Below are 260,296 nucleotides of genomic sequence, written 5' to 3' on the forward strand. Positions count from 1 at the left end.
CCACAAGGATATTGAGGGGCTGGAGCATGTCCAGGTAAGGGAATGAAACTGCGGAACGGTCTGGAGCCCCAGGAGCAGCTGAGGGAGCTGGGAAGGGGCTCAGACTGGAGAAAAGGAGGCTCAGGGGCGCCCTTGTGGCTCTGCACAACTCCTGCCAGGAGGGGACAGCCAGGGGGGTCGGGCTCTGCTCCCAGGGAACAAGAAGTAGGAGGAAAAGACTTCAAAGTTATGCCAGGGGAGGTTTAGGTTGGGTATTAGAGAAAATTTCTTCATGAAAGGGCGGTCAGGCCCTGGCACAGCTGCCCAGAGCAGTGGGGCAGTCCTAGTCCCTGGAGCGATTTAACAGCCCTGTGTGTGGCACCTGGGGACTTGTCATAGTGGTGGCCTTGGCAGTGCTGTGGAATAGATGGATTTAATGATCCTAAAGGGCATTTCCTACCTCAGTGATTCTGTGATTCCATGAATGGCTTCTACCTGATTCTCAGCTCCACCATCTTGTGCCACCCTAACCCTGCTGTGCAGCCCTACAGCACAGCAGGACACGGGGCTGCTGTCCCTTTGTCTTCAACAACACTAGGGCACAGCAAGGATCTTCTCTGGTCCTGACCTCCCTGTAAGGACAAGGTGTCCCTTTGGAAGGTGCATGTCTTGGATGCTCCCGTGTGCCTTGGCAGCCTTGGCTTTGCGGATTTTTGTATCTGGGCCCCTTATCTCTCTGCCCCATCTCTCTCAGTGCTGGCTCTGGTGTCCCTGGTGCCAAGGGTGCTCCGTGCCCAGCCCTGTGGCTTGGGAACAATTGGAGGAAGCCACGTCCCACAGCAAAACCTGAGATTTCTGCTGGAAGTGACAACTGCTGGGAGGGCTGGCAGGGGATGAGGCCACAAATGGGGACTGGCAGGGTCTCAGGCAGCACAGCAGGTCTGTGCCCTCTGCACCAAACCCAGCCGCTGCTGGAGGGTTCTGGTGTGGTGGGGTGCTGGCTGGGCAGACTGCAGGTACAGGTGACCCTGGTCAGCACCCCACAGGAGGGTGACCAGCTTCCTGTGCCCATGGCAAAGCCCCACAAGGGAGAGGAGCAGCATGTCCCTGCTGCTCTCACACCTGCCCAGCATCAGCAGCCACACAGCACACAGAGACCCAGAGGCACGAGGTTAGGGCAGGTATGAGTGCTGCCCTGCTTGAGCACACAGACACACCCCAGGGCTGGGCGTGGCAGCACTCAGACATGCACCAGAGGGGCCATGTCCACCCATGTATGCAGAGAAGGTGGTCGCACCCACGCACAGGTGCCCTCCTACTCTGAGCCCCAACTCTGCAGCCCTGAGACTCCACAGTGCTCTGTCACCTCGCTGCACCTCAACTCCTGCACCATGTGCTCAGGACTGGAAGCCTGAAAAGTAGGAAATCCCTGCCCAAACTCTTCTCCTCTGCTCCTTCTGATGCCCAGGTGCTGAAGGCTCACCCTGCCTGTGCCAGCATGCCGGCAGTGCCAGCAGAGCAGGCAGCCTTTGCCTGAGCTGTGCGGGAACACTGCTGGATGTGCCCTCACCATCGAGGGTGCTTGGGGAGGGCAGAGGGAGTTCAGCTGGGGAGGACAAACTCCTTAAAAGGCTGGACACAGGCAGCCAGGAGTTCCTGGAAGTTGGCTCCTGGTGCCAGAGAACAAGTCTTGGAGAGCTGCACGGGTGAACCTTCCTGAAAGGAGCCACCCCGTGCCAGCTCTTGCCCTGCCATGGGCTGTCCTGGGGTGGCTGCTGTCCCTGCATGTCCCCTGCTTGCTCCCACGACCCCTGCCAAGAGCTCAGCTCCCAAAGGAGACCCAGCTCTTGCCCAGGCATTGCTGTTGCAGATGTGTGGCCCAGAACCTCTGTTATCACTGTCCCAGTGCCTCTCTGGCCCCGTTCCCTGCCTGGGAGCCCGTCCCAGGCGCAGGCTCGGGTCCCTGCCAGCAAGGACATCCCGTGGCTGATAATGTCACATAGTTTGGAGCCCTGTAGCTCCTTTTCATGCCCTGTGCCCTCTTGGCCTTGCAGCAGCAAGGTGGGGTCTCACATCCCTCCCACCTAAAAGTAGGTGTCTCCTGTTTCAGCCTCCCCATGACCTGGGAGCAGTCCAGCTTGTCTCAGTCATGCCACATGCTTGGGATGCCCAGTGTGAATCCTCCAGGAACCCATCCCATGGGTGAGAGACATCCCCAGTTCCACAGGGGCACTTAAAATGCACCTACTCCCCACCTGAGACTCCCATGGCAGGGGAGGCCTTGTACCTTTCCAAAGTCTTGTTCCTTTGGAAACTCTGATGAATCCCCAACCATTGAGTCCCTCCTGTGATCTGAGGCCATGTAGAACTTCTGTTCCATCCTCTGAGTGCTCCAGATCCTCTCACCCAACATCAGCAGCCACTCCAGCTCATAGCTGGACAGAATATGAGACAGTGGGCAGCCTCCAGGACCTTGAGGGATTTCATGGAGCCCTCTGGACAGCTCCACCCTGTGCCTCCCAGGAGAGAGAGAGGATGAAGGCACATGGTGGACAAGCAGCAGCACAGAGATGGCAAATCCCATCCCCCAGGATCTAGGAGCCCGGCCTTGGTGTTGACCCTTTGACAGAGCCATGTCGCATTGCTAGTTTTGGGGTGACACTTGCCTCAGAAGCTTCTAACAGACAAAGTCCCCCCTTCCTGCACAGTCCTATGGACCTCTTTAAGTGCAAAACCTTCTTGCAGCATCACACTGTGGCTGTTTCCTGACTCCAGTTCTCTGTGTCACCCATGCCTGGCTCTTCTGGAGCCTCTTGACCCGCCGCATTCCTTGTTGTGCCTCTTGTTCTTCAGGGATGCTGATGACCTGGCTTCAAAAACATCTATCAGGGAGCCCTGCTATGCTGGCCCTCCAGCACCCCCTGTCCTGTCCCTTACAGACCAAACGGTCCCGTGTCACCTCCTACTCCTTCAGCCTTCCTCACAGTTGCCTTGTCCAAAAAACCCCCACCTACCCCCAAAATGAGCTTTGTTTTTTTTTTTAGAGATGTCAAGCCCATCTGGTACAGTCTATCCCTGATAAACAGCCCTCCTCGGGGCCTCTTGGGACCAGAAATAGCTCCGGGGCTGGACCTGCCCGAGCAAACATTCCTCCCCGCACACGCACGTCTGTTCCCGCTGGCAGCCCGGCCACTCCGGGGAGCCGCGGGGACAGTGCCACCATGGCTCCCGCACGTCCCCGAGGGACATCCCTCCGGACCCTGCCCCGGTGGGCGCTCTCCGGGCACGGCTCGGCCCGGCTCTCTGCTCCTGCCGGGGGAATCCTGATTTCTGCCAAGCGTGTCCCAGAGCCCGGTAATCCCCGAGGGGCAGCCGGCAAAGCCTCGCTGATCCGCGCCGGGCTGACCCGGCCGTCGCTCCGGGCTGGAATGTGCTGCTAATCCCACGGCCACCTCCCGGGAGCGGTCACCGCTGCCCGGGGCGACCCGTCTTGGTCCCGGTTGCTCTCCGGGGAGGCGACGCCGGCACTCGGGTGTCACCCTGCCCCGCGAGACGGGATGGTGGGTGGCCGCTGCTCCGCAGGGGTCTGTGCTCCGAGGACAGCCGCAGGGGCCGTCCTGGAGCTCAGTGCCAGCCCAGCTGCCCTGGCATGGGACCTCTGGGGATCTGCCAGGGCTCCAAGGAGGAGCTGTTTATATCCCTGTTTATAGCCCTTGCACCACTGCTGGGAGAAAAGCACTTGCATTTCACACGACAGATGTTGCTCTCTGAATCCTTGCTCTGCTGGTCCTCCAAAGGATTTTCCATGACCTCTTAACCCCTTTATCTCATGGTGGGTACCAGCACTAACATCTGAGCACAGTGGGCTGTCTCTTCCCATATTCTTGCTGGGGCAGAGGTTCCTGCCCACCTTGCTGTACCTATGACCTTCCCTCCCTGTCACTTTCCAGGGACTGAGTTTTTCCTCTGCTTCAAGAGGGGCTGTCCAGTGCAATCAGTCCCTTAAAGGATTGCAAACACCCCTCTGCAAACAAAGGCATGGAACCCTCCTATGCTCCCTATCAAAACACATTTGTGGACACCACAAAGTGTCCACATAGCTCTGTGGCTCCTTATTCTCTCTGCTTCCCTCTGCAATCAGTTCTGTGGCTCTTCCCAGACCTTCCATCCAGCTGTCCCCTGTGATGTTTGGGAGCTGAGCCCAGCCCCCTGTGGGGGCACACCAGGACACTCACAGCCTTCCTGCTTTTGCCTCAGCTCCTCTGTGTGGCTGTTTTGGGGGCTCTGATTACCTACCAGACTCTCAAGCTGCCTCCTGGCATGGAAGCCCAGCCTGTGAAAAGAAGAATCTTGACCCTCAGTCTGTAAATATGGGGCCAGACCCTCTGGTCCATACCCTGCTCCTGCCAAAGTGGCTTCACACATAGCTAGAAAAGTGCTGCTGCTCCCAGGGCACAGTGGCTGCTCTCTCCCACTGCAGCCTGTGCCATCTGCAGCCAAAATTAATCATGTTTTTCACCCATTAATAATTTCTAACATTAATCATGTTGTCTTCATGTTGAACAGCAGAGGACTGGGATTGCAGGAACTCTCTCACAAGTGATGGGCCTCAGCTCAGCTGCTTCTGAGAATTGTCAGCTGGCCAGAGCTCCATTCCTCTCCATGTGTGCCATGTGGCTTTTGTATTGTTTAGTCTCTGATCGAAATCTGGGGCCGGCTTGAATTACCTGTCTCACAACAGCCCAGTGCATTGACACAAGCACAGTCTCTGCAATGACATCACGGAGCCCTTGTATTGGCTGGACACCATCCCGTGCTGTCATTGCACCTGGCTCTCAGACATCCATCCCTGTCCTATGGAACACCGTCCCTTTTCCTGGTCTGGGGCTGCCCATGACTGAAATCAAGCTGGCAGGACTGTGCCTGTGGAGAAGCAGATGGGTGAGATATGTTCGGCATCCTGCGTGCAGAGCACCTGCACCTCCGGCAGGAAAGGTCCAGCTTTGAAGGCATCCCTTGGGTAAGTTCTCCAGAACTTTCCAAGATAGGTGGAAGGGAGCCCCTGGAGAGCTCCAGACCAGTCTGATTCACAGCAGGGCTGTTGCCAGCACTCAGTCACGGTGGCTGTGGCTTTGTCTACCTGAGGTTTGAAAGCCTCCAGAACCAGAGCTCCCCCACCTCTTGTGCTTGTCCCCACACTGGGGCCCTTCCAGAATCAACACTTCCTCTTGGAACAAACACCCCAGACCTTGGCCACAAACTGCAGTCTCTGTTTTCCTACCAAGGGCAGGGAAAGCTTTCTCCTGTGCTGAGAAGCACTTTCAGGGGGAGATCCAGTCCCTGTTCCACTGCCACAGCCACATATGGACCTCTCCTTTCATGTCAGAAGGAAGGATTTCTGCACATAGTGATGCTTAGCACAGCTTTTCCACACCTTTTACCCAGACCTTGTCGGGGGAAGACTGTAATTCCTTCAGGGGAGGGACAGGGGCACAGCTTTCTCCTGTCAGTTCCCTCCACTTCTCTGGGGGATGGAGCTCCTGGAGCTGCTGGAGTTGCTGGAGTTGCTGGAGTGTGGTACCAATAGAGCAAGAGAGTCAAGGGAGACTCTTTTGGGGTCTGGTGCACAAACCAACTCTCTTTTCCCCCACAAATCTGACATTTGGATTCTTGGTTTTGTTGGGACAGAGAATGACCCCAACACACAGTTTGTCCTGCTCACAGTTTTTTTGGGAGGGTGGGGGCACCTGGATCTGAGGCCGGCTGCCCTGACACCCAGGTTGCAGGGAATTCCTGGGAACACTGACTTCACGCTACTCCTCTTGCTGCTCTGTCCTCCAGCCAAAACCCGGGCCAGCCATGGGAGCTGAGCTTCTCCTGGAGCGGTGAGTGAAGACCTGGGGCTCTCAGACTCTGCAGGCTCTTGGGTGGCTGCCCGTGCCCTAGGCAGCTGCTCCAGAGGTGTAGCACTGCCAGGCAGCAGGTCTGGCAGTTTCTTGGCCGTGTTGAACTGCAATCAAACTGTCTCCACAAAACATCACCATGAGCCAGCACATTCCAATGGAGAAATGTCTTGTCTAAATGTTTCTGACCAACTCTCGTGCGGCGGCTTTCTCACTTTTCCTCCTGGCTGTGTGTCTAAAGGAAAAAACACTTCAAAGGCACAGCCCTGGCTTGGGATGCTGTAGGTGTGACTGTGCTGTCTCAGCCCAGGTCCAGACTCTTCCCTTGGGGTCTGATGAGACAGAAGAACCCTTACCAGTGCTGGATGGCCTGAGGAGCCTTAACTGGACATGAGAGGAGCATGGGGTGCATGTCTCAGGAGTTCAAACAGCCCCACAGACCTTCCTGCGGTGGGGTGAAGCCTGAGGAGCCCTGAGGTTGAGCTCAGTGTGTGCACATGGCCCAAGAGCTGAGGTAATGCTCAACTACAGGTGAGAGCCAGCCCTGAGGTGTGCTTGACGTGTGGAGGACAAGATGCCCTGTCCACAGCAAGACAAGTCCCAGCTCTTGGTGCCAGGGTCTTCTCTGGTGGGGGGTGTTTGTTCTCAGCCTCCCACTGCAGTGACAGCTCCTCTGCATCCACATCAGAGGGACTTGGTGTTTCTTCCTCTGCTGAGAGCTCCTAATGGTCTTCAAACTCTTGCTGCTTCTTCAGAGATGTCCCTCAGCCCTGTTGTCACTCCTGGCATGGGCAGCAAAGCAGGACAGGCTGTCTGGGTGCCTGGAGGCTGTTGGAACAGGTGTCCCTCACCTCTGGGAGGGGTGATCCTGCCCACACCAACCACACCAGGGAGCAGGAGACAGCCAGGAGCCTCCAAGGGCATGTCCCAGCCCTTTGGCACTGCCAGTGTGGGATACCTAGACAGGAGGGGAGATGTCCCCACATGGAGGGCAGTTCCACATCACCATGGGGCTGATTAGAGAGGCATGTGGTCCTGTGTGGTGGCAAGGTTCACTGGGAACAGGAGGCTCATCAGGAACACAAGGCTCACCAGGGACATGGCAAGGCTCACCAGGAACACTGGGAACACAGGGCTCACCACGAACACAGCCTGGCTCCCCGGGCACACTGTGTTCCCCAGGCCCATGGTGCTCCCCCTGAACACAGTGAGGCTCCCCGGGCACACAGTGTTCCCCAGGCCCATGGTGCTCCCCCTGAACACAGTGAGGCTCCCCGGGCACACAGTGTTCCCCAGGCCCATGGTGCTCCCCCTGAACACAGTGAGGCTCCCCGGGCACACAGTGTTCCCCAGGCCCATGGTGCTCCCCCTGAACACAGTGAGGCTCCCCGGGCACACAGTGTTCCCCAGGCCCATGGTGCTCCCCATGAACACAGTGAGGCTCCCCGGGCACACGGTGTGTGCTCTCGGCGTGTGGGGCCGCACGTGGCTGCGGGCGCAGGCGCGGGCTGCGGCCTGCACAGAGCAGAGTGGAGCAGAGCGGGTGTGCGCTGGCCAACATGTGGTTTGTGTTTAGAGTGTGTCTGCTGGTGCTTTGTAAATGAGGTGCACTCGGTGCTGTGTGTGCTCACTCTGGCACATTAGGGCTGCTGCTGGTTTTGTGTGATGGGGCCTGAGTGTGGCACCTGGGAGGCTCCTGATCCTGTGCTCACCTGCATGTGCGCTCTGTCACACAGCCAGCCTGGAGCCCTGCTCCTTCTGGAGACTCACCTGAGGCTGAAAGCCATCTTCCCCATGTGACTGCCACTCCTAGGACAGTGGTGTGTGCTCCCTCGCTCCATCAGCTGACCCCGACTGGGATTTGTGAGGAGGGAGGCACTCCCCTGGTGCTCTCTACCATGTGGCACCCCCCAAGGAGCTGATGAAGGGTGAGGGTTTGGGTGCTGGTGAGCAGCTGAGCCCAGCAGATAGATAGTCCAGCCCTCCCCAGCACCCTTCCTGTGTGAGACCTGAGCAAAAACACTTGTAGCCATTTTCCAGCCCAGCAGAGCCGTGGAAAAACAAGGCATCCGAGGCCTTGTGTGGTGACTGAGATGGTCACTTTCCCTAGGAAGGAAGGGTGGTCCCATGGGAGGGCTGTCTGGTCCAGGGATTCTTGGAGCTGGGTGAAGTGCAGGGAGGCTGCACTAGGGCATCTTGGCACCACACCTGCATCTTGGACAGAAAGGGCCAGGCTGGGAATTGAGCATCCAGCTCATGGCTTTATAGCGCTCTGGAGAGGCAGAAATGCCATGCCTGTGGTGGTGACGCCAATTTCCAGCACTGGCGAAAGTTCAGCCATGCTGAGCCCAGGCTGAGGGAAGGCGAGGGGAGACAGTGGGAGAGGAGGCAGAGATGCACCGGACTAACCCTGGAAAAAAGCCCCAACTCTCCTGCAGCTGCACAGAGAGGGCAGCTATGCCAAACCCTCCCAGCTCCCTGGGCTTGGGCCATGGTAAGGCAGCCCTGTAGTATCAGTGAGTGACATGGCACAAGGAGCACCTGCTTTTCCTGGGCCAGGACGGGGACAGTGTGAGAACACAGCAGGTGCTGGCTCCTGGTGTACATAAGCAGGGTGACCTGTCAGGAGGAGCAAACCCTGCTCTGGCAGGAGCAATCAGGGCATCCACCAGCTCCTTGTGCCTGGCTCAGGAGGGGAAATAGGGCTTTTTCACAGTGTGACATCTTCTGGGCTTTCCAGCTGGGTGCAGGTGGCATGGAGGTGTTCTCCCCCTGACTCAGACAGCAGGCAGGCTGCCAGGGAGCAAGCCTGGCACAGCATGGACAAACCATCCCCACACAGCTCAGTGAGACCAGGGACAGGCTCTGGAGGAGCACAGAGAGTGCCTGAGGAGCCGACTGCTGCACTTGTATAAAAACATGAGCAATGGTGAAAGCAGCAGGATGTGGGAGGGATGGTGGTGCAGAGCACTTCAGAAAGAGAAGGATGGAGAGAGTCTGGCAGTCAACATCCGACTTTTATGCCTAGTTAAATAACAGAGCACATCAGATGAGAGAAAGCCATTAAGTGTCAAGAGTCAGATTTCAAGGAGCTCAGTGCCAGGTTTCCCAGCACTCAGCACCACAGCCAAGGCCAGGCTTTGCAAAAAGCCAGATCCCATTTGGAGCTTGCAGTAGGGCTGGCTGAAGCTCCCCAAGGACGTGTCTGGATGGATTTGTGAAGGATATGAGTGCCTGACCTTTGTGGCTCTTCTCTGAAGTGCCTGATGGTGCTGGTCCCTGCAGGGGTGCTCCCCAGCACTGACCCTGCAAGGTGCATCCTGTGGTCCTGCTGGGTGACAGCAGTCCCGTCACCTGGAGGGCTGCAGTGGTTTCAGCCCCTCATCTGACAAGCTTTTCAAGCAGGAAAGTGACAGATGGTGGGTTTTCAGCTTCCTGTGGGAATTTCTAAGTGCATAATCATTGTGAACATAATGAAAAGCATTTTAATAGTCAGAGAATACCATCTGGATGTTCACAAACAAAAGCAATAGAAATCCACGACTGACAGCACTGAACTCAGTGTTTTTATAAGTATTTCCAAATTGTTTCCCAAATTATTTAAGCAAGTCTTTCCTCTAATGAAACTCAGAAAAGATCCTAACATAGGCAAACAGTACAGACTGAGCACAACAGAGACTTTATACAGAGGGATTAGAGCTTGGGTCAGATGTAATCAAATTACATCCCCTGCATACGAATGCAGTCTATGTTTGGAGATAGGAAGAATCCCAAACACTTCTGTAATGGGAAGAATAAATCTGGAAATGCCAAAAGGGAACAGGGGGGAGAGGAAGGGAATAACTCAAACCAGTTTTTGTGGGTGTGAAGGCCTTTCATGATGGCGCTGAGCAGGCGGGGATTATTTGAGAGTTTACAAGAGCAATGTTCTGGATCTGTTGGCAGCTGTCTCTGATGTCCTCGAAGTGGGTGACACTGGGAGGGGCATGGGAGGGGCTGAAAGGGAAGATAGGAAGAGCAGAAGCCAACCAGGCACAGGGCTGCTTTGCAGGGAGGAGAGAGGTGCTAAGAGCCTGGCTGAATGCTTGCTCTGAGGTGATGTGCCAAGAGAAGCTGGCAGGGCTGGGCATGGGGTTCTCTCCAAAAGCAGAGCTGAAGCTCTCTTTCCACAGGCTTTGGGTCAGAGTGGCATAGACCAGCATGAGTTGGGTTTAATGGTGACTCCCAGGCTTTCCTGATGGTGACATTCACAGGGCTGCTGCTTTCCTGGACAGAACCCCTGGAAATCAGGCAGCAGTACACATCCTGACCTCGGAGGCCTGACGTCCAGGAGTACACCTCTTGACAGCCCAAGGCAGTCACAGAGCCAAGGGCTTTGTTCAGCACGGGCCTCTGTGGAGAGGAACTTGGAATGGAAGCAGTGATCCAGAGCCAGTGGAGGCCACACTGAAAGCAGAGCAACCCCAGACGTGTTGGGGACAGTCCAAAGCAGATTGTGAGGTGGTCTCCAGTGGGCAAGAATGGCCACCATAGAGGAGATTTCACCAGCAGCACCTGGACAACTGCAGCTGGCACATGGCTTTACCCTGAGGACAGCAGTACCTCTGCCACTTTGAGGCCTCTGGCCAGACTTTGGGTCCTGGCAGATGATCTAGAAACATCTGCTTTTGCTGGCTTTTCCTGATCCAGCTCTTGCAGTAATGGTTGAGGGCCCTCCAGCCAACAGAAATCTTGGGCTGTGGAGGAGGGGTCTGAAGACAGACCACGGCATGTGCCTGAAGATGAGCTCTTGTAAACATGGCAAAAATTTGTCTTTCCCTCCATGCAGGAAGATCACCTCTCTGCTTGCTGGAGAAGCCTTGGCTGGAAAGTGGGCAGACCCCAAATCCTCCTCCTCCGCATGACCTCAGAGCAGAGGACACCCTGCTGTCCAAGTTCCTGGATTTCATCTGAATTCACTTTGCCCTGTGGTGCTGGGCAATCTTCTGAGTGAAAAAATGTCATGTTTATCTGTCACTCTGTCAGGCCAAGTTCTCAGTGGAAATGGGTTTGGAAGCAAAGGAGTTGCTCTCAGAAGGATACAGGAAACAAAATCTGATCTCTCCTCCATGACGGGATGCCTGATTGTGACAGGACACCTGCTGACAGCTGGATGCCTCTTCCACCAGGCACTCTCTGCTGGGATGAGCCTTTCCTCCTTGCCCCTGCTGCTCTGCCAGTAGAGCAGGGCTGAGGACAGGAGCCCAGGAGGAGGACATGGCATGGGGTCCCTTGGTTGTGCTGCCTCTTGGCTCCTGTTCCTCCCCACCTCCCCACCTTGTGCCAGGGTTTGCTGCCTCCATGGGGCTTGGAGGCAGCTCCAAGAGCTTTGCAGTTTTCCAGTGCTGTGCCTCAGGTTTCTCCTGGGAATCATGAATAGGACATGCCTTGTGCTCAGCCCATGGCTCCGGCACCATCTCAGCATTGGACTGAGACCACATTTGGTCTCCTTGGATGATGTATCAGAGAGATCCCAGACATAGAATAATGTGTTTGCCCAGACGTGCTGCTGAGGACAGGCTGCCCCACACAGAATAGGCTGCCAGCTTGGGGGGTGCCATGTCCTTGTGTGGCCCCTAAAGTATCACTTCTGTGGGTCCCAGGGACGAGCCTGACAACCCGAGCTCTCCTGCCTGGGTAAACGGGACAAGTGGTGGTGCTGCCAGCAATGGGGTATGGGAGAAGCTGCCTGTTTCCTTTCAGTCACTTTGTTAACATGCCCCTAAACCCTCTCGCAGCCAGAAAAAGCATTAGTCACACTTACAAAGTCAGGATGAGCCGACAGGAATAACAAGAACCTTCGTCTAGAGCATGTCCATGCCAGGCAAAATATTGTGGCCGGGACTGCTCTGTGCTTGTTCTGGGGAAGGGACAGAGGAACCTGCTCAGCCCGTGCAGAGGGCAGTGGTTGTGTGTAACACCCCAAAACCTGGCCAGCTGTGGAAGGTGCTGGTGGTCACTGGAGCTGGCTTTGTCCAGGGCCTTCATGGGGCTGTAGACAGGGACTGACCTGGCAGAGAGGCTAGTGAAGGATTCAGCTCCTGGGGTGCAGTGCGATGAAGAAGGACTTGGGGAGGCAATGGTGTGACCTCCCTGCTCATCAGGGGCTCTCTGGGCTAGTTTATGGCCAACCATGAGCTGGTGGACATTTCAGAGGGGACCACAGCTTGGCACCTCCTCCATCTCACCTCAGTCCTGTCCCATGATGCCAGTAGGCTCTCCCAGGAGACAGAAGAGGCACCAGGCTGACTGCAAGGAACCAGGTAGCCCATCCCTTGGAGACTCCTGCCCCATAACGCAGCCTGTCCGCCTGCTTCAGCATCACCTCCAAGAACCAGAGAAGCAGGGCAAGCCAGGACCTGGACGCTGGCCGACGAGGGGAGAGATGAAGGGAGATATAAAGCTGATGAGTGGAAGAGAGCTGTGAGGATGTGGCTGGGCGCGGCTGACGGGAGTGGCTGCAGGCGGTATCGCAGCAACGTGCTGGCACGGAGCGGGGGCCAGGCCAGAGTCAAACATTGGGAACATTTCTACCAGACGGGACAATTACACACTGGAGCTGCTTGCCAGTGAGGCCCCATCACGAGTGGAACAGATGCCATAAGATACTTCTAAGTTTAGAGTAAAGGAGCCCTCTCCAACAGGGGAGGATGCGAGACTGCCGAGCTCGGTCCCGCCCGTCGCTGCCAAACCACACTCCCTGGAGGAGCACTCACGAACTGCTCTTGCAACACTCGAGCTACGGCTGAGACACACATTCCAGCTGAAACCCCTGTTTGCAGTTGTTTATACATCGCTCAAAAAATATCCTTTTGGATTGAATTTGTTCATGCTTGATCTCAGCCCAAAAAAACGAAGAATTATTTGGGGATGGCTTGAGCAAAATCTGTTTGACTGTTTCTGTGTTATGTAAGCATCAGAATAAATATGTTTTCCTATTTTCAAATATTTTCCTCATCCTTCCTAGCTGTCAGATAGCTCAAAATCAGCTTCATTATTTGGAGGAGTTGTACTTAGCCCATGCTTGGCTCTCAGTGAGGGACCAGCCTGTTCCTCAGCCAGACAAGTTCTCCTCAGGAGTGAGAAACCAGGACAGACTATAGCTCTTACATGCGGTGCTTGACATCCTTAAAGGTGATGTCCAGGGGCATTGGATCAAGGCTGGGCATTTTCAAAGAGTGTTTGACAAGAAGGGATTGGCCAGTGCCAAATGAGAGTTAAATAAACAGGTATTGAACGAGGTTGTGGAAAAGAGCCATAAGTCTTTGTCAGAAGGGGAGGTGAGTGCTGTACACAGACCAAGCAGCAAGAGCAGGGCTCAGCTCTTCCCACTACCCACCTCCCAGCTCCAGGGGAGCTCACACTCCACAGGTTGTGCTGGAACTGCTCCCTGTGTGTTTTTGTGCTGTGCTCATGCTCATTGGTTTTGGTGGATTGTGGTTTTGGGAGAGGAGAAGTGAAGGAAAAGATCTTGCAGCTTTGGAGACAGTCTTTGACTCCAAGATTGCACCCAGATGTAGGGAGGTGATGGGTGATGGGCACTGCAGGAGCAGGGCCAGGCCTTGGTGAGGTTGATGAGTCAGATGTTGGGAAGACTTAGCGCCAGCATCATTGGGGTGGGGCAGAGCTGTTGGAGGTGAATACAGAATTATATTTGAAATCCAGCTCCAAGGCTGAAGAAGATCATCATACAAGTTTCAGGAGTTCACACAAAGCCAGTGGAGAGGTGACCTTGACCCAGGCTCTTCAGACTTCTTCTCTGGAGGAAAGGATGAACATTTTCACCCCATGATGTGCCCCAAGGAATGAGGACCTTCAAGACGTTTGGGTCTCGCTGCTTCCCAGTGTGAAGAGGGGTTAAATACCTGAATTCCTGGCAGAAGCTGGGACATCATTCCTCATCCAGCACCTACAGAAACCCAGGGAAGTCTGTTCAAGTTCTGATTCTTAACTCAGGGCAGTTGTACAAGGAATGACATTCAGGCGACTACAGACACACAACGAGCCCTGAGTGCCAGGAACAGGCACTCCAGTGTTCTGTCAGTGCTCTGTGGAGAAACCATGGGAAAAATGAGAGGGATCATGGTGAGCTAGGAAATTTTCAAGGGAATCGGGAAGCTGATAAAAATGCCTGAAGCACAAAAGGAAATAAATTAAAGTCCTCCAGCTGAATGTAGAGGCTGCTTCAACATCTGTACAAGTCACAAAGGGCTCACAAAATTTAAGTGAAGAAAGACAGCAGGAATGGGCCTGTCAGCAGGGAAAAGGTTTTGAAACCATGAACAGGGAAAAAAATTATATCAGGAGAATTCCAGAAAGATCTTGATTTTGACTGAATTCTCCAACCTGGGTTCTGGAGAAGCAGGGAAAGGCATCCATAGGTAAGGGGAGACCTCAGGGCCTCCAAGGGAAGACCACAAGCATCCTGGAGCTACTGTGAGCCAAAACGGGATCCTAGGAGCAGTGCCATCACTTGGATCCAGAAGATCCCCTGACACCTTCCAGCACCTCTAGTTTGGCTACCCTGGTGAGAAACCAGGATCTCCAGGGCTCTGGGGCAGGAGAAATTATTTAACTGGAGAGGGAGTGTTGAACACTGGCCTGGACTGAAATGGAATCATAACCTCTGCCTCCTTCCTCATTCCACTAGAAGATCCTTTCAACGGCTTTAGGGATAGAAAAGGATGTGTAAGCACGCCCAGATTTGCTTTAGGGCAGCACCTGTAAACCCAACTGTGTCCTTTTGACAGTTCAGCTTAACCAGGGTGACTTTGTGCTGAAGCAGAGAAGCAGTTCCTCCATGATCCATCCCACGAGCAGGGAGAAATCCGTCCTTAAGCCATCCCAGATGTTTGCAAAGCAGATGTGGGTCTCAGTCCTGAGGAAGCAGAAGGAAAAGCGCTGGAACAAAATGAGACGTAAAAAAGAAACTGCCAGATCCATGTGGTGGAGCTGAGACAGCTTGGGGAGACCAGGAATGCAGCAGCTGCTCTGTCTGCTGGAGCAGACAATTTAACATGGAAGCTACTGCTTTCCAGAAGTCTGGAGTGAAACAAATCTTGTACTGGTCTGCAAAAACAGCGGCAGCAATGATGCTGGGAACAGTCCGGCAGCTTTTGTGCAGGAAAAGGCCCTGGAAGGAGCAGTTGTCCAGGTTCAGATTGAGCCACTCAAATGGACCTTGAGCCCCACTGTTTTTAACAAGCTCCATGGGTGGGATAGTGGGAAAGTCGTGAGGGTCAACAGAGAGAGAAAGATAGCAAGTCCTGCGTCTGGGATGGAGCAATCCATGTGCCAGGGGAGCCTGGAGAGCAACCAGCATAGGTACATGAGCTCTGCAGCACAGAACATGGAGACAGGGAAGGGAAGCTGACCATGAATCAGCAGTGAGCTTTTCCAGTGAGAAAAGCCAACTGGTGTGCTGTGGTAGCCAAAGCAAGGCCAACATCTGCAGGGAAGATCTGTGAGAAGGGACAGAAAGGTAAGGCTATCCTGCCTGGAGGAGAGATGTGGAAATGGGGATCTGATTGTGTTTTCCTCTGCCTAAAGAGAAGCTATAGAGGAGACAGAGCCAGACGTTCCTCAGGAGTGAAGAATAAGGGGAAAATGGGCAATAAGCAGGAGTTGCAAGTAAGGATGGACACAAAAAGTGTGTGCAGCCCTGGCACAGAGCCCAGTTCAGGTTGCTTAATGCCAAGGTCTTGAGCCAATGGATTCAGCTTTAGAATTAGACTTGCTCTGACCACAGCTGACTGGAGACTTTGGATGCTACTCCGAATATCAGTTACACCAAGAAAATCAAGGAAAATCACTTTTCTCAGCCTGTAACACAGCCTTGAGCAGGTTGGCACAGCCACATTATGGGGAAACACTGTGGTGTGTTCCCTCTGCTTTAGGGTGGGAATGTGCCACCACTGGAGACCACTCAAAATTTCTCTCCAACTCTGGAGAAATGTGTCTGTGTTTGATGAAGGTGGGACAGCAGATGATGTGCTTCCTCTACAGCATGGTGGGCTTCTCACTGTGAGGAACATCAGAGCTCCAGGCTCTCAGATGCCCACAGTGGTGCTGCCATCCCATTGTAAATTCCTCAAAGCTTGTGGTCACAGACAGAGTTTTAAGAGATGCTCCAACATGGGAAGAAGAAGGAAGTTTACGGTCCCCAGGTCTGCTCTGCTTGGTGTGTGCTCAGTGTGCAGATAGAGGCTATGGGAGAGCTCTGGCAGAGCTTGAGGAGGACATGGCACCTCTGGGCAGCACAGAACAATCTCTCCAGACTTTTTTCCCCATGTTCAAATTTCTCACTTCTTGGACAAGGTTTCCACCCCATCACCATTCCCTTGCAACCCTGGACAGGAGCAGATGTGTCCCTGGGCACGCAGCACAGCACCCAGCTGACCTGCACAGGTTGTGCTGAGGACATTCTCACTCCCCTTCAGACACCAGGATAGCCCCAAATCCTCACAGACATCTCACATGTTAACTGTTGCTGGCCTTATCTCCAGGATCAAGACCATATTTTTCTTCTCATTCCAGGAAGGACAAGTTTTAATAGGCCTGGAATTGGAAACAGCTCCTTTTGCTTTCCATGCTTCCTACCCGTTTTTCATGTGGGGAGCTGTTTATCACAGTTATGCAAGTGGAGGAAGATGGCTGGGGATGACAGTCCTGGCCTGGGGGCACAGCAGGGCTCCTGCTGCCTTGCACCCATCCCACACATCCTGATGCTGCTGGGAATGCACAAGTGAGCAGAGGGAGAAGGCAATGTTCTGCTTCCCTGGCCAGAGGGGACAGCCCTTGGGACTGGAAAGGACTAAATCTCAAAGAAAAAGTGGAACATGTTCTGGTCTCTGTGGAGGGGACACCCAGTGGTGTCCCCAGCTCCTTTCCTTGGATCTGGTGGCAAGCCAGGGGCAGTCACCATGACAGGTCAGCACAATGGCCCTGTTCCCTGCCAGAGTCCCACAGGGGCAGTGGTGATGGGCCAGGGAATGTGGAGGGGAAATGACACCTGTCCTGGGTGTGTGACCAGGTGAAGGACTGGCTGTAGACCTGGGCATGGTGGAAATGGGTCAGGGATGTGCTGAGTGATGGCATTCTGGGGGTGTCCCCCCTTTTTACAGAGTCACTTGCCTATGCTGTGGTGATGATGGGTCAGCAAAAGGCACAGAGAGGACCCTCAATTCCCACTGTGGGAACAGCCCAAGGATGCCCAGAGCTGATGGGGTTGGGAGAGGCTGCTAGTGCGAGTCATGGAAAAGAGGCAATGGAGACAAACTGTGACATGCTGTGACAAAACCCAGCTCCTCCTGCACTGAAGATGATGGTTTCCACCCTGAGAGTGATGCAGAAGGACAGGGGCCCTGTGGCATGGCAGCAGGCGGAGGGGACAGTGAAGTTCATGACAACCATGGAAAACTGTACTGGCTTTAGAGGGAGAGAAGTATCTGTGGGTGAAAGCTGCCTGAGTACATGGCTGGGCTTGGCACAGGAAGAAATAAATGTTAACAGCTCATGGATAATGACATGGAAAAGCAAGGCCATAATTCCTTGGTGTCATAGAGCTTTTCTTTAAGGAAATGTCCAGACAAGATGAGGTAGCACTTGTGGAAACTACTAAGTGATGGAGGGGGGCTCGGGACCACTCTGGTCTCACATTCCCATGAGCACAGGGCAGAACTGGATGTGATCAAGGGACGCTGATCCCTACCCCTACCGTGGAGTGGGCTCTGAAGCACCCACAGGTGACAGGTCCCACTGGTGACAAGTACAACCTCTGCTGGTGTGCTGGCCAGCCCCTGCTTGTGCAGCCCAGCCTGTGCTGTCTCACCCGCCAGAGGAGCCCAGTCCTGACCCCTGTTCATAGCACCAGCCTGGCCTGTCCAGTGACATCTGTATGGATGTCTCTGCCCAGCCCTGCCCAGAGGGTGGCACAGTGTTACAGCTATGCAGGGACATCATCCTTTCAGACACATTTTCCATCTGTCTCTCACCTTGAGGGGCTCCATGGGCAGAGCTCCCCGGAGTTCTCCCCTAATTGCTTCCCTTCGCACCCACACTCCTGGTGTGCTTTGTGCAGGAGGGTTCAGCACTCCCACCAGCATCGTCCCCCTCCTGCATCCTGTCCACCCAGACTTGCTGCTGTGGCTGCAGGCTGCAGTCAGCCTTTCTGCAGTGGTGGGTCTTCACTTGCGGATGTGTTCCAAGTCCTGCTCCTGGAGGATCTCTCAGTCCCTCCGGCCTTGGTCCAGGTTTCTCCCAAGAACAGTGGTCCATGTGCTGTTCTAGGAAAGGTCTTGTGATGCTATCCCAAGCTCCTGGGCTCGATGCTGCTTGCCTACATCCACCTGGAGATGGCAGATGAGCTGGAGAGGACAAGGAGGGGCAGGATGAGCCAAGCCCCCCAGGGGCTCTTTGCCTGTGATTTTGGCTTTCTGGGTTGCATCCACAGAGCTCATAGCAGACTGGGCCAGGTTGACCTGGTGCTGTGAGTGGGCTGCTGGTCCTCTGGGTGTGACAGCCAGCCCCTGTGTGACAGGGGGCTGTGACAGGACTTCTCCCTTGCTCCAGGGCACAGAGAGGGGCTGTGTCTGCAGCAGGAACTGACCCCAGTGAGCACAGCCTGTGAGATCTATGAGTCTGTATGGATGAATCAGGATTTTGGAGCAGCCCCCCCATTTCACACACACACACACACACACACACACGCTCATTCTCCTTCCACCTGCAGTACACCCTGGGGTGTGTACTGTTATCCTGAATTTGTCCCAGTGACTCCCTGCCAGCCCCTCTGGTAAGCTCTGCTCTGGTGAGGACTCCTGCACAGCCCCTGTGTCTTTGCAGGGGTGGGGAGACAAGAAAGCAGCCTGTGCCAGGGCACGACTTAGTGCACAGCCTCGTGGGGACCATCTTGGACCTGCCAAGCTTCCCCCTCACTCCTGCCCCAGGCAGTGTTCCCAGCTCGTGCTCAGGACCACAAGCCTGGGAGCTTTTGGAGGCTCCAGGCTTGCTGAGGGTCTGAAGAAGGCTGATGGAGATGGTGCTGGTGAGAAGTTCCTGCCACAGTGGGGTAGAGCTCGTGGATCAGGTGAAGGAAAGGGCAGTGGGATGGTGATCCTGATTGATGCTGGTACATCCTGGACCTGCAGGGACCAGCAGACAGGGTGACCCCAACCAATGGCCTCGTGTCCTCAGTCCTGGCCTGGGGAGGTGAGCACAGTTTGGAGGACACTGAGGAACAGCCAGAGCTCTTGGCAGCCCTTGCGCAGCCAGAACAATGGCTGACGTCATTCTTATTTAAGAGGGAGAAAGGAAAAAAATTGTGAGCAGAAGACTGTAGCCCTGGGAGAAACGGAGTTTATTTTTCCTGCCCGCTGCTTTCTCTCGCGCTCCCCCAGCCCTGGCCGTGGCACAGCACATTCCTTTACTGTGATCTCCTCCCTCCCATGCAATAGCACATTCCTCCTGCACTGGATGCTCCCTTCTGCTCTGGCCACCCTAGCCTGGCTGCTGTCGAGGGGACAGTGGCCACCCCTCCCCTGTGCCTGTGCTCTGCTCTCTCCTTTGCTAGAGCTCAGGCTCAGGCTGTGTCCCTGTGTTTGTTGCCTGCTCGTGTCCAGCTCCACCCTGGGCACAGGTGACTGTCCAGGCACTGGCCTCTCCATCCCAGGACAGTGGCCAGGAGGGATGGTGGAGCCTCAGCCTCTGCTGCCTCCATGGCAGGTGCACTGAACCTGTGGCATGGAACCTTCTGGGGGGCTTCCCACACACCCATGGTGGGAAGCATGGGGTGCCAAGCAGGGCTTGTCCTCCCTGACTGGGTGGAGCAAGACCAGCCTGGGCTTGGGGTCATCCCTTTGGATCCCAAACAGGCAGGAAGGAAGGTGTCTGCCAAGCCCTGTGAGCAGATGGTAGATGAGCTAACGCCTCGCACGGCTGAGTTCATGGGGCTGGCACAGGCAGGGCAGGTCACCCCAGAGGGTTGGGCAGACGTGGGTGCTGCAGCCCTTCACCCCGGGGTCATTGTCCCCTCTGGCCAGCACTGGTGTGGAGTGAGAGGGTCAGGCTGTGGGTGCTGGTGACCAGTGCATCAAGCACATCTGCACACCCAGCCCTTGTGCTCCTGGTGCCCTCACTGGGTTTTTCTGGAGCAGCCGGGAGCGCAGGCATGGGCCTGGCTGCCTGTTTTGTAGTATTTTCCCAGTGCAATCAGAGCAAATGAGATGTTACCTTCCCTCAGGACATCCCCCTTTGCTCACCCCAACACCCCTCCCATGACCGTGTACCATCCCAACCACAGAGGAGACCAGCAGCCCCCCTGTGCCCCCCCCACCCCCCCCAGGATGTACAAGAGCTGGGAAAGCTCCTTCCTTCTGGTTTTTGTGCCAGAACCTCCTTGCTCCTTCTCAGCCTGGGAGCGGCAGAGGAGAGATCTGGGGCCCCCGGTGAGGGCTCTGGGGGGCATTGCAGGGCTCTGGGTCTGTGCAGGGCTCTGGACTAGACCAAAGGGCTGAATGGGGCCACGTGTGCCGCTTCTCCTGCCAGACTGGGCTAAGCCAGGGTTAACCAGAGGGGCGGCTGGGAGCTGCCACATGCCAAGAATGTTTCCAGACTGGGGAAGGGCTGGACATGAATCACCCGGTGCCTCTGCCAGATGCTGTGTGCAGGCTGGGCTCTGCACTGTGCTGTCCTGCAGAGAGTTTGAGGACCCTGTGCCGACCAGGGCTCCATCAGTCCCACCAGCATCACCTGCTCAGGTGGCTCCAGCCTGATTTTGTGGCTCCTGGGGAGTCCCAGCTGGATGTGACAGCCCTGTGTGTGTGTCAGGCACTGCTTCTTTGGGGACCCCACGTGCAGATGTTGTTGCAGCCATGGACTCGCTCCTCCCATGCTGCTCCAGCCCCTTGTCTCTGTCACTTGTGGGAGCCTGAATTTTCACAAGTTGTAACTCAGCCTCTGGAGATCTCCAGGTCTGTAGCAAGGTACCATGGCTGGCACCAGGACCCTGCTCAGCCCAGTGGTGGCTCTCTCACTAGGCAGCTTGTCTCGCTGCCCACCCCAGCACAGTGCCTGTCAGTGGGGGGATGTTCTTCCTCCTCCTCTGATGGACATCAGTGTGGTGATCCTGCTGTGATCCCAGAAAAACCCAGCAGCTCAGGAGATGGGGACCTGCAGCCTTCCCTCAGCCAACAGGAGAGCCAGTGCTGAGGAAGGGTTTGGCAGCCTGGGGAGCTCCTGTCCATGCCCAGCCCATGTTCCTGGGCTTCTGCACTGGCTGCACTGGAATGTGGGTGGGTGGTTTCACATCCAAAGACACCCACACCCCTTAATGCATCCCATATCCAAACCAGGGCTGCAGCTTCAGGAAGATAGGCAGTCCATGCTGCTGGAATTGAATGACTGCAGTGGGGCAACCACAGTCTCCCCACTCCCCACAACTTCTGTCCCTTGCAGATCCTTCGGAGCAATGGCAGGAGGGGATTAGGGCTAAGAATAAGGTAACCTTGCACTTCTCAGCAGCCAGAAGTCCCCTAGCACGGTCCCTGCAGCAGCTCCTGGTGCACAGAGGTCTCTAATTCACCTGCTCACCATGCGTAGGGAAAGGGTCTGAGCACCAGACCGGCCACAGGGACATCTGTGAGGCAGCGGCTGAATAGAGAGAGCAGGAAAAACACAGAGAAAAAGGGCAGCACCCCAAATTGCTTAGGGCTGAAATCCTGATAACTCTTCTTGTTTAGAACATCTCCATTTCCATCTGGAAATAAAGAGGTTCCCACATTCACTTTCTCCTTGCTGGAGCTGGAAATGCTGTCCCCATGGATGGTGCTGGGGTGGGGGACTCTGACCACAGGGGGGTCCCTGCCCGGGCTGCAGAGATGTTCCTATGGAAGCATAGTTGTTCCCTAGCAGCATGAGGAGTGAGCAGCGCTGCGCTGCTGGACCAGGACACGTGTTCCAAGCCTTGTGCAAACGCATCAGGCCTGACCTTGCTCCAAGCTTTCTGGTCAAGGATGCAATCTCAAGGGCAGTAATTTTCCCTTGCTTTCCCAACACTTTCCAAACGAGCACATCTGAAAGCCTTGACTCAAGGGTTTCAAGGAGCTGGGCTGAGCATGACATGCGGCCAGGGACCGGCTCAGAGGCTCAAGAAATAAACAATAAAAGGAGCAGAACCAGAACATCTGGTGGAAAGTAGGAGCATGTTCCACAGTCTGAGTGTCTGAAGGATAAATGGGGCTGGACCGAGTCACAGCTCCTTTCTTGTCCATGTTGGAGCAGGGCAAGCATGATATTTATGGGCTTCAGTGATGCTGTGACTGCAACATCTTGGCACTTTTCCTTCACCGGCTTCGAGGAGAATAGGAACACATATGTGAAAAACATGTGCTGGGACACAACAACCCAGGCCCAAATGGCAGCAGATGCAGGGAGGGAGAAGCTCTGGGGACAAGCTCAGCTCTTACCCACAAATGTGATGGGGTAGGGCCCCCTGTGCTGGGGCATAATGAGAAGCTGTGAGCCTTGGAGAGCTGCAGCCACCTGGAGAACACAGAAACCAGGCAACAAGGAGCTGGGCAAGGAAGGCTTCCCTTCCCTACAGGTGGGTATGGAATACGTGGGCCTGACCAGGGAAGCTGTACTGAGCATCTCAGTGCTGCACCCCATGGCTGGGTCCTGTATCTTCCTTGTTTTCATGGGTCTGGACGAAGCAAAAATTAAATAAAACCAAAACGAGTCCTCAAGGATCTGTATCCAAGAAACAGGACATGGGCTTTGGCATGGAAATCTGTAAGCCAGTGGTTCTGATGATCCCTGCCTTGGAATTAAACACGTGAGCGGCCCCACTGGTTTCACTTAGGGAGGAGTGAGCACTTAAGTGCTTTGCTGGATGAAGGCCTAGGAGAGGGGAGGGCTGGGCTCCAAGTGGAGCTGGGCAGGAAGGAGCCTATGCACTCTGCTGCAATGGTTGGGATTTCCAGCCTGGACACAGGCAAGCAGAGCAGGGAGAGTGTGGAAATCCAGCCCTGGAGTTCCAGGCAGGGCAGGGGCTGGAGCAGCATCTCGGACAGCCCAGCTGGTGTTCCCAGGGTGCCTGGGATGGGCTGGGGAGCTCTGGCCCTGCAGAACAATGGTCTTGTCATGGGGCCATGGCAATGTCCCCACCTCTGTGAGTGTTTGCAATGTGCAGAGGGGAAGCTGCGGGTGCCCTTGGCCTTGGCGGTGGCACTGACCTGTGGCCAGCTGTGGCACTGACCCGTGGCCAGCAGTGCCCATCTCCTGGTGACCCTGGAGAAGTCATCCAGGGCTAAGAGGAAAGGAGAAGGAGGAGGCAGCAGCACTGCCCTGGGGAAGGGGCAATGTCATTTGGGTGAGGTCGAAAGAAGATGATCCAGTGTTTGCTGAGGTGGGGCCTGGCCATGATCAGGTGCTTTGGAAGTCACCCCATCCCTGCACCCAGAGTGCTTCTTGGAGCTTCAGGAGATGCACTTGGAGCAACACCTCTGTCTTACAAGCCCAGATCTGGGGCAGGGGTCTCACATCTCTCCCACAGCCTGAAGGATGCTCTCTGCTGAGCCTATTATGGCAGGAGCACCAGCCTCTTCCCAATGCCCCCTACCCTGACCCCAGCACACCTCCAGCTGCCCCACACTCCATGCCAGGCAGGAGATGCCATGGCTGTCTCAGCCCTGTGCCTGCACTCCCTGGGAGCCTGGCACCGTGGAACCCTGCTCCTGAACCACAGCTCTGCTCTTGTGGTCCAGGAGAGGCCAAGGCACTGCCACGGCAAGGCTGGGGATGGACAGGACACTGCTTGGTGCTCAAGGTGTGTGTCACAAGGATTGTCCCTGTGGAAGTGCAGCAAGTGCACAAAACCATGGAGAACTCCTCCACAAGAGGTCCATGAGCTCCTGAGTCCTCTTGAAGAGAGGGATATTGCCTGTGTCTGAACACTGCCCGTGGAGAGCTGGACAACAGCTCCACTGACACATCCACCTTGGCAGGCATCAGGACAGCCATTCCCTGGACATCCACACAGCCAAGGGATGTGTACAGGGAGGAGGGAATGGCTTCCTTGCAGCTGGGACTTGGCAGAGGTGAGGTCTCATGCCTGGTGCTGATACTCAGATATCATCTCTGGTGATTTATGACCGGAGCACGCAAGCACCACTTTGGGAAGATCCTCATAAATAGCTTCAGCGTGACAGAAGGATGCTGGATAATGGAAAATCGTGGGATCATCCCCTGTCACAGCTCTGTGCAATGTCTGGTGTTAACTCTGTCGTGACAGCAGGGAGGGACACACAGTGCCAATTTTTCCCTGTGGAGTCAGGGCCTTCGACACCCCCATGCCAGGGCTCACACACCATCCTGCTGAAATCTGCTGAGACACAGGTGCTGCCTTTCTTATCCAGCACTGCCATGACCTCCTCTTTCCAGCCCCCTCTTGCCTCCCATATGGATTTTGCAGCACCGAAATGGAACAATTTTTGTCTGGAGGCTCTGCCACCTGTCACCAAAACTCATTGAAGCCCAGCTTCAGAGGAACTGGCTTTCCCTCGAATGCCAGGCAGAAATCATGGAATAGGTTGGCTTGGAAGAGGCCACAAAACCCATCCAGTCCTACCTCCTGCCATGGGGAGAGACACTTTCCATTACCCCAGGTTGCTCCAAGCCCTGTCCAACCTGGCCTTGGACACTTCCAGTCACTGTGTTTGCCCTGTTATGTCCTCCTTGAAAGCTTCCTGCTCCGAAGGTCACCTCCTGCTCCCTTCTGCCAGAGAGGAGGGGTCATCCTTTGCAGGACTTGCACAGGACCTGTGTCTCCCTGCCCGGGGTCCCCACTGACCTCCCTGTGCCACCTCCGCAGGCTGATCCTATCCCTGCACATGCTGGCCAGGACTATCCAGGTGTTCCCAGCCTTGACATGGGCATGGACCTTCATCTGAGTTCCTGCTCATGCTGGGGAGTCCCAGGGAGATCCCACCACAGCTGAGCCAGAGAAAAAAAGGGAAACTGAGATCTGAGCAGTGGAGAAACCATCAGCCTTCCCTGCACTCCTCAGAGCAGGCCTGCTCAGCCCTTGCAGACATCCCCCTCCCAGCACGGCCCAATGGCTGGTGCCAATGTCTGGGGCTGTGCTGGGAGGGAGAGGAAGCCCGGGGAGAGGTACATGGCACATCTCCTTGGCAAGGGGTACCCAGTGCCCGCTGGGCAGGTGCCCAGGCAGCCGGACTGGGCTGTCAGTGCTGGCTCTGGTGCTCGAGGACCAACAGATGGGATCCATTAGCAGAGATTATTTAGATATCTCCAAAGGGCTCCGTCACAACCCATTAAACTTAGACAAGCAGACATAATGAGGGCTTAACACGCCGTCGGTGACACGCCTGAGTACTCGGGGACAGTGGCACAGGCTGATCCCAGCCAATCCCGGGGTCCGGGTGCGTCTGGATGGCCCCAGCCCCGGGGCGCAGGTCCCGCCTGGTCCCCCCATGCTCCTGCACGGCTCAAGTGCCTCGGGATGGGGGCACGAGTTCTCTGGATGTGCTTGCCTGCTCCAGCCCCACCCCCGCTCCCTCTGGCATCGCCCAGGGAAAGGGGAGGCCAGCGCTGTCCCCGAGCTCTGGCACTGGGCTGACAATGCGGGGTGTGTCTGTTCCCAGGGCTGGTCCTGGCAGTTCTCCGTGGCCCAGGCTGGCTCGGACCCCGGGATCCCTCCAGCCCTGGAGGTCCTGGCCTCCATCACCCCCCGACAGGCCCCGACGGCTCCGACTGCCGAAGCCAAGAAGAGGCGGCTGCTGCCGGCACCGGCCGCACGGTGCCATTCCCAGCGCCTCCATCTTGGCACGATGGCTGGAGTCCGCCCGCCGGCATTCCCAGTGGAGCCAGGAATGTGCCCTGGCATGCCAGGAAGCCCTTGTAGCCCCTGCTGCTCAGCTGTGTCCCCTCCAGGTCCCCACTCCCACTGTCCCTGCTTAAGGGACTCATTTCTGCTCCTTTGCCTTCTCGCGGCACGGCCGGTGCTCTGGGGACATGACGGAGGTCTCCCGTGGGACGGAGGGCTCCCTGACCTCTTCCGTGCAGGGTTTGGAGAGTGGGCTGTCCCAGGTGATAGAAGGAGGGCAGGACATTCCCTGGGGATTCCAGCAGAGGAGTGGATTTGTCTTCATTAACTCTGTAACTTAGAGCAGCCTTTAATCTAACAGCAATTTGCAAACATCAAAGGAAAAAGGCTGGAAGGGATTGACTGGAGATCCATCACAGATCCGGGACAATTTCCAATGGGGGACATATCCCTCGAACCAGCACGCTGCAGGAGCTGGTGCATCCCGGCACGTGTTTAGCTGGAGCAACCTGGTCTGGTGAAGATGTCCCTGTCCATGGCAGGAGCTGGATGGACTTTAAGGTCCTTCCAACACAAACCACTCCATGATTGTGATTCCTACTTCCAGCACAGAGTCCTGGGCTACCCCAACCCATGAGGGCACAACTCCTGCCCCCAGGTGACAGAGAGGGACCCACCCCAGCATCCTACCTGATGCTTCCCATTCCCAGTGTCTGAAAACCCTGGAGAGCTGCTTCCCACCAGCATGTGCCTTTTGCGCCCCACCTCACCCCGCCGTGGGGTTTGTGGGGCTCCCCAGATTTCGAAGAGAAGGTTTTGGAACCAGCTCAGGTCTCTCAGTCTCTCTAGGTGAGGGCTGCAGTTTCAGGGCAGCTCTCCAGGAATTCAGCAGTGCTGAATGGGAACGGGATGGGAAGGCTCAGGTATCTGAAGGTATGTCAAGCCTCCACTCAAGCATTTGACAGTGTTTTCCATGACCTCATTAGGCTGAGGCTCATTAGCCTGCTCTCCACAGAAACTGGAGCTCCTCCCAGGGAATTCTGGGCCATTCTTTGTGGCCAGCACAGTAGGTGGGTCATGGCTTGGAGTGCAGCTCTTCATGTGTGATTACATGGCTGGGCGCTGAAGTCTCTAATAACACTATTTTTGGATTGCAGTGATGCTAATTGAGAACCAGTGTGTCATTAATTATACAAATGACTTGATGCCAGCGCTGGATTATGTCTCTAATTTCTGGAACTACTGTCCTCCTTTTTTTTGCTTGACAGCTCCTAGTACTTGCATTATTTGACATTTCATTCCACAGACACGGTTATTCCAGGGCAGGGGGTGCCTGGACGTACATGTCCCTTTTCCTGCTCCCAAGCAGAGCCGGCCTGGGATGCCTGGAGGGACTCCTGTCCGTGAGCACTCTCCTGCCAGGCCTGGCAGCGTTACCAGGCTGGGGTTCCACCTGTGCAGGGGCTCTGCTGCCACAGGGTGCTGTGCCCATGCCAGGGAACATATCCTCCTGCAGCTGCCTTCTCCCTCGAGGCTCCTGATGGTCCTCAAGTGAGGATCAGCCAGCACAGAGGCTTTCCTAGGTTTCTTTCTTAGCCTGTGCCCTCTAGCTTGTCCAAGTAGCCCAACTCCTGAGGCTCCCCGTGTGGCTCCAGGGGGAGGAGGTGGCAGGGGCTGAGCAGAGCCTTGACTTCCTGCAGGGAAGCAGCCCCTGCTGGGGGTTGCTTCCCTGCAGGGGGTCACCCTAGGGAGTGACCCAATCAATTTATGTACATTTCCAAAGGGAAAGAACTGGATCTGGTCTGGGATGAGCCAGCAGGTTCAGGGAGCATTGCTGGCTTGTACTGGTGTGTGGGTGGGAGACCAAGGGATTCCACCAGGGCAGCAGGTCTGGGTGGGCAGCTCAGGCAGCTCCCAGGGGGTTGAGTCTCAACCTTCCCTCAAGTCTTTATTTTATTTATTTAATCTGGAGGATTTGTCTGTTTTAAGTCCCTCCCAGAGCTTTTCAGGACTTCGGTTCCATTCTTTTGGCTTTTTTCCCTGTAGTACAATATGATCTCTGTGAACTCCACTGCCTTCAGTGTCCCAAATATTTGCAGTATCTTTTTGTGAAATATTTTGGATGCACAGCCCAGCCCCAGGGAGTCCCAGGAAGCACCTCCTAGATAGGGCATTAGGAGCATGCATGCAGGAAGGTTGGGCTTTCTCCAGAGGAACCGGTGAGGATCCAGATGAAAACACGGGAACATCTGACCTCTGCCACTTGCTCCAAACTCTTTCCCTGGCAGGCAGAGCAGAACAAGCCATTTTCACACCAAACTCAATCCCAGGCTGGAGAGTTCCCTTCTCCTTTGCGCAGAGCAGCTCTGCAGGGCTTTGCTATCTCCGTGTCCCTGCTGCCAGCTGGTTCTTCTGTCAGAACTGCTGCAGTGCCAGAGGGACATTTTTAGCTGCTCATATGAAAGGACAACATGATTTTCTAAAATTACATTACCCATTATTTCCTAAGCTTCCCCAGCCCTGTCCCTCTCCTCCCAAGGAGGGCACTGGAGCCAGGTCCAGGCGTGGAGAGGGCAGCCAGGGTGGGTTCCCCCTGTGGGCTCCCCCCAGATCTCTGTACCCATCTGAAGGTCAGTGCGGTCCCACGCTGCCATCTGGCATATTCTCCCCCCGAAATGTTTCCCAAAACAGCCTCCAGCAGGATCTTTTCCATGCTGTCTCTCTGTCCCATGCTGCAGGATAACCCCACATCCAGCTCTGACGTGGTTGTGCTCAATATGAGCAGTTTTTCCCAAAAGCTCCTTTCAGCAGCTTTTCCAAGCCTGCATCAGTTGTCACCAAGGGGATTTTCCAGTTCCTATGTGTACCATTGCTTGGGTGCCCACAGGGAATCCTGCACTAAGAGATTTTCCTCTCTCCAATGAGTCCTTCCCTTCCCTTCCCTTCCCTTCCCTTCCCTTCCCTTCCCTTCCCTTCCCTTCCCTTCCCTTCCCTTCCCTTCCCTTCCCTTCCCTTCCCTTCCCTTCCCTTCCCTTCCCTTCCCTTCCCTTCCCTTCCCTTCCCTTCCCTTCCCTTCCCTTCCCTTCCCTTCCCTTCCCTTCCCTTCCCTTCCCTTCCCTTCCCTTCCCTTCCCTTCCCTTCCCTTCCCTTCCCTTCCCTTCCCTTCCCTTCCCTTCCCTTCCCTTCCCTTCCCTTCCCTTCCCTTCCCTTCCCTTCCCCCTTCCCTTCCCCCTTCCCTTCCCCCTCCCCCTCCCCCTCCCCCTCCCCCTCCCCCAAACCTCCCTAAACCTCCCCTCCCCGAACCTTCCCTTCCCAGAACCTTCCCTTCCCTTGGCAGTGTTTCCCCCCAGGTGTGATCTCCAGGCTCACAGAACCAGACTGGCTTTGTGGGTGTTCAATGAGGATTCCCCAGCCAGCTCCCTCAACTTTGATTTTGCGACCCTCATTATTTCCTGGGCCAAATTAGAGCCCTGAATACCCCTCAGTGCTGCCTTTGATCACTCAACAGCCTCCAGTTTGCTGCACATCTCCAAAGTTTCCTTCTCTCCAGGCTGATCCTCCCTTTCCCCCAGCACCTTGTCGCTGTTTGGATTCCCCCAGTTCTTCCTCAGTGTCTTCCCTCTTTTCCATCCAGAGCAGCTGTCAGGCTGTCTCTGAATCCCTCGCAGTGTCCAAGGCCAGGCTGGATGGGCTTGGAGCACCCTGGGATAGCAGGAGGTGTCCCTGTCCATGGCAGGGTGTGGCACTGGATGAGTTTTGAGGTCCCTTCCAACCCAATCCATTATATGATTCCTTAATTCCATGATTCCCCTCCAGACCTGTGCCTCCACCTCCACACACTGATCCTGGCAAAGAGACCAGTGAGGGATCCCAGGAGAATCCTCTGCCCAGAGCTGATCCCAAGGCTCAAATCTCATGCACAGACTGTCCCTGGAGGTCTGTAGCACCAGGGACACCTCTCTGGAAAGGGACAGTCCCTCTGCTGGGAAGGGAAGCAACTGCAGTGCCCAGAGGGAAGATGATGAACTACTGCTCCTCCTGGAAAGAACATCAGGATTTTTGCACGACCTGGAGGGAAATTTCTCCGTTCTCACTTGCAGGTGATCAAGTTCTTAAAAAGCCCATTTTAAAGATCAGCATGATGCCAGGATGTCCAGTGAAAAAAGGTTGGAGAAACAAATGGTTTCCAGTGTGTTTTTTTTGGGGCATGGACTATGAACGTGTATTACTGAGAGAGGAGTGTTTGGTGGCTGATGATGTCCTCAGAGGGTGCTACAGTGTTCCCATTCCAAATGGATGATCCCAGAGCTCTCATCCACCTCTCCAACCCCTCCACCTTTCTGTAGGCTCTATATCATCCAGCCAGGGCTCCCATTTTGCCTGTGAGGTGCTTTCTCTTGCTGTATCGACACAAGTACACGGACTTATCAGCACTGCCTTCATGGATTTGGTGCAGTAGAAGTCAAAATCCTCAGTCTGCTGTCCCAGTAGGATCCCAGAATCCAACAGTATTAAACTCTGGGCGGTCATGGTCAGGACCACCACTATTTTGAAACCAGTTTGCAACATCTGTCCAGAATAGTTTGAGATTGCTTTGAAATACTCTCAAGAGCCCTTCAGCTGAGGCTTAAGCAGGAATAAAAAGTGCACACCCTGATGTCAGATGAAAGAGAAAGCCCTTTGCCTATGGAAGGGAGGTGTGTAATTGCAGAGACACGAACTGGATCTGGTTTTAATCCCACTGGACAGATTGAGCACTGTCAAGTGCAATTTCTAATCTCAGTCCTGCTCAGCTGTGTTGGAGTATGGCTGAAGGTGTTTTTCAAGTGTTTAGGAGGCTTTCCAAAGACAACAGTGTCATCTGGAGAACATCAGCCTGCAGGCTGGTTGCTGTGAACGGGACGCTCTTTGAAAAGCCCTCTGTGCTGATGCAAGTCCAGATGGCTCGTGTTAACCTGGGGCTTGGCCATGTGCAGAACATGCCATGAGGTTCCTGTGGCTCCACCATGCTCAGCCTGTGAGCACAGCACAGGACTGCTGGCCCTTTTCCCTGGTCCCACAGGACTTCCCCAACCCACAGATGTGCCAAGATGTGACTCTAGGTGCAGCCTGCACCCTTCCAGGTGTCCCAAGTCTGTGTGCAGTGCACCTGCCCTGTGTGCAGCGCTGAGTTTATCCCTGTCCTGCAGCACAGCACCAGCAGTCCAGGAGAGCAGGAGCACCATGGGCGTGGCTCAGCATGGGAGTGAGATCCTCCAGGGACACCCTTGGGCTTGAGGAGTGTGGGTTCAGGGGATGCAGAGGTGGTGCTCAGTGTCAGCTCAGATCCAAGGAACAAGGGCAGTGTTCCCTGGCCACTTCTCTTTTCCAGTGTCCACTTCCAGGCACATGGAGCTCTCCCTGCCTTTCCTTCCACTTTCATCCCCACAACATCCCAGTGCCAGCCTGGGGGATCTCATCCACCCACACCTCCTTCTCCATGGGCAGCGCTGCTCCTGCCCACACCAGTCCTGCTGGACACACAGCAGTCACCCCTACATCCTCTAAACCCCAGGGGCTGAGACCCCTGGGGGGATTCCACAGCTGCCACTGACCCAAGGAAAGGCTCAGGGGATCAGCATCCTCAGGCTGTGGGGCCAAGGGCTCAGTCTGGCTGCACGTCAGTATCACACTGACGTGCATCCTTGTGGGGAAGAGGATCTGTTTCTCTCCAAACAACTCTGAAGAGGCTTTTTCCTCTGTCCCGCTGATCCTCTCAAAGTCCTTACACTTGGCACAGCCCTGCTGTGGTGCGTTCCTGGGTTTCAGTTTTCCTTTTGCTGCTTCTGTAGCTCTTCCAGAGGTGAAGAGGTTTGGAAAAGCTGCGGGTGGAATTGGAAAAGTGCAATGAATACATATCCTAGACACACTGGATTTTTATGGCCCTGAAAAGTGGAGGGGAAGAAAAGAAAATTGGGTGGATATCCCTGTCTGGAAACTTCGAAACTGCAAATAACAGGGAGGTGTTTGCAGAGATCAGGAAAACCGCCACGGTGGTGGGAAGTTGTTTCTGACTGCAGTGCACAACCTATCACTTCAGAGAGCTCAGACTAGGACCTACATCCAGAGCGAGGCACAAAAGGGCTCAGGTCAGACCTGCTGACCTCCCTGGGCTGGGCTGGATGTTGGCCCCAGAGCACGGATCTGCTGGGACACAGCACGGGCTGGGATTAACCCCATGTCAGCAGAATGCTGACCTGCACTTGGGTACCTGAAATAAATCACTCACTGGGGAGCAGCTGAGTGAGGGACAGATCTTTGCAGCTTCCCTTCCTGTTTACATCTGTTCTAGTGTCTCTCCCTACGAGTATCTGGACCACATTTGCAGAGGATGAGGCTCAGAGGAGCACACATGGGCACCAAATGCTGCAGCTGCACAACTCGTGGTCAAGTTCCTGGGGAAGGAGTTCTAGGTGCAGGTGCCAGCACTGCTGTCCCCATGGAAAGGTAGACAGTGGATTGTCTGGAGCCTCTGAACCCTCTGCTGTAGCCAGGCTGAGTGCACAGGGCTACCCACAGCTTCTCTACCTGGATCCCCCCAGCCTTTGGGCTGTTTGAGTTTCCCTGAAGCCTCCTGGGAGCAGCACTGGAAAGTGATGATGAATGGTCAGGAAGCACCCCCTGCCTCAGAGTTGCTCCTGTACCCAGATAAGGGACAAGTGACAATGTTGAGTGCTGGCAGCCACCATCCACTTCCCTGGAACAGCACCTGAAGCTCCCTGTGCCCATCTTGGTGCCACAGCACTGTCCCTGGGAGGGAAATGTTTGGCCATCACCACTGCACCTGGAGCTCCTCCAGCTCCCTCTCCCCATGGAGGGACCCGGCTGTATCCAAATCCAGCAGCAATGATGGGTGGAAGAGATGGATGTAAGGATGTGGCTGCTGCCATGTAGAACAGCAGAAGCAGGGTTTCCTAACAGAAATTAATTCAATTTTATGACCAAAACTCTTATATTGCATTAGGGAGGTTAAGACATTCTGTCTCTTTCTTAACAAAATAAACATTTTTGGCAAAGCAAAAGAGTGTTTCCTGTCTAAGCTCTGCCTGGCACAGCCCCTGTCCCCAGGAACTACAGCTGGATGCCCACTGGCATTGTGCTGCCCCTGCTGCCCCCAGGCAGGGGTTAACCCAGACACAGCTTAGCAGGGGTAGAAATGAAGGGCAGAGAGCTTTCCTCTTTCCCAGAGCCCACCATGGCCTCTCCATGGTGCCACTCCCATGGTCCAGCTGGGTCTGACTGAGCTGACTTCTCACCATCCTCAGGGAGGTCTCTCCTTGTCTTCCTTCCAACATAAGGTGCTGACAGCTAAAAATGTCTCTTTTCCCATCTGTCACAGGACCTGTGTTTGCTGCATTTGTGTCTTCAGCTCAGAGAGGGGCCTGTTCCCATTGCTGGGGTGATGTCCATGCCAGAGTATCCAGAGGGGCCCTGCAGCAGTGCAGTGCAGGGCTGTCTGCTCACAAAGGTGACACCAAGTGGCTGCCAAGTGTCCCCGGGGACTGATCAGCTCTGCTGGAAGCCCTGAGCCAGGTGGGACACCCTGGGCAGCCCTGGTTTGTGGTCCTGCTGTCCCAGACCCAAGCTGTGTCTCAGGACTTGGAGGAGGTGCAGTGCTCTGGGACCGGATCGGGAATACAGACAAGCCCCGGGGCTGAGAAGAAGGAGGGCAAAACATAGGAGAAAACAAATCCCCTGCTGTGGCTGCTTCTCCTAATGCGGAGCAGGACTTTGCCCAAGCCTGAGGGCACAGAGGGAAGGCTGAGCAGAGCACCACTTTCTCCCTTCAGAGCTGGTGGGGACTCAGGCAGACAATTGAGCGAGCCCCGGGGCAAAGCCCTGCTGGCTGCTGCTCCTCGGAGGCACTTTTCCTAGAAAGCAGCGATGCAGATGGGCACGGTGTGAGCAGCGCTGCCGAGGTCTCTGGCGGGGGGACAGGGATGAGCTGCCAGTCCAGGGAGGTCTGATGGGTCTTGCAGTTGTCCAGGCTCCACTGCCTCTGGCCAACACTTGGGCTCATTGGAAAGTATTTCTGAATGGTTCCCAGCCATGGTTCCCATTCTATTCTGTTTAAATTCTTTCTCCAAGAAAATCTTGGTCGTAATTGTTCTCAGATTTAGGAAACTGGCTCTTCGTGAGACCAGAAAGCACCGTTACTGGTTGGGATAGTGTCCCTTATCCCTCGCTCTCAGTGAACTCCCTCGAACCACATTTGTGCCTCAGGCTGCTGCAGCCCCCCACGCCAAGCTGGGACCTCGTTTGTGCTGTCCCTGTGAAGCTCACACAGCCGTCACCTCGTGCTGGGCAGAAACCTTTTGGCTTCAGAAACAAACTGGCTTTTGGTGAGCCACAGGGGCAGGGAGAGCCTCTGGTGTCCCTCTGGGGAGGAGGCATGGAGCTTCTCCTTTGCGCTTTGGGGACACCTGTCCCTCTCCCCAGGAGAGACAAAGCCTCTGCAATGGGACCCCTCTGGCAGGAGGGGGAAGGAGCAGAGATCATCGTGTGCAGGTCTGCAGGGGGGGGCAGAGCAGGGCCCAGGCTCTGTCCCTGGGCAGGGACTGAGCCCAGAGCTGCCCCTGCCCAGGAGGCAGAACTCCTGCCCTGGGCAGTGCCCAGCCCTGAACAGGCTGCCCAGGGAGGGGCTGGAGTCTCCCTCAGCGGGGATACTGCAGAGCCCTGTGCACACAATGCTGTGCCCTGGGCTCTGGGATGGCCCTGCCTGAGCAGGGGGGATTCGACTGGTGGCCTCCAGTGATTCCTTACAAGCTCAGCCATTCTGGGATTGTGTGCAATATCCTGAGCCTTCAGCAACCCCAACCTGATTTTCCCAGGCTTTGATTACACCAGGAGCAACTTTCCTTTAAAAATGCATCCTGCCAGGATCTGGCTGCAGGATCTGGGCTAAACCAGCTGATAAATGGTCTGAGGGGTATTTTACTGCTGCCCTTAGTCTCCTCGCCACCACACCAAAACAGCCCAACTTTGGTGGCTGCCAAGGTCCAGACAGGGACCTTGAGGATGGTGGGACCAGAGGCAGCAGCATCTTTCCAGCTGACACATGCCAATGGATATCAGGAATCAGTCCCCACTGTTTGGAGCCCTGTGTCTGTATTGGTGACTGGGAGCAAGACCTCCCCTGTCAGTCCATGGACACAGAGGTGCCTGTGTCCCTTGGAGCCTCAGGAACAGCGGCCCCAGGAGGCTGCCCACGCTCCCCTGCAGCACCACAGATGGGCATGGTACACTGCTGGGGCTGCTGCCAGGATTTGTCCATCTGCCCTTCATTTGGCAAAGGGGATGGAAAAGAGCTGCATGGAAATAGAGCAGAAAGGTGGGGAAACAGGGACAGACGCTAGATGGGGAGGAGCTGGGAAGGAGAGCAGTAAGAGAATGTGCTGCAGGATGAGCTGGGGCTTGAAGGCAGGTGCTGGAGCTGGTCCAGAGGCTGTGGCCTCGCTAATAGAATTTGCTGGAGTGCCACATGGGAGAGAGAACAGGCACAGAGAATCACAGACTCAAGGAATCATTGAGCTTGAAAAACCTCTCCAGGATCATTGCGTGTAACCTGTGCCTGATCCCCATCTTTTCAGCAGCCCAGAGTGCTGAGTGCCGTGTCCAGCCCTTCCTTGGGCACGTCCCTCAGCTGCTCCTGGGGCTCCAGCTCCTTCCCAGCTCTCTTCCCTTCCCTGGACACGCTCCAGCCCCTCAGGGTCTGTCTTGTCCTGAGGGGCCCTAGACTGGAGGGGCCTCAGCAATGCCAGCACAGGGGACAGGTCCTGGTCCTGCTGCCACTCTTCCTTTTACACAGGCCAACATCACAGGCACAGAGAATGAGCAAAATAGTCTGGAAAAGGGTTGGGCTGGGAGAAATATTAGGGCAAATTCAGGTATCCGCACAGCCCCCCCAAGAGGTGTCCATGAAAGGTGAAACAGGAATGAAAGAGCAGTGTGGGAACACTGGAGTCACCACCGTGGCCTTGCAAAGGACAATCCCTGTTGGCAGGGTCACAGTGGGGACTGGCTCGTCCCCATGCCATCAAGGGGGCACTGCCCAGAGCTGGCCTTGCTCCAACCCTGCTCACCCACAGGCACCGTGAGGGTCTCTGTGGGCAGAGGAGGGACAGGCGGGTGGAAGGAGACCTGGTTTTAGGAGAGAAGCCTGAAAATGCTGGGCTTGTTTAGTCTAGGAAAATGAAGGCTGGGAAAGAGCTGGTCTATAAATACATCTGGGAGTAAACAGCAGGAGGGATCAGAGCTATTTAGGCTGGAGTAGTGTGCTGGCAGAGGAGCAGATGGCTGTCAGCTGGCTGTGAACGTGGTTATGCTACAGAGAGAGATCCTTTAGCATTCCCTTCTTGCTAAAGGCAACCCTGGGACAGCCTCTCCTGGGGTCAGCGAGGACCAAAACCTGCACTGAGCTGAAAACTGCGGCCCAGCAGCCCTGTCCAAAATCATCTCCAGAGGCTTCAGCTCTGTGGCACTATGGAAAGGGACCCCTTTGGTGGACCCTTGGGCTCCTGGGAGAGTCACCTGGGGCAGCCCTGGGTGCTGTCAGAGCTGAGATCACATCACACTGGGGTGAGCCGGGAGGGAGCTGAAGGCTAAAATTCGCAGAGCAGCTGTGGGGCTGGGGAGGCTCGGTGCACCGGAAACTTCAAAAAACCCTGGTGTGCATCCAGCTTGGCCCCAGTCCAGATTAAAAAAACAAACAAACACGACATTTCTGGTGAACTACAAACCCTGGCACGTGGCCAGCACTGCAAATAGCCTGACTGGATTCAAGATGGAGCTTGAAAAATTTATGGGAAGGATTTACCCGGGCGGGTGCCTGTGGTAGCAGGAATGGGAATGGGCCCCTCAGGAGCACTTCCCAGGCCAGCATTCGTCCTGTGACTGCAGCCTGGAGCACCAGGCCATGGACACCCTGCCACATCTGGGGGTGGTGTCCTGGCTACCCTCTCTGCTCCCTCTTGTGCTGCCCAGTCCTGGTCCCCAGCCACAGAGACCACCCTGGGGATCATCCTTTGGGAAGCTGGGAGGGAATGAATCACTGTGTGTATCCCAGCTGTGCTGCCTGGGAAGGTGATGCTGCAGGAGGATCTCATAAGCCCCAGAGGGGCTCAGGGTCTCTGCACAGCTGTGTGAGGGTGGTACCCAAGAGCACCGTTCGTATCATTCCCACTCTCCTTGGTGCCATTTAATCCTCCACCTCCCTCCTCCCATCACTGCTTTGCAGAGCCCAGAGCCTCTTTTATCCCATTATCCCTCCGTGCACAGTCTGGGATCAAACCTTTCCTCCCTGTCCCTCAGTGCCCCTGCCTGCATGCAGGGGGTTCCTGGTGCTACCCAGTCACTTTCCACCCTCCCTGCCCCTGCAAGCCCTTTTCCTAGGACTGGTTTCCCTATTCCACATTCTCCTTTCTTCTTCTCCCACCACAGCCACATTTACAGCCACAGGCACATGGATAAAAGCCTTGGTGAGGGTAACCACAGGTGCTGTTCCCTCTCACGCCCGGATGCCCCAGAGCCACTCCCTGCCCACAGCAAGGGGCAGAGGTGAGCTTGTTACACTGCATCCATGGCTCCCAGCATGTTTTGGGCAGGAATGCCACAGTCCCAGGTACTGATTAGTCCCCAGGGCATCAGTACCCAAAGCATGAGTGATGCAGAGGTGTGGAGAGAGCCACACACTGGTAAAGAGGCCCTGCCCCAAACCCTCCCCCTGCCTGTCTTGGGTCAGGCTCATGGAACTGCCACTCACTTTCCTGGGCCATCATCACCCTTCAGCATTTTGGTGTTGCTCAGGTTCCTCATTTTTCCCCATTTTCCCATCACATGGGATGACGTCCTGCTCTGTTCCTACTGCCAGCCTCTGTGGATGGGCAGTGGGAGTAGAGAGCAGGGCACAGCCCCTGACAAGGATGCAGAATCTGTGACACAACATGCACACCCAGCACAGGTGTTTGCACCCACAGGCCCCGAGGAAGGAGCTTCCCACACCATTCCTGCTTGTACCCTCACGATGTACTCCCAAGGGAATTCCCACCCAGCCTCCTGTGCAGGGCCAGGAGCTGGACTTGATCCTTGTGGTCCCCTTCCAACTCAGGACATTCTGTGATTAGGTTGCCCAGAGCAGCCGTGGCTGCCCCTGGATCCCTGGCAGTGCCCAAGGCCAGGCTGGACACTGGGGTTTGGAGCAGTCTGGGACAGTGGAAGATGTCTCTGCCATGGCAGGGGTGGGTTGAGATGGGACTTAAGTTCCCCCAACACAAACGACTCTGTGATTCTATGATTTGCTACCTGCAGATTTTTCTGTGTGACCCTTTTGCTTCACACTCCTTATCAATTTCTTTTTTCCTCCTGGCCCATTTAGAGGCTTTGTTCAGGCTCTCCCCTTCCCTGTCCCAGGAAGCTCTGGGAGGCAGGAAGGAGCTGTGCTGAGACTGGGCAGTGGGGATGGCTGCTCTGAAGGGTTTGAGGAGAGATGAGAAGCATCGCTCATGCCTGGGGGACTCAGGGCTTCCTTCCAGCTACTTGGGCTTAGAGCAGGTTACAGTTCTGGGAAATGGGGCCCTTTTCCAGTGTCAAATACATGGTGCTTTGGCATTCCCAGAGCACAGGAGATGTAAAGCAGCTCCCCACAGCATGGCACCACTCCTCTGCCCACCTCACAGCTCAGTCCCCTGGGACCCCTCCTCAGCCTGCCTGTGCTGTATTCACAGCTCTGCAGAGTTCCCAGCCCAGGATTTACCCTGATACACTGAATGCCTCTCTCCCCTATGTGGAAATAAGGATTTTATCTCCTGTCAGCTCTCAAACTGCCTGTAACCTGTGGCCACGTCCTTCCATTCCTCGGGGACATTCAGGTGTCCCTGTCCTCTCCCTGATGTACTCAGCTAATATCCAGTGGAGAGTGGGGTGGGAAGGGGTCATAGCTGGGTTTTTGGGTCACCAGGCTACCACTGGGCTCTGCAAGCCCTGGCAGGGTGCAGGAGTCCTGACCCTCCCTGCAGGGGACACGGTCACCCTTGGGGACACCCTGACACCTTGCCCCAGGCTGCTCAGGCATCATGACCTGGCTTCAAACCCCTCTGGCTCTGTGCAGCACCAGGGGTTTGAGAGTGCCAGCAGCACTGGTGGGTGTCCTGTGCTGCAGCACCCACTGCCCAAGCGTCCCAAACACCCCCAGCTCCTCTGGGCTCCTGGACATGCAACAGGACCCTGGACATCCTGGGCTCAGGGCTTGTCCTCTCTCTTCCATGTCCTGGGGCCTGCGGAGTGCCATCAGCCTGGGCTGTGCTGGCACTCAGGGGCTCTGGCCCGGTTGTGTCTGCTCACGGCCAGGCTGGGTCACTGCTGTGTTTGTGTGTCCAGGGTGGCTCTGCTGGATCCAGTTAGGGCTGTGGTGGCCTTACCTGCTTGGGACAGCAACCACTTAAAGCAGTCACTTGGTGTGGGCTGCTTCACCTCAGGGCTTTGCTGATGAGGGTTCTGCACTGGGGCTGGGCAGGATGGTTTCGACCATCCATGTTGGGACCAGGATGCTCTGGGTATTTCTCACACCGCAATATCTGGGTACACTGGCCAAGGTGGCTTGGACCGCCCTGGGAGCTGTAGGAATACTGTCCATGGGACTGCCAGGAGACAGTCCCAGCACTGGGGGCCAGTGTGCTCTGGGCACAGTCCTGACCATAACCCTACCTGTCACTTCAGTCCCTGTTCCAGCAGCACTTCCCTCTCCTACAGAGCTTCAGCGTCTCTTCTGGGCTCCCATCCCACCCCAGGCACCTGGACCAGCTTCTCCTGCTGCCCCAAACCCTAGCAGGGCGTGTGATGGGTGCAGGGGAGGCGCCAGCGCTCGATGCTCATCTCTGTGTGTGCCTGAGGACAGTGCCACCCCTGCTGTGGCTCTCTCTCGGGACAGGGCAGCTCCTGTCCCCACACCGCCGTGCTGACATAGGTGCCATGAGGTGCTGGCAGTGCCAGCACCCAAACCTGCCTGGGGTGTCCGTGTAACACCTCTCAGCTCGAGGAAGTCATCTGCTGCTCGATGCCAGCCCCCCTTTGTTATGTGCTAAGATGCAAAATATTTTAATCTACATTTCTCTTTTGCGTTTCTTTTCTTTCCCATGCTGGATTCCTAGAAGACAGGGAATTTATGGTGTGAGTCTGCTCCAGCCGCAAAGAAAACCCAGCCAAGGTCAACACCACGAGACAGGCAGCTCCTGCCAAGGGGGGAAGAACGATTGCTTAGTGCTTGGCGGAGGAGGAAATCAAACCAAAACCCTTCCAAAAAAATCGAGATATAAAACACCCCCCACCCCAGAACCCTTTGGTGGAAAAAGACCAAAAGCTGTAAGGACGGTGCCTGCATTTCCCCTGCCTGGCCCCAGCCTGGCCCTGCTTTGCCTCACCCCAGGCCTGTCCCCTGGCACTGTGCAGGAGGCCAGCGAGCAGGGCTGCAGCTGGTGGCATGGGGAGATCCCTGTGGTGGCACAGGGACGCCCCTGGCCGTGCCAGGCTCCAGCCTTCACCCAGAGCTCCCACACCAAAGCCAGCTTTTGTCACCATGTTCCAGGAGAGCTGTTGTGTTCAGGGGCTGCTTCTGGCTGGCTGTTTGCTGTAGCATCAGTGCCCAACATCTCTCCCCATATCCTGCAGGTGCTGGATGCTGCTCTGCACCCGCAGGGCTGGAGATTTTGGCTGTTCGGGCACGCGTGCTCCCAGCCTGGCCTGGCAGCCATGGGGAAATGGAGCCATCCTGTCCCATTAAAGCCATGCTTGGGGGTGTTCTCCAGCCAACGCTGTCTGTGCCCTCCCTGGGGGGTGTGTGGGACCCCGAGCACCCAGGCCAGGCCCAGCAGGAGTGACCCACATGTGTGTCAGTGAGGTTGCACCATGGGATGGGTGCCAGGACCCTGCCCCTGATGCCCCTGCTGCCCCTGCTCACGGCAGGACAGGGAAAACAGAGAAAAGGGCATTGTCCATGGGAAAAGGGCACTGTCCATGGGATGGACCGTGCAGAGTGCTCTGGAGATTGGGATGGGTCTTGCAGAGCCTTGGCAAGGGCAGCCGTGCTGGTCCTTTCAAAGACGTAAAACAGCTCCAGAGGGGAAGGAACAAACTGTTCTCCTCTCGTGGCAGACAGGATATCAAATGGGCTTTAGTGGGGGAAGGTCAGGTTAAACACATGGAAAAGCAGTCGGAGAAAAGCAGCCAGAGCAGTTCTGCCAGTGTGGAAGTGGCCGGGCCCAGGGCTGGGGCAGGGTGGGATGGCAGAGCACCACTGGTGTGAGCACCAGCTCTGCTCCAGTTCCAGCCTGGGCTATCTGCTTCTTCCCCCTGATCTCCTCTGCTGTGCTCACATTTTTTTCCATCACCTCTTACCCGGGAGCTGGGACAGGGTTTCTGTCCTGGCCAGGGAGCTGCAGGAGGTGCTTTTGTCTCAAAGTGACAGGGTGTGGGATGGGGCCGTGGAGAGGTCCCACAGCCAGACCAACAGTGGTGATCTCACACTCCAAGGGTCACTGTGCTGGCATTCCCAGCTTTCCTCCCTGCCTGCCTTCCCCCCTGCTCACATCAAAGCCTGGATTTCCATCCCAGTGCCAGGCATGTCCTGTGCAGTTCCCAAAGACACCCTCCAGCTTTGGGGAGCTTGTTGGGAAGGTTCAGCCTTGCCGAGGCCAGGCCAACCCCAGCTCAGTCCTGTGAGGTGTCTGGGACATTTCTGTGGCTGCCACATTTCTCACTCTGGACCCTTGTCACCATCCAGGGACTCAACCAGAGGCTGTCCACTGCTTGTGGGCCCTGTGTGGCCCAGCCTTGAAGAAGGTGTCTGTCCAGGACAGAGAGGCTGCAGAGCCCTGCAGAGCATGATCTGCCCTCCTTCCACATTGGAACTGCCTTGTGCTGGTCTCCAGGGCTTGTTCGGGGACAAGCCTGAGGGGACCCACTGGGCAGGATTTCCACAACATGCTCTGAAACACCAGCTCCATCATTTTACAGGAGGTGTTTTGAGGAAGTCAGGGAACACTGTCCTTCCTGTCTGCTGGGAGGGACAGCGGGAAGGACACGGATCTGTTGGAGCAAGTCCAGGGGAGGCACAAGTGGATCAGAGGGATGGAGCAGCTCTGCTGTGAGGACTGGCTGAGAGAACTGGGATTGTTCAGCCTGGAGAAGAGGATGATTCAGGGTCATCTGATTGAGGCCTTCCAGTTCCTGAAGGGAATTTACAGAAAAGGAGAGAGGCTATTTACAAGGGCCTGGAGTGATAAGACAAGGGGGTAATAGGTTCAAATTGACAGAGAGCAGGATTCCAATTGGATATTAGGAAAAAAGTCCTCCCTGTGAGGATGGTGAGGCCCTGGCACAGGGTGCTCAGAGCAACTGTGGCTGCCCCTTGACTCCTGGCAGTGCCTAAGGCCAGGCTGGATGGGGCTTGGAGCAGCCTGGGATAGGGGAAGGTGTCCCTGGCAGGGGTGGGATGAAATGAGCTTTAAGTTCCCTTCCAACCTAAACCATTCCATGATTCTCCAGCTCTGTTGGGACATCACCATCATCCTTCTCACTGCCCAAACTAGGGAACACACAGGAAGAACCCCGGCTTTCCCAGACTCTTCATGTACAAGCTGCACAGCAGGACTGAGGTGTCCTCTGGCCATGGGGCTGCTGGGGACACGGGGAACACTGCAGGGAACCCTCCAGCCCTGGGGCAGAACATCAGGAGCTGAGTGAACAGCTGAGTAAAGCCTCTGCCAACTTCTGTCTGGCTCTGCATGTATGCCCTGCACCCAGCTGGGGACAACCTGTGCCCAGGGGCTGGTGCCAGCTTGTCCCCTACACCTTATCCAGGGGAAAAGGCGTTTCCTGTGGGTATCCTGCCCATCAGCTGCAATGACTCATACTGCTGGTTTCCTCTCCCAGCCCCTTCTGCAACTCCTGGCCTCTCCCTCCCACTTCCACCCTTCCTTGGCAGGGAAGGGTGTGAAATACCCAGCTTATCGCAGCCCTGCTCCCCAGGGATTGCAGGGCTTGTCCAGGGCAGGCGCCTCCCTGCCCCACAGCACCCACCCCACAGGGATGGGGGATTGGACAGCCCATGGGGCTCATCTGGCCACAGCCCTCCTGCTGCTCTCTGAGCACTCCGGGCATCCTGGGCACCCTGAGCCCCTGGAACACCTTGGGCATCCTAGGCATCCTGGCCATCCTGGAAACCCTGTGCATCCTTGGCATCCTGGGCATCTTGAGCACCTTGGGAACACTGAGCATCCTGGGCATCATAGACACCCTGAGCCCGAGAACCTGTTTTCAAAAATTGGCCTTTTGGGAAATCCTCAAACCTAGAGTCTTCCTTGGCCATCTCCTTAGGGAAACCCCTCTGGCCCAGCCATACACATGTAGATGCTCCACAGCTGTGGGCTGGGGTGAAAACTGATTCCCCCAGCCGATATTTTGGGCACAAATCGGGCAGGTTTGGTGGCAAACACACAACATTCATCAGGCCAAGTGTGCTCACTTATCCTGGGAGTTGCTTGTCCCGGAGTGTCTCCTGGTGACACCTCATTCCATGCCCATTCCCGGCCTCAAGGAGGGGAAGGCAGAAAATTCCAGCAGTGAGATTCATGGGGTCTTGACACAATTAATTTAGGGAAGAAAGAAGGGGGTTGTGGTTAAAGGTTTGGTGGCTGAGACTTGCCTTCTGTCCCTGCCTCTGCCACGCTTCAGTCCCAGGGAGTGCCAGGGAACCCGCAGAAATGCCGTGGAGCAAACTGCTCCCCACCGCCTCGGGGAGGTGACACCAGCACTGTCCCAGCTGCTGGGCCACTTGGGGTGACAGTCCTGTCCCAGCTGCTGGGCCACTTGGGGTGACAGTCCTCGTGCCTGCCCTGGGCTGAGGAAGGGGCCATTCCCTGCACTTACTCCGTGTGACTTCAGGAGCTGACTGATGTCTCCCTGTTTGAGGCCCCCTCAGCTCGGCTCCATTTAAGGGGCTTAGGAAGAATTTGAACATTGCTGGAATTCTTCTCTCGCTAACTTTAAACATTCATTACTTTAAATGCTAATCCGCTGGGATTATTCCATTGGAGAGAGAGATGTAAAGCAGGGGAAGAGAGCAGAGTGTCTTCTTGCCCACTGCACACCACTCAACAGCTCTTTTGGGGAGGGAAGTGTGAAAATGCCTATGTGAGCTTCTCCAAACCTGGCATGATTTTTACACCTCAGTGTGGACTCTCAAACAAGCCAAGTCTGAAGTGTCTTGCTCCAGCTGGTTTTGAGTCTTACATGCCCAAAGTGTCTCTGTGGAGCACGAGGGGGAAATGTGTATTTTTCCATGTGTGTGACTCAGAAATGACTGAACCCAGTCGGTTTCCAATTTCTTGAAAAATCCACTTTTGGCTTGAACCCAAGAGTGGAAACTTTCAACCAAAAAAGAGTTGATTTGAGCTCTAAATAACATGAAAAAAGGCCTAAAAGGGAAACTGGATTTCAACCATCATTATGGCAATCACTCCTCATGGCCCTCTGACAGCAACAGCGGAGCAAGTAGTGAAAGTAATTCCCAAGGAAAATTCACTTGGATTCCTTGGGCAGATCGGGATTGGGCTGCAGATGCATTGTAAAGGCCGTTCATGAGCGGGAGAGGGACCAGCCCTTGGAAGGGCCAAGGAACAGCAGAGCTCAGCTCCAAAGGATGGAGGTCAGCCCTGGACCTTGGCACAGGGCAAGGCTGTGGGACAGAGGCACAGCCCTGCCCACGGAGACATCCCTCACTCCCCTCCAACTTGTGCCTTCCCTGCAAAACACCCTGTTTGCTCAGGGAAGATTTATTTATTCCCTGAGAAGTACCGGCATAATTTGAAGCCACAAGTAATTAAAGACTTCTGCAGTCTGCTTGCAAAGAGGAAGTAAGGCAGAGAAAAAGTCACAATCTCCCGAAAACAGACATGTTGTGAATTAGCTCTAATCAGCCTAACAATGATGGATGCACTCTCCCAGTGGCTTTCATCTGTGAGCTGATTATGCTGATGGTTGTGAAGGCCCATGCTGGATTAGGATGAGATGGACAAGCTGATAGCCTGGGTTTCTCCTGCCTTTCGAGGATGCTGGATCTCGGCACAGTAGTGCTGTCCAACTTGGCCGTGGTCACACCAATAAATCAATGGCCGGGCTATAACCGGTGATGTGGCTCCCTGGCTCTGAAGAGAGGCCAGCAGATTTCCCTGAAAGGAGCAGTCTGTTTATACTTGGGGAAAAAAAATTCCTTTAATTGGAATGAAAGCCAGGACCATGTGTTGCAGGACATTGTAGTATGGCACGGAGCTGCAGGAGGGGAGGGATCACTGTCTCCAAGCAGAGCCAGCTCCAAGGAGAGACCAGGTGGCTTTGGGCTTTGTCCAGGCCAGTTGTGAACATCTCCAAAGAGGATTTTCACCCTTGCTGTGCAAATCTTTCTTTTTCTTCACCTCATGCTGGATTTTCTCTCATCACAACTTGTGCCGGCAGCCTCTGGATCCTTCTCACACCCCTGAGAAGAGTCTGGCCCTGTCTTGTAACTCATCAAGCAGCAATTAGAGAGTCCCTTACTGATTAATCCCTCATTGTCGCCTCAGGCACCATGTGCTCCAGTCCCTTCCCATCCTGGCAAGGACAGGGCTCACCCCAGCACATCACTTTTTATGGCCATCCCAACGTCCCATCAAGAGTAGATCTGGGCCTTGGACAAATTCTTGAGGGTAAAAATGGCTGTGACTGGAGCCACCCCCGGTTCCTGCCCACAGCATGGTCAACCAAGGACCCAGCTCAAGGGGAGGAGGGGCTGGGCAGGACTGGGGTTAGGGTGGGACAGGGCTCATGAAGAAACATGACTGAGGCCAAACCATGAAGAGAGGTGTGTGTTGTAGCAAGAGCCCATGGAGCTCCTTCCAGGACACCTGGTAATGTGAGAGGACACAAGGGATGAGTGAGGGCATGGGATTACTTGTGGGATAGAGAATGCCATGTAGAAAACCAGTCTATCAGTGGGGATATTCCAGAATCCTTTCACAGAGGAAAGGGCTTTGAGGGTTGGTATGCTGAGGTTTGACTGACTTTGGCTGCAGGCTCTGCTTTGGGAGGAGAAATGTCTGCAGGACTAGAGACACTAGGTGGAGAGAAATGGGCACCTCCAGAGCACTGTGGCTGCCTCCAGACAGGGATCTGCAGCTTGGAAAAAGGAGGCTGCGGACATAAATTCCTGGTGATGCCTAAGTCTGCTTGGAGGCTGCTGGAGTCACTGAAGACATCACAGAAAAAAAGTGGTGGGTGGGATGAGGTCTGTCCCCAACCCCTGGGGAGCTGGGACAGAGAGACCCTGTGGAGGGATATCCTGGCTGAGCTGGGCTCAAGGAGCTGTGGAGCAGGAGTCCAGCACAGCCCCAGGGGGCTTTTCCCTTTGCTTGTGCCCAAGTCCTTTTTAGGTCTTGCAGTGAGCAATTTGCACATGTCCCTTGATCACAACTACTCATAAATCTTGCTGTCACTGAGGGAGCCTTTCACTTCCAGATATAGATTGGAGAGCAAATGCTACTGGCTATTCTAGGACGTGGCAGCTGATAGATGGCTCCAGAATTTTCTATTTTAGACTTGGACTTTGCTGTTGGGAAACACGATGGAGAAGCCAGTTGTGGAATGTGCACGTTGGCCACGTAGGATTCATCTAAAACAGACTGAAGAATAACCCCTGCCAGATCAACAGTGCAGGTAGAGGATTCCTCTTTCCCGTATTGGGAGATTTTTAGGGATTCACGTCAACTGAGCTGAAGAGCCCAGAGGCTGAAGGTGATGGAGGATGACAGGATTTTCAAGGCAAAGGTACAAAACTTCGTGGTACCTCTCACAACAATGATTTGCCCATTAAAATCACAGTGAGAATGAGCAGAGTTTAAAGAGATCAGGCAAAGCTTCAGGGAAAAGTCTGTCTGAGGAGCTGGAAGTGCCCAGTGGAAGTGAGAACTGCCAGAAGTCAAGCTGAGCTGGACCTTGGGAAGGTGCAAATAGTGACAGACTCTGTGGCTGGGTCAATAAATGGAAGGGGTTGATGTGGGGAGCAGAGAAGAGTGGAAATTAAAGGTGATCTTGGGATGGGCTCACCCTAAATACATCACATTTCTTGTGACATCAACTCAGTCATCACAGGGTGGCTCACGGTGATGTCCCCAGGAAACCAAACCCAGTGGTGGTCTCAGCCCACCCACCCCAATCCTACAGGAAATGGCTCCAGTTTGGCATGGCTCCCATGGGAATAAGTCAGTGTGGGCTGGGGAGGGCCAGCAGGGGTGCGGCTCCTCAGCCAGCACCAGCACTGGGACAGGTCTCTGTCCCTGAATCAGGGGACTGGAGGAGGTCCTTGTAGAGCTGGGGGATCCCACTTGCGGGGCTGTGATTAGGCAGGCAGCTGGAAGAGGCACAGAAGGATTCAGGCTGGTGGAGAGTACCTCTGGTGCCTCAGGACCAGGAGAAGGACCAAACTTTCCAGGAATGAAATGTGGGAATAGGCAGGACCATAACGTGGACTGTGCTTGGTCTGTGGTACTGATGCTGCTGGGAGGTGGTGAGGTCTGGCCCACGACATTGTGTGGATGCTGAATCCATAGATTTTATTTGTGTGGATTTTCCCTCTGGGGCTCATGAAGGACATGGAAACACTAACCTTGAAAAGGCCATCCTGAAGGAGCCAGCTGAGTAATGAATTTTAGCTGTTAAGGCAATAAATGGGAACACTTGGACATACTTGGAAAATCCAGGCCTCACCAGAGTGAGCATTTTGAAAATGTTGGGAGGAGAAGATCTGTTCTCAGTGGGCAGAAGGGAGGTGAATCCTTGCTCTGGTTGTAAATGAGGTGCAACCTCCTCCCTCCTCCCTCCTTGGACCAGCTGAGCTCTGTGCGTTGCCCTCAGTTCTGGCCCTTCCAGCACCCCAGAAGGGATTTCCAGCTCACCAAGACTTTCACTGCTGTCCCACCACGGACCCCGCCCAGCTTGCCCCAGGGCCCAGGCCCGGTCCCATGTGGCGCCATGCACAGGCACATTGCCTCCAAGGAATGTGCTTTCTTGGGTGGAAACTGTGTCATCGGAGAAATATTTCATATTTTCATTCGTTTGCGTTCCCCAAATGAAAAATGAATCGTGAAGTCTCATAAATAAGGGGCTGAGTTTCTCATTTACATATTTCTGTGGTTCTTGGAGCAGGGGTGGCAGGGGCCCTGCCAACCATGTCCTAAGCCTTCCCCTCAAGCACCTTGGCTCCCGCTGGCAGCTGCCTGCGCTCCCTGGAACGGGAGAGCTCGGACCAGCTCCGCGTCGCTGAGGTCACTCTGCCTCCTGCCAACATCCCGTGCAGCTGCTGGCATGAGCAGGGCAGGGGAAGCTTGGAGTCTTGGAGAAATCCCTCCCCCAGGCAGGTTTTTGGGATGCAAAGAGGGGTTTGCATAGAGCCAGAGGGGGAAAACCCCATGGCATGGTCCCAGCTTGGCTCTGGTGACAGGGCCAGGGTGATGGTACCTGGTGAGTGGAGAAAGGGTGGCTGGAGAAACATGAGGGATGGACCTGGGACAGCAGAGGGCAGGAACTGCAGGGGAGGAGGAGATCACAGAACGGGAACAGATAGCAGGTGGATGAGCACAGGCTGGTGTGGCCCTGCCTTAACCCTGCAAGCACAGGGTTGTCCTGTGGTCCCTCCTTGGGCACAGGCCAGTGCTCTGCATTCGCTTGCCATAGCCCAGCTGCACTGCAGGTCCATCTCCTCTCCTCTCTTTGGCCCTCTCCCCTTGCTCCATGGCCACTTGGCGGTTTGCCTTGTCCATCTTCTCCCTGTCCCTGTGGGAACTCTGCACCCCCACAGTCAAATGTGGCCCCACACCCAAGCGCCTCCTCTGAGCTGCAGCACCTGGCACAGGCAGGTTGGAGAGAGAAGCAGCAACTCTGGGCATCCCCTGCAGATTCCCCCAAAATGTTTGCAGCAAGGTGTGCTAGGATTTCTGTCTGGGACAGGTGTTTTCCTCACAGTTCCTCCAAAGAGGCCTCCAAAGGGCTTCAGTGGGTGCAGGCCAGCAAGGAGCCCTTCTGGGTGCACCAGGAGACCATCCCAGGGTGCTCTCCTGGACTGGGAGGGGCATCTCCCCTTTGGGATGCTGCTGACCTCCAGCTGTGGACGCCAGCAGCCTGACCTTCTCCTGGTGCACTCCTGGGTTTGGATATGGGGCTTGGCCATGCACTACAAGCACCAGATGTGGCCACAGCTGTCCATGCCCAAACTCCAGGCCAGGGTTGGAGTTCCAGGTGGGCCATTTCCTCCTGGCACTGCACGGGAAGTCCAGTTGGTGTCACACAAGGGTTAATGGCAGTAAACCATGCTGCTAAAGGGATCTTCTGGTTTCAATTTAATTTAGCATTTGCGTGTGGATTACACTCAAGGATGTTCATACTCACTTAAATAACCTCCCCACTCAGGCACCACAGAGATGAGCGGTTCCAGAGCCTGAGGAGGAAGGGCAATGTTTAACAATTGTCCCCCTGAAAGGTGACCCCACTTTCCCAGGCCTCAGGAGCAAAGAGAGCTCGACACCTGGCTGTGAAGCCATAGTGATGTCCAAGGAGGTGACAGGAGCTCAGCAGGCCCCCCCATGCTTGGGAGAGATGCATTCATGAGCTCTCCATCAAGCTCTTCCAAGAGTGGATCAAGAGCAAGGGACATGGGGTGGCCAGAGTCTCTCTGTCCTCCTGAACACCATCCTCCTGAACACTCCATCCATGATAGGATGCCTCAAGCCCTGGCAATGCCATTTGTGAGACATGGATCATGCACCCCAATCACTGGGAGCAGAACAAGTGCGTCCTGCTAAATCCAGAGAAGCCCAACACCAGCATTGCTTTTGCCATCCACCTGGCCCAGGCATACACAGAGCCCGTGGCCATGCCTTGGTTTCCACCTGCTCCTCTCTCTTGTGGGGACTCAGTCATGCAGAAAAATGGGTTTGGAGTAGAAGCGTGTCCTGCAAAGTTGTCTAAACATAGCCCAAGGGAAGAGGAATGCAGGGCAAGGCCTGGGCACAGCAAAAATAGCTCAGGGCCTGCTGCTCACAGCTCAGCATCCTTTGGGACAGCCAGGTCCCAGGCATCTGGGCAGGCACAAGCAGCTAGGGCTGCCCTGGAGCCAGGGACCATGCCAGGCTGGCAGGGACAGAGCATACAGTTCTCACCAAGCCTTCTCGGCTGTGCTAGGCCTTGGGTCACCAGTGGCCCTGGAGATCCTGAAACCCATGTCAGAAGGGGCTGTAAGAACACCATGAATGTGCTGGGGCTCTGCTTGTTCCCTGACCCTGTTCCTGGAGGAGAGCAGGGCTGAGGTCCCCCTGTCCACAGCCTCCCCAGCAGACTGGGGAACGTACTGGGGATGTTCTTCCAGATGCTGGTGGTGATCCTGGTGCTACAGGAAAGGGAATTCACAGTGCCATGGGTGTGCAGGAGAGAGACCTGCTGGGACCCCCACACAGGACAAGGAGGATTGGCTCCACCAGAGGAGAGTGTCCTGGCCTTCCTGAAGTGTCTCAGGGTACAGCTCCTCCCCTCTATCCATCTACCAATGGGCCGTGGACCTGAGCCATGGACACAGTCCAATGGACACAATCCAGGGGTGACTGGCTCCAGGTGTCCCTGCTCAAGCAGGGGGCTGGAGAAGACCTGGCCAACCTCAGCCAGTCTGTGATTCAGTGCCTTTCCCTCTCTCCAGCCACTGAACATCATCTTTTCAGCACCATCTCCCTTCTCCAATCCCAGGTTCCTGGAGCACTGACCAGCAGGATGCTCCTATCTCCCCATCCTTCTGTGCTTGGTCAGAGGACACAGAGGCTACTTGGCCAGTGGTGGACCCTCCCCAAGGTCTGTTCAGTGGGGCTGGCACACACTTTTCCTTGGGGAGCATCTGGAGGGATTTTCCCCTCAGTTTAGACCCCTGTGCAGATGGTCATCAGGTCCCCATTCCCAGTGATCTCCTCAGGCTGCATGGTCCCACAACACTGGTGACCCTCCACAACCCTGAACTCCTGGAAACAGCCCAGTGGGTTTGCAGGATGCTGCTCTGGATCTGCAATTCCACAGCTCTCTGCTCACCCGATTTGCTCTGTGGCTCCATGCCCAGGGCTGCACTCCATCTCAATATTCAAATGTGGGGCTGATGGCATTCTGGATGTGCCTCTTGCCAGAAGGGGCCTGATCAGATTAGGTGGTCCTCAGCAGAGCAGACAGGGTCCTCACCTCCCCATCTGAGACTCTTTAAAGAAAGCAGAAAGGAGGAAAAGGGAGTTTTTAACATGAACCATCTGGCAAGTTGTTCTGCTCTGCACACCAGGATGGGAGGGAAACATGTCCTCCAGGCAGAAGTGAGGAAGAGGAGCTCTCTGGATATTTACAGTGATGGGCACGAGTGCAGCTGGACCAGCTGTCCCTGTGTGCTCACATGTACCCACGTCCCCAGGGATGTGCCCAAAGTCCTGCACCCTGTGTGCGCAGGGAGGGAACAGGGGCTGTGCTGTCCACAGCCACCTGGAAAAGCCTGAAGCCATCTGAACACCAAACCAGGGACAGACCTGCTGGCCACTATCACCAGCTGGCACCAGGCAAGGTCCCAAGTTTCCTCTGGGAGATGGAAACTCAGCACCCAGAGTGAGAGGGAGACAGGAGAGTTAAGCAGGAACAGGCTGTAGGAGACTGTTCGAGAACAAAGCGTGCCTGAGAGAGAGCTGTGAAATACTTGGGAGTCTCTCAAGGAAGCTGGCAGCAGAGCAAGTTCAGATGGACTCAAACATCGTTCCCACCTGGGCTGAGAGCAGGCCAGGGAGTGCGGCAGGCGGGGCCGCGCCGGGCTCGGAGCCTGCAGTGACCCAGACTAACGCTCCCTTTTATCGCCCGGCTTTAAACACGCTTTTATGATGCGCGAGAAGGGGGCAGATGGTTCTCTAATTAACTCGAAAGTGCTGAGTTGTGAAGTGCTGCGAGGAAAAGCAGCTCCAGCAGGGATGGCAGGGCGAGTCAGCAGAGCAGCCCGTGCCTCTGCCCGGCAGCGCGGTGCTGCCCGGGAGCAGCTGCCTGATGCCACGGGCACTGCCTGTCCCATGGGCACTGCCTGCTCCCATGGGCACTGCCTGTCCCATGGGCACTGCCTGCTCCCATGGGCACTGCCTGTCCCATGGGCACTGCTTCCTGCCACGGGCACTGCCTCCTGCCACGGGCACTGCCTGTCCCACGGGCACTGCCTGTCCCACGGGCACTGCCTGCTCCCATGGGCACTGCCTCCTGCCACAGGCACTGCCTGTCCCACGGGCACTGCCTGCTCCCATGGGCACTGCCTGTCCCACGGGCACTGCCTGTCCCACGGGCACTGCCTGCTCCCATGGGCACTGCCTGCTGCCACGGGCACTGCCTGCTGCCACGGGCACTGCCTGTCTCATGGGCACTGCCTGTCCCACGGGCACTGCCTGCTGCCACGGGCACTGCCTGTCCCACGGGCACTGCCTCCTGCCACGGGCACTGCCTGCTGCCACGGGCACTGCCTCCTGCCACGGGCACTGCCTGTCCCACGGGCACTGCCTGCTGCCATGGGCACTGCCTGCTGCCACAGGCACTGCCTGCTCCCACGGGCATTGCCTGTCCCATGGGCACTGCCTGCTGCTATGGGCACTGCCTCCTGCCCCCAGCACCCCAGCTCCAGAGGGGCTCGACCAGCCATTCCCTGCAAGAATACTTATCCTCACAAATGCCACCTGGAAACCTCTGTCTCATGAAAGTGATGCTGATCCAGAGGATGTCATCATGCAGCACCCCCAGGAGAGCTCATATTGTCACTGCTTCTTCTTCAGTCTCATCTAGCTCTTTGTGTGCTTGGCTGCTTTTTGCATCCTCCCGGATTAAGACATGACAGCGGTGGGCCAGCATCTAGTGGGTGTCCCATCCATCTGCACCTGTGGAGACCTTCCTGCAGCCACCACGCAACTCCAGCTCTCCAGATCCAACACTGGAGCACCTCTGGGACTGGGAAACACCTTTCCTAAGCAATTCCAATGGACCAAAAGCCTGATGCTTATCAGTGTTACCTAAACCCAGTAGGTCTATGATTTCTATCCCTGAAACCAAAACTAAATTCCTAATAATTTTGATTCAAAGTGAAAAAATCCTGTTTCAGCCTGAAATGCAATGGTTGGGTTTGCTTTCTGTTCACCCCTGAAATACAATCCAGTTCCGTGCTGGAACAAAGAAAAACACCCAATTTTTCCTTGGAAATGGTGAAATATTTCATCAATGCTCTATTTTTCTGCAGCCTCTTCAGCAAGCAGTTCACCTGGCCCAAGGCAACAATCTACAGTCAAAGATTAATGGAATTAATTAAATTGAAACGTTATCCATGTGCTAGTTACAAATGACGTCTTAACTAGCCGAGTTGAGCCAAAGCATTACCGTGGGCAATAGGATCTGGGTGGCAGCACGGAGATGAACCTGAAAGCTTTCAAACCTTCCATCCTTGCCCATGCCCGAGGCAGTTTTTGACACCTGGCTGATGCCGGGGCACTCACGTCATGGGGAGCAGCAGCTTCAAACACCGGCAGGCAAGAGCATGAGGCAGGAGGAATCGCCCCTGTTCAGCCTCTGCACCCGGAAATAAGAGACGGGGACAGTGACGTTGCTGTTATCTCAGCGGCAATTAGGGACTGAGGGATGGAAATGGCATCGCTTGAGACAACAGGTGAAACTCGGCAGCTGGGAGGAGAATTTAGCCATGGTTGTGCAAGAGGGACAACTTGGAGGGAACGGGTTTTTTGTGTCTGACAGTGCAGGAGTTCTGACATTAGGGAAAAGCCCCAAATGCCAGGGGCTGCTGACGCACGCTGGCAAAGAACGGAACCAGAAACACCCCAGAACCTGGCGGAAGAGACGAGCGGCGCATCCGGCAGCAGGACCCAGGGCAGGAATTCCCGAATTCCCGCCGCCCTTCCGTGAGGCTTCTCCCTGGCACTGCCCAGCACCGACCCCAGCCCTCCGCCACCCCCTTCCCCACGCTGCCTGCGCTGCCGGCTCGGCTCCTGTCCTCAGCTGACTCCTCCTGGCCGGCCCGCCGGAGGAAGCGGCGTGCGCTGGGGCCGGGCCAGCGCTGCGCTTGTGCCGGGGCTGCTGCCAGACTGCGCAGCGAGCGCCTGAGCCCGGGGCCGAGCCCCGCGGCTGCTCCCAGCCCAGACACGCCGCCGGAAACCGGCACGCTGAGACCTGCCAGCCCCGGGCAGCGGCTCCCAGGGCTGCTCGGGAGCGGGGCCAGGCCCCAGCAGACGGACAAAGTCACGGCTTCCCCTGGGAAGCTGAGACCCGGAGTGAGGCTTGGTAGAGAGAGAGAAGGAGTTCGGTGAAACAGCCCCAAAAGGGCTGCCCATCACCTCAAACCAAGGGGTTTTTCTCCTCCAGAGGTGTTTCTCTCCTCAAGCTCCAGGAGGATGTAGCAACAAGAGGCTCTCCATCATCCCTTACACACCCCTGGGAGAGAGACAAGGGCAGCTCCTCGTGATCCCTGCCGGCTGTGCCAGGCATGCGTGGCGTCTGGAGATGTGGGGTGCTGCAGGCCGGTGGTGACCTGGCTCCCCTTCCAACCTCGTCCCTCAGAGGGTAGTACAGGCTGGGACTTGTCGGGGAGGATGTTCCCAGCACAAGCTAAGAGCGGGACCGTGCTGGCCAGCGCCCCACAGCGAGGGGACAGGGAGCCAGGGCTGGGCAGAGCGCGTCCAAGGGAGGATCTGCTGCTGCTGCTGCTGCTGCCCAGAGAGAAAGCTTGAAGAATAGCATTGACTCGAGAATAATGGCCCTGAGATAGCCAGGAATGCACTGGCAGAGTCCTGCAGGGATGCAGCTCTGGAGGAGCACCAGGAGCTGTGAGGGAATCCTGGCTGGTGCTGGGATGAATGCAGGAACCTCCCTACCTCCTCTGCTCTGTCTCAGCTGGCATTCCTGATGTCAGCCCGTGCAGGGATTTTCGTGCCACCATCACCCCTGCTTGGTGTCACCAGCCCTTGCTCAGCCTCTGACCTCTCTGCTGTCTCTGGCACAAAGTCTCAGCTCTTCTCGTTCCCTCTTTTGCCAGCTCTGAGAACTGATCCCTCCCATCCCACAGGGTGTTTGATCTCTGCTCCTCACTATCCCATCTTGGACCAGATCCATATCCCTTTCTTGGTGACCACCCATACCTTTCTGATCCCTCCTTTTCCATCTTTCCCTCAATTTTGACACCTGGTCCCCCTCCTTGGCTACTAAATCTCTCCTGTATCCATGACCCCATTGCTGCCCCATGTGGCTCCAAATCATGTTCCAGCTCCCTGCCTTGGTCCAGCCACCTTCCCACCCCACTCCCTGCTCCCCTCTGCCCTCTCCTCCTGTCCCCACTGGCTTGCTGTGGAGACCTCTGGGTTGCTGTGGAGACCCCTGACCTGGTAGTGCCCCAGACGCATGACCTCCTGCACCACTTCCCCATGTTCCTCTCCGTGTTATTTCATTACAGCCATTAAATCCACAGTCCCATTTCCAGTTGCCAGGACAGAGCTTGACCAGCTGTGTTCAGTGACCCTCCCTAGCAGCAGGTGCATTCCCAAGGGGGAAAATAATGGGAAAGATGTAGGTCCCTGGGCAGCCCTGGGAGGGTGGCAGAGGGACCTGGCACCAGCCTGCACCGATGTACCCAGCTACAGCCCTGGGCAAAGCACATTCTTAGCTTTTTGCAGGGTTTCTGCCATTTCCCAGCAAAGAGACAACCACATTCCAGATCTCAGGATTGCAGGGCTTTTAATCACACACGTGGTGCCTCTTTGGGAGTCAGACAAGGAGGCTGGAGGTGGCTGCTCAGCCAGATCCCCACCTTGACAATTGTTTTGGCACAGGGAACTCATCTCAAGGTCTGCCCATGGCTGAGCTGGTCCCTTCCAGCCTCCAAGTCAGCTCAGATAAGGACAGGACATTGTCCTCCAACCTGGGTGGGGAGTTACAGTTCCCCACAAGGGACTTTTGGGGAAAGAACATTCTCTGTGGATCCACAGCGTTTTTGCCATCAGCAAATGCATCACTCTCCTCTCAGGTTCTCTAATCCCCATCTCCCAGAGCCCTGTGCCTGAGGGAGGTTCATATTTCACATTGCTGAAAGGCAGCCTCTGAGCCCTTCTGGATGCACAGAAAAGCCAGAGGCATAAACCTTATGGCTTAAAAAGCAGAACACAACCATACCCAGTATGTGCTTTTTTTTTTTTTTTTTTTAATAATTCTTAATTTGAAGCTCTGCCCTTGATTTTTGGTCTCTGAGTCATGGTCGGAATTATCAGGGCTCTGGGAGCCATCGACTGGCATTTGCAGGGTGCACTGGGAGGGGAGGGAGGCAGCCCAGCCCTGCCTGCTCTGTGTTTCCGCTCAGCACCACAAGGATCTGGCTGTGAGATAATAGAGCTCCACTGCCTTTTCCTCAGGGCCTTTCTGTGCTGCAGACACAAACTGGAGCACAGGCAGTGTCTAAAGTTCATGTTCTGGCTGAGTGTAACCAGTTACATCTCTGTGCTCGGTTGCCCACGATTTGCTTCAGTTTTCCCCTTCTGGGCTGAGATTTTCCAGTCCTGCTCCCCACACAAAGGAGGTTTGAGAGTCTCTTTGAGCACACTTTGGCCATGGCAGAGCGCGCAGGCAGTGGAAAGCAATATCTCCGTGATAAACATACCCTGCTTTTTTCCCTTTCTTTTGAGAATACAAAACAATCTTCCAATTTTTAAATGGATCTGCTGCTGAAACTGCTGGGGGTCAGAGCTAACATCTGGCAGGGAATTGGCGCTGACCATTCCAGCAAACACTGAGTCCCCCTTGCTGAAAGCTACAGCCACTCAGGCACAGCATGTTTTGCAGTGATGGTACCTTTTAATCAACACTTGGAAAGCCCCAGACAGTGGGAGCAGGATGAAAACAATCACTTGCAAGCTCCGAGAGCAGGTCAGAGCTGGGGATGAAGGCAGGCAGAGGTTTCACACCCAGGCGGGGAGCGGCGGCCTGGAGTTACCTATGGGCAGCAGATGTTCAGCTGTCCTTGGGAAGAACAATGTGAATGAGATGGAAGGAGCCAGGACCACTAAATCCCTCCTTGGCCAGCGTCAGATCAGAGCCTTTCAACGATCCATCACTGAAGGCTTCCCAGAACTGCAGAAATACCAGAGAGAATTCGATATAAACCATAGAAGGATTTAGGTTGGAAGGGATGCCTGGAGGTCCCCAGCCCAGCCCTGGAGCAAGTGAGCACTCCAAAGCTGGGTCAGGCTGCTCAGGGTCATGTCCAGGCACATTTTGAATGCATCCAAAGATGGAGATCCCATGGATGGGGATCTGCTGTCCCACGGCTGCACCACTTCCAACACAATCCCATCCTCAGGGGCCACATCCACAGCTCTTCCCAGCACGTGCAGAACTGGTTATCCACAAGGGAAGGGCAGAGGCAAAGCCTGCACAGAAGGCACCACCACAAATATTGCTGGCACCAAGGCAAGGAGTGCTGGAACATGACTTTCAGCCAAGTGTGGCCTGCAGTGAAGTGGGCCTGGATACAGGAGAGAGAGGGGCCAAAGGGGGCAGAACCAGGCACCAAAACTGGTGGAAAGGTGGAAAAGGAGAGCATCTTGGGGCAACAGGAGCAGGATGGGCTACCAAGGAGGAGATATGGATCTGGTCCTGGTAGGTCATGCCCAGCAGAAAACAGAAGCCTGGGATGGGGTCTATGCCAGGAGCTGGGGACAGTGTCTCCCCTTCTCCTCATGAGGAGACTCCAATGATAAACATTCCCAAGGGATCTCAAGTGGCTCTCTGGTGCTGGAAGAGCAATGCTGTTTCTGTTGGTCATGTCAAAGAACAGCATTCCCCCCATGGCCCTGGGCTGCTGCTCCAGCCCTGCTCCCTCCAAGCGGCATCCTTGTGTTGGCAAAACCTCTTCCCATGATAACCATAGGAAGGGACTGCCAGGGCAAGAGGAGCTCTTGGAAAGTGAAGGATAGGTGAGGTACGGATGGGATCACAAGAACCTTCAAACCCAACAGACAATGGGACCTGGCAGGGAGGGGCTTCCTGAACCTCCCCTGGTCCCCAACAGCCCCTGCAGAGCTGAAAATGTTCCTCCTGCCTTGACAAACACCCCAGCATCAAGTGTACAGGTACAACTGGGAAAATCCAGTCCTGCAAGTGTCCAAGGTTAGGCTGGAGAGAGCTTGGAGCAACCTGGGATAGTGGGGGCAAGGGGATTGGAACCAGGTGATATTTAAGGTTCCTTCCATGCAAGCCATTCCATGTTTCTATGTTTCTATCCTAGGACCCTGTCCATGACACTGGAATATGTCCATGGTGGCTTCCAGCCTTACACTGAGGACAGGATGGCTCCCTGGCTGCCCCACATGGGTGTCCTGTGGGGCTGTGGCATGGGCTGTGCATGGGGCCGAATGCTCCCCTAGGGAAGGTGCTGGGCAATGCAGTGAGATGCAGAGGGGAGAGAGAGATGGGGATCCATGCTCAGAGCACCCAGAGATCCCCAGTGATTTTATATCAGGAGAGCCATGGGGACAGCAGTGGGCTGGTGAAAACACCTCTGAGTGGGGGACTAGGCAAAACAAAAAGGTTTTGCTTGCTGAAAATAAGCCTGAGCAGATGCCCTGATTGCCAGGTACCACAGAGCCCTGTCTGTGCCTCACAATCCTCCTGCCCTGTGTCCTGAGAGGATTTTCTCTGGAATGTCTGACAGAGGTGTGATTTTCAGACTGTCTCTCTAGTTTGGAGCTTCATTTCTACAGCATATCCAGGGGTGATGATCTGTTGGTCAACAGTTAAGAGTGGTGAACCAAGGCAGGAAAACCTAAGGATGCTCAGCATCGGAGGAGGCAGCTCCCCTCCTGGCACACACCCCAAACATGGAGCATTTGCTCACCAGAGACACAGGAGGAATGAGAACTTCAGGCCCTCACGATCGCGGTGAGTTTGGCTGTTCCAAAGCCACGTACCATCCTCAGCTTCCCTGGGACGGTGACGAGGCCACTCGATGCGTGTGACCTGCCCCTCGTACATACCTTTCCTTTGAGCTCATCCGGCAGCGCGGAGCCCCGGCACAGCCCGGCAGTGCCGTTTCCTATGACAACGCCGTCAACAGCGCCAGGAGCAGGCTCGGGGTCCGGGGGGCCGGGCAGGTGTGGGGCTCCTTGTAGCTATGGCAAAGGGGTGTTTACTTCTGTGTTTTGCATGTCGGTGTTACCCCCGGGAGAGCTCCCCGAGCGTGTCACAGCAGTGTAAGGCTCTTTGGCATTTCCCCCAGCAACTATGTCAGCTTTTGGGGGAACTGTGCGTAACCTGCACCTGCCACCGACCAGCTGCAGGAAGCATCCATCCTTCCCGGAGCTGCCCCGGCTCCCAGGAGCCTCCCATGCCAGTACAGGCTGTAGCCGCAGGTGCTCTTGCTGCAGCCCTCGTTGTGTGTTTTCTCACCCCGATATTGCGCCATGCAGCAAATCCCACTTCCCCGCTGTGGGCAGCGCTTTCTGCCTTGCCCCTCTCCCGTCACACCGTGCCCGTCTCTGTGCCCTCCCCGGAGCTTCCCCTGACACTTTGCAAGCTCTGGGGAACGCTCCCAGCCCATCCCCGCGGGCGGCTCACGGAGCGCTCCGGCCAAATCACAAAGGGTTTGGATCCCGTTCCCCGGCACGAGTGCCAGGGGTGGGGAGATCCTGCCTCACATCTATTCTTTCTAGGTACAAAACAAGCGTTCAAAAGTCAGAGCCGTTTCACTGGCAAGGGCTGGGAGCTGCTTGGAGCCGGCCAACTGCCCCAGTTCTGGTTCCCAGCGAGGCCGCTTTCCCAACCCTGCTCTCTGCATGTTTTGCAGACGCTCGCAACGAGGATGCATTACCCGGCCAGCCCCGCCCGGGGAGCTGCATCCCAAGGGCCATATCACGGCCCCGAGGCTGCTGGAGCCGCTGCAAAGCTGCCGATCCCGCATCCATCCGCTCCCGCGTCGCTCCTCCGGAGCGGGGAGCTCGTGTTTAACGACCGCGTGTGTTTTCGCTCAAGCATTACATCACCTGGCAACGCCAGCGGGACGGACGGACTGACGGACAGACGGACGGATGGGGCCAGCCCGGTTGCGCTGTCCCTGCCGAAGCTCGTCCCCTGTCTCGTGCCCCGTTTCCCCATCCCGCAGCCCTTTGCCCTGTGCAGGTGAATAGAAAATTCACCTCCATGTGGAGCCCACCGAGGGGCTCATGCACAGCTCCCCCTCCCCACCTCCTCGGCATGTCCCAGCGCCGGGCGTGGAGGGCAAAACCCTCCGTGATTTCCACCTCCCGGAATTCCTGTGGCCGTAGCTATCAGCACTTTCTCGAAAATAAAGTGGGAGCTGAGATAAGCCAGACAGGCAGGCTCCGGAGGGCCGGTCCCGAGCGTGGATTGTGCTCACACTTCTTTAAGTGGGTGGCCAGGTCGGGCCTTCGTGCCTCGCGCAGTCGGAGTGGAACCGGGTGGATTTGCTGATAATTGGCTGCCAATTTCCGCAGCGGTGGAAGGATCGTGGGGAATGGAGAGAATGATGCCAGGGAGCCCTGCGGGAAAGGGGTGCACACAGGGCATTTTCAAGCACGTGCTTTCACTCCCAGCACATTGGGGTCACGAGAAGTCAGGTACTGGGATAAGCAGCATCTCAAACCCTTGGCACTCAGGGAAGGAGCAGTGCTGGACCTGCAGTGGAGAGGGTGATTTTGCATTTCTTGTGCTTCGTCCACACTGCAGATTCTCATTCACATCCACACAGATTCTCCCCTTCTACTCTGGCCCACCTGCAGTGCCCTATCCACCTCTGGGATCTCCAGCATAAGAAGAATGTGAAGCTGGAGTAAGTCCAGAGGAGTCCACAGAGATCCTCCAGGGGCTGGAGCCCTCTGCTCTGGAGCTAGGCTGGGTGAGCTGCAGGTGTTCACCAGGAGAGGAGAAGGCTCCAGGGAGACTTCAGAGCCTGTTCCAGGGCCTAAAGGGGCTTCAGGAGATCTGGAGAGGGATTGGGGACAAGGGATGGAGGGACAGGATAAGGGGAATGCCTTCATATTGACAGAGAGGAGTGAGAGATTAGATGCTGGGAAGAAATTCTTCTCTGTGGGAGTGCTGAGGCCCTAGCACAGGTGCCCAGAGCAGCTGTGGCTGCCTCTGGAACCCTGGCAGTGCCCAAGGCCAGTTTGGACAGGGCTTGGAGCAACCTGGGATAGTAGAAGGTGTCCTAGCCCATGGCAGGGGTGTGGAAGAGGGTGGTCTTGAAGGTCCCTTCCAACTCCAACCATTCCATGATGCTGTGACTGATCCCACCATTTAACTCACTGCTGCCCCAGCTGGTCCCCAAGCCCTGTGCAGAGACACCCCCCGAGAAGGGGAATGAGGAGTTCAGTGGGGACACGCAGGGCCTGGGCTTGGGCTCGAAGCTGAAGGAACCCGGAGCCCCTGAAGGGGCTGGGGCTGGAAGTGGCTCAGCTGCCAGACACCCCTCATGCCCGGCTCTGGGGGTCGCGGGAGCCGCGTGTCCATCACCAGCCCCGGCCGGGCCGGGCGCTGCGTGTCCCCAGGACACCCCTGGCCGGGAGGGCACCCCCGGGGCCCGGCTGCACGTTTTCCTGCAAAATTCCCCGTTTTCCCGTCCTGCCGGCGGCCGCACACCCCTCGACCGCCACCTAATGGCCACGGCCGGCGGACCGGGATCGGCACCGGGATCCGGCACCGGCGCTGGGATCGGGGCACTGGCACCAGGACCCGGGTATCAGCCACCGGTACCAGGATCCGGACACCGGGCAACGGTACTGGCACCGGCACCGAGATCCGGTCTCCGTGCACAGGGCACTGGCACCGGGTCATTGGCGAGGGATGGCCGATCCCATCCCTCGCGCCCCGCAGTTGGAGCGGCAACCCCCGAATTCCCGCCTGCACCCCTGGACACCCCCATCCCTTCACCCCGCCGGTCCCCACCTGTCCCCCAGTCCCCTTTCGGGCCGATGCCACCTGGGATGCGAAACGCCCCGGTGCCACCCGGGATGCGAGACCACTCAGATGCCAGTCGCGATACGACACACATCCATCACCCTAAACCCCCGTGGTCCCCATGCCGGTGGGCGCAGCCCTCCCGTCCTTCCCCACCGCCTGCCTTGGCAGCTGCCCGCCTTTCCAGTGTGGTTCTTTTTGGTGGTTTGGTGGTTTTTGTTTTTTTTTTTTTTTTTTTTTTTTGGCAGAGACGCGCCGGCTTGGAGACAGCAGCGAGGAATAAAAAAAAAAAAAAAAAAAAGGGGGAAAGGGAAAAAAAACCCTCCCCGAGCAGCCAGCCCAATCGGCAGGAGAGGCTCGTGAGTGTTTGGCCTTTCCTCATGACGTAGTGTCCTGTGCCTCTTCCCCCCGCTCCCTCTCCTTTTCCCCTCCCTCCTCGCCCCCCTCCCCTTCCCCACGCATCCTTGGAAGCAACAATTAAGCAGCTCTGGGATAAAACACACAGCCCGCGGGAGCACGGGGGCATTGCTTCAAGAGATGGCAAGGCAGGCAGCTGCACCCCTCCTCCCCGGAGTCCTCCTCCTCCTCTCCATCCTCCCGGCTACTCAGCAAGGAGGTAAGGAACGGAAGGCTCCTTCCGTAGCCCGGCCAGCTTCGCTCCGGTCCTGCGGGGAACCTCCGCGGGCACCGGGCTGCGACAATCCCACCCTCCGGGCAACTCCTCTCCTGCCCCTCGCCTGCCCCGGCTGCCCAGCCCCGAGCAGGGACAGTCACCCACCTTGCCTGCCTCCCCGAGGGTGGGTGGGCAGGCCCCGGTGCCACCTCCGCCGAGGGCTCTTTGCTCCCCAAACAGACTGGGGGTTTGTTCCATGCCCGAGTGGGAAGGGATGTCACCGAGGGTAGTGACACGGGACAGTCGGTAACGGCACCGCTGCACCAAGCACTTGTCAGGGGGAGGCTGCGAGGGCGTCCTGGTGAGAGGCTCGGGGACATGAGAGGTTTGGGGACATGAGAGGTTAGGGGGCATGAGAGATTCGGAGGCATGAGAGGCTGGGGAATATGAGAGGCTTGGAGGCACGAAAGGCTCAGGAACACTCAGGCAGGACACCAGGGGTGGCCACTAAACTCCCATGGGACTCAGAAGTGCGAGGGGCCGGGGAGGTGTTAGCCATCACCCCGCGGTGCGATGGCAGCGGGAGCTCAGGGCGGTAGGTGGGTGGCAGCCTTCCGCAGCCGCTGTGTGCGAGCGGCCGCTCAGTGTGTGGCCGTGACAGCCCCGGGGCTGCTGCAGCTGCAGAGCGGCTCGACCCACCCCAGCCGCAGGCTGGGGGTGCCAGGGGGCCCGCGCACCGCTCTCATCGCCCTTGTGCCACCAGCCTCGGGTCCCTGTCCCAGCGCGGTCCCAGCGCTGTGTGACAACTCAGCCCAGGCACGCGCAGGTGGGGCACACGCGGCCGGGGCGGGGAGGTGACAGCCAGCGCAGGGCTGTTTCCCAGCCGTGTGACACAGCCCGGCCACCGCTGCCGATGCCTGCCCTGTGACCAGCCCCTGTCTCGGCGTCAGACTTGGGGCTGAGCTCCCACCCAGGCGGGGAGAACAGCTGAGCACAGATTACGAGCCCCCGCTGAAGTGGCCAAACTGGGCAGAAGGCTTTGAGGAAGTGACAGCACCACCAGGGAGGGGAAGTCACTTCCAGAGAGCCGGGTGGTTGTGCCAAGGAGAGTGTGTGGTGGGCAGAGCCACCATCGGCCACGGGGTCGGTGCCGGGGCTGTCATGCCGGGCTTGTTGGACAGAGAGGACTAGAGGAGTAGAGGGGGCAGGATACTGTGGGCAGTGCCAGGGCTGGAGGGGCACCAGGGCAGCCACAGCCACCTGTCACCAAGGGCATAGCCCTCAGCAGCTCCATCTGCCCGTGCCCTGCAGCTCACGGACCCCAGCCTCGGGGTGGCCCCGGCTGTGCAGGCAGTGGGACCCAGAGCCTGGAGCTGCCTGGGAAGTCGAGCTGCTGTTGGTACCTAATCCTGCTCAGGGTGCTGGATGGGATGTGTTCAGTCGCAGGCACTCTCCACCTCTGGCAGTGAGAGAGATGTGACTTGCTGGTCCAGGTTGGCTTTTACTGACCCTTCAAGCCGTGGCCAGCTGGGACCGTCTCTGGAGGAATTTGGACCCTGGTGAGACCCTGTAGCAGCTCCCGAGCAGCTTGGGACTGTTGGCCCTACTCCAGGCCCCGGCTCAGTCCCCAGTGGTGTTTGCTGGCTTGGGAAGCCGCTCACAGGAGACGTGAGCTGACCTGGAGATGGTCCCAGTGCTGGTGGGACACAGGAGGCTCTCCCGTGGAGGACTGAGCAGCGCCTCTGCAGCCTGGTGCCTCACCCCTGCTCCTGGCAAGTCAGTCCTTGGGGAAAGAGCTGGCACAGAGGCATGGTGGCATGGTGAGGGGGGATCCCAGGCTGCTGGGGACAGTCAGGGCTGTGTCCTCCAGCACTGGCTGCCAGTGCAGCTCCAAATCAGCCTGGCAGGAGAGAGAACCCTGAGACATCCCAGGGCTGAGGGATTCATACCCAGGCTGTCACCTCAGAGAAATGCCAAGGGGCTGAGCTGGCAGCACTCAGGAAATCCCCAGCACCAGGTCAGGATCAGTCCCTGGGGATCTGCCCCTGGAGAGCAGAGCTGTGCTGGTGCTGTGGGGATCTGCACACAGGTCACTGCGGGGGGAAGGTGCTGTGATTCCCTAAAGGTGCCAAGTGCAGCCCATGCCAACATCTGGAGCAGGGCATCCATCCCTCAGTGCTTCCATCCATCCCTCAGTGCTTCCTGTGTGGAGCACAGGGGATCTCCCAGCAGTGACACCCCCTGGAGTGGGGTGGGAGGGACAAGATGGGCCCTGGGGAAGTTCCAGCCCTGCAAGCTCTGGGCCCACAGGGAGCAGCGTGGGTGGGTGCAGAGGGGCAGGCACTGGGTGTGGTAGCACCCAGCCTGGGGCTGTGGGGACCCTCTGAGGACACCCAGGGTCCCCAGAGTGGGGTTGGGATGGCATGTCCCCTTCCCAACCGGATCCTGGCCTGCATGGCTGCTCCCTCCCCTCCCAGCTGGCAGGGTGCAGCTCACCCGCCAGCGCTCGGAGATGAAAGCTGGAGCTTTAGGGGGGCTGGAGAGGAGCCAGGCCCCGGCAGCAGCCCCCCCGCTCCCCCCGAGCTGCTACCAGCGAGCTCAGCCTGGGATGCAGCACAGCTTCAAAGTCGTTTGGAGACTGAATGTTTCCATAACTTTCTCCCAAGAAAAAGAAAACAGCGGAATGAGGGAAGAGGGGAAATGTTGGTGGTTTTGCACTAAGGCTCCTCTGGGTGCCCGTGGGCAGAGAGGGGTGAGGTATGAGGGTGTCCTGTGCTGGATTCTCCATCCTGGCCTTGGTCTCAAAACCTATGGAATAGAGAAATCCTCTGCATTTCTGGCTTGTGAAGGGAGCTACAAGCATTGGTGCAGATAGAAATGGTGAAGCCGATCCAAACAGGATCGGAAGCAGCTCTGGCAGTGGAACAGCATGGATATCCACACCTGTCAGTGGAGCTGGGGGGGAAAACGTCCCATTCTCATAAACAAGGAGACTCCACACCAGATCCTGAGCACCTCCATGGCTCACACCCTGACACAGCTGGGGCTGCACAAGTGGCTGCGAATTCTCTGGCCCCTGGATTGAGAAGCTGTCCCTGGGGTGGGATGCAGGCTCACAGCCAGCCCAGCCCTGGAGACAGGCTGGGAGTCCAGGAAAATCCCCTTCCCAGAGTCCTGGCAGGCTCAGAGCAGAGGCAGCACAGAGCTCCTTCAGCGCTGGGAAGCTGCTGACTCAGTCTCCCCTTCCCTGATGTGCCAAGGGAATGAGTGGAGAGGAAAAATGAAAGCACACAGACCCCAGACTGGGCTGGGGGCTGCTGGCCCTGAGGCTGGGCAAAGACAGAGATGGCAAGAGAGTAATGGCTAGAGCCCAATGTGGTCATGGTGTCACCAGTGTGTGGGCTGTCACCGACAACTGTGCTCAGTGGTGCTGCCAGGGGAAGGGACTGGAGATGCTAGGGGGATCTGGAGAGACCCCCCAGCAGTGCCTACACCAGGGAACAGCCCCAAACTGGGCTCTGGGGGAGCAGCTCGTGAAGGAGAGTCTAGGGCAGTGCAGGTCCGGCTGTGCCTGGCAGCAGAGCTGGTCAGGAAGAGCTCCTGAGGAAAAGGTTTGTCCTCCCCAAAGCCACATGGCACCACTACCCAGCCACCCATCCCACTGCCTCTGGGCCATCCCATCTCCTGCCAGGCCTTGCTGACCTCCTGATCTGGGCAGGAGCAACAGACAGACCACCACAGCCTCTGCAACCCTCCCAAATGTGTCCAGGCACAGAGCCCTCTCTGTGATGGTCCCTGGGGAGGGGGCAGTGACAGCATCACTAGAGTAGGGCCCTCCTGACAGGACCCTCGGTGTCCCAGGAGGGTGGTGATGATGATAAAGGGATGAGTTTGGCAGCTGTGGCTGTAGGCAGGTGACACCTGGACATTTCTGTGGTCCCCACACTGCAGGGATGCTGGGAGAAATCCTGGTCCCAGCTTCCTTGGGAGACTACAGCGCTGGCACAGGGGTGGGGAAGGTTAGTCCAGGTCCCCCATTTTCACCCCAGCACCAGGGACCTTGCCTGGTTTTGAGGGGCTGAGGCTGGGGAGTATGATGGGGGCTGAGCAGCGCCTCCCGGGGGGAACAGTCCCTGGCTGTGCCACGGGGTCCCTGGCCATGCCCGGCCCCGGCTCCCAGCGGCAGCAGGGCTGGGAGGGAGAGCTGGCGCTGAGCGGACGCTTGGAGTTTGTTGGGAAACAAGGCAGGAGCTGGAGTTGTGTTTTTCCAGGATGGGGGTGTGGTGTGGGCGGGGAATGTGCCGGGAAAAGGAGCCGTTCTGTCCCCCCTGGCCGGGAAAAGGAGCTGCTCCGGAACCCCCTGGCCGGGGGCCAGGACGTGCCAGAGGGCTGAGTGCGCGTCCCCTCCTGTCCTAGGGACGCTGGCGGAACCTCGGGAGGGGATATAGGGGGGCACAGGCCTGGGGCTGTGTGATGGGTCCTGCGCGGCTCCTCCCCCTGCTTGCTGCATCCCCAGGGATGTCCTCCTGAGCACGCACAGCACGACAGCCCTGTCACACACGGGGGTGTCCTGACACCCCGGAGCATCCCTGGGGGGAAGTGGGGGGGGGGGGGGTGCTGGGCATCTCTGCCAGGTGCTCAGGGTGGAAAGGACAGGTGAGCAGGGCCCGGGGGACACGCTCATCCCTGCCACTGGTGGGGCACAGTGTGGGGGATGCCCCCAGAGTTTGCCCCACATCTGCCATGGAGATGTGCAGCACAATGTGCTGTGGTGTGCCGGCACTGCCGGCTGCCTGTCCCCCCTGGGCGCTGGCACTGCCCTGCCCAGCCCCTGGGCATTGCCCAGCCCGTGGTGGTGTTGCCAGGGCTGCACCCACCTCCCAGGCATGGGGAGGCCACTGCAGGTCCTCAGGTCCCAGCCAGGCCCCCACAGGGTCTCCAGTGCCTGTGCCCCCTGAAGTCCATTCCCTGTGGCAGCGCAGGCACCGGGGCTGGCTGCAGCTCCCCACGGAGACTGTGGCCACAGCAGCCCCCCCACACCTTCCTGGCATCCCCCCTACCCTGCTCTGTCCTGCAAACCCCACCACAATCCCTCTCCCGCTGTCAGAAGAGGAGCTTCCCTCTGCACTGCAGCCCCCTTGTGTCCCCAACCTGCCTGCAAGTCCCCAGCCCACCCACGGCCCTGGTGGAGCTGGGGGCCAGGGATCAGCCTGGTGGCCTGCAGCAGACATGTGGCACTGCCAGTGTAAAAAACAGCCAAAAAAACCTTCTTGTGGCCTCTGAGCATGAGCTGAGATGCCCTGGGAAGTGCTGGGTGGTGACCTTAGTGTCTCACAGACAGGCAGAGGGACACAGGGGGGTTCCATGGGTCTCAGCAGTGTCCCCCGAGTCTGTCACCCCAGTGCCACTGCCCTGAGCTGGCTCTTCCCATTGGCACCTCGGCAGACAGGACACACCCAAGGATCCTTGGGGCAGCCCCAGAGGATGCTCAGATGTGGCTGGGCCCATCAGGGACTGTGGGGATGGACTGGGACAGCCCCAGGTCCCTGGCCATGCCCAGAGCCACACCCCAGGGCCACGTGAGGCTGCAGGGGATGGAGACAGCCCTGGCTGTGGGATGGGGCAGGAACTGGGAAGCAGAGCTGGACAGCAGCCAGCCCTGTGTCCCTCCCTCTCTCCTTCCCCTTCAGGCCAGCTCCTGCTGACACTTAGGTCCCAGCTGGGGCACCTCCGAGCCCTGCCACCACTGTCACCCGGGCAAACAGGGATGCAGGGAGAGGCAGGGACCTGCCCTCGAGCTCCACGTCCCAACTCCTCCGCAGGGAGCAGCAGGGAAACCAGGAGGAGCCCCCTGCCTGGACCTCTGGGGGGATTTTAACAAGGGTCTCTTCTCGTGCAGGGGTTCCTGGTGCTATCCCGGGAGGGGGAGTCCCAGGAGGAGGCTTTTTCCCAGGTAAGGGGGCCCAGGCACCACTGGAAGGGGTCATCTCCAAGGATGGTCAGGTGCCTGGGGGGTCCTTGAATGCCTTTGAGACACCATGGAAGGCTAGGGACCTGCCAGCCAGGATCAGGTGACATAGGGACATCTTGTCTGGCTGCTCAGCATGGACTCAGCATCAGCCCCACGGTGTGGGGACATAACTGGGTGGCAGTGCCAGGTTTACCCTGGGGACCCCTTGCCCAGGGCTGGCACCTACACCTTGCCCAGCCCTGGGCACAGGAGGTGCTCAGAGGTCACAGCCTGTCCCCAGATCTTCAGCCAAAATCCTGGGGACGTACCAGGGGGGATGGCCCATCCTGTGACATCTGTGCGACCCTCCCCACCTCCCCAGGGACCCTTGGGAGCCTGGCTGGGTGCTGGGTGCTCCCAGGGCAGTGCTCAGACTGTGCCCTTGCTCACAGGTGCTGGAGTTGGAGGTTTGGGAGCAGGTGAGTACTGGCACCCCCTGACAGGCTGTGCTGGGGAGAGGGGCAGGATGCCCAGTAGACGGGCAAGGGGTCTGCCAGGAGGCTGGCCCTGTCTCAGGTGTGCCCTGTCTGGGCACGCTCAGAGGGAGGATGGCTCTGACCACTCTCCCTCCGCTCGCTCTCCCTAGGACTCGGGGCTGCAGGAAAACCTCCCAAACCAGGTAAGAAGCCTTTCCCTGGCTCTCACCACCTCCAGGCCAGTGGCTGGGACATTTCCCAACCACTGCTGCCCTCATGCTGCTTCCCCATGGCCAAGGCATACCCTGCCACACTAATCCTGCCACAGCCTCTGGGAGCCTCCCTCCCACACGCTGCTTCGGCGCCGCCCTCTGCCCCCAGCCCCCAGCCCACCCTTTGGGGTTGCTTGCTGCCTGTAAAGCTGTGCCAGAGCTGTGGGAGGAGATGCAAAATGGGAGCCAGTGTCCTGGTGGGAAGCTGGCAGTGCCTCCACCTGCCTGCCATCGGGGCTTAGCAGCTTTTGCAGATGCTCCTGCAGCCCACGATGGGCTTTGCCTGGCTTAGGAATGCTGGGGAGAGGAGACATCACCAGGAGAGAGGGGAGATACTGGCAGGAAGATGTGCAGCTGAAGGGCACTGAGCCTGGGGCAGCAGGGTCTGAACATGCCGCATCTGGGGCCAAGGGAAATCATGAAATCATAGAATGGCCTGAGTTGAAAGGGATCTTCAAGACCATCTCAACCCACCCCCTGCCATGGCAGGGACACCATCCACTGTCCCAGGCTGCTCCAAGCCCCATCCATCCTGGCCTTCAGCACTGCCAGGGATCCAGGGGCAGCCACAGCTGCTCTGGGCACCTGTGCCAGGTCCTGCCCACCTCCAGAGCAGAGAATTTCCTCCTAACTTTGAATCTAAATCTCTCCTCTTTTGGTTCAAACCACTCCCCCTTGTCCTGGCACTCTCTGCCCATGCCTTTATCCCCATGGAGAGATGGTGCTTCAGGCAGACCCTGGGGTCCCCCGTGCCCACCGCAGTGTTCCTGTTGTTCCCAGGGCAGGGGCACCCCACTCCCCCAGCCCCCCGAGTGGGCCCGGCTGCGCAGTGGGAGCTGCAGCCCGAGGCGGGGGCTGACAGCCTCCTTTTGCTCAGATTTCAGCTCGTGGAAAGAAAAACAAGGCCCTTTATTTTGGCGTAATTAAAACCAAACGCGGGGCGGCTGCGAGGCCCAGCCGAGTGGTGTCCGCGCCGGAGCCAGCGGCTCCGGAATTTGCGCCTGGAGGGAGCGAGGGCTGATGAGCCCCAGATGTTGGAAGGCAGGGCTGGCCGGAGACCCAGGGACTCATTCCTCAGCCATAAACATTTTGGTTCTGTCCCCTTGTGGCCTGACAGGATGGGGGGTGGGTGAGGCAGATGGATGGGATGGAGGACCCAAGTGCTGGTGAGGACATTTGTCACCCATCCCTGTGCCCGTCCCTGGGCTGTTCTCCCATCCCCACGGTGCTACAGGGACTCCTCTGTCCCTCTGGGCCCGGCCAACCCCCCACCTCAGCCCGCTTCTCTTCCCAGGGATCGGAGGACTTGGGGGGGTCGGAGGACTTGGGGGACTTGGCCCCCTTGGCCTGCAGCCAGGTGAGCACTGACTACTGTCCCCTCCTGCTCCAGACCATCCCCAGGGTGATGTCCCCAGAGACCCACCTTGGGGACAGCACATCCCTTGTCCCCATCTCCACAGCTCTCCTGAGTGTGCTGGGCGGGTCCCATCTGGGCTGGGTGCCCTTCCCTGGACCTGAGGGACCATAGGCACCCAACAGGCAGCCCTGAGGGCCCCCAGCATGATGACGTCAACCACAGTTGGGTGACCCTGCTGGAGAGGAGGCACCTGGGGTCCCTGCAGGGCCAGCAGCAGAGGGACAGTGCCTGCAGGGGGTCAGTCAGGGCCTCCAGGGGTGTCAGCACCCACTGCAGGGGTGTCAGGTGTGCGTGCCATGTGGGATGTGGATGGGAGCGCGAATTTGGGGGATGCAGGACGGGGCAGTGCCTGCTAAAGCCACCTTGCCCAGCCTAATGCCAGCCCTGGCACTGCCACACAGCCCCCACGGCTCACCGGCCCCCGTGCCCCCACCGCGAGGGCAGGACACCCTCTCGGCAGCTGGTTTTTAGGGGTGCTGATGCTGGCTGTTCTCCCCACAGGTGCTGCAGGTCTGTTCCCCGGAGCTGCCTTCCCCGGGGGGGTGTTCCCAGGAGCTGCCTCGGCCGCGGCGCTTAAGGCTGCTGCAAAAGCTGGTGAGTGCTGGGGGGGGTCTGGGCAAGGTGGCCCCGGGTCTTGGGCAGCCCCCAGGGGGTGTCCCCTGGGCATCTGGGCCAGGACAGGTTTCCCCTGGAGCCGGGGCTGCAGGCAGGAGCTGGTGCTCTCGCTGGGCTCCCCAGTGACTCAGAGGGTCCCAGGCGCAGGGAATTGGACAAACCTGAGCCCCTGGGGGCACAGGCCACAGAACTGCCTGGTCCCTGTGCCCAGTATGGGGGACCCAGCCCTGGGACTGCCTCAGGGTGTCCCCTTCACCCCCCAAGGGCCATCCTGAGCTTGTCCCTTCTCTGGCACCGTTCCAGCCAGCCGCAGGTACACTCCTCTTCCCAATGCCCCCAGGTGCTGGCATTGGAGGCGTGGGTGGAATTGGTGGTCCTGGTGGCCTCGGGGTCTCCACAGGTAGGAAATACCCCCCACTCCCAGCAGAGCCGAGCCTGGGGCAGAGCTGTCCCCGGGGTGGGCAGGAGCCGGGCCGGGGCTTAGGGGTCTCTGCTGCCTGCAGGTGCCGTGGTACCGGGCGCAGTGCAGCCTGGCCTTGGCGCGGCAGGGAAACCCCCTAAAATACCAGGTAGGTGACGGCCCCGGCGTCGGGGCCGGGGCGGGGAGCGATTCTATCTGGCCTCTCATCCCTGAATTTCTTTTGCTTGCAGGTGCTGGGATTCCTGGAGCTTTTCCGGGTGGCGTGCTCCCCGGTGCAGGTGAGCTGGGGGTGCCCACCCCACCATCAGCACCCCAACTCCAAGGGGTTCCCCACCCTGCCAGCAACACTCCAACTCCAAGGGGATCCCCGCTCAGTGCCAGCACCCCCGTGGGGAGAGCACCCTGCCCTGCCGCCCACCTGCGTCCTGCTGCTCCCCACAGCTTCCAAACCCCTTGGCTGAGGCTACAGTGACATTTCCACCGTGCCAAAGGCTTGAGGGGACCTGGCACCTCCATCCCATGCCAAGCTTGTCGGGAGCAGGCAGCACCAGCTCTGGGAGAGGAGCTGGCACAGCCACCAGGGCTGGCGCAAGGGAAGGAGGGGGAGGTGGCAGGAGAGAGGAATTCCTCAGTGCAAAGTAATTTGGGGGAGGAAAACTTGTGAAAACAAGATGTTTCAACACTGTCCGAAGTGTGTTGCTGGTCAGGAATGTCTTTTCCATGTCTGAAAATGCTCAAGTTTTAATGAAAGACATTTGTAAGAGGGGAAAAAGAACCCAAAACCAAAAGGAAACTCAAAACCCAAAAATCCAACCCAAACGATTCCAAGGCCACAAGACTGTCTGCTGCCCTGGAGGGCTCGAGAGCCCTGTCTGGCCCCAGGCCACCGAGCATCAGCAGGGCAGAGAGCACTGCCCAGGCCTGGCTGGGGCTTTGCTCTCACCAGTGGGACCCCTCTTGAGTGCCGTGTTCCCTGCAGGCTCCCAGTTGGTTCCACAAGCAGCTCCAGGCCTGGAGAAAACCCTTCCTGGCAGCTGGAGGTGCAGGCAGCTGGCTCAGGGTGGTGCCAGCAAGACCCCAAGGATGAGGGTGCCATGGGTGACAGGGATTTGGAAGATGGCTGTGGGGGTCTTGGGTGCCAGTGACATCCCCAGTGAGGCCCCAGCTCACCCCTCCGGTCTCTGCTCCAGGTGTTCGCTTCCCTGGCGTGGGAGTGCTGCCCGGAGTGCCCACTGGAGCTGGAGTCAAGCCCAAAGCCCCAGGTAGGTCCCTTCATCCCCTTTGAACACTGGGGTTGGTTCAGGGCTGGCTCCAGCTTGGCATCCCAGCCCAACCTTTGGGATCACAGCCCTACATGGCACTTGGCAGTGAAGCTAACCTACAGCTGAATCTGCTTAGGTTAATTTGGGCCTCCAGGAGCAGCCCAGGGCTCACACAGGTGTCTTTGTGTTTTCTTTTAGGAGCTGGAGCCTTTGGAGGAATTCCTGGTGAGTGTCCCATCTCTCTTGCCTGTCCTTCTCTTCCTTCCCAAGCCTCTTCCTCACAGCCATGGTCTCCTCATACCAGAAGATGCCTCAGGGCTTCCCAAGTCACCCACTCTCCTCTGCCAGGTGCCCTGGGGCACCCCCTCCCTCCGGGACTGGTGGCAGCTGTGGCGCAGGCTCCAGGTAAGCGTCTGCTGTTGGTTTGCAGGACTGGGAGGTTTTGGAGGTCAGCAGCCCGGTGTCCCTCTGGGTTATCCCATCAAAGCTCCTAAGCTCCCAGGTAAGCTCCACAGCCAGCAGAGTGGCTTCACTGTGGGTGAAGGATGCCCAGAAGTCAGGAGAAGGACCCACTGTTCCCCAGGGCTGAGGCATGGTGCCCGTGGGTCCCCCGGAGCTGGCAATGCCTGTGCTGGGACAGCAGGACAGAGCCCAGGGCTCTGCTGTGCCCTGCCTGTGGCAGCCCACGGGCAGCTCCTGGGGTGATGCCTGAGCATTGCCCCCTGCTCGTGTGGACAGTGCTGTGCCTCCCTGTGGCTGCTGTAAGGTAGGAAGGGTCACGTTCTGGGGACACGCCCTGGGCCAGGCCACCCTGGGATGTCCCTGCCAGCTCCTGCTGGCACAAGGCACGGCCCTTGCAGGGACAGTTTGGTTTCTGTGGCTCCTGGGGCTGGGCTTGGCATTCACCTGGGCTAGGTGCCCTGACTCAAGGAGCTGTAGCTGAGGCCACCTCAGGGCTCCAGGCAGATCTCTGTCACCACTGCCCATCTGGATAGGGCTCACCCCAGCCCAGGTCTGCCTGGGGGAGCTCAGCACCCCTTTCCCAGCCCAGGCTGCTCTGGGCACCTTCCCCTCCCAGCCCTGGGCCAGCTGCCAGCTCTGCCTGTCCCTGGGGCAGCCATGCCCATAGAGGGACAGTGGCAGGTCCTGTGCCCTCCAGGGGCTATGCTGCCACCTGACTGCTCCCCAGTGCATCCCGAGGAGGAGGGCAGACCCATCCAGGCAGGACCCCCATCCCTGTGCATCCAAAGAAGTTGCTGGAGGCAGGAGAGCCTCGGTGAGAGTAGCCCACCCCAGGCAGCACATCCCAGCCCAGCTCCAGCTCCAGCTGCTCTGCTGGCTTCTCCCCAGCAGGGCCCATGGCCACAAGCAACAGCAGGGGTCCTGGCCCACTCCTGTTTCCTGCACTGGAGCAGAGTTATGATCCTTAAGGAGACTTGGCCCTGCTGCCCACAGACCCTGTCTAGGTCCCAGCCTCAGGATAGAGACCAGGACCATGGGGGATGTCTCCAGACCTTCCTGGGGTGCTGGGGAATGCCAGTTTGTCACCTCTGAGGGCTTGGGGTTGGCAGTGCAAGGACAGACTGTGCTGCTGGCTGTGGAGGCTCTTGCCTTGGTACTGTGGGTGGGTCTGGGGCTGCCACATATGGGCTGTCCCCTGCACTGTCCCCACTGCAGTAGGCCCAGGTTGAGAGGGGAAGAGGGACAGTGGGACAAACAAGATTTTCAGTGGAAAATCATGTCTTTAGATGACTTGCTCCTGGGCTGTCCCACTCGGGAGTCACTCACCTCACTGGAGGCTAAGTCTGAAGCTATGGCTGAGGTCAGGGTCTCATTGATGCCATAGGCATGGGGACCACTCCCCAGTGTCCAGCTGTGCTTGGGTCACCTTGGTTTGTGCAGAGCCCCAGTGTGTGCAGGGCCTGAGCCTGCTGGCAGTGCTGGTGACATTCCCATGGACATAGCCCCAGGTCAGGGGCTGCCTTCCCATCCAGCTGGGGGTGGTGGGGAGCTGGACTTGGACCTGGCAAAACCCTTGGAGACACAAGGCTTGGACTTCTGGCCCTTGGAGTCACCTCTATGTGTGTCACCCCTTTCCCAGCTTTAGGGTGAGGAAGGTGCTGATAAGGTGCCCCTGGATGGGCAAGGGTGACCCTCAAGGTGGGGGACACCTGGCACAGCTCACTGTGAGCCTCTGCCAACCAGCACCACTGTGCTGATGTGGGATACCATGGGACTACCTGGCAGGATGGAGGGAAATCTGGTCCCCACATACTGGCTGCTGAGGAGGGGATGGAGTCCAGTGCTCAAGGAGAAGCTGTGCCATGAGTAATTCCATCCTGGCTGCAGGCAGCCACATCCCTGCCCATGGCCCCTTGCTGGAGGCATCCCCCACCCTGGGCAGCTCGAGGTGTCCCTCCCAGGAATGTGGCAGCCCTTGGCCTTGGGCTGCTGCCAGCTGTGATGGGAGCTGGGAACTGCTGGCTGCCAAGCCCACGGTCCCTGCTGAGTCAGGGGCATCCCCGCCACTCTGAGTGCTGGGATCTGGCTCTTTCGCAAGGAGACATTTCCCTGGCCACGATGTCCCAGCTCATAATCCCTCCCCATCCCTTCACACCAACCTCCTAACAAGGTCACGTTTCAGCCAAGGCTCCCAAGCCCTGATTCTAATTAAAGCCTTTCCTTTGGAGCTGGCCGGGGTGCAGCCAGCTGGGTACAGCTCTTGCCGCGGGGCTCCTGCGGGACCCCTCGCTGGAGCGGGGTCATAGGAGGCTCCTGCACAACAGCTTCAGGCGCCACAGCCCTCAGCCTGGGCTCCAAGGGTGCAGCTCTTTCATTCACTGCTTCCAAGGTGAGGGAGAACAGCATCTCCCAGCCCAGCTCCAGCACGAGGGTTTGTATCCTGGAGGATTCATTGTCACAAATGGATGGAGACCCTGGGCCGGTGCTGCAGGGCCCTGGCAGAGCAGGGCCACGCCATGGGGCAGAGTGGACAGGGCCAGCAGCAGCCAGGTGCTAACCCCCCTTTCTTTCCTCTCCTCTCCTCTCATCCCCAGGTGGCTATGGACTGCCCTACACCAATGGTAAGCTGCCCCATGGTGAGTGCTTGTGTCCTTGTGGCTCCACCGACCTCGTGGTTGCCACCGTGACCTCGTGGCCACCAACCCTCAGGGTTGTGTGAGGGATATCCTGCTCCCAGGGTGAGGGGGTCCACTAATGCCTTGCCCATGGTGGCTGTGGACCAGCCTGGGAACTCAACTCTCCTGGCATTCCTGGGAGCTGTTAATCCATAGGATACGTCCTGAACCACTCCAGCTTCAGGCAGGGATGTTTGAACTGGGATCTCAAGTGGGGAGGAGCTGGCTTTGGCACCCCCTTGCATGCTCTGGCGCCAGGGGCAGGAGATCCACAGGGGCTGCTCCATCTGTCTTGTTGTCCTTCCCCTGGCTGGTGCCTGACGTGGCTCTGCCGCTGTGTTGTGATTGCAGGCCTCAGGCCTGGTGGGATTGGAGCCGGCCTCGTGGCAGGAAAGGCAGGATACCCCACCGGGACAGGTACACTCGACCCCACAGCCCCAGGGTGGGGAGTGGCATGGGCATGGCAGGGGAGCGCACACCCTGTCCCTTTGCTGGTCCTGGACAGGTATTGGGCACTGCCCAGCTCTCTGCAGACCGCAGGGACAGCCTGGAGAGGAGCGGCACCTCCCACAGGATAGGGGGACGGATGCTGGCAGGGGTGCCCGGTCCCCAGGGTCCCTTTGGGTGGGGGAGCTGAGGTGGGAATGGTCCCAGGACCTCGGTGGCTCAGTGCCCATGTCCCTCCACAGGGGTCGGAGCACAGGCGGCAGCAGCGAAGGCAGCAGCGAAACTTGGTGAGTCTCCCTCTGTGGCACAAACACCACTCATCTCCCCAGCAGGGAGCTGCTCCCTGTCCCCACTCCCTCCCTCCCAGCCCTGGGGATGCTGGCTGTGTCCCCACTGACCATGCTGTCCCCCGTGACAGGAGCCGGTGTCTTGCCTGGCATTGGTGGCATCCCAGGAGTTGCACCCGGTGTCGGCATTGGCGGTGTCCCAGGAGTTGGAGGTGAGACGATGAGAGGGCTCTGCCCTGGGGCTCTGGGAGGGTCTCCTTCCCTTCACCCACATCCCTGACTCTCCCGCTGTCCTGGCAGTTGGAGGACCGGCAGCGGCGGCGGCAGCGGCGAAGGCAGCGGCAAAGGCAGGAGCTTTTGGTGAGTTCCTGCTGCCTCAGACAGATCTCAGGACAGGGAAGAGCCGTGTATCGATGCCAGGGCCTGTGCAGCTCCGCAGCTGCCCCGGCAGCCCCTATCCCATCCTATGGGGTGCTCTCCCTGCCCCCGTCCTGGCTCCAGCAGCTTTTCCAGCAGTGATAAAGGCCTGAGGGCCCCTCGGGATGCAGCAGCCTGGCAGGGAGCAGAGCATGCCCATCACACGTGGTCTCTCCGTGAGATGTGGGTTTGTTCTGCCAGGTGCCAGCAGGGTGGCCGGGACTCTGTGTCTGTGCCAAGCTGTCCTTCCCTAGTGAGGGATGCTCTTGGTGATGCAGATGTCCACTGCTCCTTGTTTGGCTGCTCCGTGGGAGAAAAGTGAGGAGCGAATCACACATTGGAGCATTTAGGGAAAACCTGCTAAATAGCCACAGCCTTGGGAGACCCTGGGAGTCCCCAATATCCTGGGTGGCCAGGCCCCCGATGGGTATAGGGAGCTGGGAATAAAATCCCAAGAAGATCCCAGGTACCCTGAGGAGCTCCTTTAGGGTGAGTGAGGAGCCCACCAGAAAGCTGGTGCCCAAGAGACTCCTCTGACCCTGGGGCAGACCATGTCCCCACTGTGGCAGAGTGGGTTGTTTGTGGGGGGGGGTCTGACTATTCTGCTTCCTCTCCAGGTCCAGGGGCAGTGCCCGGAGTCGGAGGTGTCCCTGGCCTGGTGCCCGGTGTCGGAGGTGTCCCCGGGGCGGTGCCCGGAGTCGGAGGTGTCCCTGGGGTGGCAGGTGACTGTTCCAGGAGCTCTGTCCCCGTGGCCCAGCTCTGCAGGGCCATGGTGGCTGAGGGTCCGTGTCTCCCTTGTCCCCAGGGGTGCCGTCGGCAGCAGCAGCAGCAAAGGCAGCTAAGTACGGTATGTGCTGCGAGGGGCCCCAGCCCCCGGGACCCTCCCCACCCTGCCCACCCTGACACTCGGGGGGTGCCCAGACTCGGGCTGTCCCCTGGGATCACTCCTGAGGGGGAATGGGGAATGCTCAGCCCAGCTCCCGGCTGCTCTTCCTTGGACCTGGTTCCATCTTCAGGGCTGAATCTTCTCCCTCTCCAGGTTTTCTCCAGGTAGCCATGTGGAAGTGAAAAATGAGCCCCAATTCATGGCCTTAGATTTACTTGAATTCTTGGTTTTGTACCAATCCATTTCCAGCTGCTGATCTGTTGCAGGATCTGCTGCTCAAGGGCCCAGTGTTGCTGCCATTCAGGCAGAGATTCCTGGCAGAGGGGCCCTTACCCAGGGTCAACATCCACCAAAAAGTTGTCTGGGTTCAGAAGCACATCCAAATGGGGCTAGCAATCCCTGCCCTGCCCAACTGGGGGCTCTTCTGGAGGAGGCCGTCAATGCTCCGTTCTCTGGGGCACCATGGTGACACTGAGCCATGGCAGGTGCCACCACTGAGCTCTTGCTGCAGCCAGCTCTGATTTGTCCCCTCTTGTTCCCGCAGGTGCCGGCGTTCCCGGTGTCGGTGTGGGTGGCGTCCCCGGCCTCGTGCCCGGAGTCGGAGGTGTCCCTGGCCTGGTGCCCGGTGTCGGAGGTGTCCCCGGGGCGGTGCCCGGAGTCGGAGGTGTCCCTGGGGTGGCAGGTGACTGTTCCAGGAGCTCTGTCCCCATGGCCCAGCTCTGCAGGGCCATGGTGGCTGAGGGTCCGTGTCTCCCTTGTCCCCAGGGGTGCCGTCGGCAGCAGCAGCAGCAAAGGCAGCTAAGTACGGTATGTGCTGCGAGGGGCCCCAGCCCCCGGGACCCTCCCCACCCTGCCCACCCTGACACACGGGGGATGCCCGGGCTCGGGCTGTCCTCTGGGATCACTCCTGAGGAGAAATGTGGAATGCACAGCCCAGCTCCAGGCTGCTCTTCCTTGGACCTGGTTCCATCTTCAGGGCTGAATCTTCTCCCTCTCCAGGTTTTCTCCAGGTTGCTCTGTGGAAGTCAATAATGAGCCAAAATTAATGGCCTTAGATTTACTTGAATTCTTGGATTTTGTACCAATCCATTTCCAGCTGCTGATCTGTTGCAGGATCTGCTGCCAAATGGCCCAATGTTGCGGCAATTTGGGCAGAGATTCCTGGCAGAGGGGCCCTTACCCAGGGTCAACATCCACCAAAAAGTTGTCTGGGTTCAGAAGCATATCCAAATGGGGCTAGCAATCCCTGCCCTGCCCAACTGGGGGCTCTTCTGGAGGAGGCCGTTGATGCTCCGCTCTCCGAGGCACCATGGTGACACCGAGCCATGGCAGGTGCCACCACTGAGCTCTTGCTGCAGCCAGCTCTGATTTGTCCCCTCTTGTTCCCGCAGGTGCCGGCGTTCCCGGTGTCGGTGTGGGTGGCGTCCCCGGCCTCGTGCCCGGAGTCGGAGGTGTCCCTGGCCTGGTGCCCAGTGTCGGAGGTGTCCCCGGGGCGGTGCCCGGAGTCGGAGGTGTCCCTGGGGTGGCAGGTGACTGTTCCAGGAGCTCTGTCCCCGTGGCCCAGCTCTGCAGGGCCATGGTGGCTGAGGGTCCGTGTCTCCCTTGTCCCCAGGGGTGCCGTCGGCAGCAGCAGCAGCAAAGGCAGCTAAGTACGGTATGTGCTGCGAGGGGCCCCAGCCCCCGGGACCCTCCCCACCCTGCCCACCCTGACACTCGGGGGGTGACCAGACTCGGGCTGTCCCCTGGGATCACTCCTGAGGGGGAATGGGGAATGCTCAGCCCAGCTCCCGGCTGCTCTTCCTTGGACCTGGTTCCATCTTCAGGGCTGAATCTTCTCCCTCTCCAGGTTTTCTCCAGGTAGCCATGTGGAAGTGAAAAATGAGCCCCAATTCATGGCCTTAGATTTACTTGAATTCTTGGTTTTGTACCAATCCATTTCCAGCTGCTGATCTGTTGCAGGATCTGCTGCTCAAGGGCCCAGTGTTGCTGCCATTCAGGCAGAGATTCCTGGCAGAGGGGCCCTTACCCAGGGTTACTGTCCTCCTAAATGTAGTGGGATGGTGGGATCTATCAGGTATAAGCACCCCCACAGAGCTACAGTGGGGCCAAGGGTCATGGCCAAGCAGCAAGGTAGTATGGAGCTTGGGCCAAGGGAGGAGGCAGAACTGGCCCTGAGGTTTCACACTCCATTGGGGGTCAGTGTTCTTCTCCAAAAGGCAGACCCAGAATTTACCTCGACAGGTCCCAGGACCTTCTCTTTCATTGTTATTGTGAAGCCCTGGGAATCTCCACAAGGAGCCATGTCCAATGGCAGCTCTCCTTTTAGGGTTAAACCACTGATGCCCATCTCTTCTATAATTTGTAGAAAAAATGCTTCCACATTCCCAAGGAAGGATGGGATTCAGGAATTCAGGAAGGAAGTCAGCAGTCCTTGCTCTGTGCTGTGGTGACCCCGCTGTCCATGAGGGCAAAGCCCTCTGACACTCGGTCCTTGCAAAAGTGACCTGGTGCTTGTCTGTGTGGCACTAACACGTGCCAGCAGTTCCAGGCTGTCAGCTCCCCAGTCTGACCAGTGCCCAACTGGACACCTGCTGGGACAGCCAGCCACTTCTCCTCCATGGCCTGTCTGGCTGCAAGGCTTGATGTCCCTGTGACAAGGAGCACGTTGGGCCCTGTGAGGATGAGGGTCATTGTGGTCCCTGAGCTAGTGATTTCCAGCTGGCAGAGTCACGGGGCCGATCCCTGCCCTGCCCTGCCCAACTGGGGGCTCTTCTGGAGGAGGCTGTTGATGCTCCGCTCTCCGAGGCACCATGGTGACACCGAGCCATGGCAGGTGCCACCACTGAGCTCTTGCTGCAGCCAGCTCTGATTTGTCCCCTCTTGTTCCCGCAGGTGCCGGCGTTCCCGGTGTCGGTGTGGGTGGCGTCCCCGGCCTCGTGCCCGGTGTCGGAGGTGTCCCTGGCCTGGTGCCCGGTGTCGGAGGTGTCCCCGGGGCGGTGCCCGGAGTCGGAGGTGTCCCTGGGGTGGCAGGTGACTGTTCCAGGAGCTCTGTCCCCATGGCCCAGCTCTGCAGGGCCATGGTGGCTGAGGGTCCGTGTCTCCCTTGTCCCCAGGGGTGCCGTCGGCAGCAGCAGCAGCAAAGGCAGCTAAGTACGGTATGTGCTGCGAGGGGCCCCAGCCCCCGGGACCCTCCCCACCCTGCCCACCCTGACACTCAGGGGATGCCCAGACTCGGGCTCTCCTCTGGGATCACTCCTGAGGGGAAATGGGGAATGCACAGCCCAGTTCCTGGCTGCTCTTCCTTGGTCCTGGCTCCTTCTGCAGGGCAGGAGCTTCTCCCTCTCCAGGGTTTCTCCAGGCTGCTCTGTGGAAGTGAACAATGAGCCCTAAATCATGGCTTTGGACTCATCTGAGTTCTTGGATTTTGTGCAAAATCTGTTTTCCAGTGGCAAACCTGACAGAAGTTCTGCTGCCCAAGCGTTCAGTGCCTCTGCCATTAGGGCAGGGATTCCTGGCAGACAGGCTCTTGCCCAGGGTCACTGTCCTCCAAACTGGGGTGGAATTGGTGAGATGGTGGGATCCATTAGCTATAACCAGCCCCAAGGAGCTCACTGGAGATGAGGGACATGGCCAAAGAGCAGGGACACCTTGAGCTTGGGCCAAGGAAGGAGGCAGAACTGGCCCTGATGTTCCATACAGGACTGGCTTCCAGGTGCTGCTCCAAAAGGCAGAGCCAGCAGCTGGTACCTGGCTGGGTCCCAGGACCTTCTCCTCCATCTTCACTGCAGAACCCTGGGAGTCCCCAGGAGGAGCCATGGTCAATGGCAATTCTTCTCTGAGGGTTAAATCACTGATACCCCCTCTCTTCCATTTCTCTTCCACACTTTGTAGAAAAGATTCCTCTGCATCCCCAGGGAAGGATGGGATTCAGGAATTCAGGAAGGAAGTCAGCAGTCCTTGCTCTGTGCTGTGGTGACCCCGCTGTCCATGAGGGCAAAGCCCTCTGACACTCGGTCCTTGCAAAAGTGACCTGGTGCTTGTCTGTGTGGCACTAACACGTGCCAGCAGTTCCAGGCTGTCAGCTCCCCAGTCTGACCAGTGCCCAACCAGACACCTGCTGGGACAGCCAGCCACTTCTCCTCCATGGCCTGTCTGGCTGCAAGGCTTGATGTCCCTGTGGCAGGGAGCACGTTGGGCCCTGTGAGGATGAGGGTCATTGTGGTCCCTGAGCTGGTGATTTCCAGCCAATTGCTGGCAGAGTCACGGGGCCGATCCCTGCCCTGCCCTGCCCAACTGGGGGCTCTTCTGGAGGAGGCCGTTGATGCTCCGCTCTCCGAGGCACCATGGTGACACCGAGCCATGGCAGGTGCCACCACTGAGCTCTTGCTGCAGCCAGCTCTGATTTGTCCCCTCTTGTTCCCGCAGGTGCCGGCGTTCCCGGTGTCGGTGTGGGTGGCGTCCCCGGCCTCGTGCCCGGAGTCGGAGGTGTCCCTGGCCTGGTGCCCGGTGTCGGAGGTGTCCCCGGGGCGGTGCCCGGAGTCGGAGGTGTCCCTGGGGTGGCAGGTGACTGTTCCAGGAGCTCTGTCCCCATGGCCCAGCTCTGCAGGGCCATGGTGGCTGAGGGTCCGTGTCTCCCTTGTCCCCAGGGGTGCCGTCGGCAGCAGCAGCAGCAAAGGCAGCTAAGTACGGTATGTGCTGCGAGGGGCCCCAGCCCCCGGGACCCTCCCCACCCTGCCCACCCTGACACACGGGGGGGTGCCCGGGCTCGGGCTGTCCCCTGGGATCACTCCTGAGGGGAAATGGGGAATGCACAGCCCAGTTCCTGGCTGCTCTTCCTTGGTCCTGGCTCCTTCTGCAGGGCAGGAGCTTCTCCCTCTCCAGGGTTTCTCCAGGCTGCTCTGTGGAAGTGAACAATGAGCCCTAAATCATGGCTTTGGACTCATCTGAGTTCTTGGATTTTGTGCAAAATCTGTTTTCCAGTGGCAAACCTGACAGAAGTTCTGCTGCCCAAGCGTTCAGTGCCTCTGCCATTAGGGCAGGGATTTCTGGCAGAGGAACTCCTGCCTAAGGTCACTGTCTTACAAACCGTGGTGGATTGTTGGGATCCATCAAGTTCATCCAACTGGGTCTAGCAAGACCCATGTGTCCAGCAGCCATAACCACCCCAAGCTGGAGCTTGTGCACATGGAAAACTGGCTGTGAGGTTCCATGCAGGACTGACTTTCAAGTGCTGCTCCAAAAGGGAGAGCCAGCAGTTGGTACCTGGCCACGTCCCAGGACTTTCTCCTTCATCTTCACTGCAGAACCCTGGGAGTCACTAGGAGAAACCATGGTCAATGGCAGTTCTCATTTAAGGGTTAAATCACTGATGCCCCCTCTTTACATTTCTCTTCTTCACTTTTTAGAAGAAATCCCTCCACATGTCCTGGGTATGATGTGATTCAGGAATTCAGGCAGGATCTCATTAGAGGTTGCTATGTGCTGTGGTGGCCCTGCAGCTCAGGGTCCCAAAGCTCCTCCGTATCGTGTCTGGCTGCAAGGCTTGATGTCCCTGTGGCAAGGAGCACGTTGGGCCCTGTGAGGATGAGGGTCATTGTGGTCCCTGAGCTAGTGATTTCCAGCCAATCGCTGGCAGAGTCACGGGGCCGATCCCTGCCCTGCCCTGCCCAACTGGGGGCTCTTCTGGAGGAGGCCGTTGATGCTCTGCTCTCCGAGGCACCATGGTGACACCGAGCCATGGCAGGTGCCACCACTGAGCTCTTGCTGCAGCCAGCTCTGATTTGTCCCCGCTTGTTCCCGCAGGTGCCGGCGTTCCCGGTGTCGGTGTGGGTGGCGTCCCCGGCCTCGTGCCCGGAGTCGGAGGTGTCCCTGGCCTGGTGCCCGGTGTCGGAGGTGTCCCCGGGGCGGTGCCCGGAGTCGGAGGTGTCCCTGGGGTGGCAGGTGACTGTTCCAGGAGCTCTGTCCCCATGGCCCAGCTCTGCAGGGCCATGGTGGCTGAGGGTCCGTGTCTCCCTTGTCCCCAGGGGTGCCGTCGGCAGCAGCAGCAGCAAAGGCAGCTAAGTACGGTATGTGCTGCGAGGGGCCCCAGCCCCCGGGACCCTCCCCACCCTGCCCACCCTGACACTCAGGGGATGCCCAGACTCGGGCTCTCCTCTGGGATCACTCCTGAGGGGAAATGGGGAATGCACAGCCCAGTTCCTGGCTGCTCTTCCTTGGTCCTGGCTCCTTCTGCAGGGCAGGAGCTTCTCCCTCTCCAGGGTTTCTCCAGGCTGCTCTGTGGAAGTGAACAATGAGCCCTAAATCATGGCTTTGGACTCATCTGAGTTCTTGGATTTTGTGCAAAATCTGTTTTCCAGTGGCAAACCTGACAGAAGTTCTGCTGCCCAAGCGTTCAGTGCCTCTGCCATTAGGGCAGGGATTCCTGGCAGACAGGCTCTTGCCCAGGGTCACTGTCCTCCAAACTGGGGTGGAATTGGTGAGATGGTGGGATCCATTAGCTATAACCAGCCCCAAGGAGCTCACTGGAGATGAGGGACATGGCCAAAGAGCAGGGACACCTTGAGCTTGGGCCAAGGAAGGAGGCAGAACTGGCCCTGATGTTCCATACAGGACTGGCTTCCAGGTGCTGCTCCAAAAGGCAGAGCCAGCAGCTGGTACCTGGCTGGGTCCCAGGACCTTCTCCTCCATCTTCACTGCAGAACCCTGGGAGTCCCCAGGAGGAGCCATGGTCAATGGCAATTCTTCTCTGAGGGTTAAATCACTGATACCCCCTCTCTTCCATTTCTCTTCCACACTTTGTAGAAAAGATTCCTCTGCATCCCCAGGGAAGGATGGGATTCAGGAATTCAGGAAGGAAGTCAGCAGTCCTTGCTCTGTGCTGTGGTGACCCCGCTGTCCATGAGGGCAAAGCCCTCTGACACTCGGTCCTTGCAAAAGTGACCTGGTGCTTGTCTGTGTGGCACTAACATGTGCCAGCAGTTCCAGGCTGTCAGCTCCCCAGTCTGACCAGTGCCCAACCAGACACCTGCTGGGACAGCCAGCCACTTCTCCTCCATGGCCTGTCTGGCTGCAAGGCTTGATGTCCCTGTGGCAGGGAGCACGTTGGGCCCTGTGAGGATGAGGGTCATTGTGGTCCCTGAGCTGGTGATTTCCAGCCAATTGCTGGCAGAGTCACGGGGCCGATCCCTGCCCTGCCCTGCCCAACTGGGGGCTCTTCTGGAGGAGGCCGTTGATGCTCCGCTCTCCGAGGCACCATGGTGACACCGAGCCATGGCAGGTGCCACCACTGAGCTCTTGCTGCAGCCAGCTCTGATTTGTCCCCTCTTGTTCCCGCAGGTGCCGGCGTTCCCGGTGTCGGTGTGGGTGGCGTCCCCGGCCTCGTGCCCGGAGTCGGAGGTGTCCCTGGCCTGGTGCCCGGTGTCGGAGGTGTCCCTGGGGCGGTGCCCGGAGTTGGAGGTGTCCCTGGGGTGGCAGGTGACTGTTCCAGGAGCCCTGTCCCCATGGCCCAGCTCTGCAGGGCCATGGTGGCTGAGGGTCCGTGTCTCCCTTGTCCCCAGGGGTGCCGTCGGCAGCAGCAGCAGCAAAGGCAGCTAAGTACGGTATGTGCTGCGAGGGGCCCAGGGTCACTGCTCTGCAAAACCTGGTAGGATCGTTGAATGCATCCCACTGGGTCTAGCAAGACACAGAACTGATCTCTCTCCTGCCCTGCTTGGGTCTATCCTGGAAGAGGCTGTGGATGCTCTGCTCTCCTGACCACAATTATGAGACAGAGCCAGAAGAGGCCCAACCTTTCAACTGTTGCTGCAGCCAGATCTTACTTCCATCTTGTTCCCTGCAGGAGCCGGCGTTCCTGGCATCGCTGGCATTCCTGGTGTTCCTGGAGTTCCCGGTGTCCCTGGCGTTCCTGGCGTGCCTGGGGTTCCTGGTGCTGTTCCTGGTGCTGGAGGTGAGCAGATGGGCTGTCAGCAGCCGCTGATGGGTTGCTGGCTTCAGCAGTGCCCTGACTGTGTCCTTTGTGTCCCTGCAGTGGGTGGCCCTGCAGCAGCAGCCGCAGCCAAGGCTGCAGCCAAAGCAGCGGCGATCGGTGAGTCACCACTGTCACCACCATCACCATCGGCTGTCCCAGGGAGGGAGGAGGTGTGTTGGCACACAGGAGAGGTGGGAACACCCTGGTGCCATGGAGGTCAGTGGGATTTCTGCTGTGGAGTCTGCCCCCTTGGACATATCCCTGAACCCCTCTGCAGGAGCAGGACGTGTGCCTGGTGTTGGCGTTCCTGGAGTGGGTGTGCCAGCTGTTGGCGTGCCCGGTCTGGTGCCTGGGGTCGGCGTTCCAGGTGAGATGGTGCCCAAGGGATGCTCGGATGTCCCCAGTGCTGGCAGGACGCATTCCTGACCCTCTCACTCCCTGTCCCCCAGGAGGTCCGGCAGCCGCTGCCAAAGCAGCCGCCAAAGCAGCCAAGTACGGTAAGCTGGGATCTCTCTGGGGTTATCCCACATGTCCTGTCTTCTGCTCATCCCCACCCCAGGCTGCTCCCCTGTTGGGGCTGAGGCCCAGCAGTGCCTGGGGTCCCTGGGAGTCAGGGTGAGGGACGAGCTCCCCGAAGGGCTGAATGTGGGATAAGGTTCTGGCTGTGTCAGGGCTGCTCTCTAGAGAGCTGAGCCCCGTGGAGTGTTCGATGTTCGAGTTCACCATCTTCTCATACTGGGCTCCATCCATACCCCATTCTGCCCACCCAGCCACAAGACCACCACCTCAGTGTCCATCTGTCCCCTTCTCTGTCCATCCATCTGTACCTCCTCCACTCATCTATTCAGTCACTCCACATGCATCCACATATCCATCCATCTATCCACATATCCATCTCACCATCCCTTCAACCAGTACTGTACCTCATCATCCCTACATTCATCCATCCCACCATTCATTCAACACATCCATCACACACACATTCACACACACATCCATCTCACCACCCCTCCATCCATCTGGCCATCCCACCATCCATGTGTCCATCTCAGCATCCATGCAGTCATCCATCTCACCATCCATCCAACCATTCATCCATCTCACCATCCATCCAACCATTCATCCAGCCACATATGCATCTCTTAATCCATCCACCTACCCACTCCCCCCAGCCTGCCATGCTTTCTCATCCAACTCCTTCTACCACGTTTCCTCTGGAGCTGAAGCCCCAGTCCTTCTCTTTCTCCTTGCAGGAGCAGGTGGCCTGGCTCCCGGCGTGGGTGGCCTGGTTCCTGGAGTAGGTGGCCTGGTTCCTGGTGTTGGAGGTGTCCCAGGTGAGGAGGAGGAAGGTGAGGGTGAGGGCAGCCTGGCTGGTGTGAGGGCAGTTCTAGGGGCGGGACAGGCTTGAGGAGAACCTCAGCAGTGTCCCCTGGGGGGCTGCAGACAAGGCCTGAGGGATGGACTCTGCCCAGGTTTGCTGTGAGGCCTCCCCAGGGTCTGACCCCCCCCTTGCTGTCTCTGCCCAGGTGTTGGAGGTCCAGCAGCAGCGGCCAAAGCAGCAGCCAAGGCAGCCAAATTTGGTGAGTTGGCCTGGGGAACCCCTCAGGCTCCCTGCCAGCCCTGGTGTGGCACTGACCAGTGCAGGGGATGCTGGGCATGGGCACCCAGGCCTGGCACATCATCCCACATGAGCACGGGGATCATGCCTGCTTCCTCACCCCTCTCTCTGCAGGTGCCGGGGTTGGAGGGGTGCCAGGGGTAGTGCCTGGCGTGGGCGGAGTGCCCGGAGTGACACCCGGTGTTGGTGGCGTGCCCGGCTTGGTGCCAGGGGTGGGAGTACCTGGAACTGGCATCCTTCCCGGGGCAGGTATGTGCTTTGTCCCACCCTGCTCGGGGACAGTGGTGGCTGGGAATGCTAAAAGCCACTGAGCCACATGAAGGGGTGGCAGGGAGGGATGCAGGTGGAATGGAGGGTGGTGGCACATGAGAGCAGTGTGGGGGTGACTGTCCTAACCGTGATGTCCTCACTCACTTTGCAGGCATCCCCCAAGTAGGGGTGCAGCCTGGTGCTAAACCTCCCAAATTCGGTACGTACCCCTGCCCCTTGCCCCAGGGCCACCTTGGACTGTCCCTGGGCACCCTTCTCCTGTGGCCATTGGGGTGCTGACCTCTCTTCCTGTCCCCTACATGCCCACTTTGCCCTGATGGCCCAGGTGTGGGAAGTGATGTGCTGTCACCCAGGGGTGCAAAGTGCCACCTGTACCCCCTGCCCTGGACTCTCTGAGGACAGTTTTCTCCTTCATGTGTCACACAGGGGCTGAAGCCCCTCTGAGTACTGTGAGATGGGTGCTGGGGACTCCCAGCATGGGTGCCAGGGCCACCCCAACAGGTTGGGCAGTGGTTGGAGGTGCTCCGAGCTGGGGGTGCCAGGCTGTGGGGGACAGGTGTTAATGCTGTCTCTCTGGCAGGTGTTCCTGGGGTTGGAGTCCCAGGGGTTGGTGGCCTCCCAGGTGAGTGCTGGCAGGAGCTGAGCCCAGGCAGTGGGGACGTGCAGGCAGAGGGATGCTCCCCTCGAGGGGTGCAGCTGCTCTGGGCATGGAGGGAGGGGCTGCCCAAGAAAGGATGAGAACACTTGGGAGTGGCTGAGGAGCGGGTCAGACAGTGGGGACACTGTATGTCCCTGCTGGTGCTCATCCGGGCTACTCCTTGTAGGTGGCCTTGGAGTCGGTGGGCTTGGAGTTGGTGGCCTCGGTGAGTGATGCTGGTCCCGGTGTGGGGCACCCCAGGGCTGGGCTGCAGGGAGCAGCAGCAGCAGCAACAGAGTGCTGGCAGAGCCATGAAAAGGGAGTCTGTGGGTCACTTCTGTCCCCTCCCAGTCTCACAGTACAATCCCACTCTGCACTGTCATTGTCCCCTGTCCTGTTTGTCACCTGCCCTGTTCCCAGGGGGTGATTCAAAGGGATTGCCATTGTTGAGCAGGGACTGAGGGCCATAGCCCCAGCCTTGTTCATGCCATGGGAACAGGCAATGGTACTGTACGTGTCCCCAACGTGTGGAGATGCAGGTCCCTCCTGAAGGATCTGGGTGTGGCCCTGGGGCAGTGAGTCCAGGCAGGGGCTGCACTGGTGCCCCCCTCTGACTTAGGACTCTTGTATCCAGGAGCTGTTGGGAAACCTCCCAAGCCAGGTAAGGGACAGCCAGAGGGGCTGGAAGAATGACTCCAGTCCCTGTCCCTATCCACATTCCCATGGCTGTGCTCACGCTCCCCACCCTCACTGGGGCTCACCCACCTGCAGGTTTTGGTGCTGGGGGGCTGCAGCCAGGTGAGTGCTGCAGTTTCGGGCTGGCGTGGGAGTGTGTCCCCTATCCTGCCACACTCGTTCCCGCTTGCTGTCCCCACGCTGCTGCCATTCCCTGCTGGGCACCTGTCTTACTGGGAGAGCACTGGGAAGCCAGAGGTGCCAGGGTGGGAACAGCAGCTTCTACATTAGCTGCTGTCCCTGCAGTAAGCAAGGAATCCTAGCCAGGCTGTCCCCAGTCCACGCTAGAGTGGCACTGCTGTCACCGGCTGTCACTGGCTGTTGCTTTTTCCCCAGGCGTTGGAGGTCCCGGCTTCGGCGTATCACCGGTATTTCCAGGTACCATCGCCAGCTCGGCACCTGAGCACACACCCGGGGGCCTGTGTCGGTGCCTGGCCAGCTCACGGGGACACGGCCACGGCCCGGGGAGGGACCCCGGGGGCTGGGTTCAGCCGGGGGACTGGCCTGGAGGGTGTGGGGCAGAGAAATGGGGGTGCCCCGTGGTCCTGAGGGCTTCGCTCTCCTTTCAGGTGGGGCCGGCGGCCTGGGATTCGGTGGTGAGTATCCATTTACCCCGCGGGGTGTTTTGGGGTGGGGGCGCGTATCCCCGCGGGGGTCCCGCTCACCCTGCTCTGCCTTCCCGCTGCAGGGAAGCCCCCCAAGCCCTACGGAGGAGCTCTGGGTGCTTTGGGCTTTAGAGGTGAGTGCGGTCCCCCGCTCCAGGGGCCGATCGTGCCCCCCGTGCCTGTCCCATCCCTGCGGGACTGCAGGGAGGGCTCACCCGCATCTCCCGTGGCAGGCGCAGGCTGCGCGGCAGGGAAGTACTGCGGAAGGAAACGGAAGTAACGCTCCGTCACCGATCACCTCATGAACTTTGGTGCTACTGCATGGTCCAGAATGTAAATCCGAAGCAAAGCTGAGACACCCTCTCCTCAAGCCCCGGACCCCCCCGCCCCCGTCCATCCCGGGGCCGTGCCCGGCCCCGCGTTCCCCGGAGGGACCCCGCGTTCCCCGGCAGCGCCCGCCCCCCCCGCCCCTCGGTCCCGGCAGAGAGCGCGGAATAAACTGCGGGGAGCAGCCGTCCCCCTTGGTGCTATCGCTCTCTGCAGGTTTTGGGGGGGCTGGCCTGTCGTTCCCCTCCCCAGCCCCAGAGCTGATCGCCGGGGGGAACACAGGATGAGGGGCACCCCACATTGGAGGAAGGGAGGGAGAAAGGGAAGGGGATGCCGGCGGCGGGGGCTGTGCGGGTAGGGATGGCCCCGTCAGCCTGGCCCCCACCCCAGTCCCCGCGCTCCCCCCGGTTTGGGGGGACCGCGGGCAGGAGGGGCTCAGTCCCTTCACGTTGCTCACTTTGCTATAACTGGGTGGGATGCCCCATACAGAGGGACTCGCTTCTGACAGACTAATAAAGGACAAGTTTTTAAAGGATTCTGGCTCCAACCTGTGTCCTATGTCCATGACCCCTCCCCGTGGCGGTGGCAATGATGCCGGAGCTCACCCCAGCCCGTGGCACTGCACAAGCCTGGAAACATGCTGCGTCCTTGCTACAGGGCTGTTGCTTGTCCCACTCCATGGTGACAGCTCTGGGACACACGGGAGGGGCGGGGGGATACCTTTGCCCCTAGGGGTTGCCCGTGCCTTTTCTCACGGTGACAACCCAGGGTCGCAGGGGGCCGTCTGTGCCCTGGCCTGAGGTGTTGGGGACATCTCTGCCCTGTCCTAGTGTGCCAGCCACAGAATCCATGAAAAGGTCTGTGCTCTGACACACAGTGGGGGCCTGGGGGTGCAGAAAAATATCCGTGCCTTGTGCCCTAGTGACAGCTTGAGGACCAACGGGGCTGTGCCCGCCCTTGGTGACAGCCCAGGGGGTGACATCCGTGTGCCATCCCATGGTAACAGTGCGGAGAATGAAGGTGACAACCATAACCTATCCCACAGTTACAAACCCGGGACCAAGTCCATGCCCCTTGCCATGGTGGTGGCCTGGGGATGCAGGGAGATGTCTGTGCTCTATCCCGTGGTGACAAGGTGGGGAATGATAGAGACACCCATGTGATGCCCCACGGTGACATGCCAGAGCAAATGGGATGTGTCAGCCTGTGCCCTGACCACAGTGACGGCTTGGGGCACGACGGGACACCCGTGATGGCCAGTAGTGGCTGTGGCGACACCCGTGGCTTGCACATGGGGCTGGCCTGGCGTAGCTGCGGAGACCGCGGCGTGTGGGGACACCCGTGCTGGCCAGGGGAGGGAGGGAGGACGGCGCCATCGCCCCGTGAACTGCGCATCCCCCCGCGCCCGATCGCGTAGCCCGAACCTCGCCGCCGGCCCTGACCGCGACCATTCATCTCCATTCCCTGCCGACCACGCCCACCAGGCCACACCCACACTGCCCTCGCCCTAGAGCAGCCCCGCCCAGTCTTGTCCAGGCCCCGCCCCGTGCTCCAGCGGCCCCGCCCCGCCCCCGGGCCGCGCAGGCGCGGTGCAGGCCCCGCGGTGCCGCCCGGAGCCGCAGCGGCAGCGGCAGGGCCGGGGGGGCCCGACCGGGGCTGTGCCCGCGCGGGGACCGCCACCGCCTCCGCCACAGGCCCGGCGCGGCGCGGCGCCGGCAACGCGTCTGCATGAGGTTGATGCTGCTGTGCTGCACCTGGAGGGACGAGCCTATGGGAGAGGACGAAGGTGCGTGACATCCGAGCCCCCCGGCTGACTCAGCGCTTCCGCCGCCGCTCGGGCCCCGGGACCCCCCAGCCCGGCTCCTGCGGACCCTCCAGCCGGCCTGCAGCCCCCCGCAGCCTGCCCGCATCCTCCCCGCAGCCCCCAGCCTCCCCACTGTCCCCGAGCCCCTGCATCCTCCTCGGCATCTCCATCCCGCACCCTTGCACCCCCAGCACGCCCCCTGCACTCCCCACCCAGCCCGCATCACTCCTGCATCCCAAATGTCCCCGTGTGCCCGCATCCCCCGCTGCATACCCCCTGCATCCTCCACTGCATCCCTCTCTCTTCTGCGTCCCCCTTGCGCCCCGACATTCCCTGTCCCCCCATCCAGCCTGCACCTTCCCCACAGCCTCTCTGCATCACCCTCCACGCCGCCCTGAAACCCCCGTCCCGCACCTTACATCCCCTGTGCCCCCCACACGTCCCCTGCGCTCCCCAGCTGCCCTGCATGCCTCTCGCACCCGCAAATCACCCCCTGCACCTCTCACTCATCCAGCTCCCAGCACCCACTGCATCCTCCACTGCACTCCACGCTCCATTGCTCCCCTGGTCTGCATCCCCCTGCACCCCATCCAGCCTGCATCCTCCTCACACCCCCAAATGTCCCCACACAGCCCCTGTTCACCCTGCATCCCCTCTGCACCCCCAGATCTTCCCTGTTCCCCCAGTTCAGTCTCCATCCCCCCATCCTTCCTTGTACTGCCACCCAACTTCATTCCCCCCTGCACCCCCAAATCTCCCCCATCCTCCTTGTCAAGAACTGTGCACCCAACCTGCATCCCTGCCTGCACCCTCCCAGCATTCCACATCTCCTGCTGCACCCCTGTCCAGCCTGCATCCCCTCCTGCACCTCCCTATCTCCCCCTGCACACTCTGTGTGCCCCTCCTGCATCTCCCATCCCCTCCAGCCTGCATCCTTCTGGCACCCTCAGATCCCGGCTGTGTGTTCCTTCTCCTCTGCACTCACTGGGCCCCTCATACCTCCCCACACACCCCAAGAACTAGCACCTCCAGGACCTCTGCAGCCACCCTGCAACACTCTGTGTGTCCCCCATTCATCCCCCACCCTGCAGCCCTCTGTGTGTCCCCCATTCATCCCTCACTCTGCACCCCCTGTGTCCCCCCGTGCACTGTGCATGCCCCAGCACCCTCTGCACCTCTCTGTGCTCTCCTGCATCCCCCAGCACCCCTCCAGCATCCCACTCTGTCCCCCTATTCATCACCCAGCACCCATCCAGCATCCCTATGTGTCTTTCTGCATGCTCAATCACTCACTCTGCACCCCCGTGTTCCCCTGTTGCGCTGTGCATGCCCCAGTGCCCACTCCGCACCCCTCTGTGTGTCCCCCATTCATCCCCCACCCTGCACACCCTGCACCCCCTGTGCCCCCCAGGACCCCAGGCACTCATCCTGCTGTCCGCCCATGCACCCACCACCCATCCCACACCCCACCATCCTCCCTGGATCCCTTGGCACACCCATCCTGCCCCTCTTCACCCTCCCTACACTCTGTGCCCCCATCCCACCCCTGCCCTGTCACCAGCCCTGGAGCCGTGGGTGCCACGACCTTGACCCGCTGGGGGATCAATGGTGGGGGATGGAATTCACCCCCCGGGCAGAGGGATTTCATCCCCGCTGCTGCTGTGGGTGGCCGGGGCCAGCTGGGGGGGTGTCAGCGCTGTCCCCTCGTGTTCCCTCGCCTGCAGGGACCGACCTGCCGGTGTGTGCGAGCTGCGGGCAGGGCATCTACGATGGGCAGTACCTGCAGGCACTGAAGGCTGACTGGCACGCCGACTGCTTCAGGTGGGACCCGCCAGGGACAGCGGGGACGCTGGGGTGGGTGGCGCTCAGGACACCAGCATGGCATCGGGGGCATCGGGATGGATGATGTCATGGACACTGGAATGGATGGCCTTAGGGACACTGGCTGGCATCAGGGACAGTGGGATGCTCTGCAGGGACAGGGACAGTACTCCCTCCCGTTCCAGCCATGGCAGGGACATGCGTGCAGCCGTCGCAGTGTCACTCTCTGGAGCATGGCTGTGGCTCCTGGCACCCATGGGGGTGCTCTGGCCGAGGCCGGGCCTGGCAGAGGGCTCTGCTGCCTGTCCCTCGCTGTCCCCTCCTGTCGGGTGACAGGGCGCGTGTGGCTGATGTCACCCGCCCCCCTCCCTCCCAGTTTCCTCTTTTACTCGAGCCCTCCCGGCAGCTCCAGCTGTTAGAGCCCCGAGAAGGAGAAGGAGAAAGGGCCCGGGTCGGGGGGCACAGGGGTGCCCGGGACCTGATAGGGTTCTCTGCGGGGCTGGGGGTGCCTGGGGTTGTCCCCGGGGTGTGTCCCTGTCGGTGGAGGAGGATGCTGGCGGCGGTGCTGAGGAAGAGTCGCGTCCTGAGCGCTGGAGCCAAGTGAGTGGGATTGAAGCGGGAGCGGGTCAGGACGGGCTCCGCAGGGAGCCCCGGGGGGCTCAGCCTGTGTCCCCCATGCTCCGCTCCCCCTCTGGGCCGTCAGCAAGAGCAAAGCCACTGCGGGGCCGCAGCTTTATCCGGTCCCCCCGGATGAGCGGCTTCCGGCAGCGCTAGGCTTGCTGAAAGCCTTCCTCCTCTTCTTCCTCTTCTTCTCCCTCTCTCCTTCTTCTCCTTCTCCCCCTCCCCTTCCCCTTGTCCTACGTTTCCCCCTCCTTTTCCCTCTCCTTCTTCCCCTGCTGCTCCTCCTCCCCCTCCTCCTCTCCCTCCTCTTCCTCCCCGCCCCCACCCCCAGCCCAGGGGAGGGTTCGTGCTGCGCCATCGGAGGGGGAGTCCTCGTGCGGTGACGTCATGGGGTGGGGAAACTCCGCGCCGTGACGTCACCGCTGGTTGGTATTCCACCTGCGTGGCCGGGGGCGGGGGAGGGGGGGACGACACTGCGACAGTCCCCGGGCACCCCCCGGCATCCCATGCAGAGTGTCCTGCAGCAACCCTGCACCCTACAGCACCCCGGCACTGCAAACCCCTGCAGGAAATCCCCTGCAGCTCCCCCTGCACCCCCTGAACCCCCTCCCCAAGAGGATCTCCCGCCTTCCAGCCCCCTGAACCCCTTCCAAAGCATGCATTCAGCACTCCCCTATAGAAAATCATCTGTGGCTCCCCTTCTGCACCCCCAGGCACTCCCACACCCCCACACAAATCCTCCCTGGTACCCCTCTCCTCTCCTGCACAGTCTGATGTGCACCCCTGCTGCTGTATCCCAAAAATGACAGGCCCCTCTGCAGCCCTGGGCACACCCAGCTGTTGTCACCCCCTGCACTCCCCCAGCAGCTCCCCCACCCCCTGTGCCCTTTGCAGATTGTCCCAAGGCTGGCATGGCTCTGGCCAGGCTGGTGTGTCCCTCTGGCTGTCTGTGCCAGGGTAGGGAGTTTGTGACCAAGGGGGCATGTCCCTCTGTCCCTGATCAGGCTGGCACATCTGTCACGAGGGTGGGACATCTCTCTGTGTATCCGTGACCACGCTGGCATGTCCCTGTGTGTGTCCGTGACCAGGCTGGCATATCCCTGACCAGGCTGGGACATCTCTGTGTGTGTCTGTGCCAGGCTGGCACATCTGTGGCCAGGCTGAGACATCTCTCTGTGTGTCGGTTCCAGAGACACATGCAGACTGGCACGTCTGTCACCATGGTGTCGTGTCCATGGCAAGTCTGGCTCATCCCTCTGTGTATCCGTGACCAGGCTGGCATGTCCCTCACCAGGCTGGCACATCCCTGTGTGTGTCTATGACCAGGGTGGGACATTCCTCTGTCCATAATTAGGGTGACATGTTCCTCTGTGCACCCATGACTGGGCTGTCACATCTGTGAGCAGGGTGACAGACCCATGACCAGGGTGGGACTTCCCTCTGTATGTCTGTGACCAAACCGGCATGTCACCCTAGTCATGGATAGAGAGACATGCCCTTCTGTGTATCTGTCACCAGGGTGGGATGTCCCTCTGTCTATGACCAGGCTGCCACACTTGTGACCAGTCTTCATCCCTCTGTGAGCCTGTGCCAGGCTGGCAAGTCTGTCACCAGGGTGGCATGTCTGTCACCAGTCTGGTACATCTCTCTGTGTGTCTTTGTCCTGGCTGGCACATTCATGCAGGGCTGGCTGGCGCTTCCTTCCTCATGCCTCTCCCTGCCCCACATCCCCTCCCTTGTCCACCCCAGTGTCCCCATGTGTCCCTGCAGCCCCAGCCTGCACTGTCACACCCCCAGAAACACCTGCTGTCACCCTGGGGATGATGACACATTGATGCAGTGGCCCTGCAGCTACATAGGAAGTGAGGGAAGCAGCTTGCCTGGAGAGCTGTGGAGAGGGCAAGCACCGGCTGTGCCCCCGGGTGACAGTGGGGACCAGGTGACAAGGGTGTCCCTGTCCCTGCTGCAGGTGTTGCGAGTGCGGGGCCTCCCTGTCCCACCAGTACTACGAGAAGGATGGGCGCCTGTACTGCAAGAAGGATTACTGGGCACGCTTCGGGGAGCTGTGCCATGGCTGCTCCGAGCAGATCACCAAGGGGCTGGTCATGGTGAGCACCACGGGGTCCCCAGGGGTAGGATATGGAGCCCTGTGCCATGGCTGAGCTCCTGGGGAGCAGGGGAGGTGGGGAAGGGGTGCAGACCCCCAGCACCACTGGGTGTGTCAGGGGTGTTCTCCGTGTTTTAGGGGACCCTGGAGGGCCTTGCTGGGGTTGGGGAATGCAGGGGACAAGCTCAGGGTGGTGGGAGATGTTCCTGCAGCCACCCCCAGCTTGGTGGCACTTCCGTCCCCACCATCCCACAGCTCAGCCTGCCCTACCCATGGCCCCAGTGCACCCGTGGGTGCTCCCAGCCCCCTTGGTGCCTGGACAGGGGGTTGCAGGGCTGATGGCATTGCCCGCAGGTGGCTGGGGAGCAGAAGTATCACCCCGAGTGCTTCAGCTGCCTCAACTGCCGCGCCTTCATTGGGGACGGCGACACCTATGCACTGGTGGAGCGCTCCAAGCTCTACTGGTATGTCTGCTCTGGGGAGACCGGGAGGACACGTCCCCGGCACCCCTACCCACCCTCCTGCTCTGCTTCCTACAGCGGCCACTGCTACTACCAGATGGTGGTGACACCGGTGATCGAGCAGATCCTGCCGGACTCCCCGGCCTCCCGCATCCCTCATACCGTCACCCTCGTGTCCATCCCCGCCTGCTCCGATGGCAAGCGCGGCTTCTCCGTCTCCATTGACCAGGGCTGTGGCACCGAGCATCCGCGCACCGTGCGCGTCCGAGAGTGCGTTCCTGTCCCCTCTGCCACCATCCCCTCCTCAGGGCAGGGGCATCCCATGCTCCTTCTGCCCCTGGGATCCATCCCAGGGACACCTTTTGGGGTGGGAGAGGAGGGGTGGTGCTGTGTTGTCCGCATTGTCCAGGGGTGGCCTGTAGGGACTGTGGTGGTGTGTCCCCAACTGCAGAGGGGTTTGTGGAGGATGTGCTGGTGTGTCCCTGGCCATGCTGGCATTGCCTTATATGCCAGAGTGGGTTCTGGGTACCATGCATGTCCCTGTGTGGTTGGGGTGACTTGTGGAGACTGTGCCAGCATGTCCCTGTCCAGGAGGTTACAGTGGGATCTGACACACCCATTCGGAGTGTCCTAGTACACCACCCTGATGGTGACAGTGTCAGCGGTCTGGCCCCATCATCCCTATAGGGTAGACCCGGACTGCATCAGCCCTGACATGAAGAACTCCATCCACATTGGTGACCGCATCCTGGAGATCAACGGGACCCCCATTGGCCACGTCCCTCTGGACGAGGTACGGTCCCCCTGTCACACCCCAGCCAGCCCCACTTCCACCATGTTCCCAAACCCACCCCATCACCATTTCCCTCTGCAGATCGACCTGCTGATCCAGGAGACAAGCCGCCTGCTGCAGCTAACCATCGAGCATGACCCCCATGAGCCCCTGGGCCAGGAGCCAGGGCTGGCAGGCAGCCCCCTGCCTGCCTTGTGCAGCCCCCTGCGCTTGCCAGCCCCCGTGCCCTGCGGGGACCCCGCTGCCATGCGCCAGCGCACTGTCACGTAAGGCCACCCCCTGCCCCCACCCCTGCTGGGTGTCCCCCACGCTCTTGACTTCTGCCCATCCATCCTTCAGGAGGAGCTGTAGCACAGACAAATCCCCAGGCTCCAGCTCCGTGGGCTCTCCCGCGTCCCAGCGCAAGGACATCGGGCGCTCCGAGTCCCTGCGCGTCGTGTCCCGCGCCCACCGCATCTTCCGCCCCTCGGACCTCATCCACGGAGAGGTGCTGGGCAAGGGCTGCTTTGGCCAGGCCATCAAGGTGGGCAGGGGGCACGAGTGTGGGGGTCTCGGCTCCCCAGGTTGGAGGGGGGTGGCTGAGTCCCTGCACTCCCGGCCAGGTGACACATCGGGAGACGGGCGAGGTGATGGTCATGAAGGAGCTGATTCGCTTTGATGAGGAGACCCAGAGGACCTTCCTCAAAGAGGTGAGGGTCCCCTGTCCTTAATCCCCCAAGCTGTGGGGACAGAAGGGATGGGTCTGTCTGATCCTGGCCCCACCTGGGCACAACCCCTGGACAGGGGTGACCAAGCCCCATGGGTGCAGCCCTGCCCACTGAGCCTGCGAGCAGCGGCTCTGTCAGGGGGTGTGGGAGCCTTGGGGTGTCAAGGACACTGGGCTGGGGGGATCTCCTGCAGGTGAAGGTGATGCGCTGCCTGGAGCACCCCAACGTGCTCAAGTTCATTGGGGTGCTCTACAAGGAGAAGAGGCTCAACTTCATCACAGAGTACATCAAAGGGGGCACCTTAAGGAGCCTCATCAAGAGCATGGTGAGCACTGGGGGAGGCAGGTTGGTCCCCCACCATCCCACAGCCCTAGTGTGGCTGGGGGACCCCTCTTCCTTTTCCATTTCTTGGCAAACTCCCCCTCCTGCCCCCCAGGACAGCCACTACCCCTGGAGCCAGCGGGTCAGCTTTGCCAAGGACATCGCTGCTGGCATGGTGGGTGCCACCATGGGATGGGTGGGTGGGAGGGGCACTGGTGAGTGGGGGGACCATGGCTGGGGGTGCCCCTGCTCTCAGCCCACCCTTCCCACAGGCCTACCTCCACTCCATGAACATCATCCACCGCGACCTGAACTCTCACAACTGCCTCGTGCGGGAGGTGAGTCCCACCTTGGTGCTGCCCTCCCCCAGCCTAGCTGGGGCTCTCAGTCCCTGTGTGGCTCCCCCAGGCCTCACCCCTCCCTGTGCCCCCCAGAACAAGAGTGTGGTGGTGGCTGACTTCGGGCTGGCACGGCTGATGGTGGATGAGAAGAACCAGCCCGAACATCTCAAGAACCTGAAGAAACCAGACCGCAAGAAACGCTACACGGTGGTGGGGAACCCCTACTGGATGGCCCCCGAGATGATCAATGGTGAGGGGAATGTGGCCCGCCAGGTCTCTGTCCCCAGGCAGGGGACACTTGTTGGGGCTGGGACAGGACGTGTGACATGGCCTGACCCTGTGTCTGCAGGGAGGAGCTATGATGAGAAGGTGGACATCTTCTCCTTCGGCATCGTCCTATGCGAGGCAAGTGCGCCTGGGGCTGGGGTCTGCCATGGGCGCTGGGGTCCTCATGGTGTTTGGGGTCACTTCCCCAAGGCTGGGGTATCCCCCTTGGGGTTGGAATGTTTAGTCTCTTAGAGTCTCCACCTTAGGATTGGAGCCTTTTCCCTTGGGCTTGGGGTCCCCTTAGGGCTTGGAGTCCTCATTGTGTTTGGGTTCCCCTCCAGGGTAAGGTTCTCCCCCTTGGAGTTGGGGTCTCCCTTTTGGGGTTGAGGTCCTCATTGTGCTTGAGTACCCTCTCTTAGGCTTGGAGTCCTCCCTTAGAGTTGGGGCCTCTCTCCTTCGGTTAAGGGTCTCCCTCTTGTGGTCTCTCCCTTGAGGCTGGGGTTTCTTCATTGTGTTTGGGCTCCCTCCTGGGGCTTGGACATCTCCCCCTTGGGGCTTAGGGGTCACTGTTTGGGGTTGAGGTCCCCCCTTGGTGCTGAGCCGCCTGTTCCCGCCGCTGCCCCCAGATCATCGGCCGGGTGAGCGCTGACCCCGATTACCTGCCCCGCACCACCGACTTCGGCCTCAACGTCCGGGGCTTCCTGGAGCGCTACTGCCCCCCCGCCTGCCCCCCCAGCTTTTTCCCCATCGCCGTCTGCTGCTGCGACCTGGACCCCGAGAAGAGGTGGGTGGTGGAGACCTCCAGGGGTCCCTGGGGCAGGGGATGGGGTGGGGACAGAGCCAGCGGAGCTGCCACGCGTCCCTCTCGTCGCTCAGGCCGTCCTTCGCCAAGCTGGAGCAGTGGCTGGAGACGCTGCGCATGCACCTGGAGATCCACTTGCCGCTGAGCTCCCAGCTGGAGCAGCTGGACCGAGCCTTTGGGGAGATGCACCGACGGGAAGGGGGGCTGCCCGCGGCCCCGCGGTAGAGCGCCTGCCCGCACCGCTCTGCAGCCACGGGAGAAGGAGCTGCGCCCGCCACCAGCCGCTCCTGGGGCTGCCTCACCCCGGGGCTGGATCCCCGGGCCCCTGGACGCGCCCCCACCCCGCTGCCCACCCCGGGGAGCTGGCTCTCCCCGGGGCCGCATGGCCCTGGGCACCCCGCACGCCGTAGCTCTGACCGCCAGGACCAGCCCGGCCGGCCGCACCGCGGGGACCGTCTCCCGTCCTCGTGTTCCCCACCCTGGCTCACCTCCCCTTTGCACAGCGGGGCTGCCCCGCCCGAGCCCCCGGGCTCCCCCGGACAGAGCCGCGGCCTTGCGGCGGTGCCTTGGCTTTCCGTGAACTTGCACTTCAACACAGGAGGAACCCCGCGGCCCCCCAGGGCACCCTCGTAGCAACGCCCGCGGCCGGCCCCTGAGGCTGCTCCCACTGGCGCCCTGGGCTCAGGGGGCTGCCCGCACCCCCGGCCGAGCGAGGTGTCATGGGGGACACCCCGTGGCGTGGGGACAGGCATGTAGCGGTCCCTGCCACCCCCGCGCCTCTGCTGCCCGTGCTGACCCCTGACCACGCAGCCCCGGGGACGGCACCAGGTGCTCCAGAGGGACGTGGAGCTGCGGCTCATCTCGGTCCCCCTGCCCTGGAGGGCCCAGGGGGTTGCGCCACGCGGTGCTTTTCATGCTCTTTATTCAGGTTCATTTTTCTGTAAGATATTTAAAGAGAAGAGTTTGTATTATTTTTTCATACAATGTAGCGTTTGCCATTTGTCACTGCCTCGGTTCTGCTTTCCCGAAGGAATCAAACTGTGAAGCCTCTCCGTGCACTTTTGCCCGGGAAGTCCAAGGTGACGTCCTCTGCGGAGGCGGGAAGGGAGCTCAAACTGTGATGTACCCCGAGCTGTGAGTCAATAAATCCTTCCCCGCTCGCTGCCCGGCCTGTTGGCAATCGCTCGCCTCCCCCGGGGGGGCTGGGAGCTCCTGCGGAAACTGAGGCAGGAGGGGACGGTCCCTGTGCCCAGCGTGGGGCTGTGGCACTGGCCATGGTGGCACCCACCAGCTTGCTCACCCCCATGGGGGCAGTACTGTTGTCCCCCTTTAGGCTGTCCCCACCCCATTGTGGGTACCCCCAGATCTGGGACTAGTGCCATCCCTGCTTATGTCACCAGGGCCCCCAGGTGCTGTGTCCCCTCGCTGGCCTGGTAGCCATGGCCACTGTCATGCCAGTGTGGTGACAGGCAGGTGACAGAGCTGTGTGACCATCAGTGCCATGCAGCTGATTTGCCTTTGGTGTAAAACCAGCCCCAGGGAAGAGTGAGATGGCTCATGCTGGAGTAGCCTGTGGCCTTCCTGTGTCCTCAACACCTCTCTGAACCAAACTAAGGTGGAGGAGCTCCATCCTTGAAGGAGGGCAAGCTTTGGAAGCTGGAGAAGGCCTGGAACCCAAAGAGCTGAGGGGGGAGTGACAGGGAAGGGATGGGACTGGGGGGATGTCACCAAGGATATCCCCAGTCATGCTGCAGCTGGGGGAGGAGCCCAAAAGGGTCCCAGGATCCAGGCTGGAAGCTCCACCAGGAAACCTCATGGTTTATTGCTCTGGAGGGACATGGGGGAGATGTAGTGACAGTGGCACTGTCCCCCCTCCTGGACTGGCTCCTGACTGCCTGTTCCCCAGTACCGCAGTGAGGGACAGGGACTAATACCCTACCTGGTGTCACAGGCTGTCATGCTGCCCTTGGTGACAGCACACTGCCTCTGGTGACACCCGACTGTGCTGATTCTTTGCTCTGGGAGCAGGACACTGTCACTCCCTGGGAATACTGGGGTGAGGGACCCACTGTGGCCATCACAGCTAGGAAACACCACTGTCCCCTGCTGCCACTGGAGACCCACAGCCCTGAAGTATGAACCTCCAAACCCATGGGACGCCCCCCCAGCCCCTGACCCAGCTGGGTGCAGGGATGCCTGGTGGTATCAGGGACACCACACCCACTGGGACACTTGCTGGTGGCCCTTGGGGCAAGAGCCAGCAGCTGGCCACAACACCAAGTGGCCACTCAGTCACCCCTGTGACCAGCAACTCATCAAGCCACCAGCTGGGACACCCCTCGCCAGGCAGGGAGGTGGCTCTGGCACAGCCGCAGTGGCCCCATGCTGTCACTGTCACCCAAAAGTCCCCTCCAGGGGTGTGCAGCACCGTGTGCCCAAATCCAGCCCCTGTCCAGCCTGACCCAGTGCCCATGGGAGGAGCTCATCCCATCACCAGCTGTCCCCTCCAGCCATCCCTTCCCAGGAGGGTCAAAGCCACCCAGACCATGTCACAGGCCACCAAGAGCTGCCACTGTCTCCACTGTCTCCTCCCAGGTCCTGCTCTGTGCCCCCCCAGGGATGTCTCTGGTAGGGTCCTGCCCATATCTGACCCCAGTTTGGAATGGTGGCATGTGGGGAGCCAGGTGTCCCCACCAAGGGGGTGGCCAAAGGCAGCAGTGGCTCTGGCAAGGACAAAACTGAGAGCTCCAGCCACGAACCATTGGCTGTAGGTTTGTCACCTTCCTCGTGGGGAAGTTTGGGACTCCAGGGAAGAGGAGGAAGGGCAGGTTCTCCAGGAATCCTCGCATGGTGGGCACTGCTGCTGGGAGACCCTCCTGGGGGACATCTTGTGACGGGGGTAATGGGCAGAGGGTCCTCATGAGGCTTGAGATGTGCAAGGAGAAGAGGTGCTGGTGACCAGTCAGGACACCCAGCTGCACAGGGATGTGCGGAGCTGGAAAAGGATTCCTGGGATCCCACCAAGGCACCCAGCTCCATAGGGATGTGTGGAGCTGGAGGAGGGTCACAGGGGTCCGGCTGGGGTGTCCAGCTCCATGGGGACATGGGGTCTCATCCCCATCCCTGGCCATAGCAAGACACCCCCCCATGAGGAATTTCCAGTGGTGAGCAGACAATGGCTCTGGGATCCTCTGGAGCCCTTTTCACCTCAGCCAGAGGCTGGACTAGAGACATCCTGGGATCATTCCTGTCCTCCACCCTTCTGATCTCCCATCCTGCATCTGGCACGTGGCTCTGCAGGGTGTCTGTCATGGTGGACCCTGTCCCCAGAGCCACCTCTGTGCACTGGGTACAGGATCCCTCCCCTGGCTCAGGAACAGGGGCTTTGTGTGGCTCTGGAGCAGCCTGAGCCCTCTCTCCATAATTTGGTGTCACTGTCACACCTCTCCTCTGCAACCTGGGCTGGGATAGGAGCCACCTCCTTGGGTCACACGTGTCACCAGGACCTGGTGGCTCCATGGAGAACATCCAGATGCCCAAAACCCTGGTGGAGCTCTGAGGCCAATGGTGGGGGGTCAGTACCTGTCTGTCTGCCTCAATTTCCCCTGTAGCTGGAGCGGGCTGCAGGGTATGGGGATGGGAAGAAGGGCTGTCACTGCAGCTCCTGTCCCCCATCCAGTGTTCTCTGGTCCCTGACAGGTGAGGCTGGCCAAATCCATGCAAGAAAATCTCATGGGAAACAGTTCCCATCTCATTTGCCAGCAGTTTTTGAAAGGTCTACATAAACGTGGCATTTATAAACACGGCCCTGGGAGTGCGGTTCTGCCATCCTGCCCCTCTCTGCCAGCTGGGGGCACTGGGGCCCATCCCTGGGTCCTGTGGGGACACAGGCATCTGGGAGGGGACAGCTGGGGGTACCTGAAAGCCTCAGCTGCTTCTGGTGGGAAAAATGGCTTCTCCTCAGTCCCACTGCCATCCTCCCCCAGTTCCCGCCCAGCCCCTTTGCACTGGGGGTCCAGAGGGGAGCTAAGTGTTGGGTGCTCCGAGATTCCCCTGTACCACCAGGTCCCCAGGCAGGACCAGGGATGGGCAGTATTGACTGATAAGTCCTTTGGGAGGGATTTAGGAACTGGTGACACGTGATGAGCTGTGGGAAGGTTCAGTCCAAGGAGGGAAGGGGGCCTTGTGTGGGCAGGGCTTGGGTGGGACCATGTGGGCTCGTGGGTTTGGATGGCTGTGACACTGTTCTTTAGAGCACATCCCATGTCCAAATCCCTACAAGGGGCTGGCACTGCCTGGACTTGGGGAATGTGGACCCTTAGAACCCCCAGCCCCCCCTGCTCTGAGCAGGAGCTCCCTGCAGAGACAGCCCAAGGATGGGGAGACCCTGGTATGTGGGATTGGAGAGCAGTGAGACCCTGATGTTTGTGTCTAGGGAACCCCTGTGCATGGGTTTGGGGACCTGTGGGACCCTGGCATGTGGGTTTTGGGTTTGGGGGACCCCAGACTGTGGGTGTGGGGGATATTGGCTGCCCTTTTAGACTCAAGCACAGGGAGCAGCCCAGGCATGGGCAGCCCTTCTGGGCTCAGACCAAGGGAAAGAGGCCAAAAGGCAGGAGCTACACCCCAGGTTTTCAGGGTCCACTCTGAGCAGACCCCTCAACCCACCTCATTCCTGTGCTGGAGCAGATCTTGGGGAACATTGTAGGGTGCCTGATGTGGCTCATCCTTTCCACAGTGGGAAAAATGAGTTTATTCCCAGCTTAGAGTCTGTTTGGCTGCTTTAGAGAGGGGAGAGGAGAACTTCTGCCTGTGCTTGTTGGCTTTGGGGATGGACCCTTAGGGCTTTGTCCCTTGGGATGTGTCACTGCAGTGAGGTGCTCCACTCCCTGCACATGGCATTCCTGGGCCCAGCCACCAGGCTGGGAAGGCCCCCAGACGGGACCCGTTGCAAGAGAAAGAGCTAAAAATAGAGGTTCTCATGGCAGATGCAGGGAAGCATCCGAACGTGGCCTCATTTCATGCCTGGCTGACACGCTGTGGTCTCCGTGACCCCAAGTGTTCCCCCTCCGACCCTCCTTTGAGCCCCCCCGGGCAGCCCAAGCCCCAGGCGCTGTCGCGGTGCCGGTGCGGGCAGGGGGAGCCCCGGGGCAGGCAGCGAGGAGGTTAAACTCCCCACGCCCTCCGGATGCAGCATCCTGGGCTGGGCTCTTTCCATCTTGTTTTGGTTTGGAGGAATAAAAGCTTTGGCAGCAGCAAAGCCGCTTCCCAAAATAACTCAGCCTCCCATGGTAATTATAGAGCTTCGGGCCCCGGTAGCGAGCAGAGACTTCCCAGCCGGGCCGGGACCTAGGATCGCTGCTGCTGCCAGCCCGAGGGACCCCGGGGCGCCTCGGGGACCTTGGGGACCTCTCCAGCTCTGCCACCCTCCCTGGGCGTCACCCTCGCTCCCCTTGGCGCCGTCTCCCAGACAGGAATGTGTAGCCCCTGTGTGTCCCCCCGCTCCGCAGCTGATCCCTTCAGCTTTTAATGCTCCGTGTAAAGCCCAGGTTGCAGCTTCCCGGCCTCGATGGGCACTGGGCTACCGGAGCGAGGCGGTGGCAAGCGAGTGGCTGCTCCGGGCTGTGTCCTCTGGCCAGGTCGAGAACACCGAGCACATCCCGGCACTGCCGGCCTGAGAACGCCCGGCTCACCCCGGCAGTGGCCTCCCGCCTCCGCAGGCTCAGCACTGCTCCCTGAAGGGCAGGGAGAGCCCAGGCTGAGCTCCGGGAGCCCCGGAGCCCCTAATCCCCGGTAATCCTGGAGGAAAGCGCTGGCTGTGGGGATTAGGGATGTAAAACAGCCATCCTCACCTGCCTGCCCCTGCCTGCCCCTACCTGCCCAGACCCCCCCAGCCAGCCAAGATGAGGTGCCAGGAGAGCAGGATCCCTGCCTGGAACCCCCGAATACAGGGTCGAGGTGGCCACCGGTGCTCTCTGGGGCTGTGTTGAGCCTGTGGTGGTTATTTATGGGAATAAAGGTAATGTAGAGCCATCTGGATGCAGCCTGGATCTATAACATCTGAGGGAAAGAGATTCCAGGCAGTGACAAGGTTGGGGACAAGGTGAGATAGTCCCTGTGGAGTTACACAGCTTTGGTCAGAGCCTGACTGGGGCTGGATCCGTCTTCTCCTCCTGGGGAATCACCTCTCACTTTTTTCCATGGGCAGGGAAACTGAGGCAAGTGAGGAGAAGCCCATGAGAGGGATGTGCTGGGAATGAATGTGACCTCCCCAGCTTCCTGGCCTGGAGTGAGTTTGAAGTGGGACAAGGACAGTCCTGAGGAGCAGCAGGGCCGGGAGACTGAAATGTGGGGAGGGCTGAGCTCTGCCAGCTGCTCGCCACGGGAAGCAGCCACCGCGGCCAAGACTCCCCCGGCCCCTTTCATGGCCGGAACACGAGCGCTCCGGGCAACCCCGCCCGCGGTGCCAACATCCTCCCTGCCCTCAGGGACACGGGGACACAGCCGCGTGCCACTGCCACTCACATAGGCTCGGGGGCATCCCGGGAAGGCGCTGCCATCCCTGAGGTGGGATGGGGGTGGGGATGGGGAGAGGGGCGCAGCTGGGTGTCTGGTCCCTTTGCCAGCCCATCAGCCAGGGGCAGGATGGCTCAGCAGCAGCCCCGGGAAGGGCTTCGGGAGGGGGAGGCAGGCTGGGATTTTGCAGAGGGAGCACTGGGAGACTGGGATTTGGTGACCCGTGCCCAGTGCAGTCGCCAGTCCCTGGTACCCCGCAGGTGCTGTGGGATGTGTGGTGCTGGGGTGTTTTCCCAGTACCCAACACCCCCTAACTGGTGCCCAGTGCTCCCAAGAGCCAGTGGTTGGTGTGGAGCCCAGTGCCTCCTGCACAGTACCTGGTACCTGCAGGGCAATACCTGGTGCTGGTGACACTGCCAGGAGGTCACTCACTGTCACAGGGCCATTCCCTCTCACCTGCACCACTGACTGGTGCAGGAGCCTTGTGCCCACTGCCTGCACCGGGCCCTGCCAATGCCCAGCACCCAGTACTGGTGCCCTGCACCCAGTGCTGTGCCCTGTCCCTGGTACTGGCGCCCTGTCCCTGCTGCAGTGTCTTGTTCCTGGTGCTGGTGCCACAGCACTGATGCTGGAGCCCTGTGCTCGATGCTGCTGCCCTGTGCCACCACCCCGTGCACAGTGCAGTTCCCGGTGCCCGGCCCCAGTGCCAAAGAGAGTGCCCGGTCCTGATGCCAGCTATTGATGCCAGAGCCGAATGCCAAGGCTGGATGCTGATGCCTGGTGCTGGTACCCAGCGCATGGTGCCAGTGCCCCGTGTGCGGTGCCCGGTCCTGTTGCCCGGTGCACATCGCTGCGGGGCCGGCGCCGAGCACTGGCGCCGCTGCCTGTACCCGTGTGCAGTGCGCGGTGCCGGGCGCTGTTGCCGATGCCGGTGCCGATGCCGGTGCCGATGCCGATGCCGATGCCGGTGCCGGTGCCGGTGCCGGTGCCGGTGCCGGTGCCGGTGCCCGGTGCCGCTGCCCGGTGCCGCTGCCGGTGATGCCGAGCCGCCGCTCCTCCCGCCCCCCCGCCCGCCCCGCCCCGGGGCCGCCCCCGCCCCCGCCGCTGCTATTTCTGCTAATCCGCGGCGGGGCCCGGCCGTGCCCATCGGCAGCCGCCGCTCCCGGACGGCGCCCGGCGCCGCAGCCATGGTAAGGCCGGCGCGGACGTGGGACCGGCCCGGCCCGGCCCGGCCCGGGCTGCCCCGCACCGCCCCGCACCGTGGCACCGGCCCGCTCCCGCTCCCGCAGCCCAGGCCGGTTCCCACAGCCCGCTGCCCTCCGTGAAGGTGACGGTGCGCGGGGGCGGAGCGGACTGGGGCCGCCGGTGCCGCAGCGGAGCGCGGGGGGGACACGGGCGGCGGGGCAGCACCTGCCCGGCCCTGGAGGGCGCAGCCCCGGGGGAGGCGGGGTGCCACAGGCCCCTCACCGGGGCATCCGGGAGGGTAGCGCTCGGGAGCGTCACCTGCGTATGCCCCCGTCCCGCGCTCCTCCCACGGGTGTCCGTGCGTGGGCAGCGAGAGCCGCTCTGCTGCGGCTCCGTGCCGAGCATCGGTTCCCAGCTCTTGGCAGGTCCTCGGGCTGCGGCGCCGGTGGCACTGCCAGCCCGGCCGGGCCCTCGGCCGGGACCGTCACACGCGTAGAGCCGGCTCTGTACTCACCGGCAAGGTCCGGAGCCGCCGCTGGCGTTCCCAGTCCCCTGGAGCTTGTTCTGCATCTCCCGTTCTGCCTCACTCCTCTGCTGCGGTGGTCCCCAGAAGCCGCCCGGCCGGGCCACGTCTCCTCGGGGACCTCGGGCTGTGTCCAGGGTGGGGGTGAGGACGGAGGGCTGCGGCTGTGGCTCGCGTGGCACCGACTTGTGGCCGCCGGGACAAGTGGCCTTGGTGGGGAGCGCCGCGACCGCGCTGTCCCGGCAGCCGCCGTGGGAACCAGCCTGGAGCATTCCTCTGGAGCTGGATAGCTGGATGCAGCGAAACCAGAGAGGAGGGCGGCTGGCGGAGCGTGTCGCAACGGAGCGCCTTCCCCACAGGCTCCAGACTGTGGCTGTGGGATGCACACATCCAGCCTCCGAAACATCGCGAGGGGGGGGGACAGCAGTCACAGCTGGGGACCGAGGGCAGCTGGGCTCCCTCAACCGTGCACGTGGGGTGAGCTGGGGCTGGAGGTGCTCCAGAAGGACCCACAGAGACAGAGCCGCTGCCCCTGCCACCAGTGCCACATCCCTCTGTCCCCAAAGCAATTCCCAACTGGCCCGGAGGACCAGCATAAGCACTGGTCCCCCCTGGCCTCTGCTCCCAGCTCTGAGCGGGTCAGATTTCTGAGTGCCCAGCCCCACGTACTGAGATGTCACCGGGTTTCCAGCCTGGACAGGCCTCGCTGTCATGTCCTGGCTCACTGGGAGCCATGGTCCCATCCTGGGGTCCCCACTCAGATGCTCACAGGCCCTTCAAAATGGAGGATTCCCTGCGGGAGAGGGACTGGGCTGTGGCTCTCAACCCCTGTGCTCACCTGCCTGGTGCTGACCCCCTGCCCAGAGCAGGGAACCACACCACAGCCTGCCCCAGATCCTTGGGCTGCCCGGCACCCTGCTCCTCTTGGAGCTGCCGGGATACTCAGTTTCCCATCTGGAATGCTGCTGAGGGGTGGGATGGCAGAGCTGGGGGAACCCTGGTTCTGCGGCGGGAGCATCCCGTGCACCCAGAGGCGGGGCCGGGCAGGCACAGCCCAGGTCCTGTCTCCCTGTTAGCGAGCCGGCCTGGTCCGGGCAGCGCTGGCCTTTCGCTGGGGGCTTCTCCTGCGCGGCGTTCGTGCCTTTGGGACAGCGTTTATGCCTGGGATACTCAGCCACAGTGACACAGTGGCCGTGCCGCGGGTGGCATTCTGGGTGTCACCTTTAGAGGGCTTGGGAACGCCTCTGTCAGCTTGGCGGTAGGGACAGCATCTCGCCGGGATGTTCCCTTCCTTTGCCGGGGAAAACACTTCCCGTGGGAATGTGGTACCCGTGGAACAATGCTCAGGGGCAGCCGGTGGCTTTCCTAGGTGAGGCTTTGCCCGCTGCCCCCATGTCCCCCCGCGCCGCATCTCTCGGGCTGTCACCGCGCGGGGACGGTGCGATGCAGAGTGACAGGCGGGGACGAGGCTGCACGTGCGGGCCCTCGCTGGGGCTGCGGGGCCGCTGACAGCCCGGGTGTGAGGCCGGCTTGCACTCAGCCGCGTGTGTAATCTGCTTATGGGGGCACCGACACAGCCCCGGGCTCTCGCTGCCGTAAATCCCTGCTCCTGCCGGGAGTGCGGGCTGGGACGCTGGGAAAGCGGCCAAGCGACCCTGGATAGTGCCTGAGCTGCTCTGATGCATCTCGACACGCATCAAGGTGAATCACCATCCCTGGTGACCCTGAAGTGACAGCTGGGGAACCCTGACTGCCACCCACGGCTCCTCCTGGGGCACTGCTAACGTTTTACCTCCCAGGGATGAACCGGGAAAGCCGAGGCAGGAATGCTGGAGCTTCTGCCTGAGATCCCTGTGGTGGGCAGCATCCCTGCTTCTTCCAGGCCAGGCCTGGGTCCTTCCCAGCCAGGCCCAGCTCAAGCAAGAGCTTAAAGCCACATGGGAAAGCTTAAAGTGTCAGGTGCAAAAGTGTGGGAAAACTGGGTTCCTGACCTCAAAGAGGCTGTGGAGCCCTGTTGGGGAATGCTCCAGGGGGCAGTGGGAGTGGACGTGGCGTGCACTGGGATGGAGAGGAATTTTATCCCGGAATGGAGGATAGAGCAGATTTTTGTCCTGGGACAGAGGTGTTTCCGAGGACAGTGTCCTCCTTGGCTGTAGCCAATTTCTGCGTTCAGCCCAGGGTGCTGGCGATGCTGGTGGTGGTCCTGCAGCCCCCCCAGAACCTCTCTTGGCCAATGACGGCTGGTCCTTGAAACCTCCCCAGCCAGGCAGGAGCTGGGTTTGGCTCTGCCCGGGGTCCCTCTCCCCTGCCGTGCCCCTCGCAGGGGCCGTGCCTGGCTCCTGGGTGCCTGCCCAGGGAGGAGTTATGCTAATGCTGCTCCCCAGCCCTCGGCGCAGCCGGTGCCACTCGGCGTCTTTTGCTGGCCACGGGCGACGCTGGCTGTGCCATGGCCACCTGCCCCGAGCTGCAGCCTGGGCAAGAGGTACGGGGGCAGAGCCCGTCCCCGGTGGGGCGAGAGAGGGGGCAGAAGGGGTGGGGGGCATGGACTACCCCGGTTCTGCGGGATGGTGCCACAGCTGGTCCTCTGTCCCCGGGACAGCCCTGCCGGAAGCCGCACTTGCTGCAGGACCCCCAAGGATGGGGCGCGGACCTCGGTGCCGCGGCACTGCCAAAGTTATTGGCTTCACTGGGGGTGGGAGACGAGGGCGAGCCCCAAAGGGGTCCCGGGGGATGGAGCGGCAGCAGGGCTGGAAGCGCTTGCCGCTGGTGGTGGCATCACCTCCCATCCCCGAGTGTCCCGGCCGGGCTGTGCTGGGGGCTGGCGCTGAGGCCCCCCAGGTCAAGGGCGGGGAGGAAGAGGATGCTGCGGTCACACAGACCCACCGAGCCCTCGGGACCCCCTGGGGCAGAGGGGAGCACGGGGGTCCCGCAGCCCCCGCTATGGGGCCACCTGCTGTCCCCCAGCCTGGCCCCGTGGTCCCGTGCTGTGGCCGCGGGGGCAGCGGGAGCGGGGCCAGGCGTGCGAGCGCTCAGCCCGAGCAGCGTCGTGACCTTGTTTCCAGCCCGCTAATTCCGCGCATCTCGCCTTGCCGCCGGCACCGCTACGCGCCCCGCCAGCGAGCGGGGACAAGGCGCAGGGGAGGACACGTGTCCCCATGGAGGGATCTCGCCTCGAGGCCCCGGTCTGGGGGGACACTCCCCCAGCTGGGAACCCGCAGGGTCACGGGCTCCCCCGGCCCCTGCGTGCCTCTCGTTTGGGGGTGCGGTCGCCTGGCTGTTGCCTTGGGACCTTGGGGACCTTGGTGCCTGCTGGCAGCGGGGCTTGCTCCCACGGGAGCCGCTGCCGGACGTGCCCTTGGGAACGCGTCTCCTCCTGCCAGCGCTTGTAAACAGGATATGGAGCCATCCCAATCCCGGCGTTCCCGTCCCTCGTCCCAGCCCCGCCAGCCCACGGGCAGCAGCTCGGGGGCAGCTGTGCCTGTCTCCCCCAGCCTCCGCCCGCTGCTCGCGCTCCGCTCCACAGGAAGAGCCAGGGGAAGGAGGTTCGGGGTCCTGGTCATGTCTCTGGGCCGGGTCCCCTGCCCTGGCTTTCTCCCGGGACTGCGGGGACGGGGGCCCCTGTGCTGACACCCCGTGAACGGGCAGTGGGCGGGGGAAATGGGCACCAGGGGACCCCTGCCCGCTATCTGCCTTCCCCCGGCTGCAGCCCCACTCAGGCCACCCCCCAGTCTCTCTCTTCATCTCTTCTTGGTGTCTCTGCCTCCTCCCGGCCCCCTCCCTGTCCTCCTGGCAGGCCATGGGGCGCGGGGGGGTCCTGGCTGCCCCAGAAGACCCCGAGGAGCGGCGGGGTGCCCAGGGGGAAGGTGCCTACCCCTGTCCCCCGGAGTGCCAGGAGCTGGCTGCCGTCCCCACGCCGCAAGTCGTAAGCGCCCGAGGTGCACGGGACCATGCTGTCCCCGCTGCCATCCCCATGGCTGTACCCGTGGCTGTCCCCAGGGTGGTGGCAGGTCCCCTGGGGTGACCATGTCCCGTCTCTCCTCCCATCCCTGCCACCTTTAGGCTGCATGTGTCTGGCTGCTGCAGTTTGGGGGCTTGTGAGGCTGAGCTGGGTGGTGCCGCGTCGGGCTGGCGCTGTCACCGCCAGTGTCACCTCCTCCCTTGGTTCCCAGATAAAACGTTTTCTGAAAGAGGACTCCGACGAGGGTGAGCTGACCCAGTTCCTGCGGGATTGCCCAGCAGCTGACAGCTCCAGGAAGGTGGAGGCACCGGAGAGCCGGCGGGAGCCCGGCCACCCCCTGGGCAGCGTGGCCAGGGTCCCCCCAGATGAAGGCAGTGACGAGAGGGACGCCAGGATTTTCTCCCGCTCTCGGCCCTCGGATTTCCAGCAGCATATTGCCGCCCCCCCGCCCCCCAGCCCCAACCGCCCGCGGAGCCCCTGGGGACAGCTGGACCCCTACGACTCCTCCGAGGTGCAGGATGTGTCCGTGGGGAGGGAGGGACACACACCTGGGCGAGGGTCTGCGGGATGGAGGATGTTCCCATCTTGTCTTTGGGCAGGCATGGCCTTATCCCCTGGAACTCCAACCCTAGGAATCCCTTTGTGGGCCAGGGGAAAGGGGGCTTCCCAGGGTAGGAGGTGGGCTGATGGTGTCCCTGTCCAAGGTCCCCTCTGCCCTCTGCAGGATGACAAGGAGTACGTGGGCTTCGCCACGCTGCCCAACCAGGTGCATCGCAAGTCGGTGAAGAAGGGCTTTGACTTCACCCTCATGGTGGCAGGTACAGGGGTCCAGCCAGCCTGGGGTGCTGACCCCACTCTACATCCCAAACACCCTGCACTGGGGAGGGGGTACTCTGGCTGCCCCTCTCATCTTTGTCCTTCTTTCTCAGGGGAATCCGGGCTGGGCAAGTCCACCCTGGTCAACAGCCTCTTCCTGACGGACATGTACAGGGACCGCAAGCTGCTCAACGCCGAAGGTCAGGGGACAGTCACGGCCCACAGGGGTGTCCTGGGTGACCTAGGCAGTGGCAGAGCCCAGGGATGCTCCTGGGGGATGCAGCCCCTCTCCCTACCCAGTCAGGCTCCCCTGAAACGACATGTGCTGTGCTGCCAGCTGCCCACTGGCACTGGGGACCGCTCTGAGGCAGCGAGAACCCCCCTCCACAGGATGGGGTCCCCCCACGGGGACTTTATTTCCATGGGGAAAACAAGCCCTGGCTTGTTGGGGATTGGCTGGAGCCGCAGCATTTCTGGGAGGCTGGGGACAGTCAGGGCCTGGGGCACAGTGCCAGTTCAGCTGCAGCCAGTTTTTGAATTAAAATGGCCCAAACTAGCCCAAATCCCCAGGGGTTTGAGGGGTTTGTTTGATTTGTTTCCGTTGCTTGGAGTGAAAGCCAAAACACACAATGCAGCAGGAGCAGCCCTGGGGATGCAGGGACATGGAGGGTCCTGGGGTGAAGGGGCACGTGCAGTCTGGAGTTGTGGGGTCACCTGAAATGCTCCTGCAGCAAGGCCCAGCCCCAGCAGACCCATGTGCTGCCTGAGCTGGGCTCCTGGGGTGGCAGTGGCACAGCCACCAAGGGATGGGTTCCCATCTGTGGGGATGCAGGGACCACAGCATGGAGCATCCTCTCCCGGGCTGGAGCATGACGTGTGTCAGAGCTGATCCAGCTGGGTCACCCAGCCTCCAGGGTGAGGGAATGACAGTTGAGGGTTGCAACATGCCCCCATGTAACCTCCACCCTCCCTGTTGTCCCCCGTGGTGACACGTGTCCCTCCCCACAGAGCGCATCATGCAGACGGTGGAGATCACCAAGCACGTGGTGGACATCGAGGAGAAGGGGGTCAAGCTGCGCCTGACCATCGTGGACACACCGGGCTTCGGGGATGCCGTCAATAACACCGAGTGGTGAGTGCCACAGCGTGGGGACTGTCCCCAGGGTGGGTGGGACAGTGAATGCCATGGGGTGCTGGGGTCCCACCAGGGTGGGTGGGATGCTGAATGCCATGGGGTGGGGGTCTCCCCTGGTTGGACACCTTGTGGTGGGTGGGTTGCCCATGGTTCATTTGGCTTAGGTGCTGAGCCATGAAGGTATTGAGGGGTCCACAGAGAGCAGGGGGGTCTCACAGAGTACTCGGTGTCACCTCGCTGTCCCTGCAGCTGGAAGCCAGTGGCCGACTACATCGACCAGCAGTTCGAGCAGTATTTCCGTGACGAAAGTGGCCTCAACCGAAAAAACATCCAGGACAACCGAGTGCATTGCTGCATCTACTTCATCTCTCCCTTTGGCCACGGGTACGGGCAGCCCTGCCTGCACTGCCGGGGTGCGGGGCAGGGGCTCGCTGGGACGGGGCTCACCAGGCTCCCCCCGCAGGCTCCGGCCCCTGGACGTGGAGTTCATGAGAGCTCTGCACCAGCGCGTGAACATTGTGCCCGTGCTGGCCAAGGCTGACACCCTGACCCCCACTGAGGTGGAGCGCATGAAGAACAAGGTGAGGGGAGATGTGCCAGCTGGGAACTGTCCCAGCAGGTCCCTGGGCATGGGGGGTGTCCTGAGGTCTCCATCCGTCTCCTGCCTGGAATTTGCCCTGGAGCATTTTCCAGGCTTGCAGCACTGTAGAGGACCATGCTGCCCCCATGGCCACCAAGGACACATCTGCCCAGGGCTCAGCTGTGGGTTGGAAGGACTGGGGGTGTCCATGATATCTGGTCTGGTGGGACCAGGCCTTTGGGGGCCATTGGCCCTGTGTGGTGCCTCCCACACCCTTCCCAAGGCCAGAGCCCTGCCCTCAGGGAGCTATTTGCCTCCAGATCCGGGAGGAGATCGAACACTACGGCATCCGCATCTACCAATTCCCTGAGTGCGACTCAGATGAGGATGAGGAGTTCAAGCTGCAGGACCAAGCACTGAAGGTGGGTCTGGCTCCTCCAGCTCCACCACTGGAGGGGCACAGCCCTGTGGCCAGGAGGACACGTCACCCTGGGGTACCTGCAGGACTCTTTGGGGCCACACAAGCTCTCCAGCATGGAGGGGCTGACACATATCTCACTACCCAGACGTGTCACCAAGATTCATGGGTGACACCTGCAGCTTGGTGGGTCGGGGCTTGGGTGGAGAAACCCATGCCATGACCTCTGCTGTCCCACTGGGGCTCTTCACAGCCAGGCCTTGGGAATATCCTGGCAAATGGGTGCTGGACACAGCCGAGGAGGGCTCATGAAGGGATGCGGGTCCTGGCAGGTGGGGGTCACGGCAGGGCACTGCTGATCCCCCCGGCCCTTGCAGGAGAGCATCCCCTTCGCCGTCATCGGCAGCAACACGGTGGTGGAGGCCAAGGGCCGGCGCGTCCGCGGGCGCCTCTACCCCTGGGGCATCGTGGAAGGTAACGCCGGGCCACCCCTGGTGGCCTCGGGCCTTTGGGGACAGGGACACGGTGCGCCCATAGCAGCTCTGGGGCGGGACGGGCTGTGGCCCCTCACCCTGCGTCCTCCACAGTGGAGAACCCATCCCACTGCGACTTCGTGAAGCTGCGGACGATGCTGGTGAGGACGCACATGCAGGACCTGAAGGACGTGACACGGGAGACGCACTACGAGAACTACCGCACGCAGTGCATCCAGAGCATGACCCGCATGGTGGTCAAGGAGCGCAACCGCAAGTACGGGCCGGGCTGGGGTCGGGCTGGGGCTGGGCTGTGCTGGGCCGGGCTGGGGCGGGGGGCTCCTCTTTTTGGGGTGACCCCACCATCTGCGAGTGGCTGTGTGTGGTCAGCGCTCTGCGTGGGGTAGTGCCGGGGAGACCCGGTGCTGTACTGGGGAGCCCCGGTGCTGTACTGGGGAGCCCCGGTGTGGTGAAGGCCCCCCTGTGCCCTTGGGCTGGGAGTGCCTGGGGATGCTCTGGCAGTGAGGGGCCCTGCAAACCCCGAGGCTGGGTGTGTCTTAGCTGGGATATTCCAGCAGTGAGGGGGCACCCTGTGACCCCAGGGTGCCTGGGGGGATGCTCTGGTAGCAAGAGGGACCCTGCTAGTTTGAGGGGCATGTTCCAGCAGTGAGGGTGACCCCATGTGCCCCCAGGGCTGCGGCTGGGGCTGGGATGATGGATGGGCTGTGTGCTCTGGCAGCAAGCGGGACCACGTGTTCCCTCTGGGCTGGATGTGTCTCAGAGATGTTTCAGCACTGAGGAGGATCCTGCATCCCCCTGGGGCTGGCTGTGGGGGGATGCTCCAACAGGGAGGGAGCTCCTGCATCCTCGCAGGCTCCGGCACCAGAGCAGGAGCCCAACCAAAGCCAGTGCTGAGGCTCTGCTTGCGGATCAGCCGAATTCACGGCACCCACATCCACTTTAGCCACCCCGAGGTGCTGAGGGAGCCCCCGGCAGCAGGGTCCCCAGTGGGTCAGAGCAGTGTGGGAGAGAGTGGAGGCTCTGTGGGTCCCGGGGGACTCGAGCCGTGCTGTGGGGGGCTGGCAGTGGCTGTAGGCACCTCTCTAGGCACCTCTAAGCGTCTCTCCCTGTGTGCCCCGGGGCAGGAGCCATCCCTCCGTACTGAGGCTGTGCTGCGGGGACTGCTCCGCCGACTGAGCCAGGACCGGCCGGGGCCGCCCCGGGCCTCGCCCTGCTTGCCCTGCCACCCCGTGGCTCTTCTATAAAAGTGCTTGTCGGTACCCAACGCTGTCTTGGTCCTTCTGTGCCTGAGCAAGGCCCAGGCAGCTGCCCTCGGGGAGAGCCAGCTCTGTGGCCACCCACTCGTGTCCCACACAAGCTGCCCTTGGGGTGCCAAAGGACACTGTGTGCTGATGGTGTCACCCCAGCTCATCCACGTTTGGGGGATGTGTCACTGTTTGGTGGCACTGAGCCTCCAAGGCTGCCCAAGTGACGGGTGCCCCTGCCATGCTGCCCCCCTAGGGATGCGATTTTAGGGTGCTGAGAGCCTTTGCTGCTCACCCTATTGCTGGTGCCCGGCTCCAGCTTCGTGTCACTGCCAGGGCTGGCAGGAGCTCCACGTGTTCCCCACATCCCCCAGGGCCAAAGCCGAGACAATGGCAGCGCCTTCCAAAGCAGCTCCTGAGGCGGTCAAACCCCGGTCCTGGCGCTGGCCCAGCCCCTGGCACAGCGGGACCCCGCGGGCAGGGATGGCCCGTCCTGCCCGGGACAGGGTCGGCCCGTCCCGCCTGTGCCCCACCCGTGTCCATCACCCCTTTGCCCAGAGGGGCCGCGCTGGCCATGGCATGTGGCGATGGCACGTGGCAGCACGTGTGACCCTGCCAGCCGCTGTTGGTGCCTTGGTTGTCACCCAGAGATGGGTGGGAGGGCTGCTCCCTCCCGTTGCCCGGGCCATGGGAGAAGCCAAGCTGGGCTGGCCCAGCTCCTGAGCGGCCTCAGGGAGATGCTCGCGGCTCTCTCTGGCAGGAATGGGCGTGAATGGGAGCAGAGGCTCGGGAAAAGGGTGTGGGACGTCCCTGGGGCTGGCAGGGCAGTGGAGTGCCTGGAGAGCCCATCCTGAGGCCAATGGGCCAGAGGGGAGATGCCGAGGTTTTGATGTTTTAAAGCAGCAGGGAAAATACTGCCCCAGGAGAGCCCAACCCCAGTGGGATTCTACCCAGAATGGGAGGGTGTGGAGGAAGTCCCTGGGTCCCCCCCGGTTGGTGCATGGCAGGTTGGGGGTGCTGAGGTTTGGGGGTTGCCTGGGGCCACTCACATCTCCCTTGCCTGGAAAAAGCCACTCTGATGGTAGCCATGGGGCCCAGGGGCTGTGCAGGGGCTGCTGGGGACCTGCAGGGGTTGGGGCATCCGCGGGGGACTCTCCCTGGGGGGCTGGGGCAGCAACCCCACCTTCTCTCTCTGCCCACAGCAAGCTGACCCGGGAGAGCGGGACAGACTTCCCCATCCCCGTCATCCCTCCAGTGCCGGACGTGGAGACAGAGAAGCTCATCCGGGAGAAGGACGAGGAGGTGAGTGTGAGGCGGGCTGAGCCCCTACACCCCCGTCCCCATTCCCTCCTGCCCGGCGATGGCACAGCCATCAGGAGCCACCCTTCCTACAGCATCCCCGCGGCTGCTGCTCCAGCGGGCAGGGTCTGGAGGTGCATCCAAGGGTTGCCCCCGTCCCCGCGGCTGGCAATCCCAGGTTGTCTGGGCTGCCCAGCCCGAGCCCCATTTTCATGGGAGCTTCGTGCCTGGGGCTTGGCACCATCCACAATCCCGGCTCTGCTCCCTTCCAGCTGCGGCGGATGCAGGAGATGCTCCAGAAGATCCAGAAGCAGATGAAGGACACGCACTAGCCCGTCCCTCCTCCTCCTCCTCCCCCTCCTGCTCCTGGCCCCATCAGAAATGTTTACATCACGCTCCTCCCGCCCGGCCCCGCTGCCAGACTCGGTACCAACACCCACCCACCACCTTAAGCTGCGGCATCGCCTTATCCAACCCTCCAGCGCCCGCGGGGACGCCCGGGGACAGCGAGGGACAGGGCACCCAACCCGGGGTCCCCTGCCTCGCTCCCCCCCACTCACTGGGGACAGCTTGGTCCCCCAGGCTTTGGTTTCCTGTTTCTCCACAGCTCTGGGGAGGCCCCTGGCCAGCCTCGCCCCCACAGCATGTCCCTTGTCCCCGTGTCACCCTGGGCTCCCTGCTTACTGCCTTTATGCTCAGTTTGGCCCTGGCTTAAGGGAAGAGGAAAGGGGGGCACTGGTGCCAGCCCCCCAAAGGCCCCAGCTGTTGTGGGCCAGCTGTTGTGGGGGACGGGGCTGTTCCCCTGGCCTTGGCTGGCGTGAAGGGACAGCAGCTCCTGGGGACCACAGGGGACAGAGAAGGTGGAGGGACAGCCAAGGGACAGCCACCATCCTGCTCCATGCTAGCACCAGTGCAGGGGGACTGTGTCAAGCCCTATGTCCTCACCCTGTCCCCACTGAGTGACAGCAGGGCTGTGGCACAATGAGCATCAGGGAATCAGTGTCCCCAGGGAAAATCCCTTGAACCCCAAATCAGAGGCTGGGCACCCCCAGCCTGCTGTGATGTTGGCCCTGTAAAGCAATAATGAATGTCCTGTGCCCCTGGCACCTCTCACCCCATGGCAACAGCACCGGCCCTGGCTGGAATTTCAGCCCCTGCTGCCACTTGCTTGTCTGTGGTGTCCTGTGTGCCCAGGATATCCCTGTCCCTGCTGCTTCTTGGCACAGCAGCTCTGTGTATTCTCCAAGGATATCCTCATCTGTGCTGCTTCCCAGCGAAGCGCTGCTGCGTGTCCCCATGTCCCCCATGGTGTCCCCATGTTCCCCACCACGTCCCGGTTGGTGTGGCTGCCCTGCAGAGCACTGCAGCTTGTCCCCCCTCCCCAGACTGTCCCCATCCGTGTTGCTCTCCCATAGAGCTGTGTTGCATCTGTGTCCCCCTGGGATGTCCCCAGCCATGGCACCACTCTGCAGGGCTCTGTGTAGAGTCCCTGTCTCCCCAAGGATGTCCCCAGCTGTGTTGCTTCCTGCAAAGTCCCACTGTGTGTCCCCAGGGTGAGTCCTGGCCACCTCTCCAGCATCCCCGGGGAGATGGATCCAAACCCCTCCTGGGTCCGGGAGAGCCCGCAGGGGATGGTGAGGATGCAGCAGGACTGGGAGCTTGGGAGCAGTGGGGATGTGTCCTGTCCCCATCCGGCCCCCGAGCCGGGGTCCCCCGGGTGGGGCGTGGCTGGCGGAGGCCGTGCCCGGCCGGGGCTCGGCGGGTGGGGCCACAGGGTGCCAGGGCAGCACCCGGCCTGTGCCTCCCGTGTCCCCATGCCAGCGGGGGTCCCGTGGCCCCCGTGGGCAGGGCCACCCCGGGCAGGGCCCCGCAGGGAATATTTAGCGCTTTCCTTTTTTTAATCTCGCTATTTTCTTACAGAAGCCCCACCCCTGGCATGATGGTCCTAGAGGCGTTTATTAACGGATCAGAGAGTATAGGTTTATAAATTCTTATAGAGTAGTGGAAATATTTTTATCCCTCCACAACCGTTCTCAATAAATATGGCTGACCTGGCTTGTCTGCAACCCCTTGTGGCTTCCACCAAATGGGGGTACCCTGTGGCCTTGAGCATCCCCCATCCCTGGACACCCCATGGCCTTGGGCATCCCCCATCCCTGGGCATCCCCAGCCCTGGGCATCCCACATTCTGAGGCTGGTGGTAGGCCACCATGTGGCCTCTTGGTCCCAAATCCTGTTCCCTTGGAAAAGGCTTAAAATGGATATTGAGGGGGGTTGTGCTGCACTCACAGAGACACCCAGCTTGGGGTTGTGGGAGAGCCCCTTGGGATCCAGCTCTGGGATGAGGGGGCACAAGGAGGGGTCTCCCCCTCTCATGTGCCTTGGGGTGCTGCATGCTGCTGCTATGGGGCTGGGATGGGAGTGGGGAGGGCAGAGCCTGAGCAGGGATGGAATTGCCCTCCACGTGCTGCCCCCCTGGGCACCCTTGTGTCCCCCCACCAGTTGTGGAGCCCTGCCAGGAGACACCACCAGTACCTGTGCCCAGTCACCCCAGTTTGGGTCCCCTAGGACCTGCTGGGGTGGAGAAGCAGGAGGAGTGGGCAGAGCAACACAGGGATGGATGAGCTGCATCTCCAGCTGCCACCCAGAGGGCATCATCCACCTGCATCCCATTATCCCACCATGCACCCCAATATCCCATCCCTGCCCCTGCATCCCCTCCTTCTCCCCACAGAGCCCTTGGGCTAATCCTGCCAAGCTGAGTGCAGGGTCAGGGAGCTGGGACAGGGCCATCCCCAGGGCCAGCACAGGCTCGGGAGGGGTGGATGGATGGATAGATGGATGGATGGATGGATGGATGGATGGATGGATGGATGGATGGATGGATGGATGGATGGATGGATGAGAACTGGGGATTCTGGTGGGTGACAAACGGGACATGACCTGACCATGGGCACTGGAAGCCAAGTGTGTCCTGGGCTCCTCCCATTGTGGTGGGCAGCAGGGGAGGGAGGGGTGCTCTGTTTTCCTGAGACCCCTCTGGAGCTGCCTCCAACTCATCCCAGAACCGACATGGACCTGGTAGAGCAGGCCCAGAGGAGGCACCAAAATGGTCTGAGGCGGTCCATGGTCTCTGCTGTGGAGGAAAGCTGCCTCATGGGACCTGCCAGCCCCACCCCCTGCTCTGCTGCCAGCCACTTCTCCCCTTGCTGAGGGTCAGAGCACAGACTCCACCTCCTTGGGGTCCTTCCCTCTTTCACCAGCACTGCCTTGTTTGGCCCAACGTGCTGAGCCCCGCTGTGGCTGTGATGCCAGCCCAAACCCCCCCACCCCCCCGTGAACCCTCTTATCAACATGGGAATGGAAAATGTTTGTGCTTCCTTGGCTGGAAGCAGTTCTCACCCAAAAGGCTGGGATACACAAGCCTCCTACATCCCACCATTGCAGCTCCAAGAAGGAACCCCTGGCTGCCTCTTCCTCCCCAGAACAGCCAACAGAGCCTCTACTTTTGGTCCCAGACAGGCTGATTTACCCAGTTCCTGTTTTCCCAGGGGATAAAATTCAGCACTGATGCTCCAATGACATCTCCAGCTGTACCCACTCTTCCCTGCACTCCATTCCATGTGATTTTCATCACACCTTTAAAAATAAAAAGCCCCAAACCCACTCAAACCCAGCCTTCCCAAGGCAAAGATTGTTATTTCCACGTGGCAAATGCTTCCATGCAATTCCCCAATGTCCTATTTTTGGTTCCTCACCAGCCCTGGCACTGGTTGCAGCATCTGCGCCGGAGCTCCAGCCAAGGTTGGAAGAAGGGAATAGAGGTTTCTTAGGGCAGAAAAGGAAATCTCCCATCTCCTTCCCTGGGCTGTACCACCCATGCTAATACCTAATGAGACCTCAGTCCTGTTGTTTCCCTTTCCCCTTCCTTTCCATTTCCTTTTCTTTCCATTTCCCTTCCTTTCCATTTCCCTTTCCATTTCCCTTTCCCTTTCCATTTCCATTTCCCTTTCCATTTCCCTTTCCATTTCCCTTTCCATTTCCCTTTCCCCTTCCCTTCCCTTCCCTTCCCTTCCCTTCCCTTCCCTTCCCTTCCCTTCCCTTCCCTTCCCTTCCCTTCCCTTCCCTTCCCTTCCCTTCCCTTCCCTTCCCTTCCCTTCCCTTCCCTTCCCTTCCCTTCCCTTCCCTTCCCTTCCCTTCCCTTCCCTTCCCTTCCCTTCCCTTCCCTTCCCTTCCCTTCCCTTCCCTTCCCTTCCCTTCCCTTCCCTTCCCTTCCCTTCCCTTCCCTTCTTATCCATTTGTGCCTTATATAATTAATTATATTTTCCCCTATGGGAGAGCCCCTGCAGCCCCACCTTTTCCCATCTTTTCAAATCCAGAAACAAGGTACTGCCTCTGGCTCTTTCCCCCCTCCCTAGTACTTCTTCTCCACTTGTCACATCCATTCCTGGTGCCATCTCTCCTGGATCCAGGGGAGCCAGGAGCAGTCAATTCCTATTGCTCCCATTTCCATCTCTCCCGGATCCAGGGGAGCCAGGAGCAGAGCCAGGAGCAGTCATTCTAATTGCACTGGGCTCTGTCTCTCCCCAGATCCAGGGGAGCCACGAGCAGTCACCCTGATTGCTCCCAGCTCCATCTGCATGCCTGGGAGCTGCTGGCTGGGGGTGACAGCCCTTCCCTCTTCTGGCAGCTGTGACAAGGGGTTGGGATGCAGTGTCTGAGCACATCCAGTGGATGCTCTTGATGGAGCAGGTAGTCCTTGGATCCCCTGTCCAGGGCAGGAGGAGTTCAGAGAAGTGAAACCCCATTGCTGCTGCTCTGCCCCTCCTGTAAAGGCAGCTAAACCACTCCTGAATTACCTTCCAGCCAGAAAATGGGACACAGGCTGGAGTCTCCAGCCAGCTCCAGCTCTTCCATACCTTTTCCTACTTCCCTGTTCCCCACAGCCAGTGTGGAAAGACCAGACCTAGAGCCTGACACATTTCTCAGGCTGGAGAGCTGGGGGTGCTCACCTGGAGAGGAGAAGGCTCCAGGGAGAGCTCAGAGCCCCTTGCAGGGCCTAAAGGGGCTCCAGGAGAGCTGGAGAGGGACTGGGGACAAGGGATGGAGGAACAGGACACAGGGAATGGCTCCCACTGCCAGAGAGCAGGGATAGATGGGATGTTGGGAAGAAACTCTTCCCTCTGTGAGGCTATGGTGGGCACACGAGAACATGACATGAACAGATGGATGTGCAATTACAGCCTGGTCTCTACTTGCAGAAGAGCCCACCTGTGGCTGTGGATTCTGGGAAGCTCCATGAGATGCCTTTACTGACACGTGATGTTATTTCTGGAGCTTCTCGGAAAAACCTCAGGTTGTGTTGTATTTTGTGAAGATAGTGCCCACTCCACGAGACCCACCAGGAGCAGTGCTGACACGCTTGGGAGCAGCAGCCATTCCTCCCCTCACTGGTGATGTCATTGATGATGTCAGCACGAAGCACAGAGCAGAAGAGGCAGGGAGTCTGCTCTGACACTGACATTCCCATGTGGAAGGGGACAAGGTGCCCCTGTCCTGGCTCTCTGTCCAGAAGCACAGGCAGAGCCCCTCGGTTCTGGCTGTTCTTGGAGAAATAGCACGATCTATTTGCAGCACGAGAGGAGAGGGGACACGGCAGGTGTCCCTCAGCAGGACTGGGGATCCCACCCTGGAGCAGCAGCCTCTGCTGTCCTGGGTCACACACTAGGACATTCCTGATCCCCCAGACCCTCCTGCAGTCCTGGTGACGTCTGGGGCTTGCTCCAGGGTCAGGGCAGGAGTTGCAGGACATGAGTGCAGGAGCAGGGATGGGAGAGGCTCCAGGCTGGGGGCTCAGCTCAGCTTTGGGTCACTCCTTCCCGGGCAGGCTCTGCCCTTCCGCTCCCACGCGCGGACACGAGGACCCCCACCCTGGGACCCCAAAGGACTCAGCCATTCCCCACATTTCCCCATCACTGGCTCAGACAGGCTCCAGCCCCTGAGGCATCAGAGGTCCCAGGAAGGTGATGGTTCCACAGCACCAAGAGTGAGAAAGCCAGCCCAGCCCCAGCTTTGCTCCAGGGGCTGAACCTGTTCCTAACCCAGCCCATCCCCACCTCCAAACCCAGCTCAGAACCCCTCAGGATGGACCCCAACATGTTGTGAGTGACAGAAGTGACCTAGGAACACCTGTTCCAGCCTTACCATGGAAGTGAGAGGAATGAAGAAAATCTGATTTATTAAACCTGCTGGGAAAAGCAGACTGAGAAAACTCAGCCCAAGGTGCTCCTGCTGGGAAAAGGGTACAAGGGGTGGCCTGAGGCCTTCAAAGCTCACATGGAGAAACCACTACTTCTTCTTGCGGCGTCTGGTGTTCATGCGGATCAGCTGCTGCCCCTGCTTCTTGATGTCCTCCCGGCTGGGGATGTAGTCATGGTCTTCGTCCTCAAAATCCAAGGTGTCTGGAGGGGAGAGTGGAGGGGAAGTTCTGGAGGCCACCTTGGCTGTGGCCATGTTCCTGGGAGAGCTGCAACATTTTGTTGGGCTTGTGGGATCCAGGAGAGTCCTCGTGGACCTTTCCAGCCCAGCATCCCAGGGTGACCTGTGGGACCTGGTGATACCACCACTGTGGCCCATCTCCATTACACTGCTGGGGCTTCCCATAAAGGTCTGGAGCTGCAGTGTGGTGGCACAGCTCCTGCTTTGCTAAAGAAAGGTGGTGAGCTGCCAAAAGCTCTTTGCCTCTTCCAGGAGCATCCACAGGCCAAACCAAGCACTGATTATTCTTCGCAATCGGATGATTTTGGAGATGAGGGTGGTGTTCCCTCTTGCCCCACACCACAACATCTCTCCTTCTTCCTGCAGTAGCTTGGTGCTCATCATGACACCACCTGCCTTCATTCTCCCCCACCCCTGCCTAAAAACACCACCCACGTCTGAAGCCTTGGAAACAGCCAAGGTCAGCCTCAAACCCTGGAGGCAATATGTGGGTTGGTGTCTGCTGGGGCAGTGGGAGACAGACAAGGACTCCCCCCCTCCCAGGGGGCAGGGCTGGAACAGTCACTGCAGGACATGTTCCCACTGTGCTCTCCTACCATCTTCCATAGCATCTTCATCCTCAAAGGAAATCCTCAGGTTCTGTGTTTCTCCTGCAGTTCTTTCCTCCAGAATGTTCCTGACCTTGGTAAAAGTCTGTGAAAGACAGCCTGGGTTAAGTGCTGGAGGGCAGGTGGGTGTTACAACCCAAGGGTGCCACACCTGAGGTACCCCATGGGGCCCGGTGCCATCCGGGGCTGAGCTGCTCCATGGCTCTTCCCTGTGGCCTTGCTGAGGAAGAAAGGCTAGGGTGGCCATCTGTGAGGGCCCTGAGTGTGTCCCCAGGGCCGCTGAGGGCCAGAGCCCCCGTACCTCACTGCGTTCATCGGTGCTGTCCTCGGGCCGGGCTGCCACCTTCTCCTTCAGGAACTGCAGCTTCTGCTCACAGTGCTGCAGCTTCTCCTCCAGCCCCAGCACTGCACCAGAGTCCTCCTGGGGGAGACACAGCCACCTTGGTGGGGACAGCCAGGCCCTGGTGGCAGCGGCGGCCGTGCCAGGTGTCCCTGTGCTGACCTACCTGCATGGCCCTGCTCCCCTGGAGCCCCGTGGTACCTTGCCAGGGATGGAGATGCCCTGCAGGTGGAGGAACATGTTGTCAATGATGTTCTCAAACTCGATCAGGCGCTTCTGGTTGTTGAGCATCTGGGCTCGCATCTGCTCCAGACGGGCCTCTTCCTGCTTCAGGTTGTCCCTCAGCTCCTCCTCCTGTTTCCTGGAGCCAGCCACACTCACATCATACAGCTGCAGAGGGGTGCAGAGACACCCCAAAGCTGCTCCAAAAGCTGTTCAGGTTGCCCCACCCCAACTGCAGGCCAGCTCCATGCTGCTGGCAGCACTTCCCATGCCAAGCAAGGAGAAAGGGAGATCCTGGACCCCAGTGGGAGCTTTGGGGGCTCTGCTCTGCCATCAGCAGAGCTGGGAGCTCAGAAGCCTTCCCAGTGTGGGAGGAGTGCGTGGCTGCAGTGGGCTGGTGGTCAGGGTGCCTGTTGGGACATGTCTTCCCCAAGGATGGTGGCCTGGCTGGCACAACTGTGCGAGGCCAGCAGCACCTGTTGGTGCTGACAGGCTGGTTAAACTTCAGTTTAGCCTGCTTCGACTCCAGCTTCTGCAGCGTCTTCTTCAGCATGTTCTTCCTCTCGTTGCACTCATCGATGTGCTGCTGCAGGTTCCCCAGGGATTTCCTCTGTGCCTGGATGCTGCTGGGGATGTCCTGGCCAAGGGGGACACAAGGACTTAGCCCAAGGTGCTCCTGCTGGAAGCAGGGCCTTGGGGGGTTTACAGCACCATGGAGCTCTGTAGTTTCTGCTCATGGAGAAGGGCAGTGCCTGCCTGCAAAGAGGGGCTTTGTGGGGCTCCAGGGAGAGAAGAGCAGATAACTGCACAGTGAAACGGGGGGAGCAGAGAGGCCACAGCTCCCCAGCACTCCAGCAGCCCCAGGTTCTAGCAGGGATGGGTTTTCCATTACCCAGAGGCAGGAGCACTGCAGGGCAGTCTTTGCCTTCTCCATCTTGTCGGTCACAAAGGCCTCGCGCTGCATCTTGGCCATGGCGACCTCCACATCAGCACCTGGGGTGGCAGGGAAGGAGCAGGGCAGGGTGTCCGTGGCTGTGCCCACATGCCCCTGCCCTGCCCCCTGCCAGGCACTCACCCATCACCGTTTCTGAGGAGCTCTGGTCCTGCTCTGCAGAGAGCATGTACACAGCTTGCTGCAAGGACAGTCACTGTCACCCCTGGGGGCTCAGCACCACAGGCTGCCCCCGCCCCTGCCTGCCCCACACCCAGCTCACCTGCCCCATACCTAGCTCACCCACACCCAGAGCTCATCTGGTGTGCCCATCCCACACCCAGAGCTCACCTGCCCCACACCCAGCTCACCTGCCCCACAGCCCAGCCCCTGCCTGCCCCACACCCAGCTCACCTGCCCCACAGCCCAGCCCCTGCCTGCCCCACACCCAGCTCACCTGCCCCACACCCAGCTCACCTGCCTCTGCTGCCTCTCGCTCTCCTCCTGGCGCCGGAGGCTCTCGATGTGCTTCCTCTGCTCAGCCAGGGACTGGTCCCTGAGCTGCTTCTCCACACGGACCCGGGGTCCTGCCTCGGTCATGAGTTTCTGGAGCATAACAGAAAAGGGAAAAGGGAAGAGTTGCTGCCAAAGATAGTTGGAGCTTTCTACAGATTGGTTATTAGGTTCAAGTATTGGTTTAGATTGAGATGTGGGAAGAAATTCTTCCCTGTGAGGGTGGTGACACCCTGGCACAGGGTGCCCAGAGCAGCTGTGGCTGCCTCTGGATCCCTGGATTGTCCAAGGTCAGACTGGAGAGGGTTGGAGCAAGCTGGGAGAGTGGAAGGTGTCCCTGCCCATGGCAGGGGACTGGAATGAGATGAGCTTTAAGGCCCCTGCTAACCCAAACCTTTTCATGAATCTGTGATATGAGCTACTGGATGAGCTCCTGGGATGCCCAGAGTCAAAAGTGACCCCAGTCCATGCAAACAGGATGTGAAGGAAGCTTGGCAAGGAGGGCTTGGGTGTGGGACACACTGCCTTTGCCATGGCTGGTATTTCAGACAGGTTGACCCCAGCCCCAGGGGACAAGAGGGAGACCTGGGAGGACCTGTGAAGGCCTCTGGGTGCTGTGGGCAACCTTAACTCCATCTCTTTTGCACCTCGCTGAAGGAAGGCTGTCAGGCCCAGGGACGTGGTGCTGTCTGTGGGCGCTGGAGGGTGGGAAAGGGCCTGAGTTATCTCACCTTGATGACATCGTTGGCTTTGAGGGTAGTCCGGGCTGTGAGCTCCTCATGGTACATCACAGTCATCCCAGATAGGAGGTCTAGGGATCGAGGCAGGTATACCAGCTCCTGGCACACAGGGAGCCACAGCACGTCACCCGCCAGGGTCCCCTGTGCTGTGACAGGGCATGGAGGGGACCAGCAGGGTGTCCCCTGGGACACAGTCCCCTGGGCACCCTGTGCCTTTGCAGGGAGAGCAGGTGAAACACTGGCACAGTGAGGAGGAGCTCACCCTCCTCAGGACCTCCTGCAGCCTCAGGTACAGGTTGGTCACCATCTCTCCACTGTGAATTTTCAAGAGCATCTTCTCGATGTCATTGCCCAGCTGGCGAATGGTCTGGGGCAGACACCGGGGGAAGCACAGAGTGACTATGTGTGCCCAGCCCAGTGCCCAGCTGGGGGTGCAGGGGCTGCATTAATGCCCTAATGGGTGTTGGCACACCGGGCTCCTGGGTACCTGCAACTGAGGCTCTTGCCACTTAGGGTCTGTCTCAGCATCCTGCAGATCCTGCAGGTGCCTCTGGCGCTCGTCCCTGGCTTGGCTCCATTGCTTCAGCTGGTGCACCAGCATGTCACACACCTTCACCTGGTCATGGATTTTGGCCTCGATCTTCTTTATGACCACCTGGATGGGCATGAGACCATTTTCCAGGCTAGATGCTGCAGAATGGGATGCTGCCCAGAAAACTGCCCCCAAGGTAGAGCTGGGGACACTGAGACGCTGCTCCAGGATGTTGTCACTGGTTTGACAGGATGGGGTCTGGGAGAGCTTTGCTCTGGGGGCTGTCTGGGGTAAGGCAGAAGAGGGCAACTGCTGGTGGCAGGGCTGGGCTTAGGGACTCTACATAACACGGAGCAGGGCTGGGGATCAATAAAATTGACCAGGGCCCAGAGGGGGATGCTGTCAGAGAGCAGCAGCACCACTCTGCTGCTGCATGAGGCCTCTGGGCAAAGGCAGCTCTGTAGGCACAGCCTCGATCTCCATGGGTTTGTAACCAGGGCACAACCTTGGGACAGGCAGTGAAGGGCAGGGACAGCATCTCTGCCAGGGATGCAACTGCACCCTGTAGGAACACAGGCAGTGCCAGGGACACATGGGGTGGGACAGCAAGGTCTGCTGGGACAAAGGGGCTGCATGGATGTGTCCCATGGGACCAGACATGAACACCCCATGCCTCCACAGCAGCACCGTGGGGTTGTCCTGGTGCTGGCAGCATGTCCCTCTGCCATGCACTGCTCTTCTCAGTGTCCCCAAAGCCCCAGCCCCTGCTCCCAGCCCTGCCGTTACCTCCAGGCTCTGAGTGGCTGAAACGAGCTCCTGGCCCTCTCCAAAAGCATCCTTAATGGGGAGTTTGTTGTACTGTGGGCAGGGGAGGGACAGAGATGGTCACTGTCAGCCTGGGAATGACACATCTTTTGCTGGCCTGTGCCACCAGCTCCTGGAGGAACTGGGGATGCAGGGCCAGCACCAGGCAGGGGTGCAGCAGGAGAGATCTGCTGGTACCTTCAGGACAAATTTCAGGATATTGGAGTCCTCCTGCAAGGCTGCCTGCAGGCTGGGGAGCAGCTCCCTGTTCTGCCGGAGCTTTTCCTCGCAGGACTGAGCGAAAATCTTCCCGCCTTGCTCTGGGGGACATCAGGCAGCCAATGGTAGTGCGTGGGACAAGGGGGCTGTGACCCCCCTGTCCCCGAGCAGCCCAAGGCAGCACCTTGCAGGCCCACGAGGACACGCATCTCCTGGCTGCGCTGGCTCAGGTCAGCCTTGGGGCCCCGCACGCTGCTCGGGGCCTCCATCTTGTGGCCCACCATTCCCAGATCCCTGTAGGACAGATGCCGAGGCCTAATTGCCCCGGGAGCTGTCGCAGCGTTGTGACCGCAGGGTTCCACCGTGGAACTGTTACCGTGGCACTGGCAACTGCCACTGGCCACATGCCTCCTGCTCAGCCATGGCGCAGCCCCCTCCCCAACACTTCTGCAGGGATCAGGTTAATTAACAACTGATTAATGAGCTCTTGGAAGGGGGCAGAGAAGCATTCTGGCTTTGTCTCCCATTGTTGTGGCAGTGGCAGCTGTCAGGGATCATTCTGAGTCAAACTAGGAACAGGGAATTTCAGGGCAAACACACGTGCCGGTGTATCTAAACACACCAGCAGTGCTGTCCTGGAAGCTGCCAGCTTATTTAAATGCCTGCGTATCTGAAAATTCCAGTTAATTAGCCAGGAAATGGTTGGGAAGGAAATGGTTGTGTCTTGTTGGAATGGGCAAAGACAAACTAGTTACCAATCCTGAGCTTTATTCTGATGCTCACCATATGCTCTTGCTGAACTACAAACATAACAAGAAATGCCAGCATGTATCTTTATTTGTCCATAAATAGACTCAAGCTCCCTCTAGAAGAGAAAATCCTTAATGTTTGGATTTGCAGAAAAAGACTTTATAAAGAAATTGCCTTCTGAGCACCAAGCTCATGAATCAGCTTAGATTCAGTTCTGGAACTCCAGATCTTTAACCTGCTGCCATCCTGTTGTGCTCAAGGTGTTAAACACAGCAAACCAAGAAATAAAAGAATTGTGAAATAAGGTATTGACACAATATCCTCTGAGGCTCTTGCTCAGCATCTTATCTGCATATTTATGAATTGCATGTTAGTGCTAATTTCCAGTGACGAGCTAAATATCAACATGATCATCTTCAGTGCTTCCCAAAGTGTGTCTGGAGAGAGGGGCACATGAAGGTAGCAGCCCAGGGTGGTACCCATGGGAGCTGCCTGTGCACACAGAGCTCTCCGCACCGAGCCCTGTCCACATGGCATATCCAGTCACTACACCCCTGAATTTCCTAGGCAGCATTTAAACCCCTGGGAGCAAACAAAAGCATTTTAAAATGGATAAAGTGGTTCAAGAATCTCTGTTTCACCTGCCCTCAGCAAAACTCAGGCTCTAGAGAGGCAGATCCTTCCAAAATGCTGCTGAAGAAATTGATCCTGGCCTTGCATGAGTGCACACAAATTGGCTGCTGCAGAAATCCACTCCCAAGGGGCAGCCTTGGACTGAGGTTCCAGCCCTGCAGCCACCTCACATGCCAAACCTCCCCTCCTCCAGCTGATTTCCACTCTCCCTGACGAAATTCCAGGAAATTCACAATGAGTTAAAGGTGCAGAAGAAAGGTCAGCAGCACAAACCCAGCTCTGTTTAACTGTCACAGAAGGGGGAAGTCTCTGGAAGGCAATAGCAACCAAAGAGCACCATGCTCACCTGGGAGAGATCTTCCCGGCTGGCCCACAGCTCCTCACCTGCTGCCAGCTATCTGCATGGAAACAGGAATGTCATATTAAAGGCTCCTCAAACTCCTGCTGATTTAGCTTTTAGTCACTAAACCATATCTGCTTTGCCTGGTGTTTTGTATTTTTAGTATCTCCTTCCCCCATTGTTGTCCTCTCTTCCCCTTTTCTTTGCAATACCCCAGTTCAACTTTAAATTGTTTGTTTAACACAGCAGCAGCAAGATTTAACAGAATTAGCAAGAACTATATCCCATGCCTCAGGAGCAGGCTGGTAATTCCGTGCATGGATTAGAGAGCAGCAAAAAAAAAAAAAAAGACAAAGGATAAAGGACAGCTGCCAGAATTGTTCTGTTGCACTTAAAAGCAAAGGGGCACACACAAACAATTCCTGCTGGGAATTACTGTCCAACAAAAGCCTGTCTGGCTCCATGGCCAGAGGCCACCACTGCCTGTTTGAGATTCATTTTATCATGTGAAAGCAGCAGCTCTCAAGCACAGGCTACTCCCTCAGCCTACAAAAGCACTGCCCCAGCCAGGGATATCTCCTCTACTATTAAGAAAAATAAGTGTCTCATTTCTTTCTGTATCTATAATATATAAATAGATGATCATTTGTTTTTATTAATGTAGCTAAATATATTCTACAAATAAGTTATTTGGAGAACATCATCTCTACGTCAGCAAGTGCTGCTATAGCCAGTGAAGGAATTCTTTATGAATGGTCCTTTGAAGTACTTTAATTACCAAGTAGCCAATTATGGAAGTCTAAGTCAGTTTTCACGCTGCCAAGAGACTGATTTTTAGACATGATCCACCCTGCACCTGTTTAGAAGTGAAAATGCAGCTCTCTTTTCTTAAGGTCCCTCTCCTCACACACAAAGCCACTCCTCAGTGACCAGTGCAATCTCCCACACAACACTGACAACCTGAAGGTACAAACAATTCGCACCAAATCGCTCAAGCACACTTCAACAGCAACCCTGAAACTAAAGCAAAGCCAGAGTAACCACCCTACCACACCCTAACTCAGTCCTTATTAGTGCAACTCTGACACAAAATCTTCTTATAGGCAAAGACATCTGTAAACCAAGCAAGTGTAAATGATAAAAAAAACCCCAACCCACACTGCATGGAAAAAATCCCAAAGGATTAGTGTCAGAAAATATTTGGCAGCAAGAGATTGGAAAAAACCATGAAGGCCTAACAGAAGAGTGGCTACACCAGTCACTGCGGGGAGGGTGTTGAAGCAGATCTGCTGCAGGAAGATTTTGTTATTCAAGCTTTTCATCTCCTTCCTCCACATCCTTCAGACTGAGCACTTCCAGGGATCCTTTCCCTTTTGTCTCACTGCGGATCAGCTCGTCAACCTCCCTGAAGCAGCCTGGGTCAATAAGGCACACCTGGAATGTTCCACATTTCATCAGTCAGCCAAGAACGTTTGGATTTATTTCATCAGCCCCTACCCAAGGCCTAACATTCACTTTCATTAAAACAATCCTAGTTAGTTACTGAGCAGGACTCTGAAGAGTTGACAAACTCTGTCTGGCAGCAAACTTTCCACAGAGCTCTACAGTTACAGTTCCCCATGCTGGACATGGCTTTTGCCAGTTGGGATTGCTGGATTCGAATCTGTTTGTATGAAGATTTTAATACCAAATTTTGCTTTACCACACACCAACTTGAATAAAAAATAATTAGCCACCCTTAAAATCTAGACAGAAGCCACCAAATAAATAACAATAACATTCCACATATGGGAGAGACTTATTAGTGTTTCAGGATCATCACTGCTAAGAGGAATTGCACTGTGCACTCCTCAGCTTGGAGCAGCAACCTCTGGATGCCAAAGGCTGCTTCCATGCCCACATCACTAGGATTGTGTGAAATTAAAAATTCCCAACTGCAGCTCTCATTCATGATCTCTGGCAAGCCTTCAGTTTATCTAAACAGCTTTCATATATGAATTCAGCCCAGGGACTGCTTTTTGCTCACCATTTCCAGCTGCTCCTGGAAGTCTTCACTCTCAGTAACTTTAATCAGTGGCTTGAGCTTCTCTTTCAGTTTCTTGCCCTCCTTTGCTGGCAGGATAAACCTCAGCCTCATGTGAGCACGTTCAATCTGCATGGTCTCCTTCAGCTGCCTGATCACTTCCAGGGCCTGTTGGACAAGAAAAAGACCACTTGTACACCTGCTTAAAACCCAGCACCCAGATCCAAATCTCAAACCTTTTCCCCAGCTTCAGAGCCATCTCTCAGTGCTGGGCACTGCTGCTCTGCTGCAGGGAGATTGCTATCACGCTTTTTTGACAGATGAACAAGAAAAGGCTGACTTGTCACTTGTGATCACTTTGAACACTTAAAAGCTGTCTGAAATAAAATTATATAGCTATACTGCAAAACACCACAAACCGACATTGCTCAGATGCAAACCTGATATACCACCTCAATTAGCATAAATCATAAACCTTTTATTTCTGCATCACTGTTGGTTTTTTTCCTTTCTTTCTCCCCTCCCTGAATTCTTAGCAAACAAATTGCCAGAGTTTCAGGAGCTGCTTCTCTGCAGCACTCAGCTGCCAGATGGCTGAGTAATCCCTGTGCAGGCCTCAGATCCCAGTGCTCTGCTGATCCCTCTGTGGCTGAGACCCAAGGAATTACACTGGATGGCAGCACCTTGCAGCAGGATACTGCAGGAAACTCACCTGCTGCTTTGTGCTCTTGTTGGGTTTGACAGAGTAATGGATGTCCTTCATGGCCCTTTCGATGAGGATCACTGTGTAGGGCCTCTTGGTCTCGGGGTTCACGCACTTGTCAGCCACGATGGTGGCGATGTCCCGGAACATCTGCTCCAGCTGTGTGTGCCGCTCCTTGTCCGACACCTGCAGCTCCCCTTTGGACAAAATCTGTTTTATCCACAGAAATCCGTTAATAAACATCCTGGATTTAAGACTGACAAGCTAAATTTGACAACTTTGAGTAACTTTCTTAAATTTGACAGCTGCTTGAAAGGTTGGGTGAGATTTGAAGCGCAGCAAACAATAATCAAATTAATAATGTGAATCATTACAACAGACAGCATTGGAAAGGCTTCAGACAAAAAACTCACCCCAGAAATACTAAACAGCAGGAAGAGAAGCACAGATTTCAAAGAATCACAGAATATCATAAGCTGGAAGGGACCCCCCAAGGATCATCCAGTCCAGTTCCTGGTCCTGCCCAGACACCCCAACAATCCCAGCCTGGGCATCCCTGGGAGCTCCTGGAGCTCTGGCAGCCTCGGGCCTGGGACCATTCCCTGGGCAGCCTGGGCAGTGCCCAGCACCCTCTGGGGGAAGAACCTTTCCCTAAAATACAACATAAACCTGCCCTGGCACAGTTCCAGCCCTTCCCTGGGTGCTGTCCTTGTCACACAGAGCACAGATCAGAGCTGTTCCTTGGGAGGAGCTGCAGGCCCCCATGAGGTCTGACCTCAGTCTCCTCAGGCTGAACAGACCAAGTGCCCTCAGCTGCTCCTTGTGTGGCCCCTCCAGGCCCTTCACTTTCTTTGTAGCTTTCTTTGGACTCTGACAGCTTCAGATCTCTCTTATATTGTGGCACCCAAAACTGTCCCAGAGCAGAGTAGGGCAATTCCTTCCCTGGCCCAGCTGTTGATACTGGGCCTGGTGACCCCAGGAGAGGGATGTCCATCCTGGCTGCCAGGGCAATGCTGACTCAAGAGATTTACTGAAATCTTATCAACCACAGCAAGTCCATGGTTCATATCCCACCAGTTAGGACTAAGAAATTAGATCTGTTACTAACATCTAAGTGAGCTCTCCAAAGTAAGCCACTGTCCTCTTCTTTTTTTTTTTGCATTCTTAATAACTTATCTTATGTGAGGAACTCTTCAGTGCTGGCGGTGCCCAGACACATTGGTGCATGCAAGTTGTGTGTTAGAATTCTTCCCAGCCACATGCATATGCCAAATTTAAAAACTATAAAACAGAGCTACAACTCCTTTTTACCCATTTCTTAACAAGCAACCCTTTCACCTATAGCAGCATTCTAGAAACACCCTTCAGTACAAACCAACCTAACTGCATGACTAAATCTTCTCACATCTTTTATAAAGCAAAGTGTGTGAAACCTACCATCTTACAGATTTCTGTCTGGTCATCTGTTCCAAATGCTTTAACTAGATCTTCCTTCTTTGCCACCTGGCCTTTGGAGACATTGACAAACACTGTGTGTGTCTGCAGGACCTCATCGAGATCTTTCTCCCTAGAGATTAAGATAAATGTAGAAAACTCAGAATAATCCCAGAATGGTGCCAGTCCCTCCCCTGCCATGGCCACGGACACCTTCCAGTGTCCCAGGCTACTCCAAACCCCATCCAGCCTGGCCTTGGGCACTGCCAGGGATCCAGGGGCAGCCACAGCTGCTCTGGGCACCCTGTGCCAGGGCCTGCCCACCCTCCCAGGGAATAATTCCTTCCCAATATTTCATCTATGCATCCCTGCCCTCTATCAGAGTGAAACATTGTCCCTTGTCATGGCACTCCATGCCTTGCCCAAAGCCCCTCTCCAGCAAAGAAGCAATGCCAGCAGCACAGCTGTGTTCAGCGAGGAGAAAGAGCTCCCGTTGCCCCGGGCTGACTCAGCACAGCTGGAACCTTCCAGCACAGAGGCGTCGCTGCCCAAGCACGGGCACGGCGTTCCCGTTACCGGCCCCGCGCCTCCTCCCGGGGTCAGATCGGGGGGCCGGGGCCGCGCACGATCCCCAGCCCCGCAGCCAGGTCCTGCACAGTCACTGCCGACCCCCCTCCCACGCCCCAGACCCTTCCCGGTCCTCACACGGGCTCCCCTCCCGCGCCGCTACCAAGCGCCCACGCAGGGTGCCCGGTACGACCCCCTCACAGCCGGGTCCCCACACGGGCCCTTCCCCGGGCCCCACGCCGAGCCCGAGCCGCCTCCCCGCCGGCTCCCGGGCACTCACGCTCCGCTGCGCCAGCCCATGACCTTGTTGCGGTAACAGGCGATCTCGAAGCGCTTCCCGGCGCGCCGTGCTCGCACCACGGCCACATTGGTGAGGCGGATCTGGTTGGTGGGGGTGAAGATGGACATGGCGGCGGCCGCCTGCTCCGCCCCCGGCCCGGCCCGGCAGTGAACGGCGGCACGGGCGGAAGGGGCGGGAGCCGCGCATGACGGCCTGAGGGGAGCCGGGCGGGGAGCGGGGTCAGTGCTGGGGGGGGGAGAACCGGGCCGTGATGGGGCGAACAGAATAACCGTGTCCGTGGTAACCGTGAGGAGGGGGATATAATAACCGTGCTTGTGGGTTAATAACTGTGTGTATGGGCTGATAACCGAGTGTGTGGGATAATAGTGTGTGTATGGGCTGATAACCGTGAGGGGGGTATATAACGACCGTGTGTGTGAGCGGTTGTAAGTGTGAGAGGGTGCTTTGGAGGGGGGTGGGGGTAATGACCGTGGAGGTATTTATTAACTGTACGTGGTATACGGGGTTGGTAACTCTGAGGTGGGGGGTGTTTAATAATGGTGAGGGTGGTGGGATGATAACCGTGAGAAGCAGGAGAAGGTGGGGTAAAACCGTGGGGTATTTGGAGGAGAGAGGGGCATTAACCATGAGAGGAGGAATAACCACGAGGGTGAGGGGTGTGTGTGTTTGTGGGGTGATAACCATTGGGGGTGTGTAGTTGTGTAGGGGATAATAGTGAGCACGTGTGTGCGTGCCTGTTTTGGAGCTAAAATTCTCTTCAATATATGTAGCATCTCTTGCATTTGAGGAAGTTGTATAGAGGTTAAGGGAATCCCTATAGCTGATTTAGGTAAAACTGGGAGCACTGGGCAAGTGCTCTTGGCTCTTCTCTATTGTGAGTCTCAGTGTTGCTGCTGGAGGGCTGTAGGGCATCCCCTTAAGCCTTTGCTCTGGTAACTTGAGTACCAGCCTGTATAAGTTTCCAGCCTCTTGGAAATACTTGCATTCTGTGCTCTCGACTGATATCTGCAAAAACAAGATCTGAGCTGCAGATGACAGTAGAAGGGCTCTGTTCCTCAGTCAATAAATATCACAAACCAGCCCTTTTGGATTTCTGAATATTCCATATGAAATAGATATTCCCAGACACCCTGCAGGTGCATTCCTGGCTGTGCCCTGGCTTACTGTGCCCTGAATGTTCTGAACCAACCTGACACATCTCAGTGGTTCCAAATCGAGCTTCACTTGCATCAAAGAATTCTGTCAAAGTGTTTCTAATTCAATCCATGTGTCAATCTGCCCTTGAAACTCTGTAATCAATGTGACATCAAATGTGTGTAAGCAAGTGTTGCGTTCAGCATAAAGTTCTGTGCAGGTGATTTCCCCCTTGGACTGGACCTTTCTCATTCCAGAGAACTTTCATTTGTTGTGTTTGTGTAAAACTATAGCCAGTATGATCCACTGGATGTTTCACGAGGACATTTTCCCTTTCAGGCACTTGGACAGCACAGGTATTTTCTGCTTTTCCTTGTAACAGAACTGCCCTAGCAAGGAAAAACCCAGAGTTTCCCTCTGACAGTATGCAATGCTAGCTTGGAGCTCATCTGACGCAGCTGAGGAGGTGAAGGCTTCTTGATTCAATTTTAGTGCTTTGTCTTTAGCCAGAAGCTGTTTTCTGCAAAGCCTGGGCAATAGCTGAAAATGTGAGGCTGTGGGTACTGTGCGATTATTTTGTGTGTGCTCATTCCGTATTCACTCTGTAGGCACCTGTGACATTCCAGATTTAGATGTCTCAATGGATATGTGGAGCTACTTCCATACTTGCCTGGTGTCCATATGGCTGCACAGATTTTACATCTATTCTGCTGTTGCTTTTGGGATCAGCCTTTGGATTGTCATTCAGTTCATCACCACCAGAGCCAAAAGGAAGGTAACTGAGCCTGTCAGCACTTCTCTCTGAGAGACCCCAAAAACCTGGGTGGAAGTGAGTAGTTACTGGATAAAGGCACCTGCCATGGGCCCGCTGAGAATGTTGCAAATCCCAGATGTAGTTTGGTTATCTGGTTATGATCCTCAGCCTGGCTTGTTTGTGTCTGTGGGTCACTAAATGCTCTTGTTGGTCTGATGTCAGGGCAGAGCTCAGCAGGGCACACCTCACACTGTTCCTGGGAGAATGTGTCCCCCTGGATTGCTCTGTCACTCCAGGTAAAGCCCTCTGCTTGTGCCCAGTGTTTGCACCTTCATGTTTTCATGATGCTAATGACAAGGTTGGGCTGGTTTTGGGATGGGAGGGAATTTGGCCATTCAGGAGTTGAAAACCTCCTCCTGCAGGTGGGTAGAGATCTCCTGCAGGACTTGGGAGGTTCAGCTGGATCCTGTTACCTCCTGGACAAGTGGGTGTTATAGCGTGGCTTAGTCAGGAAAACAGGTCCTGCTTTGTTTGTCTGGGTGTGAGAGGAACCAGAATGCTTTGACTTGCTGAGAGTGCCCCCAGGATTTGAGTTTTAGGTGCTCTTGGTTTGACAGCCCTTGGAGAAGGAATATGACACAGCTCTTGTTTCATAGGGTGAGCAATCCCATGGAAGTCCCTCTTCCCCTGAGGGAACATCAGACAAACTGGGAAATGGATGTGCCCCCTGTCAGGCACAGGGGATCCATGTTGCTGGAGTGAAGATCTTCTACGGCTCTCAGACTGGCACAGCAAAGGTATCTGTACTTTCATTGTACATTCGTGAAATTGCTTTGAAATATTGTTGGGATCTGGGAATCTTGCTTGCCTTAAAACTCTGCTATGGGTACAGATCTGGGAGTTCATCAGCACATTCATTAGCTTCTTACAATCATTGCCCAACATGCAAGATAAGTTAAAAATTAAATAAAAATAGCAATTTTTCTACTCCCTTTAAGCAAGACATGCAGTAGAGATTGATTATAAAACTAGAAGTTCACTCTTGCACTATAATTTTAATTTTCTCTCTTTGTAGAGAGAAAACTTTGCTGGGTTTGGTGATTTCTCATGAAGAAATGTAATTTGTGTGTGTAACTGTGACATTATAATGTTGTAACTCTCAGCCAGTGTACTCCATTTTTGTTTTAATGTGAGGAATTGCAGTGCCAGTGTCCAGGCCTCCTGTGTCATTATTCTTCCTGTGCACGGAGAGGTCTTGTGGCTGAGCACAGCAGGGCTTATGGGGCTTGAAGTAATTGATAACTTCCAATGTTTCTTTGTTCAGAGATTTGCCAAAGCTCTGGCTGAAGCTGTTACTTCCCTTAATTTGCCTGTGGATGTCATTAACATGGAAGACTATGATCCAGAAGATGGTTTAGTAGAGGAGGTGGGTATGGCATAAACACCAGTAACAAATACATTTTTTTTCCTGGGGTTATCAAGGCTGTTTTCCTCTTGTGTTTCTCTTCTTTGTTCTGGAAATCCCCAAAGCTTTGTGATGAATTGCTTCCCTATGCAAATGTAGCCCATCCGTCCTCAGCAGAAAATACCTACATTTTGAGAATTTCAAAGCACCAGTTGGACATTTTGCTATGACAGTGACTCTGTATGAGCCAGTTCTGTAACTCAGGGGTGAGCTGGGTGAGAGTGGCTGCCCCAGGTGCTCTGTACACCTGGGCAAGGTTCAGAACCAGAACAGGAAGGTGATCACGCTCTGCAGCTTTTAGAGGCTTTTAAGATAGAAACTCCTTGTGAGGTGTATTTATGTGTAGTAATCCTTGATGGGTTTTTCTTCTGTGAATATTGATAGTTGCTTCTTGAGAGTTTTAATTAATCCTAACAAAAAATTTTGGTGGAAACTGCATGCTGGGAATTCCTTCAGGTGTCAGTATGAATTGCCATCATTTGATACTTCCCCTAACACACCTGTAAATGTGAGGTTGAGGAGTTTGAACTGTTTATCCATGAGGCACTTCCCTGATGAAGGAGTTGGGTCAGGAAGCTGCTGATGGGGCTCCATGTCCAGTTTTGCTCTGTCACTGTGTCCCTGTTCAGCTTGACCTCTCTCTGCTAATTTAAGGTGCTGTGCAGATTGTTCAACACCCTTGGGATTGTCGCCTGCACCATCCCACCCCAGCAGGAGACAGCCTTGTCTTTTGATTTCTCCCAGCTGCCTGGGTGCTGTAAATCTTTGCTTTAGAAGAAGGTGCTGGAAAATGCAGTGATTTCTTTTTTTTCCCTCCTGTCCTGTTTGTGTGACCAGACAAGCAGCAGGAACATCTGTGTGTTCCTGGTGGCCACCTACACCGAGGGGCAGCCCCCAGAGAGTGCAGTCTGGTTCTGCAGGTGGCTGGAAGAGGCAGCCAATGATTTCCGTGTTGGGAAGAGCTTCCTGCAGGGCCTGAGATATGCCGTGTTCGGGCTGGGGAACTCGGCCTATGTGGACCACTACAACACAGTGAGTGTCCCTCGAGCCTCTTCTTGGCTTCTGCTCCTCAGACCCCCAGCTGCATGAAGTGCATCCAACCTGTGTGAGGCTGGTGCTCTGTGCGAGATTGCAGCTGTTTTGCTGACTGGGTGAGGCGCTGGGTTTAGGGCATGGGCAGAATCTCAGAGCCATTGAGCTTGGGAAAAAACCTCCAAGATCATTGTGTCCCTGATCCCCACCTTGTCCCCAGCCCAGACCTCTGAGTGCCACATCCAGGCCTTCCTTGGGCACTTCCAGGAATGGGGACTCCAAACCTCCCTGGGCAACCCCTGCCAGTGCCTGAGCACCCTTTCCATGGGGAAATTCCTCCTGATGTCCAACCTGAGCCCAGCCAGAGAGACCGTTCCCTCTCCTCCTGTTCCCTGGAGCAGAGCCTGACCCCCCCGGCTGTCCCCTCCTGGCAGGAGTTGTGCAGAGCCACAAGGGCCCCCCTGAGCCTCCTTTTCTCCAGTCTGAGCCCCTTCCCAGCTCTCTCAGCTGCTCCTGGGGCTCCAGACCCTTCCCAGCTCCGCTCCCTTCCCTGGACATGCTCCAGCCCCTTGCTGTCTTTCTTGGGGTGAGGGGCCCAAAACTGCCCCCAGGACTGGAGGTGCCTCAGCAGTGCCAGCACAGGGGACAGTCACTGTCCTGGTCCTGCTGTCACACCAGTGCTGGTACAAGCCAGTGCCGTTGGCCGTCTTGGCCACCTGGGCAGTTCAGCTTTGAAGCAATTGGATTTCAAACGGAAAATGAGTCCCACAGGCACTGGGAGGTGTGGTAACACATTTGGTAAATCTTTACTGAGTTAATTTCCCAGCTTTGAAAACTTTCTGCAGTCACCGGAGGGCAGAGCACTGTAAACTCTTGCTCTTGCTGCCTTCTAAACGTGGCTCCTTTTTATGATGTGGGTTTTAGCTTTATTCCCTGATGTGTACTATGGCAGAATCTCTGCCTGGTCATTGGTCTCATCTCACACAGAAAAATGGCATCACTTGTCACAGGTTGTGTTCAGAGCTGGGGCTGTGTGTCACATACATGACTGTTCTGACCAACAAGCACCACATAGAGCAATCTGTTCCTAGAGCCTGCACCCCAGGGGTGGCAGAGGGATTTTCCAATGGAGTCTGAGGGGGTGTGGTGCTGTTCAGGCTGCCCTGTGTCTGTGCTGAGCCAGCACCTGAGAGGGACTCCCCAGGTCTCTGCCCTGCAGTGTCATGCAGCTCACTGGCTCTTCCCAGGGCTGATCCTTCCTTTTATGGTTGGCTGCTTGCACTTGGCCCTGGTTTAATTTCCTTTCCAACCCTTCCTCCTGTCCTAGGTTGGAAGGAGGATGGACAGGTGGCTGTGGATGCTCAGTGCCAGCAGGATCATGGCTCGGGCTGAGGGGGACTGCAATGTGGCCCAGAGCAAGCATGGCAGCATTGAAGCTGACTTTGAGGCCTGGAAAGACAAATTCCTCACTCGGCTCCAGGCACTCTGCAGAGGGGAAAAGAAGCCCTGCAGGGGGAAGTGCAAGAAGGGGAAGTGCAAATCTTCAGGGAAGCAGAGCAAGGAAAGCTTGGACCGTGAACATGGGACATCAGAACAGGACAATACTGAGGTACAGCCAAAATCCTTGAGGCCTTATTTTATTTGGAGCACTGTTTGACTTCTCCCCTTCTTCCTGCAGTCCAGAGGGCTGCTGTGGGAGCCTGCTACTTGTTCTGGAGCAGGGGGAGAGGAGAGGTGAGATCCCATGGCAATAACAAGTAGAATGAGCCATCCGAAAGAAGGACCAAAGAATTAGTCATGGAGCCAGGCTCGATGGCATTTGTGTGATGAGGGAGTCTTGCTCCTGGCTGGGGTCAGATGCTCCAGTGAACCAGGGTGGGTTCTCAGCAGAGCCTTTGCCTCGTCCCATGGCCAGGGGGACTCTTCAGTTCAATGTGAGTCATCAAGCTGCAGCCTGGTGAAGCTCAGCTGCTCTGCCTGCATCCCAGGGTTTTCCAAAGGCAGCGGGGGTGTGTTACCTGAGCAAATCCTGTATGTTCTTTGTGTGTATCTGCCTGTAATCATTTCTCTTCTGGAGTGTTTATTGATTGTAGATTTTGACTAAGAAATCCTCTCTATTGCTCTCCAGTGCAAGACCCGGAGCTGCTATGGCACTTTAATCCTCCCTCGAGCCATATACTGTGGGTTGGAAGTTATTGCTGGGTTGTATTTTATAGGAAAGTAAGTGGTTCTTTTGGCTGGGTTTGGGAGTGCTGGCTGCTGCAGAACAGGAGGAATAAATCTTGCTGTCAGTGAGGCACTTGGGTTTAAAGGGGTTCAGGGTTCCATATCCATCCTACAGGTTTTTGGTAGGCTATTGCTTGTTTTGAGTGGTCTTTACTGATGAGGAGAGCTCATTTCACTGGTTAGCTTAGTCTTACATTTAACAGTGAGATAAATTCTTTTTTCCCTGTTATCTCCCACAGGCAGAGGAATTGTTTGAAACCAGTAGTGAGGAGGAAGCTGGAAGCACAGATTCTGTCATTGATGTTGAAGATCTTGGCAATATCATGGGCCACATGAAGAAAGCAAAGGTACTGCTGTTAGAGGGGGTATGGAATGGTCAGGTCTTGTTCACTGAGCAGCTGTATTGATTAAAATGTAACTGGCTGGATATGAATCTGTGGGGTTTGGTTAGCGGGAGTGTAAAATACGAGCCACGGAAGAACCTGTTCCCAAAAAGAACATCTTTAGAGGAGTGTTGGTGTAGTCACAGACTGACTCTGTACCTTGCTGTAGTGGTAACCTGTGACTTCCAGTCAGAGGGAAGATTTACTTGCAGAGCTAACACTGGATCTGGCTGCAAATCTCTGCACTGAGATTCCCAGTGCAGTGCCTGAACACAGGTCCTGTTCCTGTACTGCCTGTGGGTTGTCACTGAAATGCAGGTGTGGGGACAGGAGCAGAGCTGCAGGTGCAGCAGAAACACCACCCAGCTGCCAGAGCACCTTGCCTTGCTCACTGCTGCCCTAGGTCACCTCACCTAGGGTGAGGTCTGTGCTTCACACACTGGGCCTGTCACACAGCCCCAAGTTCCTGCTCCATCCCAGGCTCTTGCTGTTGGTGTCCTTTTCCTGTGCTCAGTCTGAGCTGGGGTGTATCACATTCACCTCACTGACACCAAGCACTAGAGGCAGGGAGCAGCTGCAGGGCCTTGCTGTGCTCCCCAGTCTTTGCTGGCTGAGCAGTTGTTGGTTGAGGTGGGGAGGGGTGGCCTGTGATGTACTCCGAGCCCATCTGCTGCCCCCCTTTGCTCTCAGTACCCTTTGCCTGGTGCTGTCACTGTGCACCATTGAGCTGCTCTCCATGCCCTTCTCACCAAACTGACTGTAGTGACACCTTCCTTACTGTGGGTGTGTCTGCACTGTGGGGTTTTCACAGCTCTTTCCCAAAATGGGACCCTATCACAGGGTGCCCAGAGCAGCTGTGGCTGCCCCTGGATCCCTTGAAGGCCAGGCTGGATGGGGTTTGGAGCAGCCTGGGACAATGGAAGGTGTCCCTGCCTGTGGAAGGGGTGTGGAATGAGATGGTCTCAGGTCCCTGCCAGCCCAAACTGCTCTGTGACTCTGTGAAAATACAACAATGTTCTCAGTGCTCTGAGCTGAGGTGGCACTGCTGGGCTACCTGAAGGCAGGCCATGGCTCGCAGGAGGGTGTGTGCTTGGAGAGCAGGAGCTTACAAGGGGAGCAGGGGGATCTCTGTTGCTGCCCTCAGGGAGGGGAAGGAGGTAAATCAAGCACTGCTGTTTGTAGCCATCTCTGTGAGGAGAAGAGCAGCCCCAGCGATGGGGCAAGGCTGGCTGCTGTGAGAGGGCTCTGCCCCAGAGCCGGGATCGCCTGTGCACTGCAGCTCGTCAGGAAAGGCTGGGGAACCTTCTGGCTTCCCGTTGGAGGGAGAAAGGACCGCAGTTCCTCATGGAGGGCATTAACATTGTTCCTGTCTCCTCTGTCCTGCGCTCTCCACTAGAGGTCAGCGGCCAAAAGGGAGCCGGGTGCTGCGGCAGCTCCGGGGCGGTGCTTCTGCCCTGCCGGGCCGTGGTGACAGCCAGCACTCCTGTGAAGAACTGGCATTGAGCTTTCCCTGACTGACAGACTATAGCAACATCGTGATCGAGGAGCAGTGTAACCCAGGAAAACCACGTATCATAGGCCAGTTTACAAATAAAATGTGAGCACAGCTATAAAATACTTTCTGCTGTTCACTGGAAGAAATCAGTGCTGAGTCAGTGTGGTGTGGGTTTGTATACAGGCAGGGAAAGTTCACTGCTGTCTGTGCCTTGGCTGAGGCAGGACCCAAACTGTTTTCTCCTCAGCCTTCCTGGTGTTCTGCTGCAGCCAGGAGAGTGTTGGATGTACTTGTGTTCTGCAGTACCTGTGACTGCAGATCAGATTGCTGTGGCTGTGGCCCATGTGCCACCTTGATCAGAGGGGCAGCTGCTGCCTGAGCACAGACACTCACTCACCTGGAGCTGGAACCTGCAGGTGTTGATCTTTTGAGCCTTTTCCTTGGAGGAGCTGGCAGAGCTGCTCTGCTGTGAGAGTTGAACACTGCCCTTCTGCAGAGGATCAAATCCTGAGGGGTCAAGTGTTGGTGTGGGCCTGAGAGCTCGCTCTGAGTGTGCCTAAGGGCACCTCTGTTGAAGTCCCATCCCCTTTCTAGGCTCTGAGAGGTTTCCTGTACCAGGTGAGTCGTTCTGCCTTTGGCCATTTTAGTCATTTTCCCTCTCATGGCATGCTGGACTATGTAAAATGGATGTGACACCGCTGTTTTCCCTAAACTAACCTGTTGTCCTGCAGGACTCCTTGCCCACACAGCCAAGTGCTCTGGTCTTTGGGATCTGAACTAGTCACACATAGGTGAGCAAGTCTGAGAGAAACTTGGGTATCTTCAGGGTTATGTCACAGACAGTTCTTCCTCCTCAGAGTTCCTTGGGTCTGGAATGTGCCTGACACTTTCCAGCAGAAGTTCAATGGGTGTCATTGTTGGGTATTCACCCCTCTGCCTATGGGATGTGGAGCAGCAGGGTCTGCCTTGTGCATTGTAGTTGATTTGAAATGGTTTTGGGTCCAGCTTTCATCTCTTCTGCATGGATTGGCTGTTGTGAGGCTCACTAGCAGGTAAGGCAGGCACAGACAGTCAGAATTCCTTATTGTCCTGCCTTTTCTGGGATGCCAGAGTGAGGCTGTGGGGGGATTGAATAAATCCTTGCTCACATCTCTGCTGGTCATCTTTATTTAAGTTTGCATCTGTCTTTCGTTGTTTGCCTTGACAGAAATCAAGGCTGAGATTTGTCTTACAGCATTCCCCCCGTATTCTGCAGGTTTGTAAAGTATTGACAAAGGGCTTGAAGCAGGTACTGGATTCCTGCAGCCACTTGAACCAGGCAGATGGATTCAGGAGTTCCAGGGGAATGCCAGAACCTCTCTGCCAGCTTGAATTATAGCTATTACAGACTGAGCTAGAGAAGAGATGGATTTTTGAAGAGCTGCAGAGTGTGAAGTTTCACAGTTCATGGTGATGGTGCCTTCTGCACACTGAGTCTGAGCCCAAACTGACACAGGGTTGGGTAGACATTGGTAATATATTCAAGTATATTAACTGGTAGCTGATCCAACAGCAAATTCCACGTGATTTTACCAACTCTCATAATATGTGCTGATGGTTTTTAATGCATGTAAGAATGAGGTGGACTTTGGAGTTTTACAGTTGTGGCACACTTTGCCTTTCCTCCAGCATTCCTCCCCTGATGTGGATTTGTCAGGGAAAGTAAACTCTGATGGTGTTTGTGGCTTGCAAGGTGCCATTAATCACAGGGACACCAGTTCTTAGTGTGGATTATCTCCCCCAGCTGGGAGATCAGCTGAAAGGACCGATCCATCTACACTCATTCCCAGGGAATGGAATGACTTTATTAACCTTCACATTTCTAAACTTCAGGCATGAGTAATAGCAATAATAATGTCCTGATTCCTTGTTTGATGGGTTTGGAAGCAATCAATTGAGCATATTTGTTGATGCAATTTTGAGATGAATGCTCATGTTTTCTACAACAAGCAGTGTAATGATGCTGACAGGCTATTTGCAGTGTGAAGAGAGAGGAGCACACTGAGAGTTTCCAGGAACCAAACCCTGCTCCAGAGTGTTCGGTTTGTGTCCCTCTGTGTCCCTGGGCCCCTTTGGCACTGGTCCCTGAAAAGTCACCCTGGGTTAGCCACTGTAAATCCCACCCTTCTAGCCTTTCCTGGGAGCCCTTGGAGCCTAGGGCTGCTGTGGAAGCCCAGACCTTCCAGGTCCTGGGGGAAGGAGCTCTTGAGGAAGCTGGGTTTGGTTGGAGTTGGGCGGTGGACAATGGGGTATTTAAGGCCTAAGGTTTACAGACCAAGGGTCATGTGCAACCTTGTGCTACAGCTAGGAACTTTTTAAAGGAGGAAGAAATAATTCGTGATATATTAACCAAATGGAACAAAATTTGAGTATGTGACTTTCAGTTAAAACTGATGTGGGCAGCTCCAAATGCTTCAGCTTTTAATGGGTGAAGGATTTCTTTATGAAAAATGTGCCCTTATCTGCAGCAGCTGCTCTGGGCCAGATTCTGACCTGTGCTACTGTGGCTCAGAATTCAATGTGAGTCTACATTTTAAAATGAGCTTTAAGAAATTGAATTTAACTTCTTGGGGACTACTTCATTAATAGCAGGATTTGCCATAGGGACACTTCACCCTTTTCCTTTCCTGGGTTCAAGTCTTTTTTCTCTAAACCCTGGCTAATGGAAGGGATTACAATTGCTAAACAAAATTACAAGAGATCTTCAGGCATTTTCTGAGTAAGGCTTGTGAGTGATAAAAGGGGAAAAAACCCCTAAAATAACTTTAATGTAACCTGTGTCTGGATGTGCAGTCTGCAGGCTCTAACATGTGGTGTGGCAGTGACTTTCTTAGTAAAGGCATTTGAGAGCTCTGAGTGTTTTTATTTGCAGTTTTTTCCTGACCACATCCTTTGCTGGAGATGGTCAGGACTGACCCTGCAGCAGCCCAGCCCTCCTGGGTGAGCCCTCCTGCTCACCATTTCTCACCAACTTTGTCCAACATTTCTCAGATGGTTTTCTTTTTGCTGTGCATTTTTTTAAGTTTCCTGCTCGTCTAATGACAAATTTGAGCAGACTTCCTGAAATTCTACAAACCAAAGCAACAGACCCTTTCTGTTCTGGAGCCAGGCTGGCAGAGCTGGGGGTGATCACCTGGAGAGGAGAAGGCTCCAGAGAGAGCTCAGAGCCCCTTCCAGGACCTGAAGAGGCTTCAGGAGAGCTGGAGAGGGACTGGGGACAAGGGATGAAGGGGCAGAACAGAGGAATTGGCTTCCACTGCCAGAGGGCAGGGCTGGATGGGATATTGGGAATTAGGAATTGTTCCCTGGGAGGGTGAGCAGGCCCTGGCACAGGGTGCCCAGAGCAGCTGTGGCTGCCCCTGGATCCCTGGCAGTGCTCAAGGCCAGGCTAGACAGGGTTTGGAGCAGCCTGGGACAGTGGGAGGTGTCCCTGCCATGGCAGGGGTGGCACTGGATGAGCTTTAAGGTCCCTTCCAACCCAAACCACTCCAGGTTTCTGTGGTTTTTGACCACTTGAAAAATTGCCGTTGAAATGAAATATTCTTTTAGTCCTGAACTCATGGAAAAGAAGGCAATGAAGGGCAGAAGTCTTTACAGAGCCGGTTGAAAAAGAATCTGCAAAAGATGGCAGGAGTATGGTAGGATGTGTGCTGCCTGCTCTGTGTGCGACAGCAGAAGAAACTGAATGGAAAATCTTACTGGTTTGAATTTGGGCATTTGGGATAATTGTTAAACTGTGTTAAGTGGGCTTCAGTTGGGATTTTTGTAGCACAGAAGAAAGAAATAAAATGTGAAAATATGGTTCAGTTTTCAGGTATAAGCAGTCCCTTTTGGGTGGACACAGACACATTGTTAGTTTTGACTCCTTTGGTGCCTTTGAAAATCAGTCTTCTTCCTGGCTTGTCCAAGGAAGTCTCCCAAATCAAACTCTGGCAGAGTCCCTCAGCAGTGTGTGAGTGTGTGAGTTGGAGCTGTGCTTCAGCAGCACCTTGTAAAAGCTGCCCTTCAGCAGAGCAGTGCTACTGGAGCTCAGAGCAGCACTCTGAACCCCCCTGCAGCCCTGCAGATACATTGGAAAGTTGTGACCTTCGAGGTTTCTTGTCCTTGAGGACTTGGGCTGATGTTGAATCTACAAGAAAATGACGTTGGTGGGATTTTTGCTTCTGCATTTCATGGAAGATGCTCTGTGCCCTTTCAGGCTGATGCACTTGGATGGCAGCATAAGCTCCTGTCACTGCTTGTCAGCAGGAGTTTGGGATTTAAATGCTGTAAATGTCCAGAAATCTCAGCAATGACTTTTTGCACAAAGGGAAATGGAAAATTCCCTCCATGAGGATGGAGTTGCAGGTCTGTTTTCCTTTGCTTAGGTGGGAGCTGGGAGCTGCTGCCTTAGGATAACACCAGGGACCATCTGTATCCTACAGCATAGGGAGGGAGGTGGGGATTCCACCTCTTTATTTAAAATTCACAAGGGTTTCTACTTCAGGAGAGAAAAGTCCAGTTTCTGATTTTTTTTTTTTTTTAATCAGTCAGAACTTCTTAGGGACTTCACCTGTTTTGAAGGGAACCTACAAGGAGAAAGGAGTGCCAGGACATGGGGGATGGCTTCCCAGTACCAGAGGGCAGGGCTGGATGGGATATTGGGAAGGAATTGTTCCTTGGGAGGGTGGGCAGACCCTGGCACAGGGTGCTCAGAGCAGCTGTGGCTGCCCCTGGATCCCTGGAAGTGTTCAAGGCCAGGTTGGACGGGGTTTGGAGCAGCCTGGGACAGTGGGAGGTGTCCCTGCCATGGCAGGGGAGGAACAGGGTGAGCTTTAGGGTCCCTCCCAATCCATTCCATGGTTCTGTGACATTAGGGCCACTTTTTGAGAGCACCTGCCCCAATTTTCCTTTCGTGCCCAGGCAGCTGATGTTTCAGTTATGGCCAGGAGCTGCATTGCCCTGTTCCCTTCTCACTCATGCTGCTCTCAGCTCTTTGTGCTTCACTGGGCAGTGCTGGGGTGGGTGTGTAGCCTGTGATTATGTAGACTCTGGCAGCTGTTTTTAATAAGATTTTCTGTCTGTTGGGCTGTTTGCTGGTTCACAGCTCGCTCACTCTGAGTTCTCAGGTCTCTCTGCTGCAGGTGCCCCAGGCTGTCTCTGTTGGTGACTGACAGCAGCGAGGGCCGGGGTGCTGTGGAATTGATGGGGTGTTCATCCCTGGGCTCAGCAAATTGCAGCTCTGCCTCTGCCTGTCACAGCTGAATTGTGACAGCCACAGCTGTGTTCCTGCAGGAGGACAGTCCCCAGAGTGCGCCCTCTGCTCCTGTGCTTGTGTTCAGGGATGTCTGTGGAGTGGACCCCCTATCTCTGCTTCCCCATGTGTTTCAGCCTTCCAGGAAAGTTGTTTTGTAAGGAAAGGAGTGCCATCCCTGTGGGCAGCCTGGTGTCCCACCAGCTCCCCAGATCCCCACGTGGTTCCTGTCAGTAGTGCCCCTGCCAGAGGAGGCTGAGCGAGGGGAGGAGCTGCCAGCATTGCTGCCTGTCCTGCTGCCCCTGGGGCTTTGCTTCCAGAGCTCTGCTCTGTAAACTTTAACTCTCGTTCATGTAATTCATGAACTTTAACAGTTCATCCCCCAGCTCCTGGGGAAGTGTTGCTAATCCTTCTTGCTGCCAGGCAGCTTTTTCTGACAACCTGGCCAGTGTTCCCTCAGAGCTGTTCTGTTAGTGCTGGCTCCAGCCCTGGTATGTTCCTGTTTGCTTAATGCTTGTGCTTTTCCTTTGGGAAAAGATCCTGTAGATTGTAGATGGATGAGGCTGTAAATCATGGCAAGGCCAGGGCTTCCCTTTGTCTGACCACTGAGAGGTTAAGCAGGAAAGAAGTTGAGTCATAATGTTAGCGTTCAGGAACACATAATCACGAGAAATGATTATATGCAGGTGCTTTTATTGAAGAGCTCTGGGTGTCAGGGGTAAAGACTCAAATCTGACTCCGACATAAGTTCGGGATGAACATGTTTTTATATTCTGCTGTTATATAACTTTCATGTTAATTATTAAACTTACATTGTTCTATAGTATACATAGATTTCAGCCAAGCATAGCCACCTTAGACTAGGAACATACAGTTTCTCGTTGTTCTTCTTATGATTATACAATAATTATTTTAATTACTAAACAATCATCACATCTAGCAATTATACTACTTACGCAGGTAAAACACAAGGCTTAACATTTCAGAGTTTTATCTTAGCATTTTTCCAAGGCCCCACTATCAATAATTGGGTGTAAATTTTTTTCTGAGAGTACAAGCTTTTGGGAGGAGCTTTTTACCCCCTGTCATTGCACAGTAAGTAGAGCCATGAGGCTAAAAGTGCTAAATTCAGTTAATTTAGAGAATCATAGAATGGTTTGGGTTTGAAGGGACCTTAAAACTTGTCTTGTTCCATGGGCAGGGACACCTTCCACTATCCTAGGCTGCTCCAAACCCTATCCAGCCTGGCCTTGGACACTTCCAGGGATCCAGGGGCAGCCACAGCTGCTCTGGGCATCCTGTGCCAGGGCCTGTGCACCCTTGCAGAAAGGAATTTCTCCTTAATATCAAACCCTAATTTCCCCTCTGTCAGATTGAACCTGTTATTCCTTGTCCTTCCCTCCAGTTCCTGGTCCAGGGTCCCTCTCTGGCTTTCCTGTGTCCTCTCCAGACCCTGGCAGGTGCTGTGAGGTCTCCACACAACCTCCTCTTCTCCAGGCTGACCAGCCCCAGTTCCCTCAGCCTTTTTGTGGAGTTTCAGTGTCTTTTTTATTTTTCTCCCCCCCTGCACAATCAGTTTGAAGAGTGTTTCATGGATAAAGTGGGAAACACAGGGAGCTGTCAGGCACCTGGGCATCCTGGAGAATCACAGAATGACTGGGTTGGAAGAGACCTTCAAGATCATCAAGTCCAACCCAGCTCCAACACCTCAACTGAACCTCAGTGCCACATCCAGGCTTTTTTTAAGCACACCCAGGGATGGTGACTCCACTCTTCCCCAGGCAGCCATTCCAGAACTTTATCGCTCTTTCTGTGAGAAACTTCTTCCTAATATCCAACCTGTATTTCCCTTGGTGCAGCTTGAGGCTGTGTGCACTGGTTGTGTCAGTGCTGCCTGGAGAAAGAGCCCAGCCCCAGCTGAGCACAGGCACCTTTCAGGAGCTGTGAGAGTGATGGGGGCACCCCTGAGTCTCCTTTTCTCCAGGCTGAGCACCCCCAGCTCCCTCAGTTGTTCCTCACAGGGTTTGTGTTCCCAGCCCCTCTCCAGCCTTGCTGCTTCCTCTGGATGCACTCGAGCATCCCAAGGCCCTTCCCAAACTGAGGGGCCAGAACTGGAGAGGGCACTTCAGAGAAGAGACCAAGTGGCAGTAGGACATCCTGTTGGTCACTTTTGGGTGTGGCTGGGGCTGAGTTTGGAAGGCTGATTTGGAGGAAGACCTTTGAAACACTGGCATTTGTCCTGAGGCAGGAATGCTGAGGCCCTCACTTTTGTCAGGGGCTCTTGGTCCATGGAAGTTGTGTTTTCCTTGCCTTGGGACTGTGCTGCCTCTGCCTGTTGTTCTGCCTGTGTGAGAGGGAAAAGGAAGAGATTCCTTTCCCCTTCAGCTGGAGAGCAGGGGATCATAGCTGAGGTTCAGCTGCCTTTTTTCACAACCAAACCCCTCCAGCCTGCAGTGGAGCTGTGCTGAGCCTTCCAAGGAATCAGGGTGTATCCAGAGGTTTTCCTCATCTCTGGCCTGCTCCTTTGTGAGCTGCACCTCCAGTTTTTGGCAGTGAAGTATTTCAAGGGCCTGAAAAGCAGGCTCTTGTCACTGCTTGCTTGATTTGTTATAGAAAGACAGTGATTTGCCTTGGATTTTCTGCAGGGCTTTCTACTAAATCACCACAACTGGAGAAGTTTCCTCTGTGCAAAGTTAACTTTTTTCCCCTCCTCTCCAACCCTCAATAACAGATCTGAAAGGCTTATTAAGCAAATAAGTGAAAATCCCTGTGCAGTGAATTCCATTTCCACCAGGAGTACGTGCAGCCAATCCCCTACCAAACTGAGCAGGTCGGGTATTGCAGGGCAGGGAAAAACAAAGCACAGTTTTGTTTAAAGGCTCTCACATCAGGGTGTGGGCAGGGAGAATTGGGATCCTCTCTGTGAGGGGAAAATGATAACTGAACTGTATTTCTGCCTTGCCAGGAAGGAATTGGATGGTGTTCTTTTGAGGTGCTTTTCTCAGGTGCTGCAGTGGCAGGGAGGTAGAAATGCAAATGTTTTCCATGCAGAAGGACTTTGTGTTTGGAGGCATTCTTAAATGGGGTCTCTCATTTGTAATTAATTCAATGACTGCATTTTTAATGTTAGGATGTGCTCCATAGTGGAGGTTTAGTTTTTCTGGGAGGATTGACCTGGTCTGAGGTGGTAAAGCATAGACTAGGAGGTGTCCATGTTTAAATCCTGCTCAGGACTTCAAGGGGCTCTCAAATCACAGCATCAGGGAGTGGTTTGGGTAGGAAGGGACCCTAAAGCTCCTTGAGTTCCGCTCCCCTGCCATGGGCAGGGCTTCCTTCCTCTAGCCCAGGTCTCAGTCTGTGCTAAGGTAGGGCCTTGCCTGTGGCCTGGGTTAAGTGATGACTTGTGGCAGGACAAGCTCTTTATTTAACACTTGGAAGATGAAATTTGTTATCTATTATCTCCTTCCTTCCTTATGCATGAAGCTTTCCCAGCAATATTAATATTTTACTGTTGAAGAGTCTTGCTGATAAATTAAGATCAAGACTCAAGAAATGAGCTTTAAAACCCATTAAATGGCAATTAATTATTAGATGTAGGCTTCCAGGGGAGTTTTGATGTGTTACAGAAACCAATGAAGTCCTGCCTAAAGGCTCAGAAAGCTGAATGGAAGGAAGTAGGAGGTGGATACAGCTTTCTCCTTCAGAAAGATCCATGTTGTGGTACCGGATGTTTAAAAATATATTTCTGAACAACATCTCTGAGGCTGTGGGCAGTTTTATCCAAAATGAGTAGGGAAGGTAATAATCTCTGTCCCTGAATGTTTTACTCTCTTATTTCCTTCTCAAGTGTTTATTAGGAGCTCTGTTTTGTCCTTGAACTTCTGTGTGTGTGGGTTTTAATATTCAAATGTATTTTTCTTTGGAGGCACCTTTTATTTTCTGAGCTGTTGCTCAGGTACAGAAGCAGTCTGTTCATGTGCAGGAGCAGCCAGACTCTTCTCTCTGTTTATGAAGAGCAGTTTGGCGAGTCAGGAGCACTGGTTTCCTTAGTGATGCTGACAGTTGGTGAGGAGACTCAAACTGAAGGCATTTCCATTAACTTTTCCATGCCTTTGGCACAAAAGAGTCTTGGATGCGAAATAGCCTCAGTGTTGTCAAGACAAAATGTCCTCTGCTGGTTTTTGTTGTTTATCCATAACTCCTTCAATAAAAGCCATAAAGGACTGACAGATTACAAGTTGCATGAAATATCCAAGTAATTATTTCTGCTTTGATGCTTCTTTGTGCAGACATGAAACAATAAATACCCATAAAGTCTCAGCAGTGACACTCACACAGCAGGGGAGTCACCACTTGTTACGTGCCAGGGTTTGCTTCTCCCGCCTATGACTTTATCCCAGTATGTGGAGCTCCTGCCCAGGACTTAGCTGTGTGTGGAAGCAGCTGGAAGCCAGACTTCCATGGGCTGCTGCTGGAGGGGCTGGGGGCAGGGGGAGCAGCCTTTTCCTGCAGGTCTTTGCTGTTGCTGAATTTTGGTGGTGCAGGTGGCTGCTGCCCCAGGGCTTTTCTGCTCTGTGAAGTGCTGGGAGTGCTTCCTGAGCTCTCCCAGGCAGCGGCACTGCAGGCACACACTGGTTTGGTTTTTGTGAGGTTGTTGTGCACTCCTGAAACATTGGGGCTTAAAACCTGGAGTCACTCTTGAATGAGATTTCACAGCATGGTTGTTAAAATATCTTCGGGAATTTTATTGCTTTGTCAGTGGGACGCATCTGGTGTGCTGGGGGTGTTCCTTTTCCAGTTTACCATCCTAATTTACTGCTGGGAAGAGGGATGAAATGCAGGATTAGAGGGAAGCAGGAATTGCTGTGTGGCACTTGGCTCAGTTCAGTCCAGCAGGTGTGTGGCTGTGCCCCAGTGTTTGAGGTGAGGCAGGGCTCTAACTGGCTGCAATTCCCTGTAATTCTTCCAACAGAGAGAGCAGGAGCTGCAGGAGGGAGCTGCTGGAGCTGAGAGGAGAGAGATGATCACCCCAGCCCTGAGGAAAGCACTCAGTAAACAAGGTGAGGCTCTGCCAGAGCAGCTGGGGCACAGCTCAGAGGATGGAACTGCCTTTGGGCAGAGCAGTGGGAGAGGGGCTCTGGGGAGTCAGGGGCTGCCCTGGGCCCTCGTGGCAGGCCTGACCCACAGACAGGACAGGACACATGGAATGGCTGGGGCTGGAAGGGCCTCTGGAGATCACCCAGTCCAACAGCACCAAAGCAGGGTCCCCCAGAGCAGGTGGCACAGGAGGTTTGGGGTGTGGCCATAGAGGGACACTCCAGCCTGCCCTAGGCAGCTGCTCCAGAGCTCTGCCACTCTGTGGGAAGAGGTTCTTCCTCATGTGGAAATGGAGTTGGTTGTGGTTTAGTTCATGCCTGTTGCTCCTCATCCTGTCACTGGCACCACTGAACAGAGCCTGGCACAATCCTCTGATACCCCCTGGGGATATTTTATGGATTGATGGGATTCCTCTCAGCCTTCCTTTCTCCAGACTGACCAGGCCCAGCTCCCCCAGTCTCTCCTGACCAGGGAGATGCTCCAGACCCCACATCATCCTTGTGGCCTCCACTGGGCCCTCTCCGGTAGCTCCTGGTCTTTCTTGAGCTGTGGAGCCCAGAACTGGGCACAGCACTGCAGAGGTGCCTCACCTGAGCTGAGCAGAGGGGCAGGATCACTCCCTGTCTTGCTGGGAATGCTCTTCCTCATGCCCCCAGGACACTCTGCTGGCTCCTGGGCAGCTCCTCCTGCAGTGCCTGGAGCTCCCAGGGTTTGATCATATCACATCTCTTTACCTGCTGGGGCAGCTTAAGAGATGTGCCCATGGTCCCGTACTCTGCAGCTCCCACAGTGTAGGTTTGTCAGGGAATATTAAAGATCAACTTTGCATCTGTTTTGCAACTCAGTCCCTTCCTTGAATCTCAGTTTCAAACTCTGATTTGTTGCTGAAACACTGTTTCCAGAAAAGGAAGTAGTTCAAACTAATTTTAACCATCCACTAGATGTTGAAAAAGATCAGCAGCTCTCCAATGAGAGCAGTTGGAGTGGATTTCATGTCTTTTTTTAAAACAAAGGACCATCATGAGGAGAGCCAGACTGAGCCCTGCAGTTCAGGAGCCTCAGCTGGGAGTGGCAGAGGCAGGAGGAGACTGATGGGAGCTTCCTTTTGCTGTTCACATGGAGACTAAAGGGAGTTTAGTCTGACTTCTTTTCTCTCTTGGGGTGGAGTGTGCTTGCCTTGCTGCTAAATCAGTGTTATCATGGCACAGTTAAGGTTGCAAAAGACCTTTAAGAGCATCAAGTTCAACCACCATCACCACATCACCCCCATGTTCAGCACTAAATCATGGCCTCAAGAGCCACATCCTCACATTTATTCAGAACTTGTAGGGATGGGGCTGGCCTGGGCTGCTCTCCTGAAGCTCTCCTGAGAATGCTCCTGTGTCACTGAGGGCTGAGCTCTGGGGTCTGGTGTGTCCTGGGGCAGTCCAGCTGTGCAGCCCAGCCCTGCTGCTCTCAGGGCTCAGCTGCTCTTTGCCCTGAGCTTTGCAGTGCCTGCAGTGCCTGCACAGCCCATGGCTGCCAGCTTTGGTCACTGGGTTGGCATCAGCCTTGGCACAGCTGAGAAGCACAGAGCCATTCTTTAACTGTGTGGTGTGAAGAATGACCCAAGGGCTCAGGGTGGAGTGGCTGGGACTTTGCCTTCTCCTCATGGCCCTCAAGGAGCTCCTGCTGGCTGGGGCCCGTTCAGGCCTTGGACCAGTCCATCTTTTCAGCCTCACTCCTGAAGGGTGTGGTGTGGTAACAGTTACTTTGGTTTTGTTTGTCATGTATTTGACTGCATTTTATTTATATTTTACTTGGTTTTGTGTTTAAGGTGGCAGCCTTCTGTTTTTATTTATTCATTTATTCAGTTACTACTAAAGAAAGCAGGAGATTGGGGCAGTGCTCTGTGCTGGCCCTGTGCTCTGTGTGGTGGCTGGAGCATTTCCCCTTGGCTCAGTCTCACTTTCCCTGCTCGTTTGGGTTTGGGTGTGAATGGAACTGTGCTTTTGTACAAAGTGGCCATTTGGAAAATAAAGCGGTGCTGGAGAGAAGGTCACCTTACTACCATAATTCTTTTGACACGAAGAAGGCTCCCCAGAGAGCTCTGATTTCCTTGTGACACTCCAGGGATAGGAATTTATTATCCAGATAAGTGGGTCCACATTTTCCCTTCCTGCAGTGCTCATGGTAGTGCCAGTATTGGAGCCACTGGTAGGATCTGCTTACATAAATCTGCACTTTCAAAGACTCTGAACTGTTGTGTCCTCACAGCCCAGCTGCCTCTCCAGCTCTCCCTCCTCTGCTGCTCACCAAATTCTTCAGTGGTCACTCAGCTATGAAAAAGGGAAGCTGCATTGTGTTTTTCTTATGTCATATAACATTTTTTCCTGTAAATAACACACCAGGAAGGCTTTTGTGGCTACAAAAATAAAACAATTCCCTTCTTCCCTCAGCAGCATTCCCCCTAAAATAACAAGTGCAGTGTAGTCAAAAGATTATCTCATTTATTTTGCACCAACTGGTTTCTTTGGGTGTAGGCTGAGTGTCTTTTCAAGAGTATCCCTGAGGGCATAATTAGCCCAAGAGAAGGACAGTGAGTATTGGTGGGTCAGGGAGAGCTGTTCTTTGATACTGCAGTTGCATAACAGAGGTTTTCCTTGGAGCAGCATCTCCTCAGACCATGGTAGTGCTCACTGTGGATTCACCTTCAAAGCAATTTACCTTCCTCGAGGTAAAGGGAACAGTGCTTAAGCAAAGGTTTTTATTTTAGCTCTGGCATTGAATATTGGCTAAATTTAGCCTCCCCATTGGGTTGCAGAGGTATGAGCCCTTGGAGCTGCCTGCTTGCAGGATACTTTAATAACAGCAAGAGCTGCTTTTGAAAGTCCCAGCCAGAGGCAACATAATTCCAGTTCCCTTTCCATCAGTACCCAGCTCCTCCTGAAACAGCAGCACAGCTCTGAGGTTTTGATGAGTGCCAGTGCACCGGGGGAGAGGCTGGCAGTGGTTGTTGGTTGGGTTTGCAGTGCTCCTGGTAGTGCTTCAGCCATTCTATGTGTCCAGGTAGCCAGAAAGAAATGAAATAAACTGAAAATGGAAACAAGCTTTCCATGTTCACGTTTCCTGTGGTGCTTGGTGAATACAGCCCAATTTCGCATTTGCTTTTAGGGGTTGCTTGTAAATTTTTGACTTGATCCCTTTTGGGCTGAAAGTTGCTTTTGCTTAGCCTGGGTGCCAGTAAGATTTGGTATATTTGGTGAGCCTTTGCAGTGTTCCTGATTTCTCAGGAAGTACATTTAAATTGTTGGTAAGCTTTAAGGGAGTCTCAAGCTGCTGTTTCAATAGGAAAGATGAAAGAAGAAAAACACAGTGAGGTTTTCAATTCCTGTGAAACAAAAAACCAAAACACCCTTCTGTGTGTCAGGGGAGGGTCAGGTTGGATATCAGGGAAAGGTTCTTCCCCCAGAGGGTGCTGGACACTGCCCAGGCTCCCCAAGGAATGGGCACAGCCCTGAGGCTGCTGGAGCTCCAGGGATGCCCAGGGTGGGATTGTTGGGGTGTCTGTGCAGGGCCAGGGCTGGACTGGATGATCCCTGTGGTCCCCTTCAGTCAGGCTGTTCATGACTCAGGGGCTGACCATGACTTTGTGCTCTGCTGGGGTTGGTGCCATCATTAGTCACAGCTGCTCCTGGATTTGCCAAATGTTTTATTGACGCTGATGGTCTGAGTGAAACCAGCCACGTCCTGCTGGATGCTGGCAGCTGGGGGAGGGATTGTTCACTGCCTGCCTGAGCTATTTGGAGCTCAGACATAATGTGTCTCAGTGCCAGTCACCTCCATCAGCCCTGTCATGTCACAGGGGTTGTTAAGCAGCCCCAGGTTGGCTCTGACGCACTTCCCTCAACGGGGCAGGAGTGGAACAGGAACAGTGAGCCCAAAGCCCTGAGACCTGAGTGTTGGCTGAGGAGGCTCTAGTGGGGAATGGCTCCCACTGCCAGAGGGCAGGGATGGATGGGATATTGGGAATTAGGAATTTCTCCCTGGGAGGGTGGGCAGGCCCTGGCACAAGGTGCCCAGAGCAGCTGTGGCTGCCCCTGAATCCCTGGCAGTGCCCAAGGCCAGGCTAGACAGGGCTTGGGGCAGCCTGGGATAGTGAAATTGTCCCTGCCCATGGCAGGGGTGGTGCTGGGTGGGATTTAGGTCCCTTCAGGTCAGACCATTCCATGATTCCAGGATTTCTGAAGCTGCTCACACAGTGTTTCAGCATGCTCTTTGCTCTCTCCTGCTGTAACAGGACCCAACAAATCCCTGCCCTCCCTGCCTGGCAGCACATTGGGGATGGGTTAATGATGCCAAAGGCTGACCCTGCTGACATTGGATAAATTATTCTGTCCCACAAGGACAGTTTTGCTGCAGTCCAGTTGGTTCTGTCCTTGCTGGTTAAGGAAGGCTACAATTTAGCCCCAGGGTGCCCAGGACACCTCTATTTTACTTGTCTCCAAAGACAAGTGGTGCATTAAGAGACAGCTCTTATCTGAAATAGTCAGGGCTTCAGCAGCCACTTAAACTGTCGTGCTCTGCCTTTGTGCTGCAGCTAAAGCTGTGCTTTGGCCTGTGGCTTTTAGTGGGAAAGGGCAGGAGGCTGACTTCAGAAAAATACTGAAGGCTGGGCTTTTCAAGTGCATACCAACCTGGAGTTGAGGTTTCTAAAAGCTTTGATGGCTTTTGCTGGCCCTTCTTGGGCCAGGGTTCCCAGTTCCTGCAGCTCTTGTGCCCAGCTTAGCCTGGCTCTCTGTGCTGAGCCTTTGGAATGGTCAGTGTGTGGAAATGGGATCTCAAGCCATGGCACAGACCTGGTGCTGCTGACTGGGTGCTTTGCAGGCTCTGTGCTCCAGGGTTTGGGATCTGGCAGGCTTTGGGAGGAACTGTTTAACTCCAGGTGGCACTAGCAGCCCACAGCTGGCTCTGGGATTGGTGGCACTGGTGCAGTCCCCAGAATGTGCCACAGAAATCAAATACTGGCTGTGGGCAGATTAAAAATTACTTTGCTAGCTAAGAAATTACTTGTGGTGAGCAAAATAAATACAGTGACCCAATCCAGGCACAGAGGTCAATTCTTGAGGAAATGTCAGTAAATAAAGGGCAAACACACAGGTTTGTTTGAAAGGAAGGAGTCCAAGCAGCAGAAGATGCTTAAGCCCCACTGTGTGAGAGCTGCCAGGAGCTGGGGGAGAGCTGACTGCAATTCTGATGTGCTGGCACAGCTGTAGCACCTGAGCAGGAGCAGAGGAGATGGATAAATCCCATTTAGGGGGCTGATTCTTCTCTCATGTGTTACCAGAGCTGGTAGAATAACCCCATGTATAACAAAGAGGAAAATAAAAATAAACACAGATTTTGAAGTGCATCTTTTTTTTTTGGTTTGTTTTATGTTTTGGCAGGGCTTTGGAGAGTATTGGGCTTTGAAATTAAGTCTGAGCTGGAACAAAGTACAGGATATGTTCAGGCAAGGATAAAATTTGCTGTGCTTTCTTTGTAAGGTGACACTTGCTCCACACAAGGGGACAGTTCAGACAAATGGAAATGTGGAGAAGGGAATGTGCCCTGAATAACTGAAAAGTGTCTCAGGAAAACAGAACAGAAGAGAGATACAGCTCATAGCAGTCAGCAGTTCTGTCTGTTACCTTTTGGTTGTGTTCTGGGTGCTTCAGGAGGAGACTTGTGCAGGTGGAACCTCCCATTCCAGACTTCAGTCAAAGATGACCCTGAGGTGCAGCTCTTAAAAATGCCAAGTGCTTGCAGATTTCCTGTGTTTTTCTGTGAATAAAGAATTGCAGAGTCCCAGACTGGTTTTGGTTGGAAAGGACCTTAAAGCTCATCTCATCTCATCCCACCCCTGCCATGGCAGGGACACCTTCCACTGTCCCAGAGTGCCCCAAGTCCCAACGTCCAGCTTGGCCTTGGGCACTGCCAGGGATCCAGGGGCAGCCCCAGCTGCTCTGGGCACCCTGTGCCAGGGCCTGCCCACCCTGCCAGGGAACAATTCCTAATTCCCAATATCCCATCCATCCCTGCTCTCTTTCAGTGGGAGCCATTCCCATGGGGATGGCTGAATCACCAGTTGGACTGGTTGATCTTTGAGGTCCCTTCCAACCCAAACCAGGCCACGATCCCTTTTTGGGAATGCTCTGCCTTGGTGGTGCTTTTGGACAAAGGGGCCAGATACAGAAGGCTCTGCTGCATTTTCTCTGGTGTTGGTACAGGTGAGGGTATCAGTGCTCTCTGACACTCTGCCAAAGGCATCATTGGTTTTATATTCCTGTGCTTTAGAGGGAAAGGTGCTCTTGGATTAAAAGAGACATCTGAGTCGAAGGGAAACATCAGGTTTTGAGAATCCTGGAGGCCTTTTATGATCAGCTGTGGAGGCTGGGATTTGTGGTAACTCCTGGCATTCCCACACCTGCACTTTGCCAGTCTTGTTTCCCTGGCTCTAGGTTGGCTCTGGGTTGTCTGTGCAGCAGTTGAATCCCTTTCACTGCCCCCAGGAGGCTTTTACTGGGTTTTAAAATTGTCCAAGATGTTTGTGTTGTGTGCAGTGCCAGGGATCTGAGGCCAAACCTCCCATCACTTTGGGAGGGACAGGGTTTGTGCTAAAGAGAGACAGTCCTGCACTCCCTGCTTCTGTCCCACTCCTGCTTTCAGCTCATGGGAGCAATCCTTCTCAATTCACAAGCCTTTTGTATTTTTAAGAGCCTTTTTTCAAACAAAGAGAATCTTAAATAGGTCTTGGTGGACTTAGTAAGAATTTCTTCAAGGCTGCGCAGTTCTAGGAATGAACCTGGAGGTGTCTCTTGTCATGCTTGGGCATTCTGAAAAATTCCACTTCCCAGCATCCCCTTCTTCCTAGATTTGTATAAATACTGATATAATCTGAACAAGTGCCTCACCAGGGGCATTTCTTGTTGTTGTTATTATTATTATTGCTGTTATTATTAATTGTCAAGTATTCTTTGTCTGGGTGGTGACTCAAGCACAGCAGTTGTGTTTCAGTGTGGAAAATGGTCCTTACAGGTGGTGGGGATGGATCCTGCTGTCACTGACCTTCAGCTCTGGCCCTGTTAAACTGCAGTCCTTCAGAACTGCAGGAAATTGGGAACTTTTCCCCTGTAAAACCTCTGCTAGTGTGAGACGGCCCTGAGCTGCAGCTCTAGCAGATACTCCCTGCCTCAAAGCAGTGGTTTTATTGCAAGAGTGCTGGCTAGCCCCATGCAGAGGTGGCAGCTGGACTTTGCTGCTCTCAGGGCAGCCCTGGGACAGCCAGCAGAGGTTGGAGGCACAGTGGGGCCCTGGAGTGGCTTTCCCAGCTCCAGGAGCCTGCACTCCTGGACAAGGATGGCTCAGTCTTTTCCTTGTGCTTTTTGGAGCTTTTTCAACCATGGATCTCCTTTCCTTCCTTCCTTCCTTCCTTCCTTCTTTCCTTCCTTCCTTCCTTCCTTCCTTCCTTCCTTCCTTCCTTCCTTCCTTCCTTCCTTCCTTCCTTCCTTCCTTCCTTCCTTCCTTCCGCCACTTCCTTCCGCCACTTCCTTCCGCCACTTCCTTCCGCCACTTCCTTCCGCCACTTCCTTCCGCCACTTCCTTCCGCCACTTCCTTCCGCCACTTCCTTCCGCCACTTCCTTCCGCCACTTCCTTCCGCCACTTCCTTCCGCCACTTCCTTCCGCCCCTTCCTTCCGCCCCTTCCTTCCGCCCCTTCCTTCCGCCCCTTCCTTCCGCCCCTTCCTTCCGCCCCTTCCTTCCGCCCCTTCCTTCCGCCCCTTCCTTCCGCCCCTTCCTTCCGCCCCTTCCTTCCGCCCCTTCCTTCCGCCCCTTCCTTCCGCCCCTTCCTTCCGCCCCTTCCTTCCGCCCCTTCCTTCCGCCCCTTCCTTCCGCCCCTTCCTTCCGCCCCTTCCTTCCGCCCCTTCCTTCCGCCCCTTCCTTCCGCCCCTTCCTTCCGCCCCTTCCGCCCCTTCCCTCCTTCCCTCCTTCCCTCCTTCCCTCCTTCCCTCCTTCCCTCCTTCCCTCCTTCCCTCCTTCCCTCCTTCCCTCCTTCCTTCCCTCCTTCCTTCCCTCCTTCCCTCCCTCCTTCCTTCCCTCCTTCCCTCCTTCCCTCCTTCCCTCCTTCCCTCCTTCCCTCCTTCCCTCCTTCCCTCCTTCCCTCCTTCCGCCACTTCCTTCCGCCACTTCCTTCCGCCACTTCCTTCCGCCACTTCCTTCCGCCACTTCCTTCCGCCACTTCCTTCCGCCACTTCCTTCCGCCACTTCCTTCCGCCACTTCCTTCCTTCCGCCACTTCCTTCCTTCCGCCACTTCCTTCCGCCACTTCCTTCCTTCCTTCCTTCCTTCCTTCCTTCCTTCCTTCCTTCCTTCCTTCCTTCCTTTCCTTCCTTTCCTTCCTTTCCTTCCTTTCCTTCCTTTCCTTCCTTTCCTTCCTTTCCTTCCTTTCCTTCCTTTCCTTCCTTTCCTTCCTTTCCTTCCTTTCCTTCCTTTCCTTCCTTTCCTTCCTTCCTTTCCTTCCTTTCCTTCCTTCCTTTCCTTCCATCTTTTGCTTTTTGGGTCAAAGCAAACTTTTGGTGATGCAGAGATCTGAACTGGGAGGTGTCAACCAGGCAGGGCTTGTGCCCTATGCTGGCACTGCTGGGGCACCTCCAGTGCTGGGGGCAGCCCTGGGCCCCTCAGGACAGTGCAGACCCTGATGGGCTGGAGCTTATCCAGTGAAGGGTCTGGGGCCCCAGGAGCAGCTGAGGGAGCTGGGAAGGGGCTCAGCCTGGAGCAAAGGAGGCTCAGGGGGGCCCTTGTGGCTCTGCACAACAGGAGGGGACAGCCAGGGGGGGTCGGGCTGTGCTCCAGGGAACAGGGACAGGAGGAGAGGGAACGGTCTCAGGCTGGGCCAGGGGAGGAGCAGGGGGGACATCAGGAGGAATTTCCCCATGGAAAGGGTGGCTCAGGCACTGGCAGGGGCTGCCCAGGGAGGTTTGGAGTGCCCATCCCTGGAGGTGCCTAAGGAAGGGCTGGAGGTGGCACTCAGAACTCTAGGCTGGGGACAAGGTGGGGATTGGGCACAGCTTGGGCTGGATGGCTTTGGAGGTTTTTTCTGACCTCAGGGATTCAGTGTCTGTGGGCTTTGTTCTGGACATTTTGCCACCTGGGGATGGTCTACAGTCCCTGAAGGCCACTCAGTGCAGCTCTCAGGGTAGTTCAGAGAGTGCGGAGGGTGTGACACAGCTCCTGGTAGGGACACTTGTGCTTGTAGAAAGTCAGCTGACCTGCTCTGCTCTCAAAAATAACAGAATTGCTCAGTTATGGACATAATTCATCCATGTCCAGGAGCTTGGAAAGACTGGATGTGTGTCTGGCAGTGGTAAGCTGGCAAACCACATCAAGAGCACCTGGATACTGGAATGTGCCCTAGGAATACAGACAGCAATGTTCTGGCTCAGTGCTGAGAGCTCAGCTTGCTCTCTCGCTGAGTTCTTTGAATTTCAGAGAAAAGACTTTTAAACTTTTATTTCCAGGATGGAGTGGGAATACTACAGTGTGGTTCCAAAGAGCTGAGTGCAGTCCTGCCCCAGCCTCTAGAGCAAACAGGAGCTGTGACTTTGGCCATCTCGCCAGTTCCACGTTCCTCTGTGCTCCAATAAACTCCAGTTGGCCTGTCAGGGTGAGCAATCACCAGATGTTCCTCAGCCTGGTGTTACTGCCTGATAACACTCATTTCACCCCAAAGGTTGTTTAAAAGCTTAATTCACTTCTATAAAAGTGACACTTAATTTCAGTGAAGTTTGGCAAGCTTCTAGATCATCTAAAATTTATCATCTTGAGCAGGATCAACTCATACCCAGCCTTCAGATGAGATGTTCTTGTCCTTTAGTTGGGAGCTGAGCTGATTACTGTGAGCCCGCTCATAACTGAAGGGATCCTTTGCACATTAGACTGTGGAAATAATAAATAGATTGGTTTGTTCAGCTGTAGTGTCTGATGGTACACAGGGGTGGGGAACAGCAGGTCCATCAAACACTGGATTGCTTGGAAGGTGCTGTATCCAAATATGCACTTAGAGTTATTGGTCACGAGTCACAGCCCTCAGAGCAAGGGGGGGATGTCACAGGGAGTCCTGGCACCCACAGCTCCAGATTTGGGGCCATCAGCACAATTGGATTCAAGCACCGATGGCCTTGGCAGAGCCACAGGGACGTTGTGGCAAAGCTGATGGAAGAGTGGAGCTGGCCTGAGCTTCCAGAAGGCTCAGCAGGAGCTGCAGTGTGGGAACAGGGCTGGAGACCCTCAGGCTGGCTTTGATCACAGTTTTTAACATGTTTAATTTGAAGCTTTGCAGTAAGGATGTGCTGTCCCCATGTGCTGGCACTGCTGAGGTCACACCCCAGTCCCGGGGTCAGATTTGGGCCCTCACTGCAGAGAGGACTTTGAAGGGCTGGAGCATGTCCAGGGAAGGGAGCAGAGCTGGGAAGGGTCTGGAGCCCCAGGAGCAGCTGAGGGAGCTGGAAGGGGCTCAGCCTGGAGAAAAGGAGGCTCAGGGGGGCCCTTGTGGCTCTGCACAACTCCTGCCAGGAGGGGACAGCCGGGGGGGTCAGGCTGTGCTCCAAGGAACAGGGACAGGAGGAGAGGGAACGGCCTCAGGCTGCACCTGGGGAGCCTCAGGGTGAATTTAGGGAAATTCCTTCACTGAAGGGATGGTCAGTTCCTGGCACAGCTGCCCAGGGCAGTGGTGGAGTTCCCATCCCTGGAGGAGTTTAACAGCCCTGTACATGTGGCACTTGGGGACAAGGCTCTGTGCTGGGGGAATGGTTGGACTCAATGATCTCAGGGGGGTTTCCCAGCCAGAACAGTTCTGTGGTTCTGAGACACTGCCAGTTTCTTGCTTAACCTTTTGTCCTTTCTTTTGGCCCAGACTGGTCTGCTGCCTCCTTCCCAGCAGTGCAGCCAGTGCTGAAGAAAGGCTTTGCAGTCTTGTAGAGTTTTTGCTCACGGGCAGCAGGGGTGGAACAAGTGTCCAACCTTGGTCTCTGGTATTTTCTCTTATTCCCAAGTGTCAGAAGCTTGGCATGGCCAGCACCTAGTGCTGGGTGACCACACCTTCTCCCAGTTCCCCCCAGGGTGCAGGACCCCAATTCTGTGGCTTTAGGGTTCTGCACATCTCTACTGCTCCCTCCTGTCACCACAGCTGGGACTGCTTTCAGTGACAGAGATGAGTAACCCCTCTCTCATCCCCAAAGCTGGCGTTTGTAAGACTGTTTTGATGTTGAACATGTACAATTTTCTTGGCCTTTAAAGGAAGCTGTGGGTGCTCCACATGGTGGAAGTTGATTTAAGGAACCTAAGAGAAAATGCTGGAGCTCTGGAACTTGGCACCTTGCTCAGTTCAGCTGCTTCCTCTCTTCCCTTAAACAGCTCAGTATCAGATCTGGGTGGGCAGGTCCTATTTCCAATGCAATTTTTCTGCAAAACCCATTTGAAAGCAGCCATATTGCTGTTACTGACAAGTGATCTGTGAGAGAATAATCTTAAATGACTGGTGGTGCTGGATTTGGAGAAAGGAGAAAAATAAGGCTTGGACTGTGCTGGGTGACAGCAGCAGAGTGTGCCTTGGACAGCTGTGTTAGAGGGAGGAGGAATGCAGCACCTTTTCAGCTCTCATCCACAAATCCTATGAGGACACACATTTTAGCAGGGCAGAGAGGTCTCAGCTGAGATTAGACCTTGCTGGACAAGCTGTTTGCAGAGAAAAGCTGCAGAAGGAGACAGGACAGAGACAGGGCAGGGAGGTGTTGGGCCCAGCCACATGCAGCTGTGTGTGTGGCTGTGCCCCTGGAACCAACATGCTCTGAGTGTGACCCAGTCTAAGGTGAAGATGTTCCAGGACTGCATGTGGCTTTGCAGGCTGGCTTAGAAGGGCTGTCACAGAATACCAGAACGGTTTGGGCTGGAAGGGACCTTAAGGGGACAGGGCAGGGACACCTTCCACTGTCCCAGGTTGCTCCAAGCCCTGTCCAGAGATCCAGGGGCAGCCACAGCTGCTCTGGGCACCCTGTGCCAGGGTCTGCCCACCCTCCCAGGGAACAATGCCTGTCCAATATCCCATCCAACCCTGCCCTCTGGCAGTGGGAGCCATTCCCTGTGTCCTGTCCCTCCATCCCTTGTCCCCAGTCCCTCTCCAGCCTTCTTGCAGCAGAGGTCACTCTGCCTGTATGTTCCAGTGTGAGGAGATGGATCAAACACCACCAGGTGGAGTGGACAGAGGAGCCTGGGCAGGTACCTACTGGGTTTGAGTGGCAGGAGCAGAGCATTGTTTGATTCCCTCTTAGCCCTGTCTGTGCACACAGTTTAATTTCTGCCTGCTGCAGCTGGTGTGGCATCTGCTGCTTCTGCAGTTCCTGGCTGGCTCCGTGTCCTTGCAGGTGTCAGGGACTTTGGGATGCAGTTGCTCTCACCTTGCTTTGGGACCTTGCTGTGCCAGAGAAGCTCAGGGACAGACGAGCAGGGCAGGGCACTCATGCTGCTGCTGTGGAGGAGCTGAAGGCCAGTTTGCTGAGCTGAAGGCTTTGTCCCTGTTAAGGTTGTGCTGGTTGGCAGGAAGAAGACTTGATAGCTAAAATGTGATATTTTTCCTTGCCTTGAAAGTGTTAACAAGGGCAGCTGGGAGGTTCTGAGTCTGGGGACAGCCGGGCCAGTGACATGTGAATGCCACTGTGAGGGACACAAGAAGGTGTCTCAAATCCCTCTTATTTTTATGCTGATTTTGAAGGGACTTTTAATCCTTCAGACATATTGGCCTCTAAGCACTTTTCTCAAAGAGGAATATAACCCCACTCAAGCAGTTTGGGTAATAATAGCACTTAGTGCTTAATGTACGCTGTGCAATTAATCCTCCTGGACCCACTGGAATGGAATTGTGTTGATCTTGGCTGGGGACTGAGGAGCTGATCTGAGCTCAGCTTTCCTTTGGGTGTGGAGGAGCAGCTCCCTCCCCGTGGAGCTGCTGAGGCTCCGATGGGTTCAGGCTGAGCTCTGCTTATGTTCTCCTCCTGTGCCCTCCCAGCTGCGCTGTGAATCAGCTCCTGTCCTGCAGGCTGGGACGGGGATCCTGGGTGCTGGGTAGGGGGCTGTTCTGGGGTCATGGCCTGGGGCCAGGGAGATGCTCCTGGTTCTCTGTCCTGCTCCTTGGGTCTGTGGGCTGTCCCTGGTTAGCCAGGCTCTGCCATCCTGTCCATGCAGGAGTCTCCTGGGCACCCTGATGCAAACCAGCCTCAGCAATGTCAATCCATGTCCCACTGAAAGAAACCATTTCCAGTTGGCTGAGGTCCCTGGGGTGGCACTGCCATTGCTGGTGGTGTCACCTTGGGGCCACTGGAGAAGAGCAGCATTGAGTCCACAGTGTCAATCACTCTGGGTACCACTTGGTATATTTTGTGTGGCAATTCTTGTAGGCTAAACTCAATTGTTTGATGATTTGTGCTTTGTTTTCAGGTTATAAACTCATTGGGAGCCACTCTGGGGTGAAGCTCTGCCGATGGACAAAGGTATGTTCTGTTTCCTTTTCTCATTTCATAAATAAAAACAAAGCTAGAGACTTGCTCAGGTATTCCAATTTCCTGATGAATGACATTTTTAAATGTCCTATTATTTGCACAAACCCAAATTCCACCTTTCAAACTATAACCTTGCATTTCCAGCTATTAAAATTCCTCTGCAAAGAGTGAGAATAGAGTTGTGGCACAGAGCTGGGAACATAATTTTCTGGTTTTTCCTGTTGTTCTGCTGTTTGCCTAAACATCTTCTGCCCCTGAAATCCACGTGAGGGAAGAGTGGGAAGGTTGTATTCCTGGTGTGAGGCTGTGGAACAGGGATAGCACAGCCCCTGCACACCTGAGCAGGCACATGAGGCTGTTTGAACCCCCTGGACTGGGGCTGGGTTATGACAGCCAGGGCTCCCCTGGCTCTCAGCATTTATCAGATCAGATTTCCATGCGGAGGTGTTAATGATTTCACTGTTGCTATTGATTTCCCTGCTCTGTGGGGTGTGTGTGGATGTGGCTGTGTACGAGACCCGTGGGTATGAGTGCACCTGTGTGACACAGCCTCCTCCCAGCCCTGCGCATGGCTCCTGGAGGAGCTGGAACTCAGTAGCTTTTCAAGCAGTTTCCAGACTTAAAAACATTCCCAGCAGAGTTCTGGAGAATAAACTGCAGGGCCTTTCAGGGTGGGAGTGGTTTCCGCTGTCCTTGGCAGGTCCCTCTGGAGCTCACAAGTCTCTAGTGTTGTATATTTGGGGAGCAGTGTTGATCAGAGAATCGTTAAGGATGGAAAAGCCCTCTGAGATCATTGAGTCCAACCATTCCCCCAGCACTGCTAAGGCCACCACTGCCCCATGTCCCCAAGTCCCACATGCACAGGGTTGTTAAACTCCTCTAGGAGTGGGGACTGCACCACTGCCCTGGGCAGCTGTGCCAGGGCTGGACAACAAATTCAGGAAGGAATTTCCCCTAAATCCACCCTGAGGCTCCCCTGGCCCAGCCTGAGGCCGTTCCCTCTCCTCCTGTCCCTGTTCCCTGGAGCACAGCCCAACGCCCCCTGGCTGTCCCCTCCTGTCAGGAGTTGTGCAGAGCCACAAGGGCCCCCCTGAGCCTCCTTTGCTCCAGGCTGAGCCCCTTCCCAGCTCCCTCAGCCGCTCCTGGGGCTCCAGACCTTTCACCCACCATGCTGCAACATCCTGCACCCTTAAGCATCCCTGAATGGGAACCTCTGGAATCAGCACCTCGATAAGATGCCAGCACATCTGTAATTCTTGTGCTGTGGCAGTGATCAGTCCTGGTTGTCTGAGCTCTTCTTTGCTGCATGATTAACTTTGTTAATTTTTGAAAGAGCCCTTAGGATGCCATCCCAGGGTGGCTGCAGAGTTTTCATTGCAGTGCCTGGTGTCAATGAACTGTTTCATCAAGAGCCATGTTCTCCTGAGCAGCATAGAGAGCCCACCCTGGGCTGTCAGAAGTGTGTGGTATGCACTGATCCCACTGCTGCTCTGGTGCTCACTCTTAAACCCATTTCCCTCTTCTGTCATTCTTAGTGGCAGACGTGATCACGAAAAGTTTAAAGAAAAACTTCCATATTGTGACTGAGAAGGCCGGAAAAGCTATTTTTATGAAAGACCCAGACTTTAATGCAGCACTGTAAAGCCATTTCACAAAATAAATAGCAGCTCTGTGTGCTTAGATGGGCCCACACTATTTTTAGCTTAAGCAGGAATTGAATGTAAAGTCTTCTAATACATTGTGCTGAGATTGGTTCCAGGCAGTGGCTTTGCCTCAAGTTCACACCAGTGTGTGAGGGCCTTCAGGAGCCTTTGTGGGATTTGTATCAGAGGAAAGCAGGAGCAGAGCTGGCAGGATCAGTATTAAGTGGAGTTTCATAGAGGTATCTCAGATGGAAAAGTTTGGTTTCTGTCAAATTCCAGAAAAAACAGAAACCCTGTGTGTTTTAGGAAGAGTCTGTTTGCCTTAGGAAAAGCCAAATATAACTTGCTCTCCTGAACTGTGAATCTCCTGAAGCCTCTCTCATTTGAAGAATGGGTAGAATCAACAGCATTTTCCATGTCATTTAATCTTCCACCTGTACAGCCAGTTAGGGATTAGCTGTAGATTTTTTTCCCTGCTGCTCCTTTCTGTTGGATCACCAGGACTCTCCAGGAAGACGAAGGCAGATTGAAAGCTGCTGTGTTACATTTCAGATTTTCTCTTGAGAGGAGTAAAGTTTCTTTCTTGTTTATTATTATTTAACTGAGCTAATGAAAGACAGCCTTTTCTTCAAGCAGCCTGCATGATAAATAGGAGTTGAATCCTGTTGGGAAAGCTGCTGTGGCTGTGCTGGGAAGGGAAGTGCAGCATCCTGCTGGAGCCATTGCTGACTGTGAATGAGGGCTTATAAGGTCAGGGCATTTATTTAATTTAGTGCTGCAAGAAGTACTCTGCCAGATAAATGAAAAGAATGGAGTGTTCAGTAGGACAGCCTTGAAATGGATCCTTGTTGCTCCTGAGTGAGCTTTTCCAGGAGCACTTTCTGCAGCTCAAGAGGCTTCACCTGCTCTTCATTGGCTGAGGCTGAAAGCTGCAGGAGAGCACTTTGTTGTGCTGGGATCTGCCAGAGAAGGGACTGAGGAGCTTAATGTTCTTTTTCTCCTCTAACACAGGGATGAGTTCGACCTCCTAAATGCAGTCTGGCTGCAAGGGTGCATCTAGAGTCACATTTTTTAGGGAGCTGGGAATTTCTTGGGGCAGGTGGCGCTGGTGTCCCTCAGCCCTGCTCAGGGCATTGCTGGACTTGGAACTCAAGTCACAGGTGGCTGAAAGAGAGCAGATCCATGGCTGCCCTCAGTTTGGCTCCCGATGGGGAATTTTAACTCTCCTGGTGTGTGTTTGTGTGTGTGCTCTCAGTTTGGTTCCAGATGAATTTTTAACTCTTCTGGGGTGTGTGTGTATGTGTGTGTGTTCCCCTGCCCTCAGTTTGGTTCCACATGGGTTTTTAGCTCTCCGGGGGGGTGGGGGGGGGGGGGGGTTTATGTGTTCCCCTGCCCTCAGTTTGGCTCCAGATGGGGAATTTTCACTTTCCTGGTGTGTGTTTGTGTGTGCTGGGGGGTGGATGTGTGCCCCCAGTTTGGCCCCAGCTGGGTTTGTAACACTCCCTGTGTGTTTCCCTGCCTCAGTCCATGCTGCGGGGCCGTGGGGGCTGCTACAAGCACACCTTCTATGGCATCGAGAGCCACCGCTGCATGGAGGCCACCCCCAGCCTGGCCTGTGCCAACAAGTGTGTCTTCTGCTGGAGGTAAGGCACCCCTGGGTTCTGACCAGGGTAGGGGCTCTGTGGGACACAGCCAGCTGTGCTCTGGGGGAGTGTGGGCTAGGTGTGCTGTGTGACACCCCCCCCCCCCACCCCCCACCCTGAGGTGCTGAGCAATGGCAGTGTCTTTGGAAGTTGGGCCATTTTCCATATTTAAAGTACCTTCCCCCACCAATTCCATTGGTCTAAACAAGTGAAAAGTGATCATTCAGTTACTGTTGCCTTCCTAAAAAAGCAGCTGATAAATCCCAGAAACACTGGAGTAGGAAGAGCCATCCAGGATCACCCAGTCCAAGCTGTGCCTGATTCCCACCTTGTCCCCAGCCCAGAGCTCTGAGTGCCATGTGCAGGCCTTCCTTGGGGACTTCCAGGGATGGGCACTCCAAACCTCCTTGGGGAGCCCCTGCCAGTGCCTGAGCACCCTTTCCATGGGGAAATTCCTCCTGATGTCCACCCTGAGCCTCCCTTGGCCCAGCCTGAGGCCGTTCCCTCTCCTCCTGTCCCCTCCTGTCAGGGAGTTGTGCAGAGCCCTGAGAAGGTCCCTCCTGAGCCTTCTTTTCTCCAGGCAGGACAACCTGTCTTCAACTCAATGACTTCCCATTGGTCAGGAAAGTCTCCCTTTTCCTCAGAGAACTCACTTTGTGGTGAATTCCTGAAGGAAAGGAGCTGTGCTGGATTTGAGCTTCTCAAGCACTACTCACTCTCCTCCCTGGGCTTCCAAGAGAGGTGTGTGCCAGGCTGGGGGAGTGCAGGGTGGGATTGGGAAGTGAAGCTGAGGTTCAGCAGAAATGCCAACAGTGACGTGAGAGAGCCTGGAGTGGGAGGACAGTGAGGTTGTGCTTTGAGCTCTTTTGTTTTCCACCCTGCTAAATCATCCCATGGGAGCTGTACTTCCTCTGGGACTGCCAATAACACCCATTCCATCCCCAGCATCCCAGTGAGTATTCCCTGAGCAGCCTGAGTCAGTGGAAGGTGTCCCTGCCATGGCAGGGGGTGGAATGACATGGGCCTGAAGGTCCCTTCCCACCCAAACCATTCTGGGATTCTGTGATAATATTTCCATGCAAACCCAGCCAAATTCCTCTGAGTGCCCCTTTCTGTCTTTCATAGTCCTCAGGTTTTAATAATTCAGATATTTCATGGGGGCATTTGAAGGACTTGGGGACAGCTTGAAGGCTGTCTCCCATGTTAAATGTGAGCACTGGACACTGGGCATCCTGTGCAGTTTGCATTTGGGAGTCTGTTCCAAAGGGTTTCTGGGTGCTCTGGATGGGCTTTCCTCATCCTGGGCTTTCCTGGCTGGGAGGAGGCAGCAAATGGCACCTTTGATGTGCAGCTTCTGCTTTGCTTCAGAGCAGGGCAGTGCCTGGGAAGGAAAACCTTCTGCTTGTGTCTGTTTTCCACATGGTGTGCATGGGGTCCTGCAGGGGGACTGTGCTGGGAGGGACACTGCCCTGCCTGTGCTTGTCCCTCTGTCCCCACACACAAGGTACATCCTAAACAGCAAGCAGGATGAGGGGCTTTGTTCCCAGCATTGCTCCACAGAGCATTTCCCAGTTTCTCTTCCAAATGCCCTCATTCAGGATTTTTTGGCAGCAGCCTGGATGTAGATTAGGCTGAATCAGAGAAATCCAGCAGGTGTGAACTGGAGAGTGCAGAAACTGATAAATGAGATAGTACAGATTTATCAATAATTGATAAATCAGTCCATTAGTGTAGAGATGCAGAGAAAGTGGCACTGTTCCCTCTGTCTCTAACTCATCATCCTGTCACTGTCACCTGTCACTTCAGAGGGATCTGGCAGCAGCAGCCTGATGACAATGAGTGCTACAGTGCTGATTTTCCTGCTGGCTACAAGCTGAGTGCAAGGAAACAGCTTCCCAGGGCACTGAGCTCAGAGGTTTCAGCATTGATTCATTTCTTTCTCTGCTCTGGGTGAGGTGGTGGCAGGTGTTGGACTCTCCCGTATGGAATGCAGCTGGCTGTCTTCAGCCTCCCCTAGAAACTGGAACGTTTAAGTTGGAAGATGTAAGGTTCAGTTTGAGGCTCATGCCAGAACATTAAGCTTGACTTAAACCAGAACTGCTGCTGAAAGAAGGTTTCTTTTTGGTCACTTTTCCAGCTCCTGTGCCTGGGCTGCTGCAGCCTTCATGTGGCTGTGAGAGGAATCTTCTCTCCCTCCTTGCCACACCCAGTCCCTGCTGATCCTGTGCCACCCCAGCTCCCAAACCCTGCAGTTAGGCCTATCTGTGCTTCTTGTTTTATACCCCATGCCTTGCAGGTTGTTTAGTGTATGACACTGAGGTGGAACTGCAGGTCCTGATGGCTAGGCAGGGTAAACAAGGCAGCTCCTGAGCAGCAGGTGCCGTCTGTGCTGGTGCAGACATGTGAAATCCCAGTTTCGATCTGCTTTTGGCAGAATGTTCCTCATGCAGGTTTTGTGCTGGGCTCCTCGTGCAGCTCTGCATGCTGCCTTGCAGATAAGGCTGCTGGGATTCTTTCTTCTTGATCTCTTTCAGGATTTTGACATTTGTAGATTCTGCCAGTGTTTCCAACTGCACAACCACCGAGTTTTCCCCGGATGGCTGAAGGAAAGGCCAAGGAGCTTGTTTATTTTCTCTTCCTCACTTGGGCAAGAATGCTGCAGTGCAGCTGCTTTCCCTGGGAGCTGGATATCACTGGAGCTGGCTGATCCTGACTGATACATTTTGGCCCCAAACCAGTACTCATGGAATCACAGACTGCTTTGGGTTGGGGCCTTAATGGGCATCAGTTCCAGCTGCTGTGGGCAGGATACCTCCACTAGAGCTCATGGGTGGAGCCAGTATCCAAATATCCTCAGAAAATGAGGGGATTTTGTCAGAGATGTGGTTTCACTCTGCACTGGATGCTCTTCTTGTCCCACTTGTCCCTGGGAGCTGTCACAGCTGCCAAGGCCCCCTGACTGGCTTGTGCCCCCCAGCCTGTCCCCTTCAGAGAGGCTGGCAATGCAGGGTTGTGGGGCAGCTTTTTGTGGGGACAGGAAAAGCAGACTGGAAGCTGGACCAGGGCAGGCTCAGCTTGGATTTCAGGAAAGGTTCTTCCTGCAGAGCGTGCTGGGCACTGCCCAGGCTGCCCAGGGAATGGGCACAGCTCGAGGCTGCCAGAGCTCCAGGAGCTCCAGGGATGCCCAGGCTGGGATTGTTGGGGTGTCTGTGCAGGGCCAGAGGCTGGACTGGATGATCCCTCATGGTCCTTTCAGCTCAGGATATTCTGTGATTCTTCAAGGTGGATTGTTTGGTGTTCCCCAAGGCTGTTCTATCAAAAGCACTGAGGGGGACACACCACACCTGAATTACTGCAACATTCTCCAAGGGAGTCTGTCCCTCTCCATCCCTGCTCCCAACTGCTCTCACTGGGGCTGCGTCTCTTTAGCTTAATTGCCTAAATGGAAATGTGCAAGTGACCAAGTCTTTTAATCAATTAGAGCAAGTGTGGGTTCGGAGCTCTGTGACACCTCCCTGCAGCCCAGGCACCAGACAGACCTGATTTGATGAGGGTTTTTGTCTCAGTGTCCAAAGCCCAATCAATTATTGTGGAGAGATGGAACAGCTAAATAAGATTTGAATTAATAGGGTTTATTACTGAGGAGAAGGCAAACCAGACAGAGTGAAATATCCTGTGAAGAAATTGGCTTGTATTTCTTCTTCTGTAACTTTAATGCTTATACCTGTGCTTGGAGGTTTCAGGTTATGCTTCTAGACAGCAACTGAAGTTTTGTTCAGACACTAAATCAGTGGATGGCCAAAAGCCAGGCATCACAGTAAGCCCTGCAAAATACAGAGATTAAAAATTAATAATCTCTCATAGGAGAAGTACTTAAGGTCTTAAAAAAATTAAGAAGAAACTGGAACAGATGAAAACAAAGCCTTTCCTCAGTAACTAACTTGATTCCAGAGGTAAATTCCTCAGGGAAATGGGGAGTATTGGTATCAAAGGAGTGGACACTGCAGGTTTGGAATGCCTGGAAGCTGAGCCTAAAAGCTCAGAGAATCTCTGTGCATGTCTAGCCCCCAGTCCCTGGTTCTGCCCAGCTGCTGCTCTTTTCTCCCAGGGTTTACAGTTTTGTTTTGGTTTTGTCCCTCACATTGGGTTCTTCTTGTTGAGTTTTGGGCCTGTCTGTCTGCCAGGGCCTCCTGAAATGGCCAAATAAATGCCGTGAGGGACAGCACATCAATGTGCCCAGCTCATGCCCCTGGTAAAAAAAGTAGTAAAAAAAGTGTTGGTGCCTTCATGTGCTGCTCTGCCAGCTCTGTCATCTGAGGCATTTCTAGGAGAAAATGTTCATGTCTGGGTTGAAATCTAATTTTCATTTTATAGCACTCTGTCATCTCGTGGACTTGGACTTCTTAAAGGTCCTGGGACTTGTTACAGTCAGCTCCCAAATTTATAGCCTCAGTAGTGAATATAAACAGATTATGGGCTGTGCAATGTCCGCACTGGGCCTTGGGTGTCCCTGCAGGGGATGGTGCCAGGTCCAGCAGTCACTCATGACGGGCAATAACTGGGGGCTTTGAACGTGAATTTGCACATTTTGCCATCCTGGTGAGTTTTGGAATGGTCTGGACAGTGATGGAGTGGGGTGGGTGGACACAGCACAGGACACTGAGCATCACCTGCCTTTCAGGAGATCCTGCTCTTTAAAAATGGAGCATCTCAGAGCTGGGATGGAACTTTTCAACATGGGGCATCTTCCATCTTTAAGGTTTCAATTGGAAGAGAATCACAGAATTCTTTTGGTTGGAAAAGCCCTCTGCAATCCTTGAGTCCAGTTATTCCCCCAGCACTGTCAAGGCCATCAGACCCTGTCCTCAAGTGCTACATCCATGGGGCTTTTAAACCTCTCCACCACTGCCCTGTGACAACCCTTTCCATGAAGAAATTTCCCTTAATATCCAGTCTAAGCCACCCCTGGCACCCTCTGATTCTCTCAGGCAATTTATCCAGCCTGCTCCAGGGTGACTTTATCCATCCTAGGGAAAACATTAAATTTAGATTCTGTATCTCAGACCTGGTCTCTGCCCAGCCCAGGCTGGGCTCCTCCTGTTGCTCTCAGGACGTGCAGAAGAAAAGGAACAGCCAGGTTTCATTTTGTACAGCAGGAACATTAAACATGGTTGGCTTGTGCATTGGCCAAGCTTTTTTTATGGTCTCCCTTTCTCCTCCCATCACTTCAGGGGAAGTCCTTGGGATCTCTGTTGTGTGTCCTTTCCTGGTCATGGCTGATGTTTTGCCTTCTCCTTTCTGCTGATGCCCTTGTGTTTTTGTGCTTCTTCTTTTGTTTGCAGCTGGATGTTCACGAGGCTGCAGAAGAGCAGATTGATTTTGTTGTTTTGTCTTTGCTTTTTATTGCTGCAGTTTGCACTTCTGCCTAAATAGGGCTTCCAAAACTGCCAGTTCTCCTGAAGTTCTTTTCCCTTAAGCTCTTCTCCTCTGGGATCTCCCTGCTGGCTCTCAGGGTTCACTGAGACTGCTTCTTGAACTCTTCTTCTTTTTATTCTGCTGGGAATGGTGTGCTCTGTCCTCTTATGTCACTGCCACCAGCACTTCCTCACCTTCCTGTTCCCCACCAGGCATCACCCTGACTCAGTCAATGCCTGCAGTAAATGACATTTTATACCTGAGCTACATCTGCCCTCAGAGCCTCTTAATAACCATTTCCAGAATGTATAAAGCAAAAGCTGATTTATTAAAATAGCCCCCAAGTGCCTGGGGAGGCAGATCACAGCCCTAGAAAGCTGCACCTTCACAGGGGTCCCAGAACCTGCCGGGGACACTGGGAATGCTGTCCCAGGCTCCTGGTGGATCAGAGGTGAGCTGGGACTGAAGGGAAGCTGGATGGGGGCAGGCTGGGTGGCTGTGGGGGTTCCAGGGCAGCCAGCAGGAAGCTCCCATCGTGTTCCCTGCAGTCGTGGGGCTGTGGCACTGAGGTGTCTCTGAAGGAGCACACCAAACCTGTTTCACACCTGCAATCTCTGCTGAAATCAAGGTTTTCTGCTGTGTGGGGGTTTGCGGGAGATTTCATTTTACTTGTGTTACTTTGGGAAGGAAGGGAGGAATCCCTGACACAAATTCCTGCTCAGTGCTGGTGTAGCCAGAGGTGGGTGGTGGGAGCTCACAGAGCCTGGGGGCAGTGGGAAGGTGGCTCTGGTATTCTGTCTGTGCTGGGACTGGGGAACAATGTCCTGAGCCCAAGGCATTACTGCTTTATCCTCCTTTTTGCCAAATAAGCAGCTCTGTAGACCTGACCCGGTGTGTTTATTAAACTAGGATGTGTTAAAAATGCAGGGCCTGTTGGACACTAATAGCTGTCCAGGGTGCACCCAGAGCCTATTGACTTCCTGCCAGCTTGCCCTATTAAATATACAAGGTACAAGTTTTGCCGTTAAACATGGAAGAGTTCTATAAATGCCTTTTACAGCTGACATTCAGAAAACTTTCCATGTTGCCAGATGGGGAAATAAAGGGGAAATTCAAAAAGCTGTTTTGACTTGAAGGATTCTTGAGGTGGGGAAGTTTGAGAACAGTGTTTGAATCTTTGCTCTTGAAGTGGATGAAGAAATGTTTGGACCAAAAGACTGATTTTATTGAGCCTGGTTTTGTGTTTTAGCACTATCAGACAGTGCAGCTACAGATGTTTCTCACTTGGGGAGTCCCAGGATCCCATGGCAGGGACACCTCCCACTATCCCAGGCTGCTCCAAGCCCCAGTGTCCAGCCTGGCCTTGGGCACTGCCAGGGATCCAGGGGCAGCCACAGCTGCTCTGGGCACCCTGTGCCAGGGCCTGCCCACCCTCCCAGAGAGGAATTTTTTTTCCTGATGTCCAATCCAAGCCTACTCTCTTTTGGTTTGAATCCCTTTCCCCTTGTGCAGAGGTCATTAGGAGCCTTTTGCTTGTCTCCAGTGAGGGCTGGACCTCCTGAAGCACCATCCTGAGAAGGTGCTTCCCTGTCCCTTCTCCCTCAGTTAAAGGCTGAGAGTCCTGTCCTGATCCCCTGGAGCTGGAAGGCTGAATGCAGCTGTAACCTCCCAGGTGTCCCCAGGGCTGGACAGTTTACATGCATTAATTGTTGGAGTGACAAAGTTAGTAATAGTGCCTTATGTACTTTGCTGTGCACAACAAACGGTGAACAGGGCCATCAAAGAAGCTTCTTCCATTTAAGAGAGAGGGAGAAATGTGGGAAATGGATTTGTAGAGAATTCTCAAAGCTTGATAGAAGGCTCCCACTGTGTGCATTTGTATGTAAACTTTGAGATAAGAAATGCTGACTTAGAAATGCCATGGAATAGGAGAGGCATTGCTGGGAGAGAAATGGAACTAGAAACAAGTTTCAAAGGATGGCCTTGCAAATAAGACTGGATACTTTGGAGAAATAGACCTATGAAAGATGCATTGTAGTGGGACCCACGAGGGGTAATTTTAGATGATTGGCTTTAAGGCATTTACAGCATGGTGTGGCAAAAGCTGATAGGCCAAGAAACACTTACAGTGTATTGGAATTAGGAAATAATTGGCTTCTGATTGTGATGGTGTGAATTATAACATCTGTATTGTCTCACCCTTCACATGAGACTGAAAATGGAATTAAAGTTTTTAAAACACCTCTCAGCTGTCCCATCTCTGGGTTAGAACAAGGCATAAACCAGCATCCAGGGATGGTGGAGGGGGGTGCAGGAAGCAGAGGTCACCTGGCTGCAAAACAGAGTGTCAGGAGTGTATTTTGGTTGGCCTTGTTTTCCTGTCCAGAGATGAGTTAATCCAGGAGCTTTTGTGAAAGACCCTGCACGATTTGCTGCTCTTAATGAACTCTGTGGGCTGCTGGGGTAGTGGTAGGGAAAAACTGAGGGGGCTTTTGGAGCATATTTTGGGATGAAGCAGGAAAAGATGGAGAGAGAACAAGGAGGTGAAAACACAGAATTTCATTGACTTCCTTAACATGATATTTAAGGGCTGGATGAGCTTCTCATGCTAGTAAAGTAAGAAATGAAGAGGAGCTCCATGGGTTTTCCAGGTGCTTGGGTTGATTTGCCTGGGTTGGCTTTTGCTGTTTTCCAAGAAAACAAAATATGAGGACAGTAATCCTTTCCAGGCAAGGTTGGCTTCCCACTCTAGTGTGACCCAGCTGTTCCTCAGATGGAAGATCTGGGGTTTTTTCCCTGCAATCTGCTTGAGTCGGGGGGGTTAAAATCTGGGAGATGGCCCAGATCCCCCAGGAATGCATCCCTGGTACAGGGCAGGCTTCCTGCTCTCCTCGGGGGGGTTTGGAGGAGCCTGCCCTCATCTGTCCTGTTACCAGAGCAGTGCACAAAGATGGGGTAGAAACAAATCCTGTCCTCAGGGTGGTGCTTGGTGCCTTTGAAATGGAACTAAGAATGGCCTGGGACCTCCCTTCTCCAGAGCTTGGTGCAGCTGCGGGCGGAACAGGAGGCAGAACCAGTTTCCCTTTCTTTATAGGGGTTTTTGCAGACATTATTTTGGCTTAGAAACCTTTCACCTGTGCTTCAAAATGTCTGTATAAAGTGTAAGATTATCCACAAGGCCCATTCCTCCCTCTGGGAGACCAGAACCTGGAAGGAGAGGGGTGTAAGAGTGGTGTTCAGGGGTGACATCCAGAGCTTGGGGCAGCAGCAGGAGTTGCTGAGCATCTTTTGTTGCTTTGAATGTTGTTGATGCCAAAGTCCCCAGGTGGCAGGTGTGTTCCCCAGGTGGGTTCCAGGTGGCAGTTGGTGACTGTCCCTTCTTCCCTCAGACACCACACGAACCCCGTGGGCACCGAGTGGCTCTGGAGGATGGACCAGCCTGAGGAGATCCTGCAGGAGGCCCTCGAGAAGCACCAGAACATGATCAGGCAGTTCAAAGGTAACTCCTCCTCTGTCCCACCCCTGGGCTGTTAGAGGATAACCAGCAGTGACGTCTTCACAAAGGTGAGAACGTTCTGCTCCTCTGGGAAGGAGGTCTGAGGTTCAGAGTGTCAGGAGGATGGGGGAGAAGAAGCTGCTGTGGCACTCTAATGTCTTCTGAAATGAGGCTCAGCCACTGGGTATGTGCTGGTGCCTAGAGGGAGTAGAGTGGAGTTGCCTCTGGTGCATCCTGGCAGTTGTCAAATCCTTTCCCTTGGTGTGCACAGAGCCTTCCACGGTGGTTAAAGCCAGCCTGGATGATGGGGCATCCTGACTCCTCTGGAGGAGTGAGGGCAAATAGGTAGCAAAAGCAATCAGCCTCTTACCTGACAGGAAATACACTGCCAGCCCTAACACACAGCTTTGTGTTACCTGGAACTCCTGGGTTGTGTTTGTCTCATGAGTAATGAAACAGCAGCAAGCAGGGGATTTTGATTTTCAGGAATTACTCAGTACCTGTGGTTGTGACTGAAGGTGCAGTTCCACAGCACCTCTGGGAAGCACTGCAGCTTGCTTCCCACAGAAATTCCCTGGAAGTTTGATATTCTGTGTCTGTAACTGTAGAGAGGACTGAGGGTTTTGTTTCCCAAATGTGATGATCTGATTGCTGTGCCAAGGTCAGCTGTGTGTGCTGGCAGGGCTGGCCAGCTTGGCAGGACAGCTCCAGGGCTCTGCTCTCCCCAGCTGCCTTGAGCTGCACAAATGGAGTGGAGCAGCCATAAAATGTGCAGGATGAGCCCTGGTCTTGGCTGTCATTTTGGGAACCTGATTGTTTAGGTTGGCTGTGCTCAAAGAGATTCCAGTGGATCCGGGATGTGACAGGCACAAAGCCCTTCTGTCAGCAGAGCAGAGCAGCTCTGCCTCCATCTCTGCAGTTGGATAATGGGTGGAAAAATAGCTCAGGTTAGAGCCCCATGGGCTTCATTCTCCTTACGTGACTGCTTTGGAGCAGCAGCTCAATGAAGCCTCACTCCTGAGCCTGGGGTTTCTTTGGCACTGCGTCAAACATCCACTGGAGCAGGGGATGGTGGTACTGAAACATCCTCAGCAGCCCTGCAGGGAAATCTGGGAGGGTGAGAGGCACACTCAGGGAAGGGCTTTACCCCAGGGGCGCCTGGAGAAACACCATGGTTGAGCCAATGGATGCATGCAAAGGTCTGGAGTCCCAGGAGCAGCTGAGGGAGCTGGGAAGGGGCTCAGCCTGGAGCAAAGGAGGCTCAGGGGGGCCCTTGTGGCTCTGCACAGCTCCTGCCAGGAGGGGACAGCCAGGGGGGGTCGGGCTGTGCTCCAGGGAACAGGGACAGGAGGAGAGGGAACGGCCTCAGGCTGGGCCAGGGGAGCCTCAGGGTGGATTTAGGGGAAATTTCTTCACTGAAAAGGGAGGCCAGGCACTGGCACAGACTCTGCAGGACAGGGGTGGAGCCCCTGGAAGTGTTCAAAATTTGTGTGGATGTGGCACTTGGGGACATGGGTCAGTGGTGGCCTTGGCAGTGCTGGGGGAATGTTTGGCCTCTATCCTGGAGGTTTTCCCAGCCTCAGTTATTCTGTGCCTCTGAGCACTGGGAGGTTCTGAAGGGGATCAGATCTGTCCATGCTGGAGTTTCACCTTTCTGTTGTCCCTGTCCTCAGAACAAGGGACAAGAGACTTGGTTTCTGTTTGGGAGGGTGAAGTTACACATCAAAATGAGCTTGTTCAGCCAGAGTGGGGCCTGGAGAGGTGGGGGCCCTCCAGCCCTAGAGGCTTTCAGGCCTCTGGAGAAGAGCCATTATCACCCTACACTGAGGAACAGTCTTCTCATTCCCTGACCCTGCTGTTTTCCCAAAATGGGTTGAGGAGAGAGAATGATTATGGATAGACTTTTCAGCATCTGAAATACTGCTGAAGTGTCAGGGGGCCTTTCAGGGCATCCCAGTTCTCTCTTTTTGGAGCCTATTTTCTGTTAAACAAATTCATAAATATTACTCGAAATGTGCCTGTGCATCTGAGTACAGTCACCCTTGACCTGGAACTGTGAAAGGAGAAAACAGAAAAGCTCTGGACCAGAATTCTGCTGTTAAGTGGGAAAAGAAAAGCTGGTTTATTTTCCTAGTGCTAGATGGCACCATTCCTGTCCTAGCTGCTGTGAGTCAAAGGTTTATTAAGGAGAAGAAAAATCGGTAAGAGAAGCCCAGGAGCTCCTGTTCCATGTAGTGAATTTTACATCGTTCTTCCCTTGGTGTGTGGGGAAGTGTTGTTAGGGTGGAAGCAGTAAGAGCCAAATTGAGGAGGAGCAGAGTGAGTGACCTGAGCTGGGGACAGGCAGAGGTTCAGCTCTGGCAGGATCAGAGTCCCTGTGTACAGTGCCAGGGCTAGGGGAACGGGCCTGACTCCTCCAGCCAGCCCAGCAGCTCTGCACAGACACCAGGGGCCTTTATTGGGATTGATGTTTGAGAAAAACCCCAGCAAAAGCATAGGAACCACCTGTGCTGGCACTGCTGGGGCACCCCCAGTCCTGGGCACCTCCAGGAAAGACAGCAAGGGGCTGGCATGTGCAAGAGAAGGGGCCCCAGGAGCAGCTGAGGGAGCTGGGAAGGGGCTCAGCCTGGAGCAAAGGAGGTTCAGAGGGACCCTTGTGGCTCTGCACAACTCCTGCCAGGGGGGGACAGCCGGGGGGTCGGGCTCTGCTCCAGGGAACAGGGACAGGAGGAGAGGGAACGGCCTCAGGCTGGGCCAGGGGAGGGGCAGGGTAAATTCCTTCCTGGAAGGGTTGTCCAGCCCTGGCACAGCTGCCAGGGAGGTGGAATGCCCATCCCTAGAGGGGTTTATAAGCTGTGTGTAATGGTACTTGGGGACATGGGTTAATGGTGACCTTGCAGTGCTGGTGGAGTGGTTGGATTCCATCTCCATTTCCCAGCATTAATGTATCTGTTCCTGCAGCACTGGCTGGGCACCCACAGGGACTCCAGAGATGTCCCAGCAGGGCTGAGGTGTTGGACCCTGGCCCCTGGCATGGACTGTTTGGGCTTCTGGGCAATCAAAAGTCTTAGCTAGGGAGTCCTCAGGGCTGGAGTGTCTGGGGGTGCTGCTCAAGTACCTCCCTGAGCCTTTTGAATTAATTGGTGCTGTTCTTTCCAGTCCCACAGCTTTGCAGGCAGATCCATCCACACACCCATTCTATGGGCCAGAGGAACTGGTGAGCTCATCTGGTGCTTTATTCATTCAACCCATTGCAGTAAAAATGAGATTTCCTGTGAAGGACCAGAATTCTTGTGTCCCTTTATCCTTTAGGGTACCCTACAGGACAGTTCTCTTTACTTTGGGTGCCTGTGGGTGATGATAAATCATCTTCTGCTTTAGTGTTGCCACAGTTTGTGCTGGGTTTGGAGAGCACAGCCATTAGAGCCCCATAATTCTCTCTTGGATTAAATGATGGAGAGACACCTCACTGATAGGGAGTGAGGCTGCAAAGTTTATTTGATGGATACATTTTTCTGGAGAGTGACTTGTAAATCTCTGTGCCCTTGCAAAGGGCACACACAGGGTGGAAGCATAACTCAGGAATGGGAGAGTGGGAGTCTGATAATAAAGGGAAAAAACCAAAGAGAAATGCAGAGTACCCATGGATCAGCATGGATAGAGCAGCTCTCTCATCTCCCTGGCCCCCAGGATCTTGTGGTGCTGCTCAGGTCCTTACAGGGGTACCAGAGTCAGCCCCCAGCCTCCCCAGAGTGCTGTGCAAGGGGTGCTGTCTTTTCCTAAGTTAGTGGAGCAGCTGGAATCAGCTTTTCCAGGGAGATGTGCTCTGCTGGGAGCTGATGGCAGGAGCAGAGTCGAAGGGATTCAGGAGAGTCCCTGCCCTCCTGGAACACACCAGTCCTGGGCAGTCTATCCCTGCCTGGCTGGTGATTTGTGTGCTCAAAAGGTTGTGTACGAACCCACTCCCTGCTCTGGGTGGATGTACCAGGTTTGGTGTAAGCTGTTTTGGGAAAGTTCCACTCAAACTTTAGGATTTGTTGTGATTTTGTTCTTCTGCTTATAAAGCTGGCAGGGTAATTATGAGAGTCCAGATAAAAAATGCTGAGAGAGAGAAATTAATTAACTCCAAAACTGACTTACAATAGTTTTAGGAATATGAAACTTAGTCCTTTAATCTCAGCGTGTGCTGGAAGTGCTGCTTTCTTCTCCTATAAAGCTCTCATTTAGTGCTGTCAGGTTTCTATGGAATAACCATTAGTCCTGTCACTTCCTCAGGACTGAGCCTGGCTGCTTGAAAATGCACTGAGCCCTGCTCTGATTCCAAACCAGCTTTACTACGTGAGGCTGGAGCAATATCCACAAACACCTCTTTTATCTGGGCTTTGCAGCAGAGCTGTAATTTTCTCTACTGCAGCGCCAAGGCAACAAGAAGGGAGCTGAGGACCTGGATTCACACTCCAGGCTTTGTTTTTTATCTTTAAAACAGACCAGCCCCCAATCTAAAGCCTCAGATAGGATTTGAGTACATCAAGGCACGTCAGGGAAATGTGAAGTGACAGATTGGGAACAAAAGCTTGTTTGGAGGCAGCTAATTTCATCCGGGGTCCTGCGCACCTGGTCAGGTGTGGGTGGGCTGGTGGAGCATCCAGCTCCCCCTCCCTCCCGTGGGCATCAGGAGTGCGACTCAGGTGGTGTTTTCACATGGATGCTACATTTGAGCTTTCCTTCTGAAAGGCTGTTCAGGACCGTGCCGTGTGCTGGGTTTTCTTTTGATCACATCCTCTGTGGAGCTGCACGTTCTGTGTTTCCAGTCAGGGTTTCCCTTGCTATGTTTGGGGAGCTGTGCTCAACTGCCCTTCCTGGAGGCCCACAGGAACCAGCAGCAGCACAGCCATGACCTGGGCTGGCTTTCTTAGCACACCTGCTTGCAGTGGCATTGAGCTGCCCTGTGTGTTTGTGTCTCAGCACTCGGCAGCATCCCGAGGTCTCAGCAGTGGAGAGCTTGGCTCAGGTGTTTAAACTTGGCTCTGGTGTTACCAGCACATTGCTCTCAGCAGTGTCCAAGGCACTCCCAGCCCAGGTGCTGCTGCTCTCTGGGTGCTGCAGAGCTGCTCCCTGGCTCTGGCCCGGTGTCCCCTCTGCTTTGGGAGGGCTCCAGCTGCTCTTCTCAGCCCTCCTGTGCCAGGGTGTGTTTTGGATACAGATGTTTGGGAGGGGGATTTGTTACAGAACCACAGAAGGGCTTGGGTTGGAAGGGACCTTAAAAATCATCTTGTTCCAACCCGTGCCATGGGCACGGCCACCTTCCCCCAGACCAGGTTGCTCAGGGCCCCGTGCACTGTTCATTTCAGAGTGTTGTCCCCTTTGCAGGTGTGTCAGGGGTGAAGGCAGCTCGGCTGGAGGAAGCTCTGGCAGTGAAGCACTGTGCCCTGTCCCTGGTGGGGGAGCCCATCATGTACCCCCACATCAACCACTTGGTGAGGCTCCTGCACCAGCAGGGCATCTCCACCTTCCTGGTCACCAACGCCCAGTTCCCCGAGGAGATCAGGTAAGAGCTGCAGGAAATTCCTCCTAAACTTCCTCCTCAAACACTGGAGTGCTGACCTGTGTCCTGGTCCTATTTTGTGCCCCTCAGAGTCAGCTCTGCACAAGCACTGGCAATGAAAAATCCCCCTCAACATCTGATTTTAACCTCAATCTTCTCAATCTCCTCATGCTCCTTCTCAGCCCTTTCTCCCCCTCAGTTTGATTTTTTCTGTACCTCCTAAACAACCTGTGATTGCTGCTGGAAGTGGAGAGGCTGGAATGTGGCACCTCTGAAGGAGTGGCAGGAGGGGAGCCGTGAGTGAGCTGTGGTTTGTGCCTGGGGCAGGAATAATTTCTGTCCTTCTGCCAGCCAGAGCAGGGCACTGAGATCAGAGATTGCCTTTTGGGGCTGATCTTTGTTCTGATCCCAGAGCAGCAGCTGTAAAGGCTCAACCCAAAGCTCTGCCCAGCCCAGCATCCCCAGCAGGATCAGGAGGGTGACAAGCCCATGTTCATCAGCAAAATGGGATTTGCTTTACCTCCCTCAGGGGCACTTGAGTAAAAACTTCCAGACACTTCAATGAACTCTTTCAGAGTCTTTCCAAAGGAAAAGAATCCCCTTTTCTGATGCTTTGGAGCATCCAGGCTGCTGTTACCAAAGTGTAGAAAGGAAGTGCAGCATGTGAGGAAATGGAGCTCCAGGGAGGCTGGGGCTGCTCAGAATACCAGCAGTTGAGAACAGCAGCAAATCCAGCCCTGGAGCTGTGGGAGCTGTGGGCAGGGTGGCCTTGGTCTGTCACCCAGCTCATGCCAGCTCCTCCTCTGTGCTCCTGGGACAGCTTCCTTTGCACTCCTCGTGGTCTGAATCTGGCACTGAGGGGGGAGTGCAGGCAGTTTGGGAGTGAATAATTATACACTACAAAGGCATTCCAAATGATTGAATAATTGTGTAATCAAGTTACTTTAAGTAATATATTATGTGCCTGGTAGATAGAAATTGCTCTTTCCTAAATATAGCAGTTTAAAAAGAGAGCACACACTCTATTTTGAAGCTGCACTTTTTGGATCTGCTGAATCTTTTTAAAAAGAAACAAAAAAGAAAGGGATAAAATGCTAGTCTTGCTGTCTTAAAAATTGCAAACTGATCTTTGGCTCATCAAAGCAGATGATTTGCTTAATATGGGAACTGAAGTAGGCACCCAGCTCACTTCTGTGCTGTCAGCAGAAGAGCTGGAGTCAAAAAGCTCATCCTGCAATAGGCAGGGTGACCTCTGGTGCAAGAGAGCTGAGAGGGACCTGCCACGAGGCAGGAAGAGACAGGACAACGGGAATAGCTTCCCACAGCCAGAGGGCAGGGCTGGATGGGATATTGGGAATTAGGAATTGTTCTCTGGGAGGGTGGGCAGGCCCTGGCACAGGGTGCCCAGAGCAGCTGTGGCTGCCCCTGGCAGTGCCCAAGGCCAGGCTGGACAGTGGGGCTGGGAGCAGCCTGGGACAGTGGGAGGTGTCCTGCCATGGCAGGATGAGTTTTAAGGTCCCTCCCAACCCCTTCTGGGAGAGGGCAGTGTGCCCTGGGGTGTTGCTGGATTCAGGACAGGCGGTTCAGTGGGTGCCCCCTGTGCCTTCCTCTCCTCCTCCTCTCCTCAGGCTGCAGCGCCACCTGCCACAGGCTCACAATAAACTGAGGGAGGTTTTACACCAGGTGAGCTCCTGTTGTTATACCTGTACCTGGCTCCTGTCTCTGACCCATGGCTGTGAACACCCCTCATGTGTGGGTTTGCCTTTATGATCAATAATAATGCCAATAATCAGCAGATGATTATTAATGCTCACCAGCAAATGCTCATTTTTGATGTTTCTATTCATGGTCCTTGTGGACTCTGTCCTGCCTGCCTGGTGAAGCCACCTCAGGGCTGGGGGCCTGAAGGGGATTTATTTGACAGCTCAGCTGAGGATTTCAGCTCAGGATTCCTGCCCGCGTCCCTGTGTAAATGCCATGGATTTGGTCTCCTGGATTTCAGCTCAGGTGTCTGAGCTAGCCAATTCATCCTGGTGCCACACAGCTGGATTTGCTGTTATTCTGCACTGGAGCTGTCCCAGGAAGACCAGTCTGTGTCCTTGTTCTCACTGCACCTGTGGCTGCCCTCTCTCCTTGTTCCCCCTTGCAGAATGTGCCTAGCTCATCTGGGCTCGGATCCCAGCCATGCACAGCCCTGTGGGCCATTCCTGTTGGGGGCTGAAATCCCTCCCTTGGATCGCTTCTAATTCATTCATTTCCCCCATGCTGACTATGAGTCTGGCTCCTGCCTGTCCCTAGGTTTGAGAAGAGATAATTTTTCTCAGCCCCTCTTTTGAAAAGCATCTGCTCCATCTTCACTAAGGCCCCTTTTAATTAAGCAAAGACAGCACTGAGTAAAGAAAGAGTTTGGCTCAGTATTTCTGAAAACTGAGCATTTCACTTAGGCCAGAACATCTGGTCATTTTGGAGTCTGTGTCTTTGAGTTGCCTGCCGGTCCAGACAAACTTGTTTCCAAAACCTGAGATTTTAACCTGAAACGTTCAGTTTGTTCTGAATTATTTCATTTTGCTGTCTAAATACACCCACAGAGAATGTCTTCCAATGGTTAGAACTCACTGTGTGTGAGTTCTGGACACAAAGAGCTCTGGTCAGTCTCACTCTGGACGCTTCTTGTCCCTGTCACCTTTGAATGACAGTGTATTTTCAGGTGGCACTGTTTGGCAGCTGAACAATAGCTTCTGATTTCTCCTCATCTTCTCTAGAGAACCACATGAAGCTGGGACTGGTGCCTGCTCATTGCAGACTTCACACAAAACACTCCCAAAACACTGCCCTCAAATGCTGGGAGGTCTGTGTACACTGGGACGTAGTTGTTGATGCTGCAGCCCTGGGAATGGGAGGTGCCATGAGGGGTGGGTGTGTTACACTCACTCTCTTTGCTACTTCTGTCAGGGGTGGGTGTGTTACACTCACTCTCTTTGCCACTTCTGTCTCCATCCTGAGGTGTGTCCCCACCCCTGGAGGTGGCACTCAGTGCCTTGGGCTGGTGACAAGGTGGGCATCGCGCACAGGCTGGGCTTGGTGACATTGAAGGGCTTTTCCAACCTCAGTGATCTGGGATTCTGAGGGAGCTCCTTTCAGGGCTGTTCTTAATCCCTTTGACCCTTTTGCTGATGGGCTGTGGTGTTGCTGCTTCTCCTTTATTTCCTTGGCATTATGGAAGGGATCAGCCTCCACCCAGGCTCTTCCCACAGCAAAGGAGGTTTAGTCCCTGCAGGAGTTCCCAGTGTTTGGCTCCCAGCGCTTGTGACCAGAAAGGCTCTGCTCCAGGATTTCTGTGGAAGGAGAACATGGTTGTGGTTTGTGTGTGGGTTTATTTTCTAAACAGCTTTGCTATCCCTTCAAAAATGTCACTGATGATCCTGCTGCAGGTCAGGGGAGTTCAGCAGGTCCGGCAGTAGGAACTGGCTGAATTAGGGCTGAATTTACAGTCACAGAAGCCCTGAGGTTGGAAAATCCCTCCAGGGTCATAGAGTTCCAGCTGTGCCCAATCCCCATCTTGTCTCCAGCCCAGAGCACTGAGTTGTATGTCCAGGCCTTCCTCTGACACCTCCAGGGATGGGGACTCCAAACCTCCCTGGGCAGCCCCTTCCAGTTCCTGACTTTCCCTACCCTTTCCATGGGGAAATCTTCCTGATGTCCATTTTTGTTGGATGGATTGTTTTCCCATGGGCCAAACAGATGGTGGAGAAAGGACACAGCTTTTTGGATTGCAGAACCTCTCTGTGCCTCACCTGAACCCCTTCCTTTGGGAAGCCTTTCCCAATGTGTTACGGCTCCACTGGAGTGAAATGTTTCCTGGTGCAGGGGGGAAATGACAAAGACATTGTCAGCCAAGGGCTGTGTGTGAGTTCTCAGCCTTGGGGGTGTTTGTTGGGGTTATAACACCTTGCTGCTGATGGTGGTCACTTGGCAGAAATGAACCTTCCCTGGAAATACTGTCCAGTTCCTGTTCCTGCTTTGGTAGGAGAGCACAAACTCAAGCTGCAAATCTGTGAAAGCAGCAATTCTCTTTTCCCTTTGCAGGAGGCTGGAGCCTGTCACCCAGCTCTATGTCAGTGTGGATGCCAGCACCAAGGAGAGCCTGAGGAGGATTGACAGACCCCTCTTCAAGGACTTCTGGCAAAGGTTTCTAGACAGCCTAAAGGCCTTAGCTGAAAAGGTACCCACTTTAAAATGGATTTTTAAATGGCTTTTTCCTTCCTTCTACACTCTGCTGACTCGCCACCACTTTTTCTTCCTTCTCACCTTACCAGCTTCTACTTTCAGAAGTAGAAGACTTGAGAGGCTCTAAGATGGACCATGGAGTGGGTTCTGGGTGTGTTGGGAGTATATTTCCATGGCTGGGGTGTTCAGGTGTGTGAAGTGCAGCCGGTTTGAGTGGTTTTTCAGAGCAGAATGTGTGTCAAATGGGGTAGTAGATGCTGTGAATGCAAAGTGCTGTGGGGGATGAAGAGATTATCAAATAATAGATTTCCTAACAGAGGGGTTACGCTAGAAACAGGCTGCTGAAGGAAAGCTGGAAATTCAGGGAAGAGTTGTAAATCCCCTGTGTTTCTTTGCTCTGGTTCTCAGAGGCTCCCTTGAAATGGCAGCACATGAGGGACATTAAAATGTATGTGTGGAGTTTGGTAGCTCTGTTACCCTCCTGCCCCAGAGAAATCTGCTTTTTTCTGGAAGGTTGACCCAGCCCAGGGCATCTGAGCACAGCAGCAGGGGGGCTTTGTCCTGTGGGTGTTGGACTCAGCTGAGCAGTGCCTGGGCCCTGGGCTGGTGTCAGCTCAGGCTCTGTGTGACAGGTGAGCTTTGGAGTAATTAATGAAGCACTCCTGGGCCCAGCAGCACATGAATGGATAAGAACAGTGCCATGTCTGCCTCTCTTGTTCCTGCTCTGGGGCTCTGGTGGGAGCCAGGGCTGTGTTTACTGATCTGGCAGCCATTGACTTGCTACCTGCTGGGATGAACAGCCAAGAGAGACTGCTGCTTTGGAATAATGAGCTTTTGTAGGAATAATGAGCTTTCCAGCCTTCTCAGATGGTGGTGTTGGACCATTCTCTGCCAAAGGAACCTAGATTAGTGGATGTGTGAGACTCAGAGGAATTGAGTGGCACTTTCTGCTGCAAAGGCATGTGGGCAGCATGGTCAGATGCTTTGTGTGTGGAGGTGCAGCTCTCCTGTGCAAAACCTCAGGCCAAACACTGAGAGCATTGAAATCAAGTGCAAACAAATTCTCTGTGAGCAGGAAAATCTGTGGGAAGAAGTGGATCTAAACTATTGAAGGCACAAAATACTGCAAAAGCCTTTTGGGAAGTTGCTTTTGCCCCTCATTTCTTTCCTGCTGCCTCTCTTGACCCCGAGTGTTCATTACTGGGAAAAGTTCCCTTGCAAACAATTGAAGGTGAAAGTATTGGCAAGTCTGTCCATACAGCTAAAAATACCCTGGTCAAGGTGAAGAGGAGAGGAGAAAGCAGCTCCACTAGCAGGTGCATTTTCTCCTCCAAGCAACTGCACTTTGAAGGGTCCTTGAAACACTGATAACACAAGAGCCAATTAATGGTTGTTCCAGTTGAAACCCTGCTCTGCCAGCCCTGCTCAGCTGCACGAGGCAGCATCACATGTGGGGACAGCAGGAACTCTTGGGGAAGCTGCTGTTTCTTGGTTTTCACTTAATCCCAGAACCAGTGAAGTTGGAAAAGCCCTCCCAGCCCATCCAGTCCAAGCTGTGCCCAGAGCACTGAGTGCCATGCCCAGCCCTTCTTGGACACCTCCAGGGGTGGGGATTCCACCCCTCCGTGGGCAGCCCCTGCCAAGGCCTGACCACCCTTTTCATGGGGAATTTTTCCCTAATATCCAGCCTCAATCTCCCCTGGCACAGGTTGAGGCCATTTCTCTTTGTTCCCTGGGAGCAGAGCCCAACCCCCCCAGCTGTCCCCCCCTGTCAGGAGTTGTGCAGAGCCACAAGGGCCCCCTTGAGCCTCCTTTGCTCCAGGCTGAGCCCCTTCCCAGCTCCCTCAGCTGCTCCTGGGGCTCCAGACCCTTCCCTGGACACACTCCAGCCCCTCAGGGTCTGCATTATCCTGAGGGGCCCAGGACTGGCTCTGGCTTGGAGATGCCCCAGCAGTGCCAGCACAGGGGACAAGCCCTGCACTGATCAAACTCAGGATTCTGATACCCAAACCCTCCAGGTGCTCCTGGGCAGCAGCAGCTCTCTGTTCCCCTCCCAGCTGCCCTGCAGGGGCTGTTCTGTGGGTCTGTGACTAAGGGAGGTGGTGGCAGCCAAAGCACCTGTGAATTTCTGGGACGTACAAGCCCTTCTCCAGGCTGGGTGTGGAATGCTGCTTCACTGTGTTGGGAAGGTGATGTTACTTATCTGGAAACAAATACAAATCCAGGTTTTTCCCAGTGCCTGACAACCCTTCCAGGCTGATTCAGTCCTTCCCAGGTGGAGAGGAGCTGGCACTGCAGCTCATCTGAGTCACTGCTGAGCAGTCATGGGCAGCTTTGAGCTGGGCACACTGAAAAATATAAGTGGGCAAAGGGAGTTTATAGGAACATGAGTTGTACCTGCTGTGATCACCCTTGGGGGGTTTGGGAGGTGCTGGTCCTGCTCTCTCCCTGCTCCCTGCCTGGGGCTGCAGGGGTGGGTGGTGGCAAAATAATCCTCTGCTTTGGTAATCCAGACTGAGAAATTTGAGGGAAAGGAGGAGGGAAGGACATAGTTTTAAGTGAGAAAGGAAAGAGGATGTTTGTCTTGGCTGTTCTCTTTCCTCCAGCCAAAGCCCAGGTCTTGTTAAATATGGGAGGGCCTAGGCCAAGATTCAAACCTCTTGCCCCAGTGAGGTGGTTATAGAACTCACAATCCTGGAATGGTTTGGGTTGGAAGGGACCTTAAACTCAGCTCTTTCCAACCCACAGGAACTCCTTCCACCAGCCCACACTGTTCCAGACCCCATCCAGCCTGGCCTTGGCCCAGTTATGCTGATAATGGATTTCATGCTTTTAACCGAACTTCTGCACAGAGTTCTCGAGCCTCAGTAAAAGGGTGAATTTAATAACAAATTGTTCCCAGGATGATCTGACAAGCCTCGTCCAACATGTTGGGGATAAGTTGCTACATCCATTTTCAGAGGAAGCCCAGGAAGAAAAGATAAAAAGCTTTTGTGCTATTTATCTCTGCAGCAAACAACATGAACCCCCCCCCCCCACACCTTTGTCCACTGCTACTTGGAGAAAGTTTGATCCTTTCTAGAGCTGCTCTCATTAAAATGATCTTCATGTTATATTTTCTGTGCTGAGAAGCACTTTTTGAGAGAGGAGTTTATGTTAAACAGCAAGTGGACTCCCAAAGGCTCCTTTGTTTCTTGTCCTGATTCCTCTACCCCTGAAATTAAGTGGAGAGGGAAAGGAAAGACAAAAGCATGTGCAATTTAGACTGTGCCCTTCCCAAACACCACATTTGAGTTTTGGAGCCTCACCCTCTGACAGGCTTGAGTTTGTGAGAGTGATTGAGAGAGGACTTGGCTTGATAGACAAGTGCTTGGAACAGGCACTGAGGATGTGAACCCTTGTCTCATCATCAGGATGAGAAATCTCTGCTAAAAGATGTTTCTTCCAGCCATTGCTTCTTCCTAATCCATATCCAATGAGGAATGGGTTGCCAACCAACGATGAGGGTCCAGCTCAGGAGGGAAGGGGGAGATTTTCCATCCCTGGAGGTTTTAGTATCAAGTTGATGCTTTTTTTCCAAAGTACCCTTAACCAGATGTGCTGAGCAAAAAAACAACCCATGGTCTGTGAGCTCTCATCACCCCCCAGTCAGGTTTGGGATCCTCTGGTCTTTGGGTTGGGCTCTGTTTCCCCTCAAGGTGACCGGACCAAGTTCTGCAGGCTGAGGAACCTTGGGAATTTGTCCTGGTTATTGTCCATAAATCACCAAGTGTTTTCCCAAGCAATAGGGGCATTGGCTGGGACAAATAAGAATCTCCTGCTGAGAACTGGAATGGGCATGCAGTGACCCAGTGTGACAAAGTTCTTACGGATTTCTACCCAAACACTGGGAAAACAGCCAGGTAGAAGATGGTGATGGACAGAGCAGCACGTGTCCTGTTCATGGTTCACATCCCTTGGCAGCAGCTCTGAGGGGAATTTTTGCCCTCACAGAACCCCAGGCTGGGCCGGGCTGGAAGGGAGCCCCGAGGGTCCCTGGTGCCACCTCCCTGCTCAGGCAGGGCCATCCCAGAGCCCAGGGCACAGCATTGTGTGCACAGGGCTCTGCAGTATCTCCGCTGAGGGAGACTCCAGCCCCTCCCTGGGCAGCCTGTTCAGGGCTGGGCACTGCCCAGGGCAGGAGTTGTGCCTCCTGGGCAGGGGCAGTTCTGGGCTCAGTCCCTGCCCAGGGACAGAGCCTGGGCCCTGCTTTGCCCCTCCCTGCACACAGGGACACCCAGGGACAGACAGGGACACTCAGGGACACCCAGGGCTGAGGGCCCCTCTCAGCTGGGGCTCCTCTCCAGGCTGAGCAGCCCCAGCTCCCTCAGCCTTTCCTGGGCACAGAGATGCTCCAGGCCCTCCTCATCCTCCCAGCCTGAGCTGGCCCCGCTCCAGGAGCTCCTGTCCCTGCTGTGCTGAGGATCCAGAGCTGGACACAGCACCCCAGAGGTGCCCCCAGGGCTGGGCAGGGGGGCAGGATCCCTCCCTGACCTGCTGGGAATGCTCCTCCTGACCTGGGGTGAGCAAAACAGCTCTTGAATAAGTGGCTGCTGGTCCATGGGTGTCCATGGGCTTGCTGAGCTCTGGCCACTGAAGGTCACTGCTGTCACTCATGCTCTGTCTGTACCCCTTGAGCTCCTCATGGTGAATCCTGTCCCGTGCACAGGCTGGCCTGGCAGGACTTGCTGTGCTGCCAGAGCCGGGCAGGCAGGGCTGAGCTGCTGGGACCTGCAGGGGCCAGGTGCCACTGTCCTCTCAAACAGCCTGGAGCCTTGCACAGAGCAGGAGTGAGCCCTGCAGGTTAATGGGATGGTATGGCACTGCAGGAACTGATGATGGAGCAGAACCTTATCCTTCCTGTCCAGGAGGGTCACAAAGTGGAGGAGGCAGCTCATTGGCACTGCCAGGAGCTCAGGCTGTGCCTTTGGTTATCACACACAGCACTGCTGCAGATCTGGGATCTAACCTTGCCCTCACTCTTTTTCTGCTTCAAGGGGATTAGGATTTCCTGGAGAGCCATGGTCAGGGCTCACTGGGAGTGGTGGAGCAATCGCCTGTTTTTTTTCCTTTATTAAAAAAGATCAAGAAGGGAAATGGTTTCATCTGCCTGTGCTAGGATATCACACACTGCCAGTGCCTGGGTTTGGTGCTGGATGTTCCTTGCTGGCAGGTGCTAGGAATGGTTTATCCAGGAGAAGGCACAAGATACAAAACCCATTGCTGTCTCCAGGTCTGCATTTTCACACTGTTCACAGGTAGCTCTTGTTACATTCCTGGGTGATGAAGAGACCAGTTTGATATTTAAACATTCCCAGCCTTGCATCTGCTGCTATTTACTTGACTCTTTTTGGTTTTCCCAACATTATCCTGTTTTCCAAGTTACCCTTGTCTTTGTGTGATTACAAACAGCATAAATACATCGAGTTACATCCTCGGCAGCTTTTAGTGCGGATTATTATGCAATAAATGACAGACACAATGTTTTTATGAAAAGACAGATTTGATTTGCAGGGAGATAATTTATGTGTGTCCTGGGGGAGGGGAGCCATGTCTGATGTTTCTGAGCAGGGGGACTTTTTAAGGAGAATTTAAATGTAAAATCTGCAACAGATGTTAGAATCAGTAATCAATTTTGCCACTATAAATTTAGAAGAATTTGACTCTTCTGCACAGTAAATGCTCCCACCAGCTGTGTTCTTGTTTTAATGGGATTGCTAATGAGACTTGTGGTGAAAGCCTTGGGCAATGGAGCCTGAGGAGTGTGACACAGGTATGATGTTAATATGGAGTTATTGCCTCTGAAATCCATCCTGTCCTTTCAGTGTCCTCACAGCAATCCAAACCAGGCTTCAGCAACATGCTTGGCTGCTGAGGGAGCGAAATCTCATTGCTCTGGCTGTGCCAGTCCCTCCTGGTTTGCTTGCAGGCAAGGAAGGGGGGGAATGTTCATAGCACAGCTCCAGGCAAAGGGATGTGTTAGTCCAGCAGCTGCTGTCCTGTGCGTGTTGGGGAGGCAGAGAGTGAGGCTGGGGAAGGGAGGGTTCTGCAGCCCCCCAGAGAGCCCCAGACACTGGCAGGGCTCTCCCCGTCCATCATCCCAGGTGAAGCCCCTCCTCTCATTCCCACCTGGCAGAGGGTGCCCAGTGCTACCTCGGGGTTGGGACAGGGCACCCCTGCCCCCTCCCATGGCCTTGGCAAGTGGCAGTAGCAGGGCCTTCCTCCTCCCCTTCCAGCTGCACTCATCCATCGTTTCCCTCCTCAGGCAGCAGACATTCTCCAGCTTGCCCAGCTTTTCTGCTGCTGAAATGTCAGGAGCATTTGCAGTTCTTACCCTCTGTTAAAGAGCATCTCTCCTTTGCCTGGAGCTCTTCTAGAAGCTGCCTGAGAGATGCCAGCCTTGGCTTTTAGGGAGCTTGGTTCCCAGTCTCTGTTTCCCTTCCAGGTTATTTATTACCCAGCCACCAGCCATGGGCTGTTCCCTGCCCTAGACTTGGTGCTGGGAGCTCCCAGCTCGCCCAGCAGCCTCTGTGGCCTTGGGGACATTTGGTCCCATTTTTGTTCTCTGGTTGTGAACTCGAGCAGTTTTCATGGACGGGCCCCCTGAGGAGGCTGAGTCTGTGTGTTTTTTTATGGGAGCTCTCCAGAAGGAAAGGACAACCCTAAAATTCTGCTTGTGGCAGCAAGGGAAACTTGAGGCTGCACTTTGCTTCCAGCCAAGGTTTTATTTGAGCCCATGAAGCTGAGCTGATGGGGTTGAATGGCTCAGGCTGGGCCTATGCAGGGCAGTGCACCATGCTCCAGTTGCTAAATGTATTAACTCTGGATTTCTGTCCTCACTGAGTGATCCCCAGCAGCTCTCACAGGTGAGAGGCATTTATTGGGTTCATTGAATCCATTCCTCTGGATCCTTGCATTTGGCATTTCAGGAAAGACAAGCTGACCAAACATCTGCAGGAGTGATGCGTTCACTCATCTGGAGCAGGGAGTGCATAGCTGAGACAGAAGCACTGCAAGCAAGGAAAGGGATTTTCTGAGAATGTGGTGGTGGTGGAAGCACCCTCCTGGGTTTGGGAAGGGAGGATCAGGAGGACGTTGCTTTGGAGGGCAGAAATCCATTCCTGAAGGGTGTGGTGGGCTGTGGGCAGGGATGCTTGGGGGACAGGGCTGGAGCCAGGCTTGCACCGACACACAGGGATACGGGGACAGGGACACACAGAGACACAGGGACACACAGACACACAGAGACATGGACGCACCAACACATGGACACACAGGGACACACAGAGAAACAGACACACAGACACTTGGACACACAGACTCAGAGACACAGGAAGACGTGGACACAGGGACATGTGGACACACCTAGACATGGACACACAGGGACACACAGACATACCAACACTTGGAGACATGGACACTTGGAGATATGGACACACGGATGGGATGCCCAGGACTGTTCAGTGCCGCATGTCCTTTGGGTGGCCTTGGGGACGTTCTCCTGGCCCAGGGTGAGACCCTCGTGCTTGGTTCCAAGGGGACCAGACCTGGTTTGTTCGCTGGGACCTTCAGGGCAGGATCCTGCAGCAGGAGTGTGGGGCAGAGCTCAGGGAAGGGCTGTGCCTTCATTTCTTGCTGATCTTCTTCCACTTCAGCTCCTTGGGGTCACAGAGACCCCAAACTTCCTTGGTCAGGGTGGCTTCGGGCAATAAACAGGCTCATGCCAAGGAATGCTGCTTCCCTTGTGCCATGGGCATGTGGGTGCCTTGGCCCTGTTCCTGTCCCTCCCCACCAGGCCATGGGGAGCTTGGGCTGGGAGCTGAGTGCTGGTGGTTCTTAGTGCTGGTTGTGACCTCCCAGACCACATGGCCCCTCAGTGGTTTTCATGGCTGCTCCAGTGACCCCTCTGGAGGCTGTTGACTTGAAGGTTGTGCACTTGGGAGCCAAGTCATATGTGTTCTGATTGGATGAAGCTGCTGTTGGATTTGGCAATGGCAGAAATGCAGGAACTGCAGCACAAGGATTCAGAGTCCTCTCTGAAGCTGCAAAGCTGCTGGGGGATCTTTCATTGAATTCCCAGAAATTCATATACTTCTGATTATAACGTGGTAATTCATAGAATTCACCAGGGAAGATGTGAACTGTGGGTCCAGGGGAGGCCATGGAGATGCTCCAAGATCCAGGCTGGGAGAGCTGGAGGTGTTCACGTGGAGAAGGTAAGGCTCTAGGGAGACTTTAGAGCCCCTTCCATAGCCTAAAGAGGGCTTTTAAAAGGAGGGAGAGGGACTTCTACACGGGCAGAGAGTGGCAGGACAAGGGGGCAAAATCTGTTTGGTGCAAGAAGCAAATGAGATGCAGTGCAAACGATCTGTAAGTGCTTAGTGCTAAACTCAGTTTAGTGCTTAAGGCGGCTTGGTGCTAATTCGAGGTGATGAGCCCACGAACTGGAGAGCTGATGATCCGTAATAAGCACGTGTAACAGAAAACAACTGTTTACAGAGCTGTACAAGTGTGAGTGTGTTTGCATCATTGCTTTTATGTCCTTCTAGCTCAGGGTTGGAATTTGCTTAACAATCCTGGGCACTCTGATCTCCCTCTGGGCTGTCTGAGTCCAGCTTGCTGTGGAAGCAGCAGGATCTGAAGGCATTTCATGGACCCTGGGTCTCTAAAGGAGTGCTGTAATGGGAGGTGTTGAAATTTCAGGTATCCCCTGGGCAGGCTCCTCAGGTGGAGCACACCTCAGCCCCAGTTCAAGCTCCCCTATTTACCAGAATGGGCACTTAAAATATTTAAAGCCCATAATTGTTGTTCTTTTAGAGCCCAGCTCTTGAATTAAGGCTTTTCAAGAGCACTGGGTTTGCAAGGATTGCTTAATCAATAAGAGAAATTTATGTCAGACTCTGCTCCCTGTGAAGTGAACTGGGCAGGATTTTCAGCAATCCTGGTGGGGCTTTCAGATCTATTTATAGATGATTTGGACAAAACCCAGAAGAAAAATATAAATAATTTCCTTCACAGCCTGCAAGAGTGTTTTTTAACGAGGTAATTATGTTTTTATGGCAGCTTAATCTCTGCTTTCATCACTGGAAGTTGCATTGCTAGTTTGTTATTTCCCAGGATAACGAGTGTCAATATTCCCATAAATACTGTCACCCCTTCCCAGGCTGTGGCTGAGCTCCTGTCTGTGCCACTCTCACAGGAACAATCCCTTCCCAATATCCCATCTCACCCTTCCCTCTGGCAGTGGGAAGCCATTCCCCCTGTCCTGGCACTCCAGGCCCTTGTGCCAAGTCCCTCACCATCCTTCCTGTGGAATCCTTCCGGTGATGGGAGGCCACAAATGGATCACCCAAAAACTTTCCCTCCTCCAGGCTGATCCTGCAGTTACTCCCTCAACCCTTCAGTATTACAGGATTATTTAAAATACAGTTAATTCTCCTTTCCTGGGTGCCCTGTTGCTGAGTGAAACACAGCAATTTTGAAGAATATTCCTTCAGGGCCCTGGGAAATCTCAGTGGGAAGTTGTTTTCCTGGCTGAGATTTCCAACTACAGAGATCTGTGAGGAAGCATCCAATTCTTTGGCTGGGTGTATAAATAACTGGGCTGGCTGAAAGCTCCTGAGCAGCTGGCAGTGCCCTGGGGCAGCCTAGGCTCCAGCCCTGGGCCCAGAGTGGCTCTGGGAATGTTCAGTTCCTGCCTCAACCCCAGCCTTGGCCTGAGTGGGGCTGGGGTTGAGCTGCTCTTTTTGGGCTGCTCTTCTCCCCCATGTCCTTTTTGCTCATGCAAATGCCACGCTCAGGCTCTCTCTCCACTTTCCCCAGTCTCTGTTAAGAAGCTGATGTGTTGCTGTTAGAGACCAACTTCCTCCTGCCACACAATCACTGAGGCTGGAAAAGCCTCCAGGGTGCTGAGTCCAGCCAATGCTCCAGCACTGCCCAGGCCACCACTGCCCCTGTGCCCACATCCACTCATGCTTTGAACCCCTCCAGGGATGGGCACTCCACCACCTCCCTGGCAGCTGTGCCAGGGCCTGGCCTCCCATTCAGTGAAGGAATTTCCCCAAAATCCCCCCTGAGGCTCCCCAGGTGCAGCCTGAGGCCGTTCCCTCTCCTCCTGTCCCTGTTCCCTGGAGCAGAGCCTGACCCCCCCGGCTGTCCCCTCCTGGCAGGAGTTGTGCAGAGCCACAAGGGCCCCCCTGGGCCTCCTTTGCTCCAGGCTGAGCCCCTTCCAGCTCCCTCAGCTGCTCCTGGGGCTACAGCCCCTTCCCAGCTCCGCTCCCTGCCATGGCCACTCTCCAGCCCCTTCTTTGGAACTCCTCTGTAGTTTATTCTTTAATATTGTCTCTCTCCTGCCTTCCCTGCACTGCTGGGCTCTGACTGTGCCCTGAGGTGACAGGTTTGTCACTATGAGGTGACAGCTTTGCCATGGTGCCTCTCCAAAGCCTCCCTCATCCTGGCCAAGCCAAGCCTGAGACCCCAGGTCATGGAGCATCAGGATGTGCCTGTGGACCTGTGTCTGGGGCATTTTGGAGAATGTGGAAGGAGGGGAGGCTTGGCCAAGTCCCAGATTTTGCCTTCAGCTCTGCCCCCTCTGAAGCCTTTTCTTTCCCACACCTTACCAGACATGAGAACATACTGAGCAGCCCTGAGGATGTGGCACTTGGGGACACAGTCCCACAGTCCCACAGTGGTGGCCTTGGCAGTGCTGGGGAAGGGCTGAACTCGACCTTGGAGGGCTTTTCCCCCCTGACCCCATTCTGTGTCCCCCATCCTGTGCCCTTGCAGCAGGGCCTGTCCCGGGCAGTAGAGGAGGAGCCATCCCTGTGGTCAAAGGGAAGGAGCTGGGGTTCTCCAGAGCCAGCAGCTCTGGGGGAAGGGAGGGATGGGCTGGAGCCAAGGTCAGGCCTGGCTGAGCTCCTGCCATGGGGCAGAGCAGCAGCTGGGGCAGGACAGGGCCCTGTCTTCTGGGATGTGCCTGGCAGGCACCTGCTGCTGCAGCAGCTGCTGATCCAGCCAGGGATGGACAAGGTCCTGATCCTGCCTGTCCTGGGAGCTTTCACAGAGCATTCCCTGCCAGGCTGCTGCTTGGGCTCTTGTGAAAGTGACAGGGACCTGGGGCAGGAGCTCTCTGGAGCTTTGCTGCTGCTGCAAGGGGTTTTAGTTCCACTCCCTGCTCCGGCTGGAGCCTGGCAGTGCTGTCACTGTGGCAGCCCAGGCTCCTGCTGATGCTTTTCCTACATCTGTGGAGTTAAACATCCACCCTTTCCTGGGGGAAGAACCATTTCAGCCTGTTAAACAGCTAGCTTGAAGTGGGTTTTGCTGCTGGTTTGATAGGATCTGGTTTTGTGCTGTTCTATTTTAAGTCCCTTTGCATTGGGCTTCTTTTTCCCTGGGTATAAATTATACATGATTCCTTGAAACTGCACTGGAAATATGGAAAAGAAAGAAATAATAATTGGAATGTTGGTGGTGCTGATTTCCAAGGGCAAGTGTGTTAAAACCAAGTCCATGGAAAATGGATGAGGAACAGTCATGGTTTGGATTTACTTAAGAGCAACATTTTCAGCTCTCAAAACAAAGCTGTTGCTTTACTTTGTTTTATTTCTAGAGATTTTCAATAATCTGATTAATTTCTGCTGAAGTGTGAAGCAATAAAGTAGATTACAAGCAAGTACAAGAAGAGTGAGTGTGGAGGGAGTGAAATTTTGTGGTTTTTCTCCTTGGTTTCCAGTCCTGATCCCTCATTCCTGAGCTTCATACATCAGCAGGGCTGTGCAGAGGCTGAGGGGCTTTTCTGGTGTGAAATTCCAGCTTGAGTTCATCTCACTGCAGGACTTTCTTGTTCTTTCCAGGCAGGTTTTCAGAGCTGGGGGGGGACACCAGGGAAGTTGTGTTGGGTGATAAAAAACTTGATGCAGACCAGAAGTCCAGCTTTGCTGTTTTCCTAATTATTATTCAGGACAGTTTTCATCTTATCTTCAAGGCCTTGGAAGAACAAGGAATTTCATATAGAGATCAGGCTTGGCTCCTCACAATAATTATACTTCAGAGACAATTTTGGTTATTACACGTTTATATTAAGGCTGAAAGAATTAAAAACTGCTTTAAAGGGACTGCCTTGGGCTCCACATTCAAGACAAGATGCAGGACCAGTCCTCATCATGTGGGCATCACCTCATAATTGTATTTTTCCTGATGCCCTAATTAGTTTTTTGCCCGATTCCCTCACTAGGAGCAGGAATGGCTTTGCATGGAAAAGTAGTGCCGGGCTTGTGTTTTGGTTTGGGGTTTATGTTTGCTTTTTGTAAGTTTGGGGTTATTTTGTAGAAATATCCCAGTTTCTTTGGCATCAGCACTCAGATGACGGAATCATGGAATGGGTTGGGTTGGAAGGACTTTAAGGACCATCCCTTTCCACCTCCCAACAGAGGTGCTACACGCTCCATCTGCTTTGAGGAAAGGTTTTAAATCTCAGATGAGAAAAGCTGAGCACCTGAAGAGATATTTTTGTGCTTAGACATACCAGGAAACACAAATCTTGGGTCATTTTGGAGCCCTGCTTTAAATACCCCCATTTGACATTTTTGTTATATTCATGTAGCAACAAATGATTTTCTGCTGGTTTTACACAGGAATAAACTTGGTTTATCCAAATCTAAAGAAAACCTCCCTTTTGGAAGTGCAGTGTGACTGAAAACTCTAGGCTGACTCTGAAAATCAAAAATGTCTCAATTCCAGTTAAGCTCAGAGTTTCCAGTGACTTTTGGGTCACTGCAGGCAGGAGAACACAGGGCCCAGTGATCCATCTCCAGCTTTTGAACCTTCAGAAACTCCAAAATCGTGGAAAATCCACATCCCCAAGTACCTGAGTATCAGTAATTTGGTTTTGCTTTTCCCCACACCCAGCCAGGAGGCAAAGAAGGTCCTTGGTGTGAGGTGAAATGTTGTGTAGGTTCCAGCAAGAGGCTGAGGGTGGCTTTGTCCCCATCCTGGGGATGACCTTCCTTCACCAGGAAGGTCCTGGGTGAAGCCCAAGGCTCTAGAGCTGAGCCTCAGGTGGAGCCTGGGTTCAGCACTGACTTCTGGAGCACTGAAACCCCTGCTCTGAGCTTTGCTGGCTTTCAGAGCAGAGTTAATGTGTTAATTAGCCCATGGTAATGAGCACCTTTTTAGCACTGGAGGCAAAGGCTGCACTTGCTCTCACCTGGTGTTGATGGCAGCTGCTGGAACAGTGCTCCGTGGGTTTGTGGGTTCCTACGCAGCAGAGCCTGCTCAGGGTTTGCTTTAGTGCTCATTTGCAGTAAGAAATGAAGCTGAAAACTTCTGAGCTCTGTGCTGAGTTCAGCTGTGAGGGGAAAAATCCCTCCTGAGCTGTGCAATGTGCTCAGCTGAGCCCTTCCTGGCCCTGCGGTGACAGTCACAGTGGGGTGACAGTCAATCCCCATCAGTCACATGCATCTGGTGATGGATGGAGCCCCTGTGGGGAGGGAGGTTCCTGGTTGCCAGAAGAATGGATTCATCTTCCAAGGACACTGAGCCTTCCCTCGTGGTGCTCTGGAGTGTGATGGGTCCTACAAAGAGTCCAGAGGAGGCCACAGAGCTGCTCCCAGGTCTGGGACACCTCTGGAGCCAGGCTGGGGCAGCTGGGGGTGCTCACCTGGAGAGGAGAGGGCTCCAGGGAGAGCTCAGAGCCCCTTCAGAGCCTAAAGGGGCTCCAGGAGAGCTGGAGAGGGACTGGGGACGAGGGATTGAGGGGCAGGACACAGGGAATGGCTTCAGATGGACAGAGGGCAGGGATGGATGGGATGTTGGGAATGAGGAATTGTTCCCTGGGAGGGTGGGCAGGCCCTGGCACAGAGTGCCCAGAGCAGCTGGGGCTGCCCCTGGATCCCTGGCAGTGCCCAAGGCCAGGCTGGACATTGGGAGCAGCCTGGGACAGTGGGAGGTGTCCTGCCCATGGCAAGGGTGGAATGAGATGGGCTTTAACATCCCCCCAGTCCAAATCATTCCAGTATTCTGTGAGCTGCAGAGCTCCTTGGAGCTCAGCAGAGCTGGATTTGGAAGAGGCAGGAGTGATCTGCTGTCCTTTCAGGGGGCTCTGTCTGGGTGACCTGGAAGGCTTTGGAAAGCTGTGGAATCTGGGGGTGTTGGGATCTGAGATCTCCTCGGGCTGTGTTTTGGATCTTTCCTCCCTGGTGAGGTTTCTCCATAAAGCAGTTCCTTATCGGTTATGGGAAAGAGATTTTGGCTGCAGGGCCTTTTTTTCCCGATCCACATCCCTGTGACAAGTAATTTCCAAGTGTGAAAGTGGCTTTGATTCTGCATTCAGCGCCGCTGCTGCTGCTCGGGAGCCGTTGCATAACCCGGGCAAGGACGGCTCAGCCTGCGGGGCTGGGTGGGGCTGGGCTGCACCCACCGCCCCTGCCACGGCCACAGCTGCTCGTGCCAGCTCAGAAACTCAGAGAATAGCTCATGAAGGAAGTTCTTGCAAGTGGAGCCTTTCCTTGAAGAGAGGAAAAAAATCCTGATGGAAGGAGCTGCCTTTGAAGTGGTTCCTGCTCCTCATCCGGTGCTGAAAGGGCTGTGAAGTTGTGTGAAACAAAGGGCAGGTTCTGTTTAGAGTTTGCACCATCATTTCCTCCCCCTGAGAGTACTTTTTTCATCCAGCTGTGCTGTGTTTCTGTTGAGAATGTTGAGATTCATTAGCTGCAAAAATAGGAATTTCTGTGGAGGAGTCTGTGAATGAAATGACAATAAAATAATTTTGTCAGTACCTAAGAAATGAATGTCAGTGTTCAGGGTACCCGAGCCTGAGCCAGCAGCTGAAACAAAAATCTGGGTGTAGTTCTATATATTTCCAAACAGGGGGACATTGATACTCTGCCTGAACAAAAGAGTTCAATGACAGGATCCAAGATGAGGGCCTTGGAGAAGGGAGATGGTTCCCTGTCCTGGCCAGAGAAGGGAGCTGCTTCTCCTGCCCTTCCTGGAGAAGTGAGCTGCTCCCCTGCCCCAGCCAAGCCTGTGTCCCTCCAGCATCCTGCTCTTTGCAGGTGATGTGTTCCCTCTTCCTCTTGGGATTACACCTGGGCTGTTTCATGAAGAATAATTACATTTGATCTAGGAAAAGATGAATGTTGAGGAGGAGGGAATTAAAAAGAAACTATAAAAAAGAAGCAGCCCCAGTCCCTCGTGGTTATTGGAGTGGGAAGGGAGCACTTTGTCAGAGTGACACTGAGTCCTCTGGTGAGGGCTCCTGGGCTGGGGCTGGGCCAGAGCTGTGCCTTTGAGGCTGGGCCAGCAGCAGAGGGATCCATTGGTGCATGTGACAAGCCTGGGAGGATGTGAGGATGGCTTCCAGGGATAGTGTCCCTGCCTTGGGAACAGGCTGCAGAGTCAGTGCTGGCCCTGTGCTCCGGGCTGGCCCACTGCTCTCCAGGCTGGACCAGGGAGCTTCCCAGTGCCTGGTGAGTTCCAGGAGGAGCTGCTGGAGGGAGGGCAGGGGTGCAGCAGCCTGGGGACTCCTGGGGGCTCAGCTGAGCCTTCAGCTCACAGCAAGGAGCTGTGTCCGTGTCGGGGTGGTCCCCGTCCTGACGCTGAGCTCTGACCACAGGGTGGTGTGGGCCTGGGGCATGAGACACCCTGGAACAGAAAGTTTGGTCTTTTTCATGGAATCACAGAATGTCCTGAGCTGAAAGGGACGTCCAGGGATCATCCAGTCCAGCCTCTGACCCTGCACAGACACCCCAACAATCCCAGCCTGGGCATCCCTGGAGCTCCTGGAGCTCTGGCAGCCTCGAGCTGTGCCCATTCCCTGGGCAGCCTGGGCAGTGCCCAGCACCCTCTGCGGGAAGAACCTTTCCTGAAATCCAAGCTGAGCCTGCCCTGGTCCAGCTTCCAGTCTGCTTTTCCTGTCCCCACAAAAAGCTGCCCCACAACCCTGCATTGCCAGCCTCTCTGAAGGGGACAGGCTGGGGGGCACAAGCCAGTCAGGGGGCCTTGGCAGCTGTGACAGCTCCCAGGGACAAGGGGGACAAGAAGAGCATCCAGTGCAGAGTGAAACCACATCTCTGATAAAATCCCCTCATTTTCTGAGGATGTTTGGATACTGGCTCCACCCTTGAGCTCTAGTGGAGGTATCCTGCCCACAGCAGCTGGAACTGATGCCCATTAAGGCCCCAACCCAAAGCAGTCTGTGATTCCATGAGTACTGGTTTGAGGCCAAAATGTGTCAATCAGTGTGTGCTGAGACCAGGATCTCAGATCCACCCAGTGGAAGGATTCTTTATCCTCAGGATGCTCCCCTCAGCCTGGTCAGGCTCTCTAGTGCCCTGTCCTGACACTGAAGGGCTGCAGTGCTTCCTGGGGTAGCCTGGAAGGATTTTAGTAGGAATTGCCCAGGAGGAAAAGGCTGGTGTTCCCCTGGCTCATCCTGCCCCCCTTTGCCCTCAGGAGTTCCAGAAACAGGAGGCTGCTCCTGACTGGCATTTTTGTGACCCCGGGAGCTGCCTCTCCCTGCCAGGCTGGTGTGTGCACAGAGATGCACCAGACCCACAGCCTTCACTGCCACCCATCTGGAGGGTTGTTCTCACGCTGACTCCTCTTCCTCTGTGTTCTCCTCATGACTGGAGTGGAGTAACAGCTGCTTTTCCTGGAAACACAGAGTGTGGAGCATCCCGGGCTGCTTTTATATCCTGATGCTTTAGATCATTAAATTCTCACAGCTTAAGCTCTTTATTTCTTGTTTTGCTGTGCTTATGAGAGGATCTCCTGGGGCCCTATTGTACAACAAATACAAATAATCCATGAATAAAACAGCCTGGCTGTTTGTACTGCTGGCAGTCTGCAAGGATTGCTCCCAGATAACGTTTTGGGATATTACTCATTTTGATCTGTGCCTTCTACCAGCGTTTCTCTGCTCAACAGCACTGCAGAGATATTGCCCTCTGGAAAGAGGCTTCTCCAGATTAATTTCTGATTTTTCTACCTCTTTGCTGTCTGCCTTTGGCAGTTTCAGTTTCCTTCTGTGCCCTCCCTGCCCAGCCATGGTGAGTTCCTGCAGGCTCTGGGGTAGTTCAGGTGTTGCAGTGATGCACACACAGAGGCTGCAGTTATTCCTTATCAGTGCTGCCCCAGGGGGAGAAGCCCTTTAAATTCACTCATAGCACGTTTAGTTTTATGAAGTCCTTGACCTTAAACTTCTGAATGAGCTGGGATGTGAATTGGAGAGTAGTAAAAGGAGATTTAAATGGGAGAAAGCCCCACTTCTCTTCCTGGGGGGATGTGCTGCTCTCTCTGGGGCTGCTGTGAAACAGGACCAGTTACGTTAAATAAAAACTGGTATTTACTGGTGCCTTGAAGCTGCTGCACTTGTTCCCCAGTGGGAGCTGCCCTTTGGGGAGCCAGTTCTCATTAATTGGTATCCAGTCATTGCACAGGACTGGCAGGGTGTGGGCACTGCAGATTTTCCTCCTCAGATCTTTTCCCTCTATTTCTTCCCCTGTTATGTGCAAACACCATGTTTATTTTTCTGTATTAGCTCCTCTACTGTTCTCCTCTCTTCAGTAATTAACAGTTGATTTCCTGCTTGTCTCTTGACCTTTCTTTTGCCAATCTGTTCAAATCACAAGAATTTCTTGTTCTTTAAATATCTGCTTAAATGCCATGGGTAGAGGTCAGCTGGTTTGGTTCTTGACATATTTGGAAAAAGATTTTCCTGGTGTTCATTTGTTTCTCCTTTAGTTATTTCTTAGTAAATAACCTGGAAGGTTTGCATAGCAAATTGGTGTAGAAATTACTTTTCCCCTATGGAACACACAGAAATCGGTGGTAGGTAAGTGATACATTAATTTTCATAGGGAGGGCAGAATTCACTGACGTGGCAGTTGGGCTCTGAAGGACTAAAATGTCTGGGCACCCTGTGCCAGGGCCTCCCCACCCTCATTTCTTCCTCCTGGTCCTGTTCGTCCATCCCCTCTCCAAAGTCTCTCTCCAACTCTCCCAGAGCTCCTTCAGGTCCTGCAAGGCCACAGTTAGGTGACCCCAAAGCTTCTCCTCTCCAGGTGAGCATTCCCAGCTGTGCCAGCCTTTCCTCCCAGCAGAGCTGCTCCATCCCTCTGCTCATCCTGGAGCCTCCTCTGGGCTCCTCCAGCAGCTCCAGCTCCTGCCTGTGCTGGGCCCAGGGCTGGGGCAGCTCTGCAGGTGGGCTCTCACCTGGGCACAGGGGCAGAATCCCAATCCCTGCCCTGCTGCCACGCTGGGATCAACATTTGCATTTTCCAGTTCACAGTGTGCAGGGACAGCAAAGGAGTTCATCCAAACTGCAGATTTGTCAGAAAATTGCTCTATAAATAAAAATAAATTCCAAAAATAAGTGAAATAAAACAATCAGTAGAAGATGAAGGGGAGGGGAAGGATGGAAACAAGTGGATGTGAGGAGTGGATTTGTTCCATGGTCAAGTGCTTGTGTTGAAAGGCCTTTTGTCACCAGTGACTCCTTTGAAGAGGAGCCTTTGGAGGGCAAATCAGAATAACTCCAAGCAGAGAAGTTCTGGGAGTGCTCTCTGCTAGGAGGAAGTTGGATCTGGGAATCTTCTCCACAACTCCTGCCAGGAGGGGACAGCCCCGGGGGGTCGGGCTCTGCTCCAGAGAACAGGGACAGGAGGAGAGGGAACAGCCTCAGGCTGGGCCAGGGGAGCCTCAGGGGGGATTTTGTGAAAATTTCTAGTAGAAAGGTTGTCAATCAGAGAACCAGACTGTATAGGGAAGTGGTGGAGGGGTTTAACAGCCCTGTGGATGTGGCACCTGGGGACATGGCTCAGGGGTGACCTTGGCAGTGCTGGGTCAAGGTTGGACTCTATGTTTTGAGGGCTTTTCCAACATAAATCCTTCCATGTTTCTGTGAGAGTCCTGAGTGCTGATGATTCAGCTGGAGGCACTGAAAACCTGTAACTCATGGGGAGGTTTTGTGCTTGGGGAAGCAAATCCAGGAGAGAGACATTTCCTGCTTATTGTGCCATTGAGTTAAACTCCTGTACAAACAAAGTGTCTAGGATCTCAGGTCTGCAGAGGGAGGATTTGTGTGGCACCAGCTGGCTCAGCCCAGATGCTGTGGAGCAGATTTCCTAAAGAAGAGGTTTGCTTCAATCTCTGAGTTCTTGGAATAAAAGAATGATTTAATTTCTTTCTCCTGTTTGAATCTGTGTGCAAGACTGAAACATCTTCCCTGGGTCAGAATGAGATGTCAGTAGGATTTTTCCTTTGCTCCTGGGTCAGCCTGGGATGTTAATGGGATTTTTCCTTTGTTCCTGGGTCAGAATGGGATGTTAATGGGATTTTTCCTTTATTCCAGCAACAACGCACTGTTTATAGGCTGACCCTGGTGAAAGCTTGGAACGTGGATGAACTCAAAGCTTATGCTGACCTGATATCCCTTGGGAAACCAGACTTCATTGAGGTCAAGGTGAGCTGCATGGGGCTGTTTGAGTTTTTCCAGCAGTATTTTCCATTTTTTTGTCCCCATTTCCCCCCTACCTTTAGTCTAAACTTTCTGAGTAAGTAAAATTCTTATGAAGTGATGCATAAGAAACTCCTCTCTTGCTTTTAATATTAGTGAATAATAATTATTTCACATTCAGGTGATGTTTTCTAGTATCCTGTGTGTACCTTTGGAGCAGGTTTCCCTGTGCCACAAACCCAAACTTTGTACCAGCCAGCCTCGATTTCTGCCCAACAGAATCATCACTCTCTGGCCTTTTTTTGTATTTCTGTGAAAACAAAGAGAAATAGATATTCCTTCTTTATATCAACTGTCAGTTGACACAAAATATTCCAGGTTCAGCTGGTAGTTTGGGGTAGGGTTCTTCCCATCCTGATCTCAAGTTTTGCCAGGGGAAAGGTGAAAGGATTCAGTGATGTGTTTGTGTCTGGCTGGATTTGAGGGCTGCCAGCAGATGTGAGATACAGCAGGGCAGGAGGGGCTTTATCCTGGGCTTAATAAATTCAGTAAAGAGACACTGTAAAAAAACAAACTCATTAAAAAGGCACCTTCCCAAGTGCTCTGAGCGTTTTCACCCAGCTGCTCCTGCAGAGCAGCACAACTGTTTGTGCAACTCTGTTATTTGTGCAATTCTGTTACTCCTGGACTTTCCTTTTTCTTTTCTCGTTTCCTTCTCACTTATAATTTTTTTAAACTTTCTTTCATTTTTTAACCTTTTTGTAAAATTCTTTCAACCTTTTTTTACCGCTTCTATGAAGGAAAAGCCTGGATTTTGTTGTGAAGGTTTGATACCTTCTGTCAGCATGGAGAGTTTTTCTCTCTAAGTGTGCTGCTGAAGTTGGGAGCTTCATCCCAGCTCGGGTTTGGAGTTTGGTTTGGGGAAAACCCCTCGGTTTTCCACCTTCCTGGGTGTCTCCATGGCTGTGCAGGATCCTGCCAGGGAGGGGAGGGCAGGGATGGAGGACAGGCTGTGGGGCTGGTGCTGAGATGAGGCGGTGCCAGTTGATGTTCCAGCAGGGATTCCTCCAGGAACTCTCCAGGGCAAACATCTGTCCCTGCAAGGCACGGGCTGCTCTTCCCTTTGCCTCACAATGTCACAGTCCTGCTTTCTCAGAGCTCTGCCCTGGAAAAATCCTGCCTTGCTCTGCCAAAGAAATACATGAGTGGTCACAGGTGTACTCCTGGTGCTCTTCCAGCTGGGACAGGGATTTGTCTGATCTCTGAACCCTCTCTGTGGGAGCTGGGACAGGGATTTATCTGATCTCTGAACCCTGTCTGTGGGAACTGGTGGTATCCCTCACAGGGATATTCCTGGATCACTGAACCCTGTTCTGTGAGCTCTGAACACAGCTCCCCTGTGAGCTGGGACAGGGAGGGGCTGGTGACATTCCCAGAATCCAGCAGTGGGATGGTGGCACTGGGGGTCCAGCCTCACACTGTGCTGATCACACGGAATTTGGGACTTGGCAATTTTCCTCAAAAGACTTGGTATTTTTGATTGAAAGTAATTTTTTGTGTTCCTTTGGGAATGAAGCAGATTTGGGGTGTGGATAGGCCTCAGCATTCCTTTCTCCAGCCCCTCAGGGTGCCAGGGGAAAAAGCCAAGGACCAGGTTGTGCTCAAAGCCAACCAACAAAGAAAGATGAGGAGATTCTGCAAAGCTCTGCCTCCCAATGGGGCTGAGCCTGGGGATTTTCTGGCTGAAGATTTGGAATAAATGACGTCCATTCCAGATGAAGGCAGCTAATCCAGTGTTGCTCCAGAGAGCCTCATGGGGTGGATGGAGAGAGATTTAGATTCTTGCAGGGCTTAATCCTTGTTCTCATTTCCATGAGTGCCTCACAGTGCTGTAACTCTGGGGGACCCCATTCTCCCACTTAAGCCAATAGTAAAGGGAGACTCTGTCATTAAAAATGCATCAAATTGATTTATTGCCTTAATCTGTTCTAATGCCAGTGTGTCACTGTCACACTTGTACAGAGCTGATGGTTGTATTTAAGGTCTAGAACGTGCCAGAACTTCTTTTCTTCCCATGGTGCCCTCTTTGGGTTCTGAAAGCCAGAGGTTTGTTTGATGTGCAGCATTTTTGTGTCCAGGGAAGGGAACGGAGCTGGGAAGGGTCTGGAGCCCCAGGAGCAGCTGAGGGAGCTGGGAGGGGGCTCAGCCTGGAGCAAAGGAGGCTCAGGGGGGCCCTTGTGGCTCTGCACAACTCCTGCCAGGAGGGGACAGCCAGAGGGGTCGGGCTGTGCTCCAGGGAACAGGGACAGGAGCAGAGGGAACGGCCTCAGGCTGGGCCAGGGGAGCCTCAGGGGGGATTTTGGGGAAATTCCTTCACTGAAAAGGGAGGCCAGGCCCTGGCACAGCTGCCCAGGGTAGGGGTGGAGTGCCAATCCGTGGAGGGATGTGAAATATGACTGGACATGGCACTTGGGGAACGGGAACATGGGTTAGGGTGAGCTCAGCAGGGATGTGTCAGTGACTGGACTTGATCTGAGGGGTCTGTCTTTGCTGAATTCTAGAATCATGGAAGGGTTTGGGTTGAAAGAGACATTAAAGCCCATCCAGTGCCACCCCTGCCATGTCAGGGACACCTTCCACTGTCCCAGGCTGCTCTGGGCAGAGTGAAGCTTTGGCACTCAGCTCACAGCAGTGGTGTGAGCTCCAGCCTGAGCAGAGCCTTCCTGCTTCCCCTGTCCCTCAGAATTTAAGGAAGAAACCCAAAACTGCCAGGCTGGCCCTTTGTCCCAGGGCTGTCCGTGGCACGGTGTCTGAGGGCAGGACTGGAGCACAGCAGGGATCCAAGACATGGCACAGAATCTTCCCAAGCCTTTGTGAAGGTTTTCAGCCACTAGGAAGCTCTTTCCCTGCTGATTTTCCTGCTGATTTTGTTCATATAGTTGGATAATCTCACTGTCCTGCCCAGCTCAGTCTGCTGGTCTGGGACAGCAGCTCCTGCTCTGCTGCCTGAGGCTTGGCTGCAGAATTGAGGTGACCAAGTAAATGTGTGCAAGGAAGGGCCAGGGGGAGGTGTCTGTCCCAATCTACTCACTCTTGTCAATTTAAATATTAAAGATTACTTAATTGCTTAAAATAATGAGGAAAATGAGCTGTGCCTTAATGAGTTTTTAAATGCATGCAGCAAGAGGCAATTGCCCTCACCTATCCAACACTCATTCAGGGTCTTGCTGCCATCCCAGCTGGAATTTAGATGAAGAGGTGAAGCTGAATCTCCCCTTCTGGTGCCTGCTGTGAATAAACCCAAACAATGTATGATTTCCACACCTGAAAAAGACCAGCATTGGCCACTTGCTGTTAGAGAATCACAGAATCATTTGGGTCGGGATGGACCTGCAGAACTGAATCCCACCACTCCCAGCACTGCCAATGTCCCCAGGTGTTAAATCCCTCCAGGGATGGGGACTATACCACCTCCCTGGCAGCCCCTTCCAAAGCCTGAGCCCCCTTTCCATGGGGAAATTCCTCCTGATGTCCCCCCAGAGGCTCCCCTGGCCCAGCCTGAGGCCGTTCCCTCTCCTCCTGTCCCTGTTCCCTGGAGCAGAGCCCGACCCCCCTGGCTGTCCCCTCCTGGCAGGAGTTGTGCAGGGCCCCCCTGAGCCTCCTTTTCTTCCAGGTTGGACCTGGTGGTCCTGGAGGACTTTTCCACCCAGGATCATTCCATGGTTGTGACCCTGGGGCAGAGGGGGTGACTCAGCTGTGGCCATTCCTCTCTTGGTCCTCACAGGGCCTGTGTGGAGAGCTGGGATGAAAGGCTGGGGCCTGTGTTTGAGTTCAGCTTTCCCAGGAGGAGTTGCTTCCACTTCCAGGGAATCCTTGCCTATTTCCAGGCAGTGCAGCACCCTCTGCCATGGGTGTGGGGGGTCTGGAGAGCTGCTGGGAGATTCTGGGGCTGTGCTGCACAACCAAGAATCTCCAGTCCTCCCTGCAGACTGAGGTGACACAGAGGACTGATGGCCTTGGTTAAATCAGCTTGAAAGTGATGATTAAAAGCAGCCAAGGAGTTGAATCCTGGCTGAACCCACTGCAGCAGGAGCAGATGTGTGTGAGGCCTTGTGGCTGTAATTTGGGGAGTGCTGCAGGAGCGTTTTCATTGCAGAGATGGCAATCATCAAGGCCTTGAGGCTTTTTATATTTGTCTGGGGTCACGGCTGGCCCAGATTTTAAACAGTGTCTCTGTCACTCAGCAGCTTGGCCTACATTTTGTTCTCTGTTCATTTGCACAAGCGTCAATTAAATTTATAATTTGTGGGCCCAGAGTGAAGAGAATTGTTTTGTTCAGTAATTAAATTGGGAAGTCTGGAGTGTGAGTTGAGAAACAAAGCACTGTTAGCTGTAGTTGTTTCCTTCAGAGCAATTCCTGGGGATTGAAGGGGTTGCTGGCTGGCTGCATCTCAGGGCAGCAGCCAGGTCCTCGGGGCAGGAATGTGCTTCCCTTGCTTCCCACAGCTCCAGCAGCCGCCCTGGCACAGGCTCTGGGCAATCCACTTGTGCTCACTCAGCTCCTTTACAGCTGAAAATCAGCCCTGGGCCCAGCACAGGCAGGAGCTGGAGCTGCTGGAGGAGCCCAGAGGAGGCTCCAGGATGAGCAGAGGGATGGAGCAGCTCTGCTGGGAGGAAAGGCTGGCACAGCTGGGAATGCTCACCTGGAGAGGAGAAGCTTTGGGGTCACCTAACTGTGGCCTTGAAGGGCCTGAAGGAGCTGACAGGAAAGATGGAGAGAGACTGCTGACAAGGGATGGAGGGACAGAACACAGGGAATGGCTTCCCACTGCCAGAGGGCAGGGATGGATGGGATATTGGGAATTAGGAATTGTTCCCTGGGAGGGTGGGCAGGCCCTAGCACAGGGTGCCCAGAGCAGCTGTGGCTGCCCCTGGATCCCTGGCAGTGCCCAAGGCCAGGCTGGACAGGGCTTGTAATAGCCTGGGACAGTGGGAGGTGCCCCTGCTCATGGCAGGGGTGGCACTGGATGGTCATTAAGGTCCTTTCCAACCCAAGCCATTCCAGGATTCTGTGAACTCCATAGCATGCCCAGCACAGTTGCTCTGGTTTCATCCTGACAGAACCAGGAGGAGCTGGGATGCTTTTCAAAGGCTCCTGCATTTCAAGGTACTTGGCCAGAGCTCTGTGGATTAGGCTGCTCAAAGCACCCTTATTAAGCAGGTAATTAAGAGGCAGAATCGTTGCTGTTCCTGCCGCGGGGAGGTTGGGGAGGGAGCTCTGGGTGAACAATGGGATCCTTTCCTTTTTAATTCTTGATGTCTTAATAACTGTCTTCATGTATTACTGCAGAGCAGAACGTGACCGCCCTCATCAGCTCCACATGGGTTTTAAGTGCTATCAGCTGTTAATTAACTCCAGTTTGAAGAAGTTGGGGAAGTTGAAAGCTGCTTTCCTTCGGTGTGCTGGAAGCTGGTTCCCATTGATTTGTGCTGGGAATTAATCAGCCAGCCAAGCACTGACTTATTCCATTTGCCTCTGTGCTTTCTTAGCTTGTAAACGATAACTTTGTAGTTTACTGAGAGCATGAATCACGGTGGAGCTTCTGAAGAGTTTTCCCCCTCTATACTCATACATTTTTCATGTTGCTCAAATCATAGTCTGGATAATGAGTGTGGGGAGAATATTGCTGTGTGTCTCCAGCTGAACTTTGGGGATCCAAACCCCTGATTTGCGTGGCTGGCTGCTCTGATACAACACTGACTAATAGAGAGCAAACATGTTTAAACTCTGGCTTCAGACTTACAGAGCTGGGCTAAAAAAGCCTGAATGTACATCCCTGGTGAGCACTCCTTGGCTTGTGGCCTGTCAATCTTCCTGCAGGCTGGCTCTGAGTTATGGTGCCTGGGCAGATTATTGGGGGGAGTCCCTCATAAATTTATGGCTGAGAAAGTAATTGCTTCCAAAACTTGTACAGTTCCCAATTAGCACTGGGCTCTTGCTCCTGTAGCCCTCTCTGTGCACTGTGCTCTGGTTGAAAGTGTTGGCAAAGATATGTCTGCACATTCCATGTGCAGGGAAATGCAGGTGAATCAGGAATTGGGAGTGTGGTGGCAGCTGGAGCAGGTGCTGTGGCCATGCCACACATGAACCTGGATGCAAATTCCATTTCAAGAGGTCAAAGTGTTCTTCCCAAGGGGAAAACCACAGCAAGCCAGACACAACATCCATAAAACTGTGTTGTAAAGGCTGGTGCTTGATGGGATTTTGTGCCTGGAATAATAGAGCTCAGCCCAAGAGGGCTGGAACCAGACAGAGAGAGGGGCAGAGGGGTTGGAACCACCCAGAGAGGGGGGCAGGGGGGCTGGGTGGTGTCTGGAGGAAAAGTTTTTCTTTGCCCTTTGGGCACCAGGGTTGTGACCAGCCCTGGGATCTGGTGTGTGATCTCCTCTCAGCAATGGCAGAGGAATTGCTGGGAAATTGGCAGCGAACTATTTGACTGGGAGAACTGATGGGGATCATGATCCTGGCTGTGAAATATTTTCAAGTGGACATTAAAGGACACCCTAAAGTGAGCATGGTCTGCACCTCAAGTGGGTGACAGTGAGTGCTTACCACCCACTGAGCTGCTTGTGCTGTGGGGCAAATTATAGGGCAAGGAACATTTGGTGTTCTGTGCTGTCCAAGGGTTTTATGTCATGCACTGAAGGGGAGGGGAGGGGAGGGGAGGGGAGGGGAGGGGAGGGGAGGGGAGGGGAGGGGAGGGGAGGGGAGGGGAGGGGAGGGAAGGGAAGGGAAGGGAAGGGAAGGGAAGGGAAGGGAAGGGAAGGGAAGGGAAGGGAAGGGAAGGGAAGGGAAGGGAAGGGAAGGGAAGGGAAGGGAAGGGAAGGGAAGGGAAGGGAAGGGAAGGGAAGGGAAGGGAAGGGAAGGGAAGGGAAGGGAAGGGAAGGGAAGGGAAGGGAAGGGAAGGGAAGGGAAGGGAAGGGAAGGGAAGGGAAGGGAAGGGAAGGGAAGGGTGAAAAAAAACCCCGAGAAAAAAGAGAAAGAAGGGAATTAAAATGAAAAGACAGAGAAAAAAGGAAAAGCAAATTTGAGGTAATGGCTGAGATTAAACCAGTAATTTAGGAGGTTCAGGTGAGTTAGGAGTAGCTGGTCCTTGAATGGTGAGGCTGGATAAAGAAGGCCTGGATGTGGCACTCAGTGCTCTGAGCTGGGTGACACAGTGGGGACTGGTCACAGGCTGGACTCAGTGATCCTGGAGGGCTTTTCCAGCCTCAGGAATTCTGGATTCAGAGGCTGAAGGTGGTGGATGGGGTGGGGGGGAGCTGGAGGTGTCCCTGGGCAGTCCTCCAGAGCAGCAATGCTTGTGTCCTGGCTCTGTGTGGGGACAGAGGGACACGAGTCCTGCTCTGGGCTCTCTGTCCATGCTTGGCTGGGGGGGGTTGGGGAGGGAGCTGGAGCAGGAGCCCCTTTTCTCTGACACCCTGGGATCTGCAGGGGAGGTATCACCTCTCAGGGGCAGTTTTGGGGGTGCCTCCAGAACATGACCCAGAAGCTGCTTCCCAAAGCTCCAGTGGAGGGCCTGAGCTTTGTGTCAGTGTCTGCTGTGCCAAGGATGCTGCCAGTGCCCATCAGCTCCGTGTGCACGGGATGGGTACAGCCCACCCAGGGACCTGCTGGGTTTGGGTACAGGTGGGGCAGGGCAGAATTCACAGCCTTGGCTGGGAAGGAAGAGGCCCAGAGCTCTGTGGCACATGGACAGTATCTCTGGGAGTGTCCCACTGAGATGGCATTGGTTGCCCATGAGACTCTTCCAGACTTGTCATGTTTCCAGCCCCAGTGACCTTCTCCAAGGTCCCTTGGTCACACGGGAGCATCCTGCCTTTGACTCCTTTTAAAGCAGCACTCCAGGATCAAGCCCAGCCTGTGTGTCACTGCTGGGGACACCTGGCACAGTGCTTTGGGGATGTGTCACTGCTGGGGACACCTGGCACGGTGCTTTGGGGGTGTGTCACTGCTGGGGACACCTGGCACAGTGCTTTGGGGGTGTGTCACTGCTGGGGACACCTGGCACAGTGCTTTGGGGGTGTGTCACTGCTGGGGACACCTGGCACAGTGCTTTGGGGGTGTGTCACTGCTGGGGGGACCCATTTTGATGCCATCTCTGGATCTGTGACCTTGCCATGGGATGGGGTGCGAGGGGGCAGAGCCGGCAGCTGCAGGGTTTGCTGTGGCTGGCACTGCCAGGGCTGGGGATGGCTGAGCTGACTGTCCTGTTTCCCTGTGTCCCCAGGGTGTGACCTACTGTGGGGAGAGCTCTGCCAGCAACCTGACCATGGCCAATGTGCCGTGGCACGGGGAGGTGCTGAGCTTCGTGCAGGAGCTGGCGCGGCTGCTCCCGGACTACAGCATTGCCTGCGAGCACGAGCACTCCAACTGCCTGCTGCTGGCCCACAGCAAGGTGAGCCTGCCTGGGGGGCACAGCTGCTTCTCTGCTTCTAACAGCCTTCTTCTCCAGAGTTATCCCCAATTGTTTAGGCTGGAAAAGCCCTCTGGGGTCTTTGTGTCCAGCCCAGCGGTGCCAAGGCTGACCCATGTCCCCAGGTGCCACGTGCACACCTGTGTTAAACCCCTCCAGGAGTGGGGACTCCACCCCTGCCCTGGGCAGCCCATTGTCACTGCAGTGGGCCCTCAGCTAGGTAATAATTAGCATTGACTCCATGATTCACAGAAGGCTGATCAATCTATTTACTATATTATTATTAAGAAACCCATTCCTTTATAGACAGTTACAATACAGCTGGACTTGATTGGTCCTTCAATCCAAACCCATCACTACTGGCCAACCAAGAAGCCACCCTTTGGTAAACAAATCTCCATAACACATTCCACATGTTCACAACAACAGGGGCAGCAAGTAAAGATAAGAATTGTTTCTCATTATTTTCTCTGATCTTTTCACAACCTTTCCTAGCACAATGCCTGGGAAAGTTGTCAGTTTCTCTCTGTGGCCAGAGAGCTGCTGCCACAGCCCTTTCCAAAGCTTCCCAAGCCCCTCCAGTCACTGGCCAGGAGAATCCATGGTGTGCCCCAGGATTCCAGCCCTTCACACCCCTCTGCCACTCAGACTCGGGATGCTCTGTTATTTTCGTGTTGCTCTGAGCCACCTCTCCAGAGGCAGAATCACCACATTTGGATCAGAAAAGCACAGAATCATTTGAGTTGGAAAAGCCCAACCACTCCCCCAGCACTGCCAAGGCCACCACTGGCACATGTCCCCAAGTGCCACCTCCAGAGGGCTGTTAAACCCCTCCAGGGGTGGGGACTCCACCACCTCCCTGGCAGCTAGCTGTGCCAGGGCTGGACAACAAATTCCAGGAAGGAATTTCCCCAGAATCTCCCCTGAGGCTCCCAGGTGCAGCCTGAGGCCGTTCCCTCTCCTCCTGTCCCTGTTCCCTGGAGCAGAGCCCGACCCCCCCGGCTGTCCCCTCCTGGCAGGAGTTGTGCAGAGCCACAAGGGCCCCCCTGAGCCTCCTTTGCTCCAGGCTGAGCCCCTTCCCAGCTCCCCCAGCTGCTCCTGGGGCTCCAGGCCCTTCCGCAGGTTCATTCCATTCCCTGGACACATTCCAGCCCCTCAGGATCTGCATTGCCATGACAGCTTCTCTGGGCAACCTCTGCCAGGGCCTCACCACCCTCGTGGTAAACAATATTCTCTTATATCCAATGGAAATCAGCCCTGCTGCTGTTTAAATCCATCAGCCCTTGCAACAGGTCCTGCTGGAAAGGTTTGTCACCATCTCCTCTTCAAGTACTGGAAAAGAAATGAAATGAAATACAAATGAAATGCCAAAAAAAAAAAAAATTTAAAGGATGCAGGAAATGAAAAATAATGAGTACATATTTACTTTCTGAGCTTCAGAAAAGATTAATAGAAGAACAGCAGAAAAAGATAATAATGTGCCAGCTGGGCACCTGATGAAATTGCAGATTCTTGGATTGCTTTGGGTTGGAAGGGCCTTAAAGCCCATTCCATTTTAGGGACACCTTCCACGATCCCAGGGTACTCCAAGCCCTGTCCAGCCTGGCTTTGGGCACTGCCAGGGATCCAGGGGCAGCCACAGCTGCTCAGGGCACCCTGTGCCAGGGCCTGCCCACCCTTCCAGGAAGGAATTTCTCCTGAATATCCAATCTAAACCTACTTTGGAATCTGCAAAGGGAGCAGCTGGGAAGGAGCAGAGAAAACCAGGATAGCTGGCACTGGTTGTGTTTGATCTCACCTTAAATTGGCTTTATTTACAGTCTCACTCCTGCCTGTTGCCACTGGCAACTGTTCCTGGGAAAGCAAAATCTCCTTTTGCATTGTAAGGTCCAGGAAAGCATACAAACAGATTGCAGAAACCTTCTTGAGGCAGAATTTAAGTAACACCATTAGCAAAGAGAATAAATTGGTACCTGTCCAGGAGGAATTCAACAGCTGCTTCTACTTCCACAGCCATTAGCAGAGGGTATCTGTGGGAAACAATCTGTCCTCGGTGCTAAAATAGCTAATAAAAAATAAATTTATTTCCATTAGGGTTTAATTTTTGAGTTTCAAGCTATAGTGGAGAATATAATCTGTCAGTGCCTATTATTTGCAGGAAAACCTGTGCTCTAGGATTGATCAAACTGGAGTGAGTAATTGCAAAATCAAAGGGGGCTTTAAAAAATTAAGGAGTTGCAGGAAGAGTGTGATAAAAATCATTAAGAAATGTGATTTATTTCACGGTGTTTTCCTAGGTCTGAGTTTGAAGGTGTTCAAACAATGCTCCTGATGAGTTTAGTGCTGCCATTGAATGCCAGCCTGTAGGAAGGAGTCTGGGAATGTCAGGAATAATCCATCCTGCAGCTGCTGCCTGGGATGGATGGGACTTGTTAATTGGCACCTGCTTGTGATGAGTGACAGTTCAGGACTTGAGCTCTGAAGTCTCTTAAGGGCAGGGATTTAGGGAGAAAAGGGATTTTAAGGAAAGCAAACTGCAGGGTTTGTGTCTGGTGTTATTTTCTCTCTCTGGAGGTCACGGGGTGGCCCCCAGAGGGGAACTGGGGCTCCTGGGGGCCTTCAGGGTCCTAAAACTCTCCTGTTCAGCCTCCAGGTCCCTTCCCACACACATCCCTTTTCCCTGCTGGCCAGCAGTGGATTCTGCTCTCTGGGAGGTGCTCCTGGGAGCCCTCAGGTGAGGATGGGTCCCACTTGAATCTCAGAGAGCTTTGGATCCCACGGGAGCTCAAAAAGTCCTAAAAATTGAATCCTCACAGCAAGCTGTTGTATTTCACTTACCCTTCCCACAGCCCCAAAGGTCACCCCAGAGAGCAGCCCCTGTGCCCTGCTCCCCATGGCCTGAGGACCCACCTGTTCCTGGGATTTCCATGGCTTTGGGGCACTGGGTGTCAGCTCCTCAGATCCCAGACTGGTTGTGGTGGGGACGGACCCTAAAGCCCATCCAGTGCCACCCCTGCCATGGCAGGGGCACCTCCTACTGTCCCAGGCTGCTCCAGGCCCTGCCAGGGATGGGTGAGTCCTGCTGGAGCCTGAGGGATGAGTGGGGACAGTCAGAGCTGGGTGCAGCCTTCCCTTGCCTGGGAGCTCCTCTTCCCTGCCCTTCCTGCATCCTCCTCCCAGCCTTCCCCTGGTTCCCATCCCTCTTTGGGAGCTGCCTGATATTTGGGCTCCATCCTCTTTGATTCTCTGACAGCAGTGCTGAAATCTTGCATAATTCTCTTTGCTTTCCAGTAAATCCCATAAACCATAGTCACAAAAATGGGATTTATGGCATCACTTTGAACTAATGGGCTGAACTATCAACACAGCAGCAACTTTCTAATAGAACAGTTAATTCCAGGGACCTTTTCCAGAGAGAGGCCTGAGGCTGCTGCTGTTCCTGGTTGGGACAGTCAGTGCCCCCTCAGGAGGACCAGAAAAGCTGAGAAGGGGGAAGGTGCTGCAGCTGCCTCGCAGGGAAGAATTCTCTGATGGAAATTCAATATCTTGGTCATTTCTGGACTAAATCCCTGTGCCCTATGGTGCTGGATTTGCTTTCTATGTGTGTTCCACCCTGTCCTTGTCCCAAAGCACTTCCAGCCCATTTTGTTCATTAACCCTTTCCCCCCTTGTTGTTTTCTAGCTCCCTGGGGCTTTACAACAGCAGTTTCTGGCCAGTTCAGTCAGTGCTGTGTGTGCTGCTGTCCTCAAGCAGATTCCTCAGGGATCCCAGAGCTCTGGGGCAAGACAGGAGGGTTCTATGTCTGAGCATCCCTGGGACCCCTGGGCTCATTTCCAGCTCACTGGGGGATGCACAACTCAGGGAATGCTCCTGCAGTTCCAGTGCCTGCTCTGTCTGGAGCTCCCAGCTCGCAGGGTGGGCTCAGCACCCTGCTGCCATCAGCCCTTTATGCTTTAATTAATATGATAGGCCTGGGATTGGTTGGAAAAGCTCTCCAAGATCATTAAGTCCAACTGGCACCCAGCAGAACCACCGGGTCCCCATGTGCCACATCCACACACCTTTGGGACACTTCCAGGTATGGGGACTCCACCCCTGCCCCGGGCAGCTGTGCCAGGCCCTGACCACCCTTTCAGTGAGGAAAATTTCCCTGATATCCAACCTAAACTTCCCCTGGCACAATTTGTGACTGTTTCCTCTTGTTGTGTTGCTTGTTCCTGAGAGTAGGGACCAACACCCACCTCCCTCCAGCCCACAGCCAAGACTGCACAAGCAGAGTGTTCCTCCCTGGATGCAGACACTCCCTGGTGCTGCAGCTGTGGGCTCCTGCCCTCCCTTTGCCTCCCTGTGGATGTGGTCTGGGATAGCCTTGTGTTCTCCAGCACGGCAGGGGCACCTTGGCATCCACAAAGGGACAGGCTGCTGGGGACATCCCTTCAGTGAGTTCATTTCCCATACCCAAACACCCTTGTGAGGGTGGGCAGGCCCTGGCACAGGGTGCCCAGAGCAGCTGGGCTGCCCCTGGATCCCTGGCAGTGCTCAAGGCCAGGCTGGACAGGGCTTGGAGCAGCCTGGGACAGTGGGAGGTGTCCCTGCCATGGCAGGGGTGGCACTGGATGGGCTTTAAGGTTCCTTCCCACCCAAAGCAGCCCAGGATTGTGTGGCTGTAGTGCTGGGGTGTCACAGCACCTCCAGGGCAGGTGTTGGGGATGGGCAGCAGCCTGACCAGAGGTGCCCATCCCTGTCCTTCAGCCACAAAATCATCCCAGCCAGGAGGGACTTGGCCTTTTCCTCCTTGTGCAGGCACAGCTCGGGGACAGGCACTGGAGTGTTCCATGCTGAGCATCCCACACTGAGCATCCCTGCTATATTTAGGGAGGAAGAGGAAGCACTTCACTCCCAGCTGCACATCCCCTGACAAGGGGTGCATCAGGGACAGAGTCCATCACGTTCAGTTCCTTCCTGCCTCTGTCCTTCAGAGAGTGGGAGCTGTCCTTGTGATCCAGGGACAGCATCAGGGGAAAACCAAACCTGGAGGAGAGGGTCACAGAGACATGGAACATCCCTGGAGCAGGGTATGGCGTGGAGCCCAGGTGAGGACAAGGTGACCCTAGGTGAGGACAAGGTGTCTCAGCAGCCAAGCAGCCTCCCTAGAGCAGCTGTGAGCAGGGAATGGTGGAATTCCCGAAGGTTCTCTCCCTTTTCCCTTGGCTCCTGGCAGCAGGAAGGTGGCTCTGCTGGCCTGCCTGTGTCAGTGATGATAAGTAGCTCTCCATTGTGCTGAAGTTACCCGGCTTCCATCCCTGGGAGTGGGAACAGCCAGGTGGAGCCGTGGCTCCCTTGGCAGCTGGGCAGGGATTAAAAACCCCAAATCTGCCATAAGGAACCTTCCCTTGGAACAGCACCCCGGGGTCAGGGGGATCAGCACAGGATTCCATGGGCTGTGGCTCTGCTGGGCTCAGCTCAGGGTAGTTCAGGTTGTCCCACTCTTTGGGGATCCAGAACAGTGAATTCCATCTCCAGGCATTCCATGTGCTGCCTCTGGGGGAGTTCCCGGTGTCCTGACACCTCTGCTGGCTCCTGAGCACAGGCTGAAGTCACTGAGGGTGGAACTCGTTGTTCCCAGCTAAAACTGATGGGAATTGTGGTGCTGGTGGCTGCTCCCAGATCCTGTCTGCAGAGCTGCTGGGGGATTTAAGGCTTGCTTGTTCCCAGGGCTGTGTTCCTGTGCTGGTTTTCCTTCAGCCCCATGGACTGGGAAGTGGAGAGGCTCAGCTCTGTGTGCCTGCCATCCCACTGCTTGTGGGGTCAGTCAGGGAGTGCTTTGGGTGGGAAGGGACCTAAAGCCCATCCAGTGCCACCCCCTGCCATGGCAGGGATACCTTCCATGATCCCAGGCTGCTCCAAGCCCTGTCCAGCCTGGCCTTGGGCACTGCCAGGGATCCAGGGGCAGCCACAGCTGCTCTGGGCACTCTGTGCCAGGGCCTGCCCACCCTCCCAGGGAACAATTCCATCCCAATATCCCATTCATCCCTGCCCTCCTTCCCCTTAAGGCCATTATTATCATCTCTTACCTCACCTGCAACTTAAAAACCAGGTCAATTCCTTCCTAAAGCCTGAGGTTGGGATTACAATTCAAGAGGAGGAGTTTGCAGGTTTTTGCCAAGCACTGTGACCCTGTTCAGTGTAATTTCACATAATATTTCTCCTTGTTTTGCTGAGTGACTCCAGTTCAGTCACTTCCCCTGTCAAACAAAGGGACCCTTAAATAATTGTGAGCCTTAATGAAGTGAGAAAGGGGTCACAATTCTGGGAATTGTTTGTTTTTCTTGGAGAGCTGGTCCTGGCAGGTGGTGAAGTGTGCTGTTTGAAGGCAGCCCGTGGAAAGGTGCAAAGCTGCTGCTTTATCCCAGGGATGGGCTGTCCCCAGAGGGAAATGGAAGAGCTCAGGATGGAGCCACCCAGATAATTTTCCCTTTTTGATGCCGTGCCCAGGGAAGTGGCCACTGATGGGCACAGGGCTCAGGGCTGGCAGCCACACCTGGAGGGGGATCTCAGTCCTGGGTCCCACCTGGGCATGGGGTCACTTCTGCTCTGACAGCTCCTGCTCCAGCCCAACAGCTGCTTCCAGCCCCTGTGGTATTTTCAGGGTCCCCAGAGGAGGGAGGAAATGATGAATCTGACTCCATGTTCTTAGAAGGCTAATTTATTATTTTATGATATTATATTATATTAAAGAATACTACACTAAACTGTACTAAAGACTAGAGAAAGGATACAGACAGAAGGCATAACAAGATACTAATGAAAAACCCCTGACTCTCGTCAGAGATGGTGATTGGGCATTAAGTAAAAACAATCCACATGTTGGATAAACGATCTCCAACCGCATTCCAAAGCATCAAAACACAGGAGAAGCAAATGAGATAATGTTCTTTTCCTTTTTCTCTGAGGCTTCTCAGCTTCCCAGGAGAAGAATCCTGGGAAAGAGGATTTTTCAGAAAATATGATGGTGACAAGCCCCCCCCCAGCTCCTCCAGCCCCAGGTGCTCCGTGGTGCCAGGCTGGAGAGCCTCAAGAAGGAGGGAAGTTGCTGTTCTGGCTGGGAAGGAGGGATGTTGCTGTCCTGGGGTTGGGAAGGTGAGTTCAGGTGAGGCAGGCACAGAGCAGGATGGATCTGCCCCTCCCAGTGCTGCTGTGGGATGGCAGTTCCAGCAGCTGGGAGAGCCCTGAGCACAGCTCAGTGTCTGTCTGTCCCTCTGACAGTCCCCCAGAGGGCGGTGTGGGTCACAGTCTCTGTGGACCAAGTGTTTCATTGGTGGCTTTGGGGTTTTGGTTGGTTGGGTTTTGGTTGGTTGTTTTTGTGTGGTGTTTGGGTTTGGTTTGCAATTTCTTGTGGGAGTTCTTCTGCATTTGTTTGTTTTGTTTTGGGGGTTGGTTTACTTTAGGAGGAGTCTTAGTCAGCTTTGGGGTTTTTCTTGGTTGGTTTTGGTGAACTTGGGTTGGTTTGGGGTTTGGTTGGCTTTGAGTTTTTTTGTTTGATTTGGGGTTTTTTGCTTGGTTTTGATTTTTTCGGGTTTATTTTTTGGGGGAGGGATTTGGAGTTTTTTTCTTGTATTGAATTTGGGTTTGTTTTTTTTTTCCCTGCTTTAGGGTGTTTGGATTTTTGGGGGAATTGTTTTGCTTTCTTTTATTTTTGTTTATTGTGATTTGAGAGTTTGTCTTTGGGGGGAGCTTTGTGAGATTTTTTTTTCTATAGTTATTTTTATTTGGTTTGGAAGGGGCAGGTTTTGTTTGTTCTGGGTTAGAGTTTTTGTTTGTTTGTGGTTTTTTTGTGGGGCTGCTTCCCCTGCTGGCTGCTGATTGTTATTTTTGGTGTATGGTCTTTAAAACTCTGTGAAAATTGCTGGATTTAACCATTAAATCCTGTGCATCCCCCAGGGAAAATCCATTTGTTGGATCTGAGGACTTTGTATCATTGAATCTTCAACAGCAGGGAGGAAGCAAGAGGGAACGGCCTCAGGCTGGGCCAGGGGAGGGGCAGGTTGGATATTGGGAAAATTTCTCTCTGAAAGGGTTGTCCAGCCCTGGCACAGCTGTCCAGGGCAGTGTCAGTGTCTCTGTGCCTGGAGGGGTTTAACAGCCCAGTGGATGTGGCACTTGGGGACATGGGGCAGTGGTGGCCTTGGCAGTGCTTTGGGGATGGTTGGACTCGGTCATCCTGGAGGAGTTTTCCAGCCCCACTGTTTGTAGGATTCTCACCACAGAGGAGCTGAGGCAGCCCCAAAGCTCTGGGGTCTCTCCCACTCCCACTGTACTCCCCAGGGATCCTGGAGGGCAGCCCAGCTCTGAGGAGGGGAGTTCTCCATGCAGGATGGATCCTGTGCTTCTAGCCCTGCAGGGATGGGGTCTGCAGGAGCCACCACAGCATCTTCTTTCTTTTCCTCCTGCTCTGCTCCACTCTCTCATGTGCTGTTCAGTCCTTCCCTGAAAATCCTCTGGATGTTTGTGGTGCAGGACTGGAGTGAGTGGCTCAGGAGGAGCCTCCCCATGCCAGCATGGCTGGCTCTGAGGGAAATCCAACATTACCATTGGTAGGACAAACTAATTGGTTTTAGCTGCCTTCCATTCCTCAGCATTCCCTGTGTCACATCCCAGCCTCTCTCCCATATTTTATCCTGTCAGATACACCTGGGATTATTTCTCAGCACTGCTCATGTCTGGGGAATGTAGTGCATGGTGCTCCTGGATTATCCTTAATCTGTGCACATGTTCCACCCCCCAAACTACCTCTGCAAATATGTTGATAAGAAAAGCAACCTGGAGCGTGGCTCTTCTCCTTCAGGAATGTTGATGGATTTCAGGAGCTGCTCCTGCTGCAGTGAGAGCAGCTGTGAATCCACTGCCAAAGAGAAGTGATGGAATTGTCCTGGTCAGGGCCACTCCTGGCAGTTCAGGAGCAAAGGGAGGGCTCAGCCAGGCTCTGCAGATGCTTCCAGGGAACCTGGCTCTCCATTTAATCCCAGTTTCTGATTGGATATATGGATATATCCCAGTCTGGATTTATGGAGCTATCCCTGTTTGCATGGAGGGCTATATGGATCTGTCCCACTTTGGATATGTGGCTGTTTCCCAGTCTGGATTTATGGATCTGTCCCACTTTGGATGTCTCCCAGTTAGGATATATGGATCTATGGATCTCTCCCAGTCTGGATCCATGGATCTCTCCCAGTTTGGCCCAGGGCTCTGTGAGGGATGAGCTCTGTCCCAGCCCAGCCCAGCCCTGTCCTGGGGCTGTTCTGTTCCAGCCTGTAAAATAAAAATGATGCCACCGGGGCTAGCTCCTTAGCTGGACAGCTGGTCCCTCGTAGGGTAAGCGCCCCAGGCAGTCTCAAGGCCGGACACCTCAGCCCTCTGGAGGCTGGGGTGCCCTAGGCCAGACTGTGGCACAGCCGTGACCCCTAGCAAGCTTAGTGATTGTCAGCTCTCAGTGAAAATCAGCTCTTTTATGGTTTCAGCTCTTAGCTTGCTCATAGGGGCTGTGGCTGGCCGTGGCTTCTGGAAGGCAGAGAAAAGAGAGAGGAGAAGGCGGCCAAGGGTCCCACGATGGTTTATTCTGAGGGTCTCACAAAGGGTCTTGAAGCTGCTCTTCCAAAGAAATGGGCCAAGACAGCCTCTTTTATAGGGTTAGGGAGGATTGAAAACTGACCAGTTGTAAGGGTTAGGGACACTAGCCTATGGGGTCACAGAGAGATAAGCAGGCCTGGAGGACCAGAGTGAGGACTCCTGGTTCAATTCCTATGACTCAGCAAATACCTGTCTCTAAACATCCCTCCACAGAGCCGTAGCCGGCCCTGCGTCTGCTACATCAGCCCTGCCAGGAAGGGGCCTGGGGGACCCTGAGCTGTCCCTGGGTCAGCAGAGAGCCCTGGAGGCCAGTGGTGTCCTGGGGTTAATGAACTGGTAATTAATTTAATCATTGTCCTGACCCAGCTGGTCAGGGAGGGATCCCAGCCCTGGGGGCACCTCTGGGGTGCTGTGTCCAGCTCTGGATCCTCAGCACAGCAGGGACAGGAGCTCCTGGAGCAGGGCCAGCTCAGGCTGGGAGGATGAGGAGGGCCTGGAGCATCTCTGTGCCCAGGAAAGGCTGAGGGAGCTGGGGCTGCTCAGCCTGGAGAGGAGCCCCAGCTGAGAGGGGCCCTCAGCCCTGGGTGTCCCTGAGTGTCCCTGTCTGTCCCTGGGTGTCCCTGTGTGCAGGGAGGGGCAGAGCAGGGCCCAGGCTCTGTCCCTGGGCAGGGACTGAGCCCAGAGCTGCCCCTGCCCAGGAGGCACAACTCCTGCCCTGGGCAGTGCCCAGCCCTGAACAGGCTGCCCAGGGAGGGGCTGGAGTCTCCCTCAGCGGGGATACTGCAGAGCCCTGTGCACACAATGCTGTGCCCTGGGCTCTGGGATGGCCCTGCCTGAGCAGGGAGGTGGCACCAGGGACCCTCGGGGCTCCCTTCCAGCCTGGCCCAGCCTGGGGTTCCAGGTTTCCCCTCATTCCTGTGCCTCTTGATCCCATCATTAATGCCTGCCTGGAGCAGTGCTCCTTGCCCTGGAGGATCTGCAGGATTCCATCAGGACTTTCCTGGCTGTGCATCCGTGGCACGTCTGTAGGGAGCAGAGGGTGTTGGAACCCTGGGGACTGGAGCTCAGGAGCTCCTGAGTCACCTCAGTGCTGGGCAGAGCCCTCAGGGAGGGAAGAGTTTCCCTTTCCAGCCCAGCCCAGGGCCAGCTGAAGGAGCTGTGGCACTCTGTGACTCCAGCCTAGGGAAGAACCAGGGGAGGGCTCTTAGCCATTTGTCTTGTGTCCATATATTTATCACCCTGAAGGGCCCGACAGGCAGTGAACAGTTCCCTGAAACACCTGCCCATGTTAGGCTGGGATCCCAGAGATGTTTAGGGTTGGCTCACCTGTTAAATGGATGCTTTGAGCCCTAAATCTTTCATTACTGTGGAACAGCCATAACATTGTTAAATCTGAGCTGTAAATCTCAGTTGGGCAGCTGGGGCTGTTCTTCCCCACTCTGGGTTTGGGATTTATTTCTCCCCATGACACACCTGCCCCTCTGGTGTTGTGGTTCATGGCTGTGCTGTCACCGCACTAAAAATGGTGGTTATTGATTGATCTGCTTTGGAATGGATCCCAGCTTGGTTTTTGTGGTGGGAATGGGGTCACAGAATCCTGGAGGGGATTGGGTGGGACAAGACCTCAAACCCATCCAGTCTTACCCCCTGCCATGGCAGGGATACCTTCCACTGTCCCAGCCTGCTCCAAACTCCATCCAGCCTGGCCTCAGACACTGCCAGGGATCCAGGGACAGCTACAGCTGTTCTGGGAATTTCATCCCAGCCCTTCCTCACCCTCACTAGGGAGAATTGCCTCCCAATGTCCCATCCAACCCTCTGGCAGTGGGAGGCCAATTCCCCTTGGGCCTTAAAGCCTTTGCTGGATCCTCTGGTTTGGGGTTTGCCCTTTAATTTGCTGAGTGTTCATGGATCAAACCTGGAGGGAGCAGAGTCTGGTGTTAGGTGTGACACTGTCACCTCCCCAGCCCCGGGGGGAGCTCAGCTCTGCAGAGCCCTGATCCTTGTTGGAATCAGGATTTTTCCTTTACAGGTGACACGATTTCTTCTCTGCCATTGCTCTCCTGGTGGCCTCACACACGTCCCCACCTTGGCACAAGAGAAATGAGCCTTAGGCCCCTTGATTGATGCCAGGACTGGTTCCCAGTGCTCTGTGATTCTGCAGTGTCCCCTCCTGGCTCCAGCCCCGGCAGAGACACGCTGTAATTCCATGGGCAGGGATGGAGGAGCATCAGCCATGGCTGAGTGCAGAATTTCAGAGGTGTCAGCAGTTTTTCCAACCAAAAAAGCTTTTAGCTCTTGGGCACAAAGTCAAGTGCCATTTGAAATGCACAGCCATCAAGTTTGGGGGGAAAAAAATCCTCAATAACCAAGGAGCCGGTCTGTTTTCCATCTTTTTTTGGATGAAATGCATAATAAGCTCTTAGCTGAGATAAATCCTAATTGAGGCTTCAGCCATGGCTAGGGCTAAATGGGCAGAGCAGGTCTGGGAGACAAATGCAGCTCCAGCTTGTCAAAGTGAGCCATTCTTCACATGCAAAGAAGATTTGTGTCATTGAACCTCTTCATCTCCCCCGTTCCCAACCACAGCCCTCCTGCCCTGTCCAGAGTCACCCAAATCCATCCAAAATCTGTCCCAATCCCTTGGTACATACCTCTGGTGCTGCTCCTGGGCCATTGTCCCAGGCTGGGCTGCCCTGGAGCCACAGTCCCACGCTGGGGTTGGGGTGACCGTGGCAGTGTCTCTCCATGAGGGATACCTAGGTGTGGCCCCAGATCCACCCTGTCCTGCAGAGCTCTCCAGCTCCCCACACCAAGGGCTTTCCCATAGAAGTGTCAAGGGCAAGGGCAGAAGGTCTGGGAAGGCTTTGGGAGGCATTTTAGGAGTCTCCCTCCTGCAAAGTGGGGGAGGATCTGGTGCTCTGAAGGCTCCAGCAAAGCATCCAGCAGTGCAGCCCTCATGGAGTTATCACAGGATCCTGGGATGGGTTGGAGGGACCTCAAAGCCCATCCAGTGCCTCCCCTGCCATGGCAGGGACACCTCCCACTGTCCCAGGCTGCTCCAGCCTGGCCTTGGGCACTGCCAGGGATCCAGGGGCAGCCCCAGCTGCTCTGGGCACCCTGTGCCAGGGCCTGCCCACTCTCCCAGGGAACAATTCCTAATTCCCAGTATCCCATCCATCCTTGCCCTCTGTCCATTTGAAGCCATTCCCTGTGTCCTGCCCCTCCATTCCTTGTCCCCAGTCCCTCTCCAGCTCTCCTGGAGCCCCTTCAGGCTCTGCAAGGGGCTCGGAGCTCACCCTGGAGCCTTCTCCTCTCCAGGTGAGCACCTCCAGCTCTCCCAGCCTGGCTCCAGAGGGCTCTGCTGGGAGCAGCTCCTGGGCCTGCTCCTGGAGGATGAGGTTGTTCAGTGCTGAGAATTCCAGAGCTGGAAGCAGCTCTGCAGGGAGGTCTCACCAGGGCAGAGCAGAGGTGGAGAATCAGTTCCCTGCTGGCTCTGAGTGTTTATGCACCTGAGTTCCCCCTGTTTTCCTACTAAAGTTGTATCCTACAGGAGCCTCTGGATGGCTTTACTGCACCTCCCTGTGATGCAGAATTAGAAAAGCACCAGCTGGGGATTCCAGTTCATCCCCAGGCAGCTGCTCCTGGCACAGCCTGGGGTTGGTGCTCCTGGCTCCCTCACTGTTCCTGTGCTGCAGTTCCAGGTGGATGGCGAGTGGAGGACCTGGATTGACTACAGCCGCTTCCAGGAGCTGGTCAGGGAGCGTGAGCGCAGCGGTGGCTCCAGGACCTTCACAGCAGCTGACTACATGGCCAGGACTCCTCCCTGGGCCCTCTTTGGGGCCAAGGAACGGGGATTTGACCCCCTGGATGTGAGATTCCAGAGGAAGAACAAGGCACGAGACACCTCAGGGTCCTGAGGGCTGGGCTCTCTCACCCTGGCCTTCCCAGGACTCCATTTTGGGCTGACACCCATTTTGGGTCCACCCTCCTGGATTATCCTGATGTTTGGGAAGTGGGTCCAGCCTGGATTTAACCCTTCCCTCCTGTTTTTAGGGCTTCCTGGATGGAAATACTGATAATGTTCTCTTGAGATAAATCAGAACTGGTTCAGCAGCAGTGGGGGTGGGGTCATTGCTGGGATCTCCTCAGTGGGGAGTGTTTGGAGTGGGATGTGGGGCCAGAGGCTTCCTTGGACTCCTCTGTAAGGAGAACCTGGCAGTAAAATATTCCACATCCCCAAGGAAAATTGCCAGGGGTTTTCAGCCCCACAAGGTTGGATCAGGGCCACAGCCAGACCTGGATCCAAAAGCTGATCCCTGCTGGGAGCATAATTTTAGGGACTTTGTTCAGGTTCAGGTATTTTACACAGTGGTGTCATTTCCTGCAAAAACCCCATTCCCAAGAAGCCAAACCTTGGGAATGCTGTAACAGCACCCCTATCGATACACCCCTATGGATACCAGCTGCAGCTTCTGATACCTCTCCAAGTGTCTTCAAAGCTCATGGCTTTGGGAATAGAGCAGTGTTATCCCACTCCCAGCAGCCCTCAACACCAGGTCCAGTCCTTCCCTGTGGGCTCCAGCTGGGTGTGCCTGGTTCTGCAGATGGAGCATCCCTGGGATGGGGATTCCATTGCTTTTTAGAAGCAGCCTCTTTTCTTAAGCTGTACAAAGACTTTCTAAAGCAGAAGGAAAATAAAGGAGTTTTTCCAAGAGTGTCTATGGTGTGGCTGCTGAGCAGGGTCTGTCAGGGAGGGTGGGAGGTGGATTGGAAGGAGATGAGAAGCACAAATGTTGTGTAAGAGCTCTTTCCTAACACATGTGGGGTGGAAGGGGGAACATTGGGTGGGTTTGTGGGTGATGGATGGTGGGTGCCTTTCCTGAGTATGTTTTAAAAAAAAATCACAGAAACCTAGGAGGGTTGGAGGAACCTTAAAGCCCATCCAGTGCCACCCCTGCCATGGCAGGGACACCTCCCACTGTCCCAGGCTGCTCCAAGCCCTGTCCAGCCTGGCCTTGGGCACTGCCAGGGATAGGAACTCCACCCAAGGGAGGTTGAGGGAGGGCCCTGGGCAGCTGTGCCAGTGCTGAGCCTCCTTTCCATGGGGAAATTCCTCCTGATGTCCCCATGAGCCTCCCCTGGCCCAGCCTGAGGCCGTTCCCTCTCCTCCTGTCCCTGTTCCCTGGAGCAGAGCCCGACCCCCCTGGCTGTCCCCTCCTGGCAGGAGTTGTGCAGAGCCACAAGAGCCCCCCTGAGCCTCCTTTTCTCCAGGCTGAGCCCCTTCCCAGCTCCCTCAGCTGCTCCTGGGGCTCCAGACCCTTCCCAGCTCTGTTCCTTTCCCTGGACACATGACTCCAGTTAACCTTGGACCATCAGCTGAAATTCTGGGGCCTGAAGTATTCAGTATCCAGGTCCCCTCAATGGATCCTGGCCTTCAGCACCTTTTCCTCTTTTCTAAATTCCCTCCATCCCACACCCACCTCCCTGGCAGAACCCCCTAGTCCATCCCAGTTCCCTGCTGACCCCTGGCAGCACTGGCAGCTGCAGGAGCTGCTCTGGGAGAGGAGCCCCAGAGCTGGAGGATCCTGGCGCTGCCACAGGAACCAGCTCGTCCTGTGAGGTGCTCCACAGCTCCCTGACAGTGCCTTCCCTTGGCAATCCAGGGGGCTCCAAAGAAAATTGTGTTTGCCCTGTCCTTGGCATTGGTGCCATTCTTCTGCAGCCCCCCAGGGCACCCAGTCCCTGCTGTCCCTGTCACACAGGGTCCCACCCCCTCGAGGCTGGAGGACTCGCTGGAGCTGAGAGGCCTCTCCTGATCCTCCCTGTGCTCCTTCCATTCCTCTCCCTGGTGCTCCCTGTTCTCTCCATCCTTCTTGATCTTCCCTGTGCTCCCTCCATCCTTCTGATCTCCCCTGTGTCCTCACACTCCCTCCATCCTTCCTTATCCTCTGTGTGTCCCCCCATTCCCTCCATCCTCTCCATGTCCCCCACACCCTCCCTTTGTCCCTGCATTCCCTCCATCCTCTCCCTGCTCCTCCCGCTGCTGCTGGGCAGGGAGGGCACTGCAGGGGACAGTGTGGGTGACACAGGGTCAGCGCCTCAGCATTTCCATGGGAATTGGCGCCTGCCATGTCCTAAAATGGGGCTTTCCCCTCCCTGTGGGACAGCACAGCCCTGTGGGGTGGAACCAGGACACCCACCTGGGCCACATCTGGAGCTGCTTCCATAGCAGCCAGGCCAGGATCTCCTGCAGTTCCACTGGAGTTGCCTCGTGCTCAGGGTGGATCTTCCAGTGCCCAAATCCACCCATGAGCTGGGTGCTCACACCCAGCACTTCCAGGGGCACAAGAGAACACAAGTCCCCAGAACAGAACCCTCTGGCTGCTTGGGGACACCCAGAACTGGGGACCTGGCTGGCACAGCTGGAGCTGTGGGACCTGCTCTGGGACTCTGCTCGGGCTGTGCCAGGGAGGCTCTGCCCTGCTGGGAGCAGGGATCTGCTGCCCTCTGACAGCAGCACCTCCTGCCTCACCTGGAACTGCTCCTGGTGGAGCTAAAATGGGCTGCAGAGCTGGGATTGCTCAGGGAGGCTTGCAGGGAATGGGATGCACCCCAGGAAAAGTGACCTGAGTTCAGGGAGGGTTTCAGTTCAGTGAAAGGTCCCAGCTGGGAGAAGCTCTCTGGTGTCAGCTCAGGACCAGCCCATGCTCTCGTGCTGCCCTAAGTGTATTTGGCTCAATACCTGTAATTCCATCCTCTTTTCCATAGGCTTTGATCTGGATCATGGTGCTGCTGGGGTTCCCCATCCTCCCTCCTGCTTCCAGCACTGCCCAGGACCCCCAAAGAGCTGCCCCCCCCCCCCCCCCCCCCCCGGCTTGGGGGGTTTTACCCAAAGCCAAGGCACAGAGCATGTCCTGGCTGCCACCTCCTGCAAAGGGGCACCTGGTGCTTCCAAACCCAACCTGGAGCCTCAGGAAGTTCCATCCTGAGGGGCAAAATGGACAAAAATAATTTTAACCTCTTAAAGCCAGGGAGAATTGAAGGAGCCCTGAGCAGTCCTGTGCTGGGCTGGTCCAGTTCCCCCTTCCCTGGCACAGCCTGGAGCCCTCCTGGCTGCTCCATGGGCTCTTCCAGCTGTGCTCCTGCTGAATCCTGACTCAGGGCTGAGTCACCTGCCATGGGGGCTGTGTTTCAATTTTGCATGAGGATAAATATATTTGTTTCCAAAAAACCTCCAGCAGGAAAACATTCCCCCAAGCAGAGCATCGTCATCCATCAGCTTTGCCTTCATCTGGCTCTGCTCCTAAATCATTTATGATGTTGGAGCTGCTGCTGTGCCCTGAGGGGGAAGGAAGAAGAGATGGGAATTCATTGAAGGAAGGGCATCGTCCTCATTTTGTCACCTGCAAACTGAGGAGCTGCCAGAGGGAGGGACCCAACCCAGCCAGGACATTTCTACTCCTTCACTAGGGGGAAGGGGAGGCAATAAATCCCAGGGAAATCTTCCTAAGGAAGCCCTGGCCCTGCTGGAGCTGAGCTGTCCCAGGGGTGGGAGCTCAGCAGGTCCCCCTGCCCTGGGCCTCCTCCCTGGCCCAGCCCAGCAGTCGGAGCAGGGACTGGAGGTGGCCAGAGCTGCTGGCCCTGGGTCCAGCAGGGACATTTGGGAGGAGGGGACCTAGCTAGGCACCAGCCCAGCTCCTGCCAGGCCAAACCTGCCCCCCTGAAACCCAGGAGCAGCAGCAGCATGAAGGCCAAGGAGGGTGGGGGTGATTCTAGCCTGCGGAGTGCAGGGGATTTATGGCTGTCACCACCCAGTGCCCCATCCCTGGTGCCCAAGTCCAGAGGGGCCCTGGAGCTGCTCCCAGGGCTGGAGCCAGGCTGCAGAGCTGGAGGTGCTCACCTGGAGAGGAGAAGGCTCCAGGGAGAGCTCAGAGCCCCTTCCAGGAAATAAAGGGGCTCCAGGAGAGCTGGAGAGGGACTGGGAACAAGGAATGGAGGGGCAGGACACAGGGAATGGCTTCAAATGGACAGAAGGCAGAGCTGGATGGGATATTGGGAATTAGGAATTGTTCCCTGGGAGAGTGGGCAGGCCCTGGCACAGGGTGCCCAGAGCAGCTGGGGCTGCCCCTAGATCCCTGGCAGTGCCCAAGGCCTGGCTGGACATTGGGCTGGGAGCAGCCTGGGACAGTGGGAGGTGTCCCTGCCCATGGCAGGGGTGGCACTGGATGGGCTTTGAGGTCCCTTCCCACCCAAGCCATTCTGGGATTCCTTGGAGCTGGGTTCTGCCTCAAGGATGCATTTCCACCTTCTCCCCATCCCTCTTCAGGAGAGGCTCAAGGCCCTCTGGAGCTGCTGGGATGAGTGGATGCCTCACCTGGGCAAGGGGACTCAGACCCCCAGGGAGCAGTGACTGGGGCATCTTCCAAATACAAATTTTTAAACCAAAAAATCCCCATCGCTTCAGGACAGGCTGAAGTCAATGAGAAGGCTTGCATGGAATTACTCCAGAAAAAAACCAAACCAAACCAAAACAAAAAAGCAAACAATAAAACAAACCAAAGAAACTCTTGAAAAAATTCAGAAACCAGGAATTACTTACAAAAAGGTGGTGAAATCCTGACAGGAGAAATGCTCTATCCTTTCCGTGTCTCTGCTGTTCCCATCACCAGGATTTTTAGGGATGCTGATAACAACATAATCCTCACCTCTGGGGCACCTCCATCTGGGAGATCAAGCACTGCTAAACTCCCTCTCTGTGCCAGGGGCTGGGCTCGGCTCAGCTGCTAAATCATCTCAGTGCTGAACACGCGTTGGTTGGGAAGCAGGGAGAGCATCAAAGGCAGCAATAATCAGCTGCTAAAGGAGCAGCCCGGGGTGCCTTTCCCGGGAAAGCTGGAGCCTCCGGTCAGATCATCCTCATGGGCACCTGGCCACGCCTGCCCGGGTTGGCACTGATCCCCTCTGGAGGGCTGCTCCCCCCAGGTTGTGCAAACCGGGCCTGGCTGGAGAGTTCTGCCCTGGAACAGGTTCAGTGCAGCCCTTGCTGTTGGTGCATCCTGGCCATGGGGATCCTCAACTCTGGAATGTCCCTGGGGGGCTGGAGGTGTCCAGGGAAGGGAACAGAGCTGGGGAGGGTCTGGAGCCCCAGGAGCAGCTGAGGGAGCTGGGAAGGGGCTCAGCCTGGAGAAAAGGAGGCTCAGGGGGGCCCTTGTGGCTCTGCACAACTCCTGACAGGAGGGACAGCCGGGGGGGGTCGGGCTCAAACAGCTTCAGATCGCCTTCCCCTGCATGGCACAGCCAGGTGGGATTCAGGGATTTGGGGGCTCCCACCCTCCTCAGCCCCTCTGGACTGGGGGCAGCTCCTCACACACCTCCATCCCAGCTCCAACCATCCCCTGGCTGAGAGCCAGAGCAGCAGAGATGTGTTTGTTTGAGCCTGGAGGTTTCACCTGCACTTTTGTTTTATTTGCTTCTTTCCCAGGCTCAGGCTGGGCAGGTAAAACCCCAATCCCCCTTTGGTCTTTCTGACTGACCCCCACACCCTCCTGTGAGGCAGCAAGGGCTGCTTCTCCCCTGCTCAGCCAGCAGCATGGGCTGCTGGCAGCATTGGGTGATGGAACTGTCAGGAAAATTAATCCACAAACACCAGAGGTTTATGTCCTAAAAGGAGACAGAGTCCTTTTACTTTATTCCAAAAAAGGGAGAGGCCATGGGGCATTCCCCTGGGATCTCTCCAATTTTTGGAGGACACAGCCTCCTTTTTATTCCAATTTCCCAGCCACATTTCCCTTCTCCCTTTCCCCATTTCTGAGGTACTTGAGAGGTTCAGACTTCCCAGAACACCTGATACCAAAGATTCCTGTCTAATGTACAACCCTCTCTTTTAATTTTTAATTCTTATGGAATTTAGGGGTTTTTCTTCCCCATTGTTTCTTTCATCTTTCAATGTCTAATTTCGTTTATCAGCAAACCTAAAGTTTATTTGTAAAAGCAAAGATCTTTTTCCATCCGTCAATCAGTGGAATCCTTCCCATTGTTTCTTTTATCTCCCAGTGCTGGTTTTATCTCCCAGCAGCCCCACAGCTTGTTTGGAAAAACAAATCCACCTCAGTTCCTCTCAGAACTTTGGACAGACTTGTCTTCCCCAGGGAAAGGTGTTGCAGTAAGGTAGAAATATTACAAAGAAAGGCCTCATAAAATCAGGCCTGCTCTCCTAAAATCAGTGGCTGGCCTTGTCAGACCAGTCCTTTGCAAGTTCCCACATGAAAGCAATCCTGGTGTGAGCAGTTCACTAACATAACAATCTATTCCTGGGTGAAAGACAACTTGCACCTGTATAAACTGTTTTTACACCGTTAGATAGAAAAATGAAAACTATCTGCCACAACTTTTCCTGCACATACACCCCGGGGGTTGGAGTGACCAATCAATACAGGGTAACAATTTGGTACTGACCAATAAAGTAATTAACAAGAAAGCTCCTGACCAATTGGAGTCACCCACAAGGTCTGTACAACTGCATAAAAAGGAGTTATGAAAATAAAGAAGGGGCTTTTTCCACCATGAAGAAAATGGAGTCTGTGTGATTGATTCCCACAGCAAGGTCCCAGCCCCGAGGCTGCTGCCAGGAGCCTTTGGCCAAGGGTGCCAGGGTGGGGGTCTGGGGTCTGTGCAGGGCCAGGGGCTGGATCCCGGTGGGTCCTTCCTCCCCCAGAGATTCTGTGGCTCTGATTCCTCCAAGGAAACACCTGCAGCTCCTTTCTCAGGTGTGGGATGGCCCAAGGCACTCATCAAACACCCCAGAGCTCCTGCAATCGGGGCTGTTCCATCTCCATAAGCAGCTCCCAGCAGCGTTTTTCTCTCTTTTGCAGACTGAGATCCCAAACTTGAACCCAGGGAGGAGCAGTTCAGGAGGAATGTTGGCAGGAGTCACCTACTCCACATCTCTAACAGGTTTCCAGCTCACGCTGGCTGCTTTCTTTGAGTATTAGTGCTGAAATCACTTTAACTATGAGTAGTGCTGAATGAACTGAGAAGTGTTTGTAGCAGAATCAGTGCGAGACAGAAAATGAGTGTTCACATTGTTTAGAGATTCAATATTATTTCTTATCAATAGGATTCAGAATTTTCTTGGCTGTTTGCAGATTTCACTCCTCCTTTGATAACACAGTGTGAGGTTTTGATGTTTCTTATCTCCCATCTAAAGCCTTCAAAGTGCAGGCAGCGAGGCCCTGGGCTGTGCTGGCTTTGTGCTCCTTGTGTTCTGTCTTCCCTGAGCCTGGAAATCCCAAACCTCCTGCACGGGGCAGTGGCAGCTCTTCCCTCCCTGGGAAGGTGGGAGGGTGCAGGGGAAGGTCTGGCTCCAGGGCTGCCTTGGGCCCTGCAGGGTTTTGTGACCTGGACAAGCCCTGGAGTGACCCCACTGAGTGAGGAGCTTGGGCTGGAGGCCTCCAGAGGTGCCTTCCATCCTATGATATCCAGGGGTTGTTCCATGTAAGAGCTGAGCTTTGCCCTGGGCCATCCCAAATGGTTCCCAGCCATGCACTGGGGGATTTTGCTCCCTGTCCCATAAGGGAGCCCCGAGTCCCTCCTGAAGCCAAGGCAGACCTGCTCTGCTCTGTGCACCCCAAGGCCACCACAGCAGGACCCTTTTCCCCCTTCCTGTGGTTTTAGGGTGGTTTTGGGGATATCTGTTTTTTTCCTTCAAGGTCTTTAAGGTTTTATCCAAACTCCAGCTTCCCCCAAGGTCCTCTGTGCCCAATCAGCAAATATCACCTGATTTTGTGGGGATGAAGTCATTATGTCTCCCTCAGCAAAAACCTGCTTCTCCTTTTTCCTGGAGGGAGGAGAGGCCTTCCCTCAGGATTATGGGATTAAGCAGAGCATTAAAAGAGAGATCTTGCTTTGTTGCTTAAAGAGCTTAATCTGAAATCCCCTCCACAGTGAGTGGAGCTTTGCAAATGCTGAGTAAGGGATTGGAGCTGATCCCTGCCCTCCAGGCCTGGAGCTTCAGGTGAGATCAGCCCACTCTGGAGCACTCCTGGTGTCCTCCTTTTCTCCTTGGATGTGCTTTGGGCACAGCTGGATGGGCCCCTCCTCCCAGATCCCAGCCTTGGGTGGAAGTCACAGCCCTGCCCTGGGACGAGCCCAAACATCCCTGATCCCTGGGATTTGCCATTGGATGTGGCTGAGCTGCCTGGAAGGCACCTCCCCTGTGCCTCACCCCACCTGGAGAAGTTCCAGCAGTCCCAGGAGCTCTCCAGGAGTGCTTTGGATGGAGCTGCCCAAGGCCAGATCCCACCCCACCGACAGCTTTCCCTGCTCCTGCCCTTCCACAGCCCCTGGGGGACAGCAGCCAAACATCCAACAACCCAAGAGGAAGGTGGAACTGTGCATACCTGCTATATTTTTATATATATATATAATTTATTTATATTTCTATATTATTTATATTTATTTTTATTTTAATTTATATTTGTTATAGTGTCGTGGTTTGAGAGGAAGCCAGTTTTTTTGGGATGCTGTGGTCAAACCAATAGGTGCTCACATTTGAATATTGGCACCTGGTGTGGCCAGTGAGGACATGGATACGCCTCTGAGAACACAGGAGGGTTAAAAGCAGAGAACGCGCAGGGGGAAGCTCTCTTGGGTTCTGTCCGTGAAAGAGAACACACCTGCCCTGCCCGACTCCGAGCTGGGCAGGGGAGGGGAAGCCACGAGGCCTGAGTGAGGTAGGCCAGGCCTGGGACAGAGAAGGGAGGTGAAGGCCCCTGCAAGATCGAAGGGTGGAGGAGCACTGAGAGGCATAGGGCAGCCTCCCCCAGGAGAGAGAGAGAGAGAGAGAGAGAGCGCTGGTGTCAGTGCCTGTGCCACCTTGAAATTTGATAGCACGGCCAGCATGAAGGAGAAGGGGAGTGCTGTGAGAAGGTGTCTGGCTGGGCAGCCGTGGGAGTTCTGGACAGGCAGAGCCTGAGATTTTTAACCCTTTTCTTAGATACTAGAAACCTTACAAATGCTGATTCCTTCTGGAGTTGAACGAGAAGAGAGATGGAGATGAGATAAGAGGAAATGGGCCATGAGAGAAGTTGAAAAGAATCTTAGGTGAAAGGAAGTGATGGAGTGGCCTTTGGCTGGACTTTTCTTCTATAGCCATGGACAGAACCATTTTTTTCCTGTGACACAGAGACTGCATTTAGAGGGAGGCAATGGCTTAGAGCCAAGAGAGTGCAGTGATGTGATGTGAAGGAGTGTGTGAACAGAGATGGCGGGTGAGGAGGGTGGTGGTGGTGCCCTTCGTCTTCAGGGAAGAAGAAGAAGATGATCTCTGTTCTCGAGACCCCTCAGCCCCGGGGGGTGAAATTTAGGAGAGACAGGTGTCCCAAAAGTGAAAGACTGTGCTCTTTTTAGAACTGGGCAAAACACCCTTTAAAAAAGAAAACCCTAGAAGCAGCTCTGGTCCATGAGCAGTGGTGAGAGCACTGGGCATAGAAAGAAGATGTCACAATGGCAAAAGGATCTCCGGGCAGTGCCACGTGTGACATGGAAATGCAAGAGGTTCCAACTGTGATTCCAGGGGAAGCCCATAGTGCAAGAGGGACCCCTCTCTCCTTGCTAACCTGAGAATTGATATTCTGAAGAGTTATGCTAGACTGAGAGTAGGTGATCTGAGGGGTGGATGTATTGAAAATTTAGTGGGGAGAAGAGGAATGTTTTTAGAAAGTTTTTTAAATAAAAGAGCAGGAGATCTTTCTCCTTTTAATGCCTTTAGTAGAAGTGATCAGCTGGAGGTTGGGATCCTGATGGGTATGTGCTCCCACCATTATTATCCTCAGGAGGAATTTGGAATAGGTCAAGGAAAATGCAGCTTTATCCAATGTAGAGCCGAAGATCCTCTCCTCATGAGAGCAGGAGGGGGTATAAACGCTTGGGTCCCAGTACAGAGTTTTCCATCTAGGGTACTGACCCCAGCTGAGGTCTTCGTAGTTAGGGCGAGGGACAACTAAGGTTTTTCAGCATCTCTGCTGGCTTCGGACCTCAGCCCTGATGTCCAGACACTACTTTGATCTCTAAATTCCATATTGGCTCGCTGGTTTAGGGGTTTATTAGCTGCATTCGGTGGGGAGTTTGCCCCATTGCATCTTGGCTCTAAACTTATTTGCATATCAACTCCTGGTCCCCTCCCGTCCACCGTCTGGGGTGGGAGGATGCCATCCTCCCACCTGGCCGCGAGCAGGGTGATGCTGATACAATAGAGTGAATTCTTAACAATAGATGGCTAACGACTGATACTTAACAGGTCATTACAGCATACAAAGCACTCCCCTCTGCCAGAACTGGTTAAATTTGTAATTCTAAAACCTTTGGGAAAAAAATGGGTAACCCTTTTTTTGTTCATAACACTTTTCATCCTGAATTCTGTGTGTTTCTTTTATAGTTGTAGGTTAATAAAGTTTTTTCCTTTCTATTCCTAAGCTGGAGCCTGCTTTGCTCTATTTCTAATCCCATCTCACAACAGACACCAGGGAAGATGTATTTTCATGGGGGGCACTGGCATTGTGCCAGAGTCAAACCATGACATAGAGTTATTTTTATTTATCCACTCTCCCAAGGCACGAGAGCTACAGAGGTGCTTGGAAAAGCTCTCTGAGTCCCCAGCCAGAAAAGGAGCTGCTGCTGGGATGAATCCATTCTGTCTCCTCAGCAGTAATTTGCCATGCTCTGCCTCTGAAACTTGTGTGCATTTCTGGCCCAGTGGAAAAGCTCTGGCTGTGTGCTCGTCCCACACTCCAGGGAATTACACCCAGAGCATCTCCTGATGGAAGGAGGGGGGGATGGCTCTGCCTCCTCCTTCCTCCCAGCCAGAGCCCAAATCCCAGCTGGAGCTGTCCTGGCAGCCCTGGGCACAGCTGGGAATTCCTCAGCAGCTTTTAGACCCATACAGAGGGTCAGGGACAGAGCTGGGACATTTACAGGCCTCTGTCACCAACGGAAATTTGGGAGACTCCACAAATGGGCTGGAAAGCCCTTCCCAAGCTTTTCCTCCTGTTTGTGTTTGTCTTTTGTGCTCCCCAGGACTGCCATTTGTATCACAGAAAATGCAATTCTGGGGGACTTGGGGGAGTTTTCTGCTCTGTTGAGCTGTCACAGAGCATCTGGGGTTGGCAGGGACCTTAACACTCCTCTCTTCCAGCCCCTGCCATGGGCAGGGACCCTTTCCATCATCCCAGCTTGCTCAGAGCTCCACCCAGCCTGGCCTGGGTTCCCAGGGATCCAGGGGCAGCCACAAACAACAGAGAATTGCAATGGAAATATCCAGGCTGGAAATATTGTCCCTTTCAGTGCTGGACACCGCTGTGGTGGCAGTTGCAGGGACACCTCAGTGGCCTGAGGGTGTTTGATCCCAGTTAAAATTCCAGCTGGCAGGTGCAAGGATGGGATCTGTGCCCGGAGGTGCTGCTGGGAGCAGGATGAGCACCGGGAAGCCAGCACAGCATCCCTGAGCACTCCCTAAGCCTGGGGGACATTCCTGGAAGCTCCTGGACAATTCCACACCACAGTGTCACCATGGCCCCTCCCTCTGACCATGTGTCAGTGCCAGAGCTGCCAGCCCAGCCCAAGGCCAGGCTCTGCATATCTAAATCTCATGGAAGTCTCCCAAGGTTTGCTGCAAGATGTGTGGGGGCTGCTCTCCTCCTTCCTGCTCTGCCTTGGATGCAACATTCCCAGGAAAACTCTGGGGAAAGTGTGTGTGAGTGCAAACCAGGGCAAGGCAGGAGGAGAGGAGGAACTCAAGGAGATCTGCAGTTCCCAGAAGGCTGCCCTAAAAGAAGGCAGAAGCTGGGATGAATGATGCATGAAATAAAAGCCTGGGCACAGCAGGGAGGGGAAAGGAAGGGTGGTGGAAATGGGGAAAGGGATGAGAGAGATGAGTGGAAGAGCCACAAGAGCAGGGACAGCATGTAGCAGGAGCCAGGGGGCGGGGGGGAAATAAACCCATGAAACCAAACCAAAAACCTTGTGGCAAAAATTCCAGTGAGCCTTGAGGAGCATCGTGGAGGGTGGGAGGGACTGGTGACATGAACACTGGTGTCACTTGGAGCTGTTTTCCGTGTTCCAGAGGGAAAACAGCTCCAGGAGCCCTGCAGGGGTGGATCTCCCCTAAGTGGGCTCCTCTGGGCTGTAGGAGTGGGAAGGGACAGGGAGAACAAAGGGAGCCGAGAGCCCTCGGGCACTTGGAAATTGTTAAATGGAAAATGTTTAATCTCATCACAGTTAATGATGGGAATGTCTGGGAGCATGGGAAGGCATTTGTGTGCAGGAGCAGGGGCCAGGGAAGGGCTCCCAGAGCCCCCTCTGCTCAGGGAGCGGAGCCCAGGCGGATGGGGATGGCCAGAGCAGAGGGGTTTGGGAGGCAGAGCAGGGATTTGGTGCCTCAGGGCTGGGAATAAGGGAGAGAAGGGGACCAGAGGCTGGGATGACCCTGGGCAGGTCGCTGCAGAGCCCCCTGTGCTGCTGGGGTGGCTCTGGAGCTGGGCTGGCTCTGCAGGGAGGTGACAAATCCGAGCCTGGGGAAGGTGAGGGAGAAGCCAGGGCTGGGGCTTTGTAACAGCATCTCAGAGGCAGGGAAGGAGCAGTTGGGCCAAGAGGAGGAGGAGAGGCAGTGCCTGTCCTTCCTGAGGACAGGGAGCTGTCCTTGCAGGGCTGTGCTGTAAATCTGCTGTGCAGAGCAGGGAGAGGCAATTCCAGGATGTTCTTCAGCTCCTTTTCCGCAGACAGGAGCCCAGAAACATCCCCAGAAACCCTGGTGTTGCTGTTGCTCCAGGTTATCTGGGTCTCACACACTTCCCACGTGGATACAGCTCTGCTTCAGAGGGTTCCAGGTGCTTCTGGAGGATGGTCCCAGCTCCCTGAACCCCAGATCTGCCTGCTGGATTTTGTTTGCCCTGGTCCTGTCCACCAGTGTGCTTCAGCCAAGGAATGGACCCAAACAAAGCAATGCTGTGAGACCTAACCCCTTGGCCTGGATTCACTCCTGTGCCCCTAGTGCTCCTGGAATTCTGCAGGCCATGGATTTGTTCTGCTGCTGTTAAACCCTGAATGCCAAAGCCAGGCTTTGGGAGGAAGTCCTGGGATGCCATGGTGTGAATGAGAAAGCAGCTGCAAGAGCTGGGTCTGCGTCTCCCCTCTCCTGACCACCCTGCTGGGCTTTTCCAAAGCCCTCCTGGAGCCATCTCTCCCAGGGATGGTGCAGAGCAGCCCCTGTATGGGCACAGCCCCTTGGACCCATGGAACCTGCAGGACCATCACCCTGGGGCTGCCTGGGGGGCTGTTTACCATCTCTATTCCAGTTTTGTTTCCAGGTTGGTGGCACCCGAGCAGGACCCCCAGCCCTGTCTGGTTTCTCCATGGCCCCAGCCCTGCCCTGCCTTTCCTGGGCTGTAAATATTAACGCTAGGGGTCAAGTGGAGTTAAGTGGCTGTGTTAATTATTCATCCAGTTCCTCAGGAAGGGAGGGCAGTGGCACAGCACGGCTTTACTTTTGTCTGGGGGGTGTTGGGGCAGCCCAGGGGCTCGGCTGGGCAGGGTTTGCTCGGAACTCGGAGTTGGGTGCTCTGCTGGGTGGGGCTGGAGCCGCAGCCCCCCAGGCAGAGCAGCGGGTACAGCACATTGTGCACGAATAAACGAGGCAAAACTGAGCTCCCCTCCAAAGCCGGCTCCAGGGACAGGAGGGCTGCTCGGCCAGAGCTTCCCTTCAGTGAGGGCCCTGCTCCTCGATTAAAAATGCAAAGCCTTTAGTGCTCACACTCATCACCCTGACAGGGGCTTGTGGTAACTGCGGGACCAAACTCCAGTTAAAGGCACAGGGCAACCACAGCTGCAGCAGTGATTTCTGGGCTCACTTCCTGCCCTTCACCCTTCCCCCTGCAGTTTGGAAATGCCAGCACCTCTGGGAATTTCTCCTTCTCCTGGGTCTTTGCCTGAACTGTTTCCTGACTTTGTCCTCTGCCTCAGTTCTGAGAGCCCCGTTAATGCCAGGAAGGTCAGGTGTCCCAGGCTCCTGGTGCACGTTCTGCACATGGACACCTGTCTGGTGTTCCTTCCAGAGGCTGCTGCCTGTGGGCTCAGATGCTGAGGCTGCTTTTGGTGCCTGGCCAAGGGACGAGACCTCCCTGGCCCAGCTGTGCCTGCTCTCATCCTCTCTGAACTGAGGGGCAAACGCCCCCAGCCCTTCCCAGGACAGCCTCCTCTTTTCCTGGGAAATCCAGCTATTCCAGAGGTGACCTGATTCCCTAGGAAACAAATGGAGCTGAGCCCTTAATCCAGCCCAGCCTGGCTTTGTTGTGCTCACAGCAGCAGCAGCAGCGACTGAGCTGAAAGCAAAGCCCTGCCCAAGGTCCCTGGGCCAGGAACCCACTCCATGGGGTTCTCTGCCTCCTGTTGGATCAGCCAGCAGGAAAGGGCTGCAATGATAACCCCACCCTGACATGGCCCTCAGCACCACATCAACGAGCTGAGGAAAGCTGTAATGGTGACCTTGCACTGACAAATCCAACAAAACTCAGGAAAAAACCAAAAACACTGATGGAGACTTGATTGAAAAATAGAGATAGTCTTGCTGGCACATGCAGAGAAGGGAGGAACCCCCAGCCAGTGAAGGAGCTGCTGTGAACACCTCATCCTGGGCAGCTGGGGCTCTGTGGCAGATGCATTTCAGAACTTGGATTTAGGGATTCTTGATGTCAGCTTTGTGCCCTCCCAACCACATCCTCCTGTGCAGAGCACAGGGAACATTTGTGCAAAACCAAATGTCTTCCCTGCTTTGAAAGAGGTGCTTCATGTCTGCCTGAGCTCAGCTGGGAGGAGGAGAGGCTTTGCTGTGAGCTCAGCAGGTTCAGGCCTGCACTGGAAACCCAGGGAGAGCAAGTAGGATAACCAGGAGAGGATAACCAAGGAGCCAAGAGGGGCTTGGGGCTGCTCAGGATAACCAAGAGAGTCCTGCTTGGCCAGTCCTTCCTTTCCTGTCCTTTTCCAGTCCCTTGCTCTACAGGCTCAGGTCTGGAATTACCCCAGGCTGCTTCTGCAGGAACAATGTCCCAGCCCTTTGGTTTTCCATCTCTTCTCCTTTCCTGATCCCTGGCATTGAGCAGTCAGGGCCCTGCTGAGGCCCTGGGCTCCAGGAGGGGTAAAAAGCTACACAAGGTGACCCATGGTGGCCTTTGCTCTGTGTGGGTGTCACCCCTGCCTGGGCTGGCACTGATACCTTGGGATTGAAGTTTTTCTGTTCTGTTTTGGTGTGCAGCTTTTAGCTTTACATCAAGTGTCACTGGGATCTTCTCACAGGGTGGTGAAGACAAAACAATCCCATTCTAGCTGGAGACTCAAGGGCAATTTTTTCAAACTTCAGGCCCAAAGCATAAACAATGTGAAAAGAGGAGGGTGGGCAAGGAAGCAAGGAGGATGAAACTTCATCATTTGAAGCTATTAATTGGACAGTTAACTCCTATATGCAAATGGCTAAAACTAATAAAAATGTAAGATCTCGTGACCAAGCTCTCTTTTGCTTCCATCTTGGAGCCATCCAGGCAGAGCCATGACTGTGGCTCTGGCACTGCCAGGGTGTGGCCTTGGAAGGCACTTCAAGAAGCATCCACTTTATTGCTCTGAACTCCACCTAGCCTCTGCTCCAGCTCCTTGAGGCATCAGCACTGCCAGCCCTGCAGCTGCTCAGGCCACAGGGATGTGTTTGATGCATGAGTTTGATGAGTTTGATGGGTTTGATGGGTTTGATGGGTTGGGTGGGTTGGGTGGGTTGGATGAGTTTGGTGGGTTTGATGGGTTGGGTGGGTTGGGTGGGTTTGATGGGTTTGATGGGTTTGATGGGTTGGGTGGGTTGGGTGGGTTTGATGGGTTTGATGGGTTGGGTGGGTTGGGTGGGTTGGATGAGTTTGATGGGTTTGATGGGTTGGGTGGGTTGGGTGGGTTGGATGAGTTTACTGAGCTGGGCTGAGCCGCTGCTCCAGGGGACTCAATGGGAGAGGATCCCAGATGGATACCCAGGCAAATCTGGGAGTGTGGGAGGATCCCCATGGCCCCTGGAGCGAGCAGGAGCCCAGCAAGGCTGGGGAGCACTGAGTGCAGGGGATGCAGTAAGGCAGGGAGGTGTTCCCACCTCTGCTCCTGACCCAAGACCCCCCGGCCTGTTCCCTTCTGGGGACCCCTATAGAGCCCTGGACTGGGAGGGGGCTGCGGGGACAGCTTGGGGTCACTGCTGTGTGCCCTGGGGCTGAGCCCACAGGTGCCTCCCTCCATCCAGGCTCCATCTCCAGCAGAGCCCCAGGGTGACCAGAGGTGATCTCTCCTCCCTGTGATCTCCCAGTCTTGGCATTCCCTCCAAAATCCAGAACTGTTCTGTGCTGCCTGCTTTAAATTCTCCCATTCCAACAGCTGCTCCTTGGCTTTCCCAAGGAAGGCTCCCATTTCCAGAGCACTGTTAATCCTGGATCACAGGATTTCCTGGTGCATGGGGTGTTTGCATACATCACTTCTATTCTATTCCTTCTCTGCACTTTGCTTCCATGCTTTATTCCAATGGTCCTGCTGCGCCTCAGGAGCTTCTGAGTTCTAATAATAATTGTAGGGGTAGTAAAATAAATCATCGTGCTGCTACCTGCATATGCCTGGTTACTTTCCTTGCATTTCAAATAAGAGCTGGACTGGATCACTTGGGAGTTTGGACATTTTCCTTTGAGCACTCTGTGTCTGTCAATCCCAAACCCGTCACAGCCCAAACAACTCAGCATGGCCTCGTGGCCACCAGTTGCCATCAGCCTGTCATGAGTGGCTGAGGGTCCTCACTGAGGCTTTTTTTATGGGTGAAATCCCAAGGGATTAAGGGTTGGCTGTTCAGAGACCCCAGGCTGTGACAGCCACTGAGTGAAGGTGCTGAGTCAGCACAAATGAGCTTTGGATTCTCAGGGTGGAAACACACAGGAGCTGGGAAGGGGCTGGAAAACTCCTGAGGGAGCTGGAAAGGGGCTCATCCTGGAGAAAAGGAGGCTCAGGGGGGCCCTTGTGGCTCTGCACAACTCCTGCCAGGAGGGGACAGCCAGGGGGGTCGGACTCTGCTCCCAGGGAACAGGGACAGGAGGAGAGGGAACCTCAGGGAAGGCTCAGGGTGGATATTGAGACAATTCCTTCATGGAAAGGGTCATTCAACCCGGGCACAGCTGCCCAGGGCAGTGGTGGAGTCCCTATCCCTGGAGGGGTTTAACAGCCCTGTGCATGTGGCATTTGGGGACATGGGGCAGGGGTGCCCCTGGCAGTGCTGGGGGTGGTTGGACTCAATCTCAGAGGAGTTTTTTAGCTGCAGTGACTCTGTGATTCTGTGACTTGTGCAAGAAAAGCCTTTGTGACTGTGACTGTGTGACTTTTTCAACCATCTCTGGCCATGGCAGTTTCCAGTTTTAGAACAGAAGAGCAGCAAAAATTTGGGAGCAAAATGGACCCTTCAGAGCTGCCCTTGCAGGTGGCAGAGGGACAAGGGAGGAGTTAATTCTTGTCCAGTTCCACACCAGGAGCAGAAGCTGAGTCATGAACACCATTCCCAGAGCAACAGTTTGGGACTGCAGCCACATTCTCCCTGCTCTGCTGGAAATGATGGATTGGAGACATTCTATCCTCACCTGGAGGCACAAAAATATGAAGTTTTGGGAGGCTGATGAGCTCAGGATGGAGCTTTATCCATCACAGCCCTGGGACTCCGGGCTCTGTCACCAAGGGGCAGAGGAAGGTGAGTCCTGTGTCCATGGAGAGCCTGACACAGCCAGCCCTCCCTCAGAGCCCCAGATGCGGCAGGAATTCCCTGACCAAGCCCCACCTGCACAAGTGGGAAGACAAAACCTTCCAGAGCTGAGGGGATTTGCTCTGTCCATTTGAGGAAATGGCAGGAGAAGGAATATTCTTATTTTTTCCTTTCCCTTTGGTGTCCCAAACACAGGAGGAAGGAGGTTTCAAAGCCTTAGGGCTCCTGGGAAAGTGTTTTCTAGGCTTAATAGGAATGGAAAAACCCATCCATCAATCCCTTCCTGCAGCTTCCAAGCCCTCAGCCACACCAGGATTTATGAAGCAGCACATTTGTGATGTGTTCAAGTGCCTGAATCCTCCAGAGCTTCTCTGTTAATTTTGTATTTTTGGGATGAGGAAATAAAGCCCTGGCAGGAACCTGGACAAGGGGGAGAACTGCACTGAGCCAACTCCAAGCCAGAGCCAGCCAAAATCCTGGAGACCCTGAAGTGAGTCACATTTGATTCTTCTCTGCTTTTTTTTGCCCTCTGTGCCCCTCCTGGTGCTGCACAGCTGCTGCCCCCAGTCCTGAGGAAATCCAGGAGCAAGGATGGGCTCCATGTCCTGGTGCCCAAGGCTGTGTGCCCAGGGGCACTACCAGCCACCCCCCCCCCCCCACCCCGGGAGGGTCTTCGGGGGACTTTTGGAGGGCTTTAACAACCCACCAGGGTGTCCATTGGTGAGGGGATGCCTGAAACCACTACTGAAGGAGCCAGGAGCTTCCCATGAGGAATCTGGTGTGGAGCTCCCTCCCGGGGTGCTGGCACTGGGCTGAGCTGGCTGTGGGAGAGTGGAGGGGGACTGTCCCTGCACTGGACAGCATCCCTGGGGACCCTGGGCCATGGCCAGGGATGGGCCAGAGAGCTCCTGGGAGGAGAAAACTCCTGGATGAATGGACATGGGAGCTGGAGTGGAATGTGGAGACTGCACTGTCCCTCCTGGGCTGGGTGACAAAGGGAGATCACGTGGATCTGGAAAAGCTTTCCTGGCTGCAGGCATGGAATGGAACAGAAAGCCCTTTCCCTGGGGGGGGTTAGCTGCTCCTCCTTGCAGCATTACAGGGAGCCTCTCCTGGGAGCTGCTTCACCAGGGGTAGAACCAGCTGGGCCCCGGGGCAGAGTGCTGTGCCCAGCTCACCCATCCTGAGCACCGGAGTGCCCTTCCCAGTCCTGCCCCTCCAGTGCTCCCCAAACCCCTCTGTGCTGGGCAGCCCTGACTGACTCTGCACCATCCCCTTGTGCTGCTGCCCCTGGCACCGGGCAGGGCTGGGCTGGGACGGGCCTGGGGGCTCCCTGCTGCTGCCTTCTTCTCCTTGTCCATGTTTTCCATGTTTTCCGTGTTTTCTGAGCCTCTCCCATAGCCTGTGGTTCCCCTTGGGTCCAAGCTGGCTGCTCCTGCCCTGCTCTCCAGCCCGTGCTGGGCCTTGCTCAGGGCCTGGCTCCTGCTCCAGACGGCTCCTTGGCCAAACTCAGCCGTGTTCACTGGCAGAAATGGGATTCTGGGCAAAGCTTGCAGACTGCCTCCAATCCCATTCCTGCAGTGGCTCAGGCTCCTGGGATGGATCTGCAGGGGCCTGGCCAGAGGCTTTGGAAGATGCTGGTCATGCTGAAGGACTTCTTCAGAGTGAAAACCTTCCATCCTCAGAGCCCAAACTGTGTTTGCAGTATTTAAATATCCTGAGGCCAGGTTCTCTGTAGCTCAGATCTCACTGGCAGCCCATGCAAATTAAAGTCCTGCATAAAAGGGAATTTAAGCTTCCTAAACCACTCTTGAAAATCTCTCCTTGCACCTTTATTGCTGTTTCGCTGGACCCTCCAAGGCACATTTCCCTTTCTGCCTGTTCTGGCATCTCCAGGCTTTGGTCCCCTCTCATTTGAGGTGTTCATTATTTTCCTCATAGTATGAAGTGCTGCAGCCTCTGAGCAGCCTGGTTCCTCACTCTCCTTCCCACCTCCATCCCATCAGGTATTCCTGCTCCCTTTGGCTCCCTGCACTTTATATCCTGACTCCGGGTGCAGCCTGTGCCAGGCCCAGGAGCTCCGTGCTGGGGCTCCAGAAATCAGGGAATGTTTCTGCACCTGAGGCAAAAAACGCTGGGGGTTTTTCCCTGCTCCCCTGAGGCTTTTCCAGGAGAGGCTTTGCAGCCGGGTAGGTGTTGGGGAGGTTTGGGGGAGCCTGGGGAGCAGCAGGACACAATTCCTCAGCTCCTGGAGGGATTGGCAGCCCCGGCTGACAAACCCTGGCTGTCTCTGGCTGTCTCTGGCTGTCTCTGGCTCCATCATTTTGATCTGGATTATGACACCATGTCTCTCTCTCCAGTACTAACAGAATGGGAAAGGAAATTATGTGTATTTGAAAAAATTACAGCACTCTGACAGGAGTCAGGAGTTTTAATGAAGCGGATTTGTTCTCTGTCTCATCCCCCTGACTGGTAAATTTAACTTGACTTTGTCCCTTTAAATAACAGAAATCTGTGATGTCACATCTAATGCTCCATCAGCGTCTGTAATGCCATCAGTCACAGAGGCAATAATATGACACAGATATTTTTTAATGATAAATGGCTTCTATCACTCTGGAAAAGATCCCGCCTTAAATGGATTGAGGTCGTGCAAAAAGATTCCTTGGGATTAGTTTGGGGTTTTTTTTCAATTGAACTGAAGTGAGGGTTGAATTGGCTCGGGAATGATGTTTGAAGCAGGAGATGGGGAGGGAAGAGCCCCGCCCTGGCCGGAGCGCGCAGCAGAGGGCACGGCACGGCACGGCACGGCACGGCACGGCACGGCACGGCACGGCACGGCACGGCACGGCCCGGGCTGGCCCCGGCCAGCTGTGACCGCCGGCCTCAGCCGGCAGCCCGGCATCCCTGCAGCCCCGGCTGCTGCCAGTCCCAGCCCACCGAGGAGGCGGCACACGGTGCCAGCAGCTCCTCGCTGGCATCGCCCACCCTGACTCTACCCCAGCTGTGCCATCCCGGGCTGGGGCAGCCAAACCCCTCGGGCTCCTGAGGTCCCTCCCCACCCGGTGCCCTCCGGGCCCATCTCTTGCCCGCTGTAGCAGCTGCCTCCTGCAAAAGCTTCTTGGGAGAAGGGTTCCTGCTCCAAATCCAGGCACTCACCCTCGGGAGAGCTGCTGGGGCTGGGCAGGGGCTGCTGAGGGCTCTGAGCTCCTCCTGCTCAGTGCTGATCTCTGCTCCTGTCCCAGGAGCAGGAACGGCTGGGGCTGTGCCAGGGCAGCTCAGGCTGGAGATCAGGAAAGGTTCTTCCCCCAGAGGGTGCTGGGCACTGCCCAGGCTCCCCAGGGAATGGGCACAGCCCCGAGGCTGCCAGAGCTCCAGGAGCTCCAGGGATGCCCAGGCTGGGATTGTTGGGGTGACTGTGCAGGGACAGGGCTGGACTGGATGATTCCTGTGGTCCCTTCCAGCCCAGGCTGTTCTGTGATTCCATGACTGGGCTTGTTCTCTGCTCTCATTCCCTCAATGCACTTTCATTCAGTGCTGCTCATTCCTCAGGGTGCCCCTCACAGGAACAGCCCAAGCTTTGGGATTTGTTTCCCTTTAATTTCTTCCAAAGTTTTCTTCTTTTATTTATTTATTTTCTTTAACATCTGAACTCATGAGTGATGCTGCCACCACTTCATTTTTCTCCCCTAAACTGCTGAAACTGCTGCCCTCCACCTTTCCTGGTGTGACTGGCAGGGGAGGCGGGGGCAGAGCAGAGGGGTGATCCCAGCTGGGAGTGACAGGAGTGGAAGCTGGCACAGGACAGCTGCCCAGGGATTTCCACTGTCAGTTCCACCTGGGCAATGTGTTTTCCATGGATGAAGCGGTTCTGGCAGGCTGGTGCCAGACAGGATTGTGTAGCTCAGATGGCCCAGTGCAGGTTGCAGGTGCTGCCTCTTTTCCCTTGAACTTGAGGATTCCTGCAATCCAAATAAACCCTTCAGGAGCAGGTTTGTGTTCTTAGCAGCCTCAGTCCTGCTCTGTGCAAAGCCAGGCTGCCTCAGGAGCTGCCAGGAATCACAAAGGAGTCCTGGAGCTGGAACCTGCTCCTGCACCTGTTTTTCATTATTTGTGGCAAAACCCTGAGACCTTTTGTCACTCACTGAACAAGCACAGGAGGAAAAACACTCCTGGGGAGGAGGTGTTGGTAAGGGCTGTCCCGCTGATGTCTCCTTGGGCAATCCTTTGGAGAGGGGAGCAGAGGGGAGTTCCCCTCTCTGCTCCTGGAGCAGGCCAGGGGATGATTCCTGAGCACTGTCCTGGCTGGGGCATTTCCTGCATGAAAACTTGTGCTCATCCCTGGGGCTGCTCCGGCCTGGGCCTCTGAACCCCTCTGGGAAAAGCTCCCAAGCTTCTGCATGAGGGCCCTGGGCTGTGGCTCAGGAGAGCCCAGGTGGGGTGTGGGCTCAGGCTGAGCTTTGGGAAAGGGCTGGGAAGGAGCTGCAGGGGTGACCATGGGAATCAGCCCATGCCAGGGCTTCCCTCATTTCCCACTTCCTGCTGTGTCACTATAGGACACAAAAGAACACAGGTGCACACTGCTGCTCTCAAGGTGAAAAAAAAGGGAACATTTATTTTCTGACTCCAACATTTACAAATTTTTAAAAGTGACAGTGGATTGGAGGGTGACAATGCCACCTCTCCAGTGACACTGGACAAACTAACAGTTTATTAAATTTCTCTTCTTCTATAAGAGAATGTAACACAACGAGTTATTTACAGAAGGTGTGTGAGAAAGTTTGTTACAAGAATGTAAACATCAGAAGGCTTAGAAAATCTTAGAAAATCAGAGTGACACTGCTGATCCTGAGCCTCTCTACCCACCCACCTCCAAAACTCCTTTTGCCCTGGGAGTCCCTCTAGGTCTTTCTTCAGGGTCACACTCCCAGCCAAGGATGATCCCTCTGGAAGTCCAGGACCAAGCTGGAGGAACTTCATGGGGAAGGTCCCTTCTCTGAGCTCCTCTGCCCAGCTGCCCCTCCTGGCTCTCAGGGAGTCTCTGTGTCCTGTCAGCTCCCTCCAGGTCCTGTAAGGTCACAATTCAGTCACCCCAAAGCTTCTCCTCTCCAGGTGAACTTTCCCAGCTCTCCCAGCCTTTCCTCCCAGCAGAGCTGCTCCATCCCTCTGATCCCCCTGGAGCCTCCTCTGGGCTCCTCCAGCAGCTTGAGCAGGAGTTTCCAGGGAGCTCCACAGGTGGACCCTGTGTGGAGGATCCCCTCTGACCAGCAGCTCCCCAAACCATGACTCCACATGTGTCCAACAGGATTTACCAAAATTCCAGGTGTGTCCAAAGGCATTTCTCCTGCAGGCTGGCCCCTCTTGCCACCTCCATCCCTGAGGAGCTCCTGCCTGGCCACAGGGTGACCAGCCAGCCGAGCCAAGGGTGCCACTGGCACACTGTCACCTGCCTGTCCTCTCCATTTTATTCCCATCTCTCTCTCCAGTTTCCCCCATCCTGCCACCTGCCCTGCTCCCCCTCAGGACCTGCCAGGACTGTGTTATTTATTCCCTCTCCATCCCAAAGGGGTGCTCCATGGGCTGCTCTCCCCTGCTGCTCCCCCAGCACAGGGCATGGCAAGGGACAGCAGCAGAGAGGATTCCCAGGGTGTGATGGGGCCACAGGAAGGGTTAATCCAGGTTCTCCAGCAGGAAGGGAATGGATGTAATCCCACACAAGCCAATGGGAACCTCTCCATGATGATACTTTTTGTTCTCACGTCCTTGTCCTTCAGTTATTTGATTCATTCACATTTAGGATAAATACAGGATTAACCCAAAATGAAGTTTTAGGAGGGAGAAGCTCTCACTCTTTAATTTTAATCTAAAATTAGTTCCAAAAATTCCTTCTGCTGATTGAGGGGAGGTGATTTAAGGGAGGATAAAGGCACGGGGCAGCCTGGGGGTGGATGGGGCCTGGGACAACCACAGTGGTTCCCAATGTCTGCTTCAAATAAACCCAGCACATCTTTCTTATTTCTCCTCTCCCTTTCAAGACCCCTTAATAAGCTCTTCATCACAAATTTGGGGGTTTAGCAGATGTTTTTATCTTTGGTTTTGCCTCAGCACATCTCTCCCCTGGGCTGCATTAGGGCTGGTGAATGTGGACACCACATCTGCCTTCAGGCCAGGTGCAAGGTGAAGAGCCATCATCCCATCCCATCCCATCCCATCCCATCCCATCCCATCCCATCCCATCCCATCCCATCCCATCCCATCCCATCCCATCCCATCCCATCCCATCCCATCCCATCCCATCCCATCCCATCCCATCCCATCCCATCCCATCCCCATCCCATCCCATCCCATCCCATCCCATCCCATCCCATCCCATCCCATCCCATCCCATCCCATCCCATCCCATCCCATCCCAAGCTCCTCTGCTCCTGCTGGGAGCTGCTGGAGTAGGGGGGCCCCAGCCCTGCCCTGGGCAGAGCCATGGGAAGGAAGGGGCAGCACAGACACCCCGAGGTTCTGGGCACAAGGCTTTGCCTTTGATTTGAGGGTTTCTTTGCATGCACAAGAGCAAACCCCAGATGCAGCGGGTCTTTGTGACGAGCTGTCCCCAAGGAGGACATGGCACTGCCCGTGCAGGGGACAGGGTGGCAGGGTGACAAAATCCCTCTGTGTCATGCCAGGGGTGGGGAGCAGGGAGGTGACGCTGGAGGTGGCTTTACAGCCCTTCCACCGGGCTCTGCAGGGCACCTGGAGCAGTGGGGTCTGTCCATCCTCCCAGCCTTCCCCTGGGGGAGGGTTGGGCATGACCAGACAGCTCAACAGCATTCCCAGCCATCCCATCCCATCCCATCCCATCCCATCCCATCCCATCCCATCCCATCCCATCCCATCCCATCCCATCCCATCCCATCCCATCCCATCCCATCCCATCCCATCCCATCCCATCCCATCCCATCCCATCCCATCCCATCCCATCCCATCCCATTATCCCATTATCCCACCCCCAGCCCATCCCCGGCTCTGGCCCCGCAGCGCTCGGAGGATGACGCACAGCATCGCCATGGAGACGGGAAGCCAAGGTAAGGAGCCAGAGCTGCTCCTGGCACATCCCGGCAGCACGGACCCGATCCCGCAGCATCTGCTGGGGCAGCGGGGCAGGGGACAGACATTCCCGGCTGCAAACACGCGCTGGCATCACCGGCAGGGCGAAACGAGGTGGTTTTAAGTGTTGCCTCGGCTCCGTGTGGGACGTAAATATTGCATTCCAGGCTGAACCCTTCCCTTCTCCAGCTCCCCGTGTGCTCGCCCAGAGCACAGGAGGGGCGGGCGGGGATCGTGTGTCCCCCCCCGGGGCAGTGACGCAGCGGGGCAGCGCTAAATCGTGCCGTGCATTTCGGGGAAGAAAAGCTGCATTTCAAGGAGCGCTTTAATGACTGCGCCGAGCCCCGGGCCGCTGGCACGGAGCGGAGCAGGAGCTGCTCTGGGACCGCGGCTCTGCAAGCGCTGCCAGGGAGGGATCGAGGGGCAGAAAGGAGCCACAGGGCACGGCAGCCTCTGCCACAGCCCCAGCGATCCAAAATGCACCCCAAATCACAGCAGAGGGAAGCACGGAGGGGCTGTTATGGAATTACAGAATCATGGAATGGTTTGGGCTTAAAGTCCACCCAGTGCCACCCCTGCCATGGCAGGGACACCTTCCACTGTCCCAGGCTTCTCCAAGCCCCAAAGTCCAGCCTGGCCTTGGGCACTGCCAGGGATCCAGGGGCAGCCCCAGCTGCTCTGGGCACCCTGTGCCAGGGCCTGCCCACCCTCCCAGGGAACAATTCCTAACTCCCAATATCCCATCCAGCCCTGCCCTCTGGCAGTGGGAGCCATTCCCTGTATCCTGTCCCTCCATGCCCCTGTCCAAAGTCTCTCTCCATGTTTCCTGCAGGCTCCCTTCAGGTCCTGGAAGGTCACAATGAGGTGACCCCAAAGCTTCTCCTCTCCAGGTGAGCATTCCCAGCTGTGCCAGCCTTTCCTCCCAGTAGAGCTGCTCCATCCCTCTGCTCATCCTGGAGCCTCCTCTGGGCTCCTCCAGCAGCTCCAGCTCCTGCCTGTGCTGGGCCCAGGGCTGGGGCAGCTCTGCAGGTGCGCTCTCACCTGGGCACAGGGGCAGAATCCCAATCCCTGTCCTGCTGCCTTGCTGGGATCAGCCCAGGATTTGGGGTTTCTGGGCTGTTCCCAGTGCACATGGATGGCTGTTTTCCTTCTCTTGTGAACTGGGAGCCAAACTCTCTCCTCCCCTCTGGGGACATCCCCCGGCCAGGGCTGGGCACTGGGACTGGGTCCCTGTGCTGGGCCAGGATCCCATTCCTGGGCAGGGGCTGCTGCGCTGTGCGAGCACCCAAGCCTGGTACCAGCCCCTTTCCCTGGCTCTTGGTGGGCTGGGAAGCACGGAGATGCCAAGAAATGCCAAGTCCCTTTGGCATGTGACTGATCTCAGATGGAGGGGGTGCATTAGGCATAGGGAATGGGCAGGGTGGGCTCTTTGCTGAGACTCTCCTTGGCTTTGCCTCCTGCCTGGATGGATGGAGGGACACGGCTGGGCTGGCAGGTGGGAATTGCTGGGCTGGAGGAGCCCTGCCAGTGCAGCCAGGCCTGCAGGTGTGGGGCAGGGAGGGCACATCAGGAGCAGAGCAGACTTCAGGGACAAAACCTTGAGGGGTTTTAGTTGAAGGTTTTCCTGATTTGAGGCAATTTGGAATTTTCCAGCTGTGTCTGACTCAGTTGAAGGCAAGAAAAACCAGTCAAACAACTCTGTGGGCAGCAGAGCCAAGAGGACCTGCTTTCTGTGGAGTTATGGCCTTCAAATCTTCAGCCAGCACTCTCAGCTCCTTCCCTCAGCCCCCACCATTCCTTTCCTTGGGGAAAGGAATGTCTAGCCCTGGCACAGCTGCCCAGGGCAGGGGTGAGTCCCCATGCCCAGAAGGGTTTGAAATCCACCTGGTTGTGGCTTCTCCCAGCCTCAGTGGATCTGTGATTTTAGGGATTGAAGCCCCATATTTGGGCTGGGCAGTGATGTTGTCTCTGCACATGGCAGAGCTGAATTTGTCTCTTCCTCTCACAGACTTTATTTTGGGCCTATTCAACCATTTGTCCTGAAACCTGTTGGAAGAGCAGACCCTTGGCATCTCTGCTTCATCTTGGGATTCATGATCTTGGGATGAAATGGAGTCTGAGCTGGGCAGTGTGTGCAGGAGGGAGCAGGATGGACAGTTCAGGGATTGGGGCTCTGGCTCCGTGACCTTGGCTTTTCCTGAGGCTGCAGCTGGGACCAGCCAGGGAGGAGCAGCACTTGTTAAAGCTGTCAGCTCACAGCTCTTTAATTCTTCTTTTTACATTTGGAGAACCTAATCCAGCCCATCAATAAGGGCTCTTCTGTTCCCACTGTCAGTTAGAGGCTGATTTATGTCCTGAAACAGGATGATTTAGGTCTCCTTCATATTTTCCTTCCAAGCTGCTTGCCAGTGGAAGTGGGGATTCCCATCATCTGTCCATGGACAGTCCCCCAAGGTCCTGCTCAGCCCTGGCTCTCAGCATGTCTTGCACAAAATATCACCCACCAACTGTAGAAACAAAAAAACCCCTTTTTCAATATCTAGAACTCAGATACTACTTTTTATTTGTCATTATCATATCCCATTACAGCAGACCTGGTAAAGATTAATTTGATGCAGATTTCTGCCTTTCAAACATAGGTGAAGCTGGGTCTTTTTGCCAGATTTTCAGCTTTTGAAGGGGGCTCTCCTTAGAGGACAACCTGGCATTGAGCAGGGTCAAGATCAGGCTGAAGCCTGTCCTGGGCTGGGCAGGATTAAGGAAGGCAGAAGCATTTGATGGGGAAAAGCCACA

General features: G+C 55.7%; 6 protein-coding genes across 26 annotated transcripts; 4 read left to right on the forward strand and 2 right to left on the reverse strand.

The window, feature by feature from the left end:
- The first annotated feature begins 62,299 nt into the window (after window positions 1-62,299).
- Window positions 62,300-90,771, forward strand: ELN (elastin). 5 transcript variants are annotated; one of them, XM_059865864.1, is made up of 46 exons: window positions 62,301-62,494; window positions 68,391-68,444; window positions 68,894-68,920; window positions 69,088-69,120; window positions 70,484-70,546; window positions 71,108-71,200; window positions 71,562-71,621; window positions 71,725-71,790; window positions 71,873-71,920; window positions 72,833-72,904; window positions 73,103-73,129; window positions 73,209-73,406; window positions 75,961-75,987; window positions 76,393-76,458; window positions 76,731-76,775; window positions 76,907-76,987; window positions 77,076-77,135; window positions 77,810-77,914; window positions 77,998-78,039; window positions 78,623-78,760; window positions 78,844-78,885; window positions 79,470-79,607; window positions 79,691-79,732; window positions 80,971-81,108; window positions 81,192-81,233; window positions 82,504-82,641; window positions 82,725-82,766; window positions 83,881-84,018; window positions 84,102-84,143; window positions 85,414-85,551; window positions 85,635-85,676; window positions 85,916-86,023; window positions 86,105-86,161; window positions 86,322-86,411; window positions 86,494-86,541; window positions 87,298-87,378; window positions 87,571-87,624; window positions 87,777-87,911; window positions 88,084-88,131; window positions 88,513-88,554; window positions 88,757-88,795; window positions 89,204-89,230; window positions 89,641-89,682; window positions 89,874-89,900; window positions 89,993-90,043; window positions 90,143-90,771. In XM_059865864.1, the coding sequence occupies exons 1-46, from the start codon at window positions 62,416-62,418 to the stop codon at window positions 90,187-90,189; spliced, it is 3,222 nt and encodes a 1,073-aa protein (XP_059721847.1). In that variant the 5' UTR covers window positions 62,301-62,415; the 3' UTR covers window positions 90,190-90,771. The 5 variants fall into 5 exon arrangements, with proteins under 5 accessions (XP_059721849.1, XP_059721851.1, XP_059721847.1 ...); XM_059865866.1 differs by lacking the exon at window positions 89,641-89,682 and having other exon boundaries at window positions 62,300-62,494; XM_059865865.1 differs by lacking the exon at window positions 89,204-89,230.
- Window positions 90,772-91,862: 1,091 nt separating this feature from the next.
- On the forward strand, window positions 91,863-101,444 carry LIMK1 (LIM domain kinase 1). Of its 6 annotated transcripts, XM_059865970.1 has the most exons (17): window positions 91,863-92,022; window positions 93,765-93,860; window positions 94,374-94,461; window positions 96,452-96,590; window positions 96,944-97,053; window positions 97,129-97,320; window positions 97,738-97,843; window positions 97,925-98,109; window positions 98,183-98,366; window positions 98,446-98,532; window positions 98,744-98,875; window positions 98,987-99,046; window positions 99,144-99,209; window positions 99,306-99,462; window positions 99,562-99,617; window positions 100,106-100,263; window positions 100,356-101,444. In XM_059865970.1, exons 1-17 carry the CDS (start codon window positions 91,965-91,967, stop codon window positions 100,504-100,506), a joined length of 2,025 nt encoding a protein of 674 aa, XP_059721953.1. In that variant the 5' UTR covers window positions 91,863-91,964; the 3' UTR covers window positions 100,507-101,444. The 6 variants fall into 6 exon arrangements, with proteins under 6 accessions (XP_059721953.1, XP_059721950.1, XP_059721951.1 ...); XM_059865967.1 differs by lacking the exon at window positions 94,374-94,461 and having other exon boundaries at window positions 93,765-93,861; XM_059865966.1 differs by lacking the exons at window positions 91,863-92,022; window positions 93,765-93,860 and having other exon boundaries at window positions 93,897-94,461; window positions 98,807-98,875.
- A 6,447-nt stretch (window positions 101,445-107,891) lies between these two features.
- Window positions 107,892-120,515, forward strand: SEPTIN4 (septin 4). 2 transcript variants are annotated; one of them, XM_059866016.1, is made up of 12 exons: window positions 107,892-107,987; window positions 112,675-112,974; window positions 113,188-113,281; window positions 113,393-113,479; window positions 114,288-114,411; window positions 114,664-114,798; window positions 114,878-114,995; window positions 115,315-115,416; window positions 115,790-115,886; window positions 116,000-116,162; window positions 118,353-118,452; window positions 118,722-120,515. In XM_059866016.1, the coding sequence occupies exons 1-12, from the start codon at window positions 107,985-107,987 to the stop codon at window positions 118,779-118,781; spliced, it is 1,383 nt and encodes a 460-aa protein (XP_059721999.1). In that variant the 5' UTR covers window positions 107,892-107,984; the 3' UTR covers window positions 118,782-120,515. The 2 variants fall into 2 exon arrangements, with proteins under 2 accessions (XP_059721999.1, XP_059722001.1); XM_059866018.1 differs by lacking the exon at window positions 107,892-107,987 and adding an exon at window positions 112,287-112,427.
- A 4,146-nt stretch (window positions 120,516-124,661) lies between these two features.
- CCDC183 (coiled-coil domain containing 183) lies at window positions 124,662-130,451 on the reverse strand. Of its 3 annotated transcripts, none has more exons than XM_059866167.1 (13): window positions 129,836-130,451; window positions 129,620-129,691; window positions 128,789-128,956; window positions 128,564-128,668; window positions 128,293-128,400; window positions 127,526-127,654; window positions 127,193-127,250; window positions 127,010-127,110; window positions 126,594-126,754; window positions 126,097-126,256; window positions 125,857-125,976; window positions 125,544-125,640; window positions 124,662-124,910 (listed from the first exon to the last, which is right to left on the reverse strand). In XM_059866167.1, exons 3-13 carry the CDS (start codon window positions 128,900-128,902, stop codon window positions 124,798-124,800), a joined length of 1,266 nt encoding a protein of 421 aa, XP_059722150.1. In that variant the 5' UTR covers window positions 128,903-128,956; window positions 129,620-129,691; window positions 129,836-130,451; the 3' UTR covers window positions 124,662-124,797. The 3 variants fall into 3 exon arrangements, 2 of the variants coding, with proteins under 2 accessions (XP_059722150.1, XP_059722151.1); XM_059866168.1 differs by having other exon boundaries at window positions 129,620-129,729; XR_009489193.1 differs by lacking the exon at window positions 124,662-124,910 and having other exon boundaries at window positions 126,062-126,256.
- Window positions 130,452-130,607: 156 nt separating this feature from the next.
- SBDS (SBDS ribosome maturation factor) lies at window positions 130,608-136,757 on the reverse strand. Its single transcript, XM_059866169.1, has 5 exons — window positions 136,587-136,757; window positions 135,743-135,872; window positions 134,315-134,515; window positions 133,606-133,770; window positions 130,608-133,013 (listed from the first exon to the last, which is right to left on the reverse strand). Exons 1-5 carry the CDS (start codon window positions 136,712-136,714, stop codon window positions 132,885-132,887), a joined length of 753 nt encoding a protein of 250 aa, XP_059722152.1. The 5' UTR covers window positions 136,715-136,757; the 3' UTR covers window positions 130,608-132,884.
- Window positions 136,758-136,766: 9 nt separating this feature from the next.
- Window positions 136,767-243,074, forward strand: TYW1B (tRNA-yW synthesizing protein 1 homolog B). Of its 9 annotated transcripts, none has more exons than XM_059866163.1 (16): window positions 136,767-136,825; window positions 138,350-138,516; window positions 139,152-139,292; window positions 139,820-139,921; window positions 140,798-140,992; window positions 142,320-142,601; window positions 143,458-143,565; window positions 155,341-155,428; window positions 168,970-169,022; window positions 172,199-172,317; window positions 181,122-181,231; window positions 186,599-186,776; window positions 190,860-190,995; window positions 210,391-210,501; window positions 218,787-218,954; window positions 239,475-243,074. In XM_059866163.1, the coding sequence occupies exons 2-16, from the start codon at window positions 138,382-138,384 to the stop codon at window positions 239,592-239,594; spliced, it is 2,046 nt and encodes a 681-aa protein (XP_059722146.1). In that variant the 5' UTR covers window positions 136,767-136,825; window positions 138,350-138,381; the 3' UTR covers window positions 239,595-243,074. The 9 variants fall into 9 exon arrangements, with proteins under 9 accessions (XP_059722146.1, XP_059722140.1, XP_059722142.1 ...); XM_059866157.1 differs by lacking the exon at window positions 239,475-243,074 and adding an exon at window positions 232,299-233,320 and having other exon boundaries at window positions 136,768-136,825; XM_059866159.1 differs by lacking the exon at window positions 239,475-243,074 and adding an exon at window positions 232,299-233,320 and having other exon boundaries at window positions 136,802-136,886.
- Window positions 243,075-260,296: the final 17,222 nt, after the last annotated feature.

This window comes from Haemorhous mexicanus, chromosome 22 (assembly GCF_027477595.1).
Source record: "Haemorhous mexicanus isolate bHaeMex1 chromosome 22, bHaeMex1.pri, whole genome shotgun sequence".
Taxonomy (NCBI): Eukaryota; Metazoa; Chordata; class Aves; order Passeriformes; family Fringillidae; genus Haemorhous; species Haemorhous mexicanus.

Excerpts from the sequence above, each read along its gene's own strand:
- ELN (XM_059865864.1), top strand. The coding sequence starts at position 62,416 with ATGGCAAGGCAGGCAGCTGCACCCCTCCTCCCCGGAGTCCTCCTCCTC. Across the intron at positions 69,121-70,483 it reads AGGAAAACCTCCCAAACCAG|GGATCGGAGGACTTGGGGGG; the intron begins GTAAGAAGCCTT and ends TTCTCTTCCCAG. Across the intron at positions 72,905-73,102 it reads AGTCAAGCCCAAAGCCCCAG|GAGCTGGAGCCTTTGGAGGA; the intron begins GTAGGTCCCTTC and ends GTTTTCTTTTAG.
- LIMK1 (XM_059865965.1), top strand. The coding sequence starts at position 94,049 with ATGGCAGGGACATGCGTGCAGCCGTCGCAGTGTCACTCTCTGGAGCAT. Across the intron at positions 98,533-98,743 it reads AGAGGACCTTCCTCAAAGAG|GTGAAGGTGATGCGCTGCCT; the intron begins GTGAGGGTCCCC and ends GATCTCCTGCAG. Across the intron at positions 100,264-100,355 it reads GACCTGGACCCCGAGAAGAG|GCCGTCCTTCGCCAAGCTGG; the intron begins GTGGGTGGTGGA and ends CTCGTCGCTCAG.
- SEPTIN4 (XM_059866018.1), top strand. The coding sequence starts at position 112,302 with ATGGGGCGCGGGGGGGTCCTGGCTGCCCCAGAAGACCCCGAGGAGCGG. Across the intron at positions 114,799-114,877 it reads ATCTCTCCCTTTGGCCACGG|GCTCCGGCCCCTGGACGTGG; the intron begins GTACGGGCAGCC and ends CTCCCCCCGCAG. Across the intron at positions 116,163-118,352 it reads GTCAAGGAGCGCAACCGCAA|CAAGCTGACCCGGGAGAGCG; the intron begins GTACGGGCCGGG and ends CTCTGCCCACAG.
- CCDC183 (XM_059866167.1), bottom strand. The coding sequence starts at position 128,902 with ATGCTGGTGCACCAGCTGAAGCAATGGAGCCAAGCCAGGGACGAGCGC. Across the intron at positions 126,755-127,009 it reads TGCAGTGCTCCTGCCTCTGG|GACATCCCCAGCAGCATCCA; the intron begins GTAATGGAAAAC and ends CCCCTTGGCCAG. Across the intron at positions 125,977-126,096 it reads GCATCTCCATCCCTGGCAAG|GAGGACTCTGGTGCAGTGCT; the intron begins GTACCACGGGGC and ends TGTCTCCCCCAG.
- SBDS (XM_059866169.1), bottom strand. The coding sequence starts at position 136,714 with ATGTCCATCTTCACCCCCACCAACCAGATCCGCCTCACCAATGTGGCC. Across the intron at positions 135,873-136,586 it reads ATGGGCTGGCGCAGCGGAGC|GGAGAAAGATCTCGATGAGG; the intron begins GTGAGTGCCCGG and ends CTTAATCTCTAG. Across the intron at positions 133,771-134,314 it reads ACAAGAGCACAAAGCAGCAG|GCCCTGGAAGTGATCAGGCA; the intron begins GTGAGTTTCCTG and ends CTTGTCCAACAG.
- TYW1B (XM_059866157.1), top strand. The coding sequence starts at position 138,382 with ATGGATATGTGGAGCTACTTCCATACTTGCCTGGTGTCCATATGGCTG. Across the intron at positions 138,517-139,151 it reads CCACCAGAGCCAAAAGGAAG|GGTGAGCAATCCCATGGAAG; the intron begins GTAACTGAGCCT and ends CTTGTTTCATAG. Across the intron at positions 181,232-186,598 it reads CATGATCAGGCAGTTCAAAG|GTGTGTCAGGGGTGAAGGCA; the intron begins GTAACTCCTCCT and ends TCCCCTTTGCAG.